Genomic DNA, 282,991 nt, shown 5'->3' with positions numbered 1-282,991 from the left:
AGAATGGATGCTGTTTTTGCACTTCATAGTTAATATTATGGACTACCCTAGATTGTACATTATAGGGCGATCTATTTTATGAATTTTGAAGTAAAAAAAACTGGTAAAAGTGGAAATTTATTCCTTATTTCACAGGGAGGCTGCAGTTCTTTTACTTCATAGTTAATATTATGGCCTACCTTAGATTGTTCATCATGGGTCGATCTATTTTACGAATTCTGAGGTATCATGTACTGGAAAAGTTTGAAATATTCTAAATATTTGAACTATTAACAAGTAAAAACTACTGGAAATATTCGAAATATTCTTTTTATTTCACAGAAAGGCTGCTGTTTTTGTATTTGATATTTTAAATTAAGGCCAACACTAAATAGTACATCATGAACCGATCTATTTGGACAACTATGATGAAAAAACCACTGGAAAAAGACGGAATTTCTTCCTAATTTCACAGGATGGCTGCTGTTTTTGTATTTCATAGTTGATATCAAGGCCCACCCAAGATTGCACATAATGGGTCGATCTAATTGGACAAATAAAAAGGAAAAACTACTGGAAAAAGTCGGAATTACTTCCTAATTTCACAGAAAGGCTGCTGTTTTGTACTTGATAGTTGATATTAAGGCCAACATTAAATAGTAAATCATGAAGCGATGTATTTGTGCAACAAAAAGAAAAAACCACTGGAAAAAGTCGGAATTACTTCCTAATTTCACAGAAAGGCTGCTGTTTTTGTACTTGATAGTTGATATTAAGGCCAACCCAAGATTGTGAATAATGGGACGATCTATGTGGACTACTAACAAGGAAAAACTACTGGAAAAATTCGAAATATTCTCCTTATTTCAAAGGAAGGATGCTGTTTTGGCACTTCATAGTTAATATTATGGCCTACCCTAGATTGTGCATCATGGGTCGACCTATTTTATGAATTCTAAGGTAAAAACCACTGGAAAAAGTGGAAATCTTTTCCTTATTTCAGAAGAAGGCTGCAGTTCTTGTACTTCGCGGTTAATATTGTGGCCTACCCTATATTGTACATTATAGGCCGATCTATTTTGGAAAGTCAGAAGTAAAAACAAATGGAAAAAGTGGAAATCTTCTCCTTATTTCAAAGAAAGGCTGCTGTTTTTGTACTTGATAGTTGATATTAAGGCCAACCCAAGATTGTGAATAATGGGACGATCTATGTGGACTACTAACAAGGAAAAACTACTGGAAAAATTCGAAATATTCTTTTTATTTCATAGAAAGGCTGCTGTTTTTGCACTTCATAGTTAATATTATGGCCTAGCCTAAATTGTGCATCATGGGTCGATCTATTTTGAAAAGTCAGAAGAAATAACAACTGGAAAAAGTGGAAATCTTTTCCTTATTTCAGAAGAAGGCTGCAGTTCTTGTACTTCGCGGTTAATATTGTGGCCTACCCTATATTGTACATTATAGGCCGATCTATTTTGGAAAGTCAGAAGTTTAAACTACTGGAAAAAGTAGAAATCTTCTTCATATTTCATAGGAACGATGCGGTTTTTGCACTTGATAGTTAATATGAAGGCCTACCCTAGATTGAACATCATGGGTTGATCTATTTTGAAAAGTAACAAGAAATAACAACGGGAAAAACTGGAAATCTTCTCCTTATTTCATACAATGGATGCTGTTTTCGCACTTCGAAGTTATTATTATGGCCTTCACTAGATTGTTCATCATGAGTCGATCTATTTTAAGAAATCTGAGGTAAAAACTACTGGAAAAAGCCCGTATTTCTTCAAAATTTCACAGGAATGCTGCAGTATTTGTACTTGATAGTTGAGATTAAGGCCAACACTAAATAGTACATCATCAACCGATCCATTTGGGCATCTAAGAAGTAAAAACCATTGGAAAAAGCCGAAATTTCCTCTTTATTTCATAGAATGGATGCTGTTTTTGCACTTCATAGTTAATATTATGGACTACCCTAGATTGTACATTATAGGGCGATCTATTTTATGAATTTTGAAGTAAAAAAAACTGGTAAAAGTGGAAATTTATTCCTTATTTCACAGGGAGGCTGCAGTTCTTTTACTTCATAGTTAATATTATGGCCTACCTTAGATTGTTCATCATGGGTCGATCTATTTTACGAATTCTGAGGTATCATGTACTGGAAAAGTTTGAAATATTCTAAATATTTGAACTATTAACAAGTAAAAACTACTGGAAATATTCGAAATATTCTTTTTATTTCACAGAAAGGCTGCTGTTTTTGTATTTGATATTTTAAATTAAGGCCAACACTAAATAGTACATCATGAACCGATCTATTTGGACAACTATGATGAAAAAACCACTGGAAAAAGACGGAATTTCTTCCTAATTTCACAGGATGGCTGCTGTTTTTGTATTTCATAGTTGATATCAAGGCCCACCCAAGATTGCACATAATGGGTCGATCTAATTGGACAAATAAAAAGGAAAAACTACTGGAAAAAGTCGGAATTACTTCCTAATTTCACAGAAAGGCTGCTGTTTTGTACTTGATAGTTGATATTAAGGCCAACATTAAATAGTAAATCATGAAGCGATGTATTTGTGCAACAAAAAGAAAAAACCACTGGAAAAAGTCGGAATTACTTCCTAATTTCACAGAAAGGCTGCTGTTTTTGTACTTGATAGTTGATATTAAGGCCAACCCAAGATTGTGAATAATGGGACGATCTATGTGGACTACTAACAAGGAAAAACTACTGGAAAAATTCGAAATATTCTCCTTATTTCAAAGGAAGGATGCTGTTTTGGCACTTCATAGTTAATATTATGGCCTACCCTAGATTGTGCATCATGGGTCGACCTATTTTATGAATTCTAAGGTAAAAACCACTGGAAAAAGTGGAAATCTTTTCCTTATTTCAGAAGAAGGCTGCAGTTCTTGTACTTCGCGGTTAATATTGTGGCCTACCCTATATTGTACATTATAGGCCGATCTATTTTGGAAAGTCAGAAGTAAAAACAAATGGAAAAAGTGGAAATCTTCTCCTTATTTCAAAGAAAGGCTGCTGTTTTTGTACTTGATAGTTGATATTAAGGCCAACCCAAGATTGTGAATAATGGGACGATCTATGTGGACTACTAACAAGGAAAAACTACTGGAAAAATTCGAAATATTCTTTTTATTTCATAGAAAGGCTGCTGTTTTTGCACTTCATAGTTAATATTATGGCCTAGCCTAAATTGTGCATCATGGGTCGATCTATTTTGAAAAGTCAGAAGAAATAACAACTGGAAAAAGTGGAAATCTTTTCCTTATTTCAGAAGAAGGCTGCAGTTCTTGTACTTCGCGGTTAATATTGTGGCCTACCCTATATTGTACATTATAGGCCGATCTATTTTGGAAAGTCAGAAGTAAAAACAAATGGAAAAAGTGGAAATCTTTTCCTTATTTCAGAAGAAGGCTGCAGTTCTTGTACTTCGCGGTTAATATTGTGGCCTACAATATATTGTACATTATAGGCCGATCTATTTTGGAAAGTCAGAAGTAAAAACAAATGGAAAAAGTGGAAATCTTCTTCTTATTTCACAGAAAGGATGCTGTTTTGGCACTTGACAGTTAATATTATGGCCTTCCCTAGATTGTTCATCATGGGTCGATCTATTTTAATAAATCTGAGGTAAAAACTACTGGAAAAAGCCCGTATTTCTTCAAAATTTCGCAGGAAGGCTGCTGTATTTGTACTTGATAGTTGATATTAAGGCCAACACTAAATTGTACATTATGAACAGATCTATTTGGGTAAATAAGAAGTTAAAACTAATGGAATAAGCCGGTATTTCTTCTTAATTTGATGGAAAGGATGCTGTTTTTGCACTTCGTAGTTAATATTATGGCGAACCCTAGATTGCACATTCTAGGCCGATCAATTTTGAAAAGTGAGAAGAAATTACCACTGGAAAAAGTAGAAATCTTCTTCATATATCATAGGAATGATGCGGTTTTTGCACTTGATAGTTAATATTAAGGCCTTCCCTAGATTGTTCTTCATGGGTCGATCTATTTTGTAACGTCAGAAGTAAAAACTACTGGAAAAAGCCGGAATTTCTTCTTTATTTCATAGAAAGGATGCTGTTCTTGCACTTCAAAGTTAATATTATGGCCTTCGCTAGATTGTGCATCATGGGTCAATCTATTTTGAAAAGTCAGAAGAAATAACAACGGAAAAAGTGGAAATCTTCTCCTTATTTCATAGGAACAATAAGGTTTTTGCACTTGATAGTTAATATTAAGGCCTACCCTAGATTGAACATCATGGGTCGATCTATTTTGAAAAGTCAGAAGAAATAACAACGGAAAAAGTGGAAGTCTTCTCCTTATTTCATAGGAACAATAAGGTTTTTGCACTTGATAGTTAATATTAAGGCCTACCCTAGATTGTGCATCATGGGTCAATCTATTTTGAAAAGTCAGAAGAAATAACAACTGGAAAAAGTAGAAATCTTCTTCATATATCATAGGAATGATGCGGTTTTTGCACTTGATAGTTAATATTAAGGCCTACCCTAGATTGTTCATCATGGGTCGATCTATTTTGAAAAGTCAGAAGAAATAACAACTGGAAAAAGTAGAAATCTTCTTCATATTTCATAGGAATGATGCGGTTTTTGCACTTGATAGTTAATATTAAGGCCTTCCCTAGATTGTTCATCATGGGTCGATCTATTTTGAAAAGTCAGAAGAAATAACAACTGGAAAAAGTAGAAATCTTCTTCATATTTCATAGGAATGATGCGGTTTTTGCACTTGATAGTTAATATTAAGGCCTTCCCTAGATTGTTCATCATGGGTCGATCTATTTTGAAAAGTCAGAAGAAATAACAACTGGAAAAAGTAGAAATCTTCTTCATATTTCATAGGAATGATGCGGTTTTTGCACTTGATAGTTAATATTAAGGCCTTCCCTAGATTGTTCTTCATGGGTCGATCTATTTTGAAAAGTCAGAAGAAATAACAACGGGAAAAAGTAGAAATCTTCTTCATATTTCATAGGAATGATGCGGTTTTTGCACTTGATAGTTAATATTAAGGCCTTCCCTAGATTGTTCTTCATGGGTCGATCTATTTTGAAAAGTCAGAAGAAATAACAACTGGAAAAAGTAGAAATCTTCTTCATATTTCATAGGAATGATGCGGTTTTTGCACTTGATAGTTAATATTAAGGCCTTCCCTAGATTGTTCATCATGGGTCGATCTATTTTGAAAAGTCAGAAGAAATAACAACTGGAAAAAGTAGAAATCTTCTTCATATTTCATAGGAATGATGCGGTTTTTGCACTTGATAGTTAATATTAAGGCCTTCCCTAGATTGTTCATCATGGGTCGATCTATTTTGAAAAGTCAGAAGAAATAACAACTGGAAAAAGTAGAAATCTTCTTCATATTTCATAGGAATGATGCGGTTTTTGCACTTAATAGTTAATATTAAGGCCTTCCCTAGATTGTGCATCATGGGTCAATCTATTTTGAAAAGTCAGAAGAAATAACAACGGGAAAAAGTAGAAATCTTCTTCATATTTCATAGGAATGATGCGGTTTTTGCACTTGATAGTTAATATTAAGGCCTTCCCTAGATTGTGCATCATGGGTCAATCTATTTTGAAAAGTCAGAAGAAATAACAACTGGAAAAAGTAGAAATCTTCTTCATATTTCATAGGAATGATGCGGTTTTTGCACTTGATAGTTAATATTAAGGCCTTCCCTAGATTGTTCATCATGGGTCGATCTATTTTGAAAAGTCAGAAGAAATAACAACTGGAAAAAGTAGAAATCTTCTTCATATTTCATAGGAATGATGCGGTTTTTGCACTTGATAGTTAATATTAAGGCCTTCCCTAGATTGTGCATCATGGGTCAATCTATTTTGAAAAGTCAGAAGAAATAACAACGGAAAAAGTGGAAATCTTCTCCTTATTTCATAGGAACAATAAGGTTTTTGCACTTGATAGTTAATATTAAGGCCTACCCTAGATTGAACATCATGGGTCGATCTATTTTGAAAAGTCAGAAGAAATAACAACGGAAAAAAGTAGAAATCTTCTTCATATTTCATAGGAATGATGCGGTTTTTGCACTTGATAGTTAATATTAAGGCCTTCCCTAGATTGTTCATCATGGGTCAATCTATTTTGAAAAGTCAGAAGAAATAACAACTGGAAAAAGTAGAAATCTTCTTCATATTTCATAGGAATGATGCGGTTTTTGCACTTGATAGTTAATATTAAGGCCTTCCCTAGATTGTTCATCATGGGTCAATCTATTTTGAAAAGTCAGAAGAAATAACAACTGGAAAAAGTAGAAATCTTCTTCATATTTCATAGGAATGATGCGGTTTTTGCACTTGATAGTTAATATTAAGGCCTTCCCTAGATTGTGCATCATGGGTCAATCTATTTTGAAAAGTCAGAAGAAATAACAACGGAAAAAGTGGAAATCTTCTCCTTATTTCATAGGAACAATAAGGTTTTTGCACTTGATAGTTAATATTAAGGCCTACCCTAGATTGAACATCATGGGTCGATCTATTTTGAAAAGTCAGAAGAAATAACAACGGGAAAAAGTAGAAATCTTCTTCATATTTCATAGGAATGATGCGGTTTTTGCACTTGATAGTTAATATTAAGGCCTTCCCTAGATTGTGCATCATGGGTCAATCTATTTTGAAAAGTCAGAAGAAATAACAACTGGAAAAAGTAGAAATCTTCTTCATATTTCATAGGAATGATGCGGTTTTTGCACTTGATAGTTAATATTAAGGCCTTCCCTAGATTGTTCATCATGGGTCGATCTATTTTGAAAAGTCAGAAGAAATAACAACTGGAAAAAGTAGAAATCTTCTTCATATATCATAGGAATGATGCGGTTTTTGCACTTGATAGTTAATATTAAGGCCTTCCCTAGATTGTGCATCATGGGTCAATCTATTTTGAATAGTCAGAAGAAATAACAACGGAAAAAGTGGAAATCTTCTCCTTATTTCATAGGAACAATAAGGTTTTTGCACTTGATAGTTAATATTAAGGCCTACCCTAGATTGAACATCATGGGTCGATCTATTTTGAAAAGTCAGAAGAAATAACAACGGAAAAAGTGGAAGTCTTCTCCTTATTTCATAGGAACGATAAGGTTTTTGCACTTGATAGTTAATATTGTGGCCTTCCCTAGATTGTTCAACATGGGTCGATCTATTTTAAGAAATCTGAGGTAAAAACTACTGGAAAAAGCCCGTATTTCTTCAAAATTTCGCAGGAAGGCTGCTGTATTTGTACTTGATAGTTGATATTAAGGCCAACACTAAATTGTACATTATGAACAGATCTATTTGGGTAAATAAGAAGTAAAAACTAAAGGAAAAAGCCGGAATTTCTTTTTTATTTCATAGAAAAGATGCTATTTTTGCACTTCATAGTTAATATTATGGCCTACCCTAAATTGGGCATCATGGGTCCATCTATTTTGTAAAGTCAGAAGAAATAACAACGGGAAAAAGTGGAAATCTTCTCCTTATTTCACAGAAAAATTGTACATCATGAACCAATCTATTTGGACAAATAAGAAGTAAAATCTCCTGGAGAATGTGGAAATCTTCTCTTTATTTCAGTGGAAGGCTGCATTTCTTGTACTTCACGGTTAATATTGTGGCCTACCCTACATTGTAGATTAAATGCCGATCTTTTTTGAAAAATCAGAAGTAAAAACTACTGGAAAAAGTCGAAATCTTCTACTTATTTCATTGGAACGATGCGGTTTTTGCATTTGATAGTTAATATTAAGGCATACCCTAGATTGTTCATCATGGGTCGATCTATATTGAAAAGTCAGAAGAAATAACAACTGGTAAAAGTGGAAATCTTCTTCTTTTTTCACAAGAAGGCTGGAGTTCTTTTACTTGATATTGGATATTAAGGCCAACACTAAATAGTAAATCAGGAAGCGATGTATTTGCGCAAGAAAGAAGAAAAAACCACTGGAAAAATTCAAAATTACTTCCTAATTTCACAGGAAGGCTGCGGTTTTTGTATTCATAGTTGATATTAAGGCCCACTCCAGATTGCACATAATGGGTCTATCTAATTGGACAAATAAGAAGTAAAAACTACAGGAAAAAGTTGAAATCTACTTCTTATTTCGCACAATGGCTGCTGTTTTTGTACTTCATAGTTAATATTATGGCCTTCCCTAGATTGTTCATCATGGGTCGATCTATTTTAAGAAGTCTGAGGTAAAAATTACTGGAATTAGCCCGTATTTCTTCAAAATTTCACAGGAAGGCAGCTTATTTGTTTTTGATAGTTGATATTAAGGCCAACACTAAATTGTACATTATGAACAGACCTATTTGGGTAAATAAGAAGTAAAAACTACTGGAGAAAGCCGGAATTTCTTCTTTATTTCATAGAAAGGATGCTGTTTTTGCACTTCATAGTTAATATTATGGACTACCCTAGATTGTACATTATAGGCCGATCTATTTTATGAATTTTGAAGTAAAAACAACTGGTAAAAGTGGAAATTTTTTCCTTATTTCACAGGGAGGCTGCAGTTCTTTTACTTCATAGTTAATATTATGGCCTACCTTAGATTGTTGATCATGGGTCGATCTATTTTAAGAATTCGGAGGTATCTTGTACTGGAAAAGTTTGAAATATTCTCCTTAATTCACAGAAAGGCTGCTGTTTTTCTACTTGATAATTGATATTAATGCCAACCCAAGATTGCTCAAAATGGGTCGATCAAATTGGACAACTAAGAAGTAAAATCTACTGGAAAAAGTGGAAATCTCCTTATTTCAAAGGAACGATGCAGTTTTTGCACTTGATAGTTGAGATTAAGGCTAACACTAAATAGTACATCATCAACCGATCCATTTGGGCATCTAAGAAGTAAAAACTACTGGAAAAAGTCTAAATCTTCTCCTTATTTTATTGGAACGATGCGGTTTTTGCACTTCATAGTTAATATTATTGCCTACCCTAGATTGTGCATCATGGGTCGATCTATTTTGAAAAGTCAGAAGAAATAACAGCGGGAAAAAGTGGAAATCTTCTCCTTATTTCATAGAAACGATAAGGTTTTTGCACTTGATAGTTAATATTATGGCCTTCCCTAGATTGTTCATCATGGGTCGATCTATTTTTAAGAAATCTGAGGTAAAAACTACTGGAAAAAGCCCGTATTTCTTAAAAATTTCACAGGAAGGCTGCTGTATTTGTACTTGATAGTTGGTATTAAGGCCAACACTAAATTGTACATTATGAACAGATCTATTTGGGTAAATAAGAAGTAAAAACTACTGGAAAAAGTCGAAATCTTCTCCTTATTTTATTGGAACGATGCGGTTTTTGCACTTCATAGTTAATATTATGGCCTACCCTAGATTGTGCATCATGGGTCGATCTATTTTGAAAAGTCAGAAGAAATAACAGCGGGAAAAAGTGGAAATCTTCTCCTTATTTCATAGAAACGATAAGGTTTTTGCACTTGATAGTTAATATTATGGCCTTCCCTAGATTGTTCATCATGGGTCGATCTATTTTTAAGAAATCTGAGGTAAAAACTACTGGAAAAAGCCCGTATTTCTTAAAAATTTCACAGGAAGGCTGCTGTATTTGTACTTGATAGTTGGTATTAAGGCCAACACTAAATTGTACATCATGAACAGATCTATTTGGGTAAATAAGAAGTAAAAACTACTGGAAAAAGTCGAAATCTTCTCCTTATTTTATTGGAACGATGCGGTTTTTGCACTTGATAGTTAATATTATGGCCTGCCCTAGATTGTTCATCATGGGTCGACCTATTTTAAGAAATCTGAGGTAAAAACTACTGGAAAAAGCCGGAATTTCTTCTTTATTTCATAGAAAGGATGCTGTTTTTGCACTTCATAGTTAATATTATGGACTACCCTAGATTGTACATTATAGGCCGATCTATTTTATGAATTTTGAAGTAAAAAAAACTGGTAAAAGTGGAAATTTATTCCTTATTTCACAGGGAGGCTGCAGTTCTTTTACTTCATAGTTAATATTATGGCCCACCTTAGATTGTTCATCATGGGTCGATCTATTTTAAGAATTCTGAGGTATCATGTACTGGAAAAGTTTGAAATATTCTCCTTAATTCACAGAAAGGCTGCTGTTTTTCTACTTGATATTTGATATTAATGCCAACCCAAGATTGCACAAAATGAGTCGATCTAATTGGACAACTAAGAAGTAAAATCTACTGGAAAAAGTGGAAATCATCTCCTTATTTCACAGAAAGGCTGCCGTTTTTGTACTTGATAGTACATATTAAGGCCATCCCAAGATTGTGCATGATGGATCGATCTATTTGGATTACTAACAAGTAAAAACTACAGGAAAAAGTCGGAATTTCTTCCTAATTTCACATAAAGGCTGCTGTTTTTGTACTTGATAGTTCATATTAATGCCAACCCAAGATTGCACATAATGGGTCGATCTAATTGGACAACTAAGAAGTAAAATCTACTGGAAAAAGTGGAAATCATCTCCTTATTTTACAGAAAGGCTGCGGTTTTTGCATTTGATATTTGATATTAAGGCACACCATAAATTAAGCATCATGGGTCGATTTATTTTGAAAAGTCAGAAGAAATAACAACGGGAAAAAGTGGAAATCATCTCCTTATTTTACAGAAAGGCTGCGGTTTTTGCATTTGATATTTGATATTAAGGCACACCCTAAATTGTGCATCATGGGTCGATTTATTTTGAAAAGTCAGAAGAAATAACAACGGGAAAAAGTGGAAATCATCTCCTTATTTTACAGAAAGGCTGCGGTTTTTGCATTTGATATTTGATATTAAGGCACACCCTAAATTGTGCATCATGGGTCGATTTATTTTGAAAAGTCAGAAGAAATAACAACGGGAAAAAGTGGAAATCTTCTCCTTATTTTATAGGAACGATGCGGTTTTTGCACGTGATAGTTAAAATTAAGGCCTTCACTAGATTGTTCATCATGGGTCGATCTAATTTAAGAAGTCTGAGGTAAAAACTACAGGAATAAGCCGTAATTTCTTCTTTATTTCGTAGAAAGGCTGCTGTTTTTGCACTTGATATTTGATATTATGGCCAACATTAAATTGTACATCATGAACCAATCTATTTGGACTACTCAGAAGTAAAAACTACTGGAGAAAGCCGGAATTTCTTCTTTATTTCATAGAAAGGATGCTGTTTTTGCACTTCATAGTTAATATTATGGACTACCCTAGATTGTACATTATAGGCCGATCTATTTTATGAATTTTGAAGTAAAAAAAACTGGTAAAAGTGGAAATTTATTCCTTATTTCACAGGGAGGCTGCAGTTCTTTTACTTCATAGTTAATATTATGGCCCACCTTAGATTGTTCATCATGGGTCGATCTATTTTAAGAATTCTGAGGTATCATGTACTGGAAAAGTTTGAAATATTCTCCTTAATTCACAGAAAGGCTGCTGTTTTTCTACTTGATATTTGATATTAATGCCAACCCAAGATTGCACAAAATGAGTCGATCTAATTGGACAACTAAGAAGTAAAATCTACTGGAAAAAGTGGAAATCATCTCCTTATTTCACAGAAAGGCTGCCGTTTTTGTACTTGATAGTACATATTAAGGCCATCCCAAGATTGTGCATGATGGATCGATCTATTTGGATTACTAACAAGTAAAAACTACAGGAAAAAGTCGGAATTTCTTCCTAATTTCACATAAAGGCTGCTGTTTTTGTACTTGATAGTTCATATTAATGCCAACCCAAGATTGCACATAATGGGTCGATCTAATTGGACAACTAAGAAGTAAAATCTACTGGAAAAAGTGGAAATCATCTCCTTATTTTACAGAAAGGCTGCGGTTTTTGCATTTGATATTTGATATTAAGGCACACCCTAAATTGTGCATCATGGGTCGATTTATTTTGAAAAGTCAGAAGAAATAACAACGGGAAAAAGTGGAAATCATCTCCTTATTTTACAGAAAGGCTGCGGTTTTTGCATTTGATATTTGATATTAAGGCACACCCTAAATTGTGCATCATGGGTCGATTTATTTTGAAAAGTCAGAAGAAATAACAACGGGAAAAAGTGGAAATCATCTCCTTATTTTACAGAAAGGCTGCGGTTTTTGCATTTGATATTTGATATTAAGGCACACCCTAAATTGTGCATCATGGGTCGATTTATTTTGAAAAGTCAGAAGAAATAACAACGGGAAAAAGTGGAAATCTTCTCCTTATTTTATAGGAACGATGCGGTTTTTGCACGTGATAGTTAAAATTAAGGCCTTCACTAGATTGTTCATCATGGGTCGATCTAATTTAAGAAGTCTGAGGTAAAAACTACAGGAATAAGCCGTAATTTCTTCTTTATTTCGTAGAAAGGCTGCTGTTTTTGCACTTGATATTTGATATTATGGCCAACATTAAATTGTACATCATGAACCAATCTATTTGGACTACTCAGAAGTAAAAACTACTGGAGAATGCCGGAATTTCTTCTTTATTTCATAGAAAGGATGCTGTTTTTGCACTTCATAGTTAATATTATGGACTACCTTAGATTGTTGATCATGGGTCGATCTATTTTAAGAATTCGGAGGTATCATGTACTGGAAAAGTTTGAAATATTCTCCTTAATTCACAGAAAGGCTGCTGTTTTTCTACTTGATATTTGATATTAATGCCAACCCATGATTGCTCAAATTGGGTCGATCTAATTGGACAACTAAGAAGTAAAATCTACTGGAAAAAGTGGAAATCTTCTCCTTATTTCAAAGGAACGATGCGGTTTTTGCACTTGATAGTTGAGATTAAGGCCAACACTAAATAGTACATCATCAACCGATCCATTTGGGCATCTAAGAAGTAAAAATTACTGGAAAAAATCGAAATCTTCTCCTTATTTTATTGGAACGATGCGGTTTTTGCACTTGACAGTTAATATTATGGCCTTCCCTAGATTGTTCATCATGGGTCAATCTATTTTAAGAAATCTGAGGTAAAAACTACTGGAAAAAGCCCGAATTTCTTCGAAATTTCACAGGAATGTTGCTGTATTTGTATTGATAGTTCATATTAACGCCAACACTAAATAGTACATCATAGACCGATCTATTTGGACTACTCAGAAGTAAAAACTACTGGAAAAAGCCGGAATTTCTTCTTAATTTCATAGAAAGGATGCTGTTTTGCACTTCATATTTCATATTATGGCCTTCCCTAGATTGTGCATCATGGGTCGATCTATTTTGTAAAGTCAGAAGTATGAATTACTGGAAAAAGTGGAAATCTTCTTCTTATTTCACAGAAAGGCTGCTTTTTTTGTACTAGATATTGGATATTAAGGCAAACACTAAATAGTACATCATAGACCGATCTATTTGGACTACTCAGAAGTAAAAACTACTGGAAAAAGCCGGAATTTCTTCTTTATTTCATAAAAAAGGATGCTGTTTTTGCACTTCATAGTTAATATTATGGCCTACCTTAGATAGTTCATCATGGGTCGATCTATTTTAAGAATTCTGAGGTATCATGTACTGGAAAAGTTTGAAATATTCTCCTTAATTCACAAAAAGGCTGCTGTTTTTCTACTTGATATTTGATATTAATGCCAACTCTAAATAGTTCATCATGTACCGATCTATTTGGAGAACTAAGAAGTAATAACTACTGGAAAAAGATGAAATCTTCTTCTTTATTTGTTTTTGCGCTTCATAGTTAATATTATGGCCTCCCCTAGATTGTGCATCATGGGTCGATCTATTTTAAGAATTCTGAGGTATCATGTACTGGAAAAGTTTGAAATATTCTCCTTAATTCACAAAAAGGCTGCTGTTTTTCTACTTGATATTTGATATTAAGGCCAACACTAAATAGTACATCATGAACGGATCTATTTGGACAACTATGAAGTAAAAACTACTGAAAAAGATGAAATCTTCTCCTTATTTCACAGGAAGGATGCAGGTCTATTACTTCATAGTTAATTTTATCGCCTGCCCTAGATTGTACATTATAGGCCGATCTATTTTGAAAAGTCAGAAGTAAAAACTAATGGAAAAAGTAGAAATCTTCTCCTTATTTCACAGAAAGGCTGCTATTTTTGTACTTGATAGTTGATATTAAGGCCAACCCAAGATTGTGAATAATGGGACGATCTATGTGGACTACTAACAAGGAAAAACTACTGGAAAAATTCGAAATATTCTTTTTATTTCATAGAAAGGATGCTGTTTTTGCACTTCATAGTTAATATTATGGCCTAGCCTAAATTGTGCATCATGGGTCGATCTATTTTGAAAAGTCAGAAGAAATAACAACTGGAAAAAGTGGAAATCTTTTCCTTATTTCAGAAGAAGGCTGCAGTTCTTGTACTTCGCGGTTAATATTGTGGCCTACCCTATATTGTACATTATAGGCCGATCTATTTTGGAAAGTCAGAAGTTTAAACTACTGGAAAAAGTAGAAATCTTCTTCATATTTCATAGGAACGATGCGGTTTTTGCACTTGATAGTTAATATGAAGGCCTACCCTAGATTGAACATCATGGGTTGATCTATTTTGAAAAGTAACAAGAAATAACAACGGGAAAAACTGGAAATCTTCTCCTTATTTCATACAATGGATGCTGTTTTTGCACTTCATAGTTAATATTATGGCCTTCCCTAGATTGTTCATCATGATTCGATCTATTTTAAGAAATCTGAGGTAAAAACTACTGGAAAAAGCCCGTATTTCTTCAAAATTTCACAGGAATGCTGCAGTATTTGTACTTGATAGTTGAGATTAAGGCCAACACTAAATAGTACATCATCAACCGATCCATTTGGGCTTCTAAGAAGTAAAAACCATTGGAAAAAGCCGAAATTTCCTCTTTATTTCATAGAGTAGATGCTGTTTTTGCACTTCATAGTTAATATTATGGACTACCCTAGATTGTACATTATAGGGCGATCTATTTTATGAATTTTGAAGTAAAAAAAACTGGTAAAAGTGGAAATTTATTCCTTATTTCACAGGGAGGCTGCAGTTCTTTTACTTCATAGTTAATATTATGGCCTACCTTAGATTGTTCATCATGGGTCGATCTATTTTACGAATTCTGAGGTATCATGTACTGGAAATGTTTGAAATATTCTAAATATTTGAACTATTAACAAGTAAAAACTACTGGAAATATTCGAAATATTCTTTTTATTTCACAGAAAGGCTGCTGTTTTTGTATTTGATATTTTAAATTAAGGCCAACACTAAATAGTACATCATGAACCGATCTATTTGGACAACTATGATGAAAAAACCACTGGAAAAAGTCGGAATTTCTTCCTAATTTCACAGGATGGCTGCTGTTTTTGTATTTCATAGTTGATATCAAGGCCCACCCAAGATTGCACATAATGGGTCGATCTAATTGGACAAATAAAAAGGAAAAACTACTGAAAAAGTTGAAATCTTCTCCTTATTTCACAGGAAGGATGCAGGTCTATTACTTCATAGTTAATTTTATTGCCTACCCTAGATTGTACATTATAGGCCGATCTATTTTGAAAAGTCAGAAGTAAAAACTAATGGAAAAAGTAGAAATCTTCTCCTTATTTCACAGGAATGCTGCAGTATTTGTACTTGATAGTTGATATTAAGGCCAACATTAAATAGTAAATCATGAAGCGATGTATTTGTGCAACAAAAAGAAAACACCACTGGAAAAAGTCGGAATTACTTCCTAATTTCACAGAAAGGCTGCTGTTTTTTTACTAGATATTGGATATTAAGGCCAACCCAAGATTGTGAATAATGGGACGATCTATGTGGACAACTAACAAGGAAAAACTACTGGAAAAAGTGGAAATCTTTTCCTTATTTCAGAAGAAGGCTGCAGTTCTTGTACTTCGCGGTTAATATTGTGGCCTACCCTATATTGTACATTATAGGCCGATCTATTTTGGAAAGTCAGAAATTTAAACTACTGGAAAAAGTAGAAATCTTCTTCATATTTCATAGGAATGATGCGGTTTTTGCACTTGATAGTTAATATTAAGGCCTACCCTAGATTGTTCATCATGGGTCGATCTATTTTGAAAAGTCAGAAGAAATAACAACTGGAAAAAGTAGAAATCTTCTTCATATTTCATAGGAATGATGCGGTTTTTGCACTTGATAGTTAATATTAAGGCCTTCCCTAGATTGTTCATCATGGGTCGATCTATTTTGAAAAGTCAGAAGAAATAACAACTGGAAAAAGTAGAAATCTTCTTCATATTTCATAGGAATGATGCGGTTTTTGCACTTGATAGTTAATATTAAGGCCTTCCCTAGATTGTTCTTCATGGGTCGATCTATTTTGAAAAGTCAGAAGAAATAACAACGGGAAAAAGTAGAAATCTTCTTCATATTTCATAGGAATGATGCGGTTTTTGCACTTGATAGTTAATATTAAGGCCTTCCCTAGATTGTTCTTCATGGGTCGATCTATTTTGAAAAGTCAGAAGAAATAACAACTGGAAAAAGTAGAAATCTTCTTCATATTTCATAGGAATGATGCGGTTTTTGCACTTGATAGTTAATATTAAGGCCTTCCCTAGATTGTTCATCATGGGTCGATCTATTTTGAAAAGTCAGAAGAAATAACAACTGGAAAAAGTAGAAATCTTCTTCATATTTCATAGGAATGATGCGGTTTTTGCACTTGATAGTTAATATTAAGGCCTTCCCTAGATTGTTCATCATGGGTCGATCTATTTTGAAAAGTCAGAAGAAATAACAACTGGAAAAAGTAGAAATCTTCTTCATATTTCATAGGAATGATGCGGTTTTTGCACTTAATAGTTAATATTAAGGCCTTCCCTAGATTGTGCATCATGGGTCAATCTATTTTGAAAAGTCAGAAGAAATAACAACGGGAAAAAGTAGAAATCTTCTTCATATTTCATAGGAATGATGCGGTTTTTGCACTTGATAGTTAATATTAAGGCCTTCCCTAGATTGTGCATCATGGGTCAATCTATTTTGAAAAGTCAGAAGAAATAACAACTGGAAAAAGTAGAAATCTTCTTCATATTTCATAGGAATGATGCGGTTTTTGCACTTGATAGTTAATATTAAGGCCTTCCCTAGATTGTTCATCATGGGTCGATCTATTTTGAAAAGTCAGAAGAAATAACAACTGGAAAAAGTAGAAATCTTCTTCATATTTCATAGGAATGATGCGGTTTTTGCACTTGATAGTTAATATTAAGGCCTTCCCTAGATTGTGCATCATGGGTCAATCTATTTTGAAAAGTCAGAAGAAATAACAACGGAAAAAGTGGAAATCTTCTCCTTATTTCATAGGAACAATAAGGTTTTTGCACTTGATAGTTAATATTAAGGCCTACCCTAGATTGAACATCATGGGTCGATCTATTTTGAAAAGTCAGAAGAAATAACAACGGAAAAAAGTAGAAATCTTCTTCATATTTCATAGGAATGATGCGGTTTTTGCACTTGATAGTTAATATTAAGGCCTTCCCTAGATTGTTCATCATGGGTCAATCTATTTTGAAAAGTCAGAAGAAATAACAACTGGAAAAAGTAGAAATCTTCTTCATATTTCATAGGAATGATGCGGTTTTTGCACTTGATAGTTAATATTAAGGCCTTCCCTAGATTGTTCATCATGGGTCAATCTATTTTGAAAAGTCAGAAGAAATAACAACTGGAAAAAGTAGAAATCTTCTTCATATTTCATAGGAATGATGCGGTTTTTGCACTTGATAGTTAATATTAAGGCCTTCCCTAGATTGTGCATCATGGGTCAATCTATTTTGAAAAGTCAGAAGAAATAACAACGGAAAAAGTGGAAATCTTCTCCTTATTTCATAGGAACAATAAGGTTTTTGCACTTGATAGTTAATATTAAGGCCTACCCTAGATTGAACATCATGGGTCGATCTATTTTGAAAAGTCAGAAGAAATAACAACGGGAAAAAGTAGAAATCTTCTTCATATTTCATAGGAATGATGCGGTTTTTGCACTTGATAGTTAATATTAAGGCCTTCCCTAGATTGTGCATCATGGGTCAATCTATTTTGAAAAGTCAGAAGAAATAACAACTGGAAAAAGTAGAAATCTTCTTCATATTTCATAGGAATGATGCGGTTTTTGCACTTGATAGTTAATATTAAGGCCTTCCCTAGATTGTTCATCATGGGTCGATCTATTTTGAAAAGTCAGAAGAAATAACAACTGGAAAAAGTAGAAATCTTCTTCATATATCATAGGAATGATGCGGTTTTTGCACTTGATAGTTAATATTAAGGCCTTCCCTAGATTGTGCATCATGGGTCAATCTATTTTGAAAAGTCAGAAGAAATAACAACGGAAAAAGTGGAAATCTTCTCCTTATTTCATAGGAACAATAAGGTTTTTGCACTTGATAGTTAATATTAAGGCCTACCCTAGATTGAACATCATGGGTCGATCTATTTTGAAAAGTCAGAAGAAATAACAACGGAAAAAGTGGAAGTCTTCTCCTTATTTCATAGGAACGATAAGGTTTTTGCACTTGATAGTTAATATTGTGGCCTTCCCTAGATTGTTCAACATGGGTCGATCTATTTTAAGAAATCTGAGGTAAAAACTACTGGAAAAAGCCCGTATTTCTTCAAAATTTCGCAGGAAGGCTGCTGTATTTGTACTTGATAGTTGATATTAAGGCCAACACTAAATTGTACATTATGAACAGATCTATTTGGGTAAATAAGAAGTAAAAACTAAAGGAAAAAGCCGGAATTTCTTTTTTATTTCATAGAAAAGATGCTATTTTTGCACTTCATAGTTAATATTATGGCCTACCCTAAATTGGGCATCATGGGTCCATCTATTTTGTAAAGTCAGAAGAAATAACAACGGGAAAAAGTGGAAATCTTCTCCTTATTTCACAGAAAAATTGTACATCATGAACCAATCTATTTGGACAAATAAGAAGTAAAATCTCCTGGAGAATGTGGAAATCTTCTCTTTATTTCAGTGGAAGGCTGCATTTCTTGTACTTCACGGTTAATATTGTGGCCTACCCTACATTGTAGATTAAATGCCGATCTTTTTTGAAAAATCAGAAGTAAAAACTACTGGAAAAAGTCGAAATCTTCTACTTATTTCATTGGAACGATGCGGTTTTTGCATTTGATAGTTAATATTAAGGCATACCCTAGATTGTTCATCATGGGTCGATCTATATTGAAAAGTCAGAAGAAATAACAACTGGTAAAAGTGGAAATCTTCTTCTTTTTTCACAAGAAGGCTGGAGTTCTTTTACTTGATATTGGATATTAAGGCCAACACTAAATAGTAAATCAGGAAGCGATGTATTTGCGCAAGAAAGAAGAAAAAACCACTGGAAAAATTCAAAATTACTTCCTAATTTCACAGGAAGGCTGCGGTTTTTGTATTCATAGTTGATATTAAGGCCCACTCCAGATTGCACATAATGGGTCTATCTAATTGGACAAATAAGAAGTAAAAACTACAGGAAAAAGTTGAAATCTACTTCTTATTTCGCACAATGGCTGCTGTTTTTGTACTTCATAGTTAATATTATGGCCTTCCCTAGATTGTTCATCATGGGTCGATCTATTTTAAGAAGTCTGAGGTAAAAATTACTGGAATTAGCCCGTATTTCTTCAAAATTTCACAGGAAGGCAGCTTATTTGTTTTTGATAGTTGATATTAAGGCCAACACTAAATTGTACATTATGAACAGACCTATTTGGGTAAATAAGAAGTAAAAACTACTGGAGAAAGCCGGAATTTCTTCTTTATTTCATAGAAAGGATGCTGTTTTTGCACTTCATAGTTAATATTATGGACTACCCTAGATTGTACATTATAGGCCGATCTATTTTATGAATTTTGAAGTAAAAACAACTGGTAAAAGTGGAAATTTTTTCCTTATTTCACAGGGAGGCTGCAGTTCTTTTACTTCATAGTTAATATTATGGCCTACCTTAGATTGTTCATCATGGGTCGATCTATTTTACGAATTCGGAGGTATCTTGTACTGGAAAAGTTTGAAATATTCTCCTTAATTCACAGAAAGGCTGCTGTTTTTCTACTTGATAATTGATATTAATGCCAACCCAAGATTGCTCAAAATGGGTCGATCAAATTGGACAACTAAGAAGTAAAATCTACTGGAAAAAGTGGAAATCTCCTTATTTCAAAGGAACGATGCAGTTTTTGCACTTGATAGTTGAGATTAAGGCTAACACTAAATAGTACATCATCAACCGATCCATTTGGGCATCTAAGAAGTAAAAACTACTGGAAAAAGTCTAAATCTTCTCCTTATTTTATTGGAACGATGCGGTTTTTGCACTTCATAGTTAATATTATTGCCTACCCTAGATTGTGCATCATGGGTCGATCTATTTTGAAAAGTCAGAAGAAATAACAGCGGGAAAAAGTGGAAATCTTCTCCTTATTTCATAGAAACGATAAGGTTTTTGCACTTGATAGTTAATATTATGGCCTTCCCTAGATTGTTCATCATGGGTCGATCTATTTTTAAGAAATCTGAGGTAAAAACTACTGGAAAAAGCCCGTATTTCTTAAAAATTTCACAGGAAGGCTGCTGTATTTGTACTTGATAGTTGGTATTAAGGCCAACACTAAATTGTACATTATGAACAGATCTATTTGGGTAAATAAGAAGTAAAAACTACTGGAAAAAGTCGAAATCTTCTCCTTATTTTATTGGAACGATGCGGTTTTTGCACTTCATAGTTAATATTATTGCCTACCCTAGATTGTGCATCATGGGTCGATCTATTTTGAAAAGTCAGAAGAAATAACAGCGGGAAAAAGTGGAAATCTTCTCCTTATTTCATAGAAACGATAAGGTTTTTGCACTTGATAGTTAATATTATGGCCTTCCCTAGATTGTTCATCATGGGTCGATCTATTTTTAAGAAATCTGAGGTAAAAACTACTGGAAAAAGCCCGTATTTCTTAAAAATTTCACAGGAAGGCTGCTGTATTTGTACTTGATAGTTGGTATTAAGGCCAACACTAAATTGTACATTATGAACAGATCTATTTGGGTAAATAAGAAGTAAAAACTACTGGAAAAAGTCGAAATCTTCTCCTTATTTTATTGGAACGATGCGGTTTTTGCACTTCATAGTTAATATTATTGCCTACCCTAGATTGTGCATCATGGGTCGATCTATTTTGAAAAGTCAGAAGAAATAACAGCGGGAAAAAGTGGAAATCTTCTCCTTATTTCATAGAAACGATAAGGTTTTTGCACTTGATAGTTAATATTATGGCCTTCCCTAGATTGTTCATCATGGGTCGATCTATTTTTAAGAAATCTGAGGTAAAAACTACTGGAAAAAGCCCGTATTTCTTAAAAATTTCACAGGAAGGCTGCTGTATTTGTACTTGATAGTTGGTATTAAGGCCAACACTAAATTGTACATTATGAACAGATCTATTTGGGTAAATAAGAAGTAAAAACTACTGGAAAAAGTCGAAATCTTCTCCTTATTTTATTGGAACGATGCGGTTTTTGCACTTCATAGTTAATATTATGGCCTACCCTAGATTGTGCATCATGGGTCGATCTATTTTGAAAAGTCAGAAGAAATAACAGCGGGAAAAAGTGGAAATCTTCTCCTTATTTCATAGAAACGATAAGGTTTTTGCACTTGATAGTTAATATTATGGCCTTCCCTAGATTGTTCATCATGGGTCGATCTATTTTTAAGAAATCTGAGGTAAAAACTACTGGAAAAAGCCCGTATTTCTTAAAAATTTCACAGGAAGGCTGCTGTATTTGTACTTGATAGTTGGTATTAAGGCCAACACTAAATTGTACATCATGAACAGATCTATTTGGGTAAATAAGAAGTAAAAACTACTGGAAAAAGTCGAAATCTTCTCCTTATTTTATTGGAACGATGCGGTTTTTGCACTTGATAGTTAATATTATGGCCTGCCCTAGATTGTTCATCATGGGTCGACCTATTTTAAGAAATCTGAGGTAAAAACTACTGGAAAAAGCCGGAATTTCTTCTTTATTTCATAGAAAGGATGCTGTTTTTGCACTTCATAGTTAATATTATGGACTACCCTAGATTGTACATTATAGGCCGATCTATTTTATGAATTTTGAAGTAAAAAAAACTGGTAAAAGTGGAAATTTATTCCTTATTTCACAGGGAGGCTGCAGTTCTTTTACTTCATAGTTAATATTATGGCCCACCTTAGATTGTTCATCATGGGTCGATCTATTTTAAGAATTCTGAGGTATCATGTACTGGAAAAGTTTGAAATATTCTCCTTAATTCACAGAAAGGCTGCTGTTTTTCTACTTGATATTTGATATTAATGCCAACCCAAGATTGCACAAAATGAGTCGATCTAATTGGACAACTAAGAAGTAAAATCTACTGGAAAAAGTGGAAATCATCTCCTTATTTCACAGAAAGGCTGCCGTTTTTGTACTTGATAGTACATATTAAGGCCATCCCAAGATTGTGCATGATGGATCGATCTATTTGGATTACTAACAAGTAAAAACTACAGGAAAAAGTCGGAATTTCTTCCTAATTTCACATAAAGGCTGCTGTTTTTGTACTTGATAGTTCATATTAATGCCAACCCAAGATTGCACATAATGGGTCGATCTAATTGGACAACTAAGAAGTAAAATCTACTGGAAAAAGTGGAAATCATCTCCTTATTTTACAGAAAGGCTGCGGTTTTTGCATTTGATATTTGATATTAAGGCACACCCTAAATTGTGCATCATGGGTCGATTTATTTTGAAAAGTCAGAAGAAATAACAACGGGAAAAAGTGGAAATCATCTCCTTATTTTACAGAAAGGCTGCGGTTTTTGCATTTGATATTTGATATTAAGGCACACCCTAAATTGTGCATCATGGGTCGATTTATTTTGAAAAGTCAGAAGAAATAACAACGGGAAAAAGTGGAAATCATCTCCTTATTTTACAGAAAGGCTGCGGTTTTTGCATTTGATATTTGATATTAAGGCACACCCTAAATTGTGCATCATGGGTCGATTTATTTTGAAAAGTCAGAAGAAATAACAACGGGAAAAAGTGGAAATCTTCTCCTTATTTTATAGGAACGATGCGGTTTTTGCACGTGATAGTTAAAATTAAGGCCTTCACTAGATTGTTCATCATGGGTCGATCTAATTTAAGAAGTCTGAGGTAAAAACTACAGGAATAAGCCGTAATTTCTTCTTTATTTCGTAGAAAGGCTGCTGTTTTTGCACTTGATATTTGATATTATGGCCAACATTAAATTGTACATCATGAACCAATCTATTTGGACTACTCAGAAGTAAAAACTACTGGAGAAAGCCGGAATTTCTTCTTTATTTCATAGAAAGGATGCTGTTTTTGCACTTCATAGTTAATATTATGGACTACCTTAGATTGTTGATCATGGGTCGATCTATTTTAAGAATTCGGAGGTATCATGTACTGGAAAAGTTTGAAATATTCTCCTTAATTCACAGAAAGGCTGCTGTTTTTCTACTTGATATTTGATATTAATGCCAACCCATGATTGCTCAAATTGGGTCGATCTAATTGGACAACTAAGAAGTAAAATCTACTGGAAAAAGTGGAAATCTTCTCCTTATTTCAAAGGAACGATGCGGTTTTTGCACTTGATAGTTGAGATTAAGGCCAACACTAAATAGTACATCATCAACCGATCCATTTGGGCATCTAAGAAGTAAAAATTACTGGAAAAAATCGAAATCTTCTCCTTATTTTATTGGAACGATGCGGTTTTTGCACTTGACAGTTAATATTATGGCCTTCCCTAGATTGTTCATCATGGGTCAATCTATTTTAAGAAATCTGAGGTAAAAACTACTGGAAAAAGCCCGAATTTCTTCGAAATTTCACAGGAATGTTGCTGTATTTGTATTGATAGTTCATATTAACGCCAACACTAAATAGTACATCATAGACCGATCTATTTGGACTACTCAGAAGTAAAAACTACTGGAAAAAGCCGGAATTTCTTCTTAATTTCATAGAAAGGATGCTGTTTTGCACTTCATATTTCATATTATGGCCTTCCCTAGATTGTGCATCATGGGTCGATCTATTTTGTAAAGTCAGAAGTATGAATTACTGGAAAAAGTGGAAATCTTCTTCTTATTTCACAGAAAGGCTGCTTTTTTTGTACTAGATATTGGATATTAAGGCAAACACTAAATAGTACATCATAGACCGATCTATTTGGACTACTCAGAAGTAAAAACTACTGGAAAAAGCCGGAATTTCTTCTTTATTTCATAAAAAAGGATGCTGTTTTTGCACTTCATAGTTAATATTATGGCCTACCTTAGATAGTTCATCATGGGTCGATCTATTTTAAGAATTCTGAGGTATCATGTACTGGAAAAGTTTGAAATATTCTCCTTAATTCACAAAAAGGCTGCTGTTTTTCTACTTGATATTTGATATTAATGCCAACTCTAAATAGTTCATCATGTACCGATCTATTTGGAGAACTAAGAAGTAATAACTACTGGAAAAAGATGAAATCTTCTTCTTTATTTGTTTTTGCGCTTCATAGTTAATATTATGGCCTCCCCTAGATTGTGCATCATGGGTCGATCTATTTTAAGAATTCTGAGGTATCATGTACTGGAAAAGTTTGAAATATTCTCCTTAATTCACAAAAAGGCTGCTGTTTTTCTACTTGATATTTGATATTAAGGCCAACACTAAATAGTACATCATGAACGGATCTATTTGGACAACTATGAAGTAAAAACTACTGAAAAAGATGAAATCTTCTCCTTATTTCACAGGAAGGATGCAGGTCTATTACTTCATAGTTAATTTTATCGCCTGCCCTAGATTGTACATTATAGGCCGATCTATTTTGAAAAGTCAGAAGTAAAAACTAATGGAAAAAGTAGAAATCTTCTCCTTATTTCACAGAAAGGCTGCTATTTTTGTACTTGATAGTTGATATTAAGGCCAACCCAAGATTGTGAATAATGGGACGATCTATGTGGACTACTAACAAGGAAAAACTACTGGAAAAATTCGAAATATTCTTTTTATTTCATAGAAAGGATGCTGTTTTTGCACTTCATAGTTAATATTATGGCCTAGCCTAAATTGTGCATCATGGGTCGATCTATTTTGAAAAGTCAGAAGAAATAACAACTGGAAAAAGTGGAAATCTTTTCCTTATTTCAGAAGAAGGCTGCAGTTCTTGTACTTCGCGGTTAATATTGTGGCCTACCCTATATTGTACATTATAGGCCGATCTATTTTGGAAAGTCAGAAGTTTAAACTACTGGAAAAAGTAGAAATCTTCTTCATATTTCATAGGAACGATGCGGTTTTTGCACTTGATAGTTAATATGAAGGCCTACCCTAGATTGAACATCATGGGTTGATCTATTTTGAAAAGTAACAAGAAATAACAACGGGAAAAACTGGAAATCTTCTCCTTATTTCATACAATGGATGCTGTTTTTGCACTTCATAGTTAATATTATGGCCTTCCCTAGATTGTTCATCATGATTCGATCTATTTTAAGAAATCTGAGGTAAAAACTACTGGAAAAAGCCCGTATTTCTTCAAAATTTCACAGGAATGCTGCAGTATTTGTACTTGATAGTTGAGATTAAGGCCAACACTAAATAGTACATCATCAACCGATCCATTTGGGCTTCTAAGAAGTAAAAACCATTGGAAAAAGCCGAAATTTCCTCTTTATTTCATAGAGTAGATGCTGTTTTTGCACTTCATAGTTAATATTATGGACTACCCTAGATTGTACATTATAGGGCGATCTATTTTATGAATTTTGAAGTAAAAAAAACTGGTAAAAGTGGAAATTTATTCCTTATTTCACAGGGAGGCTGCAGTTCTTTTACTTCATAGTTAATATTATGGCCTACCTTAGATTGTTCATCATGGGTCGATCTATTTTACGAATTCTGAGGTATCATGTACTGGAAATGTTTGAAATATTCTAAATATTTGAACTATTAACAAGTAAAAACTACTGGAAATATTCGAAATATTCTTTTTATTTCACAGAAAGGCTGCTGTTTTTGTATTTGATATTTTAAATTAAGGCCAACACTAAATAGTACATCATGAACCGATCTATTTGGACAACTATGATGAAAAAACCACTGGAAAAAGTCGGAATTTCTTCCTAATTTCACAGGATGGCTGCTGTTTTTGTATTTCATAGTTGATATCAAGGCCCACCCAAGATTGCACATAATGGGTCGATCTAATTGGACAAATAAAAAGGAAAAACTACTGAAAAAGTTGAAATCTTCTCCTTATTTCACAGGAAGGATGCAGGTCTATTACTTCATAGTTAATTTTATTGCCTACCCTAGATTGTACATTATAGGCCGATATATTTTGAAAAGTCAGAAGTAAAAACTAATGGAAAAAGTAGAAATCTTCTCCTTATTTCACAGGAATGCTGCAGTATTTGTACTTGATAGTTGATATTAAGGCCAACATTAAATAGTAAATCATGAAGCGATGTATTTGTGCAACAAAAAGAAAACACCACTGGAAAAAGTCGGAATTACTTCCTAATTTCACAGAAAGGCTGCTGTTTTTTTACTAGATATTGGATATTAAGGCCAACCCAAGATTGTGAATAATGGGACGATCTATGTGGACAACTAACAAGGAAAAACTACTGGAAAAAGTGGAAATCTTTTCCTTATTTCAGAAGAAGGCTGCAGTTCTTGTACTTCGCGGTTAATATTGTGGCCTACCCTATATTGTACATTATAGGCCGATCTATTTTGGAAAGTCAGAAATTTAAACTACTGGAAAAAGTAGAAATCTTCTTCATATTTCATAGGAACGATGCGGTTTTTGCACTTGATAGTTAATATGAAGGCCTACCCTAGATTGAACATCATGGGTTGATCTATTTTGAAAAGTCAGAAGAAATAACAACTGGAAAAAGTAGAAATCTTCTTCATATTTCATAGGAATGATGCGGTTTTTGCACTTGATAGTTAATATTAAGGCCTACCCTAGATTGTTCATCATGGGTCGATCTATTTTGAAAAGTCAGAAGAAATAACAACTGGAAAAAGTAGAAATCTTCTTCATATTTCATAGGAATGATGCGGTTTTTGCACTTGATAGTTAATATTAAGGCCTTCCCTAGATTGTTCATCATGGGTCGATCTATTTTGAAAAGTCAGAAGAAATAACAACTGGAAAAAGTAGAAATCTTCTTCATATTTCATAGGAATGATGCGGTTTTTGCACTTGATAGTTAATATTAAGGCCTTCCCTAGATTGTTCTTCATGGGTCGATCTATTTTGAAAAGTCAGAAGAAATAACAACGGGAAAAAGTAGAAATCTTCTTCATATTTCATAGGAATGATGCGGTTTTTGCACTTGATAGTTAATATTAAGGCCTTCCCTAGATTGTTCTTCATGGGTCGATCTATTTTGAAAAGTCAGAAGAAATAACAACTGGAAAAAGTAGAAATCTTCTTCATATTTCATAGGAATGATGCGGTTTTTGCACTTGATAGTTAATATTAAGGCCTTCCCTAGATTGTTCATCATGGGTCGATCTATTTTGAAAAGTCAGAAGAAATAACAACTGGAAAAAGTAGAAATCTTCTTCATATTTCATAGGAATGATGCGGTTTTTGCACTTGATAGTTAATATTAAGGCCTTCCCTAGATTGTTCATCATGGGTCGATCTATTTTGAAAAGTCAGAAGAAATAACAACTGGAAAAAGTAGAAATCTTCTTCATATTTCATAGGAATGATGCGGTTTTTGCACTTAATAGTTAATATTAAGGCCTTCCCTAGATTGTGCATCATGGGTCAATCTATTTTGAAAAGTCAGAAGAAATAACAACGGGAAAAAGTAGAAATCTTCTTCATATTTCATAGGAATGATGCGGTTTTTGCACTTGATAGTTAATATTAAGGCCTTCCCTAGATTGTGCATCATGGGTCAATCTATTTTGAAAAGTCAGAAGAAATAACAACTGGAAAAAGTAGAAATCTTCTTCATATTTCATAGGAATGATGCGGTTTTTGCACTTGATAGTTAATATTAAGGCCTTCCCTAGATTGTTCATCATGGGTCGATCTATTTTGAAAAGTCAGAAGAAATAACAACTGGAAAAAGTAGAAATCTTCTTCATATTTCATAGGAATGATGCGGTTTTTGCACTTGATAGTTAATATTAAGGCCTTCCCTAGATTGTGCATCATGGGTCAATCTATTTTGAAAAGTCAGAAGAAATAACAACGGAAAAAGTGGAAATCTTCTCCTTATTTCATAGGAACAATAAGGTTTTTGCACTTGATAGTTAATATTAAGGCCTACCCTAGATTGAACATCATGGGTCGATCTATTTTGAAAAGTCAGAAGAAATAACAACGGAAAAAAGTAGAAATCTTCTTCATATTTCATAGGAATGATGCGGTTTTTGCACTTGATAGTTAATATTAAGGCCTTCCCTAGATTGTTCATCATGGGTCAATCTATTTTGAAAAGTCAGAAGAAATAACAACTGGAAAAAGTAGAAATCTTCTTCATATTTCATAGGAATGATGCGGTTTTTGCACTTGATAGTTAATATTAAGGCCTTCCCTAGATTGTTCATCATGGGTCAATCTATTTTGAAAAGTCAGAAGAAATAACAACTGGAAAAAGTAGAAATCTTCTTCATATTTCATAGGAATGATGCGGTTTTTGCACTTGATAGTTAATATTAAGGCCTTCCCTAGATTGTGCATCATGGGTCAATCTATTTTGAAAAGTCAGAAGAAATAACAACGGAAAAAGTGGAAATCTTCTCCTTATTTCATAGGAACAATAAGGTTTTTGCACTTGATAGTTAATATTAAGGCCTACCCTAGATTGAACATCATGGGTCGATCTATTTTGAAAAGTCAGAAGAAATAACAACGGGAAAAAGTAGAAATCTTCTTCATATTTCATAGGAATGATGCGGTTTTTGCACTTGATAGTTAATATTAAGGCCTTCCCTAGATTGTGCATCATGGGTCAATCTATTTTGAAAAGTCAGAAGAAATAACAACTGGAAAAAGTAGAAATCTTCTTCATATTTCATAGGAATGATGCGGTTTTTGCACTTGATAGTTAATATTAAGGCCTTCCCTAGATTGTTCATCATGGGTCGATCTATTTTGAAAAGTCAGAAGAAATAACAACTGGAAAAAGTAGAAATCTTCTTCATATATCATAGGAATGATGCGATTTTTGCACTTGATAGTTAATATTAAGGCCTTCCCTAGATTGTGCATCATGGGTCAATCTATTTTGAAAAGTCAGAAGAAATAACAACGGAAAAAGTGGAAATCTTCTCCTTATTTCATAGGAACAATAAGGTTTTTGCACTTGATAGTTAATATTAAGGCCTACCCTAGATTGAACATCATGGGTCGATCTATTTTGAAAAGTCAGAAGAAATAACAACGGAAAAAGTGGAAGTCTTCTCCTTATTTCATAGGAACGATAAGGTTTTTGCACTTGATAGTTAATATTGTGGCCTTCCCTAGATTGTTCAACATGGGTCGATCTATTTTAAGAAATCTGAGGTAAAAACTACTGGAAAAAGCCCGTATTTCTTCAAAATTTCGCAGGAAGGCTGCTGTATTTGTACTTGATAGTTGATATTAAGGCCAACACTAAATTGTACATTATGAACAGATCTATTTGGGTAAATAAGAAGTAAAAACTAAAGGAAAAAGCCGGAATTTCTTTTTTATTTCATAGAAAAGATGCTATTTTTGCACTTCATAGTTAATATTATGGCCTACCCTAAATTGGGCATCATGGGTCCATCTATTTTGTAAAGTCAGAAGAAATAACAACGGGAAAAAGTGGAAATCTTCTCCTTATTTCACAGAAAAATTGTACATCATGAACCAATCTATTTGGACAAATAAGAAGTAAAATCTCCTGGAGAATGTGGAAATCTTCTCTTTATTTCAGTGGAAGGCTGCATTTCTTGTACTTCACGGTTAATATTGTGGCCTACCCTACATTGTAGATTAAATGCCGATCTTTTTTGAAAAATCAGAAGTAAAAACTACTGGAAAAAGTCGAAATCTTCTACTTATTTCATTGGAACGATGCGGTTTTTGCATTTGATAGTTAATATTAAGGCATACCCTAGATTGTTCATCATGGGTCGATCTATATTGAAAAGTCAGAAGAAATAACAACTGGTAAAAGTGGAAATCTTCTTCTTTTTTCACAAGAAGGCTGGAGTTCTTTTACTTGATATTGGATATTAAGGCCAACACTAAATAGTAAATCAGGAAGCGATGTATTTGCGCAAGAAAGAAGAAAAAACCACTGGAAAAATTCAAAATTACTTCCTAATTTCACAGGAAGGCTGCGGTTTTTGTATTCATAGTTGATATTAAGGCCCACTCCAGATTGCACATAATGGGTCTATCTAATTGGACAAATAAGAAGTAAAAACTACAGGAAAAAGTTGAAATCTACTTCTTATTTCGCACAATGGCTGCTGTTTTTGTACTTCATAGTTAATATTATGGCCTTCCCTAGATTGTTCATCATGGGTCGATCTATTTTAAGAAGTCTGAGGTAAAAATTACTGGAATTAGCCCGTATTTCTTCAAAATTTCACAGGAAGGCAGCTTATTTGTTTTTGATAGTTGATATTAAGGCCAACACTAAATTGTACATTATGAACAGACCTATTTGGGTAAATAAGAAGTAAAAACTACTGGAGAAAGCCGGAATTTCTTCTTTATTTCATAGAAAGGATGCTGTTTTTGCACTTCATAGTTAATATTATGGACTACCCTAGATTGTACATTATAGGCCGATCTATTTTATGAATTTTGAAGTAAAAACAACTGGTAAAAGTGGAAATTTTTTCCTTATTTCACAGGGAGGCTGCAGTTCTTTTACTTCATAGTTAATATTATGGCCTACCTTAGATTGTTGATCATGGGTCGATCTATTTTAAGAATTCGGAGGTATCTTGTACTGGAAAAGTTTGAAATATTCTCCTTAATTCACAGAAAGGCTGCTGTTTTTCTACTTGATAATTGATATTAATGCCAACCCAAGATTGCTCAAAATGGGTCGATCAAATTGGACAACTAAGAAGTAAAATCTACTGGAAAAAGTGGAAATCTCCTTATTTCAAAGGAACGATGCAGTTTTTGCACTTGATAGTTGAGATTAAGGCTAACACTAAATAGTACATCATCAACCGATCCATTTGGGCATCTAAGAAGTAAAAACTACTGGAAAAAGTCTAAATCTTCTCCTTATTTTATTGGAACGATGCGGTTTTTGCACTTCATAGTTAATATTATTGCCTACCCTAGATTGTGCATCATGGGTCGATCTATTTTGAAAAGTCAGAAGAAATAACAGCGGGAAAAAGTGGAAATCTTCTCCTTATTTCATAGAAACGATAAGGTTTTTGCACTTGATAGTTAATATTATGGCCTTCCCTAGATTGTTCATCATGGGTCGATCTATTTTTAAGAAATCTGAGGTAAAAACTACTGGAAAAAGCCCGTATTTCTTAAAAATTTCACAGGAAGGCTGCTGTATTTGTACTTGATAGTTGGTATTAAGGCCAACACTAAATTGTACATTATGAACAGATCTATTTGGGTAAATAAGAAGTAAAAACTACTGGAAAAAGTCGAAATCTTCTCCTTATTTTATTGGAACGATGCGGTTTTTGCACTTCATAGTTAATATTATTGCCTACCCTAGATTGTGCATCATGGGTCGATCTATTTTGAAAAGTCAGAAGAAATAACAGCGGGAAAAAGTGGAAATCTTCTCCTTATTTCATAGGAACGATAAGGTTTTTGCACTTGATAGTTAATATTATGGCCTTCCCTAGATTGTTCATCATGGGTCGATCTATTTTTAAGAAATCTGAGGTAAAAACTACTGGAAAAAGCCCGTATTTCTTAAAAATTTCACAGGAAGGCTGCTGTATTTGTACTTGATAGTTGGTATTAAGGCCAACACTAAATTGTACATTATGAACAGATCTATTTGGGTAAATAAGAAGTAAAAACTACTGGAAAAAGTCGAAATCTTCTCCTTATTTTATTGGAACGATGCGGTTTTTGCACTTCATAGTTAATATTATTGCCTACCCTAGATTGTGCATCATGGGTCGATCTATTTTGAAAAGTCAGAAGAAATAACAGCGGGAAAAAGTGGAAATCTTCTCCTTATTTCACAGAAAAATTGTACATCATGAACCAATCTATTTGGACAAATAAGAAGTAAAATCTCCTGGAGAATGTGGAAATCTTCTCTTTATTTCAGTGGAAGGCTGCATTTCTTGTACTTCACGGTTAATATTGTGGCCTACCCTACATTGTAGATTAAATGCCGATCTTTTTTGAAAAATCAGAAGTAAAAACTACTGGAAAAAGTCGAAATCTTCTACTTATTTCATTGGAACGATGCGGTTTTTGCATTTGATAGTTAATATTAAGGCATACCCTAGATTGTTCATCATGGGTCGATCTATATTGAAAAGTCAGAAGAAATAACAACTGGTAAAAGTGGAAATCTTCTTCTTTTTTCACAAGAAGGCTGGAGTTCTTTTACTTGATATTGGATATTAAGGCCAACACTAAATAGTAAATCAGGAAGCGATGTATTTGCGCAAGAAAGAAGAAAAAACCACTGGAAAAATTCAAAATTACTTCCTAATTTCACAGGAAGGCTGCGGTTTTTGTATTCATAGTTGATATTAAGGCCCACTCCAGATTGCACATAATGGGTCTATCTAATTGGACAAATAAGAAGTAAAAACTACAGGAAAAAGTTGAAATCTACTTCTTATTTCGCACAATGGCTGCTGTTTTTGTACTTCATAGTTAATATTATGGCCTTCCCTAGATTGTTCATCATGGGTCGATCTATTTTAAGAAGTCTGAGGTAAAAATTACTGGAATTAGCCCGTATTTCTTCAAAATTTCACAGGAAGGCAGCTTATTTGTTTTTGATAGTTGATATTAAGGCCAACACTAAATTGTACATTATGAACAGACCTATTTGGGTAAATAAGAAGTAAAAACTACTGGAGAAAGCCGGAATTTCTTCTTTATTTCATAGAAAGGATGCTGTTTTTGCACTTCATAGTTAATATTATGGACTACCCTAGATTGTACATTATAGGCCGATCTATTTTATGAATTTTGAAGTAAAAACAACTGGTAAAAGTGGAAATTTTTTCCTTATTTCACAGGGAGGCTGCAGTTCTTTTACTTCATAGTTAATATTATGGCCTACCTTAGATTGTTGATCATGGGTCGATCTATTTTAAGAATTCGGAGGTATCTTGTACTGGAAAAGTTTGAAATATTCTCCTTAATTCACAGAAAGGCTGCTGTTTTTCTACTTGATAATTGATATTAATGCCAACCCAAGATTGCTCAAAATGGGTCGATCAAATTGGACAACTAAGAAGTAAAATCTACTGGAAAAAGTGGAAATCTCCTTATTTCAAAGGAACGATGCAGTTTTTGCACTTGATAGTTGAGATTAAGGCTAACACTAAATAGTACATCATCAACCGATCCATTTGGGCATCTAAGAAGTAAAAACTACTGGAAAAAGTCTAAATCTTCTCCTTATTTTATTGGAACGATGCGGTTTTTGCACTTCATAGTTAATATTATTGCCTACCCTAGATTGTGCATCATGGGTCGATCTATTTTGAAAAGTCAGAAGAAATAACAGCGGGAAAAAGTGGAAATCTTCTCCTTATTTCATAGAAACGATAAGGTTTTTGCACTTGATAGTTAATATTATGGCCTTCCCTAGATTGTTCATCATGGGTCGATCTATTTTTAAGAAATCTGAGGTAAAAACTACTGGAAAAAGCCCGTATTTCTTAAAAATTTCACAGGAAGGCTGCTGTATTTGTACTTGATAGTTGGTATTAAGGCCAACACTAAATTGTACATTATGAACAGATCTATTTGGGTAAATAAGAAGTAAAAACTACTGGAAAAATTCGAAATCTTCTCCTTATTTTATTGGAACGATGCGGTTTTTGCACTTCATAGTTAATATTATTGCCTACCCTAGATTGTGCATCATGGGTCGATCTATTTTGAAAAGTCAGAAGAAATAACAGCGGGAAAAAGTGGAAATCTTCTCCTTATTTCATAGAAACGATAAGGTTTTTGCACTTGATAGTTAATATTATGGCCTTCCCTAGATTGTTCATCATGGGTCGATCTATTTTTAAGAAATCTGAGGTAAAAACTACTGGAAAAAGCCCGTATTTCTTAAAAATTTCACAGGAAGGCTGCTGTATTTGTACTTGATAGTTGGTATTAAGGCCAACACTAAATTGTACATTATGAACAGATCTATTTGGGTAAATAAGAAGTAAAAACTACTGGAAAAAGTCGAAATCTTCTCCTTATTTTATTGGAACGATGCGGTTTTTGCACTTCATAGTTAATATTATGGCCTACCCTAGATTGTGCATCATGGGTCGATCTATTTTGAAAAGTCAGAAGAAATAACAGCGGGAAAAAGTGGAAATCTTCTCCTTATTTCATAGAAACGATAAGGTTTTTGCACTTGATAGTTAATATTATGGCCTTCCCTAGATTGTTCATCATGGGTCGATCTATTTTTAAGAAATCTGAGGTAAAAACTACTGGAAAAAGCCCGTATTTCTTAAAAATTTCACAGGAAGGCTGCTGTATTTGTACTTGATAGTTGGTATTAAGGCCAACACTAAATTGTACATCATGAACAGATCTATTTGGGTAAATAAGAAGTAAAAACTACTGGAAAAAGTCGAAATCTTCTCCTTATTTTATTGGAACGATGCGGTTTTTGCACTTGATAGTTAATATTATGGCCTGCCCTAGATTGTTCATCATGGGTCGACCTATTTTAAGAAATCTGAGGTAAAAACTACTGGAAAAAGCCGGAATTTCTTCTTTATTTCATAGAAAGGATGCTGTTTTTGCACTTCATAGTTAATATTATGGACTACCCTAGATTGTACATTATAGGCCGATCTATTTTATGAATTTTGAAGTAAAAAAAACTGGTAAAAGTGGAAATTTATTCCTTATTTCACAGGGAGGCTGCAGTTCTTTTACTTCATAGTTAATATTATGGCCCACCTTAGATTGTTCATCATGGGTCGATCTATTTTAAGAATTCTGAGGTATCATGTACTGGAAAAGTTTGAAATATTCTCCTTAATTCACAGAAAGGCTGCTGTTTTTCTACTTGATATTTGATATTAATGCCAACCCAAGATTGCACAAAATGAGTCGATCTAATTGGACAACTAAGAAGTAAAATCTACTGGAAAAAGTGGAAATCATCTCCTTATTTCACAGAAAGGCTGCCGTTTTTGTACTTGATAGTACATATTAAGGCCATCCCAAGATTGTGCATGATGGATCGATCTATTTGGATTACTAACAAGTAAAAACTACAGGAAAAAGTCGGAATTTCTTCCTAATTTCACATAAAGGCTGCTGTTTTTGTACTTGATAGTTCATATTAATGCCAACCCAAGATTGCACATAATGGGTCGATCTAATTGGACAACTAAGAAGTAAAATCTACTGGAAAAAGTGGAAATCATCTCCTTATTTTACAGAAAGGCTGCGGTTTTTGCATTTGATATTTGATATTAAGGCACACCTTAAATTGTGCATCATGGGTCGATTTATTTTGAAAAGTCAGAAGAAATAACAACGGGAAAAAGTGGAAATCATCTCCTTATTTTACAGAAAGGCTGCGGTTTTTGCATTTGATATTTGATATTAAGGCACACCTTAAATTGTGCATCATGGGTCGATTTATTTTGAAAAGTCAGAAGAAATAACAACGGGAAAAAGTGGAAATCATCTCCTTATTTTACAGAAAGGCTGCGGTTTTTGCATTTGATATTTGATATTAAGGCACACCCTAAATTGTGCATCATGGGTCGATTTATTTTGAAAAGTCAGAAGAAATAACAACGGGAAAAAGTGGAAATCTTCTCCTTATTTTATAGGAACGATGCGGTTTTTGCACGTGATAGTTAAAATTAAGGCCTTCACTAGATTGTTCATCATGGGTCGATCTAATTTAAGAAGTCTGAGGTAAAAACTACAGGAATAAGCCGTAATTTCTTCTTTATTTCGTAGAAAGGCTGCTGTTTTTGCACTTGATATTTGATATTATGGCCAACATTAAATTGTACATCATGAACCAATCTATTTGGACTACTCAGAAGTAAAAACTACTGGAGAAAGCCGGAATTTCTTCTTTATTTCATAGAAAGGATGCTGTTTTTGCACTTCATAGTTAATATTATGGACTACCTTAGATTGTTGATCATGGGTCGATCTATTTTAAGAATTCGGAGGTATCATGTACTGGAAAAGTTTGAAATATTCTCCTTAATTCACAGAAAGGCTGCTGTTTTTCTACTTGATATTTGATATTAATGCCAACCCATGATTGCTCAAATTGGGTCGATCTAATTGGACAACTAAGAAGTAAAATCTACTGGAAAAAGTGGAAATCTTCTCCTTATTTCAAAGGAACGATGCGGTTTTTGCACTTGATAGTTGAGATTAAGGCCAACACTAAATAGTACATCATCAACCGATCCATTTGGGCATCTAAGAAGTAAAAATTACTGGAAAAAATCGAAATCTTCTCCTTATTTTATTGGAACGATGCGGTTTTTGCACTTGACAGTTAATATTATGGCCTTCCCTAGATTGTTCATCATGGGTCAATCTATTTTAAGAAATCTGAGGTAAAAACTACTGGAAAAAGCCCGAATTTCTTCGAAATTTCACAGGAATGTTGCTGTATTTGTATTGATAGTTCATATTAACGCCAACACTAAATAGTACATCATAGACCGATCTATTTGGACTACTCAGAAGTAAAAACTACTGGAAAAAGCCGGAATTTCTTCTTAATTTCATAGAAAGGATGCTGTTTTGCACTTCATATTTCATATTATGGCCTTCCCTAGATTGTGCATCATGGGTCGATCTATTTTGTAAAGTCAGAAGTATGAATTACTGGAAAAAGTGGAAATCTTCTTCTTATTTCACAGAAAGGCTGCTTTTTTTGTACTAGATATTGGATATTAAGGCAAACACTAAATAGTACATCATAGACCGATCTATTTGGACTACTCAGAAGTAAAAACTACTGGAAAAAGCCGGAATTTCTTCTTTATTTCATAAAAAAGGATGCTGTTTTTGCACTTCATAGTTAATATTATGGCCTACCTTAGATAGTTCATCATGGGTCGATCTATTTTAAGAATTCTGAGGTATCATGTACTGGAAAAGTTTGAAATATTCTCCTTAATTCACAAAAAGGCTGCTGTTTTTCTACTTGATATTTGATATTAATGCCAACTCTAAATAGTTCATCATGTACCGATCTATTTGGAGAACTAAGAAGTAATAACTACTGGAAAAAGATGAAATCTTCTTCTTTATTTGTTTTTGCGCTTCATAGTTAATATTATGGCCTCCCCTAGATTGTGCATCATGGGTCGATCTATTTTAAGAATTCTGAGGTATCATGTACTGGAAAAGTTTGAAATATTCTCCTTAATTCACAAAAAGGCTGCTGTTTTTCTACTTGATATTTGATATTAAGGCCAACACTAAATAGTACATCATGAACGGATCTATTTGGACAACTATGAAGTAAAAACTACTGAAAAAGATGAAATCTTCTCCTTATTTCACAGGAAGGATGCAGGTCTATTACTTCATAGTTAATTTTATCGCCTGCCCTAGATTGTACATTATAGGCCGATCTATTTTGAAAAGTCAGAAGTAAAAACTAATGGAAAAAGTAGAAATCTTCTCCTTATTTCACAGAAAGGCTGCTATTTTTGTACTTGATAGTTGATATTAAGGCCAACCCAAGATTGTGAATAATGGGACGATCTATGTGGACTACTAACAAGGAAAAACTACTGGAAAAATTCGAAATATTCTTTTTATTTCATAGAAAGGATGCTGTTTTTGCACTTCATAGTTAATATTATGGCCTAGCCTAAATTGTGCATCATGGGTCGATCTATTTTGAAAAGTCAGAAGAAATAACAACTGGAAAAAGTGGAAATCTTTTCCTTATTTCAGAAGAAGGCTGCAGTTCTTGTACTTCGCGGTTAATATTGTGGCCTACCCTATATTGTACATTATAGGCCGATCTATTTTGGAAAGTCAGAAGTTTAAACTACTGGAAAAAGTAGAAATCTTCTTCATATTTCATAGGAACGATGCGGTTTTTGCACTTGATAGTTAATATGAAGGCCTACCCTAGATTGAACATCATGGGTTGATCTATTTTGAAAAGTAACAAGAAATAACAACGGGAAAAACTGGAAATCTTCTCCTTATTTCATACAATGGATGCTGTTTTTGCACTTCATAGTTAATATTATGGCCTTCCCTAGATTGTTCATCATGATTCGATCTATTTTAAGAAATCTGAGGTAAAAACTACTGGAAAAAGCCCGTATTTCTTCAAAATTTCACAGGAATGCTGCAGTATTTGTACTTGATAGTTGAGATTAAGGCCAACACTAAATAGTACATCATCAACCGATCCATTTGGGCTTCTAAGAAGTAAAAACCATTGGAAAAAGCCGAAATTTCCTCTTTATTTCATAGAGTAGATGCTGTTTTTGCACTTCATAGTTAATATTATGGACTACCCTAGATTGTACATTATAGGGCGATCTATTTTATGAATTTTGAAGTAAAAAAAACTGGTAAAAGTGGAAATTTATTCCTTATTTCACAGGGAGGCTGCAGTTCTTTTACTTCATAGTTAATATTATGGCCTACCTTAGATTGTTCATCATGGGTCGATCTATTTTACGAATTCTGAGGTATCATGTACTGGAAATGTTTGAAATATTCTAAATATTTGAACTATTAACAAGTAAAAACTACTGGAAATATTCGAAATATTCTTTTTATTTCACAGAAAGGCTGCTGTTTTTGTATTTGATATTTTAAATTAAGGCCAACACTAAATAGTACATCATGAACCGATCTATTTGGACAACTATGATGAAAAAACCACTGGAAAAAGTCGGAATTTCTTCCTAATTTCACAGGATGGCTGCTGTTTTTGTATTTCATAGTTGATATCAAGGCCCACCCAAGATTGCACATAATGGGTCGATCTAATTGGACAAATAAAAAGGAAAAACTACTGAAAAAGTTGAAATCTTCTCCTTATTTCACAGGAAGGATGCAGGTCTATTACTTCATAGTTAATTTTATTGCCTACCCTAGATTGTACATTATAGGCCGATCTATTTTGAAAAGTCAGAAGTAAAAACTAATGGAAAAAGTAGAAATCTTCTCCTTATTTCACAGGAATGCTGCAGTATTTGTACTTGATAGTTGATATTAAGGCCAACATTAAATAGTAAATCATGAAGCGATGTATTTGTGCAACAAAAAGAAAACACCACTGGAAAAAGTCGGAATTACTTCCTAATTTCACAGAAAGGCTGCTGTTTTTTTACTAGATATTGGATATTAAGGCCAACCCAAGATTGTGAATAATGGGACGATCTATGTGGACAACTAACAAGGAAAAACTACTGGAAAAAGTGGAAATCTTTTCCTTATTTCAGAAGAAGGCTGCAGTTCTTGTACTTCGCGGTTAATATTGTGGCCTACCCTATATTGTACATTATAGGCCGATCTATTTTGGAAAGTCAGAAATTTAAACTACTGGAAAAAGTAGAAATCTTCTTCATATTTCATAGGAACGATGCGGTTTTTGCACTTGATAGTTAATATGAAGGCCTACCCTAGATTGAACATCATGGGTTGATCTATTTTGAAAAGTAACAAGAAATAACAACGGGAAAAACTGGAAATCTTCTCCTTATTTCATACAATGGATGCTGTTTTTGCACTTCATAGTTAATATTATGGCCTTCCCTAGATTGTTCATCATGAGTCGATCTATTTTAAGAAATCTGAGGTAAAAACTACTGGAAAAAGCCCGTATTTCTTCAAAATTTCACAGGAATGCTGCAGTATTTGTACTTGATAGTTCAGATTAAGGCCAACACTAAATAGTACATCATCAACCGATCCATTTGGGCATCTAAGAAGTAAAAACCATTGGAAAAAGCCGAAATTTCCTCTTTATTTCATAGAATGGATGCTGTTTTTGCCCTTCATTGTTAATATTATGGCCTGCCCTAGATTGAGCATCATGGGTCGATTTATTATGAAAAGGCAGAAGAAATGACAACGGGAAAAAGTGGAAATCTTCTTTTTATTTCATAGGAACGATAAGGTTTTTGCACCTGATAGTTAATATTATGGCCTTCCCTAGATTGTGCATCATGGGTCGATCTATTTTGTAAAGTCAGAAGTATGAATTACTGGAAAAAGTGGAAATCTTCTTCTTATTTCACAGAAAGGCTGCTGTTTTTGTACTAGATATTGGATATTAAGGCAAACACTAAATAGTACATCATAGACCGATCTATTTGGACTACTCAGAAGTAAAAACTACTGGAAAAAGCCGGAATTTCTTCTTTATTTCATAGAAAGGATGCTGTTTTTGCACTTCATAGTTAATATTATGGACTACCCTAGATTGTACATTATAGGCCGATCTATTTTATGAATTTTGAATTAAAAAAAACTGGTAAAAGTGGAAATTTATTCCTTATTTCACAGGGAGGCTGCAGTTCTTTTACTTCATAGTTAATATTATGGCCTACCTTAGATTCTTCATCATGGGTCGATCTATTTTAAGAATTCTGAGGTATCATGTACTGGAAAAGTTTGAAATATTCTCCTTAATTCACCAAAAGGCTGCTGTTTTTCTACTTGATATTTGATATTAATGCCAACTCTAAATAGTACATCACGAAGCGATGTATTTGCGCAACAAAGAAGAAAAAACCACTGGAAAAAGTCGGAATTTCTTCCTAATTTCACAGGAAGACTGCTGTTTTTGTACTTCATAGTTGATATTAAGGCCCACCCAAGATTGCACATAATAGGTCGATCTAATTGGACTAATAAGAAGTAAAAACTATTGGAAAAGGTGGAAATCTACTTCTTATTTCGCACAATGGCTGCTTTTTTTGTACTTCATAGTTAATATTATGGCCTTCCCTAGATTGTTCATCATGGTTCGATCTATTTTAAGAAGTCTGAGGTAAAAATTACTGGAATTAGCCCGTATTTCTTCGAAATTTCACAGGAATGTTGCTGTATTTGTATTGATAGTTGATATTAAGGCCAACACTAAATTGTACATTATGAACAGATCTATTTGGGTAAATAAGAAGTTAAAACTAATGGAAAAAGCCGGAATTTCTTCTTAATTTCATAGATAGGATGGTGTTTTGCACTTCATATTTAATATTATGGCCTTCTCTAGATTGTGCATCATGGGTCGATCTATTTTGTAAAGTCAGAAGTATGAATTACTGGAAAAAGTGGAAATCTTCTTCTTATTTCACAGAAAGGCTGCTGTTTTTGTACTAGATATTGGATATTAAGGCAAACACTAAATAGTACATCATAGACCGATCTATTTGGACTACTCAGAAGTAAAAACTACTGGAAAAAGCCGGAATTTCTTCTTTATTTCATAGAAAGGATGCTGTTTTTGCACTTCATAGTTAATATTATGAACTACCCTAGATTGTACATTATAGGGCGATCTATTTTATGAACTTTGAAGTAAAAAAAACTGGTAAAAGTGGAAATTTATTCCTTATTTCACAGGGAGGCTGCAGTTCTTTTACTTCATAGTTAATATTATGGCCTACCTTAGATTGTTCATCATGGGTCGATCTATTTTACGAATTCTGAGGTATCATGTACTGGAAAAGTTTGAAATATTCTAAATATTTGAACTATTAACAAGTAAAAACTACTGGAAATATTCGAAATATTCTTTTTATTTCACAGAAAGGCTGCTGTTTTTGTATTTGATATTTTAAATTAAGGCCAACACTAAATAGTACATCATGAACCGATCTATTTGGACAACTATGATGAAAAAACCACTGGAAAAAGTCGGAATTTCTTCCTAATTTCACAGGATGGCTGCTGTTTTTGTATTTCATAGTTGATATCAAGGCCCACCCAAGATTGCACATAATGGGTCGATCTAATTGGACAAATAAAAAGGAAAAACTACTGGAAAAAGTGGAAATCTTCTTCTTATTTCACAGAAAGGCTGCGGTTTTTGTACTTGATATTTGATATTAAGGCCAACACTAAATAGTACATCATGAACGGATCTATTTGAACAACTATGAAGTAAAAACTACTGAAAAAGTTGAAATCTTCTCCTTATTTCACAGGAAGGATGCAGGTCTATTACTTCATAGTTAATTTTATTGCCTACCCTAGATTGTACATTATAGGCCGATCTATTTTGAAAAGTCAGAAGTAAAAACTAATGGAAAAAGTAGAAATCTTCTCCTTATTTCACAGAAAGGCTGCTATTTTTGTACTAGATATTGGATATTAAGGCAAACACTAAATAGTACATCATAGACCGATCTATTTGGACTGCTCAGAAGTAAAAACTACTGGAAAAAGCCGGAATTTCTTCTTTATTTAATAGAAAGGATGCTGTTTTTGCACTTCATAGTTAATATTATGGACTACCCTAGATTGTACATTATAGGCCGATCTATTTTATGAATTTTGAATTAAAAAAAACTGGTAAAAGTGGAAATTTATTCCTTATTTCACAGGGAGGCTGCAGTTCTTTTACTTCATAGTTAATATTATGGCCTACCTTAGATTGTTCATCATGGGTCGATCTATTTTAAGAATTCTGAGGTATCATGTACTGGAAAAGTTTGAAATATTCTCCTTAATTCACCAAAAGGCTGCTGTTTTTCTACTTGATATTTGATATTAATGCCAACTCTAAATAGTACATCACGAAGCGATGTATTTGCGCAACAAAGAAGAAAAAACCACTGGAAAAAGTCGGAATTTCTTCCTAATTTCACAGGAAGACTGCTGTTTTTGTACTTCATAGTTGATATTAAGGCCCACCCAAGATTGCACATAATAGGTCGATCTAATTGGACTAATAAGAAGTAAAAACTATTGGAAAAGGTGGAAATCTACTTCTTATTTCGCACAATGGCTGCTTTTTTTGTACTTCATAGTTAATATTATGGCCTTCCCTAGATTGTTCATCATGGTTCGATCTATTTTAAGAAGTCTGAGGTAAAAATTACTGGAATTAGCCCGTATTTCTTCGAAATTTCACAGGAATGTTGCTGTATTTGTATTGATAGTTGATATTAAGGCCAACACTAAATTGTACATTATGAACAGATCTATTTGGGTAAATAAGAAGTTAAAACTACTGGAAAAAGCCGGAATTTCCTCTTTATTTCATAGAAAGGATGCTGTTTTTGCACTTCATAGTTAATATTATGGACTACCCTAGATTGTACATTATAGGGCGATCTATTTTATGAAGTTTGAAGTAAAAAAAACTGGTAAAAGTGGAAATTTATTCCTTATTTCACAGGGAGGCTGCAGTTCTTTTACTTCATAGTTAATATTATGGCCTACCTTAGATTGTTCATCATGGGTCGATCTATTTTACGAATTCTGAGGTATCATGTACTGGAAAAGTTTGAAATATTCTAAATATTTGAACTATTAACAAGTAAAAACTACTGGAAATATTCGAAATATTCTTTTTATTTCACAGAAAGGCTGCTGTTTTTGTATTTGATATTTTAAATTAAGGCCAACACTAAATAGTACATCATGAACCGATCTATTTGGACAACTATGATGAAAAAACCACTGGAAAAAGTCGGAATTTCTTCCTAATTTCACAGGATGGCTGCTGTTTTTGTATTTCATAGTTGATATCAAGGCCCACCCAAGATTGCACATAATGGGTCGATCTAATTGGACAAATAAAAAGGAAAAACTACTGGAAAAAGTGGAAATCTTCTTCTTATTTCACAGAAAGGCTGCGGTTTTTGTACTTGATATTTGATATTAAGTCCAACTCTAAATAGTACATCATGAACGGATCTATTTGAACAACTATGAAGTAAAAACTACTGAAAAAGTTGAAATCTTCTCCTTATTTCACAGGAAGGATGCAGGTCTATTACTTCATAGTTAATTTTATTGCCTACTCTAGATTGTACATTATAGGCCGATCTATTTTGAAAAGTCAGAAGTAAAAACTAATGGAAAAAGTAGAAATCTTCTCCTTATTTCACAGAAAGGCTGCTATTTTTGTACTTGATAGTTGATATTAAGGCCAACATTAAATAGTAAATCATGAAGCGATGTATTTGTGCAACAAAAAGAAAAAACCACTGGAAAAAGTCGGAATTACTTCCTAATTTCACAGAAAGGCTGCTGTTTTTTTACTAGATATTGGATATTAAGGCCAACCCAAGATTGTGAATAATGGGACGATCTATGTGGACAACTAACAAGGATAAACTACTGGAAAAAGTGGAAATCTTTTCCTTATTTCAGAAGAAGGCTGCAGTTCTTGTACTTCGCGGTTAATATTGTGGCCTACCCTATATTGTACATTATAGGCCGATCTATTTTGGAAAGTCAGAAATTTAAACTACTGGAAAAAGTAGAAATCTTCTTCATATTTCATAGGAACGATGCGGTTTTTGCACTTGATAGTTAATATGAAGGCCTACCCTAGATTGAACATCATGGGTTGATCTATTTTGAAAAGTAACAAGAAATAACAACGGGAAAAACTGGAAATCTTCTCCTTATTTCATACAATGGATGCTGTTTTTGCACTTCATAGTTAATATTATGGCCTTCCCTAGATTGTTCATCATGAGTCGATCTATTTTAAGAAATCTGAGGTAAAAACTACTGGAAAAAGCCCGTATTTCTTCAAAATTTCACAGGAATGCTGCAGTATTTGTACTTGATAGTTGAGATTAAGGCCAACACTAAATAGTACATCATCAACCGATCCATTTGGGCATCTAAGAAGTAAAAACCATTGGAAAAAGCCGAAATTTCCTCTTTATTTCATAGAATGGATGCTGTTTTTGCCCTTCATTGTTAATATTATGGCCTGCCCTAGATTGAGCATCATGGGTCGATTTATTATGAAAAGGCAGAAGAAATGACAACGGGAAAAAGTGGAAATCTTCTTTTTATTTCATAGGAGCGATAAGGTTTTTGCACCTGATAGTTAATATTATGGCCTTCCCTAGATTGTGCATCATGGGTCGATCTATTTTGTAAAGTCAGAAGTATGAATTACTGGAAAAAGTGGAAATCTTCTTCTTATTTCACAGAAAGGCTGCTGTTTTTGTACTAGATATTGGATATTAAGGCAAACACTAAATAGTACATCATAGACCGATCTATTTGGACTACTCAGAAGTAAAAACTACTGGAAAAAGCCGGAATTTCTTCTTTATTTCATAGAAAGGATGCTGTTTTTGCACTTCATAGTTAATATTATGGACTACCCTAGATTGTACATTATAGGCCGATCTATTTTATGAATTTTGAATTAAAAAAAACTGGTAAAAGTGGAAATTTATTCCTTATTTCACAGGGAGGCTGCAGTTCTTTTACTTCATAGTTAATATTATGGCCTACCTTAGATTCTTCATCATGGGTCGATCTATTTTAAGAATTCTGAGGTATCATGTACTGGAAAAGTTTGAAATATTCTCCTTAATTCACCAAAAGGCTGCTGTTTTTCTACTTGATATTTGATATTAATGCCAACTCTAAATAGTACATCATGAAGCGATGTATTTGCGCAAAAAAGAAGAAAAAACCACTGGAAAAAGTCGGATTTTCTTCCTAATTTCACAGGAAGACTGCTGTTTTTGTACTTCATAGTTGATATTAAGGCCCACCCAAGATTGCACATAATAGGTCGATCTAATTGGACTAATAAGAAGTAAAAACTATTGGAAAAGGTGGAAATCTACTTCTTATTTCGCACAATGGCTGCTTTTTTTGTACTTCATAGTTAATATTATGGCCTTCCCTAGATTGTTCATCATGGTTCGATCTATTTTAAGAAGTCTGAGGTAAAAATTACTGGAATTAATTAAAGGCTGCTGTTTTTGTATTTGATATTTTAAATTAAGGCCAACACTAAATAGTACATCATGAACCGATCTATTTGGACAACTATGATGAAAAAACCACTGGAAAAAGTCGGAATTTCTTCCTAATTTCACAGGATGGCTGCTGTTTTTGTCTTTCATAGTTGATATCAAGGCCCACCCAAGATTGCACATAATGGGTCGATCTAATTGGACAAATAAAAAGGAAAAACTACTGGAAAAAGTGGAAATCTTCTTCTTATTTCACAGAAAGGCTGCTGTTTTTGTACTAGATATTGGATATTAAGGCAAACACTAAATAGTACATCATAGACCGATCTATTTGGACTACTCAGAAGTAAAAACTACTGGAAAAAGCCGGAATTTCTTCTTTATTTCATAGAAAGGATGCTGTTTTTGCACTTCATAGTTAATATTATGGACTACCCTAGATTGTACATTATAGGCCGATCTATTTTATGAATTTTGAATTAAAAAAAACTGGTAAAAGTGGAAATTTATTCCTTATTTCACAGGGAGGCTGCAGTTCTTTTACTTCATAGTTAATATTATGGCCTACCTTAGATTGTTCATCATGGGTCGATCTATTTTAAGAATTCTGAGGTATCATGTACTGGAAAAGTTTGAAATATTCTCCTTAATTCACCAAAAGGCTGCTGTTTTTCTACTTGATATTTGATATTAATGCCAACTCTAAATAGTACATCACGAAGCGATGTATTTGCGCAACAAAGAAGAAAAAACCACTGGAAAAAGTCGGAATTTCTTCCTAATTTCACAGGAAGACTGCTGTTTTTGTACTTCATAGTTGATAATAAGGCCCACCCAAGATTGCACATAATAGGTCGATCTAATTGGACTAATAAGAAGTAAAAACTATTGGAAAAGGTGGAAATCTACTTCTTATTTCGCACAATGGCTGCTTTATTTGTACTTCATAGTTAATATTATGGCCTTCCCTAGATTGTTCATCATGGCTCGATCTATTTTAAGAAGTCTGAGGTAAAAATTACTGGAATTAGCCCGTATTTCTTCGAAATTTCACAGGAATGTTGCTGTATTTGTATTGATAGTTGATATTAAGGCCAACACTAAATTGTACATTATGAACAGATCTATTTGGGTAAATAAGAAGTTAAAACTAATGGAAAAAGCCGGAATTTCTTCTTAATTTCATAGATAGGATGGTGTTTTGCACTTCATATTTAATATTATGGCCTTCCCTAGATTGTGCATCATGGGTCGATCTATTTTGTAAAGTCAGAAGTATGAATTGCTAGAAAAAGTGGAAATCTTCTTATTTCACAGAAAGGCTGCTGTTTTTGTACTAGATATTGGATATTAAGGCAAACACTAAATAGTACATCATAGACCGATCTATTTGGACTACTCAGAAGTAAAAACTACTGGAAAAAGCCGGAATTTCTTCTTTATTTCATAGAAAGGATGCTGTTTTTGCACTTCATAGTTAATATTATGGACTACCCTAGATTGTACATTATAGGGCGATCTATTTTATGAATTTTGAAGTAAAAAAAACTGGTAAAAGTGGAAATTTATTCCTTATTTCACAGGGAGGCTGCAGTTCTTTTACTTCATAGTTAATATTATGGCCTACCTTAGATTGTTCATCATGGGTCGATCTATTTTACGAATTCTGAGGTATCATGTACTGGAAAAGTTTGAAATATTCTAAATATTTGAACTATTAACAAGTAAAAACTACTGGAAATATTCGAAATATTCTTTTTATTTCACAGAAAGGCTGCTGTTTTTGTATTTGATATTTTAAATTAAGGCCAACACTAAATAGTACATCATGAACCGATCTATTTGGACAACTATGATGAAAAAACCACTGGAAAAAGTCGGAATTTCTTCCTAATTTCACAGGATGGCTGCTGTTTTTGTATTTCATAGTTGATATCAAGGCCCACCCAAGATTGCACATAATGGGTCGATCTAATTGGACAAATAAAAAGGAAAAACTACTGGAAAAAGTGGAAATCTTCTTCTTATTTCACAGAAAGGCTGCGGTTTTTGTACTTGATATTTGATATTAAGGCCAACACTAAATAGTACATCATGAACGGATCTATTTGGACAACTATGAAGTAAAAACTACTGAAAAAGTTGAAATCTTCTCCTTATTTCACAGGAAGGATGCAGGTCTATTACTTCATAGTTAATTTTATCGCCTACCCTAGATTGTACATTATAGGCCGATCTATTTTGAAAAGTCAGAAGTTTAAACTACTGGAAAAAGTAGAAATCTTCTTCATATTTCATAGGAACGATGCGGATTTTGCACTTGATAGTTAATATGAAGGCCTACCCTAGATTGAACATCATGGGTTGATCTATTTTGAAAAGTAACAAGAAATAACAACGGGAAAAACTGGAAATCTTCTCCTTATTTCATACAATGGATGCTGTTTTTGCACTTCATAGTTAATATTATGGCCTTCCCTAGATTGTTCATCATGAGTCGATCTATTTTAAGAAATCTGAGGTAAAAACTACTGGAAAAAGCCCGTATTTCTTCAAAATTTCACAGGAATGCTGCAGTATTTGTACTTGATAATTGAGATTAAGGCCAACACTAAATAGTACATCATCAACCGATCCATTTGGGCATCTAAGAAGTAAAAACCATTGGAAAAAGCCGAAATTTCCTCTTTATTTCATAGAATGGATGCTGTTTTTGCCCTTCATTGTTAATATTATGGCCTGCCCTAGATTGAGCATCATGGGTCGATTTATTATGAAAAGGCAGAACAAATAACAACGGGAAAAAGTGGAAATCTTCTCCTTATTTTATAGGAACGATGCGGTTTTTGCACTTGATAGTTAAAATTAAGGCCTTCACTAAATTGTTCATCATGGGTCGATCTAATTTAAGAAGTCTGAGGTAAAAACTACAGGAATAAGCCGTAATTTCTTCTTTATTTCGTAGAAAGGCTGCTGTTTTTGCACTTGACATTTGATATTATGGCCAACATTAAATTGTACATCATGAACCAATCTATTTGGACAAGTATGAAGTAAAATCTCAGGGAGAATGTGGAAATCTTCTCTTTATTTAATAGGAAGGCTGCAATTTCATGTACTTCACAGTTAATATTATTGCCTACCCCAGATTGTACATTATAGGGCGATCTATTTTATGAATTTTGAAGTAAAAAAAACTGGTAAAAGTGGAAATTTATTCCTTATTTCACAGGGAGGCTGCAGTTCTTTTACTTCATAGTTAATATTATGGCCTACCTTAGATTGTTCATCATGGGTCGATCTATTTTACGAATTCTGAGGTATCATGTACTGGAAAAGTTTGAAATATTCTCCTTAATACACAAAAAGGCTGCTGTTTTTCTACTTCATATTTGATATTAATGCCAACTCTAAATAGTTCATCATGTACCGATCTATTTGGAGAACTAAGAAGTAATAACTACTGGAAATCGTCGGAATTTCTTCCTAATTTCACAGGAAGACTGCTGTTTTTGTACTTCATAGTTGATATTAAGCCCCACCAAGGATTGCAAATAATGGGTCGATCTAATTGGACAAATAAGAAATAAAAAATACTGGAAAAAGTGGAAATCTTCTTCTTATTTCACAGAAAGGCTGCGGTTTTTGTACTTGATATTTGATATTAAGGCCAACACTAAATAGTACATCATGAACGGATCTATTTGGACAACTATGAAGTAAAAACTACTGAAAAAGTTGAAATCTTCTCCTTATTTCACAGGAAGGATGCAGGTCTATTACTTCATAGTTAATTTTATCGCCTGCCCTAGATTGTACATTATAGGCCGATCTATTTTGAAAAGTCAGAAGTAAAAACTAATGGAAAAAGTAGAAATCTTCTCCTTATTTCACAGAAAGGCTGCTATTTTTGTACTTGATAGTTGATATTAAGGCCAACCCAAGATTGTGAATAATGGGACGATCTATGTGGACTACTAACAAGGAAAAACTACTGGAAAAATTCGAAATATTCTTTTTATTTCATAGAAAGGATGCTGTTTTTGCACTTCATAGTTAATATTATGGCCTAGCCTAAATTGTGCATCATGGGTCGATCTATTTTGAAGAGTCAGAAGAAATAACAACTGGAAAAAGTGGAAATCTTTTCCTTATTTCAGAAGAAGGCTGCAGTTCTTGTACTTCGCGGTTAATATTGTGGCCTACAATATATTGTACATTATAGGCCGATCTATTTTGGAAAGTCAGAAGTTTAAACTACTGGAAAAAGTAGAAATCTTCTTCATATTTCATAGGAACGATGCGGTTTTTGCACTTGATAGTTAATATGAAGGCCTACCCTAGATTGAACATCATGGGTTGATCTATTTTGAAAAGTAACAAGAAATAACAACGGGAAAAACTGGAAATCTTCTCCTTATTTCATACAATGGATGCTGTTTTTGCACTTCGAAGTTATTATTATGGCCTTCACTAGATTGTTCATCATGAGTCGATCTATTTTAAGAAATCTGAGGTAAAAACTACTGGAAAAAGCCCGTATTTCTTCAAAATTTCACAGGAATGCTGCAGTATTTGTACTTGATAGTTGAGATTAAGGCCAACACTAAATAGTACATCATCAACCGATCCATTTGGGCATCTAAGAAGTAAAAACCATTGGAAAAAGCCGAAATTTCCTCTTTATTTCATAGAATGGATGCTGTTTTTGCACTTCATAGTTAATATTATGGACTACCCTAGATTGTACATTATAGGGCGATCTATTTTATGAATTTTGAAGTAAAAAATACTGGTAAAAGTGGAAATTTATTCCTTATTTCACAGGGAGGCTGCAGTTCTTTTACTTCATAGTTAATATTATGGCCTAGCTTAGATTGTTCATCATGGGTCGATCTATTTTACGAATTCTGAGGTATCATGTACTGGAAAAGTTTGAAATATTCTAAATATTTGAACTATTAACAAGTAAAAACTACTGGAAATATTCGAAATATTCTTTTTATTTCACAGAAAGGCTGCTGTTTTTGTATTTGATATTTTAAATTAAGGCCAACACTAAATAGTACATCATGAACCGATCTATTTGGACAACTATGATGAAAAAACCACTGGAAAAAGACGGAATTTCTTCCTAATTTCACAGGATGGCTGCTGTTTTTGTATTTCATAGTTGATATCAAGGCCCACCCAAGATTGCACATAATGGGTCGATCTAATTGGACAAATAAAAAGGAAAAACTACTGGAAAAAGTCGGAATTACTTCCTAATTTCACAGAAAGGCTGCTGTTTTGTACTTGATAGTTGATATTAAGGCCAACCCAAGATTGTGAATAATGGGACGATCTATGTGGACTACTAACAAGGAAAAACTACTGGAAAAATTCGAAATATTCTTTTTATTTCATAGAAAGGATGCTGTTTTTGCACTTCATAGTTAATATTATGGCCTAGCCTAAATTGTGCATCATGGGTCGATCTATTTTGAAAAGTCAGAAGAAATAACAACTGGAAAAAGTGGAAATCTTTTCTTTATTTCAGAAGAAGGCTGCAGTTCTTGTACTTCGCGGTTAATATTGTGGCCTACCCTATATTGTACATTATAGGCCGATCTATTTTGGAAAGTCAGAAGTTTAAACTACTGGAAAAAGTGGAAATCTTCTTCATATTTCATAGGAACGATGCGGTTTTTGCACTTGATAGTTAATATGAAGGCCTACCCTAGATTGAACATCATGGGTTGATCTATTTTGAAAAGTAACAAGAAATAACAACGGGAAAAACTGGAAATCTTCTCCTTATTTCATACAATGGATGCTGTTTTTGCACTTCATAGTTAATATTATGGCCTTCCCTAGATTGTTCATCATGAGTCGATCTATTTTAAGAAATCTGAGGTAAAAACTATTGGTAAAAGTGGAAATTTATTCCTTATTTCACAGGGAGGCTGCAGTTCTTTTACTTCATAGTTAATATTATGGCCTACCTTAGATTGTTCATCATGGGTCGATCTATTTTACGAATTCTGAGGTATCATGTACTGGAAAAGTTTGAAATATTCTAAATATTTGAACTATTAACAAGTAAAAACTACTGGAAATATTCGAAATATTCTTTTTATTTCACAGAAAGGCTGCTGTTTTTGTATTTGATATTTTAAATTAAGGCCAACACTAAATAGTACATCATGAACCGATCTATTTGGACAACTATGATGAAAAAACCACTGGAAAAAGTCGGAATTTCTTCCTAATTTCACAGGATGGCTGCTGTTTTTGTCTTTCATAGTTGATATCAAGGCCCACCCAAGATTGCACATAACGGGTCGATCTAATTGGACAAATAAAAAGGAAAAACTACTGGAAAAAGTGGAAATCTTCTTCTTATTTCTCAGAAAGGCTGCGGTTTTTGTACTTGATATTTGATATTAAGGCCAACACTAAATAGTACATCATGAACCGATCTATTTGGACAACTATGATGAAAAAACCACTGGAAAAAGTCGGAATTTCTTCCTAATTTCACAGGATGGCTGCTGTTTTTGTCTTTCATAGTTGATATCAAGGCCCACCCAAGATTGCACATAACGGGTCGATCTAATTGGACAAATAAAAAGGAAAAACTACTGGAAAAAGTGGAAATCTTCTTCTTATTTCTCAGAAAGGCTGCGGTTTTTGTACTTGATATTTTAAATTAAGGCCAACACTAAATAGTACATCATGAACCGATCTATTTGGACAACTATGATGAAAAAACCACTGGAAAAAGTCGGAATTTCTTCCTAATTTCACAGGATGGCTGCTGTTTTTGTCTTTCATAGTTGATATCAAGGCCCACCCAAGATTGCACATAACGGGTCGATCTAATTGGACAAATAAAAAGGAAAAACTACTGGAAAAAGTGGAAATCTTCTTCTTATTTCTCAGAAAGGCTGCGGTTTTTGTACTTGATATTTGATATTAAGGCCAACACTAAATAGTACATCATGAACGGATCTATTTGGACAAATATGAAGTAAAAACTACTGAAAAAGTAGAAATCTTCTCCTTATTTCACAGGAAGGATGCAGGTCTATTACTTCATAGTTAATTTTATCGCCTACCCTATATTGTACATTATAGGCCGATCTATTTTGAAAAGTCAGAAGTAAAAACTAATGGAAAAAGTAGAAATCTTCTCCTTATTTCACAGAAAGGCTGCTATTTTTGTACTTGATAGTTGATATTAAGGCCATCATTAAATAGTAAATCATGAAGCGATGTATTTGTGCAACAAAAAGAAAAAACCACTGGAAAATGTCGGAATTACTTCCTAATTTCACAGAAAGGCTGCTGTTTTTGTACTTGATAGTTAATATTATGGCCTTCCCTAGATTGTGAATAATGGGACGATCTATGTGGACTACTAACAAGGAAAAACTACTGGAAAAATTCGAAATATTCTTTTTATTTCATAGAAAGGATGCTGTTTTTGCACTTCATAGTTAATATTATGGCCTAGCCAAAATTGTGCATCTTGGGTCGATCTATTTTGAAAAGTCAGAAGAAATAACAACTGGGAAAAGTGGAAATCTTTTCCTTATTTCAGAAGAAGGCTGCAGTTCTTGTACTTCGCGGTTAATATTGTGGCCTACCCTATATTGTACAATATAGGCCGATCTATTTTGGAAAGTCAGAAGTTTAAACTACTGGAAAAAGTAGAAATCTTCTTCATATTTCATAGGAACGATGCGGTTTTTGCACTTGATAGTTAATATGAAGGCCTACCCTAGATTGAACATCATGGGTTGATCTATTTTGAAAAGTAACAAGAAATAACAACGGGAAAAACTGGAAATCTTCTCCTTATTTCATACAATGGATGCTGTTTTTGCACTTCGAAGTTATTATTATGGCCTTCACTAGATTGTTCATCATGAGTCGATCTATTTTAAGAAATCTGAGGTAAAAACTACTGGAAAAAGCCCGTATTTCTTCAAAATTTCACAGGAATGCTGCAGTATTTGTACTTGATAGTTGAGATTAAGGCCAACACTAAATAGTACATCATCAACCGATCCATTTGGGCATCTAAGAAGTAAAAACCATTGGAAAAAGCCGAAATTTCCTCTTTATTTCATAGAATGGATGCTGTTTTTGCACTTCATAGTTAATATTATGGACTACCCTAGATTGTACATTATAGGGCGATCTATTTTATGAATTTTGAAGTAAAAAATACTGGTAAAAGTGGAAATTTATTCCTTATTTCACAGGGAGGCTGCAGTTCTTTTACTTCATAGTTAATATTATGGCCTAGCTTAGATTGTTCATCATGGGTCGATCTATTTTACGAATTCTGAGGTATCATGTACTGGAAAAGTTTGAAATATTCTAAATATTTGAACTATTAACAAGTAAAAACTACTGGAAATATTCGAAATATTCTTTTTATTTCACAGAAAGGCTGCTGTTTTTGTATTTGATATTTTAAATTAAGGCCAACACTAAATAGTACATCATGAACCGATCTATTTGGACAACTATGATGAAAAAACCACTGGAAAAAGACGGAATTTCTTCCTAATTTCACAGGATGGCTGCTGTTTTTGTATTTCATAGTTGATATCAAGGCCCACCCAAGATTGCACATAATGGGTCGATCTAATTGGACAAATAAAAAGGAAAAACTACTGGAAAAAGTCGGAATTACTTCCTAATTTCACAGAAAGGCTGCTGTTTTGTACTTGATAGTTGATATTAAGGCCAACCCAAGATTGTGAATAATGGGACGATCTATGTGGACTACTAACAAGGAAAAACTACTGGAAAAATTCGAAATATTCTTTTTATTTCATAGAAAGGATGCTGTTTTTGCACTTCATAGTTAATATTATGGCCTAGCCTAAATTGTGCATCATGGGTCGATCTATTTTGAAAAGTCAGAAGAAATAACAACTGGAAAAAGTGGAAATCTTTTCTTTATTTCAGAAGAAGGCTGCAGTTCTTGTACTTCGCGGTTAATATTGTGGCCTACCCTATATTGTACATTATAGGCCGATCTATTTTGGAAAGTCAGAAGTTTAAACTACTGGAAAAAGTGGAAATCTTCTTCATATTTCATAGGAACGATGCGGTTTTTGCACTTGATAGTTAATATGAAGGCCTACCCTAGATTGAACATCATGGGTTGATCTATTTTGAAAAGTAACAAGAAATAACAACGGGAAAAACTGGAAATCTTCTCCTTATTTCATACAATGGATGCTGTTTTTGCACTTCATAGTTAATATTATGGCCTTCCCTAGATTGTTCATCATGAGTCGATCTATTTTAAGAAATCTGAGGTAAAAACTATTGGTAAAAGTGGAAATTTATTCCTTATTTCACAGGGAGGCTGCAGTTCTTTTACTTCATAGTTAATATTATGGCCTACCTTAGATTGTTCATCATGGGTCGATCTATTTTACGAATTCTGAGGTATCATGTACTGGAAAAGTTTGAAATATTCTAAATATTTGAACTATTAACAAGTAAAAACTACTGGAAATATTCGAAATATTCTTTTTATTTCACAGAAAGGCTGCTGTTTTTGTATTTGATATTTTAAATTAAGGCCAACACTAAATAGTACATCATGAACCGATCTATTTGGACAACTATGATGAAAAAACCACAGGAAAAAGTCGGAATTTCTTCCTAATTTCACAGGATGGCTGCTGTTTTTGTCTTTCATAGTTGATATCAAGGCCCACCCAAGATTGCACATAACGGGTCGATCTAATTGGACAAATAAAAAGGAAAAACTACTGGAAAAAGTGGAAATCTTCTTCTTATTTCTCAGAAAGGCTGCGGTTTTTGTACTTGATATTTGATATTAAGGCCAACACTAAATAGTACATCATGAACCGATCTATTTGGACAACTATGATGAAAAAACCACTGGAAAAAGTCGGAATTTCTTCCTAATTTCACAGGATGGCTGCTGTTTTTGTCTTTCATAGTTGATATCAAGGCCCACCCAAGATTGCACATAACGGGTCGATCTAATTGGACAAATAAAAAGGAAAAACTACTGGAAAAAGTGGAAATCTTCTTCTTATTTCTCAGAAAGGCTGCGGTTTTTGTACTTGATATTTTAAATTAAGGCCAACACTAAATAGTACATCATGAACCGATCTATTTGGACAACTATGATGAAAAAACCACTGGAAAAAGTCGGAATTTCTTCCTAATTTCACAGGATGGCTGCTGTTTTTGTCTTTCATAGTTGATATCAAGGCCCACCCAAGATTGCACATAACGGGTCGATCTAATTGGACAAATAAAAAGGAAAAACTACTGGAAAAAGTGGAAATCTTCTTCTTATTTCTCAGAAAGGCTGCGGTTTTTGTACTTGATATTTGATATTAAGGCCAACACTAAATAGTACATCATGAACGGATCTATTTGGACAAATATGAAGTAAAAACTACTGAAAAAGTAGAAATCTTCTCCTTATTTCACAGGAAGGATGCAGGTCTATTACTTCATAGTTAATTTTATCGCCTACCCTATATTGTACATTATAGGCCGATCTATTTTGAAAAGTCAGAAGTAAAAACTAATGGAAAAAGTAGAAATCTTCTCCTTATTTCACAGAAAGGCTGCTATTTTTGTACTTGATAGTTGATATTAAGGCCATCATTAAATAGTAAATCATGAAGCGATGTATTTGTGCAACAAAAAGAAAAAACCACTGGAAAATGTCGGAATTACTTCCTAATTTCACAGAAAGGCTGCTGTTTTTGTACTTGATAGTTAATATTATGGCCTTCCCTAGATTGTGAATAATGGGACGATCTATGTGGACTACTAACAAGGAAAAACTACTGGAAAAATTCGAAATATTCTTTTTATTTCATAGAAAGGATGCTGTTTTTGCACTTCATAGTTAATATTATGGCCTAGCCAAAATTGTGCATCTTGGGTCGATCTATTTTGAAAAGTCAGAAGAAATAACAACTGGGAAAAGTGGAAATCTTTTCCTTATTTCAGAAGAAGGCTGCAGTTCTTGTACTTCGCGGTTAATATTGTGGCCTACCCTATATTGTACAATATAGGCCGATCTATTTTGGAAAGTCAGAAGTTTAAACTACTGGAAAAAGTAGAAATCTTCTTCATATTTCATAGGAACGATGCGGTTTTTGCACTTGATAGTTAATATGAAGGCCTACCCTAGATTGAACATCATGGGTTGATCTATTTTGAAAAGTAACAAGAAATAACAACGGGAAAAACTGGAAATCTTCTCCTTATTTCATACAATGGATGCTGTTTTTGCACTTCATAGTTAATATTATGGCCTTCCCTAGATTGTTCATCATGAGTCGATCTATTTTAAGAAATCTGAGGTAAAAACTACTGGAAAAAGCCCGTATTTCTTCAAAATTTCACAGGAATGCTGCAGTATTTGTACTTGATAGTTGAGATTAAGGCCAACACTAAATAGTACATCATCAACCGATCCATTTGGGCATCTAAGAAGTAAAAACCATTGGAAAAAGCCGAAATTTCCTCTTTATTTCATAGAATGGATGCTGTTTTTGCCCTTCATTGTTAATATTATGGCCTGCCCTAGATTGAGCATCATGGGTCGATCTATTTTGAAAAGGCAGAAGAAATAACAACGGGAAAAAGTGGAAATCTTCTCCTTATTTCATAGGAACGATAAGGTTTTTGCACTTGACAGTTGATATTAAGGCCAACATTAAATTGTACATTATGAACAGATCTATTTGGGTAAATAAGAAGTTAAAACTAATGGAAAAAGCCCGTATTTCTTCAAAATTTCAAAGGAATGTTGCTGTATTTGTACTTGATAGTTGATATTAAGGCCAACACTAAATTGTACATTATGAACAGATCTATTTGGGTAAATAAGAAGTTAAAACTAATGAAAAAAGCCCGTATTTCTTCCTAATTTCACAGGATGGCTGCTGTTTTTGTATTTCATAGTTGATATCAAGGCCCACCCAAGATTGCACATAATGGGTCGATCTAATTGGACAAATAAAAAGGAAAAACTACTGGAAAAAGTGGAAATCTTCTTCTTATTTCACAGAAAGGCTGCTGTTTTTGTACTTGATAGTTGACATTAAGGCCAACCCAAGATTGTGAATAATGGGACGATCTATGTGGACTACTAACAAGGAAAAACTACTGGAAAAATTCGAAATATTCTTTTTATTTCATAGAAAGGATGCTGTTTTTGCACTTCATAGTTAATATTATGGCCTAGCCTAAATTGTGCATCATGGGTCGATCTATTTTGAAAAGTCAGAAGAAATAACAACTGGAAAAAGTGGAAATCTTTTCCTTATTTCAGAAGAAGGCTGCAGTTCTTGTACTTCGCGGTTAATATTGTGGCCTACAATATATTGTACATTATAGGCCGATCTATTTTGGAAAGTCAGAAGTAAAAACAAATGGAAAAAGTGGAAATCTTCTTCATATTTCAAAGAAAGGCTGCTGTTTTTGTACTTGATAGTTGATATTAAGGGCAACCCAAGATTGTGAATAATGGGACGATCTATGTGGACTACTAACAAGGAAAAACTACTGGAAAAATTCGAAATATTCTTTTTATTTCATAGAAAGGATGCTGTTTTTGCACTTCATAGTTAATATTATGGCCTACCCTAGATTGTGCATCATGGGTCGACCTATTTTATGAATTCTAAGGTAAAAACCACTGGAAAAAGTGGAAATCTTTTCCTTATTTCAGAAGAAGGCTGCAGTTCTTGTACTTCGCGGTTAATATTGTGGCCTACAATATATTGTACATTATAGGCCGATCTATTTTGGAAAGTCAGAAGTAAAAACAAATGGAAAAAGTGGAAATCTTCTTCATATTTCAAAGAAAGGCTGCTGTTTTTGTACTTGATAGTTGATATTAAGGGCAACCCAAGATTGTGAATAATGGGACGATCTATGTGGACTACTAACAAGGAAAAACTACTGGAAAAATTCGAAATATTCTTTTTATTTCATAGAAAGGATGCTGTTTTTGCACTTCATAGTTAATATTATGGCCTAGCCTAAATTGTGCATCATGGGTCGATCTATTTTGAAAAGTCAGAAGAAATAACAACGGGAAAAAGTGGAAATCTTTTCCTTATTTCAGAAGAAGGCTGCAGTTCTTGTACTTCGCGGTTAATATTGTGGCCTACCCTATATTGTACATTATAGGCCGATCTATTTTGGAAAGTCAGAAGTTTAAACTACTGGAAAAAGTAGAAATCTTCTTCATATTTCATAGGAACGATGCGGTTTTTGCACTTGATAGTTAATATGAAGGCCTACCCTAGATTGAACATCATGGGTTGATCTATTTTGAAAAGTAACAAGAAATAACAACGGGAAAAACTGGAAATCTTCTCCTTATTTCATACAATGGATGCTGTTTTTGCACTTCATAGTTAATATCTCTTTAACAAAAACTTACAGTTTAAAATGTTAAGTATAAGGGTTGATTAAACGCCAAAAGGTACACAAATCAGCTAGTACCCAACATTTCATTCATGCTTAGCTGATATAATTTAAGTAATTTTGCTGCATTAACTTTTTCTTCACATCTTTTTAGAAATTATTAGATGTCACAGACCCTTATGCTGGCCCTTTTCATCTACAAAATATTTGTTCAAGTAGCACTGTAGATTGACTGTTATATCTAGTTATTTATAATAATCAAACTATTAATTTCAGGTGAAAAAGAAAAACGTTATAAAAAATAAAAAAAAATTATGAGGCTAAAAAATTCAAAACCTTTTTTTAAAAAATGCTTATATCAACATACATCAATGATTTTGTTTATTTTATTTATTTATTTTATTTTATTTATTTTTTTAAATCGTCGGTTTAAGTTCATTCTTCGATTAAAGTAATTGTTATTTTATGTAGTAGTCAAACGTTTATAATAATAGGTAATAATTATCTGGCTTTATAGCAAATAATATAGTTTTCTTCAATTACACTCTCAATGTAGCTGTTCTTCTCACAATGTTGAATATATGTAATATATAATAAATAAGATATGCATATTTTTAGGACAGCTAATTATTCCAGTATTTTACTATAAGTAAAATTAGGGGGCCTAAATTAAATTACAATTGAGAAATGAATAATTATTGTTGAATAATCTACTTGTTATTAACTGTGTGTTATTTGTGCTCACGAATATTTCGGTAAGACGAATTCAAGACTGAAATATTCTGTTAAATCCGTGATTCAAATTTAAACAGTAGCTGACTCTAACTTTGTTTTTCTCTACTTTAACATGAATGTATATGTGACTACTAAGAATAAAGGGCATATTAAAGAGAAATTTGAAGAATAATTTGAAATGGAGTTAAAATAAAGTACCTATTTAAAAACGAAGATATAATATACATTTTATCATAATTATAACAAAATAATATTATGATCTGGCCAGCATAAGGGTCTGTGACATCTAATAATTTCTAAAAAAATGTGAAGAAAAAGTTAATGCAGCAAAATTACTTAAATTATATCAGCTAAGCATGAATGAAATGTTGGGTACTAGCTGATTTGTGTACCTTTTGGCGTTTAATCAACCCTTATACTTAACATTTTAAACTGTAAGTTTTTGTTAAAGAGATTTTTGTACCTTTTGGATAGATTTTCATTTTTGTCTATTTTACAAAGTTACTTATCTGCTTCACAGATTTTTTTAAAATTTAGAATAAGCAATTCTATCATTATAACCTGATAAGGTGTTAAGTCGGAACCGTAACTACCATTGGAGAGATCTTTTTAAAGAATGATTATAGTTGCCATCCTCAATAACAATTTTTTTGAGAAAGCGTTTTGAATAAAATAGGAAGGTATTTGTACGTAAAAAGCAAAATTAAGCTGCGATTTCAGTACTTCCTCTTAAGAGGAGTAAGAAAAATAAACTGCGATTACAGTACTTCTCCCTAAAAGGCAAAGATTTTGAATCGAACGACTATTCATTAATGTAAATAGGTTCACCCATTGATAATTTTAACGATTACAGTACTTCCTCTTAGTAGGTGCAAGAGCATCAGCAACGTAGAGGAGCTTTAACCACTTATTCGTGCTAAATTTTATCAAAATCGGACAAAGCGTTACAGAAATATTGGTAATAATAGTTTTAGAAAGGGCCTTACTTGGGTGGGGCAAACTCCCCTCTTTATGAGGCACAGCGTTCAGACTTTTAAAGTGCAAATCTGTAAAAAATTTCAATTCGAATGACACTTCATTCATGACAATCGGTTCTCGTGTCGATAATTTGAAACGATTGCTATACTTTCCCTTAACAAGTGTAAGAGCTGATCGCCGCTTTTATGTTACGTAGGGGAGCCCTAACTCTATCATCCTACTTCCGACAACTTATGAAGGGAAGTGTGGACCTAGGTCGGATTACCCGGGGCTCCGCCATGCCTCACTGGATGAGATATTGGTTGGACGCAAATCGGGAAGAGAGACATGTGCCATCCTGGTACGAGAAAAGAAAATAGCTCTAGGGGCGCTAATGGCCTAGTCGTCGATGCGCCAAAGAAAAAAAAAAAAAAAAAAAAAAAAAAAAAAAAAAAAAAAAAAAATAATAATTTTGGAGGGGGCCTTACATAAAGGGGGCTAACTCCTCTCCTATGCGATTTACAGCGTCGAGACCCCCAAAAGGCACATCTACATAAAATTCCGAATCGAATGACACCTCATTCATGAAAATCGGTTCCCGCGTTTAGGCGCTACGTAGTTTACAAAAAAGGTAACAACAACAACAAGAAGAAGAAGAAGAAGAAGAAGAAGAAGAAGAAGAAGAAGAAGAAGAACAACAACAACAATTTTTGAAAAAGCCGTTTTTGCTCATTTTCGGCAACTTTTTTCTCGAAACCTATTAGATCTGGGTTGTTGCAAAAAAATTGCAGCTATAAAGGAGGGTTTGCCCTATAATTTAAAGAAAATTTGGGAATTTTATCTTTTATAGAAAAAGAGAAAAAAATTGTCAAAGTTGGGTGTTTTTCAACATTACGCTTTTTCGTGCAGTTTTTGACGATCAACCCTTATACAACTGTCCTACCGGACAGTTTTAATTATGGCCTTCCCTAGATTGTTCATCATGAGTCGATCTATTTTAAGAAATCTGAGGTAAAAACTACTGGAAAAAGCCCGTATTTCTACAAAATTTCACAGGAATGCTGCAGTATTTGTACTTGATAGTTGAGATTAAGGCCAACACTAAATAGTACATCATCAACCGATCCATTTGGGCATCTAAGAAGTAAAAACCATTGGAAAAAGCCGAAATTTCCTCTTTATTTCATAGAATGGATGCTGTTTTTGCCCTTCATTGTTAATATTATGGCCTGCCCTAGATTGAGCATCATGGGTCGATCTATTTTAAGAAATCTGAGGTAAAAACTACTGGAAAAAGCCCGTATTTCTTCAAAATTTCACAGGAATGCTGCTGCTTTTGTACTTCATAGTTAATATTATGGCCTACCCTAGATTGAACATCATGGGTTGATCTATTTTGAAAAGTAACAAGAAATGGAAACGGGAAAAATTGGAAATCTTCTCCTTATTTCATAGAATGGATGCTGTTTTTGCACTTCATAGTTAATATTATGGCCTACCCTAGATTGAGCATCATGTGTCGATCTATTACGAAAAGACAGAAAAAATAACAACGGTAAAAAGTGGAAATCTTCTCCTTATTTCAAAGGAACGATGCGGTTTTTGCACTTGATAGTTGAGATTAAGGCTAACACTAAATAGTGCATCATCAACCGATCCGTTTGGGCATCTAAGAAGTAAAAACCATTGGAAAAAGCCGAAATTTCCTCTTTATTTCATAGAATGGATGCTGTTTTTGCCCTTCATTGTTAATATTATGGCCTGCCCAAGATTGAGCATCATGGGTCGATCTATTTTGAAAAGGCAGAAGAAATAACAACGGGAAAAGGTGGAAATCTTCTCCTTATTTCATAGGAACGATAAGGTTTTTGCACTTGACAGTTGATATTAAGGCCAACACTAAATTGTACATTATGAACAGATCTATTTGGGTAAATAAGAAGTTAAAACTAATGGAAAAAGCCCGTATTTCTTCAAAATTTCAAAGGAATGTTGCTGTATTTGTACTTGATAGTTGATATTAAGGCCAACACTAAATTGTACATTATGAACAGATCTATTTGGGTAAATAAGAAGTTAAAACTAATGGAAAAAGCCCGTATTTCTTCTTAATTTCATGGAAAGGATGGTGTTATTGCACTTCATATTTAATATTATGGCCTTCCCTAGATTGTGCATCATGGGTCGATCAATTTTGAAAAGTCAGAAGTATGAATTACTGGAAAAAGTGGAAATCTTCTTCTTATTTCACAGAAAGGCTGCTGTTTTTGTACTAGATATTGGATATTAAGGCAAACACTAAATAGTACATCATAGACCGATCTATTAGTACTACTCAGAAGTAAAAACTACTGGAGAAAGCCGGAATTTCTTCTTTATTTCATAGAAAGGATGCTGTTTTTGCACTTCATAGTTAATATTATGGACTACCCTAGATTGTACATTATAGGCCGATCTATTTTATGAATTTTGTAGTAAAAACCACTGGTAAAAGTGGAAATTTTTTCCTTATTTCACAGGGAGGCTGCAGTTCTTTTACTTCATAGTTAATATTATGGCCTACCTTAGATTGTTGATCATGGGTCGATCTATTTTAAGAATTCGGAGGTATCATGTACTGGAAAAGTTTGAAATATTCTCCTTAATTCACAGAAAGGCTACTGTTTTTCTACTTGATATTTGATATGAATGCCAACCCAAGATTGCTCAAAATGGGTCGATCTAATTGGACAACTAAGAAGTAAAATCTACTGCAAATAGTGGAAATCTTCTCCTTATTTTAAAGGAACGATGCGGTTTTTGCACTTGATAGTTGAGATTAAGGCTAACACTAAATAGTGCATCATCAACCGATCCATTTGGGCATCTAAGAAGTAAAAACCATTGGAAAAAGCCGAAATTTCCTCTTTATTTCATAGAATGGATGCTGTTTTTGCCCTTCATTGTTAATATTATGGCCTGCCCGAGATTGAGCATCATGGGTCGATCTATTTTGAAAAGGCAGAAGAAATAACAACGGGAAAAAGTGGAAATCTTTTCCTTATTTCAGAAGAAGGCTGGAGTTCTTGTACTTCGCGGTTAATATTGTGGCCTACCCTATATTGTTCATCATGGGTCGATCTATTTTAAGAATTCGGAGGTATCATGTACTGGAAAAGTTTGAAATATTCTCCTTAATTCACAGAAAGGCTACTGTTTTTCTACTTGATATTTGATATGAATGCCAACCCAAGATTGCTCAAAATGGGTCGATCTAATTGGACAACTAAGAAGTAAAATCTACTGGAAATAGTGGAAATCTTCTCCTTATTTTAAAGGAACGATGCGGTTTTTGCACTTGATAGTTGAGATTAAGGCTAACACTAAATAGTGCATCATCAACCGATCCATTTGGGCATCTAAGAAGTAAAAACCATTGGAAAAAGCCGAAATTTCCTCTTTATTTCATAGAATGGATGCTGTTTTTGCCCTTCATTGTTAATATTATGGCCTGCCCGAGATTGAGCATCATGGGTCGATCTATTTTGAAAAGGCAGAAGAAATAACAACGGGAAAAAGTGGAAATCTTCTCCTTATTTCATAGGAACGATAAGGTTTTTGCACTTGACAGTTGATATTAAGGCCAACACTAAATTGTACATTATGAACAGATCTATTTGGGTAAATAAGAAGTTAAAACTAATGGAAAAAGCCCGTATTTCTTCAAAATTTCACAGGAACGATGCGGTTTTTGCACTTGATAGTTGAGATTAAGGCTAACACTAAATAGTGCATCATCAACCGATCCATTTGGGCATCTAAGAAGTAAAAACCATTGGAAAAAGCCGAAATTTCCTCTTTATTTCATAGAATGGATGCTGTTTTTGCCCTTCATTGTTAATATTATGGCCTGCCCTAGATTGAGCATCATGGGTCGATCTATTTTGAAAAGGCAGAAGAAATAACAACGGGAAAAAGTGGAAATCTTCTTCTTATTTCACAGAAAGGCTGCTGTTTTTGTACTAGATATTGGATATTAAGGCAAACACTAATAGTACATCATAGACCGATCTATTAGGACTACTCAGAAGTAAAAACTACTGGAGAAAGCTGAAATTTCCTCCTTATTTTAAAGAAAGGTTGCTTTTTTTGCACTTCATAGTTAATATTATGGCCTACTCTAGATTGAACATCATGGGTCGATCTATTTTGAAAAGTCCGATGAAATAACAACGGGAAAAAGTGGAAATCTTCTTCTTATTTCACAGAAAGGCTGCTGTTTTTGTACTAGATATTAGATATTAAGGCAAACACTAAATAGTACATCATGAAGCGATCTATTTGGGCAACTAACAAGTAAAAACCGTGGGAAAAAGCTGAAATTTCCTCCTTATTTCATAGAAAGGATGCTGTTTTTGCACTTCATAGTTAATATTATGGACTACCCTAGATTGTACATTATAGGCCGATCTATTTTATGAATTTTGTAGTAAAAACAACTGGTAAAAGTGGAAATTTTTTCCTTATTTCACAGGGAGGCTGCAGTTCTTTTACTTCATAGTTAATATTATGGCCTACCTTAGATTGTTGATCATGGGTCGATCTATTTTAAGAATTCGGAGGTATCATGTACTGGAAAAGTTTGAAATATTCTCCTTAATTCACAGAAAGGCTACTGTTTTTCTACTTGATATTTGATATTAATGCCAACTCTAAATAGTTCATCATGTACCGATCTATTTGGAGAACTAAGAAGTAATAACTACTGGAAAGATTGAAATCTTCTCCTTTTTTCACAGAAAGGCTGCTGTTTTTGTACTTGATAGTTGATATTAAGGCCAACACTAAATTGTACATTATGAACAGATCTATTTGGGTAAATAAGAAGTTAAAACTAATGGAAAAAGCCCGTATTTCTTCTTAATTTCATGGAAAGGATGGTGTTATTGCACTTCATATTTAATATTATGGCCTTCCCTAGATTGTGCATCATGGGTCGATCTATTTTGTAAAGTCAGAAGTAAAATCTACTGGAAAAAGTGGAAATCATCTCCTTATTTCATAGAAAGGCTGCGGTTTTTGCATTTGATATTTGATATTAAGGCATACCCTAGATTGTTCATCAAGGGTCGATCTATATTGAAAAGTCAGAAGAAATAACAACGGGAAAAAGTGGAAGTCTTCTCCTTTTTTCACAAGAAGGCTGGAGTTCTTGTACTTCATAGTTAATATTATGGCTTACCCTAGATTGTACATCATGGGTCGATCTTTTTTGTAAAGTCAGAAATATGAAATACTGGAAAAAGTGGAAACCTTCTTCTTATTTCGCAGGAACGATGCGGTTTTTGTACTTGATTGTTGATATTAATGCCAACTCTAAATAGTTCATCATGTACCGATCTATTTGGAGGACTAAGAAGAAAAAACCACTGGAAAAAGTCGGAATTTCTTCCTAATTTCACAGGAAGACTGCTGTTTTTGTACTTCATAGTTGATATTAAGCCCCACCCAAGATCGCAAATAATGGGTCGATCTAATTGGACAAATAAGAAATAAAAACTACTGGAAAAAGACGAAATCTTCTTCTTTATTTGTTTTTGCCCTTCATAGTTAATATTATGGCCTGCCCTAGATTGAGCATCATGGGTCGATCTATTTTGAAAAGGCAGAAGAAATAACAACGGGAAAAAGTGGAAATCTTCTCCTTATTTCATAGGAACGATAAGGTTTTTGCACTTGATAGTTAATATTATGGCCTTCCCTAGATTGTACATCATGGGTCGATCTATTTACACAACTAAGAAGTAAAATCTACTGGAAAAACCGTAATTTCTTCCTTATTTCGTAGAATGGCTGCTGTTTTTGCACTTGATAGTTCATATTAAGGCCAACCTAAGATTGTGCATAATGGGTCGATCTATTTGGACTACTAACAAGTAAAAACTACAGGATAAAGTCGGAATTTCTTCCTAATTTCACAGGAAGACTGCTGTTTTATTTCTTGAAAGTTAATATTTAGTGCAACCCAAGATTGTACATCATGGGTCGATCTATTTGCACAACTAAGAAGTAAAATCTACTGGAAAAAGTGGAAATCTCCTCCTTATTTCACAGAAAGGCTGCTGTTTTTTTACTTGGTAATTGATTTTAAGGCCAACACTAAATAGTACATCATGAAGCGATCTATTTGGGCAACTAACAAGTAAAAACCGTGGGAAAAAGCTGAAATTTCCTCCTTATTTTATAGAAAGGTTGCTTTTTTTGCACTTCATAGTTAATATTATGGCCTACCCTAGATTGAACATCATGGGTCGATCTATTTTGAAAAGTCCGATGAAATAACAACGGGAAAAAGTGGAAATCTTCTCCTTCTTTCATAGGAACGATGCGGTTTTTGCACTTGATAGTTAATATTAAGGCCTACCCTAGATTGTTCATCATGAGTCGATCTATTTTGTAAAGTCAGAAGTATGAACTACTGGATAAGGTGGAAATCTTCTCCTTATTTCACAGAAAGACTGCTGTTTTTCTACTTGATATTTGATATTAATGCCAACACTAAATAGTACATCATGAACCGATCTATTTGGACCACTAAGAAGTAAAAACTACTGGAAAAAGTTGAAATCTCCTCTTTTCACAGAAAGGCTGCTGTTTTTGTACTTGATAGTTCATATTAAGGCCAACCCAAGATTGTGCATAATGGGTCGATCTATTTGGACTACTAACAAGTAAAAACTACAGGAGAAAGTCGGAATTTCTTCCTAATTTCTCAGGAAGGATGCTGTTTTTACACTTCATAGTTAATATTATGGCCTACCCTAATTTGAACATCATTGGTCGATCTATTTTAAGAAGCCTGAGGTAAAAACTACTGGAAAAAGCCGTAATTTCTTCCTTATTTCGTAGAAAGGCTGCTGTTTTTGCACTTGATATTTGATTACACATCATGAATTGTACATCATGAACCAATCTATTTGGACAAGTAAGAAGTAAAATCTCCTGGAGAATGTGGAAATCTTCTCTTTATTTCAGTGGAAGGCTGCAGTTCTTGTACTTTACGGTTAATATGGTGGCCTACCCTACATTGTACATTAAATGCCGATCTATTTTGAAAAGTCAGAAGTAAAAACTACTGGAAAAAGTGGAAATCTTCTCCTTATTTCATAGGTACGATGCGGTTTTTGCATTTGATAGTTAATATTAAGGCCTACCCTATATTGTTCATCATGGGTCGATCTATTTTGTAAAGTCAGAAATAAGAACTACCGGAAAAAGCCCGTATTTCTTCCAAATTTCACAGGAAGGCTGCTGTATTTGTACTTGATATTTGATATTAAGGCCAACACTAAATTGTACATTATGAAAAGATCTATTTGGGTAACTAAGAAGTAAAAACTAATGGAAAAGCCGGAATTTCTTTTTTATTTCATAGAAAGGATGCTGTTTTTGCACTTCATAGTGAATATTATGGCCTACCCTAGATTGTGCATCATGGGTCGATCTATTTTGAGAAGCCAAAAGAATAGACTACTGATAAAAGTGGAACTTCTCTCCTAATTTCACTGGAAGGCTGCATTTTGGTACTTGATAATTAATATTAAGGCCTACCCTAGATTGTGCATAATGGTTCGATCTATTTGGACCACTTAGAACTAAAAACTACTGGAATAAGCCGGAATTTCTTCCTTATTTCATAGAAAGGATGCTGTTTTTGCACTTCATAGTGAATATTATGGCCTACCCTAGATTGTGCATCATGGGTCGATCTATTTTGAGAAGCCAAAAGAATAGACTACTGATAAAAGTGGAACTTCTCTCCTAATTTCACTGGAAGGCTGCATTTTGGTACTTGATAATTAATATTAAGGCCTACCCTAGATTGTGCATAATTGGTCGATCTATTTGGACCACTTAGAACTAAAAACTACTGGAATAAGCCGGAATTTCTTCCTTATTTCATAGAAAGGATGCTTTTTTTGCACTTCATAGTTAATATTATGGCCTACCCTAAATTCTCCATATTCTATTCGATTTATTTTGAGAAGCCAAAAGTAAAAACTACTGATAAAAGTGGAACTTTTCTCCTAATTTCACTGGAAGGCTGCATTTTGGTACTTGATAATATTAAGGCCTACCCTAGATTGTGCATAATGGTTCGATCTATTTGGGCAACTAAGAAGTAAAAACTACTGGAAAAAGTCGGAATTTCTTCCTAATTTCACAGGATGGCTGCATTTTGGTATTTGATAGTTAATATTAAAGCCTACCCCAGATTGTGCACTATAAGGCGATTTATTTTTAAAAGTCAGAATTTAGGTAGCCTATAGGAAAATCCGGCCCTGATTACCCCCAACCTTGTTCTTGTAGTCGGAGGTTCATGATTATAACTAAGTACTATTCCTGAATTGAGACGAGTATTCCTACTTTTTCCACTGTTTTTTGAACATACCGGTTTAAAAAAGAACAACATCGTCTTTTACATCCAGCCATGCTCATGTAAACGGAATTTCGTGATTCAAAATCAGTTTTACTGAATCTAGACCACTCTTAAGACTTTTTCTACCATTTTTTAAAAATACAAGTTGAAAGAAAGGCAACCTCGTCTCTTACACCCAATTATCGAACGGCATCCAAGCTTGCTCTTCTATAAAGTTTTTGGTTATGAAAATTTAGTTCTTTTACTGAATTGAGGCGAGTATTCATACTTTTTCCACCGTGTTTAGAACTTTCAGGTTGAAAATGGGACGATGTCTTGTGTGTTACAATCAGTCCTGCTCTCGTAAATGGATGATCGTGTTTAAAACTAAGTATTTTTACTGAATTTAGGCCAGTATTCCTACCTTTTCCACTGTTTTTTGAACTTACAGGTTGAAACAAGGACCACCTCGTCTGTTATATTCAGCCCTGCTCTTGTAAAAGGGTTCGTGATTAAAAGTCAGTTCTTTCATGTAATCTAGGCTTACAATTCTACTTTTTCCGCTGTTTTTTGAACTCCTGCGTGAGAAGTAGGAGTTTTAATTTGTAACATCTTGCACTGCTCTTAATATCGGATTCTTGAAAAGGACTTAACTTTGTCAGTTTTCTTTCACATTTCCTATTAAAGTTAATTTTTCAAATTTCTTTTTAAAGAAAGAGCATATCTTCTTTTATAACTAATTTTTTTGAAATAAATACACAATTTCTATACGGAAACCAAAGAAACGTTTTAATGATGTAATTATAACGGGTACTGGAAAGATATTCTTTGCAAGCAAAACATGAAAAAAGGTAATTTTCCTGTTCTCATTTTTTTTTTTTTTTTTTCAAATAGTAAACTCACTACAGAGAGAATATGAAGGATAACAAAAAAAAAAATGCTTTATAAATAAATTATATTTACAAGAAATAATTTCAGTTTGGTTTTGTTGTGCGGTGTTGAAGCATGGTTATAAATGAAACATGTAACTGTATAGGTAATTATATTCAAAAAAAAATGTGACTTAGATATATCATCGGTATTATTTAGAATCCATCTGAATAACTTTTGAAATGTAATTGTGGTCTCTATATTCTCAATGCTTGTTGCCATACACATAATTTGCCTGTTGCTGACATCTGACAAATGTAGTCTTTTCTAGTAGTTCAGCCACGCCTGCGCAGCCGACGTAAGTACAAGCACTTCTCATACCGCCTAATAAATCTAGCACAGTATTATAAACAGGACCTCTATAAGGAACCTCCACAGTTTTACCTTCTGCACACCTGAGAAACAATAAGTAACTGAATTAGCCACTCAGTTGACCTTTCTTAATATTAAGTAGCATTACCGTACTAAATGGGTCTTTAATAACAATGTACTAAGGAAACATCAAATATGCGTTTTGTTCAAGTGATACTTTTGATTGAGGGATGTTGATTATTAAGTTACGTTCGGAGCTCTGGTATTGATCATTGCAATATAAAGCTAGAGGTCCTGCGATTTTCCATGTTTGAGATAAGTTGTTCAAACGGACAAATTAACATTTACAGGGACCATTCTTTCTGAACATTTCTTTTTTGGAGAAGTGAAAAGCTCTCAGAACTTGTATTTTCGGCGAAAACATGTAAAAATTTGACAAGATTGCAATGCCTAATCTCTACAAATAATAATACAAGATAAGAATTCTTGATTTAGTTACCTATAATCAGCAAGTCCGTTGTACCTTTTCATCATTGCCGTTTGAGAGGCCATACCGTAAAATAACTTCACCTTGGAACCATCAGATTTGATCACAGTCTCACCACCACATTCATCATGTCCTGCTAGCATTGCTCCAGTCATTACGAAATCTGCACCGGCTGCCAATGCTTTTACTATATCACCTGGGCATGTACATCCGCCGTCCTACAAAAAGATACTAATTACATATATTTCTTTGATTACTTTTTTCAAATATTAAATTACTTTAATTTTATTTCCCCATCTTATTTGAATTATTTAAAACTTTTTTTTGTCAAAAGTTTTAACAAGTAAAAATTTTCCTGTATACTTCATAGCTCAAAAATAACAAATTAACCTTTACATCATCAGTACCTTTATTTTAAAAACATTTTTCTATATCGAAGGTGAACAAATAAACTGCTCCACAAAAAAAGTGGCGCACTTTGAAATAAGCGTTTATTTTTTGTTTTATCACATTTTGGGGAAAGATTATTAGTTTTAATTGTTTTCATAAACTGTCAGGGAACAATTAATCGAATCAAGGTCCAAAGTTTCTTGGAAATAGAGAAGCAATGCCTCGTTTAATCCCCTTCGGTCTTTTTGTGTAAAGAACAACATGAACTTTACCTCAACAGTAAATAAATTTATTGACCTCTACAGTCGCGTTTCGACTTTTTTCAAGCTGAAAGCATTGTAAACTCTCAATTACAGCAGAGCAAGTGGCCTGTATTATTGCATTAGTTGAGGATGGACGGAGTCAGCGGTACGCAGCACGAACGTTAGGGTTGCCTGAGACCACCGTCCGTAGAGCCATCCATCGTTACCGGGAGACAGGCCTCTGCACTCGCAGACAAGGTTCGGGTCGACCAAGAGCCACAGAAGCACTAGATGACCGATTTATTAGAATTCACACTCTAAGAAATCGTACATCAACTGCTTCTTAAACAGCTCAAACACTGTTTACTGTTCGTGGAGTTTTAGTCAGTGCCGAAACCGTACGAAGAAGGTTCGCTGAAATGAATTTACGCTCTAGGAAGCAAGCCACAGGACCATTGCTCACCGTAGATCATCGGAGAGCCCGTCTAGAGTTCGCTAGGGAACACCGCAACTGGTCTGAGAACGATTGGAGAAACGTTCTCTCTTCAGACAAGTCCCGTTTTGCTCTCTATGCACCTGATGGGAGGCGACGGGTTTACCGAAGGCCTGGAAAGCGCTACGCTCCGTGCAATATTTCTGGTAGACTACCATTCTGAGGTGGTTCAGTGCTGGTGTGGGTTGGGATTTCTATGGAAGCTAAGACTGAGCTCCACGTGTTCAACAGGGCAATCTTGAATGCAGATTTGTATGTGAGGGAAATTTTGCAGCAATATGTGATACCCTATGCACCATTTATTGGGAGAATTTTATTTTTATGCAAGATAATGCCCGACCACACACTGCCGCCTGGGTTGTTCAATATCTCCACGATACTGGCATTCGTGTTCTGAGATGGCCAGCACGCAGCCCGGATTTAAATCCAATCGAACATCTTTGGGATGAGCTGGGTAGACGATTAAGATGGAGAAATAATCCTCCCAGGAGCTTAGAAGAGTTGCGAGGTGCTCTGGTGGTGATATGGGAGGAATTAACACAAGATTTCGTGAGAAATTTAATAAGGAGTATGCCGAGGAGGTTGGATGCAGTAATGCGAGCAATACATGTTACTAAAATTCTTTTTCTCTTTTTTAATCGGAAGAAATACATTTTTTTTTCAAACTCATATTTTGCTGAGAAGTACTTTTTTGTTAAATTAAAGGTTTTCATTACTTTTAGATCATTTTTTATTTTATTTTAACCCTCCCGTAACTTTATACTTCTTATATTTGCTAACTAAAATAAAATGTAGAATAAAAAAGTTACAGAGAAAAAAAAATAACGCATTTTTAAAGTGCGCCACTTTTTTTGTGGAGCAGTGTAGAATAGTAATGAGTTTGGCCAACAATGCCGTTTGATAATTCTTCTCCGTTTATGGAAATTATTACAGAATTATCAAAAAGGTGATCAAAGAGATAATTTTGAATAAAATTATTCGAATAATTCAGAACATCATATAATAAGAATGGGAATACTTGTGGAATAAAAGATTTTATATCTTTAAACTTAGAGTCACCAAGACAAAAAAAAAAAAGAAAGAGACTGGAAACGTGCAAATAATACAAAGTAAACAAAAACCATTGAGAGTAAACCCAGGAAAAACAGAAAATGTTACTGGATAAGAAGTTTCATCAAAGATAAGAAGATTTCATGAGGGGGCAATATAATCAAATTAAACGACGTAGTGGCAAAATACCCTGAAAAAACTTAAATTCATAGGAAGATTATTATTGAAACTTTAAAATAAATTTTCTCGAAGCAATAATGCAAATAAAAGTATTGAGAATATAATTAATAAATATATTGACAGGTTTATTCAGCATTGCGGGCCTAACCATAATGTCAAAAAATTGAAGAAACATGCAATAAGTTTTCATTTCTGAGCGACTGTACACATTCATTCAGACCATTCAAGAAATTCGCTCTTCCGGAGGCTCTATTTTATTCTCTGAATATGAATATCGTCGTTAATTACTGCTATAATGATATGACCTTGAATAATTCTAAAGTGGTATTTTAAAGGTTGGTCTAATCACCCCCATCTAATTTTCCAGGTAAAATATAACAATGATAAATTTACAAGAACACAGGCGATGTTTAAAAAAAATCGATGAAACTATTTTCGATGAAATAACAACAACAATAAATAAAAAATTGACTCTAGCCAAAGCAGCATTGACGAAAAATGAATATTTGTGCATAATTTTTCTTTTGGTCTAGGTCCCGCAAGGGCCCCTGGCTTTAATGATGAAATCAACTTCTTTCAGATCATATCCCTTGGATTGGTTTTGTAAAGAGAGTAACTATCAAGCCAAATTGCTACTTAAAAACCTATTGCTGTTCCTCCGTTCACAGTAAGCTCGCGGATGTAAAGTTCAAAGTCTGTGAGAGTGTACGGCAATGATGATAATTTTCAGCATGACTGAGTGTAGCAATGACGATATAAAAGCTCTTCAGCTATATCTGAGCCTGAGTTATTGCAGCACAGGCCAAGATTCTTGGCGAGTGGCTAGTCTAAGGAATTGGTTATAAAACTTTAATATATATAAGTCCTTTAGATCGCAGATTTACTAGAAATAAATGGAAGTTAAATTAGAGCAATATGATGGATTCAATGTCACATATCATTCAAAACAGTGTTTTCCTAAAACAATTCAACTACGCAATTTCGACAAGTAATGAAAGATAAAATATTTTATATAATTCATTTTAACCTTCGATATATTTTTAAGTTTTTATTAGTATTTTTCTAAAACAAGTACTTATTTAAATACTAACGGAAATTATGAGACCACCAACTCTGTGAGCAGCTTCAGCACATTCTAAAACTGCGCTTAACTGTGGATATCCAACACCAGTCTTGATCCTTGTAGTACACACAGACCCAGGACCTATTCCAACTTTTACCAGATCTGCTCCTGCATGGATTAATTCCTCCGTTATTTCAGGCGTTGCAACATTTCCTGCCTGGGCAAAAAATAAATAAACAGATTATTGCAAGTAATTTTTGCAATTACTTGATCATTAAAATTATGTTGTTCCAAAAAAAAATCCATAAGAGAGTGAGTATGTATTTTGGTAATGATAAACAGAAAGTAGAATCTCTAGTTTGATTCTGAGCATTAAATTGGCGCATTTATTCCTCAAGGATTTTCTGCAACCATTTAATAAGATTTCTGTAACAACCAATTTTACTAAAATAACTTCAGTTAGTACAATATAAACAGCCTCGATAGAAATATTTTCACTCTACCTCTTAAACTATTCCAATCTTTATACAAAGTATCATTACAATTTGTCATGCAAGCTGAATGGTTGCTGTAGGCTCCGCATAGTGACAGGTAAAAGAAATAGGAAAGCGATGTTTATTTTTATTGCGTGTTATAAAATAATATAAAAATTGCGAGAGGAGGGATGATTTATTAAAAGATTTCTTATTACAACCGTGCTTGCAACGAATAACTAGTTACATTGATTTTCTCATTTAGACTTAAATTATATGTTTTTGTCTGCAACATTTTCTCATCATGCAAATAAAAATATTTAGAACCTAAATAAATAAAACCATAATTGAATGTCTACCATGAATCTTTAATTTTGAATATTATATTAAATAACTTAACCCTAAAAATTGACAATAATCACTTACTATGATCACATGATTCGGATATGAATTTCTAACTTTAGTTACAAATTCCAAAAATTGGCTAGTATATCCATTTGCTACGTCCAAAGTAATAAAGTGGATTTCTTTAATTCTGTCTAATATTGCACATAACTTCGTGTAATCTTCCTCGGAGGAACCGGAAGTAGCTGTTACTCTTACCAAACTGTCTGGATATTGATTTGCAAAGTTTTCCCATTCGTCCAAAGAATAGAACTTGTGTATAGCTGTGAGCAGTCCTAGCTAAAAAGAACAGTTGTAAAAAAACACTTAAAAGTATTACAGCATTATTATTTAAAACTAACAAGAGAAAGTAAAAAGGTGTAGTCTAGATCTTTAAATGAGTTTATTATTGTGAAAATTCTTGTGAAAAGACTTATCAATTTTTTATTCCCCATTAATTTCATTTTTGTGCCAGTAAGTGAATTCCTCTTAGGTACCACGAAGGTACTTTGGAAGCAAAGCCTTCATTACAACCTGATTACCATCTCAATATTTTCTATAGTGAACAATTCTACGTACACCACGTCCTCTTTATAGGAATCAGTAAAATTGCACTAAAACATTGTTTACCAAATCTGTGTAATAAACATAATAATATCTCAAAGAGAAATAGTTTATGTGCAAGAGAGATTATTAGAAAAAAAAGTTGAAAGTTTGCCAAGGCTTCGGTAAAACGGGTCAAGAACAGCTTGTGTTAGGATATGTCATCTCATCACACTTTTTTCCTCTCATAACAGCAGCTGGAAGTTATGTTTCACCAACAAATTTTTTGTTTAATTTTCCAAAAATTAAGAAACAAAACAGTTTATAGAGATATATTAATTTTATATTTTCTCAAAAACTTGTTCTACTGTGATCCTACTGATTATTATTAATTGAAAGATTCAAATAGCTACTCCCAGTACAGCAAATGTGAGTCTATCTGGTGGTGAGCTAAAGTCTGTCTATGGGTAAACATTAAATAAATGGTTATTAATATTATCTGTTTCTGCAACTCTAGTGATGCGACTTAGGGGACATCATGTATGTACGTTTAGTTAGGCTCGTGTCCATCACTATCGCACTGGGATAGCATATAAGCTATCAGTAGGTTGGGACAGTTAAGCGGTCTTCCCATTGAAGGGGTGGGAAATAATATAAAACAGTGATTCTAAATAAATAATACAAATTGCACAATAATTGCTTTCAAAAAATAAACTAATTGTTTTGTTAGTGGAAATAAGTTTTAATTTGATAATGTAACAGGAGTTCTTGTAATCCTGGTGTTAGACAAAATGTATTCATTTTTGATAGAATATACTGTATGTAATGGTTCCCGAGAAAATAAATTGTTTTAATTTGAGTAATGATTATCATGAAAGCAATTTTGTAAATATTTTATCCATAGATTCATCTGAACACCTATATGCTATTTATTTTTATAAATAGTCAGCTGTTTAAAAAAGATAAAAATGTAATATTTCTTTTTTTTCTTTTTTATTTGTAATTCGCTTATTCCTGTTTATGTTGTAATAAAGACATGTTTTATTTTATATTTTTTTATCGTTTGCACCAAATTCAAAAGAGAAGTTAATAAAGCTTTTATCTTGTAAATATAAATAAAATGTAATAAACAAGAATTTATAATTTGTGACACTGAGAAGTTTGTAACCATTAATGATTGTAAGTATTAAACTGTACTAAGTAGAATCAGGTTTTCAAGAATATAAAAATCATCAAGATCCCTGAAGAAGTAGGAATGGTTGGTTAAAGAAGCAGAACATCTTCTCTTAGATTATTAATTTTAATTCTAAAAAGAGACGAGACGCGGAGAATGGGTTGGAGCCTCAATGCTCACAATATTTTTTTTTTTTTTCACTCTAAATTAAATAATTAAAATTCAGTACCTTACTTAACACCCTAGCCATCTCAAATGTGCCAATTGTATCCATATTAGAAGCAATTATTGGAACACCTTTATAATTTTTGCCAGAATGTTTAAATTTGTATTCAGCAGTCAGGTCTACCTAAAAAAAGAAAAAAAAAGTTCAAGCTAGTGCGTTAGAGTTCAGTAGAGAGTAAATAATCAGTTGGGAAGATAGAATAGGTTGGATTAGATCAGAACTCTCCAGTATTTCTAATAAATCAATACAAGCATTTGGCGATACACTTCTGCAAAAATATACTTGTTCAAAATTTACATAAATACTAATTTGTAGCTAGTAGATAACACTAATTAATGTTTTTAATATTCTCATTTATCTAATATCTAGTGTATCGAAATTGTCTTTCAGTTATTTAACCGACAAATTACATTCGAAATTAATTTGTACTAACAATTTTATAAAAGAATTTTTAACAAAATTTTGAGCATATAGAACGAATAAAACGCAATTGGAATGGATTATAATTACCAGAATTTGGGCGATAAATAGAAAGGGAGAGTGCATGGAAGATAGTATATAATAATGTAACACATTGGTACGGATACTATCTTACGTTCGTATAAAGGCAGTAGAAGTAATTAAGACGATATTCAAATTAGTCTTTTACAAAGTGAAGTGTCAAGTAATATAAACTTAAGCAATGAAGTAAGAGAAAGCCCCATATTTTTTAAAAATATGATTAACATATCTCTTCTAAGCTTTGACGTAGTGGCTGCATTACTTTAAAAATTATATAAGATATGAATTGTCAAGGACAAATATTTCAAAAATGAACGAATGCTTTTCAATTACCTTTCAATTATTCAATTATCTGTCACTAACTTCTAATTTCTTTTTCAACTGCATCTTTAAAATTAATACTACCTAATTAATATTTTTATAAAAAGTCTACGATTGAATACACAAATTGACAGGATTATAAGGGTTACAATTTAAAAACATTTTTCTCTCTTATTTTCACAATTAAAAAAAGCTTTCTGATTTCATCCCGAATTCGTATTAAAAGGTGGATATAACAAGATACTGGTCGAGTCCAGTATAAGTTTTCTGGTAATATCTCGTGAATTTAAATCAGATAAAATGTTTCCGGATCCCTTATTTCGAAATTCTACTCCTTGTTGAGAAAGAGAATCGGAACTGTTTCCCTTATTAATGATTTCTTAGACGGTCGTTTGATATCCAGCATTGACAATTATGATTCTGTCAGAAAAATAATTGGAATCCAACATTATGCGGTACACTGCTGATGATGGATAAATATCCGAAACTAGTCAGGGATACAATACAAGCAAGCTACGACGGTTAACATCAGCGATATAATGGACCTTTTGCGGTCAGTATTAATTAAAATATTAATATTTTTATTATTTTATATTACCGGTTAGTTCTCGTAGCACACGACTTGTGCACTGGAAATCTGCCAATGATCGTATCATTTTAAAAAAACTCATCTAATTTAAATAGTTACTTTAAAATGATCTATTATTATAATTTTTAACAAATATAAAAAATATATATTACAAAAAATAAAAATAAATAAAATCTTTAACATTATATGTTCGAGAAGTCTGCAAGCTAACCGAAGTTTTCATGTCTCATATTCCGATAGTTTCTAAATGTTAATTGATCTTAAACAATTTTAATTTTTCATTGGGTAATTTTCTCTTTTTTTACAAAAAAAAAAAAAAAATTTGTCCTAGCGAGGAGAACGTGTCAAGAATTTCCCATTATTTGATCAAATCTCCGTAATGGCACAAATCACAAAAAAAAAAAAAATACATTTAACTCATTAACTTCAATAATTGAAGGAAGTTTTCATTTAAAGTAGATTTAAAAAGTGTAACTCGCAATGCACTTTTTTATATTATCTTTTTCGAAAAATATTTTAACGCTTCTAAATTAATCCAAGTAAACTTGCCAAAGAAGAACTAAACCAAAGAAGAATGTGACAAAAATGGAGTGGATTATTATTTAAAGTGGTCCAATCTAATAATTAATAAATGTAATGTAATAATTTCAGCTTGAAATCATGGCGAATTTTCCATTAAATGTTTATAAAACTAAGAAAACATAATACTTTTTACTAGAACATTAATACTTAGGAATAAATTAGAACAAAACAGAAATTTAAAATATACATATATTTATAAAATAAATTTATAGAAAAAACAAATTCTGAATTCTCACCTCGGCTCTGGACTTCAGTGCACTCTTTTTAGGACATAAGAGTACATCCCTAAAGTCCAATTTGATGTCTTCCGTTATCTTCGGCATTTCGCCGTATTATTTTGGAAGACCCAGCAATAACCGTACCGACTGACTGCTTAACGACTGCTACTATAACCCACAAGTCTACACTTATTATAGATTTCTGTAACCTTGCCACATGGTCTAGCTTGCGCGCAGCCGCTAAGCGGGTTGCTCACTGCACAAACAAAAACAATAAGACTGATAATTCGTCAAAAATAGGAATGGCTAAACCTCCGCTTTGTATTATACAATTGCATCAGTTCTTTTAAAAAATAAACCAGTTTTTAAACATATGTTGTATCAGTTGAGAGTTCTATTTGATTAGTTGATATTCGGATTCTTTAAAATAGCACTTTTGTTAGAGGTATTGTAAAAAAATATATAAACAAACCAAAAAATAAACTTTAATAAAAATAAAATTGTCTCCTGGGCACTCTCAAAACTTTTGCATTTCCTCATGTAAATTTGGATTATTTAAATGAATTCCTCTCAATAGGTTGTGATTATGCCGAGCGTACGCTCTCATTTATCAAGAACTCTGGAGAAACAATCACCGGATTGAAATAAATACAAAACAAATAGTTTATCATGTAATCAAGGCTCTAAAGAACAAATATCATTGTAAAAACTCTGTAATGATCAGTTTATTATAAATGTAAACAATAAAAATAAGAATGAGTGAACTTTTACATGAATTTCTCTTTCCACAATTTAAAAAATAAATTTTCTGGAACTTTACACTAAAAACACAGGTGACTTCAGGAGTGACAGGTGTTCACTGTGGAGGACGTCATAGCTTCTCGAACCATACTTAAATAATTTATTTTTTGAGGAAAAAGTTTCAAACCAATGTGATAGATTGGGGTACATATGTACATTATGCCTAAGTTCAAATTAAGCCCTTTGTGCACTGCCTAGAAAATTACAGAAAACTCAAAATGCATACCTACATAGATGCAATTATGGTGAACTATAATTTTTTGTCTAATAGATGTAATTATGGTTAACAGTTCATACTCTTAAATATGATATTTCGTAGAAGCACACAAAATAGTGAAACTGTCTTTTATAGCAAAAAAAGAGAAGCGAAAAAACACCGGGAACTATCCAGGTAATTTTTACTAAGTGATATCCGAGCTCAGGAACTTTTTCATTAATTCTTACATCATTTTCATTAACTTAGATTATATCAACTTTAAGGATATTTTTTAGAACATTTTATGGTACTTAATTTATGTATTATTATTATTATTATTATTATTATTATTATTATTGTTATATAAATAACCTAATTCGGAGAATATAAGAATCTATTTATTAGTCCATTAAACAAAATAATATTCGAAAATCTGAAACATTTATGTATTCAAAAATCTGAACGAGTTCTAATTGCAGCTCACAAATATTTTAATTTCTTTTTTAATCACAAATGACAGTGAATTTCAAGAATACTACTCCTGAAACAAAGAAAAAGAAGATGTAACGATAGTAAAAAGAAGTAGTTGATGAATTTATTCATTATAAAAATTCATTACTTGAAAAAGCTAGCAAAACATTGAAGAGTAATAAGGGAAGGGATTAGCTATGAGGTTAGCATACTGGACTCCCACGCGGAGGTCCCGGTTTCGAATCCAGCAGCTAGCCCTTAGATTTTCTCTTCCTAGGAGCTTCTTACAGCTCACTGTCCGGTGATGGACAGTGTTGTCTGTAACGAGAGAACACTGTCCGGAGGCCGGCAGTGCACTGGAAAAAGCTCCGGGCGCTAATAACCTCAGCTGTTGATGCGCCAAAAAAAAAATAATAATAATAATAATAATTAGGGAAGGGATTAGCTATGCGGTTAGCGTATTGGATTCCCACGCGGAAGTTCCGGGTTCGAATCCAGCTGCTGACCCTTAGATTTTCTCTTCCTAGGAGCTACTTACAGCTCACTGGTGATGGATAGTGTTGTCTGTAACGAGAGAACACTGTCGCCGGCAGTGCACTGAAAAAAGCTCCGGGCGCCAATAACCTTAGATGTTGACGTGCCTTAAATCACTATAAAAAAATAATAATAATAATAAATTTGACAGGGAAGGGATTCAAAGCTACCTCAAATTCAAAGAAGGCCAGTAGGATGCATTAATCTTCGTCTTTCAGGAGCCCAGACCGTTCTTCATTCGGTGATAAGAATTTTGATGTTAGTAACGAGAAAGCACTGACCGAAGGCCGTCAGTGCTAAAGAATAGGCTTCGGGCACCAATGACTTCAAATGTTTATCGCTCTTTCAGATGTTGGAAAAAAGTGTGAAACTCCCCCACCCCTCCCCCCTGGTAGGCGTAATGAAATTTCTAAATTTCTAATATTTAAAAATTCGGTATAAGAAAAGTAACCATAAACAACAAAGTCAAGTATACAATTCAATTCCTAATTGACTTTAAAAAATACATAAAGAAATAAAATACATATTTATTACTAATAATAATAAGAATATAATTAATACCTGATGGATTAACTTTAATCTTGATTACATCTACCCATTTTGATTCGGAACCTTCAAATACATCCTACAAGGAAAAAAAGATATTGTTGAAAGAAGCGGGTATGATAACGTTTTTAAAAAACATATAGAACGATAAATAACCAACTTTTTTATTATTTTTTACACTAATAAAAAAATAGTTTATTTTCTATTAAAACAAAACGAAAATTGTTTATAATTACCCAAAATTTATAAGTTGTATTTGTATGAATTGATTTATATTCAAGTCCAAAACCCGACAGACGGATATCCATGACGTAATAAGTTTTTATTTTTATACATTAAAATGTCTTTTTGTAATTTGAATTTTTCAAGAAAACTTACCACTATTATTATTAAAAGTTTACATTAAACAAGTTATGAGATTGTATATTACTCTGAACTTATAATTTAGAGCGAAAAAATTATTGAAATAGCTATAGGACAATGTTTATGTAATCTACCCACAGAATTTAGGGGCAATCGTTAGAACCAGTTTCTATTCCTTAAACCTCAAAAAAATTGTAAGACGCTAAACTATGTAAGAAAGTAGTATTGTTTTATTAAAGTGCGTTTTGAAGTTGAGGTATTTTGAAGCCTAGCTGAATTAGTTATATCTTATATCTAATTGTTATGAGAATTAATGGCTCGATTGAGGTAGGGATTGCTAAATTTTGTTATCTTGTTATTAAATCTGCCTTAAATTGGATTCAGCGTTGTGATGTTCACAAAGATCCCCCGCTAGAACCCTGACCATTAGTGCTGTATCTTCTACTACAATAGTACCTTTCTCAGCTGCCTAGAAATAACCAAGGAAAACGTTTTCCTAGCACAAAAATTGTGAGAAATGCCTTTGAAAATTTATCTTCTATTTATAGCAGATTTAGCCACCATTTAAGCATTACCTTATACTATCCATATTAACACATCAACCATTAAATGCTAACAATTATCCTCAATCTCACAAAATATATATATATATATATATAACCTTTCTGTGGCTTTTTGTTTTTTTAAACTTTTGATAAAAAATATACAACAAAAATTCAGAACATGTGACGAAAAACAATTTATTAATTTGTGAAAGAGAGGGAATCCAAAAACATGCATTTCCAGCAAATTCAATTACGATTAACTTTGAATTTAAGCATAATTGTAAATAAAAAAAGTAATCAAAGAAACAATAGAAGTTTTTAGTAATTACAGACAAATAGAAGGCATGGCACCTCTTAGATTGTTGGATGAAAGTAAATTTTAATTGAAAGTTAGGAATTATTAATTCAGTATTTCTCAGAAACTCTTAATTTTTTAATATAAAGGTTTCAGATGTCAGTTTATACTTTCTCTTATTTAATACACCTCTTACCTTCACAATATATCCGGGAGGGTTATATAATCCTAACTCTGTAGCTGTTTTGTAAAAAATGGTTGGCATACCAGTACGTTTATTCAAGAATACAATGCCAAAAGAGAAATAACCCTTATTTTGAGGTAATATTGGTTTCCTCCATATTTCCAAACCTCTTCTCTGAAAACAAAAAGAGAAATAAGAAAATGGTTTTTAGTAAATAATATGCATCTATGTTGTTTACTATTTTTAGTAAGCATATTGATAAGCTCGTATATTTTTTAAATAATTACCAGAAAAAATAGATCTTTCATAACATGAAAGCTGATAGTTTCAATGGGTGCCCAGAAACAAGTTGGTTATACATATGTAAAAAGGGTTAAACCAAAGCAAATGTGAGCAGTTTGAGGAAGTGGAATTCTAAGAGGTTATCAAGTTTCAGCAACACTAGCGAATCAGCAAACTAGTTTATCACGAAGGTAATAAATAGTATCAGATACCTTTTTCTAAAAGCTCTTATTCAAAGAATATAGTGTTCGTGCCGCACAGAAATCAATATTACTAATTGCACCAAACATTGGGAGTAACAATATTTAAAACGCCGGGGCATTGTTACCGACCTTTATGTTATACATGGGCGTTTATGAGATAAATTTCAAAAAGAAGCACACAAAATCACCAAAGGCGCTAAAACGTTTGGGACACCCCGTTTATGTTGTAGGAGTTTATGGAATGGTTAATTACTAGTCACATACGTCTTTATAGATAAGAGGTTGGGAATTATGAGTGTGCTTAAAGGAAGCTTCAGGCGAAATTGCGACGAAGTCAATTTGAAATCTGTTTTACAACAGATTTTATTGAACGGCTATTACCAGGCCATTTGCAAAGCGAAAGTGTCGAAACTCTATCTGCGTTTTGTGTTTTCCGCAGTAAAATCACTAAGATTCTTGGTCTGCTCTCTGTAACATTAGAGGATTAGAGGAGGAATTGTAGAAATAATTTACACCAGAAAACGGTATCATACTAAACTACAAAGGTGAGTATGGCAAGCAATGAATTTATTAATTAATTGTGAAAATGTTAATTAATGACCTAACAGTAACTATAGGCACCTTATAAATTCTCCTTCCAGGAATACCCATCGGATCTTGATCAATAGAAATGGCAATTGCATTGACGAGAATATTCTTCATATCAGGCTTCATGTTTGCCAAATCTGCTGATATAAACAGCGGAGCCGCAAGTATGCACCAAATGGCCATGTGCGCTTTCGATTGATCGTAGCTAAGTCCGAAATTACCAATTACCAGCTGCAATTTCATTTTAAATGTACATAATTAATTACTTTTACTTTAAGAATTAGTATCATTCCAGTTTAATAAAGATACATAATTTTACTGGCTACTGTTGTTCATTCTTTTTGGTGACTGATTCATAGTTTCAATGGGATTGAAAAAATAACTGCCATTTCAGTCTAGTAAAATTTATGAACAGACAAGACAGAAGACACAACAACCCTGAAATGTAATAGTATTACTTTCTAAACTAGCCCTGAAGATGACCTAGTCCCTACGTCGAAAGCTCGGCAAAATAAATTTTACTAGACTGAAATGGCAGTTATTTTTTCAATCCCATTTACTGGCTACATTAATCCCTGAGTTTAAAGATTAAAAAATAGAAAGGAAGCAACTTTAGAAATAATTCCTACCATATCCGGATCATTCCAATGTCCAGGACCATGGTACGTCCCGATATAATTTTGATGTTCAGCAAAATAATCAACAACATCTACAACACTTGACCAAGAATCTTCAATATCATCGTAATTCCTCCACAGATTACAGTATTCTACAAGTTGAGTAAAATTAGGCTGAAAACACAAGTAAAATTAAAAATGTGGTTTGGTCCACAGTAATGGATTACATCGCTAACTTTATCCGGCGTACCACGCGTTTTTTGTTTTTTACAACGGTTTTAGAATTTCATCCATGCTGATCCAGAAAATGAAGTGAAGAAACAATTTTCTACATCAAACAGATGAATTATCTCATTTGATGGATGAAAATCCGAAACCTGAAGAAAAATTCGGACTGCGACACCCGCCCCTATTAGACCAGTATTGATACACCATACTGAAGAATTTAACAAAAAACAAACAAAAACAAAATTCTAAGAAATAATAAAAGGAATGAAACTGAAAATAATAAAATATTGAAAAAATTTACTTATATTATTTTACTTGCATGCTTTGCTCTTCTAAATAAGCAGGCCAACTGCAAGAATAAACTATTTTGCGTCCAGTTCTATTTAGATATCTTCCAAATTCTGGATAACCTAGGAATGCAAAGAAGTTGTAACAGAAGAAGGAAAATTAATCTGCTGTCCTGTTCACAATCATTATTGGCAAATATATTATTAAATGATTGTGTTTGTTAAATTAAAATCTTGCAATTCAAGTGAATATACTTCAAAGTGAAGAAAATACATTACATTGCAAACTGGTCTTATTTAATATATTTTTATTCTTCTCGTCCGAAATTTCATAATTATCCCAAATAAATATCATACCTAATGCTTTCTCTTCAGTATCAGAAAAGCAACCATCCAATTTGACAAAGTCAACTTCCCAACTAGCAAAAGTTTGGGCATCTCTTTGAAGATCATATTTTATTCCAGGAAAACCAGCGCACGTTTTTTCCCCAAAATTTCCATATATTCCAAATTTCAGACCCTTTGAATGTACCTATAAATAATTTGACCATCTGTAATGCTTTAACAGTATCGTAAAATTACTGCTAAATGAAATTCAGCTAAATTTCACTTTATTTACTTCTCCAAACAATTTTTTGTAATAAATTAGATATGGGATTAATTTGTTTAATACTATGGGCAACCAGAATTTAAGTATCTTAACTCCATGTTTGAAATACATTGAAAAATTTGAAAGAGGTAAAATAGGTAAAGGTAAAAAACTTTATTTTATATAGACTTGTTTGAAGAATGGAAATAATTAAAGATACCACAAAACAACAACTGATATTACTAAATCGATTTAAGTAGCTAAATGCATTAAAATTAAACATTAATAATATTCCATCAAACAGAATGTCCGGTACAAGTGGATTATATTCTCAAGATATTGCGCCTAATAGAACAAAACTCCAGCATTTTTGCTAACTTATTTTAAATAACTCAAAGACAGCAATGCGTAAAACTCAATATAATAGAAATTATAGGAAAGAAGCGAATCTCCTGAATTAATAGGTTTATGCAATTGACGACGAATACAAAATCCTTCAACTAGACCAAAAAAGCTGTCTCATTAATGAAATTTGAAATTAAAGACCTGTATTTCTATTAAACATTAATTACGTATTCTATTTCGAGAATAATTCTTTCATGCCTCTCTCTTTTTCCTTGAATTTCGTTTTCACACAAAGTTAGATCAGCGTTATCACTAATATTGTAAGTATGTGAGGATAGATGAATATGCTGTGTCACAAAGCATCTTAACTTAGCAGGACCACTTGCGTTTGTTTTCATAATATGAATATAAAACTACCCCTTTTTCTCTTTCGAAGTTTCTTTTTAAAATTAACAAAACCTTCTGCTCATAAAAAGATCAAATTACTTACGTATTTAACGAGATCTTTGATACCATTAGGGAATCTAGTTTCATTGGGAATTAAATATCCTTGCTCATCCCTTGAATTTGCAAGCCAACAATCGTCTAACACTAAATAATTATACCCATATTTTAAATACTCTTTTTGTAAAATATCAGCTGTTCTTCTTATTAAGCAGTCACTGAAATTTTGGGAAACAAATATTAAGTATAAAGAAGTTTAAACTAACTTTATCAGTAAACAATACCTGAATAACTTCTAGAATTTAATATGTGAAAATTTGAAAAAAATTCGTCTTACTAAACTAGATAAGTAAAAATTCTAATTTATTTATGTCGATTTTTTTCAGGGGGACTCGTGATAAGATTTTTACACATCTAACGATGTAGTTTACATTAGTTATTTTAAGCAACAGAAATCATATGGAATTTGTTCTAATTGAAAACAAATTTCGTATATTAGAATGAATTTAACTATTTTGACAATAAATTATTAGATTATTAGATAAATTATTATTATAAAATATCAGCCTAAAATATGACTCTCAAGGGTTCTACGTCGAAGAGAAATTTCAAGAAAAATTCAGTTTACTTTACGTAATGGTTTTTAAATAAACTATTCAGAAGGTAAGTAACATTTCATTATAACAATTAAATAACTGCATCGTAAAACCACTCCAAATGTAAGTATTGAAACTGTAAAGTGAAAGACAAGCAAATATATATATATATATGTATTTTACAAATGTACACTTATACAACGTAATTCCATTACCTTATGCACTCATCAGGAAAGTCTTCACAATTTACTGTGCACCTGTATCTCTGCCAGGTATTGAACCCCATCGGTGGAGTTAGGGCCAATCCATTTTCTAAGGAGGTGACACAATTCAAAATTAAAATAAAATACAAACTGATTTGAAAGAACATCTGTTTCTGTATTAAGGTAATGTATTGTGCCACTTTCAGTTATAGAGTATTCGTATTAATTTTTCTCGTGTTATTTTTATCATATAAAAATATTTTGTTTTTATTTCACTTGTTATAAATTTAACATGTATAAGTAACTAGTTGTTAAACATTCTTTAAATGAAAGATCTGTATGAGATTATACGAAAATTTCCAATAATTTAAGAGCTCTTGGGAAAGTTCGGGTTTTTTCGAACATACTCGTTTGCAATCGGAAACAATGAGCAGATTCTGATAGAACACGTAGTCAGTACTCAGTTCAGTTCAGTCTCAGTCAAGTTGGACGCCGTATGTGAACAAGTCTCGTTTGATACTGCCAGGCCCACCAAGCGTTCCACCACTTTTTGGGCGGTATCCACGGATGAAGTCTCCCCTAAAGCGTCCTGTCGTATCTCGTATACCGGCCACCAACCCCCTAGTTCTTCGGATCCACCCCAGGTATTTAAAAATCCAAAAACCCAATCAGATTATGTTTTTCACACGGGGAAACTGTCCCACGGCAAAAGGGTCCCTCCCCGTGCCGATACTTGGGTCCCCCCGTTATATGTGTCCACCCAAATTATCCCATAAAATGTCTGTTCCCTTTTTTCTGTCACACAGCTCGAAGAGTATATCCCCCTTTGGAGTTTAACCTCAAGGCGACCGAAGAGGATTCAACAACAAAATACCGAGTAAGTACTATACACGTTACGCCGGAAATTACCAGATGCCGGGAATCCAACATGGCTGCCCTGGCTTGGGTTTGGCGTCCCTCATCGATTTACCTAACTCAAACGAAATTTTTATCTTCAGATCGATCAAACACGTGTTTGTAAACACGTTACCAGGCCGTATTTAATCAATTTTTATGATGCGGATCCCAAGAAATCAAGGTACATTTTCATAAAAGTTTTTCCCATATATTGCACTTTGTTACAGTAATTGTTAGGGTGAAACTTTTTGACGTTCATTGTTTTATAAACCTCATGTTAAATTTGTAAATGTATCTTTCTAACGTAAATTCAAATTTAAATACGGCATTTTTTTTTTTGCTTTGTAAATAGTTTACAGATGTTTCGAGGTTATTAAGGGTCATGAGAACGAGTAAAAAATTGAGAAACATTATAATAGTTTGTTAGTAAAAAAGTTTGAAGCATTTCGTGATGATCCTTAATAACTGAACAATTCCATTCATATAAATGTGTATTAATGTCTCCAATCCAAAATGCTTCCCGCCATTATTGGCTTATCTCAAGGTTACCATGTAATAAATTGTAATTAGATTACTAATTGATTTTATTTATTTATTTAAGCATTGGGAATAATGTAAAATGTATGTAAAAATTGTGTTTTGTTAATTTTATTCTCTAAATGTAATATTCTTTTTTATTAGTGAATTGTTAAAGTTGTCTGTAATTTTTTTTCTCTCATTTTTTACCCATTTTTCATATGAAGCGTCTATATGGATTTTGGTATGGAAATGTAGTTTTTTCAGAGACCCTGTAAGTTCGTTTCCTATTAATGGTTACTACCACAATGAATTGTTTTCCAAAATGAAGACGCCCTGGAGTAAGATCTATTTGTTATGTTTCTAACATCTTTTTTATATTGTTTTCTGTATCCCTATTGTATTTAATACTTGAGTTCAGATCATTTCTGGGATAGCCCTTTCATTTATTCTATTTCATATCAATACTGTTGCGTAATAAAATTAAGTATCAAATTAAATTGATAAAATTAGGGTTTACGGTTAACTTCTTTTGTCGGGAGTTGCAGTTATAGCGTGCCAGGGAAGCGTCGGAAAGATCTGGCAACGTTGTTGTCCCCCTCTCGCAAGCTATATGACGTATTCTAGTACAATAAATAAAAGTCATTATTAGGGGAGGGGGAGAACCAAATTTAAAGATGTTATTTGACTCGACGAACTTTTTTTTCTAAATACTCCACTGTTTTTAATTAGACAAATGCCAATATCTTGGTTTTGTAATTTTTTTTTCTGCTTAAGTACTTCTCAATGAAGTGGAAAATAACAGAGACAGAACTAATTATTTTTGAACCCGGCTTTATTCTAGGGTTTTTCTTTTGTATCTAATTCCTGGAGTTGCGTTGCCTCATTCTGTTTCTCCCTACTCCAAGACGATAACGAGAAGTTATCAATACTCCCTCTTAAAGAAATATGTACTACTTTCTTGAGTTTGTTTTTTTATTTAATTTATACAATTACATATATTTGTGTAGTATATTACAGTAAAGTTGAACAGTGGAATTTGTCAAAGTTACAGTTCTGATGGTCAATTTTCTTTCAAGGTCTTTTGCTCTAGAATAAGCTCGTAACAAGAATATGAAATTCAGTTAAATTAACAGCTTTTTTTAAAATGATTTTTGATAATAGATGTATTTTTATATTTATTTCAATGTATACTCAGGTACTCCTCTTCGCTAATTGAAATGAACTTACTGATTTTGTTGAAGTCTATAAGTTTATATTTTGGGGGAAGTATTTCCAATTTTTTTTTAATATCTATATGCTTTAGAATGTAATACTTATATTAACGGGAGGGCCCACTATTATGGTGCGGACAAAAATTTTTGAATTTTCCCGGCTTGTAACTCGGGACCACCGTTCTTTTTTTTCCATACACAGGTCCAGGGATGAAACGCAACTCGGACATGTCCGGTCCGAGATCTCAGAAGAGGATCAGAACCGGAGGAGGTGGTGGTGATGACCCAGCACTTCGCCTGCTAATTCCATCGAAAGTGGCCGGCTCCATTATTGGGAAAGGTGGCAAAAATATCAGTCGCCTTAGGTCTGACTACAATGCAGTTGTACAAGTACCTGACTGCAGCGGTCCTGAAAGGGTTGTGTCTATAAGTGCCGACTACGAAACGGCAGTCAAGATCGTTGAGCAGATTGTCCCTTGTCTCGATGAATTTTTTAGCAGCGGCAAGGGCGAAGTTGACATCAGGTTAGTTAATATTTAATTTTGAGTGCACGATTTCGAGATTGACCGACCAGTCAGCGATCCGAATATTTGTACCGTTATATTTTTAATTTTTTTTTATTTAATTAATTTTACACGTATAGGTTTTAGTTTATAGTTAATTTATTCTAATTATTGATTTTTGTTTGTTTTTTCTCTGAAAATTTGAATGTTTATTTTTAACTAGCATATCGATTTACGTCACAGGTTGTTAGTACATCAAAGCCTGGCTGGATGTGTAATTGGAAAGGGGGGTAGCAAGGTAAAGGAACTGCGGGAAAAGACTTCAGCAAAGATCAAGATATTTGGAAACTGCTGCCCTCAGAGTACTGACAGGGTGAGATTTGAAACAATATTGTGATTAATTTAAATGATTTGAGGTGGTTCGCTGTGGTTAATATTTGGAATATTTCGTTAAGAATTTTGAATGTTCAAAAGTTTATTACATCCTTATTTACAGTATAATCCCATTGTTTCAGACCTGAAATTAGTGTTTCTAATTAAATAATAATTTTTTTTCTAGCATGATGAAACCCTGTTTGTTTTATCTCTCGCTAATTAAGTACAGGATATAAATGCTCATATTTTCCTTGTTTTTTCTCTTTCTTTAATTCTTGGTTAGGTCGTCTCCATTGTGGGGAGCCCGGAGGTTGCTATAAATGGCTTGAAAGAGATAATTGATCTACTTAAGGAGACTCCACCTAAAGGTTATTCAGAGCCCTATGATCCTCAAAACTTTGACGAAGAATTTGCAGACGATTATGGTGGCTTTGGCATGCCAGGAAGTGGAGGCGGCGGCGGTGGAGGAGGTGGTGCTAGAGGACCAGTCTGGGAACCGCCCCCGCCAAGGGGAGGCTTTCCACCCCCACCTCCACCCACTTTTCGGGCCAATATTCCTCCACCAGCTTTGCCCAGGTGAGAATAGCATTTTAAATTGAATTTTATTATTAGACTAATCTGAAGGGGTTGGATTTGTGATGGTAGCTTGCTTCCTGTTTCTTGGGATGAAATTTTTGTACTGCCATGAAATTCCTTTTTCGTTGAGTCCAGCATTCTATGGTAGTTCATATTATGTTCTATGAGGTAAATTAATTTATTTTTTACATTTCAGATTTTCTAGAGATAGCGGGCCTCCAGACAGCCAGCAAGTTACAATTCCAAAAGATTTGGCTGGGGCAATTATTGGTAAAGGTGGTTCAAGAATTCGTAGAGTCAGAAGTGAATCTGGTGCTGAGATCACAATTGATGAGCCATTACCTGGCTCTAATGATCGAGTCATAACTATCAAAGGATCACCAGATCAGATACAATTGGCACAGTACCTCTTGCAGCAGAGTGTTCGAGAATCACAGTCCAGATATTAGATTTTTATTTAAGGACAATACTTTGTATTCTTTTTGGTTTTAAAGTAAAAAAAAAGATAAGTTACTTCGTAATGTATAAGAATAAATATTATATATCAGTTTTTAATGTATAATCACGTCCCATTATTATATACTGTGGGATTTTTTCATTGAATTAAACTTTGTCTGTACCAAAATATTTGCAAATTATAATGTTTTATTTACCATAAAAAATGTTTTAAATTTTGCCTTTAATTTTAATTACAATTACCGTTCTTCCTAAGAACTGTAAGGAAGTGTAAAAGCTATCAAACCTTTTTGTTGCTGAGAAAACCACTAAACAAAAAATTGTATTACATTTCAATGCAAGTCTAGCATTGTGGGTGAATTTTCGTGGGATCCCAAGAGTAAAACTGAAATTAAGGCTAATACTACAAACCATTTGGACAGTCCTGCCCTCTGGACACCGCATAGCCCAAAAAAAAAATGGACACGACCCAATCACTAACCTATGCATGCCTCATATGGCTGAAAGCTCAGGGTCTTATGATCCGCTAGAGAAAATGTAAAAGATTCTCTTTTTAATTTCAGCTGAGAGCCTTCAATTAAGTTGATGTCAGTAAATATGAGCGATTGTGTGCTCAGTACTTGTGATCCACCTTGACTCCTTCCCAAAAATTAAGGCATCTGCGCCTTTTATATTACAGCTATTCAATGGTAGCATTTAGGATTTTTTAAGAATGGTCAGGATAACCACTTTTTGTAATAAATTGTACTTGTGCTCTAAGATAATTATAGTACTCGTATACTTACAAATTACTATTATTTGTTCCTCTTTAAATGAATCGAAAAGACATGGTTGAGAAATAAATGTACACATTTGATTACTTAAAAATAATTAAAATATTTTTCCAAATAATTTACATAATAGTAATTAACGTTCAGTAGAAACGTAATGTGTTTAAACGGATCTTATTGTAGGTACACTTCGAAGTGCTGCGCATTGCTTGGACTTGGAAGCTCAGGGGCTGCAACGTAATAAATCTAATGAAGTAATGAAGTTTCAGTGGCAATTACTACACAGAAAGTACCCAGATTTCTCTGACAATCTACCACGAACAGCGGAACATGGAAGGTACCACAACAGAAAACGAACGTCAAAGATAAAAACCAATAATTACTGCACTAAAACAATCTTAATGATTGACCAATCAGATATATTTACACCTTTCATATTACTTATTGAGTGAAGGCTGAAATGAGGAGGCGATTAAATAAAATTTTATGAAGTTCATGACCATCATGCAGTTGAAATTTTTCTTCTGCCTCTTATACAAAGCCATCTATTGAGTCAATGTTTTCCATCTTCATATCTGTACTCAAATTGGATAGCAGTCTGATTGGCATCAATTTTTATTCTCTCTCGGTGCTCCAAAAATTGACAAATTTTCTCTTTAGATCCCTTTCAGTATGTGAAGAATATTACTGCAGTATTTATTTAATAAATTAAAAACCAACTTTTAAATTTTTTTTCAAGGCTTCCCTGAATTCTTTTATTTAAATTCAATACTCCAGTAAAAGTATTCAGTAAAAACGATAGAGGTATTGCACACCAGTTTATAGGTAAATCTTACCTGTAATTTATTTATCTTCAAAAAATAATTCTTTCAGTAAACGGGTATTAACAGGTTTAGAGATTATGATCTTTTAATCCACTTCAAAAAATACCGGTTAAATGTTGAAACAGCAAAGCTAGACAATAGCATGATGGCTAGTTCTCTCATTAAGTTAAAAATCCGAAAAAGCTCAGAAAAAAAATAAACATCCTAAGAAATAATTGAAAATCTCGCTACATGTGATTAAATAATGTTCATCTTAAGTGGTATCTCCTTGATCAAAATTGGTGTTATCGCAGCATTAGAAATCATTCGAAACTCTTAAGACAAATATACAAAAATCAACTGTCAACAAAGGAAAGGGTTTACATTAAGCAGATTAAAGCTGTAAAAAAAACAGCAAAGAATCATTACTATGAGTGATACGTATGATTCAAATTCTGGCCTTATACCACGATCTTAAAAAAGCCATTTTTAAGGGCTATATTGTATCGTAATTGGAGATGAGCTTTTGAAAAGAAAATATGGGCGAATTTTCATGCTTCTGGAATTATATTCTTAGAGATGGAATACATTTTTATGGTGCTGTTTGTAATGCATACCTTCAGAGGGAAATTAAAGTAAATCTTTTCGGAAAGAAACCCATTTCTTTTAATAATAATTTATTATACCTTAAATGTTAATTTTTTTCAGTTTGTTAAATAAACCAGAGGTAAACTATTCATTCAAATCACTTTTATTAATGTAAAAAACAAATTCATCCCCCCTACACATCACACTAATTACACACTACAAGGAAACAAACTAGCCAACTAAAAGAGAACGTTAAATATTAACCGATCCGAAGAATACCGATAATAGCCGACTACATTCGGGTAGTTGCAGTTGAAACAGATTGTGGAAGGTAACAGCCCGCTAAGGCAGCATGGGTTCTGACCCATGTTAGATCTTTGTGTGTGTGAGGTAATTCCTAGAAAATCGGTCACTAACACAAAGATCTTACATGGGTTAGAACCCAAGGTGCCTTAGCCGCCTGTTACCTTCCAATATCTGTTTCAACTAGATCTAACCGAATGTAGTCGGCAATGGTCGGTTTTCTTCGGGTCTGTTAATATTTAATTTAACCTTCTCTTTTAGTTTGCTAGTGTGTAAGAGACATAAGAATTTGTAGCATAGGTGTTTTGATTACTCACCGTAACTCCAATTTACTCTCTCAATGAACTCAATTAAAAATTTATTAATATTTAATCATATACCAATTACTTTATTAACTATGATTTTAATATGAATCTCTTTAACAAAAACTTACAGTTTAAAAAGTTAAGTATAAGGGTTGATTAAACGCCAAAAGGTTCACAAATCAGCAAGTACCCATCATTTCATTGATATCATTTAAGTAATTTTACTGCATTAAAATTCGTTAATATTTTTTAGAATTTATTAGATGTCACAGACCCTTATGCTGGCCATTTTCATCTACAAAATATTTGTTCAAGTACCCCACCATTTAACGTAGATTGACTTTAATATCTATTTATCTATAATAATCAAACAATTAATCACAGGTTAAAAAGAAAAACGTTATAAAAAATCAAAAAAATTATGGGCTAAAAAATTCAAAAACTTTTTTTAAAAATGCTTACACCAACATACTTAAATGATTTTATTTTATTTATTTATTTTTATTTTAAAAATCGTCGGTTTAAGTTCATTCTTCGATTAAATTGATTTTTACTTTAGGTAGTAGTCAAGCGTTAATAATAAAAGGTAATAATTAATCTGGGTTAATATTAAACAATATACTTTTCTTCAACTACATTTTTAATCTGTGTTCTTCAAACAATGTTGCTTATATGTAAAGATATGGATATTTTTAGGCCAGCCAACAAATTATTAAAGTATTTATATTTATCTACAAGCACTCAATTAAAGGGGCTACAGTAAATTACAATAGAGAAATCAATAATTATTGTTGAATAATTTACTTGTTATTAACTATGTGTTGTTTGTGCCCTCCAATATTTCTGTTTGACGAATTGAAGATTCAAATTTTGTTATTGATCCGTGATTCAAATTTAAACAGTAACCAACTCTAAAACTGCCTTTTTCTATTTTAATGTGTATCTGTGTGTGATTACACAGATTAAAGGGCATAATAGAGATCAACCAGAAAAAAATAATTTGGAATAGAGTTCAAATACAGTGCATATTTATTTATGAACAAGTAATCTACATTTTAACAGTAGTATAAAAATAGAAACGTTTTCTCTGTAATTTGGTAAAGAATTCATTAAATCTGATCATTACGAAGAGGTTCGAAATTTTAATGAAATGCAAAACCTCCAAACTTTAACTTACTGTATATCATTAACTATTATCACTACAACATTGCCATTTATACCAGTTATAGAGTAAACTTTTATCTACAATTGAGTAAAGAATTCATTGAAATCTGATCAATACGAAAAGAGATATAAAGGTTTGAAATTTGAACGTTTTGATGTACATCGTCGAGATTTCTAAACGACGCTTGTACATAAAATCCCGAATCCTCATTCATGAAAATTTGTTCGTGCGTTTAGGTGCTACGCTTGTTTACAGAAAAAAGGTAACAACAAGAACAAGATCATTTTCTTAAATGCTGTTTTCCTCATTTTAACACCTTTTTTCGAAATCTATTAGATCTGGGTTGTAAAAAAAAATTATATAGGAGGATTCGCCTTATAGTATAAAGAAAATTTGGTAATAGAAAAAAAGACAAAACTTGCCAAATTTGGGTGTTTTTCAACGTCACGCTTTTTTGTGCACTTTTTGGCGATCAACCTTTATACTACTCTCCTGCCGGACAGTTTTATGAATTCCATTCCTGCCCAGATAATGCTTTTAATATTTTATTTATTACGCAAAAAAAAAAAAAAAACTGATTGTACTGTAACCATTTATTTGCTCACAGACCTTTCTAGCATTTTCTTCCCTATAGTATGTTTTCAAGAGTGCTGCAACGAGGAAAATTAGATTAACTGATTACTACAATTTTAAGTGACTTACGGGAGAATAAGGAATAAATTAGGTGGTATGTAAATTTTTTGTATTCAATTTTTCAAGAGAACGCAGCAAGGAAACTGGAATATTAGTGTATGATATCTCTCCATTCCTAAAAGTTCAATTTTGAAATTTTTTAGTTAAATTATTAAAATCCTTACTAGTTGTATTAAATCGAAGTGTGGAATGCTTTAGGATCTTTTACTCTGAACGGTTCCTAAAGAATTCTTTAAACATCAAGTTATGATATAATAATGGGTTCCTGGAGCTTGTACAAAAGAGATTTCACGTACCTAAGAGCAAGTATGGTTTTTCAAGAAAATAACAAGTCATAACTTCAATATATGTGTTTAAAACTTTGTCTCTCTTTTTCTCTCTGTACGTTAAACACTTAAAACAAGTTGTGAGATAACTCTCTTGCTCTTTACCTGCAGCTAATGTATTTGCAAATATTTTATGTGCTGTAGATTCTAAATTCTAACTCCTACTTTCTAGAAAGTAGTGTGGAAATTTTGTGTAGAAAACACATTTTCTAGACTCTATAGCCATATGTTTCTTGAGTAGAATCATCATTGTATTTATTTACAGATATATTCCATTATGTAAGATATGTATATTCCAATTTTATAGAAATATTAAAGTGTGTTTTTTTCCCCCTCTATTTATGGGTTATGGGATCGCTCAGTTAGTGTTATGCTACTTATAATTTATTTTGAAGGTAGTTGTCAGAAACAAGCCTAGTCTGAATCTTAAAAGTCGTACAACCTAGAGAGTAGCAGGGATGAACAAGCTAATTCAAGGATAAGTGTGAACTCGAAAATTTCAAGGGTATATTTAGTTCCCAATTAGAATGAGTAAGAAGTCTATTAGTCATCAAGAAAATGTTTTTTTTATTTCATTTGAATACATTTCTTCAACTCAGCGTAAACAATGAAGCAAAAAAAAAAAAATTGTTCTCTATTAAAATGGTTTTTTGAAGAAGTCTAGGACTTCTGGTTTGTAGGTGCGTGATCTTGAAATGCCTATGAATTAAGTATGTGTCAACAACCATGCCTAAATGCCTATTTCATAATAGAAATTGCTGACATGTCAGCTGCACTTCCAAAATGGCGGTTACCAAGGTGTAAGGTGTTTAGGTTACATTTTAAAATGTGATTGTTTTAATTTTTTATTATTAACAGCAAGGAGTTAAAGTGCCTTTTTTGACGAAAAGTAGTGCCTTTCAAAATAAGCTGATGTTTGGGGAAAAGATGTCCCGGCATTCCAAAAAAGAACATAGAATTGATTCAGGTGTTGTCGAAGTAAAAACGAAGGTTGGTAAAATGTTTGCTTATTCTTTCTGGCGAGATTTTATGCCATTTGTACTTTTTTTTTGTAAGGTTGTCATATTTGAGATTAATCGTGATATCTTTTTAACGATGTAGAGTGTCTTGAAAAATTAAAACAAAATCTTTATTGCGTCTTTCTCACTCATTAAATTATTGTAGAGCTTTTCGATTTACTGTGTGCAATCCAATCATTGAATTATTTGTGCGTGTTTTATTTGAAGTTTAAAAACTTAATTATTATCTTAATGAAGATTCTATACCAGTATTATAGTAAGTAGTTAGGTACACAATGTACGTCTTTTGGCTTATTTTCAAAATAGCCTGTTTCTTTTATTTGATTCTTCCCGGTTTAGTAGTTTTGTTGCTCTAGATGAGATCTTTATCTTCATTTGACAAGCATTTGGATAAAACAATGCACTTAAACACTTTCCAGAGAAGAATAAAAAGATATCTTTTCCATTTCTAAAATGATGGTATGGTTTAAGAAATTAAAAATTTAGTACAATTGTTTCTACACTATATATAGAAATTCATTTTAAAGGGATGATTAATTGTTATAACTTAAATTACTCAATTTTAATTAAATCCCAACGCGGAGATCCCGGGTTCGAATCCAGCTGCTGGCCCTTAGATTTTCTCTTTCTAGGAGCTTCTACAGCTCACTGTCCGGTGATGGACAGTGTCTTTAATGATATAACACAGTCTGGAGACCGGCAGTGTACTGAAAAAAATCTCTGGACTCCAAAGACCTCAGATTGACCCACCTTAAAATAAAAAAAAAAAATTAGAAAATCTGATTTGAACAATCACACTACTTTCTCTTACTACTTTCTACAGCTATTAACTAGAACATTTAAACACTCCTCAAAAGCGCTAAACGAATTTTCCTAGTAAAAGAATTTAAATAGGAATACTAAGTTTAGAGAAAACTTATGAAGCATTTAGGAAAGAAATTTCAGAAAAGTGAAATATCTATTCAAACGTGGAACTCTCTGTACTTTTGTTGGTATTTCTGGAATTTTCTACGAACTTGGAATTTAATGCAGACACATAACCTTCTTTCATAATGTAAAACATGCAGAGTCGTGCATTACACTGAAATAGTACTTTAGAGGCAAAACATTCCTCCCAAGAATCCCTTTAAAGAAATTGTCCTAGAAAAATTTTTCTAGAAAATCTCAAAATGTGAAAAATTCATTCGGAAAAGTACTTTCGGTTAAGGCTCTCAAGGTAGCAGTCAGATTTTCGGTAGGGTCCGCTTTAAATATCAAATTTTAGCTTGCGAATCCTAGTTTATGATTTTTATTGTATTATAAAGGTAGTAATCTAAGGCAGGCTTGAGATATATAAGTAAAATACGATTATAAGGTTTTTTCTTGTTAATTTGTGCCTTACATTTAAAAAGAAAAAAAAAGGTTTTTGTCATAATGAGAAATAATCATATAAATATATAAAATTCTGTTTCAATAGTTGTAAAATTTTGTGTAGTAATAAGTACTAAGACTCTTGAAAAAAAAATTATTTTCATTATTATTTTTTTTCTCTTTTAAGGTATGTATATTGTAAAGTCATGATCAAATTATATTTCTTAGCTTATAGGTACAAACTTCAGATTAACTAAATAAATAAATTATTGTTATTATTTTTTAAGTGTCATTGCATTATTATTTTTTTCAGTTTGATGCAGAATTTCGTAGATTTTCTATACCAAGATCATCCACTCCAAAATATGAAGAATTAAAAGCTTTATTGGAAAAAGTGCACAATCTTGCCGAAACGGCATTTTTAATATCTTACACTGATCCACGTGATGGTGATTTGTTGCCAATTAATAATGACGGAAATTTGAGTAGAGCTATACAGAATGCAAAACCTTTATTGAGGCTAATTATTCAAAGAAAAGGTTTAAGTCGCAGTTTTTACAACTTACTGTTTATTACTTACTAACACAAGTCTTAAAGTATTTAAAAAAATATAACTTTTTCTTTTTTATATCCAACTTACATCAATTATGTATTTTTTTTAGGCGAAAGTTTAGAAGAACTAAATGGCTATGGTACATTTAAGCATAAAAACCTAATATCAAGTATATGGGGGACCCCAGGGAAGTCAAAGTCATTGGCCATTTCAAATCCTCATGATTTTAGACAGGTAATGTTATTTTCATATTTAAGTATTCATCTAAAGTGAAGGAAATAGTTTTAAAATAAATGAAAAGGAATAATATAGCATTACCATGTCGCATGATCGGCGCGACGGTCGCAGCCTGCCGTGAAAGATCGCGTTCTTTGTGGCGAAGACTTAAGAAAATTAGATACTTCATTGTGGCCAACAAATATGAAGATTTGTTTTATCATTTTCCATCCTTATTAAGTGTTAGTTTGGGCTGATTAGGGGGTATTCCACTCGGTCGTTGGGAATCCAGCACTGGGCGATACCAACTCTGTACCTGCTACCCTTGGAACTTAAAGCTTTGTTATTTAGGACCTGTAAGCGAAATCCAAGTCTATCCCACATGTTAACCTGAAACATCACTCGAAATTTAGAGCAATAATAAAAGTTTATAGTCTCAGGCCATAAACTAACAACATTCTTTTCCTTATATTTCAAGTCCAAGCGATTCCAAACTCAGTCTTGGAGAATTTACAGAAAGTTTTGTTACATAACTTATGAATCTATTCTAAGAATTTCGTTGAAAATTTTGTCATTTATATTTCACACCATCAAAATTGTATCACCAAATTTTTTAGGTTTCGTCTATAATAGATGTTGATATAGTTCCGGCGACTTGCCGCCGTGTAAAATTGGTTAAACATGGAACAGAACGACCTCTTGGTTTCTATATTAGAGATGGTACTAGTTTTAGGGTTACACAAGATGGTATGCAAAAGGTAAAATACTTTATTTTTGTATGTTTTACTATTCTTAATTTCTTGATTTAATCTCTAATTTAATACGTAGGTGCCAGGAATATTTATATCACGTTTGGTCCCGGGTGGACTGGCTGAAAGTACTGGACTTTTGGCCGTCAATGATGAAGTTCTTGAAGTTAATGGTATAGAAGTAGCCGGCAAAACTCTTGATCAGGTATCTATATATTAATGAAATTAAGAATAGGGCTGCAATATTTTAAGTATTGGATTTTTCTGTTTGTTTTTATCAATTGACGATGAAAAGAATACAAATAATTTTATTTTATTTTTATGTGTTGTAAAAAATAAAAGGAATTACAAGATTTTTATTTTTCAAGAAAAAAATAGTAACGATAATGAACATTATAAATGATTAAATGTAAATTAATCAGTATAAATAATAAATTTGTTAACTTTAAAATAGTTTCGTTGGAGGAAGATACAAATTTATTCAGAATTAATGTTGAAGTCAATTTGACAGTATAAAGAATGATTCCGATTAAGTTGGGATGCTTTCTGATGATTTTAGTGATGAATCTTGGGTTCTTAAATGTCATAGCAAGTTTCATATACTTTGCATAAACAAATTTGTGTAGAACATTAATATACGATTTGCTTGACTTAATACTGAAGTTAAAATTGATAGAAACTTGAGCAGTATTACTGTTTGAGTAATAATGTTTCTTGAAAAAAAAGCACAATATACATCAATTGCGAGCTGCCAACTCGACCAAATATGGATTAATTTTATTTGTTTTGTTTTAACTTTATTGTGTAATCTGAGCGAAGTGTAATTATTGGAGCAATATATTGTAAAATATTTCATTTTATTTACAGGTAACAGATATGATGGTAGCAAATTGTTGGAATCTGATAATAACAGTAAAACCAGCATCCAGTCAGTCGCTAGTCCCACCGACTGGAACTTTAACTAGAAGTACGTGTGAACAGCAACAGGAAAGTGGTGGAGTAACTCGTAGAAGAAGCGGTGGAGGTGTTGGAGGTAGCGGTTCTAGACCTCCAAGCCATTCCGAGTCTTGGGATGAAAATCAGCAGACAAGAACATCAACAATTGAAGTTGATGATGAAATGTTGGACACTGTGGTTGATCATACGCTAACCGCGGCTGAGTAGTAAGGTAAATATTGCCTTTTATTAAAAGAAAAATTACAAAATAGAAAATATATTTCATCAAAAGTAACAATGTAAAAATACAGTCACAATATTGACCCCGAATGAAGTTGCTTCCTACAATGTAAAATAACACTATAAACTTGAACAATTTAATGGTTTCTTTTTGTTTTTTTTTTTACCGAATAAAGTTTGCTGTATATTGTCATTGTAAATTTTAATCTTTTATTTGAATGAAAGTCTTAACGGAGGTCACATGCAATTTTACAGTATTGAATAGCGGTTTCATTTAAAGATAACCAATGAAAATGCCTGATTAATATATCTTTTGTAAGTCTCTCCTCATAAAAACGCAAAAACTTTACATTCTAAAGGCCTAACTAGTAGTGATGATAAAATGAATCATATCTCTGGATCTGGATAATTTAGGAAAATAGCAGAGAGGAACTCACGTTGTTTATTAAGTATCTTCTCTTTAGTAAATATAAATTTGCCTCTTGCTTTAAATTATGTAATCAAGATAAAACACATGGTTTGTTTAACTATTTACTTCCAATTCGTAGTTCTTCAGTTCTGTATCCACTCTTCCAAATGTAGAGATAATAGATATTACGCAAAATTAAATTAAAATTTCATCATAAATTTCGTCAAGACTCTTTATTAAGCTTACACATTCTAAAGTGAAAATGAACTAGAATCTGATTATGCTAGTTCCCAATCCATGAGGCCTATTTTTTTGTAATCGTCTTTGAACAATTTCAGAGCTCACCTTTGTCCAAAAACTTTTAATATGTTATCTCTGAGCTTTCTAGCAGCACGAAATTTGTTAAGTTAATTACGAAATGAATCGGTTATCCGGTCCTATTTTGTTCGTTCTTTTATGACCACATCCATATGTCAGACTGATCTTCACAGTTTTTCTAAAATATACGATGCAAGATTATGAACCGCAGAAGTGACAAGCCTAATAGTAGGCTTTTAGCCTTCCTCCGTAAGAGCATTTCTTACACAAAAGAAATGGCCACTTTTCTTTTCATAAAGTTGATGAAATAATTTATTGATAGAATTCGTAAGACTAAAAGGATAAAACCAAAATAATGTCCCAAACCAGAAAGCTTCAATAAAAGAATTGGATTTTTTAACATTTTTATCCTGCAAAGAGTTAAAAGTTTTTGTTATCAAAGTATTATTTTCATAAATGTATCTGCAGTTATTAATGTATATCCAAAGCTCGACAACCTTCGATTTTTTTTTATTTTTGTACATGTAATGCACAGAAGCTATATTATTCAAAGAGCTATCAGTATTCAGATTTTAATGTAGGTGTTATATGTTATCTTTATATACCAAAGTAAGATATTCCTCTCCACTTCTTTTTATTTTTAATAAGTAAATTATATGAATCTATTATTGGTTTTTTTTATGGTAGGAAGTAAGAAATTATAAGCTCGATAAGTTGATGAAATAATTTACAATCAGTCTTTGTATTTTTTTGTTTGTTAATAAATACAGATATTATGTATTCAATTTACATATGCAAAAGGTTTCTAGGGAATATTCTGTCAATTTTTTTTTTAATTATTGGAAGCGATTCCATTATTAAATAATTGTAGAGAGCGAGCACCTTTCCTTTTACATAGATGAATGGGACCCAATTTTATGATTATTGAGAATCAACAGAAATTTATTGGAATCAAAAAGACTGTGCAAGTGTTACTTAGCTGCTAACGTCGCTGCATATTTTGTCATTTAGTATTTTCCTAAATATCGTCATAATTAATTTATTTATTAATGATAATAATATTCAATTATAAAGGAAGTGATATAGAATTCAATCATTCCATAAATTGTTAAATAATTTTTTACTTTCAAAAAATAGTCTAAAGTAAAAAATTTTATTATTTTAAATTCAGTACCTATTCCAAATGTAACTTGATGCGCCCTTTTGATTTAATTTTGTCTATTCTTATAATCGTTAAGTACTTAAATTGTTTTAAGTAATAAATAATTATTGCCTCAGTTTGCTTTCTGAAAGGTTGTTCATTATGTATATATAACTTGTCTTCCAGCAACCACCATTAATGTTGATTTGCCTCAAATATGATAAATGCCAATTCCTCTTGGCTTGAGTATAATGTACCATCCAGTGCTGTGAGAGGATTCATAGTTCGAAAGAGGGCTCTCAGTCGCTAATCCTAATAGCAAATCTAATGTAAAAAATCTCGAATTAAATTTTTGCATACTTCTTTTCTACTTCAAGATTGCTGCTCTTTATCTAAACAAAGTAGAACCATTGAACGAATAGGTTTTAGCATAGATTCTGCGTCGTTGATGACGCCAGAATAGTTGCAAGAAAAGAGAAACAGATTTTAATCCTTCGTACTGCAATTTTTTTGAACGTGAATCTAATCTTGCAAGGGATCCATTACGATGTGATTTGAGTTATACGCGGGTTGTGCTCTGTGAACATAGATGTTAAGTATTCTGTCTGAATTAACAGCACATTTAATCAACTCGCTATTGCTTAAAACCCAACAAAATCAACAACCCTTTGAGGGTTTATACATTGAAATTAAATATGTTCTCATCTTTATGTTAATCTATTGTTTCTCGTAGATCTCACGGTCTGTATTTTCAGTAAACAAAATGCTTCTCCTTTGAGGTAAACTAACTTGTTGGGTTTTATTTTCATTACAATTGCTGAAAGATTTTAAGGGCGCAGCAAAAACAGTCTTCCATTTTTTTTAAAAATGTTTATTTAATTTATCAACTTACAATTATTCATAAATTATTAATGTACTTTTTTTCTTTTACAACTTATTACATTGATTGTAACTTTTTTTTTTCAAAAGCAGGATATAATTATATATTTAACAGACCCGTCCAATTCACCTAGATAAATATTTATGTATATGTGCCTTTCACTTATATGGTAAACCAAGTTGAGTTTTTTTTTAAATTTAAGGACTATATTTATATATTTTAAAAAAAGAAAATATTTTGTAATAAAGAACTGTAGGTGTTATAAAAAAAAAGGGGGTTTAAACACAAATCCAAAATATAGTAAGCTGCTGTGTGCTTTGTTTTGTTAAATTGTATATATTATATTTAAAATTAAGAAGAAAATGAACTTTGTATAATTGTAACAAATATAAATAATATTGTTATTACATTACAGTTAGTTATTATGTACGTTGTTATAGTCTGTTCATTTATTTTTATTTCGCCATCATTTTAGATTTTAAGAATTTTCACCACGTTGTGACTTGAAATCGAAGAAAATATTTTAAATCATATCAATTTTTCCTTCAAGCGTGTTTTTTTGACCTCTTACTACTCTAGTTAGAGGAAGTGTTGCAATAGTGTTTTTGAGGTTAAACCTACATATTTTGGGGTTTTAAAATAAATTAAAAAAAAAAATTCACGAATGTATATATTAACACATTTTAAAAAACGAAAAATTGCTTCAATGACCAACGATTTTACCTAACTCAACATCTTATATCTTATAGAAAATAGCGTATAACATTCATAAGAAAAGTTTTCGTTTTGATGATATTGTTTATGAACCTTCTTGTTAAAGATAAATGAATCACCTTGTGGAAGGATATAATCATACCTGTCACTTCTATTTAGAACCTCTATCTCGGAAACGTGATTCTATAGAATCTGTAACGTGGGGTGTGATAATGACTACTGGACTACAGAGCAATATATTACATGTTATATTTGAATCTTAGAGGGACTACTTGTGATCCATTATAAAAGAAACTAAACAATTGAGAAAAAAAAAATTGTCCTGATTACTGTAAATAATTTCAGTTAGAAAATGGAAGATTCTAAATGATATTACTGACCCAAAAAGTAATCGAAACATAATACCTGAGTTTTATTTTTTAAGCCAACATTTCTGTGTTGTAAAGTATGAAGTTAGTTAAACATCCGAAAAATAGCAGAATCTAAGAAAATAAGCCCGTGTGACCAAGGATATGCTTCTGAAATTGAGTTAACATAGTAATTTTCTAACACTTATTTTTGATTAATTTTAGGACGAAAAAATGTTTTTAGAGTTCAGTGATAAATGTGTGGACAAAATAAAAGAAAAAGGTAATCCGCTAATCTTCATTCCATTTTATGGTCTGTGTGTTGTGCCGTATTCGATTACAAATACAAATGAAAGCTATCAACTATTATTTTCTCCTATTTTTTATTTAAAAAAAAAACCTCTATCTCGATAATGGCTAAAGCGTCACGTTCACCGATATGAAGAGTCATGTTCAGAAAAGGTAATGCAGTACATATTAAGATATTCTCAAAGGCTGGAATCTCGCTACCCATACTGCAGTTGAGAATTGCAAGGTGCGAAAAAGCTCCTAGCTGGAAAAGTAGACTTTTAATGTTAAGATCTATAGCTTACCTACGTAATAAATACTAAATCTCCTTCCAAAATAATTCATAAGTTGTTCCGATACAACTTAATAATTATAGCTTAAGGACAATACTCTTAAAAAAATTAACTGACGAATTCAAGATTCTATTCCACGTAAATTGTAGCCCAATTTTTAGATAGATGTTGCATATGAAACAATTTTGAAAAAATGGTAAAAAAGGGCTGGGGAGTTGGATACCCCTCTAAAGTACTAATACCTTATAATTTACTATTATCTCAATTTCTTAATGCCTCGTATAGTATCAGTACCTTATAATATACGATTACATCAAATTCGTTATGTTAAGATCAATAGTCACTCAGTAAAAATTCTAATTTACCTTAATAAATGAGTAACTACTAACGCTCAAAACTGATGGGTTTCACTAGTTTTTTTTTAAATTTCCAAATAGGTGTACATAAGAAACTGCATTTAATTTTATTAACACATTTTCAGCTTAAGGCCCAAACAATCCATCCTTAATTCAAAGCTCAGTTAGTACCTTTAGTTAGTTGGGAGTCAATAAGAAAAATACTAAAAACATCAGATGCAAGATTTATTTAAGTAATTGTTGGAGATACACAGTTCGAGGATCTACTTAGCTTCACAAATCTTATCGTAGGTAGAAAGAACGAACAACTGCAAAAGTACATACAATATTTTAAAAAAGTAGCAGGGCATTTGAAAAACGATTTATGTTATTTTTACCTCCTTAAAACAAGCTTTACTCTCTCAAAGGCAACACTTAACTCTAACTCTGGCCCAACGATAACCGACCTCATCTGAAATATTTTAAAAAATCTCATAAAACATTAATTATTATGAAAATAATAAAACTACAATGTATCATTAGCAGTCAAAACAAATCTTACTATCTACTTTATAAGACGAAAGTACCAATCATTTATTGGCGGTGCAACGCGGGAGTTTAGATGACAAACTTTAGTTAGATATTGACTCTTTTGCTGGAATCTGTGTCTGGACTCTGGAGTCTGGGGTAACAATTCACCCAACTGCATAGTGTTATTTATGTTACTTAGTTTAAAAGAGTTGAAATCGATATGTCATTTATGTAGTTTCGATTTTTTTTATTCATTTTAAAATAAATAAATTTTTAAACACATATTTCCAATTTAGATTACAATAAACATAACTGAAAAAACAAAATAGTTTTACTAAAATTGCTGATTAAATGAGGTGTTTATATAAAGAAATCGAATTAATAGCTAGGAGAGGGGCATTTTTATCTGAAATATTAAGCAAAATACTTCACTTTTAGAGTTGTGCTAGACTTTCGAACATGAGTTTCCTAGAACACTAAAATTAGGAAAAGCCATGAAGTTTAGCAAATTACTTACTAATAGTTTGAAGTTGCTATGAGAGAGCTATGAGAGCACGAAAGTGCGACATTTTAAATGCTGGTAACATGCATTTTTTTTTTTTGCCAGGAGATGGAAAGCATAATTATAAACAAAACAGTGCAAATGGGAAACAAAATAAAGATCATATACAAAAAAAGGTAAATCGCTCAATTTCAATTATTTGTACTATATGGTTTTGTGATAAACAACTAACAAAAGTAAGAATCGAAAGGGAAAAAATGGCACGAATATCCAACACCTTGAAAAATGTTAAAAGGCCACAGGTTCCAGCAAATCTTAGTAATTAAAACTTCAGGTTCTTTATTTATTATATAAATATATTAATACTTAGTATATATTAATTTCCAGGTTCTATAATCTTGGAAAATATTATTATACCTTCCGCGGCTTAGTCTAGTGAGCATTTTAGAAAACATCAGATTTAGTTCCTTGATGGAAAAGCTATCTTGCTGCAAATTTTGAAAACAAAAGTTTTATAGTACTTTTTTCAATTATTTTGTGATGCTGGCATTCAATTATTTGGTGAGGTGTCACATTTGAAACTAGGAAGTTTTTAGGTTCTTACAGTGATTTTTATCAATAATTGTTTCTTACAAATTACTCGATGTTATCTATTATTTTATTTAGTAAAGCAATAACTATTATTTCAACAATTTCATAGGTCCACAGCATTTATTAGAGCTACTAAAATGTTCAGTCACAAAAATTTGGAATGCGTGTTGGGCAAGTAACTATTTATCGTACTAGAATAAAATTTAAAAAGTAAAAGGATGTTTTGTACGAGAGCAATAAAAAAGTATGGTATGTAGGAATGCAAAGTTTTATTATTAAAATAATATGTTAATATAAGTGAAATTAATAGATTTAATCCCCCCCCTCAAGGAAACACTATCATTAAATTATTCTGGTTTAAACATCCATTTCCTTTTCGTAATATCATTTATTAAAAACAACTTGATATTTACAATGATTATTAGTAAAAAATTAATGTTATTTTAATTAAGTAAATCTTTAAAACAGAATTTATAAGATTTTAGAAAACTTCTAGAAAATTATTAGTGACAGTTGTTTAATTTGCCTCATCACTTCAGAAATATACATATAATGTATCGCTTCTAAGTTTAATTCCTAGAGAATTTAAAAAAAAACAGCACAATTGATACAAACTACTGGTGCTTTGTTATTTATGAAGCCCATACAAAAGCAATGGAAATCTTGGAGGTTAAAATAAAAAAAAAAAAAAAAAAAAATGTATAAACAGTACCTATTTTATTTGAGAGAGATTCTTATTTTTATTAAACACTGAAAAAAAGAATTCCTTATTTCCTGATGTTTAAATCTTTGTTTGATTTCCTTCAAGAATGATGCATTCTAAATCAATTTATTACTTTTGAATCGGTTGAGTTTTATCCGACACGATTCGGACGTGAAAAGTACAAGATAAGAAGATCAAAGTTCATTCGTTAAAATATCCACATGAATTTTTTTGCTATTTGTAAAATTATCACTTTAAAAATCTTAAATCAATCATTTGTAATCCCCTGCCTTATAACCCATCAGTTATTAGAGCAATCTCCTTCCGTATAAAAATGTAATGTGAACACTGTTTATAAATACTTGCTTCTACAGTATCAGTGCATTTACTGCAAGATGTTCCAAAAATTTAAGTTAAATTTATTTTTATTTTTTACTTTTAATGAACTGCAATGTGCGTTATTGTATGAAAGTAATGCGCTTCAGTTAGGTAACTGTGATGATCTTTCATTAAGTCTGAAATCAGAAATAAGAGGTTATCAACCAATTGTAAACAAAATTGTTAAGACAGTTACACAAGGAAAGTTTAAGGGACAAACTTGGGAGGAATTAGCAACGTTTATTGATAAATTTGGCTCAAGAATATCCGGATCAGAGAATCTTGAAAATGCAATAGATTATATGCTTCAAAGATCTTCCCATTATAATCTTGACCGGATTCATGGAGAACCGGTCACAGTACCACACTGGGTTAGGTAAGTTTTTTAAAAACTTTTTATAGCATATAGAAACTCAAAAGCAATGGATAAAGCTTGTTTTGGATATAGAGGAAAAGAAGAAGCGATACTACTTAAGCCGAGACACTTTACGCTCAATATCATGGGACTAGGTGGAAGTGTTGCTACTCCAAAAGAAGGTATAACTGCTCCTGTTATGGTTGTTGAATCCTTTGAGGAATTGAAAAACAGATCTATGGAGGTAAAACTATTTTTAATTAAAACAAAAATTAAACATATCTAACATTACATTAATATTTACATAAAAAAAATTAAATTGAAATTTGATTACCTTGCTACTTCATAAGGAGTAATATGTAAATACTCAACACCGATTCGACATTGTTGAAACGCCATTATGACCATAGATAGATAAGGAGGAACTTTTACTTCTACTTTGAATTCACATGGTAGAGCAATTTTATTTATGTTGGTACTAAGCAGTCCATAATTATTTTCAAATTTGGAAACTTCCAATATTTGAAAAATTGCAAAAAAAAGATTTGTCAAATTTTGGTTTAAAACTTTCTAGTAATCAGCTCTTAACTTTACCTTAGATTTTTTGTGTTTTTAAATTGATATATTTTGAGAAACAAGAATTTCGTTTTAAAATTTTGGTTATTTGAACAAGTTTGTATACACAATTGGTGATTTACATATTTGTAATGTTTTATTTTATCTAGAACCTCATTTAACAAACTATTTCTACTGCAAAAAGTTTTTGATTAAATCCCAAATAACTTAAAAATCGATTCAATAAAGAAGCCGTTCAGTTTGAATACTTTGTCCACGTTCCATGGTGGCAGCGAGTCGAAATATAAATTTACACCTTTATGCATTTTTCAATTTATTAGCTACGCTAACCGCATTCGTACAATCGCCGGCAGCTGGAAAACATAGGCAAATTTTTAAAAACGACTTTTTCGGCTCGGACAAGCTTAAAACGGAAATCTCAGAAAACCCAGATTAGAATATCTGCACGATGGCATAACTTTACTTGTATACTTATAACTTTACTTACTAATCTATATTTTCGAAATCAATTTCTTTATTCTTATCAAAAAAATATTGTTTCAAATAATTTAAAAAACTCAGGTGTATTTACCACTTTCTTTTGATGAGATTATTTAATTAAATTTTATTATACATGAAATATGTAAATTCAGTGTGTAGACTGTACTTGCGAGGTGCAATGTGCATAGATTTGAGATTTGTTTTTGTTATAACCGGATTTAGATGAAAAGAGGCTCTAGGCTATTCCACTTATGAGGCCCTTTCACTCCCATTTTTAAGTTTGTAAATTACATGAGAGATAATAAAATACATCATTACTGTGATATATATCAATATGTTAAATGAAACATGGTACTGTTTTGGTATGAAACATGGTTATTGGTACTGTTTTTAGAATAGTGTAATCTTAGTTTTGCTAGCAATTTGAATGTAGGCCCCTCTTGAGCTTGAGGCCCTAGGCTGAAGCCTAGTTAGCCTATAGGAAAATCTGGCCCTGGGTATAACATACTGCAAGGGATGTCTGTTGTATGCAGCAGCAAGGGACATAACAATACACCATGCAATTCACCAGAACAGTATACGCACATTCACTTTTTTTACATAATAAATACAACTCAAAAGGCATAAATAGTATGCAATACCACTTAGAGCTACCTTCCCTAGGAGACGATTTTTTTATGAGAACTTCAAAGGCAGGCGTAGAGGCCTAAAGTTGGGATCACCGCCACTACGCTAAGGAACTGTGGACCAATCCCTCAAATTCTTGAAAATTAAAATATTACTCTCTACCATAGGTAGAAGAGGCAATCGACTAAGAAAGAAAGATATACTGTAGGTAGTCATTGTTAAAATAATAATATATTTAGCGATCAGATTACTTTTTAGAAACACCTTGTTTAAAGTATTTTGTAACTTAAACATTATGGGCCTTGCTAAACTATTTTGTTTTATAATATTCTCTTTTACTTCTGTTCTTACTAATATAACGTGCATGTTCAATAGTTTTTTTACGCTTCGTTTGTTGGCAAAAACAACACTAGTATGGTTGAATAATATCACTTTCTAGGCGTATCTGTATTTAACTTTTTTTATTTATTTGACATAAACGTATTGTTTTTTGTATTATGAACTACTTATATCTATTATTATTCTACTACAAGTATCTTTGAGTTTAGATAATTAGTTTGGCATTGATTTATGATCGAAAGCAAACCTAAAGAAGAAATATAATTCAATAACAGTATTACACTAGGTATAATGTAGAATACTTTATGAATAGATAGCCTAATCCTTACCTTATTAAAGATAGCCATATGCATCATTTTGTTTTATCTTGTAAACAATATCAACAAGGATTGATATTGTCTTCAATTGACACATTCCTTGGTGTTTTTATCCCCAATTTTTCTCTTTAAAGTAATCAAGAAGATGGATTGTTTATTTCAGCTTTTGCTTACTTTTAAATATAACAATGTAACAATGCATGCATGAATACATGAAACAAATTAATACAAACAGATTCGCAAAAATAAATTCCTATATGATGATTAATTATTGAAACACACATACAATTTAACAAATATAATCAATACACCTTTATAAAATGAACAATGAAATAGAAAACAAAATCTAATAATGAAACAAAATTTAAAAATAACTTCCTATGATCCGAATTAGTTAGTAGGCCAATTCTCTCTTTTTGGTCAAAAATATTGCCTTTCTGATCATCTTCATTCCGCAGTTACAGATAATATGCTCTGCATCTGGACTATCTCTTGCAGCATCGTCACAAGCTGAGTTTGCCGATGTTGAAGTAGTGCAAGAGTGTTAACTGTCAAAGTAAAAATAAATATATTCATACATTTCAGGCAAAAGGGAAGATTGTGGTTTTTGCGGAAACATATGTCAGCTATGGTAAATCAGTAGTGTATCGCCAATACGCAGCTGTTCGAGCTGCTGAAGTTGGAGCTGTAGCTTCGTTGGTTAGATCTATAACTCCATTTTCTATCAACAGTCCGCACACCGGCTGGCAAGATTATTCTGAAAAAGTCAAGAAAATACCAACCGCTGCAATAACAGTTGAAGATGCTCAGTGGTTGTTAAGAATGCACCGAAGAGGTACTTTTTTGTTTTTTTTATTTTGTTTTTTTTAAGCGCATCGATATCTAAGGTCATTGGCACCTGTAGCTTTTTCCAGTGCACTGACGGTCTCCGGATAGTGTCCTGGTCGCTACAGACAACACTGTCCATCACCGGGCAGTGAACTGTAGGAAGCTCCTAGAAAGAGAAAATATAAGGACTACTGTTTGAATTTTAAATTATGATGGTCATTTTCTAAATTATTATTATTTAATTAAATGAAGGGTAAAGTGATCACTGTTTACTTTCTTCAGGTATAGAAATTGAAATAAAACTTTACATGGAAGCTCACACATTACCATCTGTGCAATCACGTAACACTGTGGTAGAGGTAAGTGGAAGTAAGGACCCTGAAAAGTTTGTACTTATTTCTGGACATCTAGATTCTTGGGATGTTGGCCAGGGCGCTATGGACGATGGTGCAGGTGCTTTCATATCTTGGTATTCTACAGTAGTTCTGAAAAAACTGGGATTAAGGCCTAAACGAACAGTTAGGTAAGTAACGTGTTGATACACATATTATTATCACTTAATAATTCAATGAACTGAGGCCAAGTCTGTGGATGTAGTGTACCTGTTCCTTATAAATAAATTATCATAATTATTATTTTCTAAAATCTTTCTTGCCATTAATTTCAGGGCTGTTCTATGGTCAGGGGAAGAAGAAGGATTGATTGGTGCTTTTGCTTTTAGAGCTGCTCATAATAAGTCCGATATTGTTATTTTAATGGAGAGTGATGAAGGAACATTCATGCCTCAAGGGCTTACATTTAAGGGGACTGCAAAGGCCAAGTGCATTATCCAGGAAATACTTAAGTAAATAACCTTCCGTTTATTGATTCTGATAATTACATTCAATTTTTTTCATTTTTTATTAATTAATATTTTTTCTAAATTGAGGTGATAATTGTTAAATAACTTTTAGAGGGTGTGACAAAAGTCTCTTTTTTCCCTCTACTTTATTAATTTTTGAAGACTTTTTTAACATAGTATCCGAAAAACACCAGAAAGTAGATTAATTGCTTAAATGTTTAGAACTTTTTATAAACTAATGCAAAGGGTAATTGATAAGAAACATGGTGGAGATTGTGAGAAAATAAAGTGGTTATGAAGCGTGGTTTTGTAGCGGAGATCTCCAGTTCGAATGCCGCGTTTAGCTAGTTTTTTTTTTGTAGGAAATAATGATTTTGGGAATATTGAGGTGCGGTCAACTTTACCAAAAATTGTCGTTTTTTTTTTCGAAAACCAAGACTATCCTAGGAAATAATGTTAATAGTAAAGTATGTGATTCCCCCCTTGACCACGACGCCTAATTGGTAGTTGGACGTTAAGCCCTTCCTGAAAAAGTAGGCGATTACTTTACTTTTTTAAAATAAGAAACGTTTTAAAAACTTAGTTGATAACCCAGATTCGGTTGAGAATAAAAAGAAAAACTTGATTACTGTTCAAAATAATTTATTTGTAATTATTTTATTAATAAATTGGTTTATAAACTCTATTTCAGGTTACTTGAACCACTGGGCACAAATCAGTTGGTACTATCTGATGATGTAGGCTCAGACATTATGGTTTGGGCGAATGATGGCATACCGTTGGCATCATTGAAAAATGCCAATGAACGTTACTTTTGGTTTCACCATTCTGATGGTGATACTATGGCTGTTGAAAACCCTGATGTATTAGATAAATGTACGGCTCTTTGGGCTTCAGTCGCTTATATTCTTGCTGATATGTCTATTATGTTGCCCCGATAATTTGCTTTAAATTTATTTATATAATTATTGGGATAATACTCTAATATTGTATTGTTATTATTAAAAAAAATGTAAACACAGAATTATTCACAGATTTTCTTTGATTCAATCACAAATAGACCATTATTAAAATAATACTTGTAATACTAATAACAATAATATAATAATTGTAATAATACTGAGAAAGTCACTTGACATAGGAGTTTGGAACAGACTATTGGAAGGATCAGGTATCCATTCGGGCGAATCCAGCTGCTGGCCCTTACATTTTCTTTTCCTTGGAGTTTCTTACATCTCACCGTTCGGTGATAGGCAGTGTTGTCTGTAACGAGAAAATATTTTCCGAAGAACGGTAGAGCACTGAAAAAATATCCGGGCGCCAATAACCTTAGATTTTTGTCGTTCTTAAAATAAAAAATAGAGGGAAGGATTTGCTCATTAGATTCACACGCAGAGATCTCCTGAAGGCTTTTAGATTTTCTTTTTTCAGGAGCTTGTTACAGCTTTCTGTACGATAATGGATAGTCATGGTTGTAAAGATAAAACACTGCCCTAAGACAGGCAGTACATTTTTTTTTTTTAATCCAGAACATACTCTGGACAGTCATAACTGTGCCTTGCTATAATTAAGATCTCGAGTGCTTTCCTACTGATACCAGACGAGTGTCTGAAGTACCCCCTTTAGTCCCAGAAGTCAAATAAATCCTAGATTTTGACAGAGTTCCAGTGAAGGAAGTTCGCCTCCAAAGCAGTTCATTTAAAAATGCTCCCACACCTAAGATGTTGACTGTTGTGTTCGCAGACTTAACTGCATAAGAACCTTACACAGAACCGACTGAACATCATACGGAACAAAAAACAGCTGGATAAATTTACATAATAGGTGTAGAGCTCTCGGACACATCTAATGGTACCAGGAACTTACCTTCGAAATTTCTATTCAGTACCAATAAGAAGAAACAATGGTCGTAATACCGATAATAACATTAATATGCGAAGCGGAAAAAGGCCCCGTAAAAAGGATAAACAAAAAATCAATAATGAAATGCAAAATAAGTCAGAAACAATACAAATAGAATAGCATATTGTGTAAATTATTCAATACAAATTTTTTATCTCAAGAGACCTTAGAGTGTAATATAATAGAATTATTATAGTAGAAAAAAAGAGGGTAAAACGTTTTCAAATAAATTCAAACCGGAAAAATCAGGGATATTTTTTCAAGCCGAACCGGCAGAGTTAATCCAGAAATGTTCCGGCTAATATGTGACGTCCGGCCACGCCATTTATTGCTGTTGGGATAACAAATGGGAAAGGTTATTTAGAGATCCTATAATCTAAGTCTCTGAAATTTTCTGCCCTATACTAAGGCTCTCTTGCTTGCTTTTGAACAACATTCTAAGTTCCAACATCATTAAAGACTGATAGGTGAGTGCCTTAAAAAACGTTTTAAGAATACAAAATAGAAATTTTATAACATCCTTATATTTTCAGATTTTTAAATTAATTGTATTAATGGTTCCGATAAAAAAAAATCCATTTAAAGGCAGAAAATAAAATAGTACACATCTTTTTATTGCATATTATGGATTTTTTTAAATTTTCATTTGATGAGGCGCATTTATTGTTCGTCAAATTTATGTTTTAAAGAGTTCACAACTGGAAGTACAAGTCTATCGTTATCTTAAATTATCATTATCCGATAGTAATTTTACTAAATTCAGCTTTACTTTTAACCAAGAACTTGAATTAGACTATAAAAATAATAATAATAACCAGAATCTGAAGTACAAAAAGAAAAATACCAGCAAGTTAAAACAGATTCTAAGATTAGTGAAGATTGCTTTGAACGTAATTATCTTCCGACTCCCTGGCAAATATAAATAAAATTAGGAAAAACTGGATTGGCCAAAAATTCTTAGTTTATGGATAGTTTGCTCTCAGTTCAGATTTTCATCAAACCTCAACCTGACATATCTAAACACTTCTGTTCTAGTAGCTGATCGCTATTATAATGACCCTTTTAATTTTAACAATACATATCTTATGAAATCCGATGCTTCAATTCCATGTAAGTTACATTTTACTGAGAGAAGCATTTGAATCTAATTATATCACTGAATTTAATCGTCATAGTTCGCATGTTGTTGGCACCCCAAACGTTGCTAGATACCCACTTAATTTTGAATTTTTCGTATTTGGATTAAGATTTAAAAATATATTTATAAAATATATTAAATTATAAAATTTAATTTTACTTGTTATTAATTTGTATTTATTTGGTTACTTTAAATGTTTAATTTAATATATTTAAATATAAAGTGAACGAATTGAAATCTAAATACATAGTATTCACCTTAAACAAGAAAACTCTCCCTCCTCTCTCCTTCCACAATACTTCTATACCAATTACTAACCAAGTACGATATCTCGGTCTACATCTTGACAAACGACTGACGTGGAACCCACACACGAGACTCAAACGAATTGACCTCAATCTGTGGTATAAAATGTTGAAAAGGCTACTCGACAAACGATCACTATATACCGCTCTACTTGCCCCAATATGGACGTACGGAATACAGCTCTACGGAAGCGCCAAAAAATCGAACATCAACAGACTTCAAACCTTACAATCAAAAATTCTAAGAACAATAGATAACGCTCCCTTCTACGTCTCCAATCATACTATACACTCTGATCTAAATATTCCTCTCGTTTCTGAAATAGCACAATCTCGCTACACAAAACTCCACTCAAATCTACACTGTCATTACAACCTTCTTATCCACAACATGTCTACAACAACACTACCTTCAAATCCACAGCGCAGACTAAAGCGACGGTGGCCACGCGACCATCTCGATATAACGCCGACCTCCTAGGATGGTTGCTGTGTAAGCTCGCCAACGTGGCGAACTAACGGCTTCCATCACTGGATGGTCGTCGTTCACTTCACTCACGCCTCTTGGCGCACATGCATGCGCGCGCACGTGTATGTAAGTGCATATATGTGCGTGCCCGGGTATTTGCGCCCTTTCCTTACTCTTATCCCTTTTGCTTGTTGTATCTATTACAGTTGCAAAATAAATAAACAAATAAAAAAAATAATATATATATATATATAAATTGTTTATAATTTAGTTTAAAAGCTCCAGATTATTTATTATAGTCATTGCAAAAAAGTTATTAATTCCTGTAATTTTATACTTTAGGTATAAACTATTCCATGACTACAGAATCCCTTTAATGTATAATTATTCACTAAATTCAAAATTTTTCTATTTGCTTTGCTCCTTGCTTGTTCAGGCTCTGAATGCAGTTCTCTAAAATTCAATCTCTTTGTGTTACGCAACAAAACTATAATTCAATATAAAAAGCATGTTAATGCAGCAGAAGAAAATGACTTTAATCAGTTAAAAAAGTAAAAAATTATAATTTAAAATTTTTTATTTTTGATAATCATTTACGACTGTATATACACAACACTGAATATTTTTTAAAGGACTAAAATTAACTATCATTAAGCTTTTTTCTTTTTTTAAAATTTTTGTATTCATTTTTTAAAAAAATATAAAAGAAAAACATTACAATATTCTGTTTGAAACAATTATAGATGCAATATATTGCGAAGAACAATTAACATGCGTGTATTATCTTTATAATATAGATTTTCTTTATAAGTAATACTTTTAATTTTTTGCTTTATTGTGATACATCAATTGCATGAATTATATCCACTAATCTATGAGATAATTGAAATAACTCAATTTATGTCTGTTATTCTTTTTTTAAAACAGCTACATTTATAATAGTAGTGCTTCCCTAGTTACAGCCTTTGAACGGAAGACTTTTCACGACTTTTGCATTTTTTTGACGATCAACCTTTTACAACTGTCCTGCGGACATTTTTAATTCTAAATTTCTATAATAATATTCATCAACAGAGTCGTTTATTTTAAGTTGTATTTAGTTTAAGGGTGCTATTTTTATTTTTTATTTTTTTTTAATATACCAATAAATTACATTGTAAAACACGTTTAACTTCTGACGTTCGCATTCATCATTTCACGAATCTCGACCGTAATGTAAGCAGAGAAGCACTTATTTATTCTCACTTCTTCTTAGCAAATTTATACAAATATATATTATATATATGTAGGTTAAAATTATTATCCTTGTTTTTAGTTTTTCGCTTTCTATTTAAAACATAAATTTAAAAGTAAACATCTAAAACGAAGTGTACGTAATTTTTTTTCATCACAACCGTTATTGGACGTAGGAATTTTATTATAAATTAGTTTTAAAAGTAAAATAGACTTGCACAAAATTTTCTTTTAACAATAATAAGTTATATCTTATTTATATAACAGTCACCCTAAGGGGACTTTATTTTTTTAAAAAAAGGACGAATTTTTCTTTGAATTCGTTTCTTAAAACGAATTTCTTTGAATTGATACATTTACTTTCCCAGCAAAGTACAGTCCCAGAAATGGTAATCAGACAAATGAGAATAAAATTTATGCTCAAATGATTTGAAGAAACAATCATTTAATGATTTGCGTCATTATTATAAAAGAGGAATTTTTAAATTTCTTCAATTTGGAATTACGCATTATTTATTTATTTTAGCGTGTCGGATTAGTTGCTTTTAATTATTTCAGGAAGCAGCAAAAAAAAAGGCATTCGGATATGAGCATACATTAGAGGATGCTCAAATTTATGTTATTCGCCTTGCCAGAAGCAATAGCCCAATCAACTTCAAGCAACCCAATATACCGTAGCCGTTTTAAAATGTGTTTTTGAAAGGCAGAGCGAACATTTTCCAGCGCAGAACAGACTTCAAGATGGTCCCCGCGCCCATTACCACCGTTATTATAAAATAACGAATAGCATCATGATCTGATTCATATCTGTTTTTTTAGGCCACCTAACATTTCGTAACCCCTATATTCTTTGGATAACTGCTTCGTTTCCCTTCTTACTTTGCTTCCTGGATTAATTGAGATGATTTTTCTCGAATCAGGATGAAGGGATTGGGGATCAGCACTTATGACCAATATCACTGTCTGTAAATCAAAGGAAAAACGTCTTTTCACTTTACATCCCATTGCAAGTTGCAGGCCATCATGTCGCCAGCAAAAGGGCAGCTGCCTTTAAATCACCGAAAGCTGAGAAAACCCCAACCCCAGCATTCTTATTTGCGGAGTGGTAACTAGCCGTATAAATATCAACTAGATGTTGAGAAAATAGTCAATAGTGACTGAGAGGTAAATTGGGTCTGCCTTTATCAAATCGAGTAACAATTTCGAAAATTTACCCATGTCATCTTAAGTGAAGGTTTTTTTTTTTCTTTTTTTTTTTTGCATATCATACTCTCCTATTCCTCGAATAAAGCTATATTAAAAAAAAAGGCGAACAATTTCTTCAAAAACATCAACATCTTCAAATAGATCAGAAACACATGTCGACAAGAAAGTAATAATATTATCTGGGCATTCATGTATGGATTATAATCTATAATTATTCTTTTAGTAACAGTGGATTTTCCAATTAAGAACTATTATACTTATTTTATTTATCGTTGAATGTATAAAAAAAATTAAATGAAAAACATGGGACGTACATTTATAATACATAATTTTTGCCTTTAAAAAAAAATTTTTGCAATCAATTAATAAAAAACTAACCTATTTCACAAATCTATAGATTATATCAAAAACTTTTATCACATCCGCTATTTTCTTTTTTACTGGGAGGGTTGATGACGTTGAGCAACGAGGGTTTTTACATTTTCTCATATTTTTTAAATACTTTTTAAAATATACATATATTATATATTTTTAAACAAAACATATACCCTGTAACTATACAAAATATTCTACTAAGCTACATTAACATTCATTTATTTATAAAATCTTACACATTTGTATTCTCTCTGGGCGTTAGATATACAATTATTTATTTAATTTTAACTGAGAAGCTATTTTGCTTATCAATTTTCAGACAATAAAAATAAGAAAAACAATATAAAGAACCGTTTTAATATATTTTTCTAACACACTTTGGCACAAATACAGTAATAGTTAAAAAAAAAAAAATCACCAGGCGCAATGATTTAAATATATTTATCACAAATTTTTTTACTTACAATATAAACTAGAAAACATTGGAGCGGTGAGGAAATTTATATTTTTTATACATTTATTTATTTTATTATTATTATTTTTTTTTTTTTTGAGTGTTTGACCAATATATTTTGGAAACTTCAATGGCTGTTAATAATAATCTCAATACAAGAAAAAAAAAAAAACAAACTAAGATCCAATAGACAATGGGAGAATCTAGTGAATATTTGACAATACATTAGTTTGTGCTAATGAACTGTCAATCAGTAGGATTTAAAGTCATAGTTTAGATTTAAATTAGATAAGTATTCCATTTCCCGTTTCAAATTAGCTATGTCAAACTTCCTTGTTTTAAATTCTTGCGATCCATTCTGATGGGATTCCGTTTCGCATTACTACGAATGCGAAACGGAATTTGCAACTGCAGTAATTTATTTTACATTACTATATAAATCGATTTTTCCTGGGATACAATCGCCCTACTTGTCTAGCGCAGCAGATCCCTCAACCATGTCCGTCAACCTTTCGAATTGTATTACTTGGATATAGTTGCACTTAAAAAGGTGGTTAAGTCCATACTTGAAAATCCATATTTAATGTAACGCTGTGGTCAGTTAGTCGGTTACACTTAGGTCCTACGGCCTTTTACATCCCTGAATCCTCTTTGGCAATTCTGAATGCTTTGCTGGAGTACATACCAAAGAATGGCTGCAAATTTACTCCGTGATTATTCGTGCGGCCATTTGGACCATCATAGTCCTCTTGACAGGTCACTGCAGCCAAATTTTAACTTAAATATCTGAATATATATTTAATCCCTATATATTTAAATTTAGTTTTACCCTGAAATGAAACATAAATTAATATACTTTTTTTCGGGTCATAGTTTGTTTTATAGGAACTTTTACATTTATAACAAGTGAAAGTTTTCATTTCATTTTATTTAAAAGACACTAAAGTTTTCCTTGCTAAAGAACTTGGTCAAGCACTCTTTTTTCAAATTATTGACATATACAATTTGTGTTTTATATTATACACATATTATATGTGTTTTATATTTTAAAAAAAGTCTTTTGTTTTAGTATTTTATATAGAACAACTATGACTTATTTCTGCTTTTTCTTTTTTCAATATTATAAATATATATAATAACATGCATCCTGAAATAGAAGAAATTACATTTATATTCTAATTACAGCTATTTTAGGAAGTAACGCGATGGTACACAGTTTTAAGAGTTGTTGCAGTAAAATTAAAAAAAAAAGAAAAAGCTATATCATTTACAGTTTAATAATTTGAGTTTATTTTTTGTTTTTGTTTAACCATCAGCAAGTGGTGGCGTAACCCATCCATATTTATCATGCGTTTTTACTAGACTTCTAAATGATTCTTCCGCTGAATGTCGATTGAAATCTTTATTACTACCTTTTGTCTTCTTAGATATTCGGCCCTGAAAAATTTAATAATATTTTCATTGAAATTAAAATTCAATTTGGTAACTAATACTTCAAATTACTTTATTAAGTAACTGTTTGACGACAATATGGAAAAAATCATTTTATATTTTCGCCTTTGGGATACTTCAATTTACTTAATAAAGCCTTTATTCATTGTGTGGAATAAACCTTTTTGCTGAAGCATTCCAGCCAGCATACCAAGATATTTAAAAGTGGTACCAGCGAATCTATGAATCGTCCGTAGTTCAGCCGATTTGAACATTACCACCATTTGGTTTTATACAAGCGGACTCATCTCTTTTTTTTTCAAACTCCTACTATAAGATGTCTACTTTTGGAGTTTGTTTCTCTGTTACTTTTGCTAATATTACTCCGCGATAGAAAAGTTATTAAAATTAACTAACCACCTGTTTGAAAATGTACAATATCTTTGAGTGAAGTGTGTAAATTACTAAGCTAGAGCTTGCTTGTGGATTCGCTAAAACCAAACAGTTTCTCACTTCATTTATCTCTTCAGGCTTTTTATTTGGTTAATTTTGATGTTATTATTATTACTGTAACGCCTTAGATATTTACATCCGAATAAAGTAGTTAAAGAGCTACTGTATCAAGTGCCACGTTCTTTAGGTTGGAGAAATGAGGTAAATGCTCACCGTTCAAACAATTCTACAATATATTTTTTTTTCTGCCACACCAATACAGAAGTTGCAGAAACAGAAGCGTCTGCAGAAAATCGAGCCCAGTCTTGCTGGACACAATCACGGAGCGGGGAAGACCGTGGAGATTTTGCTATTTTTATTAATTTGTTCTCGTTTACGTCCTATTCACTACGATTAATACTTTTCTTACCCTATTTCCTGATCTCAGGACCTCATCACTGCCTTAATAGGTATTTAGGGAATGGGTAAATCAAGTGGCTCCATATTTGTTGAGCCCTCTTTAGAGCTCGATTGCCAGCCAATATTTGAGTGAATTCCTTAATGACCAGGTGTATTGTTACCTGCCTACCTTCGTTTATCAGATCCATAAATAAACTTTAATAAATGTTATTATAAGTGTTGTTACGCTGGGATAGCCTCAGCATGTTCAGATCCTTGAGAATGTGGTTAGTCCACATCCACCGATAGACTCTCCTTAGGAAATTTACATGTTTAATGAATATATTTAATTAACTCACCTGCCCTTTAACTATGCTGGCAGCGAACTGCATGACTATAGCTTCTACGGTGTAGGCGCTAGCCCATCCTCTGGGCGTTAACAATTCCATACAGATCGCACCACCTTCCATAACGAATCCTTTCTCAATTCTAGGAGAAACTACTCTCATGAAAGGTGGTGCGAATGGGAAATTTTCTGGAAATGTCAGCTGTAATGAAATATATTCAATTGAATGTTGTCGCATATCAGCGGCTAATTCACTTTCCGCGTCTATACCATATAGCCGGACATGCCAATCGTACAGATTGTCATTAATTAGTTCTACAGTGAAGGCAGGCTGAGGCGTCTGAGAGTTAGGGCGTCGACACATCAGCGTACTCTTCTCTATATCTTGTAATTCTTTCATTAAGCGCCGCGTCCTCACAGATTTCTGCGATGGAGGTTCTGCACAAGCACCTATAAAATAAATCCAAACCTCTTATTGAAACAATCGTCTAAACTAAAATAATACAATCTTGTGTGAACTCATACTTTTTTTATTACGGTTTTAACTTTTTTTTAAAAAACTCAAAATCGAAATTTGGTTATTACTGACTTTTTAGTGCACAGAACATCGAAATGGCTCATTTGCGAAAACCTAAAAATAATTTTTTCAGTAAAATTATTTAAACTGAAAGCTATTTAACTACATTTACAATCATAGTTGGCACTTTCGAAGTCTATGTGGGTTGGATCCGTCACTGTGCACTGTACTCTAAGAAAGGTTTCAAGCCAAGTTCATTTTGTAGGATGTAATTCAGAGAAGATACATGGAAACACTCTTGCATCTATTTCAAGTCAGTAGGTAGAGGTACCAAATGAGGTTAAAAATCTTTGGTTGGTACTGGATGACGTGGCTCTATGCTTAGACTGTTTGTCCTAAGTTTAATATTTTAAGAGATGAATAAGTAGGATGCAATTTATTAAGGTTTGACTGGAGCCAAAAATCCGACGTTTCCAACAGTTCTGGTGAATGTTTAAAATTGGAGGTTTCGGAAACGTTCGAACATAAAGAAAATTTGTATTTCTTGGGCCCACTGCAACTTATGTTTAATATTTTAACGTTATTATTCGATTTGTACAGACTGCTGGAAATTTTGGTTGTTCAAGTCTAGTCTAGATTTTTTTTTATCCTTGGTTCCTAGGTAAAATGTACCTTGATCTTGGTGTTGTTATGAGGATGCTGAGGGACCTTTGACATGTACGGCTTTGTTCCCGATATTGAAATAATCATGTTAATAGTAAGAAGAAGAAGAGAAAGGATGAATGGGTTAGGACATGCATGCAGAAATAGTGGATTCGAGTCCAGCTGAAAACCTTTAGTTTTTCTCTTCCAAGGAGCCTCTTACAGCTCACTTTCGGATGGACAACGATGCCTGTAACAAGAGAATACTATGTGAAGGCCGACAGTTCATTGAAAAGGCCTCGGACGGAATCATCATCGCAAAATTGACGAATCATCGCAGCAAAGCATGCAAATACAGGCAAAAACATTTACCTTGGGAAGCTGAAGATTTCTTTTTAAAGAAACTTCCAGTGGTAGTGGACTGCTGTTGACTTTGACCAGAAGCCGCTTCACCAGCAGCATTTCCGGCTACATCCCTCTTAATATCGGCCGGTGTTACAGCGTCACGATGATAACCAGCATGTCTTAACAATCGTCTAGCCGGTGAACCTTGTGCTTTACTGGATGAAGCACCACCCGCCTCTTTGTCCAGCCTCTCGTTGCCACGGAATAAACGATTGAAAGCGGAGACAACTTTCTCTTTAGCTCTGGACGTCATCTTTGCTACGTTTTCAACACCTTTCGAGGGTATAGTTTTATTGTGCATACATGGTCACCTTTTTCTTATTTCTCCTACTTCTTGTGCTTCTAATATGATGCAAACGCTTCTTTTCGGGTCGAATCCCAGTCAACCTTACCTGTGAACAATACAGTCTATGAAGAAAATGCGTAATGTAGCATAATATTCAAATTAAGTACGCTTTTGCATAAGCTAACAGCGTTGATGTTCTCAATGACCATTAATAAATATAATTAAATCATGTCTTTTTCGCCAATACTGGTAAAGGAAATAATACATTCGTAACAAATTTTTTCCTCCCATGTGTGAGTTTGGAAACGAAAAAATCTTAAAATTAAAAAAATACTTGGTTTAAACAAACACAAATTCTTTTTTTGTAGCTCTCAAACATTTTATCCAACTTCAAATCTCTACCAAATGTTAGATGATAGATGATAAAAGAAACAAAAGCAGACGGTCTGAGTAGACGATATAAGAAAGCTTAAGTTCAAGAGATTCTCACTTCTGGTCAAGTAATTTTTTTTTCAAACTCGGTATTTTAGCAGTTCCTTTAACCCCTATCATTAATATGTGTATTAATATGATAGTGTTATGAATATTTGTCACAACCAGCGCTTTCGGGGAAATCTAAACCACCAGATTTATACTACCGGTTAAGTTATTTTCATCGCTAAGTTACTGCCAGAAAATTTGGTAAGTTCAAATTATTTCAGGCTTTACCAGGGAACCATGCAAGAAGTAAACATTGTGGAAGTAAACTTTGCTGAATTCATTTTTCACTTTAAGAAATTAGTTAAAAAAAAAAATAATTTAAATTAATTATACATGGATCTATAACTTTTATTTAAATAATTTTACCAGTAAAATCTATTTTACGATAGTTGTGAAGAGAAATGTACCTTTCTTCAGATGCCATTTCGGTTAAAATATACAGTTTTACAAACTGTATAATTATTTTTCTAAAAAGAATTAAATTTGTTTGCCAATTTGGAGTATGAAGAAAATAAGTGAGTTGCAAAAAAACTGTAGTAAGAGTAAGTCATGTGAATGAGTATACATGTTAGATTTTTTTATTTATTTAAGTGCACATTTTGGTCTATGCGTTTGAATGTATGTATGATTGTTGATCGTGTATCCACCCCGTAATGGGCAGCCTCCACTTTGTGCCACATGTTTTACTTAAAGAAAGTTCAAATTTGTTATTTCTCTTAGATGGATCCAGCAAATGCCGAAATAAGAATCCATTTTTACCATTAATTTTTACATTTATCGATCATTTTTAAAATATTGTTATTTATTTACTTTTTCGGTTATGATTTTAAATGTGTATTATTGCACAAAGTAGTTCTAGAATTACTTTTTGAAACACTTTCTTGTGAAATTTCAATTAAGAACACTTCTATTGGATGTTTGGTCTTTCTTCTAATGCGTCATTCAATATAATGTAATGATCACCTATTAATATTAATCGGTTTTAAATGTGTAGCAAAAATTCTATCTTTGAAGAAAGTGCCACTTCACTGAAATTGATTCCGTGAAAGTGAAAACATACAATAATGAAGTAACATATCTTTTTAGAACAAATAAGTATCAACAAAATTTTATTATATAACCTACGGCAAGAGGAAGTTATTTTATTGTTCACAGCAGATTTTTTACATAATGAATCACAGATTTAATCTATTAAAGGATCCACAATGTCGTTGACAGATACCCAATTATTGAAGAAAAATAAACTTCAAGATACCCAGCGAACAATTCAATAGTTGTATTTAATATCAGCCATTAATAATTTTAAAACAAACCCCTCTCATGCAAAACGACACCAATCAACGATGCTATATTTATAAAACAAAGTTCACCACTCTTCCCGGATGATAAAAACAGGTCAGATCAGTTAATCATCATATTCCATTCTCTATTTAGAGGAGTGCAAGTGACGGCACATTTACTGAACATACAAGTTCAGCGACACTCATACATACGCTCACGCCCACACTAAAAGCAAAGTTAGTGGGCTGCCTCAACTTAGGCAAGAATAGGGTTGGTGTACTTAAGAGTTTCGGATGAAAATTAGACGGACTATAAAGTCCTCAACGTGGTTTTACTAGTAATTATCTGAGCTATAATAAGTTACGTGTTTAACTGGTTAATAGCCTCATTAAAAAATTTATTACTTTACTATCAGTTAACTACTGATGACCAACACTACACAAAGTTAAAATACTTTTAACTATAGTTCATTTTAAGTTGCACATTTTTATACTTTTACACAGGCTACTGAACCTCTTATCCCTCTCATTCAGATACCTCCTCTCGAAGAACAGAAATACCTTCAAGGATATTCACTCTTCGGTCACGCCATTTACTTTAAATTTAGAATTTAATCCTACTTAATAAATAATTGATAGAAATAGGACCATATTACTTGGATAAAATAGCACGTTTTATTTAGACTAGAATGGTTATTAATGCTAGAATAAGTCAGCTGCTAGTTTGGTGGCAGCTAATTAGTGATTAGCTAAGGTGATTTCGCTGGACATCTGCTCGTGGACACTGTGCAGTTCGTTTGGGATCACCAGTGGCTCAGAACCACGCAGACTGCTGCCATAGCAACTTTATTGGAAAAACCTGTCATCATCTCATCTTTCGCGAATGATTTTTTAAGGTTTTACTAACAGATTTACCTTTTTACAGAGTGACAAAAATGAATGTTTTTTCTTTTGGTTGCCTGCGATGGTGATCCGTCTGATGGGATACCAGATAATTGCTTCAGGTGTTACACGGATGATTCCAGGATGGATGGAAAATCTGGAGAAGCGATCTATTTTGACTCAGAAATGCACTTGATGGTTTATTTTTGGTGAGTATACAACTGCCTTCCTATCTGAGCTGTTGTATTTTGGTTGAATTTGGTACAGAACTCAGCTTTTATAGGAATTCGCTATTGTGATGGTCATGCTACGCTGAAGACATTAAGTTCTTGGATATTCTCCAAATTCGTAATTGGAAGACTGGAAGAAATTTTTTCTGTAAAGGATGCCAGCGTTCCAGGTCATATGGGAGTTTTAAGGAATTAGAAGGTGGATAGTATGGTTTGTGATATACTGACCACACACAAACCTTTTTTAAATGTAAGCGAAACATAAAGATGGACTATAATTATAGCACTCATACAAATTCTTTCTAAAGTTTACAGTTTAATATGAGTAAAGTTAGATACACCTAGCGTAAAACTTTAATGAATGAAGTTCAAATTCTATTAGTTGTTTTAAAAGTAGTTTTGAAGTACGTGATTAGAAATAATTATTGCTTCATATATATTGTGTAATATGTATGGTTTTTTGTTAGTAATAGTTTTCAACATTTTAATGGTCGACTAATTTTATTGCTGTTTCTATTTTCAGAGGGAGAATGATCATAGAATATGTTATCGAACTACGTTAGAATAACTTCTAAATAAATAATTTATTCTCCTCTTTCAGAATAATTGCCTAAAGCTGCTTCTCCATCAGTTGCAGACTCAGTGCAGTTGTACATCACAATTTTAAAAGAAAATCACCACAGTAACTCCCGACAAAATGAGGTACGGTATAAAATTTGGTTTCTAATTTTTTTTTTTTTTTTGGTATATTGAGGCATTTTTTAAAATCGATTCAAGCAGATCTATTTTGAGATTTCTCCTTCAATATACGTTTTGAGGCTCCTCTGAGGACGATAAAATTGTTTTTACAAACTATTGAATGTGAGCAGCACATTGAAGTGATGTGAGAGTTCATAACGGTTTTGAGTCAAAATCCATGAAAACTTCTTGCTGAATTATAATTGAAATAATGTTTTTCAAAAACGTAACAATATTTACTTATCTTGTAGTTGTAAAATTTTATATAAAAAACTTCAAATTTTGCAAGTCTTTTGCGGAAAAGTTTGTTTAAAACGGTATACATTCAACTCTAGAATTCAACCATAATTACCCGTTAATGGTGATGCTGCTTAATAATTGAGGCGGGCGTTCAACCATTCGCATTCACCAATTTTACCTGAGCGTAAGTCAGTTAAAAATCACTTCTAATTGCAGCAAAATTCTATGTTATTCTAAAATTAGTCAATTAACTTTCCATAATTATTGAGTGAACATTTCATTTGAGCGTTCGCAACAGATTGTTTACTTTCTGAATCTATTTCTTCTTTTCCTGATGTATATGTACAGTTTTTTATAAAAAGAAACTCGGAAGGGAGCAAGTAAAGGATTTACAACGTTACTCGAAACGTTAGAAGGTCGTTAACAAAAACTACTAGTTAAGAAGATTATTCAGCATATAAAATATATATTCGAGTAAATCATCGATGCATAACAGACATCGGTACGTCGTGCGAAGGTCTTTTGTTACATGTCAGAACAAGAATATTAAAGAGCACTGCTCCCCATAGCGTTTTTCTTCTTTTTTTCAACATATACGTACTTCTTTTAAACAAAAATTCTTTTGTATAATAGCTAAAGAGACTAAAACCAAAATAAATATTAAAATTAAAGCAATAGATGTTTATTACATGCAAAATAAATATTCATAAACTAGGAGTTGAATTTATTTCTTGAATTAATTTTCGTATTAAAATAATTCGGCTAACAAGTATTATATTTTCTAAAACCGCATAATAATGTGATAATTATACAATTGCAAGTTGCCTAAAGTTGTAATTTCTAATATCTGTCTAAGACTGCTGTTACTCTATTTATCATGGGAATCTCAGCCAATTTATTTAATTACTTCTACCATTTCTATTATCTATTATTCAGGGTGTTTAATTTTTATAATTAATTACTGTATTCTGATAAATTCAAAAAGATATTTGTTTATTGTGTGAATTGTTTACATTTTCTTATTCATTCGTTTTTTTGTACTTTCTTCTACTTTTGTACTAGGTTGTGCAGATTTTAGATTTTAGATTTCCTTTGATAATGTCTTTGTTGAGGTCCCCTCTGTTGTAAAAAAATTGTTTTTACAAATTGGTGTGGGTGAATGGTAAACATGAATAAAAAACTGAAACCACTAGGAATTCAAATTTGATATTTCGAATTGGTGCGACCAATGGGACACGGTAATATGCTTTCGAATAATTTCAGCTATCAGAAGGACATTTCTGCGGGGTCTTTCTTCAATCTGCTTTTTTAGTTTTATGGATTTTCTCGAAAACGGCTTTAACTATTTTCTCTAAATTTCGTTGCTCATGACACAAATGAGAACTTATATATGAAACATCTTCCAAGGGAGTTTTATAGCAGTTCTGTGGTAGAGCTTTCTTCTTAATTTAAATTTAATGAGCAGCCTCTTTTCTTGTAACTCTTTAAAGGAATTAAATTTGAATTAAAATTCCAAATTTAAAGGAAATCTGTTGAGCAGAAGTGGTGCCAATTTATGGATTAAATTGGGTAAGTTTTAGCGGTTAAGTAAGTTGAGGTAAGAGAAGGTCATGAGAGAGTTTTGCATCGGACAATTAATTGTTTATCTTCAAAATTATGTAAATAGGCCCACGCCAGGGTAGGGATTGGCCTAATTGATTGTACTCTCATGTGGAGGTCCCGAGTTCGAGTCCAACTGCCGCCCTATCCTTCAATTTTCTCTTCCTAACACTCCCTTACTTCCAGGCGATGAATTGTGCTTTCAAGAGAACACTATCTTGAGGTAGTGACTAAGGATCTGGCCATTCTAAAAAGCCAATTTTAGGCAGATTCTGAAAAATCTGTGAAAGGCTAAACCTAATTTATTACCAGTACGTAATTTAAATGTTAAATAACTCTTATTTAAATTACTGGCTGTTCTAATTGTTGTCGTCGTGGTAAATATTTAAGATACTGTTATGAGATAGAACTTTAAGGTAGCGATGAATATCTATATCAGAAAATATTAAAATAAAAGCAAAAAACAGGGAATGAATCTTCAGTTTTAAAGTCAATATAAAAAGCCTGTTCCTGGGTGTGTTCAATTCAGCGGAACGAAGATCAAAGTTTTACATGATTCGAGTTCTTTCATATGGCGGCAGATAAACACTTCAAAGGAGTTAAGCTATCTTTTGTTATTTTTTATTTCAAGTTGGAAATATATTTTTGTTATTAACTTTTTATGAAAACTTTCAGACTTAAATATTCACTCAAATGTCGATTACAGATGGAGTGTCATCCCCTGACTTCTTTCTCCCTAGCAAAATCTAATCAAACAGAATGGTCTGGGGGAAGACTCCAAATAGTGGGCAGATTCTTTGGACCGCCTTAGCCAACCCCTACGAAATCTAATCTTATTTTACAAATTTTTCCTCAAAACTCAAAAACCAAACATTTACTGCCTATGCCTCTAACCATCTTAATAACTAACCATTATCTTAATAACCACTTAATAACCAACAGTACTTAAGATTCCAACAATTACTATATTCTCATTGCTCAAGGTTTGGAATTGAATTTGAAATTAAAGAAAACTAGAAATTAAGAATTAATATTTTAAAAATAAATTCTAAGCGAAGGTTAAATTTACAAAACATGATCAAACTAAACATATTTAATGACCAAAAAGTTTCTGGACAATGTCCATTCAAATTTAGCTTTTTATGGGAAGAACTAACAGAATTTGGCTGTTATGTTACATTATAAATCAGTACTTCATAGTGTAAATCATTAAAAAAATCATAATTAATAAATAAAACCATATTCCGGCCAATGTCAATGCATCTAGTGATAAACAGTGATGCCTGTAGTGAGAAAACACCGTCTGGAGGTTGGCAGAGCACTGAGTTTCATTAACTTTACTTTCTTTTGCCAAGGATAAAAAGAAATATTGCGACCAGTCAGTTAGATAAGGGAAGGTTCAATCAGTGTACTCCCAAAATTAATTCTCTATGCTGTTCTTGTTTAATGTATGAATGCTGAGCTGTAAGGATTAGAAGGTCGCTGAGAGGTGTGACCTCCTGGGACACAGGCCCCTAGTGGCTAGTCCACTTCACCCTTCTCCGAATTTTAATCCGTATATGAATGAATGAAACAATAGTGGTCTTATCGCATTGATTGTCTAAACAACTGTTTGCTGGCTAACTCATATACTACAGGTTGCATGTGCAGTGCTGACCTTGGAATCTAAAATAGTTCTACACCTATTTTGCTTAGTAATGCTGTTCCTTGATTAAAATCAAATTGAAGCACAAAGTTGTTAAAGAGGAAGTAATGCTTGATAATTATCCAAATTATTTCTAGAGATCCTCAGTGCCCACACTCAAAGCGAATTTGGGCGACCCATGAGAACTCCAAACTGTAAATTCTTTTCAGATAAAAGCTAAGCTCAGCACGCTACCTCGCCTTCGGACAAAAAACTGTTAACTTAATAAGTACCTATTGAGTTTACTCCGCAAATAATGTTTTAATGAATAATGAATATGGTAAAGTAATTTTTAGCAAATGGTTATGTTTCTATGCGTGAACAAAAGTATCTCAAAAACAACAAAAAAATAAAAATTCGGAGTAAGCTTAAACTTTCTATTAAGCGCGTGCTTCACCTGATAGTATGGTCATTCTCCAGCCATATAGAAAAAGTTGGAAGGACCTGAGAGAGCAATTGTAAGCCTATGCTAAGCAAGTCATCAGCTTGGTTAAATAGACCAGGGATGGGTACAGATAGCTTAAGCTCATCTATTCTGTTGTGGTGATCAGTGATTTGTCCCATTTGAACTGTTTGAAACGTATTTCAGAGTCCATTCTAGCACCGGTGTACGGAAAGTTTTAAATTACTTTAAATTGTAAGAAAATGTGTTATCCCTTTGACTTCAATTATACGCGAATAATAACGCATGTTGTACGCATTAATAATAATAATTAATAATGTCTTCCAAAGCGGTGAACAAGTTTTTATCAAAGATTTACCATAAAGCCTTTATTATTTCATGCAGAAGCCCTTATCGCTTCCATTACTAAGCAATAAACCCTTAGGCCATCTATCAGTGCCAATTGAATCTATAACCGCTTTTTATCGGATCGTTCGGGGTTTTAAGTTTGTTCTCTCTCTCTCTATATATATATACAGAATTGATTAAACTTAAAGTTCACGGTCATATAAGATTAATTCACCTTCAACCTTCCTTTGTAGACTTATTCTCCCACAAACTGTCAATGCTGTCTTGCTGGTGTATGCGGTAGTATCATTACGCTATATAACTTTCGATTCTTTTACATAAATACTATATATATATACTATACTATACTATATATATATATATGTATCATAATGAAGGTCACGTTTGCACAGTGTTTTTAAATTTGTGTGTGTGTTTTTTTTTATGTACCAGTGTATACTGAATACACGAATGAGGAAAGTGATGAATATACTGAATAAATGTATAAGCTTGTTAAATATACGAGTATTTATGTATATTTCCATTTATTGTTGTAGAACACGTTTGATAAATAAAGGCTAAAGAATACTTTCAAAATATTTAGAAGAAATAGTTCTAGAGCCTAATTAAACTGTACGGCGTGCCTCCTTGACATATTACAAAAATTAAATAGTAGTATGTTATGCAAAAACACAACCGTGAACACTAGCAAAGCTAACTAACCACAGTTATTAAATTAATTGTGTAATTTTCTAGGCATAAAAATATGTTTTCTAAGTAGGGATTTTAAAGACAATTGTTGCAACTTAGAACCTTGCAAATGTAGAAAGAGAGAATTTTTGGAGTAAATGATCATGCTAGATATTTCTTTTTACTTCTGTAGGAATTATTCGAAATTGATTTCTCACTAAAAATGCATGTAAAAAAAAAAATTTGTTAAAGTATAGTCTGTTTTCCCTTTAACATAATAAAAGAATTTCAAAATATACAGCTAATCGGTTAACCAGAAGAGCAACTTAACACGATTGATTTCTGAGTTTCTTCTATATTTTTTGTTCAAAGATGATAAATCGATATTTAAAAAACTGGGATGCTACTTGTTAATATAACGACTAGTAATAATTTTGCAGAACAAGTTATTTTGGCGCTTTTTGGAGGGCGCATTTAAAAACATACTCTCGAATTTGATGTTGATGGTGGCATGTAGTGCACTTACCAGTTTTCTTAAGTGCTTGGAAGATAACAACTAGAGATTATTATTATTATTACAATTGGAACAGAAATAAATAGAGTAAGTGAAAATCATATGAGTGCTTAAAACATTTATTTTTTACGCGAAATAAATTGTCTATAAGACAAGGTCCCTGTATAATTCCATCCATTCGCAGTGTATTTATTGACTTATTCCATTGTTTTTAGCTTCTCACAGTATAACCTCTTTCCTTTAATTTCGTCTGTATCAGTTATTATGCTGATAAGTATGTAGATTAGACACGGAAATTCCAATGATTAAAATTTTTAGCTACTACAATTAAATAAAATATCTGGTGAACACTAACGATTTTTCTTGAACTAACGTTGTATCTCACTGCCAATATTTATTTTATTCTATTTCTAAATAAAAAGCGGATCAATATCCAATTTACAGAAACAACAATAAAATAACATAAATAATACAAATAGTTCTGTTTATAATTTAGGTGAGTCTATAATTTGAGTCATTACTAAAATTACATATTAGTGTAACATGGCGTTACACTAATTTGTAATTTTACACACACAAACTGCGATTTGTAAAAACCACTTTTTCGTACTTAATGGACCTCAAAACGACCCCCCCCCCCCAAAAAAACTAAGAACATATGACTGAGGCATGAACAGTAGTTCTATTAAAATTCAATTTTATAGATTATTTAAATTTAGTAATTATAACATAGTTTTTGTACTATAAACGGTAAACATTAAACGGGCAGATTCCTTATATCGAAATAAAAAAGTACTGTGAGCCAAATGTCTGTAGCAAACAATCACATACTGCAATTTCCAACTTGCATTTTGTTCAAACTGCGTATTTTGAAACGTATTATATCTTTTATAGTTTTTATTTTCTTTTTCCAGATAAGGAAAGTTTCGCCTTTTCAAAATAGTAGAAAATGGTCTCTATGTACATACACATGTGTGTGTGTGTTTTAAAAAATATTCCAAAAATGAATAAGAATAGGAAACTGATTATTTACATTTCGATTTGATCTCACCAAGGAACCCGAATGTAACTTAGCGATCAAAATCTCTCTGAGTACCTCTTGAATGAATGGATTATATTATATGAATGGATTTTTCGTTTATTTTCACTTTTCGTATGAAAGTATTTTTTATTTTGTGCTTTCTCTGGAAATACCCGTTTTTTGGTGTCAATTCAGTGGAATTTACGGTTTTACAAACTGTATAAACGTGGTTAGTATTAAAAATATGGATTCAAATAATCAGATTTTGAAGAACATTTGTCAGATAGTATATCTAGAAATAGTTGGAAGAGATATTCGTGAGAATATTCATTCCACATGTATGTATTTTTTAAATTTCTAGAGACAGTTGATAGATTCCCTAAACATGTATAAGAAGAGGTGAATTGCAGTTGGAGAAAACATTCGAATGCTATACCACCAATCCTGTTTTGTTAAATAACGGCCAATTGCTAGTAATGTTACAGAATGGAGGATTTATAGGTGAGCAATGTGCATAGTTTTCTTTTCTATAAAATAATAAATTTTTAACTTTTCCATAATATCTTCGGATCTTTAGCAGACCACATTATCCAAATACGGTAGCTGAGCGGTTTATAGGCGAGGATTGCAAAGCTAATGATACTAGGTTCGATTTCTGGCGTAGACCTTAGATTTTTAAATGGTTAAGAAGTAAATAGTAAAGTACGTTTGCTAGTCGCCTCTGACTAAGACATATAATTTGGTAGCTGGACGTTCAGCCCGCCTGAAAAAATGGTTTATACTTCATCTAAACGGAATACAAGATTGTGTTCTCTTCGACTTTTATTTTATTTTTTTGGGGTATTTATACAACACTTTTAGGCCGAGTCCAAAAACCATTTTTTCGCTAATCTCGGAACCTCAAAGATGTAAATATTTCTAGTGAAAACTTAAATTAGATAATTTATCGCAATACTTCCTTTTACTCACTAACAAAACGAAACTCATGGCTATGTTAATTTCAATCAGAAAGATAAATTTAATGAATTTATTTATTAAAGTATAATATATCAAAATATCATGTCATAGTGTTGACATTATCAGTTATTGTAGTTATTATTTATAGTTAATTTCAAATTTCACTAATATTTTTCGAAGTACTTCATCACACTAGAGAATCACTTTTACCAGCAGGGCTAACTGATTAATGTTCAAAAAATGTTTTAGTTGCAATTTCTTTCCAGGCTTGATAAAAGTAATATAAGATAAACAAATAATCTATTATCAAAAGTCTAACAATAGTTGATTAAAAAATGATTGATAAGAATAATGACAAAAAAGAACTCAATGAACGCCTCTCAATAAAATAAAAATATATATATTCTACCCAATAACTGTAATCAGGTGATTATGTCGCATTTTCTTCCTCATAATTTGAGCCGTTAACGGAGCGAGATGCGTACGTATAAAGTAATATATATATACACTCACACAAAGATATCTAAGCCTTCTTCAAATTAAGGAAGGTTAAATTCCCCCAAGGTGAACTCTCAAAACAGATAACTATGTGACGTAAATTGTAATGTTAAAAGATTTTACTTTGTTTCTTTAATGACATTTATATCTATAATAAATTTACTGCTTTTTGTTTAAGACCGTAAAACATACATTTTTGACCAAGGTAACTTTATAACACTTTGAAAAATGCGTGCAACCTATTACCTGTTCTTATTTTCATCGCAAGATGGAAGAATTGGAACGCGTTCGAGTCATAATTTTAAAGTGAGTATACCTTTAAAATATATTTATGTCTTTGAACAAACCAAACTTCGAAAGTCAGATATTTTGGATTTCGGCCGGGTGAGAAGTTCCTTATCTCTTTCTCTCTCTCTTTCCCTCTCCCTCTTTTTGACGAAGTTCTTTCTTTATTTGCTAAATGCAGTGGTGTCACGAAGTGAGCAGGTACTAGTTTTTTAATGTTAGGCAGAGATCTTTGGATCAGGAATGAACTTTTCTTCGGCGGTTATTAGGCATCCCTCTATCTATGGCCCTTCGAGCATTTAGACTGAAGAGGTAGTTGCCTGTAATAGTCAAGCCAAGCCAAATGGCATTCACTCGGTAGAGGTCTGAGTACTTACGCCAATGAAATTAGACTTTCTTTAAAGACACGAATGGCTCAGAATGTGGATGTGCCTTTGGCGCACTCTGATAGACAATAAGAAACCCTTTGCACTGCTGAAATCATGGCTGAAAACCCCAGAACCTAAAGAAAAGGGAGGTTTTTATTGAAAGAACTGAGAGGTATCGGCCTTATTTGGAGGTAGTGCCTCAGAACAGGTTCGTACTACCATCTAAATCTAACATTCCTCTAAAGTGTCTTTAAGTATAAGAACAGAGTAGTTTTAAAAGGCATTAAATGTGTTTCTAAAATATGGAGTTTGAAGAATAACGTATTTATATATATATATTTAGTAAAGAGACGATCGATTCCTTAAATGATAAAAAACATGTTAACCTACGTAATAAAAAAACAAAAAGGCAGTGAAACAAGTACACTTATTTAGACACTGAAGGAAGTCTTCCTTGTTTTCTTTCGTAACTATCACACTCCACTTCCTTCATTTTTCTTTCCATATTGTTTTTCATATTACCATCTTGAATTATTTATGATCAAGTTAAATCTTTCTTACTAACGTCATTTTAACCATAAATACCACATCCAGGGTCAAATGCGTATATGTATCAAATCATAGTTTTTACTCTACTAGTATAACGGTCATTTACATGTACGTGTAGAAAGTGGCAAAGAAACAGATATTAGTAATAGTCGACAACATTGAAAAATATAAAATTAATTATAAATAATTAAAAATAAAATGACTACTGCCACTTCTTCTGTTGTTATAGGTTCGAAAATAACCCTCTGTTGGAAATGCAACTTAACTTACTACTACGACGTATATTCGAAAAGTAAGATTTTGTAACAATTAAAAAAAATAAACAAATAAAAATGCTTATTACTAACGCAACTTACGCGAAGAATTATAAGCACAATAATTATTGAGTTCCTGGCTTTTGAAAAGTCAAAATATCTATCTACTTTAGTTTTTAACATATGTGTCACATGTCACCAATTCTGAGGACCGTTCACACTAGCATTCTTCACCCTTTTTGTCACTTAAAAACGTTTTCCGCTCATGTGATTTTTCAAAAGGGTGAAAAGAAAAACCACTTGGAGCTTGAGACAGAACTGTAGGGCACATTGTGCAGAATATGTCAAACTGTTGAGAAAATGGTCTCCTTTGGTACTTAGTGGTGCCGTTCGTTAGACATTATCCGTTTGCCAGTCTCTCTGTTCTCTTGTTCTTTGAGCCCTGGTAAGCTTTTAAGAGCCTCGCAGTATATGTCAGCATTTAGGAATTGACCTGGAGTCACGGTTCCGTTAACAATCTATGATCTCCAAAAAAAAAAGATGTTTTGTTTTTTAAATTCAACATCTGGGTCATAATTGGCCCCGTAGCATTTTCCATTGCTCTGCACTGCCAGCCTTCGGGCTGTAATCTCTCGTTAAAGCAAAACTGTCATTCTGGAAAATGTCTCTCAACGAATTGCTTTAAATTTCAGGAAGAATACTTAATGCTGCACAGCTAGTAGTGAACACCCAGAAACTCGCAGTGAGAGAGAAAGATTTCCAAGAAATACGAGTACTTTATAATAACCTGAGAAGAAGACATTTTTGGTTTTTGGCACCTAGCAGTTATGAAGGGCAAAGCTAGAGATTAATTCTAACTGCGGAACCAAACTTTTTAAAAGGTACGTTTTGTTTTGTGTAATTTACGAGATGAATGATTTAATTCATATTTCATTTCGTTAATAATGAAGGTTCAAGAAGTGGCGGTCAACTCTAGTTATCCTGCTGATCAGTGTCTACCAGTTGTTATTAGAGTAACCTATTTTCAGTTTAATAGACTGTTCAAGTTCAATCTATATGTAAGTTGTATGTAAATATATGTCAGCAGTAATTCTGTGAGAGTATGTCAGGCATATTTTGTTCTATAATTTTCAATACATATTCATTTATACAGCTACCTCATCAAACCACCAATCAGAGATCTACCTCGAATTTAGCTCTTCTGATAATATAATTTAACCGATTAATATATTTTGCAGGGTAAAGGCACTGCGGCGTTTTTAGCACATAATAAATGAAAACATAGGAAATACTATTAATTGTGTATGTTTGTCAAATGTATCAACTTAAACAATATTAATTCTATTTCATTCTATTAATTACAAATTTCATTAGGCAAACAAAAGTTCATTATGTTCCAGTAGATTACAGATAGATAAACATCCGGTAGATAACGAGTTTTAAGGTAGTCATTGCGGTAGAAATCATTTCTTTAAAAAAGAGCAACTTTTGGAAGTACCCACTTCACGATAAAAATCACAAAAGGTCAGGGGCGCCTTATCTCAGCTCTGTCCTATTATCGATCTGCACATCTGTGGTTCAAAGCCTCTCTGACGAATGCATTGAAGTGCGGTGGTGCATTGTAATACAAACAAAACTGGTTCAGTACATTTTTTTTTTTGTGTGTTCATATAATTCTTGTTCAGAACCCCCATCATTCTTTTAAGGAAACCCAGTATTCTGGATAGATACTGGAAACGAAATAAGTGGCGATATGAAATATTTATTGCGCTTCCTTAGGATTTTAGTGTTGGTACGTTGGATTAAATCTTGTGCACCTGTGTAATATTTTCTTTTACAAATAATATAATTGCAAATGTGTTTTGTAAACGTGACGGCCGAAGCTGAGAGTGTCGGTACTATGCAAAAATTCTAAACTGTTTAATACTTTAAAATGTTCAAATACATAAAATACTACGCCGAGATCCTCCCCAAAATTGTATTTATGCCTATTCTGAAAATATTTCTTGATTTTTTTTCAACTGATACAAAGTTATCTTGAATTTGGCACAAGTAGTCGAGTCTATGGAGTCTACTAGCTATATTGAATTGTTAGTACTTATACGTACATATATCAATGCAGCTTGGCTCAGTGATTCCAGCCTTTATTGGATTAAAAGCAAGTACTGAACATCTCCGTTCATTTTACTAAAATGATGGTAGAAATTTAAAGACCTGTTAGAATTAAGTTATTATTCTCTTTTTTGTGCGGCTTCGATCTGCACTCTTCTAGCCATTTGGCCAGTTAGTGTCCCTTTTCCTTCAGAGCCGATGAAATAGGCTTGTTCTTTTTTTTTTTGCAATCTTGTTATAACATTCTAAAAAGAATTCAATGCGAAGTAGAGAGGAAAGAAATACTTTAAATATCCTACTGTCAATAAAAGAATATGAGCATTAATACCGCTAGTTGGTTTTTGAAAGAATTGTTGTTTTCTTAAAAGCTGGAAAAAATACTTAAAGATAGATTTTATGTTTAACACAAACAAGATTTTTATATTCATTGAAGTGTAAATATATTAAATATATAATGTGTGTTGAATTACAACTAGACTGAGTTTCTCTGAAAAAGAAAAGAGAAACGACACTCAAAGCCGATAATTCACTTCACTCTTTTCAATCCTAACCTGTCCTTTTTTTCCTACCCACTCTTCAATCGAAGCTTCGAGCATGCGCAGAAAGACGGGGGTGGAAATTTAAATATCTTACATCTCCCCCGATGTAAGATATTTAAATTTCCACCCCCGTCTTTCTGCGCATGCTCGAAGCTTCGATTGAAGAGTGGGTAGGAAAAAAAGGACAGGTTAGGATTGAAAAGAGTGAAGTGAATTATCGGCTTTGAGTGTCGTTTTATAATGTGTGTTGAATTACAACTAGACTGAGTTTCTCTGAAAAAGAAAAGAGAAACGACACTCAAAGCCGATAATTCACTTCACTCTTTTCAATCCTAACCTGTCCTTTTTTTCCTACCCACTCTTCAATCGAAGCTTCGAGCATGCGCAGAAAGACGGGGGTGGAAATTTAAATATCTTACAAATATTTAAGTATATTTTGTTTAAGTTTATAACTATTTCTTATTTTTAATATTCCTTTTTAGTTTAACATTTTGTATTAATAAAACCATGGCTTTTACAGCTGGAAATGCAGATTGTAAAAAAGACAGAGTTACTGGTAAATTCAAGAGTTAGATGAAAGGATTGCTATTTATTGAACTGAAGAGCATTTTCAAATAAAATGAAGGTATTTAATGATTAATGAAATATTTTTCTTTTAAAATTATCCTGAATAGAAAGAAAAAAAAGTTGAATAATTTTTTTTCTAATAGGTATTTTAGTTTTTTAAATTTTTAATCAGGAAATTCTTTGAAAATAAAATCACCTTCGGCATCACATAATTAGATAATTTACAATTCTGTAGAGGTTATAAAACTGGCTAGCCGCTTGCTACCTACATGTTGACAATGAACCTTTTTTTTTTTTTAAACTTGTCATCAACGGTTAATTTAGCGCCGCCACTTTCTCCAGAGTGTGGTTTGGTGTTACCACTATCCTCACCCATTTTCATAATATTTCGGCTATACACTATCAAACCTTGACTAATTTTCAGTCTTACATAATAAAAATATCTAAGTTGGAAATTGATTAGACCTTGGAGATGTAATGTTTATTTAAAAAAGTTTTTTTTAATTTTTTTATTTTTACAATATATTTCGTGAATGGTGACCAGTAATAATTATTAAGAGAATTCGTTCATTTGTTCGTTAACAGTTGTTAGTACAGTTTAATATTCTTTTCTACAGTTAAGAGTTTTCATGTACAAATAGTAATAGTTCATTAGTTTATCCTATTTCAATTTGAAACACATTCATAAATCGGCTATCATTATTTTAATTTAAAAAAAAAAATCTTACTGAACATTTAATTGCTCTTATCAACTTTTATATGATGCGTTTTTAATCTATTTCACTTACTAATATCCAAGATTCTAAGAAATAGCATCCTTGAGAGGCGAGTTAAATGTAGAATATCGTCTTTCTGTAAGACGATGTACTCTGCGCCAAGATGTGTGCAGACAGTGGCTGGAGGGGAGAAATTCCAAGCTGTGGTAGTAAATGCAAACGAACTTCCAGCACCGAACTCTGTTCACATTCCACCACTAAGGATTAACACCTAACACACTCCACGGTCTCAAATCTTAGTAAGGAATTAGCCTAAACAAATTGAGCGGTCATGGTGTTTTTTTGTTTAACTTTTATTGATTCCTTTTCTTTTTTTTGGATTTGTTGTTTAGTATTTTCTCCGGAAATAAAAGTTACTCTGGTCCCTGGATACGAAACAATAGTTTATATAATAGTTAACAATTTTGTTGAAACATCGTAAAATGATAACAATCATATAAATGCTCACCTTTATTTGAAACATTTTTACCAGAAAATTCATTTAAGGGCATAGATATCTCAGAGATAGGTGGATTTCCTCCACAGTATCATTTTTGTGTACAGTTCGATCCTATCTCTTGTGTATTATTATGTAAGGTTAAATATGCTAAAAATCTGAGTTAGAAAAGAATTCCTCTACCCTCTAATTTTAGTGTAATGTATGGTTCTACAAACTGCGTAATGTTTGTAATACATAATTAAATATATTTCTAATGTAACGAAATTTAAAGCAAAATTTGTAAGTTAGAATCTTTGTAATAGCAGTATGAGGAAATCATTTGAGTTCTTCACACAACCTTTTTGTTTTATTTTGTAAAAGTAATTCATTAAAAATAAATAAATAAAAGTGTAAAAGGGAAGATGTACTAACGGGTCATAAAAGTTCACATAAGATTTTATAAGTTTATTTAATTGCTACCGAGTAATAACAGTTGTGACGGGTAGGTAAATGGTCTTCTCTCTCTATTTTTTTCTTTTACAGCCAACTCTTATTGAAATAAATTATTTTCAACGAACATCCGATTTTAGGGGTCTGTTGGGTTCATAAATTTGGTTTTTCCTAATTGGTCTCTTTTTTGTTTTGCATAACTCACAAACTGAAAATCGCATATATTTCACATTAGATACTTGAAACGGTGCCATCAAGAAACGGGAAAATAAGTTTTCATTTAAAATCTGCCTATTAGAAGAGCCTTACTTACTGGCTAGATTTATTTGTACTTTCTCGAAAAGGTTTTTTATAATTTACTTATTTCGTGAGTTACTTATTGCACCACGTGTGAATTTATAACTTTTCCTGGTCAAATCAGCTCTATGCAATTCTGGGCCAAACTGAGTAAGCATCTCTCTAAAGTATCAGTTAACTTAAAGTACGGCCTCATGACCAATTCAAAACATGGGAATTCAATATATGAGTAAAATTCCCAATTTAAAGTAAATAAATCAATTTAAAGTAAGTTAAGCGGTAGTGCGACTTCACAGAATAAAGGATATTAGCGGTATATAAAAAGAAGCATCCTTAAGTGCGATAAGAGTCAGTTGTGTTTTGTTTGTTTTTTATTCTTCATCTTCTACAACGAACGTGTCATGGAGCGGAAAATAGTCACTACATTTTGCGATGTAAGCTTTGATCTTCCTGAAGTTTTTCGATTTTGAGCTCATAAAACTCAAGCGCACACTCACTAGTAATAGTAAGTGAAAGTAAAAACAGATAATGTAATCTTGTCATTTTAATAGAAACATTCCGGGTCAATAAATATAGCAAGCAGTAAATACATAAAGGTGATGAATAAAGTGGAGAGAGTATTGACATTACGTAATTCACGATAGCTATACAGCCAGCACTGATATTTTAAGAAAAGAATAATAATTTGTAAATTATTGTTTTTCATAATTCATACAGCTGATTATTGTTCAACTTAACAAATGATGCATTCATTGTTTATAGAAGGTGTAAACTAGTATAGAGTTTTGAACCTTGGCTTCTTCCAGTTTTGTTTTAGACGTGTGGGAACTAGAAGACGCTGAAACACAGACCCCGTTCAGTTCCCATCATTAAACTCAAAGGTATATACATATTTATCACAAATTCCATACACAGAATAATGAACAGAATGGTGAGAACATGTTCTGTTCTGATCACGCACATCAGATTAGAGAATTACATTCTTAGCAAATGGTAAAATAATGTGGGTCAGGCTATGGGCCGTAGCTTCACAAATGTGATAGATACCGTTATATAGTGATGATATGGGTAAGACTGTTAGTTCAACTAAGACTGTAGCGTGATATCTTAGTGGAAGGTTCGACGGTTTTTGGCAACGGATATCTCATTTTTTAAATCATAGTAAAGCTCTATTTACCCACGCACATTATGTCCTGTTATCCTTCGTAATGTTTTCTTATTTAGGTAAAGTATATTCTCTTCCTACAAATGGAACTAACTACCCAAGCTTCGGAGCTCCAGATAGATTGAAAGTGGTGCAACTCTTACTCCCCTAGTGTTTTTAGAATGGCTTACCAAAGTTAAGGAAACTGGGTTCTTTCGTGAAGTTCTAAAAAAAAAGAAAAAAATGTCAATCGGCCAAGTAATAATTCGATTCCAGCTGAGCGACTTGGTTCGCAAAGTTACCTTCGAAGCCCCTGATGGGACCCAATCAAAATGTGAATGATGGATTTTTTGGGTTTTTGGATATTTTGTTCTCACACACCCACAGAATAGAGAGACCCTTTTCGAATCTGTGGGGGACCTTCAAAGGATAATCCCGGTGATAATTCGAATCAGAAAATTTAGCGAGATCGCAGTGCTTAATCAGGGAATTAATTCAGTTTACTGATTTGACTCTAAACGTTTTGAGAGATTAAAAAAAAAGTAAACCAAAAGCGGATCACTTTCAAGACTAGTATCTGGTAGTATTTTTAGAGGTATTGAAATCTATCAGGTCTGTAATTGAACTTTAAAATTTAACCTTTATAGTAGGGAATTTATCCTTAAGGCATCAAGCGAGGTGTCTGAAAAGTAGTTACATTACTTACATATCATTGCCGTAAATAAAATTCAACGTTAAGACTAAGGAATTTAATCTTTCACACGCAATACTTTTTAGGATGGCGTGGTACGTGATAGCAGTACGCTTTAAAACAACTCTAATATCCCTTACTTATAATTTAGTTAAAATTGTAAACATGCCACCTCCTTTAACGTATAATAACAATCCATGAGGCAACATATTGCATTGAATACAGTCAGAGAGCATACTAAATATGCAGTTCTAATAGAGTAGTATAGCGTCTAGAGAATGCCGGTTTTCTCGCTTAATACCTACCAGCAAAATACTGTAATGAACCAAAATAATTGTTACAAACACGCATTGTTACCTAACAGTAAATTACATTAACCAAGTAAATAACCACAATAAAGCTTACCAGTCAAACGTATTCTTGGGAAATACAACTAATAATGTTTAACTTTATAGAATTTCAATTAATATGTTCACGTTTTAAACATAAATTAATGTATGAAAAGAAAATAAATGTCTAGTCTGTGGGTGTGTGCGTGTTTTTGAAATGTGGTGTGCATGACTGTCTTTTATAAAAATAGAGAAATTATATTAAGAACTGTCAGGTCAAGAGATAAAGTTCCTGGTTGAATGTGTACACTATCTGACATTCCAACATTTATAATAAAACTGTAAGTTCAATAATTTTTTAAAGATATTACACTAATAAGAGAGTATTAACTGAATATAATATGTTTGCATATTGTCATCATTATTGTTAATATTAACAACCTCTAGTCATAGCTAGAATTAGAGATTACTATGGATTCTCTAGCGGAATAGAGATCCCGGATTGAATTCAACGGCCCTTAGATTTTCACTTTCTAAGATTTTCCATCATCCTTAACGATAGAACTCTGTTTGGAGGCTGGAAGTGCACTAAAAAGGTTTGGAGCGCCATATTCTTAAGTATTGACCCGCTTGCATTACAAAAAAAATCTGCAGTTTCGAGAGCAGTATAAGGACCTCAGCATTTACAGCTTGTCCTAAAAGAACTAAGAGACAACCTACATTGACCAACCACTCTCCTCTTTCTTTTAATTTTGCCATTTTCCTATAATCCTTTCCAAATTGTTAGCACATAACTAAAAAAGTAAAGTACTAACGTGAGATGTAACAATTTAAACAATATAATAATTATATAGAATATAAATTTATTGTAGCATGAGTGCTGTCCTAATCGCTAGGTCAGAAGCTTGGCAAAAAAATTAAAAGTTATTACTGACGAAGTACCCCGTTAAAAAAAAGTAATTTAAGAAAAAGGAATTAAAAATTGGCTGAAAATAATTATTTTATAGTATAGATAATAATTTTTTTTTTTATTTCTTTTTCAGAACGAAAGGCTTCTACAATCTAGAAGTAGTCAATGTCGTTTGTTTTGTGGAGCTGGATCAGTGCAATCACTCAGGCCAGAGAGTGTTATCTTCACGTCAACTTCAAGATAGTTGGAAACTGAACATCTCAAGACAATTGTAATTTTATTGGCAGAAAGCAAATGTCTTGTGAGTAATCAATTGTTCTAATTCTATTCTTAACAGTACAATTCATCTAATTATAATCAAGACATATCACATCATTATTATGCTTCTCTTCTTCATTTCTTTTTTACCGGAAATGTCAATTTAAGGAATTCCTGAATACAACAAATATTATTAGCTAAAATTAAGTATAATATTTTTTCGAAGACATTGAAGTTACAGTGAGTCAGCTGTTTGAATAATAATTATAGGCAGGTTGCTCTTGAATACGTACAGTACAATGTTGCTTAGCAACCTAGTAGTTCACTTAAATACACTCTGCTGCAAAGTGAATATATGTATATATATTTTAACATCTTTAAGTCTTTCCACTTCCGGTCAGACTGTTTTTTTTTTTTTGCCTTGACATTTCAGTGAGAACTTTCCAAGTCTTTTATGTATGATTCCGCCTGTTATACTCATTAATGGGAAAAGTTAAATGTCTCACATATTCTTAGATATCTATGTCTTGATGATCAAAGCGGTACTGATGATCAATGCGAAACAGGAATTAACTTTTAGTTGATTTATTAAGTAAAAAAGCAGATATGTATTAAAGCCGTGTGCCGTTTCCAACCTCCACTATTGCGAAGTCCCTGTAAGATTAATGATCATCGAGTTAACAATTTAAACTGATAATGTAATCTCCGTCACAAGCAGGTAGTGAGGAAAAAGGTGATAATTAAAACGAAAAAATTCCCACATCATAATATCCATAGAGTTAAGATTTATGGGTTTTAACCTTGAAAATAGTAAAAGAAAGTCGTGTAAGTGTTCGAACCAGATTTGTTTTCCATATTCGGATGTACCCAAAATACTTGGTACCAGCGAAAAGGTGGGCAAATGAAGAAAAAGAGTTATTTTTCAAGGAACTGACGTTATAGACCGTAGAAACCAATTCTTAAAAGTGCGTATTCAAAGTTTAATTAATTCTATTCTTAACAGTACAATTCATCTAATTATAATCAAGACATATCACATCATTATTATGCTTCTCTTCTTCATTTCTTTTTCTTTTATCACAATAAGAGCAAGTGTGTAATATTAAAAGTTCTCAGGAAGAACGTAACAATTTTCTTTCTTGGCCAAATCTTAATTATAATCAAGGCTTCGTTAGAGCATTTATTTTAAAAGGAATAAGAAACAGTTAGTGTTTATTCCTCTTCATTCTTCTGGATTAACATAAAATTAAAATAAAATATATAAGTAACATTGTAAAAAAATTATATACATTTACAAGAAAACAAAGTAAGTCACTCATTAATGAAATGAAATTTAAGGAGAGGTTCAAGTAGAAGCGGCAAAAAAGAAGTATTGGTCCCGAAACCTTTTAACTGTTTTTTATTTTCTTTGATTTTTAAATTTCTTAAACATTATTCCGTTTGTAATTATGTTAGCTGTGCCTTCCTTTATTTATAAATATTATATATTTAATGTTCAGTTCATAAATATTTAAATTAAATATCTACATCAAAGGTATTAAAAAATTTGCTATCAGTATTCATTTAAAGTAATTTTATTTATTTTTATTAATAGGGTTACTATTACTTGTATGCGTCTAAATGGGGTAATTTGAGAACACTCTCCCTTCATTACCCTAGGTCAGGGGTCGGCAACCCGCGGCTCGCGAGCCGCATGCGGCTCTTTTATCCAAATTGTGTGGCTCTTCAGCCTGTCCAAAATATATTGTATATTTTAATTTTATTGAAACGAATGAAAATTCCATTTATTAAAGGTATTTTTTCAAAAAGAATTTTAAATGTGGTAGGTTCGAAATTGAATGGAATTACACAATATCAAAATAAAGTACTTGATTTATATTGTAAGACTGCCGCCTTTTCATTCGTTATTATTTATTTGTTTATTTACTTGGCAATATGTGAAAATATATATATAATACAATTAAATGTTATTGACTATCATAAAATATAGATGCGAATATAGATGATCTACAGAGGTTTTTTACTCTATCATCTCTGCGGCTCTTGCTAAGATTTATTAAAATTATTTAAGGAAAAATGGCTCTCTACTTAAAATAGGTTGCCGACCCCTGCCCTAGGTGATAAAAAAAAATCCATGAATTCTGTGGAAACTCTAGGAAGAGTGGAGCAGAACGGAAGTCCGCAATAACCACTCCTGGCTCTGAAAAAAGTTTCTCCCAGAGTAAGAGTAACTGGGAAGGTTCTAGAAAAGAACATTCCTCCAGAAATATCTGGTAAATGTGCAACCTCTTTGGGGAAGTTCCAGTATGAGAAAGAAATTGGCAGTAAGGCAGAGAGAGCCGGCAATTAGACCCTAGTGCGAAAACAATCCTATCCTAAGGCTTCCTAAGTGCATGAATTCCCCTGTTATACGAATTTGAAAATAAGTACTTTCTCAGAGAAAGTTCTGCGTATAAGGTAGATTCCAATTTTTAGTTCAGGTAATACAAACTTCGTGATCCCTTAGTAAAATAAAATTGGTAGTTCTCTTTTCCTCTCCCACTATCTCATGTGTGTGGTCGATGAAATGGAAAAATTCATAATTGTAAAGTTACTTTCAATAACTTAATTTTTTAAGTAGACTTTTTTCTGGCTATTAGCAATCCCCCATCCAGAAAACTGTGTATTAGCAAATCACGTGCAATCTTCGCTCACTTTTATGTGTGAAACCTAAACAGATGAACAATTCGCTGTATCAAATTGATGAACCAATAACAGAAATAGGAAAAATTTGGGTTCTACAACGGAAAAAACGATAATTTTAATAATATATGTTTTCAAACGAAAGATATGTAATCCATCTGTTAATTTTAAGTTGTTTACTATCTTACTTCAATATCAGCACAATAATGTATACGTAGATTCGTTTAAAAATACATTATATAAAAAGTTTTAGTACATAACTTTCTTTTTAAAATAGTAATTGCTGAAGGTCATGTAGCACGGCCAAACACCACACACTAATTATACCAACCAGGAAATTATACATTTTAACCCTAAACAAGAAGTTCATGACCTTTCCATTTTAATTTCCTTCTGGGTCTAGTTCTTGTCAGACAGAGATAGATAGATAGATTATTTTAGCAGCCATTGTTTAAAGAGAAGTTAGACTGTTCAAAATGTGTTTATTACAATTTTACCAATCTAAAATTGTTGCCATTTTCAAAGAAAATTCTAAGAACATATGTTTGTGCCTAACCCATGTTTAGATCTATAAATTGAATAATTTCTGGAGTAAATTAGATTAAGAGCGGTTCTTAGAAGGATTGGAGTTGGTAGTTGGTTTTCATCTGAGTCTAATTTCCTTTAATGTACTGACTATAATCATTGTGAATGATAGTTAAACAGTTTCGGAATTCGGAGCTTGAAGAAATTTGATTAAGGTAGTCTGTAAGTGTTCAAGACATACTTTTTACAACCAAACAAGATCATTATTCAATATATTTGTTTGATTTCAAAACCCAAATATTTACTATAATATGTCCCAGAAATTTTCATTTATATCAAAATAAATTTATTTTTTAAAATTTTCTTTGCATCAATTTATTTTAATGAATATAAGGAAAATTATTCGAGCCCAAATCTTAAGAGATTATGGGTAGAACTTTAATGAGATATTTCCTATTGCCTGAACAGTTTTCTAACCCGTTACGTTGTGCATACCATAACGAGTTCTCACACTTGACACACATATCTTTAAGATCAATGCAGATCTTAAAAACTAGTTACATTTATTGTTCTTGGTGACTGATTCATTAATCCAGAATGGAAGAAAGAATATGCCGATTTTAGTCATTATTTTGCCGAGGGACTAAGTCAGTTTCAGGACCCACGCTATTGACTATTACAATTTTTTCTGTTCTGTCTGCTTATTATACTGTTTATGAAATAATACTGCACGTTAAAACGACACATATTAATTTATGTGTTCACTTATTAAGTTTTAATTTAAATTCTTGTTAAATAAATAAAAAAGTTTCCTGCATTACGTGTTTACGAAATTCATGATTTTCGACATTTTTCGGCACTCTATAAATGTCGAGGTTAGATTTATTACAAAATTTACAGTGAGGAAATGATATTTTAGTAGTTTTTATTTTTTGTCATTTATACCATAAATCATAGTGTGAATTGTAAGGTTTGTTATTCTCTAATCATAATAATAAAAAGAAAAAAAATGAACAATTTAACATCTACAACATGACTTTGCAAAATTGAAATAACAAAGACATAGCGCAAGTTGGGTTGATATCTTCCGTGGAATATTTTGGCACTATTGTTACTATAATAACTGGCATTGATGCGTAGATGTAGGAATAATTTTAAAATAGCACTTCACAGAGAAATACTAAATCATTAGGAACCTTTAAAAATCAATTTCTTCGATTTAAGGATAAAATAATGCTTTTTATATATTCGAGTTCGCATTGAAAGTCGAAAACAACAAGGATATATTAATCAAATAGTTAGATTCGATCATGGCATAAGTCCTGTTCCTTGAAGCCAAAAGAGGCTTATTGTAACTTTATAGTACATGCCAGAGAAATGTTTCACTTTATTGCTAGTAAGCTTGAAGTTGTTTGACGTAAACAATAACTGCTTAAACTTATAACATTAAATGAAATACATCCTTCTTGGAACTCATTATGAGTTTTCTTGCGAAAAAATGAAAGAAGAGAATAAGAATAAGATAAAATGATTTAATATAACATTACACTTTGAAAAATAAATAACGAAAGTATACATCTTAAGGGAATACAGATTGAGTGCAACCAGAGGAACTTAGTAGATATTGTGCAGGTACACGATTTTAGAAAGAGTTGAATACTGACAAACAGTAATTGAAAGCTAACTAGCTGTTGGTGATTCTAAGCTAATTCATTATCATTATTATTATCAAGTTCGAATCCCACTTATAGCTACTTTTTAGATTTTATAAATACAAGGTAGAGCCCCGGTTTGAAACAGGAGAAACTGCAAAATACAGGTTTCCAGGCACAGATCAAATCATTCTCAGGGGACTTCGAAACTCTGAATATCTGCATATTACATAACTTTCTCTTTAACTGGGAGTTGGAAAAGTAAAAAAACAAAGTGAAGTTGTTTTAAAATATGGCTTAATTTAAAGAAATCCAAGGAAGTAGTGAATAACGCAAGGTTTTATCCAGCGTGGACATAACCTGCAATGCAAGGTAATCGCGTGACTTACCAAATATATTTTGTCAAGCATTTAACTTTTTACTCTTCTATTACTGCAATTTTTGGCTTGTGATATTAGTCTTTCTTTTCTCTTATTAGAGGAAGTATTGCTATCATGCTAAATTTTAATTTTGTATAATCTCTGTATATAATGCGAGAGTTGAGGTCCTCTGACTGTGTAAAAGTTGGTTTTAAAAATTGATCTCTAAGTGGGTGTTGGCAGCGAATCTTTCTACCTGTAAATGAGTGCAGTATGATGCATTATTCTCACACGGTTTGCTTAGGTCCGTAAATAAGACTGAGAACAGTAAATAAGATTTTAACAAAACTTGCCGTACCACTTTACCGAATCGATTACTCTAGTAACTTTTAGTAATATTTCATCGAAAACTTTATATATTACTACCAGTGCACTCAACGAACTCTGACACATAATTACCATGGAAAATAATATACTGAGAGACAACAAAGATGCCGAATACAATCCAGGGAGAAATTATCCTGGAAATAGCGAATTTAATGATACGTAATTCAAAGAAAATTGCTTCGATTTTTTTGTTTTTTTATATATGATATAAAAGGCACCAGTGAAATTCTGGGTGTTTATCCAATTACCAACACTTTACCAAGCAGGAAACAGCAAGGAATGTTTTATATAGATATTAAATATTGTGGACAGTGAGGCACGAACACTGTGAGTGCAGAGTTGTGCTGGAACACCACCCACCTGTTCTCCAAGTTGCTCTTTGGTAGAACTTTCTCCTCTTCTATTTTTAAAACTGCACAATCAAGACTACTTGTACCAAAATGGCAGCTCTGCATGTCTACATGCATGCGTATTACTGTCTAACTGACTGGAATAATGTTACAGGAACACCTCCCTCTGTTTATTGACAACGTGATTGTTTTGTCACAATAAAACATATCTTAGCGCTCTTAAAGGAGGTTTCAAATTACGATACCTTTAAATTTGTGTTATTGGGTTCTCATCGGTACTGCCTTCTTGGGGACACCCTTAAATAGCTATATTTAAATGTTAATTACTCCTCATATTAGGAGTTTCTACAATTAATTCTTTATATTACGATATTATTTCTTATCCCTATTGTTTTTGTTGTTTTAAATAGCGTCTTTCACACATATTTTCTCAGCAAATAAAACAATTATCTTTGTAAGAGAATATGTTGTAATCACTGTCGTAGCTTCCCTTTAGGTTCCAAGGAAAAAAAATATTTTTCGAAAAAATAAAACAGCTTTTATTGGACTTCTTTAATTAACTGCCTATACTTCAGTACTCTAATGCTGCCGTGAAACGAAAAATAGTTTTGAATTACATGTTCTATGAAGCCTAAAATTATGCGTTTTACACATTTTACTGAAGCAATAATTATACCAAAGATTGGCGACGCTTGACGCAGCCACTTGCAGTTGCACTTTTGTTCTCTCCAGTTATGGTTGTAGCTTAATAGTCGTGAAGGTCTGAAATTTAGCTTTTTGAGTAACTCCGTAAGTAGTTGGAGATATGAGGCACGCATTAATCAAACTTTATTTTTGATCTGTTGAACTTTTGAACTGTCTAGCAAAAAATTCTCCGTTTTCTTGGTGCATTAGTGTGTAATTTAATTTATGAGTGTTTTTAATTAGTTTTTAATGATTTATATAATTTGCGCATAATAGAGTCCCGGCGTTAATTGAAAACGAATATTTAACGGAAACTAATAGAATCTCCTTCTTTCTTCAGTGTCTAAAAAAAACTAAAACATCAACTCAAAATTTCTCTTTTATGAATATTTATTACTGTTTATGAATGCGTCTTTTGGTACGTCCACTATCACAACACTTCTCTTACAGCCGCATGAGTAAGTGAATGAATGCCGGGGCGTTGTTCGGGCCAACGGTCTTCGAATGATCATTTATCATTCTTAATGTTTACTGACATATTGGGAGACGTCTAATTAATTATCTCATTGTTTTCTAGAAATCCGTACCAATTCAAAGTTCAATAGACCTTTGATTAGTAGTAGTTTCATTTGAACTTCTATTAATAAATTTTCTGATTAATTATACAGAATTAATTGTAGTTACAATTCAAGTAATAGAGTAGTAAAGTTGTTTTCTCCTAACATGAGATACTGATTAAAAGGACAGTCGATTTAAATTGCAAAGCTTTCCAGGTTGAACAAAAAATATAGTGTGAACATACACGAATTTCTACCTTCTTTTCTTCAAATAGCTGCGCTTAATGTAACTTTCAATAAATAGATGATTTTACAACCTTGTTGCATTGAGTAAAGTCTATTGCAATTAGTGAGCAATAAAAATTGTTCATATTCCAGTTAATAGATAGATAGATAGATAATGTCTTTATTATCACAACTAAAATTTTAGTTCATATATACAAAAAATATAAACAAAGACCTACGCTTGGCCTCTGACTATTCCTGTTAATAGTCATGTCTATTATAGCAGATTTAAATCAACTGTATTTCATTTACTTATTCATTGCATTAACTCGCCCAATGTTTACAGGAGGATGGATTTGCAGAAAGAAGTTGATGTTCACAAATAGTTGGGACACTACACTAAAGGTAGGTGAACAAGTTGATAAGCTGGAGTGTTGGATTAAAGAGTGGCTCTAAGATTGTTAAACAAATATAATATTGATAAGTTCTGGGTTGTGCTGGTGACACTTGTTCGCAAAAATTTCAAGTTTCTTGACGGAGTGTTCTACTTTCGTAGAGTTCAGATTGAGGTTTTTGACTCTCTACTCTGAAATAGTGTAAAGAATTATTAAATGGTATGCTTTCGATAAATGTGTTGGATATAATTTACTTCGAATTTTTCGCATCTTCTTCTTTATATTTTTTTTGCGACTAAGTAGCCTTTTTTTATCTAATCTTTACAATCTCGTAGTCGTTAAGCTGACACTTGTGGAGTCTCTGAAATGCGATAACTACTTGTTCGGAAGTACTTATACCTTCAGATTTTAAGCATCACTTTGTTCGATTTTTATTGAAATTAACCACAATCTGCCTTAAGATAATGACATTATCTTAATTGGAGGTTTACAATTAAAAAAAGAAATAAAAATGGTTAGCATTAATGAATGTAACATCAAAGATGCGAAGAGAAATAGCTGAATAAAAAAGAAGATCAGAATAGAAACGTTAACAACAGATAGGAACAATGAATGAAGAAGGCACTGACTTCCATTTTTTTTTATCAGCCATACAATATCTCTTTCTTTTCTTCTGCGCTCTGCCATAACTAAATACTTTCTCGCAACTTGTTTCATAAACTGTAGGTGTTTTTTTTTTTTTTTTTTTTTTTTTTTTTTTTTTTTTTTTTTTTTTTTTTTTTTTAAATTTGAGTTCAACCACCTATGTACTGGTGGGATCTAGCTAGGATATACTTCACCCTGTCCATCCATGAATTGCGCAAACCTCAAGAGTGCAAACAAAGTTTTTAATAAATTAACCAAAACTGCAACATCTCAATAAAGGAGAATAAAAATTGACTTAGAAAATAAAAATGTGTATCCTCTGCTAAAAATAAAACCTGTGGTTGGGACTCCTCATAAATTTAACTAGCGATAAATGTACAATTTTCATATCAGCTAATCCCATCAGAACTAAATGTTTAGCAATAACTCCGATTTTTAGAAAATGCTCGATAAGAAGTGCGATGTAATAGTGAAAGTTATGTACAAGTATTTCAATTAAAACAGATGACCTTAACAAAACATCTGGTTCGATTTTATAAAATAATTTAACAATACTAGGAACAATTCAAAGCTAATACAACATGGGGAAGATGAGGAAAAGTCGGAACAAAATAGAAAATAGAGATTAAAATGATCTACGTGTGTGAGAATCAAAATAGTCCTTGAGGCACGAAACTGTCACCCAAGAAAATGGTCATCGCATGCTAACTATATTTATCTTTTAAATTAGCCTCCTAAGTCTTATACTCCGTCCGCAATCGATAAACGAACGTCATTTGGTTCATTTAAATTTCATGTTAACCCTTAACTGCCTAAATCGGAGGAGTTAAGTGAAAGCTTTTTCTGGTTATCGAAAGGAAAGATGCATTTTTAAGTTCCTCATCTGATCTTGCCTTCTCTCCAACTAATTTGAACATATACCCGATGTATTCCTATATATTGTGATAGACCTAACACATGATGGCTACAGTTCGAATGAAGTGCTTAAGCGTAGCAAAGAAAATTGTAGAAGAAAAGCCATTCTGTAAAATTCAATCTCAGAAGACTAATTTACTTACAAATCGGAATGCTGGCCACACACTCAAATCTATTTGTACTTATCACTTTCTACTCAAAACAATTGAAAATGTGCATTTTTTCGGAACATTTAAAATCGGAAAATATTTGAAACATTATTTAAAATTTCGAACCATATTCTGGATATCTTTGGGGTATTCTGTAACTATACCTTATTTAATAATATACCGAATATTCAACTTTCCAGGATAAAATGTGTATAAAATTCACACGCGTACACAAAACATTTTCACATTTATAACACTGATATATCCACTATAACCTCTTCAGTTAGAGTTAGAAGGTTCCAGTCGATTAAGCAACCAGTGTTCTGTGCAAGGAACGCCGAAGTTGTTGAGTCAATTGAACTCACGAAGTAGTTATCACAAGGTAATTTTTATTTTCATGTCTAATTTCAGCTGAATTATAACGTCTAAAAGTTTTGAAACTGATTACCGAAAATTAGAAAATACTGTCTAAATTAATTTCGGAGTTGTAACTCACCTCCTAATGTTAAAATTTCATCAAACAAGTTGTGCGTTCTAAGAAAATTACTCCAGCTATTTTCTTTAAGCTTCAGATGCTAAACCACCTCCTACATTTGTGTCTTTTATTTAAAATATTCTTAAGAAGGATTGGGATTCTATGGAACTGCCACGTTGAACAGCTCTCTTCAATGTACCACCCTTATTTGGAAGATTTACCACAATGCAATACAAAAGTGGTACCCATAATTGATATTGCTAGAGTATCGTATTATCCCAACTTTTTTCGATAACGGTACAACGAATTCTTTACAACAAACACTTATTGCAATGATTCTTTTGTTGGAAACATCTAGCAGAACCAGAAGCTTATATAATCCTTGATTATGTCCTGGAGAACCTATTCCTCCAACAAGGTAACAAACAAGTTATTGTTGCATACATTTAGACGAATCTTTAGGTAAATTCTAGGCCTCAGCGCAACTACTAAGGACAATTTTCAAGCTCGAGAGTGAATGAAAAATTATATTTTGTTATCAACAAACGATTAAAAATCAGTAAAAAGTAAAACCTCCTGGTTTAAAGGAAAAGAGGCCTATTTGAAAAAAAAAAAGTTGTGCCTATATCAGTAGAGATAACGTAAGTCCAAAAATTATTCCTCCAAGTTTTAGTCAAAACAAAACAATTCACAACTTTCCAATCTGAGAAGAAAATCTATCTAAGCACCAAAGAAGCAATTAGTAATACTGTCATGTATTAAAATAGTAAGGTAACAATAGTAATGAATATTTTGCTGTAATGGATTCGTCTGTCACAAATAAATACTAATTACTGTAATGTATTAATTGTAAACAATACAATACTGGAAATTGATGTGGCATACGTTTTTACCATTCTTCCTATTTAAACCTTGTTTTTAATGAAGAGTGAACCATATTACGTGAAGAAAAAAAAATTACAATATGAAACCACCAACCAATCACCTTATTTAAGCCGTTTGTTGTTTCTCGCAGACTTCCTTTTTCTTCTGAATTTGTGAATTCAGTCAGCGTCACATTCTTTTTTAGAATGGAAATGATTCTTTACATGTGTTATAGAAATATGTCCTGAAGGCAGAAGCTTTTTCAATGAAAGTCTAGTTAAGAACAATAAATTGTTAAAGCAAACAACCACAAATAACACAGTATCATGTGCCACTCACTGTGTTGTCCAATTAAAGTTTGTTTTTCCTATCCCACTAAAAATACCATTCTTATTCTACAATAACCTAGAAAAAAAAAGAAAAGAAAGTAAATCTAAATTCGTGTGATACAGGCAATTAAAGACTGGCGCCTATAATAGAAAAAACAGCAGTAAGGAGCAGTGGACAAAATCGAAGATGTTAAAAAAATTAATTTACGTAAAAAACAAATGTGTTTTATTAGCTGAACCAATGGAGAGTAGAATATAAAAAGTTTCACGATTGTGATTGCTATTGCTAACTATTCATCAGCGCATCCAGTGGGGTGAGGCGATCGCCCCTCTAAAAAACTGGATTTTTTTTTCTTTTTTAAATACATTTTGATAGACGTAGTTAGCAGTACTTTTCTCTGAATAATTTTGATAATTTTTAATACGCTTCACGGCTTTATATTTCAAAAGAAAATAAAACCTCGAGAATGAAATAAAATTATATTTTTATCCAAAAAATTTTAAGAAAAGGTGACACCAGCAAAACATTGAAAATTATCCGTTATTGTTGAAATATATCCCAGCAGAAAGTAGTTTTTTCTACTTAAACTTTTTTTTAACTAGCCATTTTTAACCACTTTCTCACTCTAGACGTTCGGAAGGATTTACGCATCCCACTGACTAGCTATTCAAGGAATGTATTGACTGAGTCCTTCCTTATTTTCCCAGTCATTCCACTATCCTAGTGGATTCGTCCTTTCTCTCCACAATGAACATGTTGGATATAGATTAGTACTAATTATTGTTTCCAAATTGAATTAAATTCGTGTAGCTTGCCGTACAAAACAAAAAATTCTGTAAATATTATCCTGCTTCTTGGTTGACCTTCAGTGAATCTCCAGTATCTTTGGGCAGAATGCTAGTTGTTCCAGGAAAAAACACTGTTAAAAATATTGTCTAAAATACGTCATGTTATACGTCAGTGTTTTTTTTTTACGTCTCTTTAGATTTCCTGCGTACATTACTGTTCTCAAGGGTGATTCTTTTTTTAATAAATTTGCTCAGCTGTTGCGCTTTACTGCTTCTGGTTGCTCTTTAAATTCTTATCAGAGCTCTACTTGTTTATATAATACTTAACAAAAATCTATTTTTACTTATGGTTACAGATAATCCTCACTAACATAAACTTCTTTCTTCTTTATGTGCCCTATTCGATTTCTTAAGTGGTTCGAACTCTTCTAATAAGATCAGACGATCGATGTTGGATAAGTATAAATTTTACCTCCTGTTCCCTTAATTTTATCTTTTAAAATCATCAACAGAAGATGATACTTTTCATATTACATGGTCATGAATATATGTAACCTAGTAATTTTAGAGATTATTTCTATTTTACTAGGTTAGCTATCCATCCATCTAGTAACAGGTGTCGTGGAAAATATTTTTCTCTTTTTAAGTTACATATTATTAAAGAAACATAAAAAAAATCCCTGCTTTTAATATTTACGGAAATGCGATTACAAGAGTTAATATTTTTTTAAAAAACTACAACTAGTTTTATCTAATTGCTATAATTGCGCCAGTTTTCAAGCATATTTTCTTGGATTATGTAATTTTGTCACACTTGACACTATTTCCTTGGCAAAATTGTTTACATATATATGATTATGATTGTATTTGTATGTACACATAAGTATATACGTATATAAAATTGTACATATATGTACATATATACTTGTTCCTTAAAACTTCGAAATTTTATTGAGTTTTAGCTTCATACAGGTTCATTATAATTAGGAGGTTCATGGGAGGCGCTCTCGCCTCAATTTCATAAAAAGAATTTTGTCCCAAAGCGATAAGTATTTATGTGAGTAATCTGAAAAGTGAAACTAAAATAGACAGTTCAAGATATTAACATTTCCGATCAAATAATTATCTTGAAACTTGTAATTTTAGTAACATGTGTAGGGAGTAAAACCGTGCAACACACAAGAATAGCACATTAGATAAAATCCCAAGAATCACCACCTCCGGAACCTGATAAAATGATAAAGAAAAAAAATCAAATTAGTTTATACTTGTAGATGAGGTCAACAGAATGCATAGGATTTCAGAATATTTTTGTGAAACTTTAAATTTAAAAATTTTATGAATCTTAAATTGAGAAATATTACACAATACTTTTTTGAAGAAAACATCAATAAATTTTAGGCCTAGAATTTATTTTATTTTTTGGTTAAACTTCTGGGCAATCAGCCAATAGCACAGCTGGCAAAAATCTATAAATTTTATGTGCATGGCAGAACTTCTTAGGGAAGGACGGACGGAAATTTTGGCAGTAAAACAAATTTAAATTTGGTGTATTTGACAAAAAAGTAACAAATTTCTTCCCAAAAACAAGAAATATTGTATTTTTGTGTAACAATACTATGATTTCTCGGACACAGAACCATACACAGGGCGTGTTGACGCGCCTTAACTACGGGAAAAAATTAAATAAGTTTCAAAATTTGCATTATAAAAAAAATGTTAGACTCAAACCTCTCGAATGGAAGTTAGCGAAAGTCGTGACAATGTTCGCCATAGATTTTTTTAATTTAAACAATTATAATATGAATTAAGTATTTGCACATGAAGACAGAAGCAATAACCCGAAGGGGCCGTTTAAGTGAGTGACTTGTGAATGAGGCAGTCGGTCGTGTATGCTAATGAGAGCACCAACACACTGGTGGTAAAACCTTTATCGTTTGGACGCCCAGACAGGATATTGAAGTTAATGCGTGAGGAAGGCCAGAAGCTAGACAATATATATCTATTCTACATACACAAACATTGAGATTAAGTGCAGCAATTGGGTAGTTGCTATGCGACCTTATGAAGTTGGATGGGCTTGCTAGACAGCGTTCTTCGCTGATAAATTCAGCTACTGAATACGCCTTGGTAAAAACAATGTACACTAGCACTCGGAAGCTTCCCCTTTTTTGTGAGTTGTTTTACGTCAAGCCGTTTCCTAGGTTACGCCTTCCTTTAAATCCACTAATTATGTGTTTCTCACCTCCCGCTTTTATTTTAAATTCGGACAAGTGTTATATTGGTTTTATTAACGCATGAATTTAATTGACAAAATTAATACCGCGATCGTGCAGATTTTCAATTTGAGATTTAACCTAACCTAACCGAAAAAAGTGGTTTTTAAAATTTAATATTAGCATGAGAGTGAACAGCATAACATTAAATCATATAAAAATTCAACCCAAAGATGGTGATATTTCGAATCCGTGCCACCCTTGATCAGATAATCAATTTTGGGGCAAAATCAGCGAAAGTGCCTCTTTACAGAACAATTTTTTGATTTTTTTTTGTGTGTGATTTTCTCAAAAATGCTTCTAGGATTTTTTTTAAACTTGGCATGTTTCTTGTTGTTGCAGATTATAACATTTATGTGAAACAATGGGACAAGTTACTACAAAATAGTAAAACTTGATATGTCGGCGTTTCGAACAGCTAAGATGTCTTTAATGGTGTTTCCTCTACACGTCAAATCGTATCAGTTCTAGTAAAAGGTCAGTTTTAATAATTTAGTAATAACAGATCGTACTCGCCATTTGAAAGAAGGTGGTTTTATTTCTCATTTACGACGAGGAATTAGATTCTCAACCGTTTTCAAGTTAGCTAACATTTTCTAATATTTCTTATGGCATTTTTTCCCCATAAAAATAGTTATAAATTCTAGAAGGGTAAGAGTTATAGAAAATTTAATTAAACAAATTAAAAGAACGTAAAATTTCCCATTAGATGATGTAATTGTCAGATTTTATAAGAGAGAATATCAGTTGAGAGCTGACAATAAAACGGACTCCATTTTCATAGTTCGAAATAACTTCATCTCGCAAATTTTCGTTTTTATTTTATTTTTCTTTCATATTTGCAAAAGATTTTTTATCTACTTACAACCCCTTTGACGTTAATGTTTTGTATTTTAGATGTAAAGGATCACTTGTTATAGCCATCCCTTGAAATATAAGGCAAGAGTACATGGATTTGATGTGCTTATTGCGAGGATGATAGAATATGAGTTGAAGTTGTTTCAAATTTTGAAAATTATTATTTTATAATTTTAAGCTCTTAAATAATTCGCTCGCCTCCATTTCAGTGTACTCCTTTTACAAGAACGCAATACTTTCCTTTTACGCGAAGCGTAGGGCAGTTAAGATGTTGAGGTTACGTACTAATAAGTTATTTTATTCACTGATTAATTCAAATTAATACTTAGTGGGCAATTTTAATAATTTAACTCCATAAAAAACAAGTAATTGGCTTTCTCCATTAGCTAACTTCAAATTTGGTGCCTTTCTTTCTAACCGCGAACATTTGATCACTTTTTAGTTTTGGTAAAGCTGGTGGATAACCAGTTTCACAAGGTTACCAAACTAATGAACTTTTTATGGTTATGTTAGCCGGTTACAAAAAAAAGAAAAGAGGAAAATAGAAAAGTAAAAAGATAAACTAAACTTATCAGGGAAGGGATTAGCTAAGTGATTATCGTAAACTTGATACGAACGCGGAGATCCTGGATTCGAATCCAGTTGCAGGTTTTCAGATTTTATATTCCTAGGAGCTTCTTACTGCTTACTGTACGGTGATAGGCAGTGTTTTTTGCAACGAGTGAACACTATCCTGAGGCCGACCGTGCACTGAAAATAGCTGGGAGCGCCACCAATAACCTCAAATGTTGACGCGCCTTAAATAAAAAAAAAAAAAAAAACACCACATTTAGTAGAAACTTGTTCTTTATTCTGGCACACGCCGACCCTTAAGAGTTCATTAAACAGGTGAAGATTTCATTAAATTCATTTAGAAACAGTTCATTTTTTCGGGGAAATGAGGTGGTGTACGGATGTTAAGCTTTACACTAAACTGGGACTTCATTAATAGCATGTTAACCACTTGATCAAAATACTGTTTTAGAAGAGTATTATTGGTCGATCGGAAGAGTTTTCAGCTGTGATTTTCCCTTTATAACAAAAACAATGTTTCACTCTTTACGTAGTCTGAACATTTTCATTCCGAAGATGATGGTTTAGTGAAACTCTTCAGGATCATGATCTTGTGCATTTTGTTTATTAAATTAGTACCTATAAAATTTGTAATCCACTTGACTCCAAAAAAAAAGAAGAGTCATCTGCGTAAAAATTTCATATTTAGCGGCTTTTTTTTTCTTTACACATAATCACCGAAATAATAGTTTTTAGAAAATTTTCTCTCTTGCTTGTTACATGAGAAATAAGGGTCGGTAAACTTTGTTCCATCTGGGTTAACCTCTTGGGTTACCTAAACTCAGAATCGAAATTCTGGAAGGGCCAATTTCTAAAATGATTTCTTTCATTTATTCCAGACTTGTTAAAAAGCCATTCTAGCCGATTACTTGAATCTTAACACGCTAGCTAATTATAAAAGGGACTAGTATATTACGATTTTTTTTTGTTTTTTTAGAAAGTAAAATTGAGGAATTGTGAGGGAAGTTAACAGAATGTGTCCAAGTAGTTGTTACTTTTACAGAATTAAGTAAAGCGTGGTTAATTCTTTGTGTTTGTGTTAGGTGGCCATAAGTATTACATAAACGATAGGAACTCTTGAATAACTTTTTATTTAAAAACAAAAAAATGTTCTGATTAGGATATTATAGTTTTTATACTATTTATTCTCACATACGGAACGAAAATATATTTCGGTTTCTCCCGAGACTGAAAAAAAAAATTGTTATTAGGAATTATATTTGAGGTTCTGGGTGTCCAGCATAGTTTCCGAACGAAAAAATGAATAGATTTTATATTTGGTATTGAGCTGGAGGATGCAAAAATAAAATTTAAGTTAAAATTGGCCAGTTGGAATGGCCGTTTATTCTGATTGTATCGAATATAAATCCGATTTTCTTGAAATTTCTGAGTACATAGTAGCTGTACTTAACATAATTAATTCATTTTATGTGATTTTTGAAAAAAAAGGGAGATGTCAATAAATGCAACCTTTTTTTTTCCTGTTTCCTACGATTCGCTAAATTAATTATTTAAAACAAATTGTAGAAGACTGATTTTGGGAAACGGGGGATCTTCTTGGGAGAATCCAGGCCTTCACGTTTCCTTCAGCTACTAGTACAAAAATTGATACTTATAACTTTGTAAGATTGAAGTATGAGTGAATCGTGTAAAATTTTCTGACAATTTTGCTATTACTTTGAAAAAAAAATTGTCACTGTTGCAACGCCCTTAAACTAAAGCGCAAGGCGACATAGAAACAGCAACAATGCAGAAATTTCCTAACTAATCGATTACGTTTACTGAGAGAAGAGTAAGATCATACATTTACAGCTGGGTAGCTGCAAATAGGCGAACTTAGAACAAGATTCTACCTATTGGCTAATTAAGGTAGTTCACAAAAAAAAAATTTTTTTAAAGGTCAGTGTCGCGTGCTCCTCATGCGCTTTATAAACAAGTCTCATCCCTTAAAATTTACATGATTTTGTTTGTTTACTATTTCAAAATAAAGACATTTCCATCTAAATAATTTATTTTTAACTCTGTAAAAATAAATTGTAATGTTGACAAAAAACATAGTTTAAATAAGGAAAACTTACGAGCGTATGAGGTGATCCGACATAGAAACGCTGAATGCAGCACGCATAGACTGGAGGACTGAGGTGTATACCCCACAAGCGGAGCTAGAGTACTGATCGATTCGAACCGCCAAGGCACTCCTACCAAGAGCTCTGGCAACATTACTTCTACCCCACCTCACCAACTTTGCAGCAATCTTTCCCTTCGTCCATACGCGCCTATCTCGCCTTATGACTGCGCTAAGCAGGAGTAATCCTGTTACCAAAAATGTAACTAAATGTGCTCCGAAGATGACCTTAGTCCCTAAAACGAAAGCTTAAAAAAGTATATATATACTGAAATTTGCAATTACCTTTCTTTTGGTTAATAATTTATTTAATGTAATCACTTCATTTTTAACATAATAATATATTTTAAATTACGCTTTTATAATTTAAGTTAGTTAAAAGTTGGAAATTCTGATAGTTGGACAGAATAATGGGACCGTCAGGTGATGAACAAATCCTCTAGCCTCACGATTGGAAGAAAAAATATTTATATTGTTTCTTAGGATATACATGGACTAAGTTTTCAAAAAAAAAAAAATGTAAGTTTAAATTCTGTAGAGGTGTACTGCTGCCCGAAGATAGTCAAAAGTTAGATACGTTATGGTGCCTGAAATGTGATTATATTCAAGTATTGGATACTGCTGGATGATTGAACTGGAGTGCTGGATCTAATGTGTGAAATGAACTGAGCAAAAGTCTTAAGAGAAATCTTTCATGGGCTGCAGAACCAAAGAAGATGTAGTGAGGTCCTTCTATTCGTAAAATTAATAAATTGGTTGAACTTTCACATCTTTACTACAATTCCGAGATGTTATCTTTCAAGCACAATTCAACACTCCCCAAAATGCCCCAAATGAATCTTCCCAGAAAAATTATCCAATTAAAAAAATGTTTATCTAAATATACTAAAAATTTCGGAGTTATTTTCCAAAAAAAGGAAGTCTCAGAAAGTGAAATCCAATTAGTAATTTAGTATTCTCGGTCCTTTTGATATTTTGTACGATCTCGGAATTTTAATTAAAACATTTAATCTTCTCTTTGTAAAGTAATACGCACAGAGTTGTACATTATACTGAAATGATATTTTTGAGAAAAGAATGATCAACCTCTCTCCTAAGAATCCCATTAACCGAATGGTCTTGGAAAATGTTTTCCAAAAATAAAGTATGCCATTACTAGTGTAATAAAGATAAAAGAAAACCGTTGGAGCAATCTGAGAGAAATCAGAATAATCTCCTCATTACGCAGGTACTTCTGGCTGTAGAAGTTTCATCCAACTCGAAATGCTGGCCACATATTCAATCCTCCAATACACCTCCTCTTCTTCATCCCGCTGAGTGCAAAGAAAAAGTTAAAGTATCACAAGGAATTATGGGATTACTTCCTTAAAAAAAAAGGTACCTAACCACTCTAATTACTAATTGATCCCGAATTTGGACAGAACTCACGAATAGCCGCCAGCACGATGCTGCTATCTTGAGAATAATTATTATTGCCACACTTGGATATATTTTCGTGTGCGTGGTTTTTAAATTGCAAGTATACGTCCTGTTTTGTCGCTTCCTTATCAGTCGTACATTGGATGGAAATTGACGTCACATTCCGTTATTTCATACTTAGCTTAAGGACTTACCTCGCATAGAGCTATGTCTCCTAATTGGTGGGTGTATGATTCAGCCAAATGTATCTCAATAGCTCAACATCCTCAGGAGGTGCCGAGGAATAAGAACGATTGGGACAGAGGGTTCCCTTCTACAATCCGCGTTTTCAGTTCACACAAAATTCTTATTCTAAAAAAAAAAGGCTCCTTAGATCCATCATTCTACGGCCAGTTTTGCCGATCCATCAATAAAATTCTTAACAAAACCATTTTAAGTCTTAAACAGTACATAAGAGCTCTACTTCCTTCAAAGCAAAACGTCTTTCTCCAGTGCTCCATTTGTAGAGGCATCAAGGTTCATGAAGAAAAACTAATTCTAGTTATAGTGGAGATATTTATTTGTATTTTTAAGCTACATAATTTATAAAGATATTGTAATTTCTTTTATCTTTTTTAAATTTTCTCATAGGCTTCCAGTCAGACAGATTTCTTTTATTCACGTTACTTGTTATTCTTATGGTTTCTTTCAACTACTGTTAAAATTACAACAGAAAATAAGTCTTATCGAATTTAATGAAAATTATTATTACATGTTGTATTTTTTTTATTGGTCCATAGACTAAATAATGTTGAATGCAACACGATATCTTTCATTTTAAAAAGATTAACACAACCTCTTCTATTTTCGAGTAAACATGTTGAACCTATGAATCTAAACAGATCTAATCATAAACTCATATTACAATATCTGATAATAAATTATAGTGAAGAGGTTTTTTGCAATACTCAAATTATTTATTTTATTATTTTTTTTAATACACCAGTTTTGAACTGTTAGATCACAGCAATTGTAACATCAATTGACAAATTACAACATTAAGTATAAACAATTTCGATTCTCAACTATTTTTTTTCTGTTGCTATACAACATTCTAAGTTTTTCATTTAATTTTACATACAAGTGAGTATATTTGAGAGATTTCTAAACATATAAGAAATATATAACTTTATAACACATTAAGGAGACCCACACACTAAACAATAATGGAACTATACAATGTTACTTTATGCTATTTCCTTCTACACGTTATTAATTATTATTTTCAATAATTTCATAGAAATGTTCAACTAATCACAAAATCTTTATCGTCTTTTTTTTCTCTAAAACAAATTAACAAATACTACTTTATTATCTTTAAACAAAACGCACATTCTTTGATAACAATTACAACAAATAATACTTTATTAAATTATTTTATTTATTTTTTAACTCGTAAAGTTGGCAGAGCAGCAGATCTTATTACATGAAAGAGCACCTGAGATTTTTATTTATTTATTTGAGATCTTCGGCTCTGTTGGTCTAAATTTAAAATGTCCCACAAGAGTACTGGACTTTTTAAACATACAGGCTGTTTTTTGAGAATGTGAAAGACACATCTATGGCCTAAGTTCAGTCTACTTTCTATTGAACGGATTTAATCTAGTTATGCCATTCAAAGCGTTTCATGCCGATTTTTAAGCTTAGGCGATACTTTTGCAAACAATTTCCTCGCCGTGGGCGATTGCCCAAAACCCAAATTAAGTGTAATACTGTAATAACATTAGGAAAGATTCCTCGAGATTTTATCCATCTCATTGTGGCCTTAATAATTGTCACGAAATTACTTAATGATATATGCAATGTCTCGTAACATTAAAAATTAACAAAATAAAAATAGTTTGACTAAAAAAAAAAGGAAAGGAAATTGTATACTCTCTTATGGTATCTTGCCTCACATCAGTCCACATAATCGATTAATAAATCTAGAATCAGTTTAGATTCAATATACATTAAATTTGATCCGAATCTTAAACTTAAAATCTGAATGTGCTGCATGTATTGTGCTCAGTAATATCTTCGGAAGTCAGTTTTAAGAGAATATTTAAGCAATCACAGAGAAATTATTCACCAAACGAACAATTAACTAAACATTTCATAATGAGTGTGAGTGTGTGAGAAAAACCTTAATGAAAAGAATTAAAATATTCATACTTTTTTGTAACTAGCTACAAATGGACGGAAAGGGATTAGTAAAAAACAATTTCTATAAGTTAAATGAAAGTTAAAATATACCTAAGGTCGATTCCTAAATTTGGTTTACACAAATTGGAAAATGACTTTTTATGCTTTCAATCTTACTGTATTTAATAAGTGTTGCATTTTTTATAACTTCTATAAGCAATTGGAATTAAGTAGTTTGTGAATTCTATAATGCATTTTTATTTGTATTTCTTATTAACATAAATATGATATAGTTAGCGTGAAATTGATTTTGAGAAAAATTAAAGTTCTCTCTCTTTTTGGCCAAAAAGACTTAAAATAATAGAAGCCAAGTTGTTAGCATGGTCTTAAGCGTATGAAACAGGAAGAATTTTTTTCTACATAAAAAAATGTTTTTTGAAACCTTCTTTATACTTAGGAACAGGTTGTTTACGGTTTAAAAAAAATAAAAAACACCTCCTACAACTTGCTCAGGGTGGTCATTCATCCACCCGTCCCGTTTATTGGCGTGAATTTCCTGATTTTAAAGAAGTTCAGTGTCAACCCCGAAATCGTTGTAAATAAGGTACCATTTAATTTAACTTGTTCAGAATTAAGAAATATTGCAATAAATAAATTTTCATCAATTATAGATTAACAAAAATCTAAATCTTTTAATATGGATTTGAATTTTTTTTTCCTTTTTGCGAGTCGACAACTTGGTTATTAGCGCATCTTTAATGTAGAGTTATAAGTTTTAAGTTTAAGAAAAGTGGACAGTGCTTCAAGTGAATTTTAAGTTTGATGAAAAACATCTTGGAGCAAAGAAAAACAAAATCTATCCAACAATGGATAAATAAGTAAAAACTGGACTTATGATCAGAAAAAAAAGTTGATAACCTCGAATTTCGACATTTTTACCCATCCTTGTGCCACGCCTCTCTGATTTCAAAAGAAAACCACCCGCTACTGGCCAAATTCCAGCAAAAGTATAATGTATGCTTGAATCCAGCCAAACACAAACTGCGGAAAAAAAAATTGTCTTTATGGTGTTTGACTGATTTAAATTCGAAGTCCTTCAGAAAATTAATAAGTTAATGTTTATATAAAATTGGGAAAAATTGAAGTAAGATTAAAAAACAGAAACTTAAATTTATTTGACGTTTCCTCCTACAATGTCCGTTTCATTGTACTTCATGGAAATCAGAAGTTCTACCAAATAGAAATAACTACCTCCAAAAGTGCTTCGCCCAGATTTTTGGGTATTCCGTCTTTTTCGTTCAAGAAATTATACATTATATTGCCGTAAATTGTGGAACCCCAATGCGGAAAAAAGAGAAAAGTAAGAAAAAAAAAAAAAAGAACATGAACAAGTTCTGAGGGAATTAGTGTATTAATTAGAACATATCTGTTTCAATGCATCGCTCCACATCTTCATAAATATATATATATTATTTTCTAAAATGTAAGTAATCTATTTCTGTTTAAAGTCAAATTTATATATACATATTACAACTTCTATAAGAGTAATTATGTAATTGAATTATCACAAAGAATATGATAACTATTTTATTATAATTTATTTCTATGTACAATAATAAAGATAGTAAGTTTTATGCTTCAACTACCATTTAGTAACTCAAATAATAAATTATTATTATTATTTTGTGCTAATATTATTGCTGTTAATTAAATTAAGTTTGGCACAGAATTATTTTCAAAGGAGTGAACAAAACTGAATATTTACATCTATTTCAATAAAAAAAAGTAGCAGTAAAGCGAAAGAATTAATTATAGTAATTAGTGAACAAATTAAAGAGAATTAATTTGACTACGTTTCTAGGTAGAATTTGAGACTTAAAGAAATATGATAAATTTAACATCAAGAATGGCTTTAACTATACATGAAATGTATTTAGGTTTATAAAATCGCAATATTGTTAATAATTTGTTTTATAATTAAGGCCTAGGAATTGAATTCTAGGGTATTTCTAAAGCCAACAGGTTTTTTACCAAGTATTCCATAAAAATCTTGTATGTACAATTTTATTTAAGATCTGATCAGAATATAGATTTACTTCAGAATTTTTGTTACCAATTTAGTTTAACCGAATAACTTGGTACTTATTCAGTTTAATATTAATTTAATAAAATATTAAATTAAATTAATAACTCTCAGGAATACCCAGCAGACTGACACGATGGACATGAAATGTTGGCTGCAAGCTACCCATTTCTGATTAAATTTTATACATTCTACTAATGGATTACATTTATGTTAGACGATCAAACCTTATACGCCTGTCTTCCTTGACAGTTTTAATTCCTCAATAATTGGATTAGATTCAGTAATTATAATATAATACGCATGATTTTGTACTGTACAAACTCCCACTCAAAACTCTGTGGAATGTATCAGAATAAAGCAATAAATAAAAAATAAAAATTCATAATAAAACGAAGTCTGACCAAATTTCTTTATAGTTTTTAATTTTAAAACTCTTTGTTAATTGATTTTTTTTTTTTAAATCACCGCAAGAGAAAATACATATATGTTATGTATTGATGGTTGATACGAATAAAAATGAGTATATACTCGCTGCTGAATTTACTACGCGTATTACTTTAGATAAAAAAAGAGGCATAGCAGGGAGCTTCATTTAAAACCTTGGGTTAAATATTCATTAGGAATAAAAACTAGGAAAAAAGTTTAGGATCCACATTGATTCTTCTGAATAATAAAATTTTTACAGATATCTACGATAATATAAGACTTGAGATCCAATCTAAGATTAATAGAAAATACTAACGTATAATAGATGTTCTATGACTTGAATGGTATAAAAAAATGTCTGTAATATACTAAAAATCTTTCCTTCTTTAAACATTATTAAGAATGTATTATAGGTAGTAGAGTAGGTTCTTTTTCTTCTATGTGAATATCCTGGAGAGCAGGCAGTCTGATATCTACTTCGCACAGCTGCTTCTAGGAGTAAGCCAACAGTAATTGTATGGTCCCATAGCCGGAATTCCGGTAATTCTTAAGCACACACACTGAGACAAGGTCATCAAAACAGAGAGTATTGATAAAATAAGGACATGTGGTTCTAAGGAGAAAAATATTCCAGATTACTGCTATCCACTCTTTCCAATACTACTTTAGCCCAACCCAAGGCGACATAATATGATTCGTGCTGAAGGATGAATTGCTCAGTATCGGAAACGGAGCCTTCGACTAAAAACCGGCCAGCCTCTTGGAGTAAGTACCTTTTCCAAGATGACGCTGGCTTGAGAGGATTTGATTTGTGATCCTAAGCGATTATGGTTAAGAAGATGTGGAGGAGTGTACCACTCATAGAACACTCCCGATTTTTTCAATTGGTGCCAATTTGGAATGATCTGAACTGTGTATTTATTCATTTCTATTCCTGTCAACCATAATTAGTAATCCAACTCTATTAGACACAATCTATTAGATAAGTTTCTATAAAAAATTCTGTTAGCTGAATTTAAAAAAAAAAAATATTCTGAAAATTATAAAGCTAAAAATAAAAAAATAATTCTGAATTATTAGTTTTTATAAAACGATATGTGCAGTTTTACATTCAATTCTGATGCCACAATGCATCATTAACTCCTTACCAAAAAATTGTAGTTTAACTAAATGGTTTAAACATTGAATTTGAATTCATTTATACATTCAACCTTTTTATATTAATTGCGTAATGAAAGGAAAACTGAATTATTATTCTTCAATTAGAAAGAATAAACCTAAATTGTTTTTTTTGTCATCAATTCTTGTCATCAAAAATATTAAATTGTTTATCAAGAGGAGAATGAATAATTTGTTTTAAAAAAATCATGAAGGGAAAATTTTGGATAAAATATTAAAAATCTATAAGTTAAAAGAGTACTTAATTACTACAATTTGAATGTAAGGAACCAAAATTAAACATGTAATTCTAAAATTTTAAAATTATAAATTCATTACTGAAAATAGTAGAATCTTCCCCAAAAATAAATAAATTTGAGAATAGTTTTTTGAATTAACTGATTGGCGCTCTTTTCTTTAAGCATAAGTAAATTACCTCCTTGCTAATGTAACAGCTTCTTCCTAACTTTGCTTACATAATACATATTATTAGTTTGACTTTACTCATTGGTCGCTACACATGCTAAAGTTGTGAGATGGTGGTATGCCATGCAAATTGCTCGGATATTTTATTATTACTACTTTTTTCAGCGAATATCGTCCATTCATAAATACTAAACTATTCATAAGTAGTTTTTACATTATTATTATTATGCAATGGACGAAAGACACATACTATGAAGTAAAGCAAGAAAAATAAAACTGAACAAATAGATGGAAAAATTATCAATATAATTTCAATTATCGGAGCAAAATTTGTTGATATTTTAATTTTTTCTTCATGAAATATACAACCCTGTACATATATAGTTTCTGGATGTTTTAAAACGATACCTCGCTGGGACAATAAATATTTACAGTAATTGTCCCATTTATTAAGCAATTAATTTTATTATCAATGGTTTCAATTTATTTATTAATTATTTTGTTAGGCCTTTACTATTTTGTGCAATTTTAGCTAATGTTTTATTTTTAAGTACATAAATTGCACGATTTGAAGTTAAAAATAATAAATAAATAAATTGCCTGTTTTCTAAATAACTCATTTGAATTTGTTTCGTTCTAAACAAGTATGTATAAGAAAATAACAAGAAAGGAGTTAAATTAAAAAGAAAAAAACCTGCCGATCTGTTGAAAATGTGGTTAGGTCCGAATTGCTGGTTAATATAATTTTATACGTTGAAGCAGGCATATCAAGCAAATTTTTATCGTTGATTCCATTCGTTGTATCACGATGATTTTTATATCCCTGACCGATTTGTGATGGATGTAAGTTCGTCCGGGCAGGAATACAAAAATCATCGTTATACAGTGGATAAAAACTTGCTCAATTGGACAATAATTAATTGAATGTTTTTTCCCATTATTTTTAAACATTCTTTCAATAAAGATGAAAGGAAGCGCTTAAAACAATAATTGTTCTTTTTCGATATTATATTTCTACCGTAATAAAATTTAATACCCTGTAGGAAAGCAATATTTTTTATATATTAAAGGTTTATTTTTCCATTTAAATAGATTTAAAGGAATATTTCATTTTTTGATATAACAAACAATTATAAAGGGTGTACTAAATAAAAGGCTTCTGGAATCACTAGCGTGTAATCTATTAAATTTATTTTGACTTTCTCTTACTGCAGTCAAGAGGCATTTTGGAATTTATTGTTTTCTCCGGAAATAAGTTTTTTTTGAGGATCCCCAAGTACGAAACAGTGGCTATAGAAGTTGATCAGTAGATAAGATTAGCATTAAACATGAATGGAAAATCGAAGCGGGTTCAAATTTTTAATTTCATTACGGTGCTGCCCGGGGACTTTTACATTTTAAGAAAACAGATTGATTGGAAAGACAACCTTCTTAACAATTTTTTTTGCGATTTTCTTAAAACTTTGTAAGTGCACTACATACATATAAATCCATTTTTTAAAATATATGTTTAGGAATATATTTCGGGAACAATAAAATTAGAGTTGTTCTGGACTGTACCACTTTTTTTAATCAACCAAGTCAACTTCGTCATAACTTTATCGGCAATTCGACCACTTCCTTAGCCCTGCAGAAGCCGTATATACATTAGTTCACATCCATTCCGTCACCGTACAGTATGAAGTGAGGCAATCCACCGTAATATTCCTGTGAAATGCGTTTTCTGTAATCATATTCAGTGGCTAATCTGATAGATGCTGAAGCTGCGCACTGCCTCGGCAGGTCAGATGATAGCCTACTCTTAAGTTGCTACACAGGGACTCCCAATGTTTACCACTGGAAATCGATCTTAGATTTTTCGCACGCATTTTCTTCGTGCCATCATTGGCAATATGTTTTGTGGTATTGATACGAGGCTACATTGAGGTGACATTTGAGTAAAACTGTTCTTTTTAGTCACAGGTTTTTAAAAGATAAGTTTTCTTTCTAAAGATTTATCACTTGTTTTTTCCCCTATAATATATTTTCCAGTATAATGTATGTTTTTTTTTTTTTGTTTAATTTCTCTTACTTTTTTTTGACGTTTTCTGTGTTTCTTGAAGAAAGTTGTCAAAGGTTTTAGAGTTCCTCTAAGGAAAGAAAGTCTTCACGCTCATGTCCCAATCAATAGAATCGTGTAATGAGAACTAACATTTAAAAAATGTTCAATGTTTGAACAGAATGTAGGTTTGAACTTTGATAATTGCAGCAAGAGAAAGTCTTTATTATTATTTAATATAATTTATACTGACTCGCAGGATAAATTGTATACTGTTTTGAGAAGATACAAAACAAAACTAAGCTGGGTTTGTGTACCCATTGTTTTAATAGCAAAGTATATAGGGTGGGACAAAAATCATTACAAGGAAAATATGAATTCACCCACACATATTGTTCTTACATAAATTATATATATATATACTTTTTTCTGAAGATAATTTCCAAAAATATCACAGACCACAACGTTACGTGCAAAGAATTCCACTGGTTATTTTGTTTGTTTGTGTTCTTTTTTTCACTCACTTCATGACGTAAATAAATTAAAATTGAAACAAAAAATAATGCGAAAAAAGTTGTTTTTTCTTACAAATGTATAAAAAAAAAAAATTACAAAAATAAAAAAAAGATGTAATAGTACATTATTAAAAATAGATTTGATATACCAACGTAAAAATGTTTTTAAAAAAATAGTCTTTCAACTAGAAATCATGCTTGAGATTTTATCCGTTTTTTTGGCACGTTCTTTTCTTTATTCTGACTGGAGTACTGATATTTGTTCATCTTGAGTTTACTTCAACACGTCAGTATCTAAAGAACGCTACCTGTGACTTCGAGACGTGGAGTTTTATTACCTCGTTAGCTTGCCAATGCAGAGAAGGAATTCTGACCTTTATGATAGTCATCTATGGAGCCCCATGACCTGCGATATATGCACATCTTCTAGACAGTACGAAAGTGGAGCTAAGGGAGATTTCTAGAATCATCACCTAGGGTGGATGAAAGTCCGTTTCACCACTTCGCAAACGATTCTTCAAGTTTTGGTCCTGCACCAGGAAGCGGAGTTCTTGTTCATTTTGGGCCAAGCGATCTGAATCAAGCAATTGATGTGAATTGTTGGCGGAATACCGAGTTTTGAGACAATTAGGACCTTAAGGCCTCAGAAGCCATATACATCAATAAACGACGCGAACTAAAAATCTTTTAAATGAAACCATAAATGGCACTTATCATAGACCTCTTTGGTCCTCTTGGATGGAGTCGCCAAGACGAACTAGTCCGCTTATTCCTCAGCGGTTGGAAAGGACCGGGCCAATCATCGAATGCTCGTTGAATTTTTCTTGGGTCTTATCACCCTGTTAAAGCAACAGGGTGACAGTTAGATACGTTAGATAGTGGGCTTATTAAACTTATATGATATGGCGGGAAAAGAAGCACGCTTTGACAGATTAAATCTCAGATTGCTGTACAACAAATAGTCAGCATGCCTATTACAATTAATTATTCAATAATAAAAATATAACTTATTAATAAAACAACCTTCATTTTTAAAATAAATAATATGTACAAATCATTGCAAATATATCTCACCGGAGAGTTGATAGAATTTTTTTTTTGCCATAATCAAAAAGTATTTTATTTTACATATTCAGAAATTAAATCCTCTTTTTACATCAATGAAACATTAAATATTTTTGTTTACTAAAAAATTGGGTTTTACACTAGTTGATTAAAAAAATATTAACTTATTCGCGATAAAAAGATGTCATGAACAAACAAATTAATTAAACGTTTCAAAGAAAAATGTCAACAGTTTTTTTAAAATAAAAAAGGAGAATCACAAATTGAAAGAAGTTGTATTTTTATGAAAATAAGTCTTTCTTAAAGAGTTTTTTTTAACGTAATATACAACATTAAAGCAGCATTCCAAAAAACAGCAATGGCTCAATGTTTTCTATAAAATCACAGTATTCTGTGCTTTGTAAATGATCGTAAATATATTTAACTACACCATAGGGGAAGTAAGAGTGGAGTAGCCCCTTGTTTAGGTATCTTGAAGAATCTGCTAGGATCCCAGCCTAACAAAACAATCAATACTTTCACTAAGAGTGTGTATATAAGAGGAAGTGTCTCAATGTAGCAACATCAGCCGGTCCAATATCCTAAAGATCAAGCTGAGGAAGTGTATTTAACAAGAGGAAGTAAAGGAATCAAGTTTGAGCAAGTTAAATATATTGAATGAAGGAGATACAATAAAGAGAAAAATAAATCAACGAATGAATAAACCCTTGCTGAGATTTATTTTGATTTTGACAAAAAAACACAGGCCAGCTTTATAAAAAATGAATACCTCCCAACAAAAAACAAAAAATTAAATCAAATCAGATAAAAAAAATTCCCTTTAATTAGAAGAAATTTCAACATTAGTTGTCTGTGAATAACAAAGACAGCTAAATTATTCAAGCACTTACAAAAAAAATTACAAAATCTCTGGGGTCAGTACAGATGACTAGTTCTGGCGAAAAACGATTTTATTGGAAAGCCGAGAAAATCTTAAGGTGGAGGAAAGGAGTTTTAAGTTTTAAGCCTCTTTTAAACAGGACACGCAATAATCTAAACTAAGCAAAGAACAAACTAGTGATTGTTCTGTTTAATGTGAAATTTAATTTTCATTTTTGATGTAAATAGAGGATTTTGTTAAATATAGTTTTATATTATAGTAACATCTGCGAAGTTTTTGACGCACATACAGTTTTCGTAGATATATAGTTTTTCAAAAAAACAATCGTATTCTGATTATTTTCTTATATTTGTTTTTAAATTTTTTCTTTTGAAATATATCAGAATATATATCATCTATATAATGGACATAAAATAACAACACATCTGTTAACAGTTTTATCACAATATTAAAAAATAAATTTTTTCAAAACTTTTTAATTAATTCATTTTTTTTTTTTCATTTTAAAGCACCTCTAAATATTATGTATTTAAAAAAAATAAATATTTTCTAAAACATTTTTATAACAAAAATTAAAATAATAATAAATCAGTAATTCAACATAAATAGTAATTTTTTTTTTCTTCTCTTTATTTTATTTTTTTAATTTAATACAAATATATGTTGAGCGAACTACTAAGGATCTTTTCTACTTAGGTTCAAGTATCTTTTTAAGAATTTATTATACTATTCTTATACAATATTCTTTTATAAGGATTTCATGTTCCTTTATTTCTTTTAGTCATATATGTGCATGTCGTAAGCAAATGGTTATTGTAGTTAAATAGCTTTTCCTAAGTAGTTTCCTTCTTGGTTGACGAAAATCTTAATTTTTCTAATTAGGTGAATAACGTTTAGTTTGCGATTTTGTTGTACTTGTTGCTAATACAATATTCTTCATGCAAAAAATTAGATGCTAACTAAACTTAAAATTAGGTGCGCACTTAATTTGGCCATTTAACAAAAATTTGTTAAAGTTCATGTATCTCGATTCGTTAAAGTTCATGAATTTTGCTTTATCGTACATTGTTTCCCACCCGATGTCAAAGGAGTTAATCGAAGACTCTTTGTTCTTAAATTTCTCTCTGCAATTTTCTTTTACGAACTATCAGGCGCTAGTTTTTTGATCAAAGACTTAAGTTTGGGCAACGTGAGGGAAGCAGTTTTCGGGCGGTTATTAGAAATGATCTGGGCAATCTCTTAGCAGATCCAGTGTAGAAGAGCCGTCGACTGTTCCGGAAGCTAATGATTCATCACTTCAGGGTGGGTCTGAGCCCACTGAAAGACTCTGTGCAGATTTGACAGAAATTGGTGGAACAGCCACGTAGTTCCAATTTTAAAATGATTGGAAACTTCAAAGACGATAGAAAATTAAAGCGCATAAAAGGACTGGGGGAAAAATCGTGCGTCTTTATTAGAAAAATGGGAGGATTATCCTACTTTACCTATCAGGAACGATACAAGCCTCTTTTGGCTGTGGAGCGCGGGGAACAGCCCTGATCACACTTGTGTATTCCCGTTGCAATTATTAAAACAAGGCAGCTATTCACCGAACCGACATCTCATAATAAAACTTGGTTTTTATGCATTTCACAGCCGAGTAGAAAATGATCACATCAAGTCATTTAACAATTGTATATAATAAATTTAAGAATTCTTCTGGGTAAAAACAATTCTCGCTAGGATATGTAGTCTTAAAAAATCTTTTATTACTTAAATCATTATTTATTTAATGACTTACTAAGTCATTCTTAACTCTAAACTCTAACGTACATTTATACAACCGTTTTTGTAACAGTACTTATCAACACTGATATTTCTTTCTGCCGATTTTTACTAATATGAATATGAACGTAAGTGTATAAATGAAAATTTTGAAAATAATTGATGCGGTTGAAAATTTACATTTCCCAGCGAGCATATAATAAAATTGGTCAAAAATAAAACAAGAGTATGTTATGTACGATCAGATTATGCAGATTAATTAGCTGTTTTCCTAAAATAACCATCTGCCTGCGTCATATCTTATATATTTATTTATTTATAAGAATTATAACAGGTATGTTACCATAAATTAGATCAATAAATTACAAATAAAAAATAAAAGTTTCTTTTTTGTAAACTTTCTAATTATTTAATACTCTACATTAATCTAAAACTATAGCCTAACTATTGCATTCTGACCCTCTTTTTATATTTATTTTTTTCAAAGTACGAAGTTTATTTTATTATTTATTTTTTAAAATGTATATTCTCTCACTAAGTCTTTAAACAATTGTCGTCTTTTTCCAGTTTTTCTTCTTTTTTTATACAATTATTTTCAACATATACATATTTTTTAAGTACTTATTTGCTAAAGGATTATTTTTCTTCTGTTTTTTTTAAACATTTTGGATTAAAAAAAGTAAAATAAGCGACAGATGATAAAAATATGTCTTTCTTTTAGTTTAAATAGATCTTAATACTAGAAAGAGAGCAATTGTACGTGTTATTAATAATTAAAATTAGCTACAGAAAAAAGAGACACGAGTAAGGAAGTCTTATTTGGAATAAGTTTCTTTTAATTCGATCTTTTTAAAAACTTCTTTGGGAGCAGGAGAAATATTTAGCCTATGTAATATAAAATACCTAAATAAGATGGGATAATCGTGTAGTTTGTATCATTTATTATCACGAGGAACAAAATTTATGAGTGAAAGATAGAAGGAGAGAACACCGAGGGCAAGAAATTGTCAGAATTTTGCTTTTTTTTTATTGAAGGCATTGGGGGCAAACTTTATACAGCACGCCCAATTTTTATTTCCATCCAGGAAACGAAACAAGACTACATTCTTTCAAACTCTTGTTCCTACATCAAATTCTTTTCCATTCTGTTCGGAACCTTCACTCATGTGCATGGCTGTATCGGTGACTATAACTGTTGCATTTTCTGTAAACAAAAACAATGAAATAATGTAAAAACCTGCTCTGAAAAACCTAAAACTCACTAAAATACCTACACAGGAGTACGGCTGCCCAGGACTATTAAGGAATTCTAAGGTATGAGGAACCTATCATATTAATTATCCAGAAGAAGCTGTAGGCTCCTTCTGATTTCCTTCTGAGGGAGAGGTGAATGTTTGAGCTAGAATTTGGAAGTATGAATGAAATCTGTTATTATGAGGGAACGTGGAAGTTAATCTTTAAAATACATAGGGACAATTTATGCAGGATTCAAGGTTATGATTTGGGTTTGATTAAGATAAGAGCCGGTAAAATTATAGTCCCATAAATCCAATTGTTTCAGTATGAAAATGTACAATTTTGTACGAATGTTGTAGCAAGCCAGTAACATTTTCAGTATTTTGCAACTTTATTGGATAAGAAGGTCTTCATTCTGGGTAAAGGATACTACGAAGCATTGGAGAATTCTGATTAAAACCTGATCTTTTAATTGAAACCAAAGTGAAAGTACTTTTAAGATCTTCAATACAAATATAAGTATAAATAACAAAATACAAATTAATTAACAACTGACCTTTTGCAGGTTGTACTGGTTCATTTGAAAGCAATGTAGGACCACTGATTGATATACCGATCGAACCAATCGGAGCTGTGAGTAAGATGGAAATCACTGCAAGTGTAAGCAGCTGTGCGCCACGCACTTTGTCATTTTCATCAGGATTTTCTTGTTGACGGACCAGATCTAAAGCCTCAGGACCTAAGGCAGCCTAAAAAGTAAGGTAAAGACAAATTATCAATTTTTAATAACGCTAATTTTTTTAAGGTACAATTTACAAATTATCTGTTTTGACTAATAATTAATTTACAAAACTAATAAAGATACAAAATTAATTAGCATGGAAATACTTATACATAAAATAAACAATTTAGTTATAAAACTTCAAAAAAATAAAAAATAATAATAATGCAAAAAAAAAAAATTGTTCGGTAACTAAAAAACATTAAAAATGAAAAACTTGAGTAAAAGTAATTCCTAGTTTTCAGGCAGGCTTTACGTCGAACTATCAAATTAGGAGTCATGGAAGGAGGCGACTTGCGAAAATACTTTACTATAAAGTTCTCATATAAACTTTTAAAAATAAAATCGAAGGCCTAGACCAGGAGTCAAACCCAGTACCACAAAAACTCAGCTTGCGGCCCTAATAAAACTATTCATATTAAGACAAAAAGGTGAAGACATCAATAAATTCATACCTGCACAGTAGCTTTTGGTAACCAAGCTAGGTTAACAAATATGATCTCTTTCCAATTAAGATTACCTCCAAGTATCACTAGGCAACAAGTGGCCACTCGCACAACTAATGCACCAATTATTACAATCAGACCTAGGCCAACAGTGTCGAATTGAAGACGTGTTAAATCGATCTCCGCACCAATCAATCCAAACAACATGGGCTGAAGTATTAACCATATTTTGGCGAAAACATCAGAAACAGGATTCTGTAACAAAATTCAATTTTGTACTTTATAAAATCGTTTAAACCATAAAAAGTAAAAATATTTATCACTCAAAGCACAAAGATGATGATCTATTATTTTGTTGAGAAAAAGATAGAATCCCTTGTTTTTTTACTAATACTAATACATATAAATTAATTACATTTCAATTTGACCCGGTCACTTCCGAGTAAGTTTAAAGCTGCCAGCAATAGTGCTAATGCTTGGGGCTTAGTACAAGAAGAATCAAGAGTTGTTGGTGAATCTTAGCTGTCTAGCGTAGCCAGAAAAGATCTTGAGATAAATGTCTTCCAAGAGGTGAAATGTGAACACAGATGGTTTTCCTGCATTGAGTGTCTGTCCAAAGCGCCGAGTAAATTTTGCAAAGCAGATTGTTTGCACATTGATTACAGCTTTTTAATGAGTACCTAGTCACTCCAGTGACAGGGAAATAAGCCGCCAGAGCAAGCAACCATATTGTCTCCTATTGATAGACAAATTTTTGAGTATCTTAAGGAAAACACCAATATAAAGGCGTGGAAACATTATTGAAAGAAATTCCAGCTTGGCAAAAATTTCCTTCCAATTATAGCCTATCCGGCTAAACCAACTAAATATTTTCAGGAACGGGTGACCAAAATATCTTCAGTTGTCTTTTATGTGTCATAGAATAGGTGATGGATGCTGAACATCCCTGCAGATGTGAAGTAATTTAAAATATATATATATATATATATAACACATAAATAAAGCTGATAAGGGAACGATTAGCAAGATCCACAGTGAAGATTACAACGATATGCTGTAATGGGTTATTGATTCCACATCAAAGAGTCGTCATCTACGAAAAGAATTTTTAACTTCGAGCTCTTCGTTACTTTTTTTTTTTAAATTATCATACTCTATTCTTAAATACATAATATTAAATCCTTATCTATTAAATACTAAATGCTCTTTAATTAATTAAAAAAAAAAATTAAAAGTTTTAAATTCTATTTGTTCGCTGAGAATTGTAACACTTAAATGAACTTAAAAATTTGTTCTGAAGAAGTAATGTTTTTGAGTTCCCGACGATCTAACATATGTTATTTATTTGGGAATTCGTGTATGTGAGAGCACAAAGCGAACCGCATAGTCAAAAAAAAATCATTCAGGTCTTGCCAGTTTTTTAAATTTTATAACTTAATGTACTTATTTCTGTTGTGCTGACCTATAGCTTTTTTAATTGAACCACTTTCTAAGAAAAAGATTTTAAGGGAGAGGTGAACACCAACTTGAGTGTCTCTCGAGTGCAATTCAAGTGTAGTACTATCTACATACTTAATATTGAATAAGTTGCTACTGGTTTCAAGAAAATTTGCGAATAGATTTATTATTTATTAAAATTAGTAATAAGTGATCAAAACAATGATAAAAGATTTATTCGGCAAAGCATGCTTAAACAGACTTACATGAGTATTGCTCCAACCTTGCAGTTTCCAGGAAAGACAAGCAATAAATGAGGCTACAATACAGGCAAGAGGTCCAGCTCCTGAATAATGAATCAATTCACTTCCAAGTACAGCGCAAAGACCGCCAGCTCCGATCATAACAGATCTCTTCGCTACTACATATTTCTGCAAAATATGTGGACTGTGAACGCATACTTTATGATTAAAGATGAATGAATATCTGTGAAAAATAATTTCAAATTTGGCTGGAGCAAACAAAGATAGGATAGGACAAGGCAGTCTTACAGGCTGCTAGACGTCACTTAAGTAATCTCAACTTTATAAAATAATGAAATTTCCACTCTATGCTCATTCGTTTGTAAACCACTTTAATAGCTCATTAATACTTACAGATGGGGTCTTAGAACCATAATCAGCAATAAAAATAGTCCCATGAGCAATGCCCTGCGGTCATATGATGGCGCAAAACGGAACAAGAGAATGACAAGGAATTTCTCGCAAGAATGTATAAATTAGCATCTATGATATTTATAGGAACCTTAAATACTGTTCTGATTCCAACTTTTTAGGTGTTTAAGGACTGGTGTTGCCTGCTACAGATGAATGTTAAAATCGAAGAGTTGGTAGTTCACTTCTGGAAAGTATGATTTCAGTTGTAATTGCTATTGCATCTAAAATGGCCACACTTTACCAAATGCCATATTCTGACAATTGCGCGGAGAAATACTATGTTCCTAGGTTACTCACTACACCGTCTACAAAGCAGACCGTATAGAGGAATCATGAGTGCCGTAAAGAGCAGGTCAGGATGCCTTGAAGTGAGTACCTCAGGTGCTGCTAGCCTAAGTTACAATTCACAGAAATTAGGTTTTGACAGGCGACCAATGCAAGTAATTTCATAAGAAAAAGGCTGAAAGAATTTATTTTATTAAGTATATATTCTAGCAATAATATAAATTTACATATTATGGTTACACGATTTTAAATAACTCTGTAATGGAATCGGAATACCTGCTACTTATTCTTCTTTCAACATTCATCAAGATAATGTACGACTTATATAATTAATAACTTTATATAACCAATAATATAATTAAAACTAATTTCATGAACATCTTAGAAAGAGTATACTTACATCATCTCTGTGAGGTATAAAGGAAGCTATAAGGCCCCAAGTAATACCAAAACTGAGACCAATGACCATTTCCAAAGGACCTTGCAATAACTGATGCGTTAAATCACCTAGAAAGGGACAAGCGTTAGTAATAAAATGAAATTTGCAGTAAATATTATTTATGTTTGGTAAATTTTCATAGATTTAAATGGTCAAAATTATTTTTGGAGTTCCAAAAAAATGTAAACAGTTACTTCCTAAAGAAATGAAAGTTAGTAATAATAAAGTTTTCCAAATAGACGAACCTGTTGAGAAAATCATTCCCAAAAATACACCAAATATAGATATTGCTACAATATCATCAAGACTAGATGCAGCGATAACAAGCGTGGAGATGCCTTTGTTTTCTCCATAGCCTCTTTCTTTTAGACTAAGTAAAGTTGGGACCACAACTGCAGGTGATACAGCACTCAACATGAAACTAGAAAAATTAAATAATAAGATTAGTACAAAATTATTTAGGTATTTGGGGTCCTGAATTCAGTTGCAAGTTCCCAGAATTTTTTATGTTAGTTAAGTCATCTTAAAAATAGTGAAAAACGATATTAATTAAAATTAAAAAAGAAATATTGAAAATCAAAATAAAATTCAGTGAGAGCTGTTTTAAAGTTTTTAAAATACTAAATCCAAAACAAAATCAAGAGTACAAGATTTGAATAGTTTTATACGGTTTTACATGTCACCCGCCACAAGCAAATTAACTCCGAATTTCGATTTCATAATTAATCGGGAATATTTATGATTTTATTCATTCATCGGTTTGATTATTAATTTACAATATATACATTTTTTTAATTAATTATATATCTTATGTTCTGTTTGTAGTAATATTTTGAACATTTTGTTGCTCTGTAACATTACCAAAAGCGAGAAGCTCTGTACTTTGGGCTTTGCATACCAGATTGATTCTTGAAGAGAAGTTGCTAATCCCAAGGTGCTTTGAAGATGCATAATTAAAAAACTAACACCGGATCTTTGAGACTGCAAGAAATGTATCATTGCAGACGATGAATTAAATGATAAATTTGTAATTCGTCCTTGGAAAGCGTAGTTGGGGTAGTCGAAATTGCCCTAAAGGCTGTCGGATAGCACTAACGGTAAAAAGTATGCTTATCCTGAGGTCTTGATACATTTTGTGTGTGTGTGTGTGTGTGTGTGTGTGTGTGTGTGTGTGTGAGAGAGCGATGGCGTGTAAATGTTCAAATAGACCATAATAATATTTATTTTTATATGTTTAATAAAATTTGATTACAATTATAATGAAGTGACAGATGGTTAATTAAAAAATCGACGAAAAATAATGCAAGCAAATTCGCTTAAAACATACAAATCGTAAGGCTTGAAAAACAGAAATGACCCCGAATAAAATTAATCTTCTCTTAAGATCTCTGCTAGTTGATTTATGATCGAAAAAATAAATGTCTAATTATAATTCCTTGTATTATTTATTTTTAGATAATATATATATTTTTTAATCTCGCTCACATTTTTAGCATTATTAATAGTAAAGATTTGTAAGTAACCTTCACATAATTAATAGAAAGGTAAAAAAGTTCTCTGGGTCAATTTGCCATATTATAAATTCAGTTTAAAATGAACTTGGCAGACTTGTTTGTCCTCAAAATGTGACATTAACTCACACAAGGCTGGGGATGAAATTATTACAAAGCGTATGCTTATTAGAATCTCAAGGTGGGTAAAAATAAGTTTAAGTTGACTTAAATTGATCATCAGTTAATGGGATCGATGTTTACATACATCTACACAATTTTTAGGAGTTAATCAAAGTAACTAAAATCAGATGATAAAGTTGTAAAAAGGAAATTTCGTCGAACAATTTACGATAAATAAGTACATTCCTTTGAAATGCAATTAAAATAAATTTATGCATTTTTCTCTGAATAAAATTTACAAATGTATGTGATTAAGTGGAATCTTGATCACTTTTCCTTATACAACTGGAATTTTAAAACTATATGGAACCAATATATGCTACTTCTCATGGTGTAAAATTACCTTTGAAGATTTATTAAATGTCTGTGGATTACATGAATTTTATTAGTCACGATGCAGCAATTAAGTGGTAGTTTTTCAGCACCGAAACTAGTTTCAAGGTTTCCTTATAAAAATGTATTTCGAGCCAGTCACGTTAATTTTTAATACGTATGATTTTACCTTGAACTTGGTGGGCAATGTAATTCAATTAATAGATTTTTTTATTATCTGATTTGCTCATTATTTTATTACCATACTTTTAAAAGTTAGAGTGTGAAAATGTTAATATTTATTTAAGTTTTCCTATTAAGAAGATTATACATCATATACCTAAATTTTTCTGATCTTAATTCTTCTTACCATGATTTTAATTTATTTATATTTAATATTTTATGAGTTTTGATGATTCCTTAGTTTTCATTGGCTGTTGGGGTACAACCTTATCAAACCCAGATATATTTGCCTGAATTTGAAATATATGATTTTTTTTTTTTTTTTTAGGATTTTGGAAGGATCCGTGTAGATTCTCGCCTCCACTAGGTTCTCAGAAGAATCGTACTCTGCATTGTATTAACATTGTACCAATAAATAGAATGTAGTTACTCGCTACAAAGTACACTTGATGTATGCTGCACTCGAACTAAATATTTTACTAGCTCAAACTCGAAAGCTTTACACCAAACCCGCCGTAGAGTAAATTGATTGCCTTGATGTGGGTAACGATACATTAGTGTTAGTGGTGTCAAATGTACTTTATATTGTAGAGGCACTTATAAGCATTAACTGATATTTTTTTATTTTTATTTTATTTTTTCATTTATATGGCATTGAATAAGAAGATTGTTATCCAAAGAACATATACAAATCTGAATCATTAATAAGTTTTTAAGAAAACTGGTTTCCTCATAAATCGTGACGAATGTGACAATAAAAATTGAACATCATAGTCACGTATTTACTCTTGAATATACATAACTAATTACCATACTATTGTAGGGAACTATCAACTGAACTACTTAAATAGATACGAATTTATTTGTTGATGAATGTAATTATTTTTTAACAAAAAAAGAAAGAAAAAAAAAAAAAAGCCATTAACAATACTAACAATACTTTATAATGATAATGAGTTTCAGTAAGTTGTGCGTGCATTTTAAAAACGTTGAAACAAAAAGTTTATTCGATATACAAATAATTATTTGAAAATTAAAATGGAATTTACAGTTATTCCTTAAATATATAGTTTTAAATATGAATTTAATGGTAGTGAAAGTCTAAAGTTACAAGTAGATAACCTAAAAAGAACTGGTTATGTTCATCAAATATAATCATAAAAGGCGGACTAGAAAAACGAAGAAACAAATTACTTACCCAAGAAGAAGTCCCCATAAATAGGGGTAATCAAAGAGATAGTGTGAAAGGACTGCAGCCGCTACTGCCTCAGCTAGACAAGGAAACAAGGCCAGTCTCAGTACAACCAGACTTAATTTTAAGAGGGCCGGAGCATCCAATCCTAGACCAGCTTTTATTAGGATTACTGTTAGCGCTATTTCTCTGAAATCATAAGAAACAAATTGAATTACTAATAAATCTGTGTATTTCATACATAAATTGCTTTAGAAAAAAAAAAAGTTGCTCCCACTAAAACAACAATGTATCTCAATAAACCTAGTCTCTCTCTCTATTTGAGGACGATGAGCGGAATAAAGTTGAGAGAGATCTTTGCCTAGATTCTGGCATTGATTTTTTTTTGTAATAACAAGAATATTTTGGAAGAGGATTATTAAATAGTGAATAGATTTCGTCTTCAGTTTTGCAAATTGCTGATTTATTTCAGCAAATATGAAAAATAAACAAATGAAACTAAAATTTAAAGTTCTCACCTCCTAATTTAAACAAGAAGGTGAGAAGAAACTCCTTCAACGAAACTTTTCTACTGTTATAACTTTGTAAAGTGGGAATGTATAGCTTGAGAAAGTATATAAATTTCATAGTTAAATGTTCCATTTCTTTTATATTCTATAATAATTCCACGAATCAGATTTATAAATATGTAAATACTTAAAAAACTTTCAAAATTTACGCGAACTGTTAGGCCACTAAGGTCGAGCGAGCAGTTGTCGGAATACTATAAAGTGAGCTGTTCGTATTTTTACATCATATCATTTTGTTAAGACTGGAGGCCGAATGAGTATACTTTTCATTCCTTCAAAATTTAAATTAATTTCTGTGTTTTCCCCAATTATTATTCCAGGAGTGTATGGAATAAGAGATTGTGCAGAATAGATTGCACATCAAAATAGATTTGACCTTACTCTTTTAAAATTGCAAAATACCTACAATAAAAAATACGACTTGAGAAATGAAAAAATTTTTGTATTTGAACTGATAACGATCTTAGATGGCAGCAGATAATTTGTAACTTCAAATAAATGATACGTTGATTAGTGGAACTGATTACTTCCATTATGAAAATGAATTAATAACTGGATGTCACTGATTAAAAGCCTAAATAAACGTGGGAAATCTTTTAAATAGATATGCATACATTTTAATACTGAAGTTATTAACATGGAATTATGTTTACATATGTTATTTGAAACATATAATTATTATTAATAAAAAGGAACTCTGTAGCTATCAAAAGGATCTTTTCTCACAAAATCTGAAAAATTGATAACTATAAACAAAGTAATCATCTCTAACTTAAGGATAAAAACATTGAGAAAGAACAAAGCATTATATAATGAGATTCTAAGAAAAAAATACTGTATCCGCTTGATGTGGAAATTCAACAGAATATATTTCAATGTTACATAATTTCTTTTTTTTAAAGGAAGAAAGAATATTGCCAATTTCATTCATAATTTCCGTAAATTATGAATGAAATTGGCAATACATTTTATTTTATTTTTTTAAATTATAAATCAGTCACCAAAAACGATGAACAACACTCGACAATTAATCTTTTTGGAAATCACACATGCTGATAGTTTTGTTAGCTACTGCTTGGTTTCGTAGATGTTCACATAAGTAATTAACTGTTAATTATTGCCGTTAGTTAAATAGAAATAAGATTTTATGTGTACATTTATAATTAAATATTAAATTTGGAATCAAAAGGTGCAAAAAGAATGTGAAAGTTGCTTTGTTTTGAATCGGAATGCTAAGAAATACATATTAGAAGGTAAAGTAGGCTAAATTTAGTTTTTTTTTTGTAAATAATAATTTATTGAAGTCCTTTAAAATTTTATAGATAAAAAAATTTATAAACCCTATCTTGATTCAGTTTACTGGGAGGGGAAAATGATCCGAATATGTATAATTTATAGATATTGTAGTATTAATGGTAGCAGGAGAATTTACTTAAATGAGAACGATGGTAATCAAAAGGAAACTGTACTACCAGATGCCATCCACAACGGCAAAAGCCACCTGCGCAATGGTCTTGAATTGGGTAGCAATTTTTACAAAATGATCCATCGTTCGATCTGAAACTAACGTTAAAGTGGTCAATCACCCAAAAAAGTAATGATCTTCTTTTGATTGGCCATCTTTTTCCTGTTATTCAATTAAACTTCCTTCTCTCATGCTTCCATCAAGCCAGCCTTCGATTTAGTTCGCGACCGACCCCTACCTCTCTTTCTATTAACCTATGGTTTATACGCACTGTTGCCGACCTGTTGGTTCCCTTGTGTAGCATATGCTCGAATCAGCGTAATCAATTTTCTTCCACTAGCTGCAATCCAAGTTGTCCCTTATTGTGGCCTTTCGCAGCCTATCTCGTCTCATCTAGTTTCTCTCTAATATTTTCTTGCAACTAACTGGCTTTTATGTTTTTCTTTGATTCCAGGACTTTGATGAGTATGTATGGGGAGAAACGTAGACCTGTACAGTTTGGTTTTCTTGAACACTATTCTATTGCTGAGGAAGGTCTAGTACTTGCAGCACTGATAGATCAAAGGTAAGCACTTGAGTGCTTAAAACTGGAAATCTGTTCATCCTTTCTTCTCCATACCTAACCACATTCATAGACCTTGAAAGCATTTTGCTAACCCTCTATTATTTGGCTTTATATAAGCTGATTTAAGCGCCACGGTGGCCGAGCGGTAAGAGGCTAGGCCCACAAAGCTAAATTGTATTGTGTTACTGGGTTCGATTCCCGTTCTAGGCCTTGAATTTTATTTAGAGGGTAAAATGTAAAATTTACAGTAAAGTACTTTTGCCTCCGTCCACGACATTTAATTGGTAGTTGGATATAAAGCCCGCATGAAAAAAGGCATTGTTTTACTTCTCTTTTACTTTTTTTTTATATACATAAGTTGATTTATCATCCTAGATATAATACCCGCTTTGAAACCATTCTGGCTCTTATCTAAATATTCGTCTTACCATCTTCGAGTTTTCTTAACAAACCATAAGTAATTTTCGTTTACTTCATTGAAACTTTGATGACATGTTTGAATATTATTGAATTTTAATTAAACAAAAAATCCATTAACCTAAACATCGGAGACAAGGTTGATATTTTGAAAACTTTTTCTGTTAAAAAAGCCGGGCAATATATTTTATTCTTATACAAATTATTAATGACCCTGATCTAACTGATTTATTTAATTTTAATAAAAATACTGAATGAAACTCTTCTTCTTCTTTTTAATATGCTTTTGTTTAATAATCTTTTGCTACAATAACGCAAATATATTTTTTTGAAGTATATACGTAATGGATGGAACTAGTTGTGTGTAGCAAGTTTGAAGACTCTAGAAGTTAGGCCTTTGAGAAGGGCTGCACGCAAACTGACATAATGTGGTTTCGTTTATATAAATAAATCCAGTATATGTCTATCATATTTACATAATGCTTATATTACACAATTTATTGATAAAAAAATTCATATGCTTTTTTTTTTTACCTTGAACAAGATTAAGGTTAATTATTGACATGACTACATACTTGGCAACACAGATAATGGATTTACAATTATTTCCAAACTAGTATTCGAATTGGCCAGTAATTTCATGTAAGAAATGAGCAAATTGTGCAAACGTGATTACAAAATAATGAATAAATAGCTTACATAGACTTCAATAGTTTTTGCCCAACAAACTTAGATGTAACAGCCAAAGAAAGGAATCAAATTGTGACTTTCCTCTAGATATAAAATGTAGTTTTATTTTTTAAATGTATTTTTTTTTGTTAAGTAAAGATTATGAGATGAAGTGACTTTATTATCTTGGATGAATAAATTAGTGTCATAACCGTCTTTTAGATTATTAAAGTACGCACACACATACTAAGCGCTGAACACATTAATTCGCCAACAGAAGAGGATAAAACAAGCATTAATGGCAAAAACTCACTACAGGAAATTCGGGGTGATAATATACTTCCTCCTACAAGCAATAGAGAAAATAATCATTTAATTCATAAAATAGTACTTACCTAAGTTTGATGACAATATCAAGGTACACGCCTGATATTTTGAAGAAGCCTATTGTCCTTAGTATAATACCCGCTATAAGCATTCCTAAAAGTGGCGGCAATTTTGCCAGGGCAACTACTTTGCCCGCACAGTAGGCAACTAAAATCAAGACGATCAGTTTGAAGAGGTCTCCGCCCGGTGTTACCTCCACTTTTAGTAGAGTGTAGAGCAGTGCCCATAATAAAACCAGAATAAGCGATGAACCAATAATTGTAATTTGCCAAGAGTTTCCCAAGCCGCACTGGCTGGACAACAGACTAGCAACTCGGCTGCAGTTGCTGAAACAATAAAGAAATTAAGCTGTCATCATAACATAAAGATTATTTGATAAAGATGTGGTGGTAGAGTGCAGGTGGAGAATATCAAGCCATATTCAGAGCAGTCATTGATACAGGAGGCCAAGACACGTGCAAACTAGAGTGCCATTCTTTCAATGATTTTTGATTTCCAAAGTTGTCCTACAAAAATAGATTTTTCTATTTCCCATTTTTCTTTACTGTGAAAAATCACTGGGAAGCACTTTACTCAGTTTCTACAGCAATCAAATGTAACAGAGGAGATGAAGCTTGAATCCACCATGATCCTAAGGCCACGAAGGGTACATATAACGAGCACAAGCGGTGGTGACCAACTCCGGAGATATGTCGTGTTCAAAGTCAGATGGAAAGCTCATGTCAATACTTTTGAAAGAAATGTGGAAGCCATTTTCAAATATTCAAGTCTCCTACAAAAATTAAATATATACTTCCAATATTAAAGATATTAGGTGAAGCGCCTGAAATAGTCGCCAGGTTTGTTGTTGCTCTACGTTACTAAGCTAGCTCAAAAGCCTCGCGAGTTAAGCCTCGATGCTTCACAGAGCTTAACACCCTATAGAGCAGACCTGGCTGTTAGTCTGCATGCCAACTGTTTGATAATACAGGGAAAGAGGCGGTAACAGGGTTCTTCTACCCTGGAAATAGGTGTACTAAAGAGGAAGGAATCAAACTTATCATGCTAGAAAGTTCGATTTCCCAGAAACTTTTGTTTTCATATTCAAGAAGGTAATGAACAGGAACGCATTCGTAATTTATGTACATTTAGTTGGAAATAAAAAGAACAACGTATGAAGTTTTCACTATGGCCAACTAATTGACCCGGTTTTAAGACTGCTATAATAATGATTTTACCCAAACAAAAATTTTCCGATAACGTCGAAGGATGGGCTTTAACTTTAAATAAGAGCTAGTTAAATATTTTCACTTTCATTAGTTTTGGAAACTTAAAAATGTGGTATATAGATTACTCAATATTTAATTTTCGCAGTTCTCTTAGGTCTACTTAACAAAAAAGGTTTTGGAGAGTAAATAAACTCATAGATTCTCCAGAATCCTAAACCCAAAATACTAGAGCAAGGTGAAAAATTCGTGCCCTCATCACAAATATGGTGATGCTATCAATGAAATTTTGTTTTAGCTATAGCTACATGTATTGATAAAATTACATAATCGTAAATTTGTTCCTAAAATAATTATATTTAAATGATTTTAAAGTAAACGACTGAATGAAAAAGCGAGACTGCTGCGAACTTGTCAACATCAGCTGACTGAGATGAAAAATCAATTGGACTTTGCCAGCTTGTGATTAAGGGACGCCCTCTATTAAAGTTCCACTTTATTAACTTTCTAAGATTTTTTTTTTGTAAATACACGAAAAATAGAAACTACACTATCCATTTATGGACTATTTATGATTTTATGTACCATCACTTAATTTTTTTTATTTTGTCGGTTGATGGATGACCAACCTACTTATTTACATGTTTGTGGTTTCCAGTGAAAACGAACACATTTTTTTTTCGAGATCAATGTGTTTCTTTATGCTTACAAAATATCTCAAAAACGAAAACTGCGTCAAAAATTTACATTGATCTCTCTTTTCAGAGACAGTGCATGGTATCCTAGTAAAGATTTGGTCAGAATCCATCAATCCAAGATGCGTCCATACTGAGAGCTAACTTTTTGGTTTCAAGAATTTCTGTAACGTAGATCCAGTACTTTATTTAAATTTTATATACCAAGAATTAATTTTAATATTTAAATAAAAGGGTGATCAACATTCTTTCCTCGGTAGAAACACATTGAATGTGTTTCACTAAAGCTTGAATGACTATGTTTATTTCTAGCCACACAATATTTGGCAACTTAATAATCATATTTAAGCACAACGAACACATTAACTTTATACTGCAGTGTATGGTGGCAGGTACAATGGGAGGCTGCTTGGATGGGTTTGGTTGACGCTCCAGTTCTGATAATGCTCTAATTCACACTGTTATATACTGGGTGATATTTAATCATGTCTCCATCGTACAGGAGTTACTCTCTCTAGACTCTGAGAGAGAGAGTGGGTGTCCGTCTGCGCTCATTCAGACTCTTACATTCCAATTTCCGTTGATTGGCTACTTGATGGTCCGTTCCAACTCATTTGAAGGCTCCAAATCATGTTATATTCAGCCTACCGCACTTGTACTTTCTCCTTTTTCAACAAAAAGCGCTCTTGTTTTATATTTTTTTAAAAATGGTCACTCATCATATAACTTTAATTATTTTTGATATTGCTTTCCATTACTCCTGTTGCAATCTTGTTAAATAATCTAAATTTAGTTTTTTTCCGAAAAAATATATTTTGTACAATCTATTTGTACGTCAAAACGAAATAAGTTTTTAACGCATTATATAAAACATATTTTTTAATGACTTAAGGCCCTCCAAACTGATGTTTCTAGTGAACGCTCGAAATTTAAAATGTGCACAACAAGCGCATTATCTTCTTCTACAACAGTAAAAGCACGTAACAAAAATACCTATGGAGGACGGTTTCACCTAGAGGTTATGTCCTATTTGAGGAAAACTAAAAATTTGGAAGTAATTTCCCATTTTTTATTATGGTGATGAGATTCACACACCAGATTTTTCTCTTTAATATTTTCAAAGAGGAGGGATTGATTATATTTATTCAGAACTCAATCTGAAGCCAAATATGCTATAAGAGTCACTAACGGAGACACCAGGCCTCCCTATGAAGGTTAGTCTGTCATTTCTTTTTTTTTTTAATCTAAACAGACAACCAAAACCTACCCTCCTTCTCTCATCGCAACATACATTATGTGCCGGCAAAATCGATAAAACTGCTATTTTTATTAAACACATTCTATTATCTAATCCTTCACCCGTCTGAAAATAAGATTAATATTTTAGCAGCTATAAAAACCGTATATTTCATTTTATTCATGTATTTGTATTTCTAATGCCATTTACTCTATTGAAAACTTTCTCATATTTATTGTAGGATTGTAGATTTTCTGATTTCAGTTTTCACCTCTAATATTAATCTCTACGACTTAAACTACTACTTATTAGTAGTTTTACCACTGATGTTTGTGACTTGCCTATCTCTCTATGTAGTTCGAATAATTTGAAAAACAGAAAATAATTAAAAGTTTAAATTTGAAATTTGGTTTAGGTGCCTCGACCCTGCTGTAGGATTTTGGGCGAAATCAGCTAACCAATTGAGAAAGGATGACATAAAGAAAACATCGGAGAAAGACGAAAGAAAAAGTGGAATATGGAGGTGAGTCTAAATTAGCAGTTTATAAGGGAAGAAAGTGATATACCTAAGACCAAGTAATTATTTAAAATAAATTTAATATTTTGGCGTATTTCTGGATTTGAAATTTTTATTCTTGTTGATTTTGATAAGGACATAATTGATGAAATTATTAAAATTACTTTTTTGTTTTACTGTAAAAAAAAGAAGTAACAAGTTATCACCTGTTTTTCGGGCGGGGTTGACAACCAATTACTGTCTGGACGGAGGCGGAAGCATATACTTTACTATTACCATTTTTTCCAACAAATAAAAAGTGGCTACACCTTGAGATTCCTACATACAGAATCACATTTCATAACCACTATACCAATCCCACTCCGTTTTGGATCTTAAAGATCTGAAATTTTAACCTTGAAATCTCAAGATTGATTGATTACTTTTTAAGAACCAGGCCAAAACTCCAAATTTTAAGAAATCTGTTGATCTGAAGTTCCACTTGACTGAATAGATTTATCTTTTCGTTTGTTGAGAATAACTTCAATGATTTGTTTTAAATTTCTTTTGCACACTACTTAAAGATCGCTTTCTTTTAATGATATTTTTTTCGTAGCTTCATTTCAGTAGAGTTCTAGGAGAGGAGATAAGATGTAATTGTAAAGTACCTTCTTTTACGGATCTAATCTCTCTTTGTAATTGTCCATAATGTTTTTCATTTGAAATTGATTTAAAACTTTTCAGATAACAAAGATTACAGTGGTTTTTGAAGAAGTTGTGATGTCATGCTTCTATTACTAGAATTCTTTCCTAAATATGAGTTATGTAGAAAATTTCTAGTACACAATCTTAAGTTTTAAGATAATTTAATTACGTGAACATCCATAAAGTCGTGAGTATTCACATCAGACTCTTTATTTTCAAACACTTATGTTTGGACATTATTTTATGGTTGCAATCAAGAGCTGTGCAATTTTCACCAGAAAAACAGAAGGTTCAGGAAATGATGACGGAAAGCAGGGAAAGATAGTAAAGGAGAGATGCACTGTCACAGAACGGCTGAAGGAAATCGGTAAAAATTAACACCATCTTACAATTAGTAAAAAGTTGTCTGTTAGCATCGAAATAATTTCTGAAAGTGGAAATCGATTGTGTTTTCTCTCTAAATTTCCATTGTTTAAATAGATGGAACAAAAATAATACCCTATCGATATTGATAACATTAAAAAAGTAGAAAAACAAAAACATCGTACACGTGTTTTTGATACGAGTATGAGATCAAAAAGCAGAGCATATCAGACTGACTCATTTAACAAACACGTGTATAGTATCATTGTTCCATAATGTTTTAATTATTGTAAACATAATGCTGATTTAAAAGTGTAAAATTAAAATGCAAATGTATGCATCAGCAATGGTGATTTCATTTAATGAGCATAACAAATTTGAAGATAAAGGTAAATATAAGTCATATCACTGGAGGTTTTGTCTTCAAGTAATAACTTGTATATTTACTGGATGGACAGATAGGTTCATAGTGAAGACATTATGAATCACACTGAAACTCTTTTATGTATTACTTATACTCTCTCTACAAGTCTGCGACTGATAGGGACCATCTGATAATTATTACCGCTGAAATATCTTATGAATACAAACATCAGCATCCACCTATTATTTTCAGAGGATTCGTTTTTTATTTTAATTTCTTCTCAAGATATCCATTTCTGACGTCATCAGGATTTTTCGGGGATCGGTTTACTTCAAAATTCGGAAAGAAATCGCAGAACACCAAATTTCCATTTTTTTTATTTTTATTGCAGTGGTCATAAAACCAAAATTAATCTACTATGTGCATATTTCCCTAATGATGAACGAACTCACCATTGCCGTTTTATTAGTGCCTTGTGCGAAATAGTCTATTCACATTATATTTCCAAAACTTTGTTTCAAGATTATAAATAAATGCTAAAATTGCCCTAAAATAAATATCAGCATTGTCTGTGGTAAAATAGATTAAGATATGGCTCTATCCAAGAGTACTTGTATGGGGAAGAGCCATGTAGGAATAGCTGGTTATTTACTGAACAATGAAGCTAGCAATTTCTGAGTTATTGAATTACTAAAGGTCGCTTTCTTGAACACTTACAGATTCTTAACTTGCCACATACTTTGAACAAAGTTATGATGCGTATACCGCTACTGCCTGAAGTAAGTTTATTTTCATAAAAATTCAACATTAAATCAACGTTGTAGCCACTACTATAAAATCGAATTAATTACCTATCTATGAATTGGATCGATGTATCTATGTATTTTCGAATCTTTACAAATTATTTTTACTTTTATTTTTGAATGGAATATTGTGGATTGTAATAGGGCTTGGGTAACCTGAGTTCTTTTTGCAGCAGCACGATGTATCTTCTTCAACGCAAATTTCGAAAAGCTAAAATTACTCTTGCATTTATAAATTCTACAGAAAACCCATTAAATTACCTTTTCCGAAAAAGTGTTTAAACCAAAGAGGTTGTTTAGCAGATTAAAATAATACAAATTTAATGAAAATGATTGCAAAAATAGTAGGGAAGATTCCAAAAAAACACAGAAACCTATTTTGTAAATTGTACTTCCGTTGACCGATTTTTTCCTTGAAATTGCAAAAATACCTGTAACTACTCTTGATTCTATATTAGTGGTAGTTCTGAACATTGTTCTAAAGGATTCCTTTAGAGGAATGTTAGGGGGTTGATTTCTCCAGAAAATGAACAATAGATTTGCTTAGGAAAATGTTTCTAATCAAAAGTGATAGAACTCAAGGTGCATTTATTTTATTAGAGTGCGCCAATGGCGCGGATTTGAGCCCACAGTGTCCGTTATGTCCTCTTTAATCATTTATTTTCTTCTAAAGAGCCCATTCTCAGATGCAGTGTTCGGGCTGTTTACAAAATCTTAAGATATACTTGAGTATACAAATCTTCCCAACATTCCCTTGTGCTTATTCCTCTCCCGATAACACTAATCCTGGTATTTGCGAGGCAGGTAAATTGATCCAAATCGTTAGGCGAGGCTCGCAAAGCTAAGATGTGATACTCGGTTTAGGCATTTAATGGTTAATTTGAGAAATTCTTAAGTATATTTGCTAGTTGGGTCTCCATAGTTTCATACAAACCCCTATGCGCAAAGCTCACTCTAGATACTCCAAAATTGGTCATTCCAAATTTAAAGGGTGCTAGTATTCTAAGGAGAGCGAGCTTACATTCCTCCAACTACGGTAACTGCCAATATTCTTTAGAGAAAAACCGGGCGACAGATTCGATTCCCCCAAGGAAGCCAAACTCGCCTCAATACCTGGCGATCACTCTGGCGGCTCTGTGTTGAACCACAGCAAGAAAGAGGAGCCGATATATTCTAGTTATTATACCTTTTCAGGCTCCGTTTCCAAAAAATATTTTTATTAATTCATCGCCTAAATGTGAAAGGGTGATGGATAATAAATTACTTTCTACACCACCCACAAACAAAACTGAAAAATTAATTGTTCGCTATATTAGCTTATTATGTTTTCAAATTTATAGAATATTAATTCAATTCTGCCATTTAGATACAGAACTGATAGTATTAGGAAAAAGTGAAAATCATCTGTATGCAAGTTTAACCACATGAAGCGAAAGTTACTAAACATATAATTGCAAGAAATTAGAAAGCAATTATAAAATATAAGACGTTTAAATTCAATGAACTTTTATTCCAATTTAGAAAAACATAATTTTGTTAAGGATGATTGAATTATTTGCAAATTTAAGACAATGTATTTACAATCAAAACTCAACATTAATAAATAACATATTACTGATATTGCTGCTCTGATGGAGATAACTGGTTCAGGAATGTTAAATTGAATTGCCAAAATCATCAACTGAAAAGAAGAAGGTCAAGGCTGTCCGTCGTACGATGAATGAATAGTGATGGGAAATAAATGTCCAATTCTAATATTTTGCAAATCAGCTTCCGCATTAGTACAGGCCTCAAATAACGGACTTAATACCCAATACTCTCTCAATCATCCACTCCACGGCCCTAGGTGAGGAGAGGTGTCATTAGAACTGCTTCCTATCCGAAGCTAACAGCTAATATCTCTTTCAATCCAACCCCTTCTGGTAATTGCCTCGTGCAATTCTTAAGTTCTCCTAACCACTCTCTCTCTCTCTCTCTCTCTCTACCTTTAGCCTTGTGAGAAGCCTTGGCTAGTCTTTTCTTTTTATTCAGATGGACATGGCCAAACCAACTCAGGTTCTCATCCACAATTCTTTCTGCAGGTTTTTTTTTTAGGATAACTCCAAGTATTCCTCACACGTTCATGACAAAATTAACAGATAAACAACGCATAAACTTTTTGATCTTAGATGGAACAGTGAATAGTTTAAAATTTAATGAAATTTTAAAGAAAATCAATTAGCCTCCTTTCTTTAATTCTGGACCACTTTGGATTCTTTTGAAATGGATGGAATCAGTTTTTTTTTTTTTTTTTTTTTTTTTGAAGAAAATTGCTTATTCGAAAGTTCTTTGAATAGAGAGAAGCATATGCAATTCACACTTCAGGAAAAAGAAATTGCTGCAAATCCGTACTTTAACAATATTTTTTATTAATAATAACACAATATAACAATAAATTCTCACTAATATTGTAAAAGTCACAGTTCACAGATATGACTAGATTTCGAGAGGTAGATTTGGAAGTTTAGGAAATGACCGAGACGAGTCGAGACTGCATCAAAAGTAGAATAAAAAAAATTCAAGTTTGCGCTTCCTATAGTTTTTCTATCCATAATATTTTGCTCGCCAGCTCGTTTACATCAGTGGTGCGCTCTTTCGCTTTAAACAAACTTCTTTTTGAGGTGAATACACAATTTCAATAATAAGAGTTGACAAGATCGCAGTTGACTTTTTTTTTTAACGAATTGTCAGAGAAAAGGCAATTATTAAAAAGAGGCAGTATCGAAAAAAATAATGAATGAGTAAGACTGAATGCAAATAATTGTGTTGGATTGTGTAGATAGCGCAGTGAATGGACGCAAATCTCCCTAGACCAACTATTTGGGTGTGTCCTTCCACCCACGTTAATATTAGCACATATATTTCATTATTAAAATTTATGTTTTCTACAATCAGAACAAATTTTTTTATACGTATTTCATTAAAAACGTGTTTAGAAGTGCAATATCTTTCTTGAGGACGAATCCCAACAATTTTTCTTTACACTTAGATTACCATTTGCTCCTGTAAGAACCTATAACTATTATTTGAAACAATTTCCAAGAAAAAATATTTTATTTTCCATGATTTTACCGTAATCTTCGCTACTTTATTTTGTCTTCCACCTATTTTGAAACATGAAAAATTTTCACTGGAAATCGTCATTTTGAAACCTCACGAAATCACTACATCGATATTATGTTTTCGCATTTTTACCTTTAAAGTTATTCTATCTGTTTTGCTTCAGACAACAGTTGAAATCATATTTGATGCATAAATTTAAATAGGGAAAAGTTTTAGCGGTTGTGTAGTAGAGTATAAGGTTTACTTTTGACCTATTTTAACAGTGCGCAGTGGTTAAACTCCTAACTTGCTTCAGTCATTTAATTGATAAAATATTTTAGAACAAAGTAAAATTTCTTAGTGGCCACTCCCACGAAATTTTCTTTCAAAGTGTCTTTCTTCTTTATATTTTTTCTAACTTAAACTTAGAATGCTAGCATTACAGTTAACTTAATCGAACATTGGGTGGTGGGGACATTTGACCTGCTATGGAAGGTTGAACTAAACTAATAATTCTTTCATTTATGATGACTTACTTGAGTGGGGAGTAACAAACGACAGAAGATAGGTCCTCCACTAGTGTCTGATTATTATTGTAGTTACACTGTCTGTTCTGCGGACAGAAGCAAAGGTATTGCCGGAATGCAGATCTGGAGTTTATCGAGGGGCTTCAAAGAGAGTAACTCCCCTTGGAAGAAGCTGGGCAGATAATTAAGATGGGTAACCTACCACAACATTACTATAAAGTGCCCGTAAGAGAGCTGACTGAAGTTTGTATTCAATTGGCTGCCAAGTGGTTTTTTTTTTTAGAAGCTTACTTTCTTTGTTCATGGAGAGGGTGTACAGGAAATCAATTGTAAGCTTTTGATCCATGAAAGGCTAGAGTCCATAAAATAGACTTTGAAATCGATGCCGGGACCTTAGGACATAGGCAAATTAAGCGGCCGATACTCTTGGAATATGGTGGGTTGCATTAAATTTAAGTCAATTAAGCCTGCCCTACTGAAGAATATGCAACTATAAGTGGTAACCTGAAGGTGAAGTGAAAGAACTATTATGAAAAACAAGGGAACTAAAACAAAAACATACAAAACAACTTTTCAAAAAAATGACCTTCCGCATTCACTCTACGATAAATTGCCTGTTTCAGGTCGTTGACTGGGCATGACCTGCTCCTCCAGAATCACCTTCACTGTATTGGAGATAAAGAATCTACGAACTATCCACCTTGTGCCATAGCTGGAATTACTGGAAAACATTTAGTTTGGCTACCGTTGCCTTTGATTAGGATAAAGAAGAAAATTTTAAACGAGGCAATTTATACACGGCTGCTAGAAGGAAAACGGCTAAAACAAACTAATTAAAAGACAAAGGTAAAACAACGGCTTGAATTAATTTTTTGAAAATATCTTAACAAATATTAGAATAAAAGTCGTACAATTAATTAAAATGAAAATAAATAAAGACACATGAGTTCTAATTTTAATAAAAGTAATTAAAAACTTTCAGGTTTATAGTTTTTTTAAAATAATATTATTACTAATTGTAGTAATTATTTTTAAAATGTTTCATCTGAATATGTTCAAATATTAATTTACATAGCTGTTTGTAACTATGTATCTTTGATTTTATCGCATCTCTGACCGGTTCTTGACTTTCATCCTTCATCATGGTGCGTTTTTCGACGGATAAATCAATGGTATCCAGCATTGCGTAGCTAACTACATTTTAAACAGATTCTAAGTACGTACACACCTAAAAATGGTTTTATTTTAAAAATCCGAAACTGGACGAACTTATTTATAAAAAAAATATACTGAGGCTTAGATGATTGGAAAAGAAAAAAAAATACTTAACAATTTGGTGGGAAATTTATAAAAAATGACAACAAAGTGAAATAAAAAAAAACTATACTTAACAAAAGTTTGTAAAGAGGACAATGAAAGACTATGTCAATCCATGATCAGTGGTATTGTACCACAGGAAGTTCATTCTCTCTCTCGTAGAAGAGATAGAAAAAGTTTAATAGGCAGGATGGAAAAACAGACTATTCAAAATGTATTTTAATATGGATAGTTTACCCACGAAATGTACCAAAAGTTTATGAAAATAATTTTGTTGAACATTTAAACAACTTTCTCTAATTTCACTTATTTTTAATACTCTTTTTTTTTCTTTTTTTTTAATAACAATGAATTTTGCTGAACGTTCCAAGTAGTTGCATTACTAGACCTTACTACAATTACACTTGCAATCTCCAAATTTAGAAGAAAAACTTCCACAAACCTCCTAATAATCTTTTTTATTTTATTTTTTGTCCTCAAAATTGTTTCAGCTAAAAATTATTGATTACAATAATGAAAGAAATTATGGAAACCGGTCAGGGATACATACAATTGGCAACAACGTACATGTCATCTACCTGCCATAATTACTTTTTTTGGAGATGCTTAGGTCAGATCTTTAGGAAAATTTGCTCAATGAAAGTGTTTAGCATTTAGGTGGGGAAAAAGTAAAAAGAGAATTGTATTGAAGACACTTAAGAGAAATTTGTAAAAAAATGAAAATAAAATTATTTAAGTATTTCTTCGGGATGCCAGATTACCGACCATAAAATATTAAATAAGAATACCTAGTTGAATTTTTACTGCTACTTTTCTTGTAAGGATTAACTCATCAAAGAGCATGACAAAAAAAAAAAAACAAATTCTAAGAGGACTACCAAACTTTGTTTCTCAGTTTCAGAAACGATCACAACGCTTTCCATTTTTTACTTTCTCTTAAATTTAAGTTGAGTTGAAAACTGTTGGTGTAAATTAGCCAACCAGAAATTCTCTTTGAAAATAATAAAATAAAAGGATTAAGGCATTTTAAATTTGAGAAAAATTCATGTGGGTGTTTCTGCAACATAATTTAGTTTGGTCACACTAAGAAAAGTTGCATTGGGAAAGGCAATGGAATAATGTTGCTGACCTCATTGTTTACTATTTCAAACGTCAGTTGATCCTCACGAGGTTTGTATCCACGAGGCCAAAATCTATTTTGAAAGTTGCAAACTTTATGCTAATGAACGCAACATAACACATCTAAGCCACCTACTGTTTTCTGCATACATATCCATTATTTATATTTTTTACGTAAAACAATGATTTCTTTCTCTCTCAGTTAAAGAGTACGTGCTTGTGTTATTTATTACTATAGTGAAACTATCTAAGCCCAATCCAATTTTATAACGCATGACGTGTAATCAGTAATTCCCATTAAACAAAACTACCTAGTATGAAAAACTGCATTTTTTACTTTATCTTATCTTTTGATAAGAAGAATGTACTTGATCGTGTTACACCTATAAAATTGTTTACGAAAATACTTAACCTTGAGCCTATCTATGATCCGCAAATTTAAATTAATTTTAAGAACCTTGACAGAGAGGAGTGAAACTGTTGAAACCAGATTTTTTGATTTCTCATTATCAGCCTATTCATAACCTAGCTGATTTTGTTTTTTTTTCAGACCACATCCATGGATTTTTGGATGTGGACATGAGTCCATTGCAGAATTGTTATCAAAACAAAATAAAATAGGCTTATAAGTACAAAATTTCCCTAAATCAAGTGTGTAATTAAATAAAAATATAAAGCATGTTTACTTACTAATGTATGTATATTTTAGGCTATTTTTAAAATAAATAAATATGAGATATGACTTGAGCTGGATCAGAAACCAGAGAAGAGGAAGAGAAACTAGCCCGTTTGAAGAACGGCATTGACGGATGTATTCAGCACGTGCAATCCGATACTGTGCGTGGCGTACGTAATGAGATTTGATAAGTAAATTGTGCCTTCTGAGCTGCTTAAAAATTAATTATTTTGCACTTTATACATATTAATCATATTTAATCTCTGTAATTTGGTTTGATTAGGAGCACATTATGCCCCAGGAGAAAGATGTGGCTACTGATGTTTTCTCTTCAGGATAAGAACGATCTATCTAAGGACACGCCCTGATGTCACCCCTCTACCTCAAAAACGTTATATCACGGTAAATTTAAATATTATATCTCTTTTAGGTACCTCAATGAAATGAAACCTTAAGTTAATCACAAAAACCCTTATTCAGAAAGGTTCCACTTTATTTAATGGTTGTTTATTTATTTTTTATTGTTTTTGCTAAACGCTCAGTTTTTTTTTTTTTTTTTTTTTTTTTTTTTTTTTTTTTTTTTTTTTTTTTTTTTTTTTTTAAATAAATTGGATACTCTCATTGCACTTTTAGAACTTTAAATAAATAGTTTTTAACTATAAATTTTTGAAGTAAATAAACTTTTTTCCATTCTTCATGTGCCTCTTTAAAAAATTACACTCCCCCTAAAGAGGCTCGCCCCAATGGTTGAACATATTTCCATTGGAATTCTGATTGTCGCACACCCTAAGTTGACTCGGAATCAATCGGTTGCTATTTTTAGCCTACTAACTGATTAAGGTGGAGGACAATCTGACTCTTCCCTCTCTGCGGAAGGATGTTTTAATTGAGGAGATATTAATATATTAATGACCGTAAATGAGTGCAAGACACTTTTAGGTCTCCGATACCGCCCGTGTTGAATGATTGAACCCCAGTCTTTAAAAAAAAAGTTAAAAAAGAAAACACAAGCATATTCCAGCTCAGAAAAATTGCCCCTCTTCGAAATTTGTTTTATCTCCTTTCCCTTTGAATTTGCCTAAATTATTTTTACTTCTTTATGAAGAAGGCTTAAAATTTGTCGAAATAGGTGCAATCTAGAAGATACATGCAACCAGTTACTTTGATACAAAATTGGTCATATTTGTATATTTAAATAAAATTCTATTAGCAATTTTTTTTCATTAATATGAGTTAACCAGCATAAGTTACTCTACATTATAATTTTAATTATATAATTATTACCATTATTGTAATAGAAAGTCATAGGAGTTGACACTAGTTTGGCGCAAACGCCTAGGTGTCGAATTTCAAAATAAATATATAAAAATAATTGTTTTGTTTATACGGATCTATTCAAAATATTAGTTTACGAATTTTTATCTGTTATTTGAAAACAGCTTTCAATTTTATTTTTGAGGAGAAAGGGGGAGGGAGTGAGAGAGAGAGAGTGATGTAAATGTGATACAAAGAACAATGAAAAGTTAAAGTGACGGATGATAGCATCTGCGGCAACAAACTCGGCTAGTCTGTCCTCCTCTAGTTTACAATAACGCTCTCATGAAAGTGTATCATTGGTAATAGAACTTGCGTCATTGTTTTGAGGGAATATAATATGGAAAACCGATACTATAAACTATTCTATAGTTATTTAATGCCATAATTTTATTTTATAAGAAATTTTTTTATTTTAATGACATGTTCAAATTTTTTTAAATTATTTCGAAATATTTTTCTAGCAAAATACTACCTCAAGCTAGCAGATATTGCAACTTTAGAAAATTGGTCCTAGTCCACCGTACAGATCCAAAAGGATGTTATCTAAATCATTATTACCAAAATAGAACTGAAACTTTTGAAAATATTCTTCAGATATTCAAGAATTTTATCATAGGAAAAAATCTTAAGTATATCTTCAAAATAATATTTATTATTCATTTAATTTCAAAGCAGTTTTTATTTTCCAACATTAGATTGTTGGAGAAGCCTCATTTGGAAATGGTCGCTTCATGCACTAATTGAAAAAATTATAAACGAGGAATATGTTTGTTAAAAAAAATAATAATAATAGCAATCGAGAATATTATCTTTAATAGAAAAAGGAGAAAAAATTGGATGTATTTCCAAATTTTACTTTTTCGTGTAGTTTTTTTAATTAGTTGAATAGGCCCCATACGATCAAGATCAGTAAAATCACGATTAAATTTCTGAAGGATGTTTTTGGCTTAATTCGTTACTAATACTTTTAAAATAATGTTCGTTTTGTTGTTTACGAGGTATTAGCGTTATGCTATAAAACCAACGACCAACATTAAAGATAAACGCTGTAAAAGTGAACAGCTTAATAAATTGTTTTCTTTCTGTATCACAAAAACTTTATACTAATTAACAAATAAATTACCGAACGTAATTATAGCTGTAATAAAGATAATTTAAAATCCGTATAAGATAACTCTTAAAGTGACTCAAGCATGTGGTATTTTATTTGAAAACAACCGAACTAGATTTCGCCATAGATAAAAGTCTCTTAAAAGAACGTTTAAAAAAAAAGTGCTTATTTTTTAAGACGGTTACTCCAACTCTTGCTGCAAGCCGATTCCTTAGGGGAGGCACTCTATCTTGCCTTATATTGCAGAGATGGACTCTGAAACTGGCATGATTTGATTTTAGCAGCAGATTATGTTAAACAAAATTATGTTTTCCCAAAATAGGCTCTCTAAACTAAGGTCTACTGAGATCTCGGATGATGGTTTGCAATTTTTTGTAAAGCCATTCAACTCAGCCAACATTAAAAATTGTATTATAGAAATGACAATTTTATTTAAAGATATTGTTTTTCTTTAAATTGTTTTTGGAGATATAGCTTTTCCCCGAGGAAAGTAGCTTCTCATGCTAGATCATCAGTAATAATATTCCTTTTGTCCTCACCGAAACATCTCTAGACTCATACAAAGACTGTCTGTATAACACCTTTCTCTAGGATGCTACTTTCAATGGGCTTTTTGTTAGAAAAGAGTTGCTTTAAGCCAATTCTGCAAGCACCGAGACTCCTTGAGATCTTAGGCTTTAAAGCAGTTGAAAACATCTGGAATACAATTTTGAAAGCCACGCAATTCCTTTCAAAATGTAAAAGATTATGTGTTGAAAAATATAATATTATATAAAACAGAACCTAAACATGAGTCTTTTCGAAAGCAAACTACCGCGAACCCAAGGAATCTCTGAAAAACCAATTTTCTCCCTTGTGGTTAAATTCACGGTTATTCAAATAAAATAGTCAGACCTAAATAATATAGTGTTTTGTAGAATTATAAAAAATACAGCACTGTCTAAAGCAGTGGTTCTTAACCTTTTCATAGTCGCGGAACACAATTATATGTATATATTTTTCTCGCGGAACACTACCATTAAATAATTTGAAATTCGGTATTTAGCAAGAACGTAAAATTAAATTCAAATTTAAAAAAAAAAAAACAATTTTTTGTTTTCGTATCGTTCCTAAGTTTCTAAATTTCAATACATTTAATATTGAAATTTCGCGGAACACTGGTTAAGAACCACTGGTTTATATCTTCTAAACTTATAGATCTGTGCACAAAATAATTATAGCTTATAATTTAGAAAAACAAAGTGTATAAGAGAACAAAATTCATATCAATACGTGGTTCACAGCGGGAGATATAGAACGGCCATAATTTTACAGAATTTCATGACCCAAAAAATTTTCAACCCTTTATATCTTCTACCTTTTTAGATCTGTGCACAAAATAACTATAGTTTATAATTGAGAAAAACAAAGTGTACAAGAGAACAAAATTCCATACGAATACGAGGTTCACAGTGGGAGATATAAAACGGCCACAATTTTACAGAATTTCATGACCCAAAAAATTTTCAACCCTTTATATCTTCTACCTTTTGAGACCTGTACACAAAATAACTAAAGTTTATAATTGAGAAAAACAAAGTGTACAAGATAAAAAAATTCCATATCAATACGTGGTTCACAGTGGGAGATATAGAACGGCCACAATTTTACAAAATTTCATGACCCAAAAAATTTTCAACCCTTTATATCTTCTACCTTTTTAGATCTGTGCACAAAATAACTATAGTTTATAATTGAGAAAAACAAAGTGTATAAGAGAATAAAATTCCATATCAATACGTGGTTCACAGTTGGAGATATAAAACGGCCACAATTTTACAGAATTTCATGACCCAAAATATTTTTAACCCTTTATATCTTCTACCTTTTTAGATCTGTGCACAAAATAACTATAGTTTATAATTGAGAAAAACAAAGTGTATAAAAGAATAAAATTCCATATCAATACGTGGTTCACAGTGGGAGATATAGAACGGCCATAATTTTACAGAATTTCATGACCCAAAAAATTTTCAACCCTTTATATCTTCTACCTTTTTAGATCTGTGCACAAAATAACTATAGTTTATAATTGAGAAAAACAAATAGTATAAGAGAACAAAATTCCATATCAATACGTGGTTCACAGTGGGAGTTATAGAACGGCCACAATTTTACAGAATTTCATGACCCAAAAAATTTTCAACCCTTTATATCTTCTACCTTTTTAGATCTGTGCACAAAATAACTATAGTTTATAATTGAGAAAAACAAAGAGTATAAGAGAACAAAATTCCATATCAATACGTGGTTCACAGTGGGAGTTATAGAACGGCCACAATTTTACAGAATTTCATGACCCAAAAAATTTTCAACCCTTTATATCTTCTACCTTTTTAGATCTGTGCACAAAATAACTATAGTTTATAATTGAGAAAAACAAAGTGTATAAGAGAATAAAATTCCATATCAATACGTGGTTCACAGTTAGAGATATAAAACGGCCACAATTTTACAGAATTTCATGACCCAAAATATTTTTAACCCTTTATATCTTCTACCTTTTTAGATCAGTGCACAAAATAACTATAGTTTATAATTGAGAAAAACAAAGTGTATAAAAGAATAAAATTCCATATCAATACGTGGTTCACAGTGGGAGATATAGAACGGCCATAATTTTACAGAATTTCATGACCCAAAAAATTTTCAACCCTTTATATCTTCTACCTTTTTAGATCTGTGCACAAAATAACTATAGTTTATAATTGAGAAAAACAAATAGTATAAGAGAACAAAATTCCATATCAATACGTGGTTCACAGTGGGAGTTATAGAACGGCCACAATTTTACAGAATTTCATGACCCAAAAAATTTTCAACCCTTTATATCTTCTACCTTTTTAGATCTGTGCACAAAATAACTATAGTTTATAATTGAGAAAAACAAAGTGTATAAGAGAATAAAATTCCTTATCAAAACGTGGTTCACAGTTGGAGATATAGAACGGCCACAATTTTACAGAATTTCATGACCCAAAATATTTTTAACTCTTTATATCTTCTACCTTTTTAGATCTGTGCACAAAATAACTATAGTTTATAATTGAGAAAAACAAAGCGTATAATAGAATAAAATTCCATATCAAAACGTGTTTCACAGTTGGAGATATAGAACGGCCACAATTTTACAGAATTTCATGACCCAAAATATTTTTAACCCTTTATATCTTCTACCTTTTTAGATCTGTGCACAAAATAACTATAGTTTATAATTGAGAAAAACAAAGTGTATAAGCTAATAAAATTCCATATCAAAACGTGGTTCACAGTTGGAGATATAGAACGGCCACAATTTTACAGAATTTCATGACCCAAAATATTTTTAACCCTTTATATCTTCTACCTTTTTAGATCTGTGCACAAAATAACTACAGTTTATAATTGAGAAAAACAAAGTGTATAAGAGAATAAAATTCCATATCAAAACGTGGTTCACAGTTGGAGATATAGAACGGCCACAATTTTACAGAATTTCATGACCCAAAAAATTTTCAACCCTTTATATCTTCTACCTTTTTAGATCTGTGCACAAAATAACTATAGTTTATAATTGAGAAAAACAAAGTGTATAAGAGAATAAAATTCCATATCAAAACGTGGTTCACAGTTGGAGATATAGAACGGCCACAATTTTACAGAATTTCATGACCCAAAATATTTTTAACCCTTTATATCTTCTACCTTTTTAGATCTGTGCACAAAATAACTATAGTTTATAATTGAGAAAAACAAAGTGTATAAGAGAATAAAATTCCATATCAAAACGTGGTTCACAGTTGGAGATATAGAACGGCCACAATTTTACAGAATTTCATGACCCAAAAAATTTTCAACCATTTATATCTTCTACATTTATAGGTCTGTGCACAAAATTACTATAGTTTATAATTTGGAAAAACAAAATGTACAAGAGAAAAAAATTCCATACCAATACGTGGTTCACAGTGGGAGATATAGAACGGCCATAATTTTACAGAATTTCATGACCCAAAAAATTTTCAACCCTTTATATCTTCGAACTTTTTAGGTCTGTGCACAAAATAACTATAGTTTATAATTGAGAAAAACAAAGTGTACAAGAGAACAAAATTCCATACGAATACGAGGTTCACAGTGGGAGATATAGAACGGCCACAATTTTAAAGAATTTCATGACCCAAAAAATTTTCAACCCTTTATATCTTCTACTTTTTTAGATCAGTCCACAAAATAATTATAGTTTATAATTGAGAAAAACAAAGTGTATGAGAAAAAAATTCCATACCAATACGTGGTTCACAGTGGGAGATATAGAACGGCCATAATTTTACAAAATTTCATGACCCAAAAAATTTTCAACCCTTTATATCTTCTAAAATTATAGATCTGTGCACAAAATAACTATAGTTTATAATTGAGAAAAACAAAGTGTACAAGAGAACAAAATTCCATAAGAATACGAGGTTCACAGTGGGAGATATAGAACGGCCACAATCTTAAAGAATTTCATGACCCAAAAAATTTTCAACCCTTTATATCTTCTAAAATTGTAGATCTGTGCACAAAATAACTATAGTTTATAATTCAGAAAAACAAAGTGTACAAGAGAACAAAATTCCATACGAATACGAGGTTCACAGTGGGAGATATAGAACGGCCACAAGTTTAAAGAATTTCATGACCCAAAAAATTTTCAACCATTTATATCTTCTACAGTTATAGGTCTGTGCACAAAATTACTATAGTTTATAATTGAGAAAAACAAAGAGTATAAGAGAACAAAATTCCATATCAATACGTGGTTCACAGTGGGAGTTATAGAACGGCCACAATTTTACAGAATTTCATGACCCAAAAAATTTTCAACCTTTTATATCTTCTACCTTTTTAGATCTGTGCACAAAATAACTATAGTTTATAATTTAGAAAAACAAAGTGTATAAGAGAATAAAATTCCATATCAATACGTGGTACACAGTTGGAGATATAGAACGGCCACAATTTTACAGAATTTCATGACCCAAAATATTTTTAACCCTTTATATCTTCTACCTTTTTAGACCTGTACAGAAAAGAACTATAGTTTATAATTGAGAAAAACAAAGAGTATAAGAAAACAAAATTCCATATCAATACGTGATTCACAGTTGGAGATATAGAACGGCCATAATTCTACAGAATTTCATGACCCAAAAAATTTTCAACCCTTTATATCTTCTACTTTTTTAGATCAGTCCACAAAATAATTATAGGTTATAATTGAGAAAAACAAAATGTATAAGAGAACAAAATTCCATATCAATACGTGGTTCACAGTGGGAGATATAGAACGGCCATAATTTTACAGAATTTCATGACCCATTAAATTTTCAACCTTTTATATCTTCTACATTTATAGATCTGTGCACAAAATAACTATAGTTTATAATTTAGAAAAACAAAGTGTATAAGAGAACAAAATTCATATCAATACGTGGTTCACAGCGGGAGATATAGAACGGCTACAATTTTACAGAATTTCATGACCTAAAAAATTTTCAACCCTTTATATCTTCTACCTTTTTAGATCTGTGCACAAAATAACTATAGTTTATATTTGAGAAAAACAAAGTGTACAAGAGAACAAAATTCCATACGAATACGAGGTTCACAGTGGGAGATATAGAACGGCCACAATTTTACAGAATTTCATGACCTAAAAAATTTTAAACCCTTTATATCAGTGGTTCTTAACCTTTTCATAGACGCGGAACACAATTATATGTATATATTTTTCTCGCGGAACACTAACATTAAATAATTTGAAATTCGGTATTTTGCAAGAATTTAAAATTAAATTCAAATTAAAAAAAAGGAACAATTTTTTGTTTTTCTAAGTTTCTAAATTTCAATACATTTAAAATTGAAATTTCGCGGAACACTTGGACCATATTCGCGGAACACCGGTTAAGAACCACTGATCTAAAGAGTAAATCTGTAGTTAAGACATATTACTGACATGATCAATAACTTCAACTCCATTTCAAACAAAAATAAATTAATTTACTCTGACTAAACGGAAATGGTAATGGACATCAAAGATCTTTCAAAGAAAAATCTGTTATACGGTCTCTCTAGTGCTACAAAATCACGTTGGAAAGAATAAAAAAAACGGATAATAATAAATAATATCGTGAGAGATATTATTATAAATTATTTATAATCACGGCGGGGAATCTTGTTAAATCGATTAGTATTCAGACCGAAACATTTTCTGTTGGAATTAAGTTCACGGTTTAACTAAACAGAAATGAAATTTTGTTTTTTATATTTTGTTTAGTGTTCTATTTTATTCTCACAGCAGACTGTGCGCTGAAGATATTCATATTCATTCAGCAAAGGAGTACTGAAAACGTAGTAAGAGCTGTAAGAAAAGTATCGGCGTATTTTACTTCATTTAGTTCGAACATTGAAGGAGTGGTGTACTTCGAGTTTGTGACCGATAGACGAGCTATTAGAACGCTAATCAGACATTGGATGGAGTCCAAGTACACCACTTTATTCTACTGATAAGTTCTTCTGCAGCATAATAACTAAAAAACCATAATCCATTTACGTCAGACTGCCTCAAAAATTAATGAACTTTTTTTTTATCCTGCTTATAGCGTACTATGTTTCGATTCTTCGGACTAACATTTATTACGATTCTTGGCTCATTTTTTGGGATAAATAGGTGGAGAAGGTGAAAGAAAGTTTGTCTCTTTGCCTCCGAAGAACCTTACTCTTTTGTAAAGGCTGAATACATTTTTGTTAGCAATTATTGACCCAGCTGGAAATGTCAGTTAAGAATGAGGAAGTAATGTAAAAACAATACCCAATGAATGATGTAACTGTGAATGACTTGAGGACCTTGATCTCCCTCCACATGACAGATATAGCGAGCAATAAAAAGTGTTAATTCCTTCCCCCTGTCGTTATGCTTATGCACCAGCTTTATGAAGTTGAAATGGTAATAATAAAGTAAATTTATGGAAATAACAAAAACCTGTAAACTAATTATGGCAAGTAAATGTATTTTAAATATTTTTTTCCAGCGCATCGCCTGTCTTGGTCATTAGCGCCAATGCAATGATCATTGAACCATTTTTCCATCAGCAATTTTTTTTGAACCCCGATAATGTGGAGAGAGAGGGAACTTCGATAAAAGTCATCAAATGAATAAATCAATCCAACAATAAACCAATTTGGTTCTGATCAATTCAATTATCGAATCATTAGTTGCCTAATTCTAGCTTTGGTCAATCACAGACTAAAATGAAAATAAAGTTCCTATACACTCTTCCTATAGATTAGTCTCATCTTCAGCCGACTACCATCAGCTGATAACATTTGTTTCAGCCGTAGCATATTGTCTTCATGTGAAGGCATTCAGTTGAAACTAGTATACCGGAGTAATTGTGATTCCGAGCTCTGGGGAAGGCATCAGCGATAGGTCCGACCCTCAGCTGCAGAAAGATTACCGCCTTATACCAATTGTCAGTCACAATTGGTTGTTTTTTAAACATTAGTTAAACATAAAAATACCATTTTAAAAAAATCTCTTCTGAAAGCACCTAATTAATGCTTCGAAAACAACTAGAATGAAAGGACAAAAAACTAAAAATATATAGTAAAATAAAAATTTTATTATTGTATTATATATACATTATATTATTATATACTGTATTATTGTATTTTATCACACAATTATTTTGTAAAAAAAAAGAAAATTTCATTTTTTTTCTTTATAAATTTCATGCAAGATATTTTTTTTGGGACTATTCCAGTTGCTATCCTAATATAAATTTATTATAACTGTAGTAACTGAACAGTTTTCGCTAATTTAATCCTTATAGAAAACTAGCTGTACCCGTTCACACGTTGCTTTATTTGAACAAAAAGGCAGTTTTGATACCTCAAACATAATTTATTAATGACCAAATGTATACAATACATCGAAATGAAAATTAACAATAAAATTATCCCTACTTCAGAGTACAGTAGTGTCCTTGCAAAGGTATCATTTCTACATAATGTGAAAAATTCAGTTAATGTTGTTGGCGGTGGTGACATTGCTCTTGCACGTACATTTTCTGATGTAAAATACACACGCTGTCCATTTTCAAGATGTACTGCTAAATGAACAACCGTTGAATATCATTCATGAATGGAAAATGATATTCAGGTAATACGCCATACAGCCTCATTGCTACTTATGAAGCGTCCCAGTTGATATTGGGTGACTTCATCGTTAGATGCAGTTGTATTTTCCACTTTAAACACTCCCATATCGCTTCCTTTGTTCACATATTTGCAAATATATTTTATAGCTTTCACTGAATTGCAGTACCCAACATTTATGTGTGCGTAATACGTTTTTAGTAGTAATGGAGAATATGGTACTACCCAACGATTATCAACGTCAATAGTATTGTTGAGTACTTTTAGTTTAATGGATTTTCCACCATCTTCGGTATAATTTATTCTCGTATTAATAATTGCAAAAAACTGGTTTTCATGGTTACACTTTCAACAAATATTACTAATTAAATGTTATTTTGATATTTTTGGGATATTTATTCGAGTGCACCTAGAACCCCAACTCTGATTTTAAAAAAAGTTTGCAAAAACCTTCCCGGGGATATACCTAATAATTTCCCAAATTTTCACGGCGATTGGATGTATGGTTTTTGAATCTATCGAGTACAAACAAACAAACAGACACACACATTCATTTTTATATATATCGATAATAAAAAATAACGTATTAAACCTGAACTAAAATATGTTGTCTTGTCGATAAAAAAAAAAAAATATATAGCAACTGTTGCAGCTTATCATAGATTTATTTATCAACTTATTCTTTCTGTTCCAGTTTCGACACTTTACCGATACCAGCTGTAAGAGTGACACTCTTGTCGCTATAGAATAAGATGACTCTCATTACTGTACACTATGCGGATAATAAGGAGTCTTCTTTCTGAAATGGAAGGTAACTTTGACCAAAGGAAACTTGTCAACTAGAGTTAAGCATTCGCCACTAAAACGCAGCCGAAAACTGACAAGAAAGGGAAATGTAAAAAATGTGTACGCTTCCCTAGTTTAGGAATGGAATGGATTGAGTTTGAAAACACAGGTACAAGTATTATTATGAGAAACGATTCTTGAATGAAGAATACCCAGGAATCTTTTGCCTGATTAGTCTGCCATTAGTGTGCCTTCAAATGTAAAATATTTACTATTTTTGCCAAGTACTCATCTTTAAGGTAGTGCTCAATGAATTGTTCGCACATACTTCTAGTATTGATTATAATATGCCTCTACAAGGCTCTTAATTGAACCCCTTCTAGCCGTTTTAACGTAATGTACATAAATTACCGTGTTTATTACTATATTTCCACGGCATTAAAACCAATCCAATATGACTGATGTTCGCAAACAGTTATTGCATTAATAGAGTATAAGTCTGCTTTTTTTTTTTTACTTGTAAAGTTTAAAGTAAAAAAGTATAGTAATCGCCTATTTTTTCAGGCGGGAGTTAACGTCCAACTACCAATTAGGTGTCGTGAACGACGGCGAATAGCAAACATACCTTACTGTAAATTTCTTTTATTAACCATAAAATAAAATCCAAATCCTAAGACTGGGAATCGAACCCAGTACCACAATACATATTAGCTTCGCAGGTCTCGCCTCTAACCGCTCGGCTACCGTGACGCCATCTTGTGACGCTCAAGTACTGGTACACTTGGTACTGGTACTGCTCCAAAACTGACCCCGTTAAACCGCCCTCTCTAATTTTTGGGAAAGGCCAAGAAAAAATTTAGAAAAGCTAGCCAAGCTAAAAAAAAAATTTGAAGAATCTGGTGGCGCTGAACTTATATAAATGCTCTTTTTGCCTGTCAATTACGAATCATTTTTTTAAAATGTATGTTTAATTTTGGGAAAATATTTTAATGCTTCACAAAAATTGAAACGAATAATATCAAAGGTGCTCCAATAGCTGGCAGAAAGAGGTAAGCCAGCACACTGGGTTAAACATGATTAATTAATAGAAATGAAAAAAAGTGTACTCTGAAAATGATTTCTTAATTCTTTATTCTGTACACTTCGTATTAGTTTAAATTTACTTCTACATAATGCGAACCATCTTATGTTATATTGCTTGTGTGATACATTTAATTCAAGTATAGTTATTAGGTACGTTAGATTAGGACTAGGTATGAATGTGAAGCTAGTAATCCCTAACTTATGATTTCAGTAACAAAAATGACTATGGCATCTAGCTCTGAGAATGGGTAGCTTTTAATTAGGTTGTTTTTACAGAATGACAAATGATTAATCCATTTTTTTTTTTTTTTGCGACTATGGAAGTTGCCTGCATTAAAACTTTCCGGTAGGACAGTTGTATAAGGGTTGTAAAATTATTTAGTTAGGCTAAAACAGGCATCAAGTTAATAAAATTCTGTTAGCACAAAGATGGGCGAATAACAAACGAAGTACTTATCAATTTTGTTTTTATTCTTAACACATTTCATCTGAGAGTTAAAGGCAATTATAAAGTTGCAGATAAACATGTAATTTAAAATATTATTTAAAACTGAACAAGTTAACTACTTTGAAGATGAAGAAAATTACTATCTAGTAGCTTAGTAGTTTTCAATGTGCCGACCCAAGGTCTAACTTTCCTTACTTATATCTAATTACATAACTCATTTATAAAAATATTTTTATTACGCTTTAAATTCAATAAAGGAATTCTTAGTACTAAAGGTGAATTTTAACAAACCGTATTAACTCTTTTTAAGAATGTAACGCTTTAAGCAGAGAGAATAAATGTATTCCCCACCAAGATCATGAAATCTATAACCTACTTACACTTAGAGAATGGAGAACTGCCGGCTGAAGTGAACTTGAGAAAGTTGTACCGACTGGTGTGTAGGGGTACCTTGCATGTTTAGCTATTTCTTTGACAACAAATATATAAAAGTGAAGCAAATATGCAGTTTATATCAATGTTTCGCCAGGTAATGAAATTGTTCTAGTTAAAGCAAAAGGATAAGTGTTAGAAAAAAATGAAATTATAATTAACTCAATTCTCTTCCACTTCTAATTAATTACTGTAATGTAAAAGAACTCTCTCTTCTAACTACATAATAAAAGTCTAATGTAATCTAGAAAGATTATTCAAAGTAAAACAATAAGATAACGACAGGATACTATCATTAAGCTCAAAAACTGTACGAACAATGAACGTATAAACAATAAACACTTTGCATTGAGGAACTAAAAGATGAGAGAAATGTCAACAGGAACAATAGATAAAAAAGCTGTTGTTAGCGAATACTCTACTATCCATGTACAAAAGTGGCCAATTTGAACAATATAGAGTAATATTGAGGAATTATTGAGTGAATTATAGTTCAGCATTTTTATGAATGTATAAATGGTTGTGTATCTAGCATTACTTGATATTGTGTTGCTTAGCAAAAAAGCAAAACCAATTTCAGAACAAGCCTGAGACCTATATTCAGTCTGAATCTAGTGCTTTTATGGAAAATACAAAATAAGCAAATATTTTCTTGAAAGAAAAACAATGATAACAAGAATCAAGGGGCATATTTTATTTTCTTAGTTGTTTATGGGATGAAACCCCCATTCTATTTCAGAGCTCTTTTTGTTTTACAAATTTTATTTTTTTGCAGTTACATTGTAGATTTAATGCTAAAATAAATTCATTAAGTAGATGGACATTTACAGCTAGGAAATCATCTTTTTTTGAACCAGTAACCTATTTCTGCTTTACAAAATTCCAGTACCTAATGTTAAACTAGGTCAATAAGGTACGGCTACATTGGTTTACATTATAGTACTTAGAAAAATTACAGCTTCTTTGATGATTTAATCATATACATCTCGGTTTTAGAGAATTGATAATAGATACATAATCTACAACTCAGTTCGAAACGGCTCAGAAAGTAATTATTTCCATGAAGAATGCTCTAGACGATTTAATAATTTGATGTGTTCACATCTGAATTCAATTCAAGCTTTACTAAGTCAATGTCAAGTGATTCTGGATAGGTGAATGTCTCGAGTTAGTGCATCTATTTTTGTTTATATCCATGTTTTTGTTTTAATTTCATATATATACAATAGGGACATCTTTATTTTAAATGTTCCCCTTAGAACTAAGAAAAAACTTCTGATTAGACAAAGAAGGTGAAGTAGCAGTAACTGCTTCCTAAAATATGAAATACTCATCCAAAATTTTACGAACCACTAAGAGGTACTAAGTAGACATTTTCAGTATTTACGTACCATATAATGTGCACTAAACGTTAAATTCTCAGAAAACAAAACAATCGTTTCTCTTTCAAATCTAAAACAATTACAAAAAAAAAATAATCACACAATAAACATGTGACACTGAATATTGTTTTGTTCTTTCACTAGAAATAGATTGTTTACCATTGATTGTCGCAAAACTCTCTCCGAAATTAAACACCTAAGTACGCTACGTGTTAACGCACCACTGAATGCTAATACAACACAAATATAACCTACCACAAACATTTGATAAAAAAAAGAGCAGTTACCTTTTATCACAGTTTTTATCATCAGGTTCCTTTTTCGGGACTTCTACGATAGAGACAGTTTTCTGTGGGGAATTTTGTTTCGATGCTGAAACATAAATAATAACTAGTGAGTGTGCTTTGTTATCTAACATCGATATTAGTTATTACTATTGTGGAAAAGGGTTTAAACAGTGCACAGAAGAATGCAAGTGGGGTACGAATGTTCTTAGTACTTTTCATTTTGATTGAAGAAAGTAAAAGGTAATTACTTAGAAGTTCCAGTTTCGAATTAAAAAAAAACAGGGTTTACAAGAACAAAGGATAAACAAATACTTTAAAAATACATTAACATGGACACAAATTTTAAAGGTTAGTCCTCATTTAAAGTTATTTAACTGTTTTACATTGATTTTTTTTTAAATAGTTTTTTTTCTTTTTGCAAATTAAAATTAAAATTTTTTAATTCATTGTATTAATTGATTGAATAAATTTATTCAACTGTTATTGATGAGTTGTACACCTGTACAACTTAAAAAAGTTACCAATAGAATTTATAATCATTATTATAGCCAATGAAGGTTTAAAACTAATAGTAATCTAAGGAAATTTAATAAATTAGACTAAGAATTTTCGGAAATGGGGTTAATCTGCTTAATGAAATGAAATCCGGGACCCCTCACTTCTTTTTGACCTCATTTAATAAAAGAAGCCCAATTAGAGCACAGAAGTGCCGGTTAAATAGTTAATGAAATATAAAGTAATGAAGAAACAAAAGAAAACTTACGAGAATTAGTGCTAATGTTGACGGCAGTCTCGCAATTGATTTTGTTCGACTTGTAACCCGGGGATTCATCTTTTTCAGGTGAAGGAGTTTTGTTAGTTGTAATATCTTCCACACAATTTGAATTCCCATCTTGCGAAGAAGCCATTAAATTCTCCTTAGCAAGAAGAGCGTAACAATCCGCGTAAGACTGTCAACTGAGAAGAGAGAACGAACGAGTCCGTCCCTCACACGCACACCTTACTCTTGCAGACAGCTCTACGTCAGTTGATTGTGATTGTATGCCCCCACCTTAACCCGGGCATATCAGTGCGCTTGTGAAAGGGCTCGATGCATCGCTAGTGAGAATGGGGTAAGTAAAATTCGTTACAGCTCTACTATTTAAAATTAATAATTTTCTATGTCTTAAGCTGGTTGAAGCCACAACCTTAATATTAAAAATTATTAATTTCATTTGAATAATTTCTAATAACCTTTTAAATTTATCATTTAAAATAAAGAACACAGATGAAAGTCCAAATAATGCATACTTCAAATATGTCCGTTAATCACTTACATTAATATCATTTCAGGGTGTTAATGTAATTAGCATAAATTTAAAAAATAAACCAATTTTGCATATAAAATTGAACATACAACCTCAAGGTTGTTATTCATTAAGATGTATACTCCATGTACCCTTTAAGGACTTGCAAACTTAATGGAACAAGGAGAACTTTTGTATTCAAGGAGAACAACAGAATAGCGATAAAAAGATTCTTTATTCCTACAAATGTGTCGTCATTAAAGTTGTTATAAATCTCATTGTAAAATAAACAAAACATGTTTTAAATGAGAGTTCGATTTGTAGGAAAAAAAGTCATATTACCTAAAAGATATAAAATGCTTAAGAGCTTACTTCGTTAGCATTTTCATTCTTTGACAACAACTTTTTGTTTGTGAATTTTATTACAAGAGAAAATAAGGTTGTAAAAAAAATTACAGCTAATACAGATACTCTTACAATTATTTCGGCTCTTTTTAGATCTTCTTCTTCTGTTACGCTTGATGTTCTTAGCATATCTAGTGGTTGAGGGCTAAGGGCTGCCTATAAGTAAATAATTTATTGAATGATTTAAAAAAATGATATATAATGCATACTTGTGTTATATTTTTATATTACTGCAAAACGTACGTACAACTTTGGATAAAAAAAAAATTGACAAATATTTTTTAGCAAAATATTTTTAGCAAAACACTGAAAAAAGGCTTAGTCAAATATAATTCACATATATTTCGCCATTAGTTTAAATACTATTAATTATTCTCTGAAATGTCAACAGATCAACATCAATTATTAGTTTGCTAGTTATACTTCGTTTGATGCTGTTAGATTTTTAACTACACCTGCCTTGAGTTTTGAAGAAGGAGAGACGTTTAAATTTGAAGGTTTGGAGATGTATTTTCCAATTCTTCTTTCATAATAGTTTTCTACTTATCTTTAATGTCATTTTTGTTTTTCAGAATTCTGTGTTGTTATATTTGCCCGGAAATCAATCTGGACTCTTGGGAGGAGTTCCAAATTAGAAAGGTACCTAGAAGCTTAGCTAATTTTCATCTCTCTGGCAGGAATTAAGCTAATAACACTAAGAACACAAATTTCTTGCTGTTGCTTTTAATATTTGGCGCAAAACATTTCCCATTTGATATCTGTTATGCTTTTTCAATTAAATCTACTTTGCCACAATGTCTCTTCTAAGTTGTGGGTATTTGTGGGGAGGGGTGAAACCCTTCTTTTCGGGTTCCAAATTAACATACATATCTCTCATAGAATGTAAAAGTCTATGAGAATTTTATATAAAACATCAATGACATTATTTTTATTCAAGTAATTTAAAACACGCAACCAAAAATAATCAGTAATGCAGCACGAGAAATTTAAGTAATTTCTATTTCATATAGCCAATACTTGTATACAATAGTCAATATTTGTATACAAATGTAAATCAGATTGATCAACTTAACTATTTCGTTAATAAGGCCATGTCATTTTAAATCAAACCATTAATTATATAGTTTTAAAGGTTATTATAATTTTGGAATCAAACAGTAGTTTGCGTAGTTTAAACTTCAGGATTCATAGGTATTTTATATTTCATTTTTATTTATTTATTTTAAATAAAGAAATTATAGGTGAATATCTGCTAAATTTTCCTTCAATTATTACTTAAGTCTATCTTCTTATTGAGAGCAAATAAAAATGCTTCAAAAATTAGCATATTAAAAATTTATAACATTAGGAATTTACATGTATTACTTTAAAAATGACTACATACAACACGTACCTGTACTGTTCCTTTAGGCATCCAAGATAAAATTACAAACAATTTTTCCTTCAATTCAAAATTTTCCCCAGTCAAAATAAAAAAACCGAAAATTGCACGCAGCTACAACAGATATTAATAATAAATTTTATAACTAAAAAGGATTTTTATTTCTATTATTTCTTAATTTATTTCGCAAAAGCATATTGTAGTAGTAAATGAGAAGAAAAAGAGATTTGAACTTCTCAGAAGATCAAAATTAAAATTTGCTTTATTCCATATTGGCTGCAAAATATTCTATTTATCTGAAAGGATAAATTATCTTCCTTCAAATATGCATTGTTGAACTCTGAATAAGGGTAAAACAGACAAAAAGTGAACATTGAGTGGACAATATTATAATCTAATTTAGATCACTTCTCCACAAGACAGAACATTCGTTTTGGAAACTTCTTTATCAAAGTTTGTGATTATTTAGATATTTATAAATAACATGGCATAAAGGTCACTGATTGGTTCCATTTCTTTTTTAGGTTCGATTTGTTGCACAATTTTGCCACAGTACAGTAGATTCTGTACTGATTAGCTACTCCTACACAACAAACATAGTGCAAGTACTTAAGTAATTACTACCAAGATTCACCAGTTGCTTTTGTCTAACTGGTTTCAAGAGTATAGAGAATGAGTAAGTAAAATATTTACATAATTATAAAAAGTATTAAATTAAAAAGTAGGCTGCTCAAAAGAAAGCATTTTTGTCAGTAGCATTTTCTCAAAGGAGTCTAATACGTATGTTAAGTTGGTTGATTTTTTTTTTTTAATTTTTTTAATTAAAAACGACAAAAAACGTTTTAATCGCTGCAAAATCGCAGACTTTTGTTACTATTTGGGTTCTTATAGAATCAGTTGCTGGGAGATCACTCTAAAAAAACAACCTATACAAAAATCTAGACCAAAACTCGTACATAAAACATCTCAGTTCACAGCATTCGAACAGTATCCTTAATTACCTAAGCCATGCACCCAGGCATTCTCAGATTCGGCCTAAGTTCCTGAACATAGGCCCTTACAACCTGAACCAACATAAAGGGAATGTATATCTAGAACTCCATGAATTTCAAAAGCTTGGGCACTTGACCTCTGATGTGTGTATAGTAGTACATAAATTTACTTACTAATATTATTATAAGGAAGATTCCAATAGCAGCAAAAACTTCTGATATGTCTGTAATAGTTAAATCAATTTCCGTACCTACAAGACCAAAAAGTAGTGGTTCCATCAATAAATTCCATAATTTGGATTCAAACTTCAAGACAGGATTCTGAAATGTTCGTACATTAAAATTACTTAAATTTAAATAATATTTCATATATTGAAAGTAGTTGAATAGAAAAAAAATTACTTTTTTTTGACAAAGAAAATAGCTTTATTTTTGTTTAATTTTATTAAACCTTCTGACAGACAGAATGTCTTGTTTTATTGTTGGATAGAAAATCTAACGAAATTTTATTTTATTGTTTACTATCACTTACTATATTTAGTACCAGATTTTTTATATTAAGTAAAAAAATGAATACTAAACTGGGTGTGGCACTTATTCAAAATAAATAATATCCTTAGTGTTGGAAGATTCTATTCCTTTATTCCATTGAAGGGGGGGAAAAAACAATATTTAGATATACTAGTAATAAACTATTGAATTTCACAAAATTCAGCACTTACATAGGAAGCAGACCATCCTTGAGTTTTCCAACAGAAAGTGGACGTGGCACCAGCAACAAAACAAGACAGTGGTCCGCCTGAAGGAAACCCAATCTCTTTAAGTCCAAAATAAGTGCACACGCCATTTAGGAAGACCATAAAACATCGCTTTGGCACCATGTATTCCTTAAATGAAATTTTCAATGTGAAGCATTCACTGAAGAAAGAACTAAGTTTATTGTTGCGTCAAATATTAGGCAAAAAATTTTTTAAATAAAAATATAATTAAAACGATGGGATATTTTTTAAATTTGGTTACTAATTCTGTCATACATACTTTTTAGATCAAATATCTTAACTCTTTAAATATATCAATGTTATATCATATTTACAATGAAATGTAATTATTTTAATTTGCTTGATAATTACAAAATTAGGGGACCAATAATGAAATAATCCTTCAGTAAATTATTTGCCCTTGTATTGTTTCTGCTCCACGGATCTAGAATTATTTTATTTTATTTTTTATTCTCCATTTACAGAACTTTGGCTAAAAATCATTCTTAATACTCTTCACGTCCATGTTTAGACCAACTGTATGCTTTCCTTAGACAAAACACAAGCCATTTTAGCGTAAGTCACTGCTGATCCTATGGTCATCTGGTAGAGTGGTACCTGAAATCCATAACCTTTGATATCGCTAAGATAAATACATAAAATTGTATTAAACCGTACCACATTATTAATTCTTTGATGTTTGCATTTTTCAAGAATTTCTGAAGATTTACTTAAATCCTGTTTCTTTATTCTTTGTTCTTATTTCTCCTTGACTCCTTGACTCTACTGCAGATTTTGTACGTCCAGAGCTGAGGACATCAGCGAACACAAGCTGCTGAGTTAGTCTAAAGTCATCCCAATCACCTTGATTTTAATTGCTCTTCTGCACGATTCAGTGCCCGATTGAACATGGTGGTATCGACGGAATTTTTAGCCTCAATTCATTAGTGTCATCAAAAGATACTTAATACTTTATTTATTTGTTCATTTATAGAAAGATAAATTGGTAACGTTTGGGTGCAAGAACGTTACGATATTACAGCACACCCAATTAGGTAATTACTATCGGATGCGAAGACTGCTCTTTCATTTATATATTCTCTGTTTTGTTTAATTTTTATTTCGTGTTCTCTGTTTTAGTCCGAAATTTCTCAAATCTCGCTTTGTTGCTTTAGTCACTTTCATCCAACAAGCTCTGACCTCCGTTATCTATCTTTTCTACTTTTGGTAGATTCTTTTTCTTGTTTTTTTTTTAAATGTGCCTTACTTAACTTGCTCTACTTCGCTGACCTTGTATTCTTGCATGGCAACATGTAGCCATCTTTCTACACACATCTTTCCACATTATTTATTATTTGTGCCTAAAAAATACCAAAATAACAGTGTATTAAGATATCACCATTTTTTTTACCAATATTAAAGCCGTTCTATTGGGTAAATAAACGCTTTTTCAATGCGAAGATTGTTATTTTTCGAAACAAATTTACTTATGACTTATTTGATATTATTAAAAAACTTATTTGGTTTAGTAATATGAGCTATATATATTCTATATATATTTATACACAAGGGGAATTTCTTTATTTTGTTTAAATTACTGCGATCACTTAATTGAGAGTAATTGATATTTTGTTTTATGAATTTCTGATTAGATTGAGTTTGATAGTTTCTTATCAATTCACGGAACTGAAGGTTATTTATTGCAAAATCAAAACTCTCAATTCCAAATTGACAACCAATAAAATAGTCTTAAATTTAACAATCATACTAACTGTAATCATACATCTTTTTTATGAGGAAAACAGGCAGTAAGGGATCCCATAATTACTCCAACTAAAAATGCCACCATTAAATCCAGTATCCCATAACTAATTGATACTGGAATATCACCTTTAGTTTGCAAAACAAAACAAAAAATTATATTATTGCCCAAAAAAATATATAAAATAGACTCACCAAGCCAAGGTATTAACTTACTACTGGAAGCTAGCGCATTCAAACATACTGCAAAGGCAGAAATGCTGTAAATATTGTCTAAATATGTAGCATTTTCAAAAAGTGTTTTCATTCGATCATGTTCATTAGTTCCTTGATTTTTTAATTGATTCAGTGTATTAAGTAGGGGACCTGAATTTGTTGCACAAATTACATATCTGTAATTAAAATAAAGTCTCTGAATAAAAGTGATAGTACTGATCTTTCTTCTGTGGTGGTTGTTTAAAAATGTATCTCATAAGATCATCTTTAACTTAGTTTTCCAAACTCATTCTGCAGAAAAATATTGCTGGAATAAAAGTAATAAATAACTATTCAAGAGAAAATTCGAAACTATATCTCTTTAAAAAGTAGTTTTTCATATCATGTTGACTTTTAAAGTAAAATTAATAATATTTTATTGCTTTAATATTAACATCAAATCGCCCTGGTATCACACCTGTACTAGAATGTAGTTCCTCCAATTCTGGAACTCCTTAGAATGACGATGCGTGAAAGGATAAATCCTGGCGAGTAAAGGCTTGACATAAAGAGAAAGTCTTATCATCTTTATTGATTAACTTGGCTTTGATAAGTATATGCTTTAAGAATTAGAAGACTTTGAAGAATTTATTAAATCTTTCTATTTAGTTGCTTGGATTTATGTTATTGATCTGATTGCTAGATTACTTTATTTCGACCAATACTGATTTTTAGGTGGAGGAAGCGGCGGCTTAAAATAATTATGATGAAACGGACTAACACGAAGTACATGTGAACTGGTCAGGAACAGTCAAAGTCATCAGCAGAGAATGTGATGTTATTGAGAATTAGGCCATTGAGAAGGTATTGTCAACATCTTACAGAGTGAAATTCAGATAAGAATCCTGTTGAAAAGTAGACTATACTGTTTAAAAGACTATAATAGATGTAAGACTTTACTATACTGGACCTAACTATGCTGTTTGACCGATTGGAAAGCTTGGTACTCTTCTGATGTGGGCGATTGATAGAAACGTTTTTCTGTGAATTCTAACTCGGGCATAAAACTTAGTGGTATGCATTTTTAGAGGTACCTAAACTTCTACAATCCTGACTACTAATACGAAACTTCGAAGTTAACAGAGATATGATCAGTTTAGGATACATGTTTATTTTAACACTGAAAGAATTTTTCTGTTATTAGGTAGGCATTAATTCTAGAAAGGGTTTCGTAATTCCTTGCAGTGAAAAAACCTTTGCTTCATTTTTTACATTTCCACATCCTCTCTCACATTTTCACTTGTAAGTTAACCATCCCTATTTTACCTCTTGGGTATTAGGATACCTCTACATCATAATTAAAAATCAAACGCCATGAAGTTGAAGTTTATATATATTACAAATAATTTACTTTGTAACTGGACAATTTTTAATTTCAGTTAAAGCAGTTGTCATATGTCCAGTTTATATCAGTCACAAAGAAATCGTTTGATATTTATTTACTAAATAAATACAATTTCTAAATCAAAATTTGATGAACTGGGACATGTGATTAACAATTTTTTTTGTTTGATAGATTAAAACCACAATCGAAAGCATATATATTAATTAAGTTAAGCAGAAAATGAAAAATGAAATATTTACCCAAATGTAAGAGCCCAAAACCAAGGAAACTGAAAGATATACTTTGCCAAAACAGCAAACACCATTGCTTCCATAGTGCAGGGAATTAATAAATATTTAAGGATGGACCATTTATATTTGATTAATGTGTCAGTATTTAGTACAAGACCAGATTTAGTTAAAGTCACTGATATTGCTAGTAACCTGTGTTTAAAACAAAGGAATTAATTAAATTTTATCATTTTAATTTGTGAAAAGGACGTGTTAAAAGTGTACCTGAGAGTTACAATAATTGATTTATAGTGCGAAGTGAGATTAAAGAAACCAACACTTCGGAATACTGATCCAGTTAAAAACATTCCAGAAATATGTGGCAATCCAATCATTGTAAAAAGCATCCCTGATGAATATGAACAGAGGATCAAGACCAATATCTTGAACAGATCTGTCTTTGGTAGTATTGCATCTTTAATTATCACATATAAGGACACCCAAAGTAATAATACTGTAATTACCACGCCTGCCAGTGTATGGATGGAAGTCTTTGGAATATAACATTGTTCATGAAGTATCAACTGACCTTTTGTAATTGACCTACAAAAATAGCATAACAGATAATTAATAAATTAATAGTTGAAACTTTTTTTCTAGCGTTAGATAAATAATCTGCATCAAAAATTAATAAAATAATGAACTTACTTTTTTGTGTCCTCCTTAATATGTTCAGATTGTTCATTAGTTGTAGCATTGTTTATTGGTGTCAAACTTTTATTTTTTTCTACAAAAGAAGGCACCAGATGATAAGTTGTCGACATAATAAGATAAAAATAAGTAAGTGGCCAGAAATGAATTAGCTCTCTTGAGAAAAAAATCAGAAGTCCTTCAAAACATGATGTCATTAAAGATACTACCCCTACTAAAAAATCGTAAACTTTCTTCAGAACAATAATTACCATCTCCATTTTTTTTTCTAAATAACTATTGCATAAGTAGCCGTTAGATTATTAATAATAAGAAATTTGAGACAGACCTACGCTATTAAGAATGTATAAACAAAAATTATTTTAATTTCATTTGAAATGCTTCGATTTGTTTTCCACATAAATTCCACTGATTAATAGGTTAAAAAACACTTGTAAAAGTGAAAAATCCTTTTAACTGTCATTAAAAGTGTAACGGGATTTGATGAGACTTCATAAAAGTACAAAGAGGCTCAATCTGTTGGATAATACTCTAATATGTATGAAGGTGAGCATGATATATTTGCAAGAATTTACTCCCTGCTTTAGAACAATTTAATGCATAATTTTTTTGGAAATCAGCAGTATCTCATAATTTCAGTGATTTTTTTTTTACTATTGACACCATTAACAAATTTATTTATTAATTACTGCTAACAGAGCTTACTAGTTTTACATGATTTCTATTATAAGAAAATGTTCTTATTCTGTATCTCGATGCCTTGTGGTATTTATTAATTTGTAACAGAATCCTACAGTTATTTTTAAGGTGATCGAAGGAGCATAATTATGGAATTGAATACACAGTAGGGGCTTTATTACACTTTCAAAAACGGGTACAAAATTGAACTGTTTGAAATAAAATCAAATAAAAGAAGTGGGTTTACTTATCTCTGTATATGCGTAAATCTAAACAATACCTAGTTAGAAATGGTGTACATGCAAATTTGAAGACCATTGATAGTTATTAATGTAGTATTATGATTTTGTAATAAATTTTATTTGATGCATTGCAAATTATAAATTACCAAATAGAAATAGTATTTTAATTTACTTTGAAACATTAAGTGTTTTTAACTGTGTTCCAGTGATCGAAATGTAACCTGTGAAAATGCATTTACCGAAGTAAACTACATGGATCAAACGAGATGTATTTTCAAGGAAATGCCTGTTATCACCTCTCTTTTTCCATGTCTTTTGGTAAGAGAAAAAGAAAATAAATTGGTTGCGTACAGGAAAATTTGGAAAAATGAATGAATGAATTGATCAGCAACGTTTATTTAAAACAATTTGCCAGGAACATTTGATTTAGGACACTTCTGGGAAAACTGGACAGATTTTTTAACTTAGAAAGATGAGCACTAGGGTAAGAAAAGGATACTTGTTCATAGGTGCTTGTTCGTGATTTTTTTTTTAATGTGAAAAGTGCTGAATCTTCTAGGTTGCCTTTTGTGGTTGGCAAGATGTTCAATTTTTCGTTTTAACAAAATCACTGTCAAATTCATGATAAACGAAGTTTACTATAATTTAGTCCTTGTACTAATTGTTTTATAGATTTTTAAGTCTAAAAGAGAAATCTAAAATATATATACAAAAATTTACTTACCAATATTGTTCTCTTCACATTGAAATCCTAAATTAGTTGGCATTTCTTAATATTATGACAAAATGAATTAGTTTTCACTATAGGAACCCAGTGATTGTGGCCACAACTTCTTCAGTATATTAATAGTAATTTAATTTACATATGTATATAGATCTAACATTCACTAAAAATAATAATTTTAATAAAAATTGAGAAATATTTGAAATAATATTTATATTCTTTTGGGCAAAAAAAGAGGAAATAATGCCTGCATTCAGATGGCCTTTACGACCAACTGCCAATTAATTAGGTGTTGTGAATGGAGCCGACTTGCAAACATATTTTACTATTACATTTTCGCATTAACGAAACAGCTGAGCCCCAATTCCTCCAGGAGTTGGCAGCCTTTTGGGAAAATTACTTATAAAGGAACCCTTATCAACTATAGTTACGCTACGCGGAGCTAGCAGTCAGAGAAAAATATTATTGCTGCCAATACTCCCATGTTTTTCATTGCACTCTTTAGAATACTGGGATTAACAAATACAGTACCGTTAAAAAGTCAAAGTAGAAAATCATACGACTGCCATACATCCTTAAAAAAAAAAGAACAAAAGAAATATGGATTATGTTTGATGTTTAATTCTGGCTTATAGGTATTAGATGTTTCCAATAATTTCTTGTAGACTGAAAATTGAAAGTTAGATTTATGTTATTCTACTTTGTGCGCGATAATGTTAAGGTAGAAATAAAATTAAACTAATATTTCTCTTTTTGGGCTGCTCTAGAGAAACTGGGTTTTGTAGGGGTGGGGGCTACATTTCTTTCCCAGAGTGTTTTGGAAAGGAGTTTCTGGCTCCCGATTCATAGTATTTCCCTTGAAAATCTAGGTGTTTTCCAGTGTTAGCGAGATTTGTAGCCTCTTTAGAACAATCCCTTCGTAATTTAAGGTGTCCAATTAGAACATCTAGAAAGACATTACTGAGGAGATGTGCATAGAAGTGATTACATGTGACTGCTGGTTATCCACTCTTTCTAGAACGCCCTGGAGATCCGGTTTCTTTGCGTTTGTGGGTGGCACCAAGGGTGGTTATCGATTTTTTGCTCTATCTGGGTATGCTACTGCTCTAGTTACTTGGTTTAGGAGTGAAATGTACCCTACGAGAACTCTTTGGGGAAGCTATGTTCAAAATATTTAGCGTAGGAGTGGTTGTCAGTAATTGCCAGTAGTTATTCAATATACAGGGTGTTCAGCATAAGACTACGGTAACTTCGGGAGGCGATTCTGGGCATCATTTGCAACAAAAAATTCCATATAAACTATGGCTCGATTCGGCTCCGTTTTGTAGATATTTTTAATTTTATGTTTTTTCAAGGTGTTACTACTTTTTAGCAAAAAGTTGCCTATATTTCTCAAACTATTAAAGCTACAGCTATTTTAATAAGCTTATTAGAAAGAAGGTTAAATTTCCTTTTAAATAAGCTAATTTGTATTCCAAAATAATAATATTAAGTATTTTACTTTGTGGCCCAAACATAGGAAATAGCAAGTTTCTAATTTTTTCCAAAAACTTTGACTTCATTTTTCCCAAAAACGTTTTATATGAAAAAACCGTGCACTATTCAGGAAAAACATCTACATACGATCACCTTTCGAACGGTATACAATAATTGGGGTTATGTTAAAAATAGATGCAGAAATCTGTGATTAATTGCAAAAAAGTAGGCCTCAAAACAACGTCGGCATTATGAAAGGAATGCTCCTACCATAAGAATATAACTGAACAGAATCATCAAATCCAGTACGATTTTTTGCAAACGTGTAATTTAATAATTAATTTATTTAAGAACTATATTCAAAAATATAAAACTTACATTAAAAGTAATAAAATAAAATAAGAAGAATAAAAATGAATATGATGTTAAATGAGTGTTAGGTACCAATTTCGAAAAAAAGGATTTTCGTTTAACGAGTTAAGATCTGTGTGTTATTCTTTAGTTAATTAAAGAAATATTCCAAATAATGTGAATAAATCATCATTTCATCATTTTGAACTACTCAATAAACTTTTGGAATTAACAGGGTGTGAAGAGCTAATGAATAAGCCGAGAACTTACTTATCGCTATAATCTCCAAGTTAAAAACTGACATGTTTTATCCTAATACGGCTTATAAAAACAAATAAATACAACAAGAAGAAAAGATAGTTTAAAGTCTATTTTCATTAGATATTTAGTTGTCATTTTGCTATCAATATGCCAACGAATTCGAATATTGAATATCGCGATATGTCATACATCATTATTATTTTTAATGTAAGTTTTATATTTTTGAATATAGTGTTTAAATAAATTAATTATTAAATTACACGTTTGCAAAAAATTGTACTGGATTTGATGATTTTGTTCAGTTATATTCTTATGGTAGGAGCATTCCTTTCATAATGCCGACGTTGTTTTGAGGCCTACTTTTTTGCAATTAATCACAGATTTCTGCATCAATTTTTAACATAACCCCAATTATTGTATACCGTTCGAAAGGTGATCGTATGTAGATGTTTTTCCTGAATAGTGCTCGGTTTTTTCATATAAAACGTTTTTGAGAAAAATGAAGTCAAAGTTTTTGGAAAAAATTAGAAACTTGCTATTTCCTATGTTTGGGCCACAAAGTAAAATACTTAATATTATTATTTTGGAATACAAATTAGCTTATTTAAAAGGAAATTTAACCTTCTTTCTAATAAGCTTATTAAAATAGCTGTAGCTTTAATAGTTTGAGAAATATAGGCAACTTTTTGCTAAAAAGTAGTAACACCTTGAAAAAACATAAAATTAAAAATATCTACAAAACGGAGCCGAATCGAGCCATAGTTTATATGGAATTTTTTGTTGCAAATGATGCCCAGAATCGCCTCCCGAAGTTACCGTAGTCTTATGCTGAACACCCTGTATATATAAAATGTCAAAGTTGTGTTTTTCAACGTTACTCTTTTTCTTGCACTTTTTGACGATCAACCCTTATACAACTGTACTACCGAACAGTTTTAATACAATAGATCTGAATAAAATAGCAGGGCCCCAGATATGTACGTATATTTATTTATATGAGTATATATTATGTGTATACATAAAATCTAATAATTTTAAAAGTAAGAGTACCTAAAACTTCTTAGATTGACCTTGAAATTGTAAGTATTCCTCAATTATGTTTTTTTTAAAGTGTCAAATTAATGTTAATTGGTTTGAGAAAAAGAGGGGAAAACTAAAAGAAAAATTAGTTCACTTACAATGTTGTTCTGTTAGATCCCATTACGCTGGTAAATCATCAATGTACATGTGATTTTTCTTCAGAGAGTATGTGTAATGGCATTTTTGAAAAGTGATCTAAAGGAGCTTTTCAAATTCTAGTTAGAGAAAGGAAACCGGTAGTGTCTAGTTACAAACACTTTTGTGCCCTATGCATCTCTTCTCCGCAACCCCTTCTAAGATATTCTAATATAGTAGCTAGGAGATGTTCTAAAAACGTTACACATCCCTCCAACTCCGTTTTCCTATGGATATACCATAAATCGGGGAACCAGCAGTTTGTAATAAACACCCCTCCCTCAGTTTGTCCTTTTTCAGGCCAACTGAGCAGTCTTTTTGGGGAAGTTAAAAGACGTTTGTAAATAATTCTTTTAACGCTTAGTGTGTATGATTGAATGAACAAAGCAACTAACGAATGGGAATAATCGTAAGTCCAAAATGCTCTTTATCCAAGTAAAAAGCTTACTTTTTATTTTAATATTACCGTAATAGAATTAACACGTTATATATATTTCTGAGATATTAAAGAAAATATATTTAATTTTATGATAATTCTCTGATAAAACGATCACAACAGAAAATCTTTAAACAAAGTCAAAATAATAATTGTACAGTACTAAAAATTAAATCGTAACAAGGTTCATTTTGGAAGTATTCGTCTCATACATATGTTAAAACATATTCTGATTAATAAAAGATACTGACCATTAAGTGAACAATGATGTACACTGAGGACGGCGGCTCAAACGTTAACTTCTAGGATAACTACGATCATTGTGATTATGACACTGCTTTTACTACTTCTAAATTTATGGAGAGATAACAAGTAGCAAATAAAGATATGAACGTGATGTATATATGTATATATAAATAATTTTTAACAATTGAAAAGAGTTAATGGTTCAAGGCAAAATATTCTAAACGTTTTTACTTAAACATAGTTTGAAATTCAATTGCAAGAGTACAATTAGTTTACCCTCTCTCCAATTACTAAGACTCCGTTAGCCGTATTACAAATAATTTGATTTTACAACAAAATTTCGAAGCAAATATGCTAAATGTTCTGGAAAACAGTGAGTGGACGTAATTAAGAAAACAGGAAAAATAATAGTTTATTTTATTTTTTTTAAAAAGTAGTTTTTTTTTTCTCTAAGTACACTAAAAGTGTTATATTTGTTTTTAAAACTATTATAATTGGTTTTGTTTACACTTCACATTTAATGCTTGTATAAGTAAAAGATACAACACTAAATAATTTATTTTATGTACCCCCATTAATTTCAAGGCTATTGTTAAACTAGGTATCCATTTATCTTAAATTTAAAACTTATGTTTATTTTCGTTTCTTTTAAATTGTTTTTACAGCTTATACCTGTAATTTATAAAACGAAGTCAGAAGATATAAATTAAATTTCATTCCCAATTAGAAAAAGATTCTTGAAATATATATATATTATATTTACGAGGTGTGGCTATTAAATAACGAGACTGATGCTGCTACAGAAGAACTATGCATGCACCAAATCCTAACGACCGACAGCTGTGCAGCGTAAAGCCTTCTCTTTCGATTGCAGCGTCTCACATGTTTGTAGAGAAATCTGTCTGACCGGAACCATCATTTGTGTAAGAGGTGTTAGTTTCGTTTTGCCGAAAACACGATACTACACATGTAGTAGAACAACAATCGTCGTGAAATTTCACATGAAACTTGGTGTAACCGCTACTGAAACTTATCTTTTATTAAAAGAAGTTTATGGCGATGAATTTGTATCACGTGCGCGAGTTTTTGAGAGGCTCAAGCGTTTCCAAGATGGCCGAGAAGACGTCGGAGATGATGACCGCCCGGGTCTCCCTTCCATGTCCAAAACGGATGAAAATATCGATTATAATTCATCAACATTACTACCGTGAGGTGCTTGCTCAACTCCGTGAAAGAGTAAGGAAAACGATTGGTGGAAGAACAAGTCATGGGTTCTCCATCAAGACAACGCGCCGGCTCACACTGCATTGTCTGTCAAGACGTTTCTAGCCAAGTACAACATCCCAGTTTTAGGCCATCCGCCTTATTCGCCTAACCTGGCCCAACGTGACTTTTATCTGTTCCCCAAAGTCAAATCTGCATTAAAAGGAACACGATTTCAGACCGTTGAAGCTGTGAAAGAAAAAGCGGCACGCGTCATGCAGGAGCTCACAGAATTAAGACAAAGATAAGAATTTGCCAAATTGATAAATTGACTTATTTTATTATAATAAAAATTATTTTTTGTATTATGTCATTTTGTCAAGTACTTTTTTTCAAGATCTTTTTTTTTTTTAAGTACACAGATTTAATATCTGCATAACATAGGAAGAGAATAATCAGATATTTTGAAAAATTCAACGATGAGCACAGAGAAACACAAAAACAATTTGTTATAAAATTTTCGGCAAAAATGAATTCGCAGAGCAGTTAATACATTTATCTGCTTATAAAATTCCTAAGCACAACAATTCTAAGCTTTATCCTTAATTTGCCGCAGGATTCGTAAAAAACTAAAGTAATCTTTTGCTATTTGTATTATTCATTTGAGATTATTTTGTGATAACGTTGTTTTAGATAATAGACGAGGTCCTGAGAGAGCTATAGCAATAGCGCCTGCTGGAGCAGTAATAATTATCGCCAATACAGCTGTTGTAATCAACATCTTGGCGCGGTCTAGATCTTCTTCACTAGGATTTGCCGTTTTGCTTAGTACATCAAGTGCTTGCGGACTTAATGCAGCTTGTACAGTAGCTTTTGGTAACCAAGCAAAGTTTACGAATATTATCTCTCGAAAGTTCAGATTGCCACCAATCAGTGTCAGGAAGCACACCAGAATTCGCACCTATCCAGACAGATAAGAGAGGTAATGGTGTTACTTTTTTATTTCGATATTTTTATAAAAAAAAAGAAAAGTTTTTTAAAAATCAGGTGTAAACAACTCTCTCACAACTTTCTTCGGCTACAATGCTTCAAGTTCGAACAAATAGTTCTTTTAAAATCGTTATTTTAAAACATAATTAGTTCTTCCTAACATTAGAAAGATACATTAGTATTGATAACTACTCATTTAATCTGCTCATGACACCAATTCGACTAAGAATACTCTAAATGGAATTGTTCTTAGAAAAATTGTCCAAATATATTTATTAGAACTACATTTTTGAAAAAATCTCAGAAAAATAAAATCCATTCAGTAAAATGCTAATTTGTTTAGATTTTTTTTACACACTAAACATTATAAACACTCTTAACTACCCTTAATAATATAAAAGGGGCCCATGCATCCTTCTTAAATAGCACTTTGGAGGGAAGACTACTTAGCCTCTCCACCAGAATTTCCTTATTTGAATTTTCCGGGAAAAATGTTTTAATTAAAGATATAGATTTGCACAAGGCGCAACGGTAGCCGAACGGTTAGAGGCGAGACCTGCAAAGCTAATATGCATTGTGGTACTGGGTTCGATTCCCGGTCTTAGGCCTTGGATTTTATTTAATGGTTAATAAAAGAAATTTACAGAAAAGTATGTTTGCTAGTCGCCTCCGTCCACGACACCTAATTGGTTGTTGGACGTTAAGCCCTGCCTGAAAAAATAGGCGATTACTTTACTTTTTACTATAGACTTGCACATAAACATAAATTGAAGTTATATTCGAGAAAAAAAGTGAAAAATCCTTGATGGAGTAATTTTTTCAGTTGAGGGATTTTGATCGATAAGTTACAGAACGGTAACCAACCTGGAGGGACCATAAAGCTTCCAGCTTCCTTAAACTTTTCAACCACGAGATTGGGATAAGGGAAGGTTGTCAAGTACGATTTCATTTATATACTTTAGTTACTTTGTGTTATTCCTCAATAGGAATGTTTCGACCTAGTGAGGAATATTTATCCTATTTTATCAAAATTTGTGTTCAGAGGATTAAAATATAGCTAAAATATTTAACACTTAAAATTATTACATAGCTTAAGAAACGTGAAACAAATTTAGTTGAATTTTGTTTAAACTGATTTTTAATGATTTATGTTCATTTGTTTGTTATTTTGTTATATATAATAATAAATGATTTTATATTAAAATAAATCTGAGTTAAAATAATAATTTTTCAATAAAAAAGCAGTTAAGTATTGAGAAAAAGGCTTGCAGAACAATAATTTCTTAAATATAGAATGAATATATACTCATCGGCGAAATTTTACTATTAAGATAAAGTATATGTTAAAAGTAAAGAGTTTACTGACCCTTATCTCATTTTTGAAATTATTAGTTGCATCAATACTATTAATGCAAGAACAAAAACTTACTTAAATGATTGTGTAGTTTCGGAAATCTCTCACCTTATTTTCACTGATTTCATTTATTTTGATGATAATGTTATAATATATATATATTACAATATAAAAGTTAAAACTTAATATTTAATACAATTCTTTTCTCCATCCAAATTCTTTAAAAAATTAATGTATAAATAATAATTTTAATACTTACACATAAACTCAACAGGACAACAGCGATGCCATAACCAACATTGTTGGGCAAGAGAGCGTAAAGATCAATTTCAGTACCAATTAAACTGAAAAGAATTGGTTGCATTACTATCCAGAATCCGGAGAAAATATTGGCAACAGGGCTCTGAAAGGAAATTACACCACTTAAAGGATTCTTAGACAGAGATATGTATATCAAAAGTTAAGTTAATTAACATTCTTTTTTAAGTTAGATATAGACTGCTTGTAATTTTCAATGTTTTTCATACCGAAAACAATTTTCTCTACATATATAAAATAATTAAAATCAACAATTTTTCTCCGTGAAACAATTACTACTTGAATCATAACTTAGCAAGGGGCGAGAAAAATTGGTTATAGGTTCGTCTAATTATAGAAAATTGTAAGCCATGTACTGCTTTTTGGTGCTATTGTCCAAAATTATATAATCTATATAAATTAGTGACTATTTTCTTTGTATAAAACTGGTCTTTAAGTTCTCCCTAAGGGTAATAGACTAGGCCTTTTTTCAGGGATTTTACCTCCCAAACATCAGGCGGTAACCAGTCTTAACTGTCACCCCAAATCCCCACGAATTTATTGAGCTTGCAGAGTAGTTGTTGGCTGCAACCACTTGGGTGATCGTTGGCGGCAACTCTACTTAACACCTCAAACACTATATTCACACTTGAAGAAAGAGAAACAAAGATACCTACTATCTTTGAGCTAACACCGATACTTTGGCGAGCCACAATAGACACTTTGGCTCTTACATCACAACTTCTCCCTAAACAAATGAAATCTAACTCAAGACGTTTTGCTATAAAGACGCCTTACTTAGTACATCATCAACTCACTTCTTTAAGTTCTTATGTTAGATGCAGACCCGAATATGGGATCTTTTGGTCGGACTGTCCAAACCATAATCACGTTTACAACGCAAGATTTATATTCGGTTGATTTTGACGGCCTTCAGAAAAATGCTTACCTGCCGGTGGTTTGCGTTGCTCAGTAGAAAACATTAACTACCTAGGGCCGAGAGGTTCTTGTATAACGTTGTAGGGACTTGCTAGTAATTCAGCTCGCCAAATCCCCCACTAAGATAATAGTTCTGAGATCGTAATTACGGCGTCGCACGGGGTAAAAAACCCGGCAGAAACGTGTGCACTGGGCCTAAGATAGAAATTACTAAAAATGTGCACTTAAATATTTTTATTTGAAACATTCCTAGTGACTACTTACGGGCCTTTTTTCATCCCATCCTTGTATTTTCCAAGATATGGCAGCTACAAAAGCGCCAGTAATACAAGCCAATGGTCCCGAGCCAGGGTAACCAATTTCGTTACTGCCTATAACAGCACATAATCCACCAATACCTATCATTGCAGTTCTTTTGCTGACAACGTAGGGCTGAAAGAAAAATTAATTTATTGTCGCAAGTATTTTTCACAATTCTAGTTCATTATCAGCAGAAAATTCCTAAAAACTAAGCACTATCACTGACATCTTTTCTATGTGGGAAACAAGCTGCGACAAATCCCCACACAATTCCAACCAATAATCCAACGACTACTTCTAGAGGTCCATGTATGATTTCCAGTACTAAATTTCCTGTAAATAAATTATTAATAATAATTTTAGTGGAAAATTGAATATAATTTGAGCAGAAAATAATGTAGTCTCAAAGAAGTATTTTAAAAAATATATACCTTCTTTAGAGAAAAGGGAAGATAGAAAAATTCCAAAAGCAGATATAGAAAATATATCATCTATACTAGAAGCAGCAATAACTAGCGTTGATACCCCCTTATCTTCACCATATCCTCGCTCTTTTAAGTTCAACAAAGTAGGCACAACAACAGCTGGTGATATAGGACTAAGTAGAAATCTAAAAGTTTATGCTTTTATGTTTATACGCTTCTCCCAAAAAAATGAATAATAGTGACAATGATTTACCCTAGTAAAAATGCCCATAACCATGGAAATCCAATAATAAAATGGGCTAATATTGCTGCTGCAATAGCTTCAGCACAGCATGGAATAACTGCCAGCTTAAGTACCGTGAATTTGAGCTTTCTCATTGCTGTAGCGTCAAGACCAAGTCCTGCTTTTATAAGTATAACTGATAATGCCACGTTTCTGTAAATTGAAAGTTAGTTGATTAAAAAAAAAAATAGAGTTAAATTTCTCAAGAGTTTTTGGTGAAAAGCACGTAAATCTTTATAACATCCACTAATTTAAAGGTATTAAACATATTTATTCTTTGAATAAAGGTACGTTATTTGCATGATCTTCATGCAACAACTATTTTTAATCGTTATTATAAAACTATTTATAATCGTGAATAAAAAAAGTTACTCACCTCGATATTATTACTACATCTGAATATACACCACTCAAATGAAAAAAGCCAACTGTTTTAAGTACTACTCCAGTAATAAGCATACCTAATAGTGCTGGCAACTGAATATATGTAAATCCAATGCCCACAATGTATGCCACAATTACAAGAACTGCAAGTCTAAATAAATCTCCTGATGGCAATACTTCTTGATGCAGTATTAAGTACAATAACATCCAGGTAATTGCTATAAATAGAATGGCACTCATAAGTGTTATGAACATATTGTAGGTCAAATAACATTGCTTCTCTATCAATTTAAGTAGTTTAGACTTCTCTCTGTAAAAAAGTATTAGTAATTAATGTTCGCAAATAAGTACATATGTAGAATTTTTTTTTTGCAGTCCTTTTGATTTAATTAACTGTTAACTATTATTACTTATTGATTACCTAATAATATTATAATATTATTACTTGTTGTTTACTATACTAATTAAATGTTATCAATAGCCGACTTATCAACAACTGTATTATAACATTTTCGATAAATTTATTTGACTAATATTTTACAACATTAATTTGATATAGTTTAGCATATCTGTCACTAGCAATCATTACAGCTTTAGCTTTAATGATCAATAGAAATCAAAGCAGAAAAATTGGAAATTAGACAATAAAGACTAACTGGACAAGGATAACCAGACATTCATGATGATGTAAGCAGGCTTTTATATATTTTACCTCCGGACAACACTTACTTTTCGACAATTTCCCCTGATGTAGGAAGTTCTTCATAATGTTCTGCTAATTGTATGTCAGGCATAACTACAGCAATAGGCGGTGATCCTGGAAATTTCTTTATTTTAAAATCTAAAATATTAACCAAATAACTGCTTGATGTCTAATCTACTAAAGCCAACAATTCATGCTTTATTCTTTGAGCTATGTAAGTTGTAATTACACCAAATTGTAAGGAGTAAAATAACAGACGAACACAATTCGTAGGTCAAGAGAAAATTCTTGGGTAACCCACAACTAAATAATTATCGAGTTTTTCTCCTTAAGGTAGATCTCTTAAGAAATTAACTTTGTTTGAAAAAAATAAAGGTTTTCTGTTTCTTTTTCACTTTTATTTCCAGATTTTTGCTTCTAAATTGAGAATAGTTCATATGGCTTTATTTAAATTACTAACAATTTTAGTTGGGAAACTTGTTGAAGGCTTCCCTAGAAGGTGTACATCATTGCACTCATAATTGGTTTACAAGTTAGATAACTTGTGGATTTTTCCCATGAGATGGCTCTGCAATACTAGATACGTAAGCGTTATGCTGAAGGTGGTTATGAATGCAATAGGTTTCATTTTGCCTATTTGCTAAAAATAGAATTAAAGTGTTGAACATTATTTTGTGAAAATCCACGAACATTACTCGTTAAAGTTAATGTAAGGCATAGTAGGGTTTTGTCATTTAATTTCTAAAAAAAGGTTTGTATGTTTATTTTTAGTATTTATTTTTCTGTTCAACGAATTTTGACTAAGGAAGATTGCTCTTATCACAGGGCTCCCTTTTAAGTCAACTTAAGTCCCAGCTTAGCGGTAGGCTAATAAGCCGAAGTACATGCCTGGTTACATTTCTCTTCCTTAGTCTTACAGCTGTATCGAGAGAACACAGTAGTGGTTAAATGAAACATGGTTTTGTAAGTGAGAGAACCCCCGTATTACTTCATTTGATTTGTATGAAAAGGGACATCGTAATGTATGAGCTTCCACCGCCACCCAAGACTCCTAATTTAGTAGTTGGACGTTAAGCCCCAGTTGAAAAATAGGCGGTTGCTTTACTACTCTAAGATAAAGTTAAACAAATTTAATTTTGTAAAAAAAAGAGCTATCACAGAATAAGGATCAATTTCCTAAAGTAAAATGGGCAGGCTACGAAGACACCTAAACACAACCGAGTATTGTAATCTTAGTGGCAAGCCTTCTCCGAACTTAACGAAGAAAGCTTTTTACCTATAAGGTGCTTAACATGTTACAAAAGATAGGCTTCAACAGGCCCTAGGAACTTGTAATTTTTGAGCTGATAACACACGTGTCAGTCTGTGAGGAGTAGAATCATAATCTTATTCTAATGATCTTATCTAGATTGAAATGGAGCAACTGCCATTGCTTTAATTCCGACTGAATGTTACTACGAAACTTGTCACAAGTCTTTGAATGTCTAATTTTTGGTGTATGATGTAACGTTGGGCTAAGAAGTTAATTATTCCACTAGGCCCCTTTTTAAATTCTTTTCAAATTTTATTTTTTTGGATAGCATAATTCTTTTTTAGTTATCTAAAATTATTTCTTGAATAATTGTGAATTATCCGTTAATAATTGAAATATTTTTGACCAAATACTTTTGTTTGTAAACAGGTCTAGAGACGTATTCACTTTTGGTGAACCCTCAAGACAAAGTAAAGTTCGTAACGAAGATCGTTTCGCAGTTTATTGAATATATTAAAGACGAACTATTAGCAAAAGCCATATACAACATGCTTCGCCTGGTTCTCACCATGCCTGGTCCTGGTAGGTAGGTGGTGGAAACAATAGCGCCGTAGCAACAGCGGGTACTGGGCCGACCGCTTCGACAAGAAATCGAACTTTCAGCCGTAGTTTTCTTATCAATCCACCTGATGTTAATGAACAGACAAGAATGGTAGAAAAGCAGCAGAGTTTCGAATTATAAAAATAGTAGGTTAGTTTTTTTTTTTTCTGATATCCTGATATTTTTTTTTATCATGTACCACTCTTGCTTGTTGCAACAATCGTTGCAGTTGTAAATTCCAATAAAAGATTTTTAAAAAAAGAAAGTTTTTTTACTATTGTGGGATGAGTTAGAGATGTTATAGCGCGTCACTTGTGTAAGTGTATGAGTCTGAATCGATTAGGCAGAAGTGCATTGTACAAGGAACTTAGTTTTTATTTATTTTTTAATCAAGGTACATTTGTAATTATAATAAAAAATAAGTAATATTTATTGATAAGAAAATGCAACTACATATCTTGTCATTTACTAATAAGACATACGGTTTAGGTAAGCGCCCATCAGCCCTATTAATTAGGATTAAAATGTGCTGTTAAAGTCGACGTTCAAGAAAATGGCAAGACTAGACTAGAATTTCCGGATTGGATTCTGAATTTTCTGGTGTTTTCAAGAAAACCGTATTAGTCTGTTCTTGAAAACTGTTTCATTTAATAAGGCGTCCACACTTCTCTGATTAGTCGGGAGGGACTCAGTTATTTAGTCACTTCCTCGAATAGAAAAAAATGTTCCGGAAAATATTGTTTTATCTTTTATGAAAATTAAGTTATCAAAGAAGTTGATAGTAAAGTAAGTTGCTATCTTTCAGTCGTTGGAGGTAATGCCTGCCTGAAATAGTGAGTTTCTTTACTTTTTTTTAATCACCCTATTTTCTAAGTTTTTGAAAACTTAGTTTCTTGTACACATTGTGATAAAATTATAGACACGTTTTATTACTTTTTCATATTCCGAGTAACCAAAAAAATTTAAAAAATATATTCCGAAGTAAACTCAAACCAAAATTTTTTTACTTTCCCTTTCTCCTAATAAGAAGAAGTTGTTTGAATTTGAGCTTTCATCGAAAATAAACTTTTTGATTTCACCTGAATACGAAAAAGTGGTTTTTAATTGGCCTTTCTTTTTGACTGTTTAGAAGTACGAGTATATATCCACCGTAACTCAATAACGTCAAATCGCTGATTGTTCAAACTTCATGTTTGGTTAAGGTGCTGCAGAGAGAGACTCTAAAATCAGCCTACTAAACGTTTACAGTTTTTTGGGGAGGAGGATTTATTATCAGAAAATTTTAAAAATTATTTTCTTCAAACATTGAATACCAATGGTTTAAATTAATTCTATAAGTTTTATTTGAAATATTTTTGAGGAAAATTTGTATTGTGGGCAACTTCTGGGTAAAGCAGTAAGTAAGGTTTTCCTCTAAAAGTGGTTTAGTATAATATAATAAACGGCCTCCTTACTCATATAATATCATGAGTAATTAAATAGATAGATAAAAAACTAAATTTGAAGCATATTGGTTGACCGAAATGCAACATTACTGAGTGGATGTTTTAGTTTTTAGCTATTGAGTAGACAGTTTGGTTTTCTTAAACATTGTACATACACTACACATATGTAGGCCATTTATTCTTCTATTCTTTTTTTTTAGAAAGTGCCGACATTGGCTACCGGGGACTTGTTCGGGCCATTTCGAGCCGTTCGGACCTTGTTCACAGGATGCTAGAGGCGTCTAGGAAGAGAAATTCTAAGTTTATGATGATAGATCTGGGACCACCACGTGGAAGTCCATCACTATAACCAAAATTATGAGGGAAGAAATCACACCATTTTGAGGGTAACAGTGCAGAATGGCTCTTTCATTATTTCATTATTGTTCATAATTACTATTTTCTAGGATTCTTGAGTGGGAATCAGTCGAGTCAATATAAGTTACATGCTAGATTTTGTTCAAAAAGTTAACAAAAGTAACAACATTAAGAGAACGAAGAATAAAATTACTATTTTCAAACTATAAATTACTTCCATGGCATCTAAAATATTGTAGCTAATAATTACTTCCTTAGTTGCAGGAGAACGAGTTTAGTTCGTCCAAACCACTTGAAACCTAAGAACAGTGATTTGGAACCTAATAACGTTGACAATTGAAGTATTGAACTGAAGTGGGTGCTCCAACCAGTCGCATTAAATTTCAAAGGAACTCTTGATATTACCAAGATTAAACCTGTAAAGCTGATTTGGATTAGTAAGTATTGCGATTTTTCTTACTTGTTAAATTGTAATATACGCTGCGTTAGCTCATGGAGTTAAATTTTTTTAAAAAAACTTGTTTTTTAAATTATGTCTATCAAAATTCATTTAAGGAGGGTTTGGCGTTTTTAGAGTGGTTAATATTTTTTAAGCGAAGAAGTTCTAAACTTAATTTAATATTTTTCTAAAATGCCAGGCGTAACTGAAAGAGTGAGAGGTTCCGATATGTTTACGTACACTTCATATTAATGCCCTAATGGACGGAAACTGAACTGAAAGAGTGATAATTGGAATTGAGTTTTCGCCATTTCCTTGTAATGACCATAATTACTTTACTAAAATTTAAGGGGATTTTTCTCCTTGTTTACCAGATTATTTGAATTCATTATTGATCGGGAGGATTTAAGGCGTTAGAAATCCGTTTTTTACGCCTATAATTGTTCTTTCGCCGTTAAAGGATCTGAACATTTTTTAAACATACCAAATTTTATTGTAAGATTACTGGTCAGGACTTTGAGTTCAAGAACTCTCATAAATTGTCACTCTTATTTTCTCGTAGAGTGTTCGTTTTGTTAATTAGTCTTTTTTTATTTGTGTATCTTTGTAATTTTCACCGGCCTTTTACTGCACCGCCTTGAAGCCTTTGTTGTGGATGAATGTCTGTTGAGTGAATACCAGTCCAGTTTCCAGAGAGGCTACTAAACATTTGACAATCTGTTTGTTCTTACGAATACCATCCAAGTTAAACGCAGTGGGGGTAAGCTTTGTTGCTTTTTCATCGATTTTAAGGCAGCTTTTGATTCGGTGGACCGAAGGTTGAATTTGAAGCTCTTTAACTTAGGTCTATCGTCCAAATTTATTAATACTTTAATAAGTCTTTATTCGGAAGCTTCATCTGCTGTTAGTCATAAAATGGGAATCACTGAATTTTTCAGTGTGAAAAATGGGGTTCGCCTGGGCTGCCTTCTTAGTCCTATTTTCTTTTCTTTTTCTTTTTTTTTTGGGGGGGGGGGTGATTTGCTCTTGGAACTCGAAGGAGGTGTAAGAATTGGTGGCACCGTAATTAATATTCTTATTTATGCCGATGAGTGCTCCTCTTAGCGGAACGACCCTATCACTCTTCAAAGAAACATTCGTATTCTAGAATCCTATTGTGATCAATGTTAATTTGAATAAATCTAAGGTGTTGGTTTTTAGAAAGGGTGGTAGACTCTCTGCAAGGGAGCGATGGTTCTTTAAAGGTACCGCCATTGAAATTGTGAACCAATACAAGTATTTAGGTGTAACACTGACATCCCGTTTATCTATGTCTAACCATCTATCTGAAAGAATATCGGTCGCTAAGTTTGGTATTAATAGGTTATTGGCTGACTTTGTTTGTAATAAATTAGTCCCTCCTTCGTCTAAATACAATTTTTTTTAAAGCAGTTTCCCGTCGTATTGTATGTTACGCTGACCAAATCTGGAGATTTCAACATTATGATGTGTTAGAGAAGTTTCATCGTTTTTTTATTAAAAAATTATTTGGTTTGCCTCCATTCACTCCTAACTATATGCTCTTCTTGGAAGCTTCTTCTACCCTTCTTCATGTATTTACTTTGAATCTGCATTTCAGATATATTATTAAAGTTATTAAATTTCCGCATCATCGATTTGCCCGAATTGTAGCGCTGGAATCAGTAAAGAAAAAAGTATTTTGGTTTAGGCATTGGTTGTCTTTGGCAGAAAAAATACTCTTGCGAGTTCGACCCTGGATTGGATAGTTTTTATAAGTGGCAAGGTCAGTTGTCGGCCATTGTGCAATGTTTGAGACTGAGGCATTATGAGGGGTCTATACAGAGAGCCCGACAGTCTTTGCGGGTTGTCTTTGTATAAAGAACGTGAATATTCTTTATACATACTAAATTTAGAGTCCAGCATAACGGATATTTCACCCAAAGATTTGAGTTGGCTTTTTAAATTACGTTGTGAGTTGTTAAATTTAAATTATAACCCTTGGTTTGAAAGAGAGCCTAGTTGCTGCTCTTTGTGTAATCTTCGCGAGAGGGAGGATATATTCCACTTTTTGGGGGTATGTTCGATACTCTCTGAATTTAGGTATCCTTATTTAGGTGCAAAAACTTTATCAAAGAGTCAGCTGGTTCAATTTCTTAATGGCCAAAATTTTTTAAGCTTTGTTAAATTTGCACAGCAAGCTTGGATTTATCGCCAATACTTGGTTAAACAGTTCAATTTTAATCAGTAAATTTTTATTTTTATTTTTAAACCTTATCCTTTGTATATATTTTATTTTATTTTATTTTTAATGTAATTATTATTATTATCATCCCCATTTTTATTTTTGTATGAGGTTATTTTTATTTTTTATTTCGTAATTTTTCTCTCCCTCTCTTTTTTTTATCTGTTGTTTTTATTTTACTTTTTCCTCATTTAATTTAATTATTTAATTATCTCCGACATTTGGATTATTTAAAGTATTATTGAATATGTTTGTATGATTGTTTTATTTATTTTTTGTAATTTGGATAGATTTATTTCTTTTCTGTTTATATTTTTATTTCTTTTCACTCTCATTATCAACCTAAGGCAGACGTTTCTACCATGCCGTAAAATGTGTTGAAATTATTTACTTTTGTATGTTTTTTTTTTTTTTTTTTTTTTTTTTTTTGGCGCATCAACATCTATGGTTATTGGCGCCCGGAGCTTTTTTCAGTGCACTGCCGGCCTCCGGACAGTGTTCTCTCGTTACAGACAACACTGTCCATCACCGGACAGTGAGCTGTAAGAAGCTACTAGGAAGAGAAAATCTAAGGGTCAGCAGCTGGATTCGAACCCGGGACCTCCGCGTGGGAATCGAGTACGCTAACCACATAGCTAATCCCTCCCCTTGTTATTATTATTATTGTTGTTGTTATTATTATTATTATTTAACAATATAGTTAGGGGCCTAGCCTGATGTAGTGCTGCATAAGCGAATCCAGGTGTTTTAGCCGGTAGCCTCCTTGGCGGGAGTCCGGCACGTATGTGCGTTAGAAGCATTTCACCTACCCCCAAAAAAAAAAAAAAAAAAAAAAAAAAATTATTATTATTATTTGTGTATCTGCCCACCATATCTAACGAAAATCGTAGAAAATTCGTATTAAATACTTTTTTTATTTCACTACAGGTCACTATAATAATGTTTTGACACAATCTCTAAACTGGAAATAGCATTTTATTGAAAGAACTTTTCAGTTTTATGAGATTTTCTCCAAATTAGCTCGAACGATTGGCCTAACCAGTTAACTGTTTCGACCTTGTTGGAAAATATGTCCCCTACGTGCGTTGTACAAATTAAGCGATGACGAATATATTCGTCAAATCCAGTGTATGTTTGATCTGAAATTGGGTTGCAATGAAATGACTTTTATATTTTTGTTTTTCGTTATTTATTTCATGTAAATTTATTCATTTATTTTTATTAACATAATTAGGAACCAAAAACATCAAAAATAAATTTCGTTGCGCTCAAATATTGTTTTTAATCTGGTAACAGCTTTGCTACACACTGATTTATTTTCTTCGATCGGACAAAAATATTTTCTGAATTACCTTATCTAAAAATACGCATTCAAATGATAGAGTGTTATGAGGAAATCCGACAAAGAAAAATAAAACTTGGAAAAACCTGGTGCCACTAAACAGCTTTCTCAATACTGTCCTTGCATAAATACCAAATTGCAAAGAATGCACACTGCTGCAATTATCTCGAGTAGGTGGCAACATTACAGACTGGTATCTATGCAAATGAATCCCTGACCGGATGATAAAATACAAACAATTATGCTGGGAAATATCTTAGCAGGTTAGTAACGCTAAATCTTGAACCCCGCACATGAGCCAAAAAGAAAGCTCCGCCTCTTGAATGCAGGTAAATAGGGAACAAAAGGATCCTCATCCCGTTTTTTATTACCAGACGCGCCACTTACTGTCATAGTCTGGTCTAACACAATATATGAATTCGTTATTGATTCAGTGATGACTAATAAAAGACAAGGATACATTTATGAAGACTAATTCCTACTATATCTATCTTTTTATTTCGAGATGGCCTCAAAATATTCCAAACTTCTTCAGTTTACGAACATATTTTAGTTTAAACTAAAATTGTAAAATTAACTGCCGATAGTCACTGCTGAAAACGCATGACGAATGTACTTGTCATAACATAAAATTTTACACTTTTTTTCTTGACGAATATCTTCGTCATAAACAGTTAACTGGTTGAAACGTTTACTCATGGCACAGATGCAGGCCTACAACTTTACCGGAAAAAGATCATTCTTGAAAGAGGGGTGGCTAATTTTTGTATTTCAAAAATATTTAAGCACGTAAAAAGTTTTTAGAGAAAGTTGTATCTGGGTTCTTCAAATTTATGCCTTGGTTGAAAGTATTTTCTTTGCAAAGAGAGTAAAAATTCATATTTTAAGATAAATAGTTAATTATGTTTTGTATTATTGTTGATTTTATCATTAATTAGCTTCTCTTATTAATTCTGAATGGTTGCGGCGTTCAGGTAATCTAGATTACCTAATTTCATATTGAGAATCACTTAGATTTAAGTCAAAACTACCAGAATTAAATGAGTACAAATTAATTGTATTGTCAAGGTCAAGTAGGTTGTGATGTGACGGTTTCTCACCGGATTATTTTCCAATGAATTTAGTAATCTCTTTCCTGTCCTTGAATTTTATTATTAATTTTTTTTTTATGTTTAGCGTATTAAAAACTAAAAAAATAAAACAAAAAATTATTATTTGAGAAGTAGTAAAGTGATCTGCGATGTAATGATAAGCAATGTAATTAATGTTACATTATAATATTGTTTCTCTATTTTTTATTTGTTTCTTTTAAACTCAAGATTCAGCTCTAAGTAATCCAAACGTTGAATTTTTATTAAACGTTATAAGTGTTAGTTGTATCAATTTTGTCTTTATGAAAGTACAATTAAAATTAATGGTAATACTCGGCGCTAATGACCAAGTTGTCAATGCGCCGAAAAAATAAATAAATATAATAATAATAATAACAATAACAATAACAGTGATTCAAAGGGTGTTTTGGAATGTTGAGTGAATTCTGAAATTAAAACTATAAAAAAAGTGAATCGATCCCTGCTTTTCTATCGTTTAACGTTAATCTATCGATCTGGTGTCGAGGTCGGAGGCGGATAGCTAACATACGAGCTCGTACTTTACTTAAATTTCTCATATCACATCCAAGACGAATTCCGGAAATCGTGCCCAGTGAAAACAATACTTATTTAGCTTTCGGGTTGCGCTTCTTACCGCTCGGCTACCGTGGCGTCTTTTAAATTAAAGCCATACTTCTCGGATGGATGATGACTCTGCTGTTCGGCGGGCAGCATAACAGTCATTTCAGTAATATCATACTTTATTGACAAGAGTGCTACACCTTTTAGTTATGAAAGACAACTTGAAGTTCAGCATAATCCATATAAAAGAAAAACTTAATCAATCACAATGTAATAGTTGCAGTAAGAGGAGGTTGTAAGCCTTCAGACTTCCTTTGTGAGATGTGAAGTCCAAACTTGCATTCGCAGAAACAGGGCTATTACGGTTAAGCAATATTAAACTAACAGTGAATCTAAGTTTCATGCAATATCCTTTCTCCAAATTTTGTGAAAATTCCAATCCTTTCTCGAAACCAACTTACTGACGTGAAAGAAAGTAATTTACCTAAATAATATTGAGATATAAAAAAAAACATTTTCTTACCAACAGGTCTGTTTTCACCAAATTCGAATCCTTTATTTTCAGCTGCCATGATCACAAAATACTTTTTAATTTAAAATATATAAATTGAAAGGTAGAGGATGGAAACTGAACAAGAACTTGGGATAACACTGTAAATCAGTTTATTGGACAGTTGTTTACAAAGTAATGATATTAAAAAACAATGGCTAATTAAAAAAAAATACTTAGTTGAATACAGCTATATATAAGAAAGGCAAGTACACAGTCAAGTACATGAATGATAACACGTATCAAGGGAGTGCTTATCAAAGTTTTCGCGCCGATGCTTTAGATAGAGAGACAAAAATTTTGTGACGTACAAGTGGGGAAAGACCAGTTGGCGCATTTGACTAATTAGCAAGCGGACACTGGCTGGCCAGCCGTTAGGATTCACTGTCCGCCGAGTATATTTGGCATCTCTCAGTTACTAAGAAGTATGTTCGCTGTTTTATAAGAGGTAAGATGGAAACTTCTTTACTTTTAAATGACACTTAAACTTTTCAAAATATTTATTCCATCAGGGCATTTCTTAGAAAATTACCCATCCTTACTGACATCTTGATTGTTGACATTTTTGTTGTCAGAGGAAGTATTGCTGTCGTACAATAGTTTCGAATTCGTCACTCAGAATAAAAAAAATAAATAAATATTGAAATATTCTCTCTGCTATTTGAGGTAGATGCGAGCGTGCCTGCGGAACTTTATTCTCCAGAATATTATCATCAATTCTCAGTACATATTGACTGTCATCCACTCTTACACTGGACAAAGTGAATACACTATAAAATGCACTCCAGTTAATGGTAAAATCAAGAAATTTTGGACATCCGACAATCATATTTCTTAGGCCTACGACGCTCTTCTTAAGTCGAACACTTTCAAGAAAGAAAATCATGTTTACTCTAAGAATGATATCCGTATTCTCTCTACCACGACAGTCACGTACGATAGGCCTATTAACAAAACAGATAAATCCATGCTATCTTAATGTTCTCCTCAGATTGCAGATTTTTCCCTCTTTTCCCCATGCAAATAACTCCTCGCCATGCATTAATTTTACCTAGATAATCTTTAAGAATGGTATAATAATACTTCAGTAGTTACTTCTACTTTTTTTTGTGGCCATAATATGTTTAAAACTTATCAATTTTAGTTCATATCGTATTGCTTATCTCTCTTATCTAATTTTCCAATTTTTGGTATTATATTGGCTGATATTAGATAGGCTGAGGAATTATAGGGCGGGGTTATGCGAATTATGGATGTAGATATGAGTAGTGTAAATTTGAAGAAGTAGAATCTAGGAGGAAAGAAATGCCCCGCACACAGCTTGTGAGGTATTTATCGATGTTCTTTGAGCTTATTGTGCCTTACAAAAAGGCATAATACGTGTAGAAAGACAGCATAGGCACTCATTTGGCCTAGATCGCTCTGTCTAACATCTTTGTAAATCAAATTAAAGTGATTCGTTTGTATTGTTATTTTTCTAATTCTCCATAATTGACTCAATTTTCTCAAATACTAATTATGGTACAATGCTTGATTGGTCTTCTGTTAATTGACTTCGGAGAATTGTATTGAATGCTTCAATAACAATGAACAGTTGTCTAAACAGATATTTTACAGCTGATTAATTTAAATATAGTTACGAGAAAAAATCAACAAAGTTGAAATTGAAATCTAAAATTCCCGAATCATGCCGCCAAAAATGCGTAAAGTAAAAAAACTTCCACCGAAACTGGAACAGGTTATCGATCCGGCACTTAAACCGTATCGCATTGATCAGAAATCTCTACGATTCAGAAACATTGAATACGATCCAGAAGATGATTGTATACATCGGATGCTGTTGGATGTTGATTTTCCAAAAAATGAAATCGACCTGCCGGACTCGCTTAAAGAAAGGCTGAAAATGGATAAATCTGCAGATGCTATGGAAACTTATAGCGTTTTCTTTTCGTTAGTAAATATTTGTTATTCATAAATATCTAAGTTCTTTAATTTGGGTGTAAATAAATAGCCGTAAAATTTGTTTAGACACTCGATAATTCTACACATAGTTCTAATCATGGACAAAACAAAATCTATCATTAAATTACTCTTTAAAACGGCAAATAACGATGTCTGGCTGACATAAATACATTACAAGCTAAGGTTTAAAGAAACAGGCGTAAATTTCAAGGTGCCTTTTATTCATTTCATACTGTAAAGTATTCGCTGAAACTCACTAACAATATCTTGAATTTCTAGAATATAATTTGAATTTTTTTATTGTTGATAATATATACAAGTGAAATAATTATAATATGTAAATAAATCTGTTAAATACTCCAAATAGGACGTAATCATTCTTTTTTAATTCGATAAGAAGTATTTTAAAAACTAAATGAGCCTAATGACAAGTTATTTTTCTTCTTCAAGCATCTTTAATAAAAGAAAAGATCGGTATAGAAATATTGACAAAGAACTTGAATGTTTTGTTCTCTTCTCTTGCGACTATTTTACGCTAATAACATTCTGACTTATTTATAACGAGGGAGAGATTGATGGGATAACAGGGAACATTTATATTCGTTTTATTTAATTTTTCTAAATGAAATAATGTAGACAAATTTTCTCCAAGATTGAAGTGCACATTGCTCTTTTTCTTTCAGAATTGTATTTTCTTTCTAAACAATTTTTCTCCCCCCCATAAATTAGTATCTCAAAGCAATACACTTCTACAATTTGTCTTAGCTTCAATTTTAAGAGAACTTGAAACTGACGGTTTAAAATTAAGCTTAATGTTTTCACTGGGTTCGCTGGAACACCTTTAAAAAACTGTTTCTGAAAAATTTTTGTTAAAAAAAAAATTTTAATCCCCACGCGGAGATCCCAGATTCAAATTCTGCACCTGGCCCTAATATTTTCACTTCATTGCTGCTTTTTATAGCTTACTGATCGGTGATCGGTAACGAGAAAATACTTCGGAGGCTGGCATGCAATGATAAAAGCTACGGGTGTCAACGACCTCACCTGTTTAACCCGTTAACGCGCCTTAAATTAAAATTTATAACTAGACTGCACTTTTTGTTTTGTGCTGAAAGTACATAAAACTAATAAAAGCAATGTTTTTTCGAAAATTATTTCTGGGAGATTTATCCTTGAATGCAGGGATTTACCGCATTGATTTGACTACATTCTTTCTTACTCGGAGAACCTCAGAAAGTATTATATTATGCGATTGTTCAATATCGAGAATCTGTTTAACGATGGCAATACAAGTGCAATAAGGAAGAAAAAGTGAAAATTGTAACTATATATTTTCTCTCTCTCTCTCTTTTTTTTTTGTAATCGATTGTTCACATGTACAATACCCTAACTTTTGAAAGCCAATTAAATTCTTGTCAGTTTTAATGTCAAAAGAGAAGATTTATGTCTGTTTGACATAAACATGTGTGGGTAAATAGTAATGTACTAGCAGGTGTTTGCCCACAAATGTTGCAATATATTTTTTACATACTCGTATTAACGTGTTTATTTATAGAATTTCAATTTTTGTTTGTACATGTGCATGTTCTAATATGAAATAAAATATGTACATGAGGTAGGGACAGAAATTGGAGCCGACAGGTTACGTATTATTTGGCGACCTGTCAAGAACTTTTCTTTGGCAAATCATCATCCGCTGGTGCTGCTTGTCACAAAACTTACATAGAAGTAGCGACAGTCTCGTTAAGGATGGCAGCCTTGAAGTCTGGTGTCTGGTCTACGTCATTAAAATAGCCTTTTTTCTTTTCTTTTTTTTAAAAATCTTTAGAAAGTTTTTTTTATATATAATCCAATGTGCTTTCCCTAAGTCTAGTCGATGTTATTACCTTATTCTTTATGTAACCTTAGTGGTGATGATATCGTATTAGTTGTTCCAACGACTATGTAGAACACTTCTCGCAGGAGATATGTAATGTAATATGTATTTTATTTGATTCGTTTTTTTTTAACTCCAAACAAAAATTATTATTACTAATCGTAAAGAAAGTAAGAGCAAGACCACCCCTAAGAATGTGTACTAATCGCTTAACTTATGGTAGCGCTACCAAACACGCCTACAACACACCCGAGGACTATGATATAGTGGGGGTAGATACAGTTGGGCCAACTAGCAGCGCCAGTGATTCAGATCTACAATGGGCTTCCGTAGAATTGTTGGCTTCACGTAAGGTGGAAGCTCGTAGGAAAGCGATGGTTGCTAAAGTGGAGTCTTGGATGGCAAACCTATCGGCGAAGATTGCCGCTCAAGCGGCTAATCTATCTACATCTCCCAGGACAAAGAAACGTTTAATTGAACTTACTGATTATGCATGGGAAGTGGAAATCAGGTTATTATTATTGAGATCATTTTAATTAGTTTTCCCACTTCTGAAGATTTTGCATGGCACGCTTCGAGAATGTCAGAAAAAAAAAAAAATGCTACACGTAAAGAGATATTCTGAAATCGAAACATAGTTTTATCATGAGAAACAAACCAAAATCTGGTATGAGCAGGCATACGACTTTCTCTTTTTATAACTTATGTAATAATGTTCTTGATTGTTATGATTTGTAAACAATACTACACATTTCATTAATGATAAAAAGGAAGTTCACAGCTCTCCCACCTAAAATCAATACTCTCGGAGCAAACGTTTCAAACTAAAATTACAGACCTAACCTAAGTTATGTCCAGTTTCAAACGAAATCTGTTAAAGTTTGTAGAAAATTAGAGAAAAGCCATTTTCTTACGTTGTACTTCTAGAGTACTATCTTCCAACTTGAAATTTTGGTTAAAAATTTCATCCTCACAAATATATGCAAGTGTTAGAACCGTGCAATACATTGAAATGGCACTTTTGTGGGGAGTTTAATTCCTCCCCGTTACCAAAAAACCCCGCTTAAGTAGAGTTTCTTGGTAAGATGTTTCCATTAAAAAATGTACATACAAAATTTTAAGAAAATCGTTGTAAATTTGTCAAAAAACCGCAAAAAAAAAGAAGAAAATATTTTTTGCACCTTCGGTCAACGATTTGTTTTGAAAATTTAAAATTAACTAACTTTGTTAATTTCTATTTCCTACGCCGCTACCCTTCCCTGAAAATGACTTTAAATGAATATTCCTCTCAAATTGATTTGCTCATGAGATTTTCTTTAAACTAGTTGAAACACCTTGGCGCTACTGTTGAAACCACAATTAAAAAAGTATTTTTATTTTTAAATGTATGTGTGAAAGTAAAATCTCTAAACCAGAGGGGTATTTTACCAATATTTGCATATTTCTTAATAAATTAGTAATCATAGACTTTCAAGGATAAGAGTAACTAATGATATTAATCATAGTTTCATAAATCTTATTTTTTAATTAATCCTCAAAGTGTACCAGAGACTTTTTTTCTTTAATTTTTGCGCAATGTTATGTGTTCCTTTTACTTTTATATGTTGTAATGACTCCCTATAAGAAAAGAAGTAGCTTAAAAGGCGTCAATGCTTTTAGTACAGCGTGGATGTCCTAAAAAATGAGATTTTCCTGATCTTTGAGGTATATTTTCAGATTCTCCTCAACTCTGGTATTAATAGTAAATATTTCTGGTCTTGAATACTATTCAGTAATTTCAATGAGCTCTTTTAATTGATAGCCCTGAATTCTCCTAATAGATCCTGGTTACATGTTATGTTGGAACCATCGGTATACCAGTTATTTGGTCTATGTATAATCTAGACAATTGTCTATTTCATTGTTCTTAACGCCCTTTGAGTTAGAAGTTCGAATATCTCTTTTGGAAAAATCTGATTCCTAGCCTTGTAGATAACAGGTCCTGGACCATGTGTCTAGCTGAGGCACTGCTTTATCCAGTGCCCAAAGTTAATTGTCAAAGTTGGGTGTTTTTTCAACGTTACGCTTTTTCTGGTGCAATTTTTGACGATCAACTCTTATACAACTGTCCTACCGGAAACAGTATTAATCAGACAACACGCGCGCTGGTCCTTTTGCCTTTCCAAAAAAAAAAGCAATCCCATCAGATTTCTTGCTGTAGTTCGAGTATTTCTAAATGTTTCTATAATTGACAGTCCAACCAACTTCTGCCCTCTGGCGAGTGCTACCATGCCCGGTTTGTTCAAATTTTGACCATCATATCCTCGCTTCTTAGTTAATGATAGATTTAATAGTCGTGGTGTAGTCACATTCTAAGTATTGGCTACCGACTCTTGTTTTTTTTTTTTAATAGAGAAGGCGATTGTTTCTCCAAGTTTTTGAAATATAGTTCCGGACTTAAATCCTAGAAAAAAGTTACAATCAATAGTAAACTTGATTCTATTTTCTACATAAAAATTACATAAGAAAGAATGCATCAAAATGAATAGTAATTAAAACAAAATAAGGTAATAAAAAAAGAATTGATTTCTTGGTACTTACATTAATTTCATTAGGATGAAAAAAATTCAAAATCACGTTCACTAGAAAAAAACAATTACATACTGGCAATAATAAAATATTTTGTGATTGAATGTGTCGTTTGGCGTAGAAAATCCATTTATGGATGAATCATTAGACTCTCAGACATTTTACTGGCAAACATACCTCGAAGAGCAAAATGCTTTTAATGTATCAGTTTCTCTGCCATATTTGTAAGTATAGCAAATTTATTCGTAAAAATGCAAACACCTCCCTGGAAGTTAATTTACCAATGTGTAAAAGATAGGCACTTGAAAATTTTCCATAGCCACAATAATCCTGACTTTTTATTAATACGAATATAAAGTGGTAATACTTTTCCAGATCCTGTTTTTCAACAACTTAACTATTTCATTGTGGGATTGTTATAGTGATATCTTTTACATTATAGGGAAGAGAAAACTTTTTAACATATAATGATAAATATTCTAAGTATAACACGCAATATCTATCTAAATCACTTGATCACTTTTAAGCGAACTGTTGGTTTCAATAAAAAGTACCTACGTACTGGATTCGAACTGAGAATCCACTCTCACACGTCCACGTTCGTCACCTCTACACCTTCATCCATCCCAAATTGTAATGAATTAATTCAATAAATTAAAAGATAACTGCAAGATTTTGAACTGTTTCCTAATTTCTTTATCAAATACAGCGAAAGATATTATGGTTGGACCTATATAATCAATAATATTCTACTACCAATTTATTCATTAATTTATTGTTCATGGTGGTGGTTGGGTTTTATTACTACCGACTTGTATCACTTTAATTAAAGTTCAAATGTTTTATTTCGATAATTTTATGTATGATGTGGAGAAGGGTACAGAATCTTCTTTTGAACTTGTAAAGTTGATTGGTTTAATTGGTGTTCACTGATATTTTTAATGAAGGTCGTTGTCCTTATTTATTTGTGGAACTTACAAAAAGTACATTTTTGCTTGATTTGCTGGTATTTGAATATTGAGCCTCTAAATACATTTTTTTTTTTGTCTAAAGTTAACGCCTTAAATAATGTAGTTACACAATGCCAGCCATGTTTTACCTAACATACAATTCAAAATTTCTATTAATTCACCATTTAATAGTTCTAATTTTGAAGAATCTTCTACTTTACAATTACAGTCGTTCCTTTGAAATGAAGAAGGGAAGATAATTAAGAAATATTCTGTTAAGATTTTCTCTTTTAGAGATAACGATTATCTTATGAATTTTTCCCCACATGGCTTTTGACGTTTGTTGGGATTAAAATTAAATTTAAATTGTATTGCATAATAAAAGTATTGAATTTTTTGAGAACAAATTAATCTCTATTTCAAACTTCTTTTATTTAGTGAGTGCGGTGGCTTATGAAACAATAGTAGAGGTAGAGCAGTTATCTTAAGCAATTTTAAGCGAGAGAGGTAGTAGCAAAGAATCAGCGCACCACTCCTGTCTAAATGCTTGTCTAAACAAATTTACAATACTGAAAGTTATTTTAATAATTTTAAACATAAGATGGTGATAAGCCAAAGGATATTTCCGTTAATACTAAACAAGTTTTGGTTGGCTAAATGTTTCCAAGGATGTTCTCAGTGAATAATATAACAAGTGTGGAGATGAGATTTCCTCCCCTTGTGTGCTCCAACAGCTCGAGTTATTGTGCTTCTTCTGTAGCAAAACCATCATTTACTAAAATGGAAACATAACATTCCATAATTTTAACAAGTTTCTCACAACACGGTATTAGAGAGAATGGCTCTTTTGTGCTTTCTGTTTGAATGTGTCGGCATATATTATGAAAGCTAACTGTCAAGCGAGAAATGAATTTCAATAAACAGCGAGACTCTAAACCATTTTGTGTGCTTGTTTGTTGACTTTATTTGTGTGTGTGTGTGTGGGCTTCAAAAAATAACTAATTGGCATTTCTAACAATTACTGGCTCCTAACGCCTGCAACTGTCAATATATTGACGGAATGAACCTCATCATTTCAACTTACAGATCTTCATGCTCTTCCGCTTCTCTATTCTCCTGTTCGCCGGGAGATTAGGGAAACTTTTGTACATTCCCTTTGCTCGCTCTGTTCACTGCCCGTGATCGTTGTATTTAATTTCTCTGAAACAAGAGTGTGCTTGATGGCCAAAGTTTGACTCAGTTGTTTCTGTAATGTACGCTTCCATGAAATATTTAAGTACATATGTAATATATGTTTTTGTAGGTCAGCACGTTTCCTAAGTCTGTATTTTATTCCTTATAATGAAATCGTAAATGCAATGCAGCGCTTTTGGATTCATATTGGCTGGAATTCAAGGAAATCGTACGTGTGCGGCAGGCCACCAAAAATATTGTCGCATTTTTTCTGTCCTGATGGAAAAGAAAAGCGAATGATTGATGTCTCGCTCCTCCTCAGTTCTACTCTTACAATTAAGGCAATTTATAACATTAATTTTGTAAAGTGCAGTTGCTTATGGTTTACTAAGCCGCACAATCGTAGTGCAAAATTATTCCCTTTTTCTCCAAAATTAAAAGAAATAAACAAAAACACGGCTTTAATGGGGTTTCAGATCGAATATTATTACGCTAATATTAATTAGGTTTCCCAAAACAAAAGAACTTTTCATTTTCACAAAATTCTTGGCAATCTTGTGTACAACCTCTTTTCAATGTATAATCGAGATCTCCTAAAGTTGCCATGGAAGTTATCTCCAGTTCGAACTCTTAATTTTAAGTAGACCTAACTGAAGTACATCCGAAGAGAAAGGATTTGGTGTGCTATCGAAGAGTGTGATAGCACTCTTATTTGAGAAAACATCCAAACCTTTTTTATGGCACCAATCATTCACGCATTCCATTTTCAGTCTCATTTTTCTTATAATATTTTCTACATACTCGTACAAGCCTTCAACATTTACTTTTATAACGTTAGCGGATTGAAGAATTCTACTTTGTAGGTCAAGCTTGCAACCCATATCCAACGTGTATATATTGAACAATATATTAGACTCACACCGCCCCTTGGGGCCGACCAAGTTCCATCACGATTCTCCGGTCGAATTATTATGCGTCTACGTTAAAGATTGTAGATATTCTGCCCGGCACAGTACCTCCTTATCATTTTATTTTTTAGTATTGCGATATTTACGTTATCTTAGGACTTATTATACTTCCATTTAAGCAACCAAGGTGTTTTTTTCCGTCCTAACGTGCAAATTATAGACAAAATCCGTTAGAATAGTACTACGCGTTGTCTATAACAGTAAATAAAAGGGAAACTTATTGTGCTTTTGTAGCCACCATTCAATCTCAACTTTACATTCTTTCATGTTTTAGATGCCCACGAGGACAACGCAATAGGCTAGCTTGATAGATAAGAAAGAGTGGAATTTAGAACTTTTAACAACGGACTACCAGTTCTCCAATGTATCTCCGTTTTTCAATGCTCTAAGCACCATCAAATGCAAGGCTTTCTCAAGTAGGTTCTGAATGGGGTAATGAATAGTTGTCTGAGGGAAGATGAGTCTATATTTTACTTTTGTATCTTAAGTTAATAAGCTGCTAACCAGACTAAAACTATAGCTGAACTGATTCATATCAGAAACCCAACAGCACGTAACCAAAAGGGCCTTACGGTTTTCAAATTATTCTATTTCCTGTGTCGAACTATCTATAGGTCCTGTACTGTTCCTATACAGTATACTACAATTCCTACACAGTAAAGTTCCTATATTGATAAGTTTATGTACATACATACATACATACATTTATATATACATGTATGTATATACATATTTATATGTTCATTATATACAATATACATATATTACTTACATATCCAGACAGTGAAAGAAAGAGAATTATGATGGTTTGATGCCCTTTGCAACCCTTGTTTTGGAAGAGAGTGTTCTGTAGATTAGTTAATCAATTTCTGGTACAACCAACCTACGCACCAGCCTTGAATAGATCTGCTGAATCGTCAAGATAATTATTTATTATTCCCAGAATTTATCAGTTAATCTGTGAATCTTGCATGTATGTAATTTTGCCAGTTAAATAAGTCAACTAAAGATAGTTAAATAATAATATAACTTACTGACAAGTGATTTACCTCGAATATTTTATTTTTTGGGAAACTATAATTAGACATGATTTTATATTCAATGAAAACTAAAAATAATTACATCATTTTTAGGGAAGGGAGTAGTTTAGTGGTTTTAGCGTTAATAGATTTGCTCAAGAAGATCACGGTTTTGACGCAGCTGCCGGCCCTTAGGTGATCTTTTCTAGAAGTTTGTTGTAGCTTACTTAACTGCCCGGTGCTGGTCTGTAACAAGAAAACATTGTCCGGAGCCCCAGCGTGCTAAATAACAGCTCCGTTCGCCAATGATTTCAAATGTTAACGTTAACATCTAACGTATCTAAAATTAAACAAAACAACAAATGTATTAATAAGGGCAGTGCACTGGAAAAAGCTCCGGGCGCTAATGACCTCAGCTGTTGATGCAAAAAAAAAAAAAAAAATAAGGGACAGATCTTTGTAAGTTTGGTTTGAGAATAAATAGTGTTTTTAAATTATAAATAAATGACTGGAAGTTCTTCTTCTGTTCTGGGACTAAATGGTTGTCTTAGTTGCTCGTGTTTCTTGAAAATGATTCAGTGGCTTTGAATAAGTTTTGCTCATTGTCTATGAACATATAAGGCACTATGAGTTTTTATATGAATCATTTTTAGATTTTTATTTTGGGGGTGCTTATTTCTGGAAGGTAATACTACATTAAACTCCTTTTCTCTGTTTAGATAAGTATAGATTAGAACTTGGAATGGCTGTTTTCCGGACAAGAAAAACTAATTTTCCCAACATCTTATAATTTCTTAGAAACCTCCCCTTTTTCCTAACGTCTGGGAAATTTTTTTCCTGCAGTTTTCTTGAAATGCAATTAAACATGATATAATAGGCCGTTTTCTCCACCTCCTATCACAAACTGCACAGGACGTATGAATTGATTTGTTCCACCTAGTAAATATCTTGTGTGAACCTGTAAAAAGGTCATCTGACTAGCTGCTCGGTAGGGGTCAGACGATCAGCGCAGTAGTGGAATTTGTTGGCCTGTAAGCACCGTTGTCAACGCCACATTTGCTGAGGCCATCTTCTAATCAGTTTGTTTGTTATTGCTATTCTTTCCATTCAAGTTTTTTTGTCTTGTTTTTTTGCCGTATAGAAGTGCCAGTGTGATAACAGAGGCTAATACTTAAATTAATTGGAGTGTTGTTGTGACTGTTGAACAGTATAGACGTGTGTCTAAGTCTCTCTGGTTTTTTTGGTAATTTCAGTGTTTTTTTGCGAGTTTTTTTATTGAATTTTTCCAAGACAGTGTAAATAGAGACCAGCTATTATATTGTGTGATTAATTTTTTGAAATTGTGGCTAAAATTGCTGAAATAATAAAAAAAAAAAAAAATAAAATAAAATAAAAGTTAATTTTTCTTTTATAATAAAACTTAAAGATACCGAAGTTCAAGTCTGTTATCAGTGTAAGTGGGGCGAGTGATAAACAAGTTAAGTGAAGTGGGAGAAAGCTGTATGATCCCAGTGGACACGCCCACTTTACCACTTTAATTTGAGCTGCAGACTAACAAACTGACAAAGTTAGCAAAAATTAAGAAATTAAGAAGTAAAAATTATGGAGGGATTCCAGGCAATTATGCTGAAATTAGATGAAATAAAGTCTGAGCTACAGAGTCAGATACAAAATTTAGATCTAAAGGTAACTAATTTTCAGAGTCAAGTTAATTCATTTGTAGATAGAATTGAAAAAATTGAATTTGAACAAAATGAAATAAATAATGAAATTAAGGTAATGAAAAGGTCACTATCCGGCCTGAAAAACGATAACAGAATTAACAATTTAATAATCTATAACTTGCCTGAATGTGATAACGTAAACTTCTATGAATTAGAAAAGAAAGTAGTGAAGTTTTTGCAAGATGTTTTGAAAGTTGAGATTACATTAAATGACATAAATTATGTTAGAAAATTGGGACGAAAAGACATAGTGTCCAAACCTGTTCTGATTAAATTTGTATCATTACGCAAAAAATTAGAGGTATTAAAATCAGCAAAAAATTTAAAGGGTAGTAATATGAGTATAAACCAGGACTACTCGTATGAGATAAGACTGATAAGAAAATCGTTACTTCCCTATTTATATAAGGCAAGGAGTTTACAGTGCAGAGCATTCCTAAGGTACGATAAATTGATAATTAATAATGTAATGTATACGCTACAGCAACTGACACAATTGGATCAAGAAGACAAGTGGTCTACGGTCTCCACGGGGGCCTCGGCACCTTCAGAAATAGAGGAATTTGATAAAGACCTCCAAATAAAGTCTGATCAAGGGAAGGTTAAGGTGTTAAGATCGCGTACTAGAGGAGGTAAGAAAAATATGGAGAGCGGAACTGATGGGGTGCTGAAATGGCTCCGTAAAGAAGACCAACCTGGAAGCAGCAGGAATTTGAAAAAGAAGAAAGAGGATGGTGTCGTATTGCAGAGCTAGCAATTGAACATCGATTTGAATATAGGAAATAGGACTTCGGCATTGACAAAGGTTACATTGGATTCTCCTGGGTGTACTTCATATGATGCTACAGTCAGCGGAAATATCATTCATGGAAGATATCAGAATACCGAGGACTTTGAGCGACCATTATCATCACTTTCAGTATCTGTAAAAGGTGAAAATGGTAATTTTAATTCCATGCAAATTCTATCATATAACATTGCCGGTTTTAAGAATAAAGTAAATAACATTGAATTTCTAAATTATTTGAGCTCATTTGAAATCTTTTTACTGTTTGAAACGTTTTTGTCTGAAAATGAATTAAATTTAATTACACAAAGTTTTCCGGAATTTGATATTGTTTTTATACCTGCAGAAAAAACTAAAAAAATGGGTAGAGCGAGTGGTGGAAAGGTGTACGGAATTAAAAAATCTAAACTTATATCGAGAGCAGCACAGTTCGTTATGATATCCGGTGCTCATGTAATTCGGCTAAAGGTACTTAATAAAATGATACACATTCTGCCAATATATCTCAACTGTAACAGCTGGGATCGGGATTTTGAGAAATTGTACACATTTGTTTACGATTTTCAGCACCTTTCGTTTTTGCTAATAGGCGATTTTAACGCCAGAATTGGGAACTCACAAAACCTATCCTCAAAAATAATTTTAGATAGTTTGGATAATATATTTACTAAAAGAGAGACAAAAGATTCAGTGATAAATGTTAATGGGCAGAGATTGCTAGAGTTTTTTCATGATTTTAATTTACTGGTATTAAATGGCAGAACATTAAATGACATTAGAGGCGAATTTACTTATATTAGTACAGTAGGGTGTTCTGTTATTGATTTTTGCTCTATTTCAACGGATTTTGTTTCTGTTATAAATAGTTTTAAGGTTGATTCCCAGATTCATTCAGATCACATGCCTCTAATCGTGTCTTTTAAATTGTGCGATGCGCCTGTAAGGTATGAAAATGTCCTTTCATTACTCCCAAAATTTAATTGGAAAATTCAAAATAAAGACAGTTACCAAAGGAAGTTAGGGAGAAATAGTGAAATTTGTAAAGTTAAGTTTAATGATTTTAAGTTATGTCACATTTATAATTTAATAAAGGATTCCGCAGTTATGGAAAAATCAACTAGTGTAGGGAGTTGTAAGGGGCGGAAAAATAAAAAATGGTATGACAACGACTGTAAAAAATTGCGAAATTTATCCTTTAAACATCTAAAAATATTCAGGAAAACAAATAGTGAAGAAAGTAAGGTTTTATTCAAAAAATATAATAGTGATTATAAAGAGGTTTGCATAAAGAAAAGAAAAAATTACTATGAGAACTTAGCAAATCAATTCAAATCAATTAATGATACTAAAAGTTTTTGGAGTTTAGTAAACAATTTTAAAAATAAGAGTTTTACAATTGGAGGGGATGTACAGATGGCTGAGTGGATTGACCATTTCAGTAATCTATATAACCCACCTTTACTCTCTGCTCGTTTGTCTTATGCACCACCATTTATTAAAAATGAATTTCTGGATAAACCTTTTACTCTGTCCGAATTGAAAATTGTGTTGAATAATTCAAAAAATAATAAAGCGCCGGGTATTGATAAAATCCCTTACGAATTTTACAAATTTGCTTCAGAGAATTTCTATGAAATTCTTTTAGAGTTTTATAACGATATTTTCGAAGTTGGTTATGTGCCGGTTGATTTCAAAAAATCAATTATATTCCCCCTACACAAAAGCGGAGATATTAACGCTGTCTCAAATTATAGGGGTATTGCATTTGAGAATACTGTGGGGAAAATTTTTTCAGGCTTGCTTTTAAAACGGCTGTCATGCTGGATAGAGCAGAATAAGATTTTGAAGGAATTTCAAGCAGGTTTCCGGCATGGATATTCTACTTTAGACCACATTTTTACCCTTTCTAGTATAATTAGTATAAAGCTGATGCAGAAAAGACAGAAAGTTTATATCTTTTTTGTAGATTTGTCCATGGCATTTGATCGGATAGACAGGCACGCTTTGATCTATAAATTACATGAAATTGGAATCTCAACTAAGATAATACAGTTAATAAGGGAGCTGCATGAAAATACTGAGGCGACAGTGTGGTGTAAAAATGCTTATTCTGATGTATTTCAAACAACTATGGGTGTAAAACAGGGTGCATTATTAAGTCCATTATTATTTACTCTTTTTATAAACGATATTGATGAAGATCTATTAGGTGGAATTAATATAAATGGAACAAGAATTAAGTTACTGGCTTTTGCGGATGACTTGGCACTGATTAGTTCAGATCCGACTGAATTACAATATAACATTAATGTTCTTAAAAAATACTGTCAGAATTGGAACCTTAAAATTAACTTGACAAAATCCAAAATAATGGTGTGTAGAAATGGCGGTAAACCGTCCAGGAGAGAGAAATGGCTATTTGGCGATGAAAAGATAGATATAGTGAATTCGTATAAATATCTCGGCGTTAATCTGACTCCGCAACTAAGTCTAGGTAAATTTTTGGATGGTAGATTACTAAATGCGAAAACGGGGTTAAATTCTGTCTGGAAGTTTTTTATAGCTAATAATGAAGTTCCTTTTACGGCAAAAATGGAAATGTTTTATGCAGTCAGTCGAGCCATTATGTGCTACGGGGCACAAGTTTGGGGGGGTAAATCGTATAAACAAGTAGAACAATTGCTAACTTTCTTTATTAAGAAGCTATTGAGATTGCCGCGAAATACCCCGAACTATATTATTAGCTTGGAAACGAAAGTGGCCCCAATGTTTACGTACACCTTACAGTTGCATCACAATTATTTGATTAAAGTTCTTGAAATGCCGGACACTAGATACCCAAAGATACTAGCGATGGAGGCTATTAAGAGAAAAGCTTACTGGTATAAAGAATTATGTAATATCAATAACGAACACGGTGCAATAGTTAATGTTAATTACGACAATTTTGCCAATTGGAAAAGTGAACTAAGTATACTCAGAGCCCAAATAAGTAATAAACACAATGTTCAATGCATAACTAGAGCCCAAAATTCGCAATTTACAGTTATATATAAAAAGCTAAATTATAATTTAGATTCGAATGTAGCATATGTTAACGACAACTTTAAAACAGATAATATTAGTTGGATTATTAAGCTAAGAGGTGATTTAATTAATTTAAATTACAAAAGGTATAATAATGATTTAACTGCACAGCTGTGTACTTTATGCGATATGATAGAAGTAGAAAATGTAATGCATTTTATTGCGCGCTGCCCAGCATACAAGGAAATTAGAGTAAAACATTTTAAAAAAAATTGTATTTCAGAAGATGATTTAATAACATATTTAAATGGAAACTGCTGGGATGTTCTACTGAAATATTGTAAAGCAGCGTGGTACTTTAGAAGCGTAAAAATTGCTAATTCATAAATTTTGAATAATTTTTATTTAACGTTAAAAAGTTGAACTAACAGCTGTTTTTACAGTTTATTTTGTTCTATGTATTTAAGTCCATGTTTATTTATTTTAATAGATTCTTGCTATAAATATGTATAACTCACAACATAGCCTCCGCTGATGGTCCTTGACCTTGCGTATGTCTTCTATTCGGATTTGTAATAAAATTATATAAGATGTATTTTTAGTTTTTCTAAATTGGTTAGTTAGTGTATTTTTATTTTTGAATATGTATTTGAGTTTTGAATCTGAATAAAAGACTTTACCTACCTACCTACCTACTTAAATTAATTACAGACTACTTTTAGCGTATAAAAATGGTTATATGGATAAATCAGTTACCCAGTTCTGCGGACCTATTTGCAGAAACCGACCTGAGAAAAAAAAAAAAAAATTCTACAACGGATAAAATAAAATGTACAGAATAACAGATTGTACTCGCGGGATGACCTGTTCTTCGGTTTATGTCGCCAATGATGTAATTATTCGCATTTTAATATATGTTATGACGGGTTAAAACAATTAAGCAGCACAAGTTAAAACTAAAATTATTGATCAAACCAAATCTTACGAATGGGCCGTTATTAACACAATAGTTGAAGCTCCATAGTTACACAAGCATACATGTAGTGTTATAGTTGATATAGAGAACGGCTGGTAATCGGGCCTTTAGCAAGAGCAAGAAAGATAGAAATTTATTGTGAAATAGAATAATGGATTGTTTACTGTTAAATGACAACAAAGGGCAAATGTGTAGGTTAACTTCCAGGCAAATCTCATGGATCAATTTATAGAAACTTGATTGATTTTGATTGAAATTATATAATGACTTAAAATGTATATTGAAATTAGGCTTTCATTGAAGAAACTGGTTTCCCACAATAATACTGAAGCCATTTATATATATTATACAATATAGTTTATTAATAATTAATTATAAGTGACTTACATACAATGTTGTAGGAGAGATGTTTTCTTTAATAAAATATTAAAATGGACTTAACGATACATGCAGTGCTTTGACAGTATTGGTGTCACCAAGTTCGATTAGATAAATATGTGTATTCTATTCATAATTACATATTGGGCCATTTTAAACGAGGATTCTAATATAGTTTAGACCCTTAACTTTCATTGTTATAAAGGTGTCACAAAGTTTAAAGTCGAAACAATCCTGGCGTGAACATTAACATTGCTTTCTAAATTTACATTTACTTGAACTTTCATAGGTAATATAAAATTATAATTGACAAATTTTCCTTCAAACATAGCATTTTAACCTCTAACAGCCTTTTTATTGAATTCAGTGGTCGCTGAAGTGACAAATGAGGTTTAATGCCGAGTTTGGATCACGGTGGAAACGATTGAAAATTGTCAAAATGTTGGAATTAAGGATTTCAATGATTACAGTAAAGATATAATCACTTGTTTATTAAATGACAACGCATGTATTGGGATTAAAAGCAAATTATGTTTTATCAACTCGAAAAACATAAAAACCGCATTTTGTGCTTAAGATTAACTTTTGCAATTAGGCTGGATTTTGCGCACGTATCCCAGAAGAAAATGTGGCTGCCATTCTCTTTTGTCCTTGTTGTCTGAATATTTGCAGTGTAAACACTTGGCTTAATTCCTAATATGATGTGAAAAGGAAATGCCTATATTGTCAAATCTTTTGCAGTCTAAAGGATCTATTGCAGCTCTTGAAAGAAACAGAGGCTAGTTTGCTTCCCCTTTGACGGATAACTCCTAAGATTTAGAAAATATGATTGGATTCGCAGTGTTGGATAAATTTGATGATTTCATACGTCGTAGCTCATTTGTTTTTCCTTCTACCAAGTTACGCATTTTCGTCTATCATCAGAGATTTGATTCATCAGTTGTGTGTACAGAATTCGACTTCAATTTTTAATGTTTCTATCACACGCTATATATGCTGATTCAGGGTGTCAAATCAAATATGTCTTTTAGAAATAAAGAAATGGATTCAATTTTAAGTAAAATTATTACTGCTTAAGCTGTTTTATGAAATGTGAACACGCTCAAATAAAATATAAAGTGCACAGGACAAAACGTGATTACTCCTAGAAAAAGAAGCAAAAACTTGAACAAATGAAAAATTATGGTAGACAGTACACTATTCGTGATTTAGACACATTTATATACTTCACATTATAAAGGTGTGCTATGAATTATTTTATAGTTTTCAGAAGTGTTTTGTGTGGCATTATTAATCAATATGGCGAAAGTTTTTTAAATAAAAGTGAATGTCTTGTAGATTAAAGTTGTTTAGTTTACTACAGAGTAGAGCGCGACACAGGTGACTCATAGTTTTAGTTCACTGTCTCTGGTCTAAACCGGGGTTTGTCAACACATGTTCCTTAGGCTAAATAAATAGTTTAGTCTCAAACTAGTATAATGGAAAACGATTATCAACTGTTTGAAATCAGGTAAATTTATTTTATCATTGTTTCATCAAATCTTCCGCCATAATTAATAATTCACTTACTGAATGATCTCATAAAAGAAAAATTCAGAAAACTTAAAATTAATTGGGCCTCTTAACTTACAGCAATCATCATATTTCTTCTTGATCGCTCCATTTTTCGCCCAGGAATTGTGGAGAGAGACTTTACGTAAAAGTTGAATGGAATTAGTTAGACTTCCCCGAAGAGCCAAATTATTTATAATCGCATATTTGGATTGCTGTTTCTTCCTCTTCCTAACAGAATCTACAGTGGCTTCCGTTGCACGGATCATCAATGCGTTGCTTTTACAGTCTGAGATGGCCCCTTTGAACTGAGACAATAACCTGCCTCGTGGCAGTAATATTTGGTAAATTTAGGCGGCAATTTGCTAATAAATAAACTTTTTTCGGCAGTCTCGCTTAAAATTTTCCATCAGAGTGACAACTTATTGTGTGCTGCAACAGTTGTTCTCCCTTTGATGGTATGAATTTAATTCCACAAAAAAGTACCTGGTGATTTATTTTCTTATTGCTTTTATCATACGAAAGCCAAAACAATCAAATAAGAATTTTATTGTTTTGTTAAATCTCGTTGCACTATCCAAGCAGCCCATCCAATCTTGAATTAACCTATACAGGATCATGTTTTGGGTTTCCATAACTTATTCCTTTGACTTTATTTATTCATAGTAAATGTACCAATGAAGATCCACTTGTTTTTATTTATCCCAAAAGAGGTAGGTACCAGGGAGGGATTTTTCTTTTTGTTGTGCACCCAGGAATTCCGATCAGGCTCTCACTGTTTCGAACATGACATCAAATACTCTTATTTTAAATTCCGCGCATCTAAAGAATGCCATTACTGCCATTGAGTGGTTCAACTTCAATTCCTAACTAATGTGAGCCATCTTATCTTTTGACAGTTATGAAAATGTCCAATGTATTGCTGTTAATTGTAACCATTATTTCCCGACTTTATCTCTGTGTTTTAAAGCCGTGTTTTTTGTAGTTTATTTTTTTCACAGTATCATAAGTTTAATTGCCACTTGCATGTTTGTTCCATAATTTAATAATTTTAAACTAAACTCTAGAAAGATGTATGAATTTCTGGATTTAGAAAATGATAAAGTACTGATTAGAAGATGCAAAAAAAAAATTAGCTTTGTGCTCTTAAGTTATTTCTTGCTTTATCAATGTGATATGTTCTGCATCTGACAAGTTCTTTCACTTTTCCTTCTTTATACATTTGTAATGTGTACAAAGTATTTTTGTTTTAAAAAATACTACATGACGTTAAGAATTTTGTTGTTTCTCTTTTAGCCTTACACTAGTGTCATTTACACGTAAAAAATTCAATATTCCTTCAACTCCAATTTATCCAGAAGTATTTTAATAACCTTTATTTTAAATACATTTGTAATGTATACAAAGTATTTTTGTTTAAAAAATACTACCTACGTGACGTTAAGAATTTTGTTGTTTCTCTTTTAGCCTTACGCTATTGTTATTTACATGTAAAAAAAAAAAAAAAATCAATATTCCTTTAACACTAATTTATCCAGAAGTATTTCAGTAACCTTTATTTTAGATTCTGAGTCTTTAAAATAAGCAAGCATCTCGACTAATTATGCATAATTTTTGTAATGTGAAATATGTATAAAAATTTACTAGTAAATTAGGTAAACTGAAGCAACCTTTATTTTCAGTAATAACAGCCCTCTTCGCCAGGACTAGAATTTATTGATTATTGTTACAAAATTATTATTATTATTGTTTGTGCGATCAGGAAGACAGTATATTTAAATTTATTGTCATCGTAGAGTACTTTTTTTCACAAAATTCAACTTTAATTGGCGTTAAATGGTTGAAACAAAATAAGAATAGACCAGTACATTTGAATAATTGTTCAGAATTCATTTATTTTTCTTTAAACGCTTTTCGTTTATTGTCACTTTTAATTCTTTCTTCTAGTTATTGATGAACCTATTTTAAAAAAGTATAGTTTAATGGGTTTTGTGCCGATTACTTATCTGTTGATGATGAAAAGAAAAAAAAAACATAAAAGAAAGTGAAAAAACGTTAAAAATTTAATTCATTAACTTTATTTTAAGAGCGATTGCGTCAGATTTTACATAATTAATGAAACATCATTAAGTAAAGGTTTTGTTTTTATATTATAATAATAATTTTACAGAACATTGCATTCATATTTATAGAGCAAGTGAGGTGATATTTCTGGTTAATTGTACCATTTTAATGGTATTTTTTAATAGGCAATTTAATGTTTATTACGGGGGTCGAAAAAAAGTTCTGAGGCCGTCAGGGATATTGAGAGTTTGCTTCTTAGAGTACAGCGTCTGGGGCAGTCAATTTTATCCGATCGTTGGGTAAAATAAATAAACTTAGATCTGTAATTAGTATTTTGTTTGTTTTTTAGAAAAATTGGTTTTTGGCATTCTGAAAAGGTTTGGAGTTGGTAAGTTTAAGTGATATTCCAGTGTCATGTACAGTTTTACAATCTGGACTGTGATAAGAATTATGTTTTAAAATTGGGGTTTTAAGAGGATATAAGTAAGAACGCCGAGAATGGTGTAAGAGAAAGTTGTTTTTGAATCCAGCTTCTGGACCTTAGATTTTGTTCTCTTCTTCCAAGGAGCTTCTATAAAAAAAAAAGGTCGTAAGAGCGTTTACGCTAGAGTTTTTTAATTTATGTGAACGCCTTCAATCTGTCTTTATAGTTAAGCCTGCCTGCTTCCATTAAATAAAGACATTCAAGCTCTTGTCTTACAATTTTAAACAAATCTCTTCCAAACTTAAAGCATCAATCTTAAGTGTTATTTTTAGACTTCCAGGAAAATGTTAACGACTATTTCTTTTTTTCTGATGTTCGATTAATCACTTATCTTTAGGAAGAATGCTTTTAATTAAATAAAGTGAATCTTACCACTTTTTTTTTTAATTAACTTTTCAGCCTAAAGTTTTTTCATTATATTTTTTAAACAAATACTTTTTAGTTATAAATTGTTATTCTTGTTGCAGATTTAATGACGTTCGTGTCCGGGAAAGAATGATAAAATTGATGAACACCGATGTAGTTAGATTGATGGATCGGGATTTTATGAAAGAATTACAAAATAGGATTGCTGAAGTGCATAAGGAAGAATTGGAAGATCGATTAAAAAAAAGAGCGGTTAGCTTATTAATAATATATTTTATTTTCCTAAAGAAAAATACATCTTCTGGCAAGGAGACTGTCCTGCACATGTACAATTTACAAAAATTAAATAATATCAAATTAAATCCATTACATCCTGAATTACTCGAAAGTAATTAAAATACGTATAAAGAACAGATCCATATAATTTAAAGTAAAAAGAACAACTACTTAGATACAACTTACTCTGATAAAGTAAACCAGAAATTTTCAACACCTTAAATTAACACTGCTGACAAAGAACATTTAGTTACTTCAAATATTCTAAACTTCTAACTATTTAATAGCAAGCTATTGGGAAACTGTAGACTTTATCATTTTGTAGACTTTAGGAGTAGGAAGTTTAGAATTTCATCTAGACATATTCTAGGAGGGAGGGTTGGAACATGATTGGAAAATTATTATAGGAGATGGTCACTCATTTCTTTATTGAATTTCAATCTTAGAAACGATTTTCTTTTCGCAAATAGTTACAGACAGACAGATTTGCCCATGTCTTAAACGGTAACATTTTGTCTTCAGTCCATTTTCTTTATGATGCGCTCATTCTTCTGATTTCTTAAAAAATCATTTAATTCAGATAGTAGAATAGCGTTATTAAAGTAAATATTCATTAATTTATGTAGTTCGTCTTGTTTCGAAATATTTATTTAGAAATGTGAAAATGTGACCATCCTCAACTTAGGTTTCAATTTTTAGCACAAACTTTGTTAAAAGAGTTGCCTTCATGGTTGTCCCTTCTGACTTGTAAATGGATGTGTAAACTCCTCTTGCCTGTTATTAGGTATTATTACACCTCTTTAATTCTTTTGTCTAACCTTGCTTTTTGTACCATTTCCCATTTTAGTCTTTTCTCCTTATAAACGAGGCATACGTTTGTTCTATTTACGTATTCCCACCCATTTTGTTTTTTATTGAGAGGGCTTCCATCTCAAATACCACGGTATCGTAACTGTCCTTTCCTCGCATTTCCATTTTCATTGTATTGCCATCCATTTTTTTTTCCTTTTTATTCGACCAGAAAATTCACGATTCATTTAATAACAATTTTCGTATAATTGCTAGGCTCAAAACCTGTCAAAAATAATGTTTCTAATTTTACTGTTTCCAATTTATATTTAGCCGTTCAATGCAGTTAATTCACATATTTATCGCTCTACGCAGCGTGTACCTTCTTTAAGAAGAGACCTCAGTCCTACCAGCTGATTTGGTTTTATACGTATTTACTGTTATGCTTTTTTATGGCTTATTTATTTATTTTTTTAATCTAGTATTGATACAAATTGAAAGAGAGTGGAAGACAGGTAAATAGCTTATTAAGTTTTTTTTTCTTCTAAGAGCGCAACATCCTCTCGCTTCTCAGTTCGGGCGTTTATTAACCTTAAGTTTTTGTATGAATTTTTGTTTGTGCGGCACATAATGGGCGCCCAGAAGCTGACCTTCATTCTAACGTCTTATCTCGTTGTACAGTTAAATTTCGGAATCAACGGAGAGAATACTGATCAATACGTTTTCTCCTTAGATTTATCATGGAGCATGCCTAGGTCAGGTAACAGACATGTTTTTCCACTAGTATCGTAACTAAATGATGGTTCTTCTGTATGACCGTTACCTAGTAATTGTACTTTTCTTACGCTAGAGAGAAATCGATCACTAAATCATAATCGGCTACATTTCGTCAAATTTATTGTCTTCTTCGGGCAGTGGATTTGATTGAATGGATTTGGTGGATTTAAATAATTATACTTATTAAAATATTTCGAAAAATGGTTAGTTTTTATTATATTAACAATTTTTAAAATATATTTTATAAATACAAGAAATGTAATAATTCTTCTTACAATAATTGTTAATTTGATGATTATGGGAATATTGAGATGCGGTCAATCAATAAATTCAAACACAAATTTAGTTTCATCTCACCGTTTCGGTAAATCTATTACCTTCTTCAGGGTCTGTACAAAAGAAATATTATACTAATATGGATATAGATTGAGTAACATAAAAATTATACAAAAATGTTTTAAGATTTTTTTGAAATTATCTGAAATTAATTGAAATTATTTTTAAAATTATTAAAAAATCAATATTCCCAAAATCATCAATTTAACAACGGTGGAAAACCAAAATTATCAATAATTGTTAATGCTTTTTTTCAAGTACTACCCCTGTTTGTTGCATATCTATATTTACCATTTAATTAGAAATTATTTTGTTAAATTATGCTCGGATGTAACATGGTTACGTTTTAAAAACATTACCATTTCTTCGGTGTTATTGCGTTCCGAACGATCATACCACTTTGTAGAATGAGAGCTTCTTCCATGAAGAAATTTAATGCAAGAACCATATTTCTATTTTTTGTTTAAAACAATTCTCATCGTCTTAATGGCGTATTTCCATTGTTTTTCAAAGAATGTTTTGTCCGATGAAAGAGTTGAACTGGATTTCTCAGAAGTGCAGGAAGAGATAAAAGGCTATGTTCACTGAGATGAGGACTAGTTAGACAGCCAAATATTGACTGGCTTTAGAATAGCCACTTTAGTGACTGTGGAGTGGCTGCTTGAACTTAAGTTAAAATATTCAACTCTAGCATAAAAATTTTGTTCGTTTATCTGATGTTGGAGGTGTTGGATTGCATTAACGACGGTTTCCCCTCCTCTCTAAGTAAAATGAATTACAATTAACATTTAATCATAATTATATGTTTTAATAAAGGTGTAAATTGCCACGAATCGTTTTGATAAAAAAGATTTCTTGTGTTCAGCTTCTCTTTAATGTTGCCTTAGAGAATAAGAAAAACATATTTATTTATAACCACATGAAAAATAAATAAATATAATAATATAGAATATTAGCGTCAACTTCGTGGCGTACTTCGAGTTTTCTGGGAAGAATTGGAATTTTCCTTGTGCAGCGAGTTAATTTCAGCCAGTCTTATCTACATTGGACAACTCTCTCTGAGGTTTTTGTTTGTTTGTTTGTACTATCATACAGTTTATCTGACAAGGAAAAAGTATTTGTGTAAATATCTATTTGAAAAATATTACTTTTTCCCAGCCAGTATTTAGCCATACAAAAGTAGAGAGAATTGTTTGTTGCTGTAGACCGCTATCTAAGCTGATCATTTTTAGTTCAGTCACACAGATAAATTTAATTCGAGTAGTCATTTATTTCTGGCAGCTTTTTAATTTTCTAACATTGTCAGCGGAAAGAAGATTTACTTGAATCTATTTGTTGAGTGATTTCATTTCTTAGAAAAGTTTTTTTCCTGAATGCTCAGAACTACGGTACTTAGTTTTAATATTTAATTCAGAAGTACGAAATTTGAAGTTCACTCTACGTTATTAAGTTTTATACGTACTATATATATATATCTTTACTGCTTAAGTAATTTTTAAAGTTCTTCAGTTTTTAAACCTTCTTAGTACAATCCCGGGCTGCAGGCAATATTTTATCGTTTCAGATCGTACTGACACTTAGAATGGCTGAAAAGAGAAAATCTGAGGTCAGCGAGCTGTACTCTAATCCGGGTCTTCCTCGTGGGAGTCCTACCTAATCCTCTCCAAAGATCCCAAGTTATTTTATCTTCATTAGTTTATGGATTTCTATAGTGAAAAGTTTATTAATTCTCTTCTACTTCTCTACATCTAAATTTTCAATTAAAATAATTAAAAGTCGAGAAATTTAATTAAGGAAAATAGTTTGCAATTCAGTGTATTTATTTTATTATTATATCTCAAGAATGTCCTTCATAATTTCAGCTAATAGAATAAGCGATGAACATCAAGTTAATTTAATTGTTCGTTTTTTGCATTGTTTTCTTTTTCCAGTTGTAATTATCACCTGTGTTTTACCAATTAAAATAGAAAACTGGAAAACTTTTCCATTTTCATCTCAGCGGTGCTGCTGTAATATTATGTATCTGGCATAGACAGTAAGACAATGCTTCATGGCGGGGTAAAGTAGGAAAGCCTTTCCGACATTGTCAACAAGAAATATGGGCTATCCCTCATTTGTATCTACGTTGACATATCCGTTCAGCAGAAATAACAATTCCATTATTAGTTGTTTCATTTTGATATCTCTTCAACAAGCTACTATTGTTTATTTAGTATGTAAAAGTCATAGCTTCTTAGAAATTATAGTACCTATTATTTCTTTTAAATCCCTTAGGGTGGATTAGTTATTTTATAAAGTAATAAAACCCGATGCCAACTCTGCAAGAATGTGCTCCTAGAATAGAATTTTTCCACTATTTTATCAGATCTCATGAGGGTACCAAATATAATATAGAGTTTGAGATCAATGCTTTTATTTTTTTATTTAGTTTTTGAGCTTGAGTGTTCCACACAAACGTCACACAAGCTTTACTAATAAACCCAGCTTGGACTCTTAAGCAGTAGAAGAATACAGCTCCATTATTTTACTCAGGGAAGGTTGTTGAATTACTGGAATTTCAGGATTGAAATTCAATGAAAAATTTGATGTAATTGCGAGGGAAGTGTATAAGACATTATTCTATGGAGATCGCCTTGGCATCGGGGTTATTATGTAGAAAAAACTATTTAAAAATGTATAATATAGAACTGGTCGGATGTTAGAGGTTGTCGACAAGCTAAGAGTTTTATAGGAATAGAAGTGTGGGTATTTGACAGTAAAAAAAAAGAAAAGAAATATTACTTTCAAATTACTGCTTCAATTATTGTCGTGTGCGGTCCAGAACAGATCAATCTTTTCACCCAATGGAGATCATTTGATTACCAACCTGACCTGATTCAATTGTCACCTGTCAGTGATCACCTGTCAATGATTGATAAAGTAATTTAGGCTAAGCCATAGTTAAAATGATTAATAATTTCAATTTCCATAAATTTTTTTCTGCCAAATAGATTCCGCACAGTAGCATAAATTAATGCGGACCTAACCACATTTTCATCTTAACCACATAGTTTTAATCAATTCTAGTTTATCTAGTCTGGCTTCTTCCGACGCATGCTCTCATGAGGTCGTTATTTCGTTGATTTTATCCAGCTCAAATTTCTTTTGTTAACTGTTACACCTTATAATTTTATATCTGCGTATTTTTTGTTTCAAATTGGTTATTAATTGATAAAACTTGTTTTTTGTTTTTTCTAGGAGAGGGAATTTTTTCGAGAGATAGATTTAGTGATACAAGGAGTTCTGCCAAAAGAAAAAGCTTTGAAAAATGTTACGAAAATATTCGCTTTTTGGGATCCAGAAGCGCATAAGGATCATCCACCATATCAGAAGGTAATTGTTAAAATTTGCGAGAGATTTTAAGTGTTCTTAGGAAACCACATAGATGTATAAGGCACGCTGCTGTGTTTATATTGCTCCTGCATATAAGAACTCCTATTTAACTTGTAGTGAGATGGTAGAACTGACATGAGAACGCTAACCCAAGTAGTGACTCTCATGGAGTGAGTGTTACAAGAAATAAATGTATTAAAGTTCAATAATTATCAGTAATTTTTAAACCCAGTTTATTTAACTACTTATTTGATTTTTTACGAAATCCAGTAAATAGTAAATTAAAATTTTCTCGAGAATGGCTTTATAATTATTTGTGTACTCGTATTTTCTAAAAGCTACTATTTCGGACATAGGATACTCCAAAACGGATATCGAAAATCTTCTGGATTCCAACATTTTCACAATTTAGTAGGAAGTAAGCGGAAGTAGAAAGAATAATTCAATAATTATTTATTGACTTTAAAGCAAGACAAGTTATCAGACTAAAAGATTATTGTGTGGTATTTTCATTAACATAAAGAAATAATAATTACGTATTTTCTGAGAGAACGAATTAGTCTTAAATTTGTTGAATTAAGAGTTAATCTCTATTAAATATTTGCTTATATTATTAGGATATGCACTTATATATATATATATATATATATATATATATATATATATATATATATATATATATATAATAATTAAACACCCATTTACTGTGTTAAAACTCTCAATTTAGTTTAAATATTTATTTTTGTATTTAACATGATTTATACCTTTAGCAAAGCTTAAATTTATCTTCATTTTGTTCAAATGTCTAAAGAAGGGCTTTGGTCCTCTGAAAAAAAAAAATCTTACATTTTGTGCTATTGTTAGTGCTCGTAAAACAAGAACTAGATAAATTGTTTGTTGGTATCTATTGTACATACAAGATTCCTTTTAAATTGCTGCGGCAATATCCATTATTTTTATTTTTGATTTAGTCAGACTCGCTGTCTTTTCTTGTTTTTTTTTTTTTTTCTTCTTGCCTGGCTTTCTGAACGCGCAGATTAGCCAGTCGTTTATTTGCTTACTTGTTGACCATTTACTTTTCCCTTTTTTTTTATATTATTGCGTGATTTGTTGAAATATTAAATAATATAATATGAATAAATAAATTTTATATGAAATAATTGCTTTTAAGTGTAGATAATCATATTTATCCTGCAATGTAAGAGTGTGCTGGTAGAACGGTCTCAAGTAGTGGCCCTCATTAATTTCGTCGCAGACATATATATATATAAAGATCAAAAGAAGATTAAAAACAATAAGGCACACTTCACTGCAACAGATTATTAATCAATAGCTCATCACCTGTTTATACTTATAACAGGAAAATTCATTCAATACGCCTGTTGCCACGAAACATTTATCGGCAGAATAGTCCTCGAGATTTTTTCTTCCTAGCCGCTATAGATCACCGTTTGGTGATTGGATATTGTTGATTATAGTAAGAGAACGCTGACTGGAGAATGCCAAGAAGTTGGTAGTCCACTTCTCTTCGAGGAATGTTTAGCAGAATTCAAGGACTGGAGAAAATAATTTTCGAATTATAAGAAGTTCATTTTTCACAGAAAAAGGATATTAATAAAACTTAATTTTTAGTTTTGACAACGTATATTTCCGCATATTTTGTTTTCATCTTGCATTGTTTAGATTTTTAAGCAATTTAAAACGAAATCCATCCAAAAATCTGCTATATACATATACAGATGTTTTATCACTTCTTCAGAGTAACTCTAGAAATATACACCGTAAATTCAATATTGTTGAAGATCCCTAGAGATATAAAAAGAAAAAGTAAACTCCTTTAGGGCATCAAGAAATTTTGACCTGTATTCCTATGCATTTATATACACATATTATCTAGTATTCATTTTTACATATTTTCTTGGTTTTTTTATCCAGAAGGTTAAGACGCCACCCGCTCTGAAACCTCCAGATGTAGATTATAGACCGTATATGACAAAAGAAGAGTTGAATCCACCATCTCCTGGTACTGATATTTCACCTGTACATTCAGAAATACCGGAAGATGATGACGTTGAAAAGCTGCGTAAAGATTTTGTCTATAACTTGCAAGAGGAAATTGAAAGAATGTACATTCAACCATACACTTATGAAAAAGTTCGTTATGAAACGGAAAATGTTAAACAATTGAGAAAAGCTAAGGTAATATTTTGTAATAACTTATTTTCTTTTCATTTGTTTAATACGGAAATAAATAATCCGTTATTATAAAAGTAAATACATCAATGTTGAAAGTAAAGCGTACTTCTGAAGAAATAATCCGCCAGAACCTACTAAAAACTACTAAAACTTAAAAAAACTATTAAAAGAAAAGTAATAAAGCTTGCAAACGGGTCTCAAATTAACTTGGTTCACAAACTTGTAAATAAAACTTAACATATTAGATTCATTCCCAATAAATAAATTTTTACTTATTTTTAAATTATCAGTCGTAACCACCCCTTGTAAAAAGCATAAAAGTTCGAATAATGCATAATAATTAGGAGTATTCGAGTAAAAATCAGTAGGGGGATAAAAAAAATTGAAAAATTTCCGAAATTAAATTCAATAAGATTTTAGATTAAGGTTAAGATATTAGGCCATATAAATTGAATTAAAGTTGAAAATTTACGAATCAATACTGTTCCATGATTGATAATACCCAGACCTGGAATCTTATGGACGCAAGACTCACTTCCCCTCCCAATAGAATGAGGCTTGTACTGGTTGCTAGGTAATACCTGACGTCATGATACGGGACGTTTTTGCTGGCCAGAAGACCAGCCTCCAGTTTATGTTTGTGAAGTGGACTGTTGCATGAAGTTTAATCTTCTTAAACCCCCAAAGTTAATACAGGACTCAGGTAGCTCAGGCTCTGTAAAAAAGTATGAGAATATTTCTTGTATCTTTTCACTGAGTGTCTTATCTGATTTGTATTAGCTATTGGATGGAGGAGTCCAGACAGCTTTGCTTTCAGCTGATCTTGACTTCGCCATGTCCTTTGATTTGACATCATTAGAGCTGCTGCAGATCCCAACCATCCAAAGGAACTCTTCTCTCCACGTGTTACTTTTATCTGTCAGTCCACTTACATTTTTATGATATAAATTCGAGTACAGGCTTTCCAGTTTTAGTGCGATTTCTCAATTTACCGTTTTTGCCTTTATTGAATTCATCATATTTTCTTTGGAGTTTCTTTATTGGAAAGGTCGATTTTTAGGATACCGACTTTGAAGATATATTTAAGGCACCACATGCGCCTTATGACCCCAAACCTGCATTCCTGTTCTCATGGAACCTATTTCATTCCACGTCACTCAAGGCAAACTCTGAAGCAGTGTTTAAGAAAAGTGAGACTATTCTTCTCAAGGACCTGACAGAGAATGTTATCAAAGGCTAGCCGCCTAAAGCAAGTTGTGTAAAAATCATGGCATTAGCTTAAAAGGGCGCGTTTGCTGAAGAAGTTATGGTAGTTGCACAATAACGCCCTTGAAAAAAATCGACGATTACTTTATACTTTTATTAACTTGGAATAATTTATTGTGCCATTAAAATTTATAAAAATACGTTTACTTTGATTTTTTTTAGGATGTCGAAGCAATGTACGAAATGGCAGAAAAAATTTTTATTGAAATTTAGCATAAAACGAAGCTTCGAGAAACTAAAGTAAAAATCGAGGCTGAAAAGAACAACGAAAAAAAAGACGACAAAAATCTTAAGTAATCCGTTACGTTATTGTTTAGGTGAGAATGTGCAAGAATCAGGCGAGTCTTCAATGGGAAACATATTTTTCTGTTGTATTTTATTTTAAATATTTTTAACTTATATCTTACAAAGAGAAACAGCATTTATACAAAATTCATACTTAGTATATTAGTAAAATAAAAATCAATTATTTTGTGAATGCTTTTTTTTTTTTTTAAGTCAGCATATTGTAGCAATTTGCCATTAATTTTGAGGCTGGTCGGGCCTCCCAGTTTTTTTTAGTTTTGTTGGAGGACTTAAGATATTCTGCCCTATATCAGCGTCATAAAAATTACTTTCTTTGATGCCAATTTAAAACATAACGTTTAGGGTCCAGCAAACAGAGTATTTGCCACGATGGTTGGTGATATTTAATCGAGATAATTGTCATTAACTAAAAATAGGTTATTGTTTCAGTACCTGATT

General features: G+C 32.1%; 11 protein-coding genes and 3 long non-coding RNA genes across 37 annotated transcripts; 7 read left to right on the top strand and 7 right to left on the bottom strand.

Annotated features, from left to right (window-relative positions):
• Window positions 1-70,719: 70,719 nt before the first annotated feature.
• ras (Inosine-5'-monophosphate dehydrogenase ras) lies at window positions 70,720-80,189 on the bottom strand. Its single transcript, XM_074132198.1, has 6 exons — window positions 79,958-80,189; window positions 77,732-77,851; window positions 75,828-76,085; window positions 74,957-75,145; window positions 71,523-71,728; window positions 70,720-71,106 (listed from the first exon to the last, which is right to left on the bottom strand). The coding sequence occupies exons 1-6, from the start codon at window positions 80,042-80,044 to the stop codon at window positions 70,917-70,919; spliced, it is 1,050 nt and encodes a 349-aa protein (XP_073988299.1). The 5' UTR covers window positions 80,045-80,189; the 3' UTR covers window positions 70,720-70,916.
• LOC141456302 (alpha-N-acetylgalactosaminidase-like) lies at window positions 80,058-88,447 on the bottom strand. Of its 4 annotated transcripts, XR_012459694.1 has the most exons (10): window positions 88,269-88,447; window positions 87,504-87,675; window positions 86,437-86,611; window positions 86,108-86,202; window positions 85,577-85,738; window positions 84,981-85,178; window positions 83,887-84,048; window positions 82,503-82,566; window positions 81,946-82,057; window positions 81,361-81,477 (listed from the first exon to the last, which is right to left on the bottom strand). XR_012459694.1 is itself a non-coding variant. In XM_074132194.1 (9 exons), exons 1-9 carry the CDS (start codon window positions 88,421-88,423, stop codon window positions 80,095-80,097), a joined length of 1,284 nt encoding a protein of 427 aa, XP_073988295.1. In that variant the 5' UTR covers window positions 88,424-88,447; the 3' UTR covers window positions 80,058-80,094. The 4 variants fall into 4 exon arrangements, 3 of the variants coding, with proteins under 3 accessions (XP_073988295.1, XP_073988297.1, XP_073988296.1); XM_074132194.1 differs by lacking the exons at window positions 81,361-81,477; window positions 81,946-82,057 and adding an exon at window positions 80,058-80,195; XM_074132196.1 differs by lacking the exons at window positions 81,361-81,477; window positions 81,946-82,057 and adding an exon at window positions 80,684-80,934.
• Window positions 88,448-88,712: 265 nt separating this feature from the next.
• HnRNP-K (Heterogeneous nuclear ribonucleoprotein K) lies at window positions 88,713-92,965 on the top strand. Of its 3 annotated transcripts, XM_074132199.1 has the most exons (7): window positions 88,715-88,900; window positions 89,063-89,133; window positions 89,255-89,334; window positions 91,086-91,407; window positions 91,630-91,759; window positions 92,045-92,337; window positions 92,534-92,965. In XM_074132199.1, exons 3-7 carry the CDS (start codon window positions 89,310-89,312, stop codon window positions 92,784-92,786), a joined length of 1,023 nt encoding a protein of 340 aa, XP_073988300.1. In that variant the 5' UTR covers window positions 88,715-88,900; window positions 89,063-89,133; window positions 89,255-89,309; the 3' UTR covers window positions 92,787-92,965. The 3 variants fall into 3 exon arrangements, with proteins under 3 accessions (XP_073988302.1, XP_073988301.1, XP_073988300.1); XM_074132200.1 differs by lacking the exon at window positions 89,255-89,334 and having other exon boundaries at window positions 88,714-88,900; XM_074132201.1 differs by lacking the exons at window positions 89,063-89,133; window positions 89,255-89,334 and having other exon boundaries at window positions 88,713-88,900.
• A 5,320-nt stretch (window positions 92,966-98,285) lies between these two features.
• Window positions 98,286-105,493, top strand: par-6 (partitioning defective protein 6). Of its 2 annotated transcripts, XM_074132203.1 has the most exons (7): window positions 98,286-98,426; window positions 98,605-98,736; window positions 100,429-100,654; window positions 100,778-100,902; window positions 101,502-101,642; window positions 101,713-101,838; window positions 102,501-105,493. In XM_074132203.1, exons 2-7 carry the CDS (start codon window positions 98,659-98,661, stop codon window positions 102,795-102,797), a joined length of 993 nt encoding a protein of 330 aa, XP_073988304.1. In that variant the 5' UTR covers window positions 98,286-98,426; window positions 98,605-98,658; the 3' UTR covers window positions 102,798-105,493. The 2 variants fall into 2 exon arrangements, with proteins under 2 accessions (XP_073988304.1, XP_073988303.1); XM_074132202.1 differs by lacking the exon at window positions 98,286-98,426 and having other exon boundaries at window positions 98,461-98,736.
• A 2,270-nt stretch (window positions 105,494-107,763) lies between these two features.
• On the bottom strand, window positions 107,764-111,244 carry LOC141456315 (uncharacterized). Its single transcript, XR_012459696.1, has 4 exons — window positions 110,929-111,244; window positions 108,097-110,376; window positions 107,933-108,006; window positions 107,764-107,863 (listed from the first exon to the last, which is right to left on the bottom strand). It is a non-coding gene; the product is annotated as an uncharacterized lncRNA (long non-coding RNA).
• On the top strand, window positions 110,257-115,637 carry LOC141456299 (carboxypeptidase Q-like). The gene is made up of 6 exons (XM_074132185.1): window positions 110,257-110,615; window positions 110,688-110,838; window positions 113,519-113,768; window positions 114,044-114,284; window positions 114,429-114,605; window positions 115,294-115,637. The coding sequence occupies exons 1-6, from the start codon at window positions 110,257-110,259 to the stop codon at window positions 115,541-115,543; spliced, it is 1,428 nt and encodes a 475-aa protein (XP_073988286.1). The 3' UTR covers window positions 115,544-115,637.
• A 4,720-nt stretch (window positions 115,638-120,357) lies between these two features.
• Window positions 120,358-165,846, bottom strand: LOC141456308 (ubiquitin-conjugating enzyme E2Q-like protein 1). 3 transcript variants are annotated; one of them, XM_074132208.1, is made up of 4 exons: window positions 165,439-165,846; window positions 125,824-126,248; window positions 124,306-124,742; window positions 120,358-123,121 (listed from the first exon to the last, which is right to left on the bottom strand). In XM_074132208.1, exons 2-4 carry the CDS (start codon window positions 126,155-126,157, stop codon window positions 122,990-122,992), a joined length of 903 nt encoding a protein of 300 aa, XP_073988309.1. In that variant the 5' UTR covers window positions 126,158-126,248; window positions 165,439-165,846; the 3' UTR covers window positions 120,358-122,989. The 3 variants fall into 3 exon arrangements, with proteins under 3 accessions (XP_073988309.1, XP_073988311.1, XP_073988310.1); XM_074132210.1 differs by lacking the exon at window positions 165,439-165,846 and adding an exon at window positions 157,322-157,426; XM_074132209.1 differs by lacking the exon at window positions 165,439-165,846 and adding an exon at window positions 157,152-157,394.
• A 1,599-nt stretch (window positions 165,847-167,445) lies between these two features.
• On the bottom strand, window positions 167,446-220,759 carry LOC141456295 (sodium/hydrogen exchanger 9B2-like). Of its 2 annotated transcripts, XM_074132168.1 has the most exons (10): window positions 220,615-220,759; window positions 219,852-219,936; window positions 192,206-192,523; window positions 188,132-188,314; window positions 185,011-185,186; window positions 184,727-184,833; window positions 183,592-183,756; window positions 181,898-182,143; window positions 181,218-181,410; window positions 167,446-180,629 (listed from the first exon to the last, which is right to left on the bottom strand). In XM_074132168.1, exons 1-10 carry the CDS (start codon window positions 220,757-220,759, stop codon window positions 180,535-180,537), a joined length of 1,713 nt encoding a protein of 570 aa, XP_073988269.1. In that variant the 3' UTR covers window positions 167,446-180,534. The 2 variants fall into 2 exon arrangements, with proteins under 2 accessions (XP_073988269.1, XP_073988270.1); XM_074132169.1 differs by lacking the exon at window positions 192,206-192,523.
• LOC141456313 (uncharacterized) lies at window positions 181,286-219,107 on the top strand. 2 transcript variants are annotated; one of them, XR_012459695.1, is made up of 7 exons: window positions 181,286-181,422; window positions 190,614-190,724; window positions 195,750-195,857; window positions 202,297-202,519; window positions 204,819-204,976; window positions 205,069-205,187; window positions 216,128-219,107. XR_012459695.1 is itself a non-coding variant. In XM_074132220.1 (4 exons), exons 2-4 carry the CDS (start codon window positions 190,621-190,623, stop codon window positions 196,576-196,578), a joined length of 216 nt encoding a protein of 71 aa, XP_073988321.1. In that variant the 5' UTR covers window positions 181,286-181,422; window positions 190,614-190,620; the 3' UTR covers window positions 196,579-196,722. The 2 variants fall into 2 exon arrangements, 1 of the variants encoding a protein (XP_073988321.1); XM_074132220.1 differs by lacking the exons at window positions 202,297-202,519; window positions 204,819-204,976; window positions 205,069-205,187; window positions 216,128-219,107 and adding an exon at window positions 196,575-196,722.
• LOC141456316 (uncharacterized) lies at window positions 219,935-228,338 on the top strand. Its single transcript, XR_012459697.1, has 7 exons — window positions 219,935-220,199; window positions 220,693-220,963; window positions 221,934-222,039; window positions 222,115-222,181; window positions 223,448-223,599; window positions 227,365-227,493; window positions 228,206-228,338. It is a non-coding gene; the product is annotated as an uncharacterized lncRNA (long non-coding RNA).
• LOC141456296 (sodium/hydrogen exchanger 9B2-like) lies at window positions 221,354-234,791 on the bottom strand. Of its 2 annotated transcripts, XM_074132171.1 has the most exons (11): window positions 234,589-234,791; window positions 230,599-230,761; window positions 228,952-229,030; window positions 228,529-228,846; window positions 228,274-228,456; window positions 226,651-226,826; window positions 226,457-226,563; window positions 224,638-224,802; window positions 224,090-224,236; window positions 222,936-223,037; window positions 221,354-221,698 (listed from the first exon to the last, which is right to left on the bottom strand). In XM_074132171.1, exons 2-11 carry the CDS (start codon window positions 230,639-230,641, stop codon window positions 221,498-221,500), a joined length of 1,521 nt encoding a protein of 506 aa, XP_073988272.1. In that variant the 5' UTR covers window positions 230,642-230,761; window positions 234,589-234,791; the 3' UTR covers window positions 221,354-221,497. The 2 variants fall into 2 exon arrangements, with proteins under 2 accessions (XP_073988272.1, XP_073988271.1); XM_074132170.1 differs by lacking the exons at window positions 230,599-230,761; window positions 234,589-234,791 and having other exon boundaries at window positions 228,952-229,172.
• A 702-nt stretch (window positions 234,792-235,493) lies between these two features.
• Window positions 235,494-261,761, bottom strand: LOC141456298 (sodium/hydrogen exchanger 9B1-like). 10 transcript variants are annotated; one of them, XM_074132177.1, is made up of 10 exons: window positions 261,632-261,761; window positions 259,803-259,918; window positions 241,488-241,575; window positions 240,751-241,068; window positions 240,345-240,527; window positions 240,098-240,276; window positions 239,893-239,999; window positions 239,631-239,798; window positions 238,390-238,533; window positions 235,494-236,747 (listed from the first exon to the last, which is right to left on the bottom strand). In XM_074132177.1, exons 3-10 carry the CDS (start codon window positions 241,550-241,552, stop codon window positions 236,445-236,447), a joined length of 1,467 nt encoding a protein of 488 aa, XP_073988278.1. In that variant the 5' UTR covers window positions 241,553-241,575; window positions 259,803-259,918; window positions 261,632-261,761; the 3' UTR covers window positions 235,494-236,444. The 10 variants fall into 10 exon arrangements, with proteins under 10 accessions (XP_073988278.1, XP_073988282.1, XP_073988279.1 ...); XM_074132181.1 differs by having other exon boundaries at window positions 240,751-240,976; XM_074132178.1 differs by lacking the exon at window positions 259,803-259,918 and having other exon boundaries at window positions 261,632-261,679.
• On the top strand, window positions 242,054-282,725 carry LOC141456306 (uncharacterized). 4 transcript variants are annotated; one of them, XM_074132207.1, is made up of 9 exons: window positions 242,054-242,212; window positions 243,143-243,464; window positions 244,960-245,145; window positions 245,375-245,553; window positions 261,134-261,275; window positions 273,337-273,487; window positions 278,651-278,785; window positions 280,721-280,984; window positions 282,410-282,725. In XM_074132207.1, the coding sequence occupies exons 5-9, from the start codon at window positions 261,259-261,261 to the stop codon at window positions 282,458-282,460; spliced, it is 618 nt and encodes a 205-aa protein (XP_073988308.1). In that variant the 5' UTR covers window positions 242,054-242,212; window positions 243,143-243,464; window positions 244,960-245,145; window positions 245,375-245,553; window positions 261,134-261,258; the 3' UTR covers window positions 282,461-282,725. The 4 variants fall into 4 exon arrangements, with proteins under 4 accessions (XP_073988308.1, XP_073988306.1, XP_073988305.1 ...); XM_074132205.1 differs by lacking the exons at window positions 242,054-242,212; window positions 243,143-243,464; window positions 244,960-245,145; window positions 245,375-245,553; window positions 261,134-261,275 and adding an exon at window positions 252,983-253,312; XM_074132204.1 differs by lacking the exons at window positions 242,054-242,212; window positions 243,143-243,464; window positions 244,960-245,145; window positions 245,375-245,553; window positions 261,134-261,275 and adding an exon at window positions 255,380-255,711.
• On the top strand, window positions 256,824-257,581 carry LOC141455885 (uncharacterized). The gene is made up of 2 exons (XR_012459519.1): window positions 256,824-257,051; window positions 257,525-257,581. It is a non-coding gene; the product is annotated as an uncharacterized lncRNA (long non-coding RNA).
• Window positions 282,726-282,991: the final 266 nt, after the last annotated feature.

This window comes from Rhodnius prolixus, unplaced genomic scaffold (assembly GCF_049639745.1).
Source record: "Rhodnius prolixus isolate KJV_2025 unplaced genomic scaffold, Rpr scaffold_4, whole genome shotgun sequence".
Taxonomy (NCBI): Eukaryota; Metazoa; Arthropoda; class Insecta; order Hemiptera; family Reduviidae; genus Rhodnius; species Rhodnius prolixus.
Note: the sequence above shows the minus strand (reverse complement) of the source record. Positions and strands in the feature narration are given on the sequence as shown.

Excerpts from the sequence above, each read along its gene's own strand:
- LOC141456298 (XM_074132174.1), bottom strand. The coding sequence starts at position 251,384 with ATGGCAGCTGAAAATAAAGGATTCGAATTTGGTGAAAACAGACCTGTT. Across the intron at positions 241,576-251,335 it reads TGGTGAAAACAGACCTGTTG|GATCACCGCCTATTGCTGTA; the intron begins GTAAGAAAATGT and ends AGAAATTTCCAG. Across the intron at positions 240,528-240,750 it reads GATGTAGTAATAATATCGAG|AAACGTGGCATTATCAGTTA; the intron begins GTGAGTAACTTT and ends TTCAATTTACAG.
- LOC141456296 (XM_074132170.1), bottom strand. The coding sequence starts at position 229,151 with ATGACATCATGTTTTGAAGGACTTCTGATTTTTTTCTCAAGAGAGCTA. Across the intron at positions 224,237-224,637 it reads AAGGATGGTCTGCTTCCTAT|AATCCTGTCTTGAAGTTTGA; the intron begins GTAAGTGCTGAA and ends CGAACATTTCAG. Across the intron at positions 223,038-224,089 it reads TCTTCCTTATAATAATATTA|CTGCGTGCAATTTTCGGTTT; the intron begins GTAAGTAAATTT and ends TATCTGTTGTAG.
- HnRNP-K (XM_074132199.1), top strand. The coding sequence starts at position 89,310 with ATGATGCGGATCCCAAGAAATCAAG. Across the intron at positions 89,335-91,085 it reads GCGGATCCCAAGAAATCAAG|GTCCAGGGATGAAACGCAAC; the intron begins GTACATTTTCAT and ends TTCCATACACAG. Across the intron at positions 91,408-91,629 it reads AAGGGCGAAGTTGACATCAG|GTTGTTAGTACATCAAAGCC; the intron begins GTTAGTTAATAT and ends TTTACGTCACAG.
- LOC141456306 (XM_074132204.1), top strand. The coding sequence starts at position 255,395 with ATGTGTACTAATCGCTTAACTTATGGTAGCGCTACCAAACACGCCTAC. Across the intron at positions 273,488-278,650 it reads ATCGATTAAAAAAAAGAGCG|GAGAGGGAATTTTTTCGAGA; the intron begins GTTAGCTTATTA and ends TGTTTTTTCTAG. Across the intron at positions 280,985-282,409 it reads AACAATTGAGAAAAGCTAAG|GATGTCGAAGCAATGTACGA; the intron begins GTAATATTTTGT and ends GATTTTTTTTAG.
- LOC141456299 (XM_074132185.1), top strand. The coding sequence starts at position 110,257 with ATGTTCCAAAAATTTAAGTTAAATTTATTTTTATTTTTTACTTTTAAT. Across the intron at positions 114,285-114,428 it reads AGGCCTAAACGAACAGTTAG|GGCTGTTCTATGGTCAGGGG; the intron begins GTAAGTAACGTG and ends CATTAATTTCAG. Across the intron at positions 114,606-115,293 it reads ATTATCCAGGAAATACTTAA|GTTACTTGAACCACTGGGCA; the intron begins GTAAATAACCTT and ends ACTCTATTTCAG.
- par-6 (XM_074132203.1), top strand. The coding sequence starts at position 98,659 with ATGTTTGGGGAAAAGATGTCCCGGCATTCCAAAAAAGAACATAGAATT. Across the intron at positions 98,737-100,428 it reads TTGTCGAAGTAAAAACGAAG|TTTGATGCAGAATTTCGTAG; the intron begins GTTGGTAAAATG and ends TATTTTTTTCAG. Across the intron at positions 101,643-101,712 it reads CACAAGATGGTATGCAAAAG|GTGCCAGGAATATTTATATC; the intron begins GTAAAATACTTT and ends TTTAATACGTAG.
- ras (XM_074132198.1), bottom strand. The coding sequence starts at position 80,044 with ATGCCGAAGATAACGGAAGACATCAAATTGGACTTTAGGGATGTACTC. Across the intron at positions 77,852-79,957 it reads CACTGAAGTCCAGAGCCGAG|GTAGACCTGACTGCTGAATA; the intron begins GTGAGAATTCAG and ends TTCTTTTTTTAG. Across the intron at positions 71,107-71,522 it reads AACGGACTTGCTGATTATAG|GTGTGCAGAAGGTAAAACTG; the intron begins GTAACTAAATCA and ends ATTGTTTCTCAG.
- LOC141456308 (XM_074132208.1), bottom strand. The coding sequence starts at position 126,157 with ATGCACAATAAAACTATACCCTCGAAAGGTGTTGAAAACGTAGCAAAG. Across the intron at positions 124,743-125,823 it reads GAAATCTTCAGCTTCCCAAG|GTGCTTGTGCAGAACCTCCA; the intron begins GTAAATGTTTTT and ends TTTATTTTATAG. Across the intron at positions 123,122-124,305 it reads CCAGCATAGTTAAAGGGCAG|GGCCGAATATCTAAGAAGAC; the intron begins GTGAGTTAATTA and ends TAAATTTTTCAG.
- LOC141456295 (XM_074132168.1), bottom strand. The coding sequence starts at position 220,759 with ATGGCTTCTTCGCAAGATGGGAATTCAAATTGTGTGGAAGATATTACA. Across the intron at positions 184,834-185,010 it reads GGGAATGATTTTCTCAACAG|GTGATTTAACGCATCAGTTA; the intron begins GTTCGTCTATTT and ends GTCCCTTTCTAG. Across the intron at positions 182,144-183,591 it reads AAGGTTGGAGCAATACTCAT|AATCCTGTTTCTGATGTTTT; the intron begins GTAAGTCTGTTT and ends ATTTTGTTACAG.
- LOC141456313 (XM_074132220.1), top strand. The coding sequence starts at position 190,621 with ATGAGTATGTATGGGGAGAAACGTAGACCTGTACAGTTTGGTTTTCTT. Across the intron at positions 190,725-195,749 it reads GCAGCACTGATAGATCAAAG|GTGCCTCGACCCTGCTGTAG; the intron begins GTAAGCACTTGA and ends AATTTGGTTTAG.
- LOC141456302 (XM_074132194.1), bottom strand. The coding sequence starts at position 88,423 with ATGTTCTTTCAAATCAGTTTGTATTTTATTTTAATTTTGAATTGTGTC. Across the intron at positions 85,739-86,107 it reads TAGAAGAGCAAAGCATGCAA|CCTAATTTTACTCAACTTGT; the intron begins GTAAAATAATAT and ends TTGTGTTTTCAG. Across the intron at positions 82,567-83,886 it reads CTCCCGGATATATTGTGAAG|GATGTATTTGAAGGTTCCGA; the intron begins GTAAGAGGTGTA and ends TTTTCCTTGTAG.